The 288,358-nt window shown below is 40.0% G+C and overlaps 3 protein-coding genes, 1 long non-coding RNA gene, 1 other non-coding gene and 2 pseudogenes across 5 annotated transcripts; 5 read left to right on the forward strand and 2 right to left on the reverse strand.

The window, feature by feature from the left end:
• Window positions 1–671: 671 nt before the first annotated feature.
• MGAT5B (alpha-1,6-mannosylglycoprotein 6-beta-N-acetylglucosaminyltransferase B) lies at window positions 672–136,160 on the forward strand. Its single transcript, XM_078155805.1, has 17 exons — window positions 672–1,480; window positions 6,442–6,554; window positions 40,209–40,350; window positions 64,479–64,591; window positions 65,607–65,680; window positions 71,527–71,697; window positions 72,675–72,839; window positions 73,689–73,858; window positions 102,209–102,340; window positions 104,442–104,575; window positions 114,330–114,466; window positions 118,274–118,429; window positions 120,001–120,147; window positions 120,823–120,939; window positions 130,591–130,665; window positions 132,565–132,827; window positions 133,781–136,160. The coding sequence occupies exons 1-17, from the start codon at window positions 1,413–1,415 to the stop codon at window positions 133,977–133,979; spliced, it is 2,376 nt and encodes a 791-aa protein (XP_078011931.1). The 5' UTR covers window positions 672–1,412; the 3' UTR covers window positions 133,980–136,160.
• On the reverse strand, window positions 44,930–46,679 carry LOC144457718 (uncharacterized). The gene is made up of 2 exons (XR_013487150.1): window positions 46,459–46,679; window positions 44,930–45,155 (listed from the first exon to the last, which is right to left on the reverse strand). It is a non-coding gene; the product is annotated as an uncharacterized LOC144457718 (long non-coding RNA).
• Window positions 136,161–204,563: 68,403 nt separating the features above from the next.
• Window positions 204,564–207,771, forward strand: LOC110193915 (cyclin-K pseudogene; annotated as a pseudogene).
• A 43,116-nt stretch (window positions 207,772–250,887) lies between these two features.
• On the forward strand, window positions 250,888–256,010 carry LOC144457681 (uncharacterized). Its single transcript, XM_078155718.1, has 5 exons — window positions 250,888–250,915; window positions 251,724–252,000; window positions 253,699–253,780; window positions 255,418–255,453; window positions 255,549–256,010. The coding sequence occupies exons 1-5, from the start codon at window positions 250,888–250,890 to the stop codon at window positions 255,555–255,557; spliced, it is 432 nt and encodes a 143-aa protein (XP_078011844.1). The 3' UTR covers window positions 255,558–256,010.
• Window positions 253,869–254,048, forward strand: LOC144458107 (small Cajal body-specific RNA 16). The gene has a single exon (XR_013487659.1).
• A 1,501-nt stretch (window positions 256,011–257,511) lies between the features above and the next one.
• LOC110193936 (DNA-directed RNA polymerases I and III subunit RPAC2-like) lies at window positions 257,512–258,478 on the forward strand. Its single transcript, XM_020965991.2, has one exon. The coding sequence runs from the start codon at window positions 257,532–257,534 to the stop codon at window positions 257,874–257,876; it is 345 nt and encodes a 114-aa protein (XP_020821650.1). The 5' UTR covers window positions 257,512–257,531; the 3' UTR covers window positions 257,877–258,478.
• Window positions 258,479–267,300: 8,822 nt separating this feature from the next.
• Window positions 267,301–267,877, reverse strand: LOC110193956 (large ribosomal subunit protein eL19 pseudogene; annotated as a pseudogene).
• Window positions 267,878–288,358: the final 20,481 nt, after the last annotated feature.

Below are 288,358 nucleotides of genomic sequence, written 5' to 3' on the forward strand. Positions count from 1 at the left end.
GGCTTGCTGTAATATACATTGGGTCCAGAGGTGTATATAATTCTTTCAACAAGTCCCAGTATAGTTCCCAGGTGGCATCCGATTGCATCTAGTGACCAAAGCACTTCACCACTCTTGCTGAATTAAGACTTTTTCACACCTAGTTTACAATTTTGATTGATTGATTGGTTTAAAAGAGGTGTCTAGGACTTCACATTTTGTTTACACTTTTGATTGATCCAAAAGCATGTCTAGACCTTCTGCAATTACATTAATTGGGGTGGGGGTGCAGAACACACCTCTATACATATTAATATGTTACCAATCCAGTGTTCTACATCAGAAATAAAGTGGGCGCCTTGTAAAAGTGAGTGATCATATATAATCAGGGAAGAGCAGCCTCAACCTGGGAATCTGTCTTCCTCTCTCACCCATGTTTTCGTGGCTGGTCGTTACTAAATGTTTACCTGGTGCAGGAGACGAGACAATGGCCTGAGTCAGAAAGATGAAGGGCTCCAAAAAGGCCATGATCACTTGGTTCTAGCGAGAGCTCACTTTACTAGCTGCGTCCCTAATCCGGAACAGAAGCTGATGGGGGGGGGGGGTGGAGAGACACCCATTAACTTTCACCACTAGGTGGGGATAGCGCCCCAATGTACCGCCGTGGCTGCTAGGATTGGGGAGTGGGGTAAGGGGGGTGGGCAGCGGAGGCTTTGCAACCTCCACAGGAGGACACAATGCAGACTAGGCTTAGCGTAGCTCCTGGGCCAGATACCTAAGAGTGAGCAGAGCGGTACTGTCAAGAGTAACTGGGACCAAACAGGCAACTTCTTTGGAGCAATGGGAGCATCCAGCCAGGCCCCAGAACTGCGAGGACGGAATGCGCATCGCGACGCAAGAGGAGCCAGCCTCTAGCCCGGGGCAGAGCGGGGAAGGAAGCCAGCAGGTGGACTGCCGTAGCTCACAGGGACTGGCATCGAGGTGTTGGGGTGGCAACTGAGATGAGGGAGACTGAGGCGGGAAGACTGATAGCACTTTAGCATAGCCTCGGGGTCCTGTATTGGAGTCCTTGAAGGGAGATGCGTGGTCTGTAGGGAGCCTGGGTGTGAGCAGCACTTAGTTAGCTACACCCGCTCCGCCCCCTCCCCCGACACCTCTCACCCCACCCCCACCCCTGACCCCTTTGCTCGGATTGCCATCTTCCCCAGTTGGGGACGGCTCCCCACTCTGGTAGTCCAGGGAAGAGCGGGGCCTGCAGAGCCTGGAACCCCACAGTGACCACGTGATCCTAGGAACTTGGACTTGGGGGCGGCAGGTAGGAGCGGGGTTCGTTTCCTCTAGCTCTTCGGCACCCTGGAACGGAGCCTGGGATAGGGTTCCTACTTCCCTTGGGTGTGTGTGTCTCTGGCTCTTTTTGGAAGCAAGTTCGAACAATGATCACAGTCAATTCCGATGGAAAAATAATGGTCAGAAGATGTCTGGTCACCTTGAGACCCTTTAGGTAAAGTTCTTTAACCGCCATCTCTTTGAGGGTTTTTAAAGGGACTTGGGTTGGATGGGGGAGGGGTGATTTCTGTCCCCCTGACAGTGGGTGTGTGTGTGTGATCCAATTAATTTAACTCTAGAGGGGCCAGTGGGTATAGAGTGATAGACTAAGGTAATCAGGCAGGTTTTAGAGTCCTGCAAGGGTGGAATGGAGGTGGGGAGGTGGGAGGCAAAAGACGATGGTAGAGTTCTGTTGGAGCATGGAGACAATGTCGAAGGCTGGAAGGGTGTGTGTGTGTGTGTGTGTGTGTGTGTGTGTGTGTGTGTGTGTACTCGCGGAGGCTTTGGTCCCGAAAGAAGGGACCGAAAGCCCTCCTGAGGTGGTCGGTCTGCCTAGATCGGCCTAATCCTTTCCGCTCCGTAGGCTATGCAGTCTGTCACTAGCCCTTGCCTTCAGTCCATAAAGTTGCCTCGATTTGTGCACACTGGAGGAGTCTGTGCTCCAGGCTGCACCCTTCTTTTGTGTTCTCCCTCCCGTTCCCATCACCACATCTTTTCCTCTAATCAAATTTGCTTCTCCTAATTTCCAGTCAGTTTCTAGGTCCCTCGCATTGGGCTGAGGTAGGAGTGGGCTGAGATTGGAATATTGGGAACGGTAGTCTTTTTCCAAGGGGAGATTCTCCAGGTTTGGGCTTCAGAAATTGTGGGAGAGCTACTACTCACTTCCCACTTGACTCTGGATTATGGAAATGGCAAGGTAGTCTGAGGACACACAAGGCTAGTAGAGTGGACTAAGGTCCAGGAGACAGCTGAGCGCAGGGCCAGGAGGCAGACCTCTAAGGGGTCAAAAGGAGGTCTTAGCCCAAAAGAGGAGAGTAGGTGAGGGCAGACACCATCTCCGGCTCCTCTTTCCCTCAGCTTTGCTCTGGGTATGTGGGGTTAGGTCCTATCACTCCTGTTTTGTTCTCCTCTGCCTCAGCATTTGCTTGTCCCCATTTGTGTCAATGGATTAGTTCCTTTCAGGTAGACCAGCATTATTCCTGAATAGGAAGGTTATAAGCTGTGCTGGGACCTCCTGGGAATTCACGGAGCCAGGTTTAGGGGTGGGTGCAAAAACTGGATTGGAATTAAATCTGTATCCAAGAGCACAGCTGCAAGAACACAAGGGGTGGTGTAGGGGAGAGGAAAAGGGAAAGAAGACCAGTACTGGAGAGTGCACTGGGGTAACATAAGGCGGCTTCAGGACAGGGCCATGGAGGACACAGCAACAAGTTAGGGAGCTTGGGAACCTAGGAAAGGTAAAAAGCCTGTGCAGAGAGAAGTTACAGCCCAAACTGGGTATGAGGATTATGTGATCGGGTTGGCTGCAAGCTGAGCCCTTTCACTCTCATCCTACCTTATATCCAATAGGCTCATGAGACCCCTTATGCAGCTATATTTAGAAGATATTGCCCCATGGCCCCCTCCCTCTTCACTTATGTGGATCTCCCTCCATCTTGACAAGGCAGAACTCCAGGCAGCTGAATTCAAGGGCCTCATACCAGCTGTTTGGTGAACTTCACAGGCAGCCTATGGGACAAAAGAGCAAGTTCCTGAAAAGGGGTCTCTAGAAGGAGAGTAGAGGACTGTCTGAGGTTCTGTTACTCCAGAGATGCTATGAAATAAAAGGGGATGAGTCAGGGATGGGAGGGTGTCTCTGAGGCTAGATTCATAGGATCATAGAATGTTAGAGCTGGAGGATATCTTAAGGATCACTCCATTCAATTCTTTAATTTTATAGAAGAGGAAACTGAGACTGAAAAAAAGGAAGTGGCATCCAACTAACATGTAGCAAATTAGTAGGGCATGAAACAGTCCTGAGCTTTTTGGCCTCGGTAGAAAATCCTCCTGTTCCATACCTTCCAGGAACCTTGGGAGATCATTAAGTCCCCTGCCTATTTTCCATTTTCCTAAGAATTAGAGACCTCTTCTCTTTTCTGCTATAAACTACAGATGAGGCCAATATCCTCAATTGATGAAAAGGGATGCAAAGGATGAGGTTGGAAGCCAGAGACAGAAAGCTGTGACAGTCCTTCAGCACCACGGAGAGCTTCCAGGTTCTTTTCAGGCAAAAGCTGCTGAAGACCTAGCCATATTTCACCAACAAATGAATAGATATATTTAAGTGGGGGGGGGGGAGGGGGGGCAGAGAGAGAAAAAGAGAGAGAGTGAGATCGGCTATTCCTTGAGTTTCCTCTTTTTTTTTTTTGGTTCCTCTCCTCCTTCTCATGTCTTTCTGATGTCATATCCCATTATTTCCTCCACTCCATGATAATAACATGGTTCTCCTTATTGAGGCAACCTCTACTACATGTATTCAATCCTATCTCCTACCATCTACTCCAGCAAATTGTCTCCACTATTGTCCCCACTCTCTCTTTAATGTTAAATCTTTACTGTCCTTATCTATTGGTTCCTTCTCTGGTTTTTTGTTTTGTTTTGTTTTTACAAATATGTCATCTTCCTCATCCTTAAAATCTTCATTATATCCTATCATTCCTGACAGCTGTTAGGCAATATCTTTCTTACTCTTCTCAGTTAAACTTCTTGAAAATGCTGTCTACAAACTTGAACTATTGCAGTAACCTCCTAATTGGTCTCTGACTCACATCTCCAATCCATCTTCCACTCAAGCTGCCGATGATTTTCTTAAAGCTTATGTCTGACCATGTTACTCCACCACTCAATAAACTCCAGTGACTGCTTATTACCTCTAAGGTAAATTATGAAGTATTTTGATATTTCAAGTTCTTCGTAACCTAGCTTCTTCCTATCTTTCCTATATTTTTACATTTCACTTCTCTCGTGAACTCAATAGTCCAGTTGTTCTGGCCTACTTGCCATTCTTCAAACATGACACTTCATGTCCAGTCACTATTTTCCATGACTGGAATACTCTCCCTCCCAACCTCCAACTCTTAGAATCTCTGACTTCCTTTGAGACTCAGATCAAGCATCACCTTCTAGAGAAGGCAAAATGTAGGGAGATAAGAAACTCTTTTAAGTGTGTGTTGCAGTTGGGGGATAAAGGAGATGAGAGGTAAGGAAATGGTAAACCATTGTGTAATCCTATGAAAGTTCTAGCTTTAAAAAAAGTTTAGCCTTTCAAAAATTATGGCTATATAGACAAAGACAACAGGGTCCAACTCTAGCTAGAGTAAATAGATCACTCGTTGTTCCCCACCCTTACATGTATTTGTGTATATAGTTCTAGATAACTATAATTAGTTGCATATTTATTTATACACCTTCATGTACACCTGTTTACATGTCTCTGAAGATATATATATGTGAGGGACAGCTAGATGGTACAGTAGATAGAGCGCCAGCCTTGGAGTCAGGAGGAGCTGAGTTTAAATCTGATCTCAGACCAAACACTTGACACTAGCTGTGTGGCCCTGGGCAAGTCACTTAACCCCAATTGCTTTGCCAAACAAACAAAAAAAGATATATATATATGTGTGTGTGTGTGTGTGTGTGTGTGTGTGTGTGTGTGTGTGTGTGTGTGTGTGTCTACCTCCCCTGAAAATATAAGTTTCCCAAGGGCAAGAATGATTTCTCCTTCTATCTTTCCCCAACTTCTTCCCCCCACCATCCTTCCTGCCAGTGTACATAGGAAGATGTCCTTAATATGGTTCAATTAATGTCACTAATTAATTTGTACAGGTGGTATTTTGGTTTTAGTGTATGAGGTGAATATACATTTCTATCAGGCAGAAGTCTGGGTTGAAGGTCAACAAAGTCCCCTTGAATAAGAATCAGATTTGGGTTTCTTCCTCCAGGATCACTGGTCATTGTCCGAAGAGATACTTTCAATTGATTACAATAGTATCTTGTAGTCCCACGAGGTTTTACAGCTTAAAATGCTTTCTTGCAATAATTCTTTGAGGTAGGTGTGCAAGCACTATTATTCCCATTTTACTGATAAGGAAACTAAGGCTCATAGGGGTAAAGGGACTTTCTCAAGGTTGCATAACTAGTAAGTGTCAGAGTCAAGATCTGGAGGTAAAATATAGGCCTGCTAACAGCACATACAATTTTCTTTTCAATATATCCATTTTCCTATCAAATATTTAACATCATATACTGAGGCAGAGACCCTGTTGGCTTTTGGACTCTGAGGCCACTAGTGATATCATACAGGAAGATATTTCATTTTAGACATGAAATTTCAAGTGATCTAAATTGGGAAACTGATGTTACCACTGGAACTTTGCTGAGGTTGGTATGGGAGCTTACTAAAAATCCTTAAATGTACTAGTTTGCCTGCCTGGTTGGAAGAGTTAAAGACTCCTCCTCCCTCCCTCTTGAAAATCAAGGTATCCCTGAAACTGCAATGACCACAACAGAGCTTCTCTTAATTTTTCCCAACTCACATGTTTTCTTGTTGTTCAGTCATGTCCAACTCTTTGTGACCAAAATGGACGAGGAGAGCTAACAATGTTTTCTGTGGGTGGGTTCAGTGTGCAGTGAAGCTACTGCTGCTCCCACACACCATTCATGGTACAGATCCCTAGGCCAGGTGATAAGGTGTGGTGATCTACCCTGGAGGGAAGGTGGGCCCTGAGAGAGGGAGTTGGAAGCCTAGAGTCTGGAAAGAAGAGGAGTGTGATGGTACTGGCATAAAGCTTTGACTGAGGCCATGATAGTCCTGACTTTTCTTAGAGATCATCAATAAAACAATGTATGAAAAGCACTTTGTAAACCTTAGAGCAATATCAATGTATGGTATTAAAGGATTAAAAGCTAGCACTAGAACCCAGGTCTCATCCTCTGGTGGTCTTTCTGAAATGTCACAGCTGCCTGTAAATATGTCCTATAAATATGTGGAGCTCAGGTCCCTATTCTGTTCAGATCTACTATGAATCCCAGGGCAGAGCTTCATAGCTGACCTGCCCCTTTGCTTTGCCTTGCCCCCTCAACCCTATTCCCTTGCAGGCTATTTGTTCTGGGAATCGGTTTCTTCACACTCTGCTTCCTGATGACATCCCTGGGAGGCCAGTTCTCTGCCAGACGCTTGGGAGATTCACCTTTTACTGTCCACACTGAAGGTACCTTGGGCAAGAAGCCATTGGTAGGGGGAGGAGGGATAGGATATGTGCTTGTTGGGGGACGGATGGAAGTATTCCCGAAAGTATAGGCCCCGTAGCACCCTTGTTTCCCTCAGAGAGGGGCGATACATAGACTTGCATGGAGTATATGGGGTATCCTGGCCCATGGGTGGGAACTTCTAGGGTTAGGGATTGGTGGGTTGAAGCTGCATGAGCAATGTGAGTGGGTGCAACTTGCATGCCACTTCTGTTTGAGTGATGAAATCCTCTAAATATTTTCTGCCCTGTATTCCCATGCTAAGGGACTTCACAGGTATTCAAAGAATAAAGATTTGTTCTTTGCAGAATGAAACACAATGCTTTGCACTTAGGAGGTGTTTAATAAATATTTGCTCAATTACATTGAATTGAAAAGTATTTGCTACAATGACCTTTAAGCACAGCTTATCTCTGTAACTCTATAAACCCCTGTGATTTTTGCTCATCTCAGGATGGGGCTTTGGCTTTCCTTGAGGACAGACAGCAGGTGTGTCCAGGGTCTAGTTTTTCTGACTCTGACCTCCCTGACAAATTTGCCCTCTTTTCTCTGTAGTGTAGCTTCTAAGGTGATCTAGATGATCTTCTCTAACAGTTTAGGGAATGTTCATTTCAACAAGATACCATCTCATGAGACTCAAAGCACTGTGGAATGTCAGAACTAGATGGATCCTCAGAAATCATATGGTCCAACTTCCTCATTTGACAAAAGAAGAAACTGAGATTTGACCAAGAGAAGTCAGTCAACAAGCATTTATTGAGTGCCTACTATGTGCCAGGCACTGTGCTAAGTGTGGAAATTACTTTTCCAAGGTCACAAAGCTGGTTCATGTCAGAGTTGGGCCAAGTGTCCTGGTTCATAGTTCTTTGTTGTTTCTACTAAACCATGGTGCTGAATAGGCAGAGAGGAAATGATGGATTATATATACATGGCTCTCTGGCTCATTCTAATTTTTTTTAGAGAGTTTTGTTTGTTGGTGTAGGCTAACTACCTTCTATTTTAAGCTATTAATTCTCTTTCCAATTCTCTCCATAGTCTAAATTTCATTTATAATTTAAATTTTTTTTACCTTTTACTTCATTTATTGCAAATATTCTTGCAGTTCTTGTGTGGCCAAGCCATTTTTTTAAAAAATGTGAGACTCATAGTTGCTGTGGAGTTATTCTTTCCTCGGTCTTCTTTTTAGGTAATTCTTTATATTTACAAATATAAATTACAAATTCTTTACATTCTTCATAGTGTTTGGTGTCTTTCTTTTTACCCATACCTCCTGACTCAGTTCTTGGTTTGGGATTTTGTGCCATGGTAAGGCTCTGCTTGCTCCCAAATTCTCTGATGGGGTGGTCAGGTCCTGTTTGTCCCTGACCTCACCTTCTTTGGTTCTTGTCACTGCCTTCTTTTGCATTTTCCTTAGTGTGTTTACACTCATAATGCTTGAAGGCTCCAATGTGCCCTGTTAGAGATTTTTGGTTGGCTGACCCTAATGAGGATACTGGATGGTCTTCTGTTCCCTCTGGGGATTCCTTGCTCAGGGCAAGGATAGTTTCTTTCTCTTGAGGCTTCCCCAGAGAACTAGGTCATCTTCTTTTATCCTCTGGAGTTTACACAGTCAGGCTTCTGCATGGTCCTCTGTTTATGCTTGGGACTACCTATTCAGAGCTCTGCTGATTCTTTCCCACCTAGTGTTTCACCTTTGGGCTTCCTTGATCAGAGTTTTCAGTGATTTCTGTTCTCTATGGTCTTTCTTTTTTGTTTGATTGGGGGTTTTTTTCATTTTTTATTTTGAACTGAGCACACACCAGACAAAATGAGCATTTCTATAAATTTTGTTGAAAAGAATTTTACATGAAAGTATGAATCTTTATTAAAGTCACCACACATTTATTAAGTTCCTACTATTTGCTAGGCAACATGCTAATCAATAGGGAAACAAAGAAAGGCAAAAAAAAAGTCCCCAACCTCAAGAAACTCACTTTTTGTTGAGGGAAACAATAAGCAAACTATTAAGTACATACTAGTTTTATACATATATGTGTATGTATATATATATATATATATATATATATATGTGTGTATATATACATACACATACACACACACACACACACACACACACATATAGTAAATCTCATTAATATTAAGGGGGCTTCTTACAGTAGGTGGATTTTAGTTGAGACTTTCTCCCTCCAGGGAAGCTAGAATATGGAGGTAAGGAGGAAGAAAATTCTAGGTTTGGGGGACAGTCAGTGAAAAATGCAAGAAGTGAGGAGATGGAGTATCTTGTGTGAGGATCAGCAAGGAGGCGAGTGGCACAGGATCATATAGCATGTACCATGGAAGTAAGGTGTAAGAAGACTGAGGAGGTAAGAGGGGGCCAGGTTATAAAGGGATTTAAAAGCCAAACAGAGAATTTTATATTTGTTTCTGGAAGTAGTGGAGAGCCACTGGAGTTTATTAAATGGGATGGCAGATAACATGGTCAGATCTGAACTTTAGGAAGATTACTTTGGTAGTTGAGTGGAGAGTGGACAGGACTGGGAAGAGAGTGGAGAAAGGAAGATCAACTAGAAGGTTATTGCAAAAATTCAGATGTGAAGTGATAAGGTCCTGCATCAGGTAGCAATATCAGAATTAATAAAGAGGTATAGATGCTGTGAAAGTAGCATCAATAGGATGTGGCAACCAACTGGATATGGGTAAGAGAATGAGAAATTAAGGATGACACCTAGATTGTGAGCCTAGGTAACTGGGAGTGTGGTGGGTCCCTTTATAGTAATAAGGAAATTAGGAAGAGGGGAGAGTTTTGGGGAAAAGACAATGAGTTCAGTGTTGAACATGCTGAGGTGCACATGTTTATAAGACATCCAGTTGGAAATGTCTAATAAGCAGTTAAGGATGTGTGACTAGAGGTCAAAAGAGAGATCAGGGCTGGAAAAATAAATCTGAGACTCATTAGCATGGCTATGATAATTGAATCCATGGGGGCTGATTAAAATATCAAATGAGTTAGAATGGAGGAAGAAAAAAGAAGAGGACCCAAGAGAGAAACTTGAGGATCTCTAAGATTAATGGGCAAGACTTGGAAGAAGATCAGCAAAGGAGACTGAGGAGGAGTTTTTAGATAGGAGGAGAGCCAAGAGAGAGGAGAGAGAAGAGAGTATCAAGAAGAGAATAATCAACATTTTCAGAGGTTGCAAAGAAGTCAAGAAGGATGAGGATTGAGAGAAGACCATTAAATCTGGCAATTAAGAAATCAGTGGTAGGTAATTTTGGAGACAGCAGTTTCCATTGAATGATGAGGTTAGAAGCAAGACTGCAGAGATAAGAAGAGAATGAGAAATTTAGGAAAACCAATTGTAAATGGTTTTCTCTAGGAGTTTAGCCATAAAATAGAGAAAAAACATAGGATGATAGCTCGCTGTGATGGATAGATCAAGTGAGGGTGTTTTTCGAGGATGGGCGAGGCATAGACATGTTTGTAGACAGGGAGAGATTAAAAATAAATGAGCTTGTGTAGAGCTTGCTTTTCTTTTCAAGAATATAATAATATAATACATTCATTATACTATTTGTTGTTGTTTAGCTGTTTAGTCATGTCTGACTCTTCATGACCTTATGGACCATACTGTCCGTGGGGTTTTCTTGGCAAAGATACCAGAGTGGTTTGCTATTTTCTTCTCCAGTGGATTAAAGCAATCCTTGCCTTAATTAAGGCAGAGGTTAACTGATTTGCCCAGGTTCAGATTTGAACTCAAGAAGATGAGTCTTCCTGACTCCAGGCCCAGCACTCTATCCACTGTACCACCTAGCTGCTCATTATACTATATCATTATATGAAAACATCTTATTCATATATCATATATATGTATATGTACATATGCATATATACACATTTCAACATGTAATTTTCAAAGCTGTCCAACTTTCTACATTTCTTTCTGGCTTCCTTCTGTTCTGTTTTCTTTTTGTGTGTGGAAAAGGACCCTATCCCTATCTCCTTCTTATTCTTCCACTCTCTACCAATTTTTTTAAGAGGAAAAAAATCCTTGTAACAAAAATGCATAGTCAAGAAAAAAAAAATCCTACATTCAGCATGTCCAAAAATGTCTGTCTCATTCTTCATTTTCAGTCCATCACCTCTCTGTCAGGAGGTGAGTAGCATCCTTTATCATCAGTCCTGAGTGGTACTGCTGGGTAAAAACCATAGTTAAGTGATTTCTGGGGCACAATTCCAAATTGCTTTCCAGCATGTCTGTACTGATAACAGAGTTTCACCAACAGTGTCTCAATGTGCTTATTTTCCTGTAGCCCCTCCAAATTTTTTTTCGTATGTGTCAGTGCCTGATGTGAGGTAAAACCTCAAAGTTGCTTTAATTTGAATTTCTTTAAATTCTAGTGATTTGGAGGATTTTTTCATATGCTTTTTGATAGATTGGAGCTCTTCCCTTAGGAGCTATCTATTCATATCCTTTGACAATTTATCTACTGAAGAATAGTTCTTGTCCCTATAAATTTGACTCAGTTCCTTCCTTATATGTCTTGGAAATGTTACTCTTATTAAAGAAACTGTCTACAAAGAATTTTTTTCCTCATTAACCATTTTCCTTCTATTTCTAACTGCATTGGTTTTGTTTGTGCAAAACCTTTTTAATTTTATGTAATCAAAATTGTCCATTTTATCTCCTCTCTATCTCTTGTTTGGTCATGAACACTTTCCCTATTTCTATTTCCAAAGGGTAATTTCTACTTTGCTCCTCTAATTTATGATATGACCTTTTGTATATAAGTCATGTATCCCATTTGGAATTTATCATGCTGTGTGGTGTGATTGTTTATTGTCTGTCAGACTGCTTTCCAATTTTCTCAACAACTTTTTGTTGAATAGTAAGTCTTTACCCCAGTAGATGGGATATTTGGATTTATAATACACTATGCTACATTAATTTGTTTCTGGGTGTTATATACCTAATTGGTTCTGCATATCAACTATAAAGATGTTAAACAGTACCAAATAGTTTTGGTGAGTACTGCTTTGGAGTATGGTTTGAAATAAGGTATTAGTAGGCCCTCTTGCTTCCTGATTTTTTTATTACTTCCCTTGGAATTTCTCTTTTGTTCCTCCAGATGAATTCTGTTATTATTTTTTCTAGCTCTATGAAGTAATGCTTTGAAAGCTTCGTATGACACTGAATAAATAAACTGATTTAGGTAGTATTAACATTTTCATTAGATTGGCTTGGCCCAATTACTTAGGTTTTTATTTATTTTTGTAAAGTGTTATAATTCCTGCATGTGTCTTGGTAGGTAGACTCCCAAATATTTTACATATTCTCTAGTTACTTTGAATGGAACTTCTTTTTCTTCTTGCTGTATTTTTATTGAAATATACAGAAATGCTGTTGATTTATGTGGGCTTATTTTATATCATACAATTTTGCCAAAGTTATTGTTTCAATTTTTTTTAATTGACTATCTAGGGTTGTCTAAGTAAACCATGCTATCATCTGCTAAAAGCAATAATGTTGTTTCTGGGCATATGCTTACTCCCTCAATTTCTTTTTCTTATCTCATTGGTATAGCTGGATTTCTAAAATTATATCCAAATAGTGGTGAAAATGGACATCATTTTTGTTCAGTCATGTCTGACTCTTCTTGACTTCATGCCAGGCCCTTCTGTCCTCCACTATCTCTCAAAGTCTGTCCAAGCTCATGTTTTTTGTTTCCATAACACTATCTAACCATCCCATCCTCTGCCATGTCCTTCTCCTTTTGCCTTCAATCTTTCCCAACATCAGAGTCTTTCCCAATGAGTCCTGCTTTCTCATTATGTGGCCAAAGTGATTTAAGTTTCTTCAGCTTCAGTATTTGACTGTTCAGTGAACACTCTGAATGAATGTCTTTAAGTATTGACTGATTTGATCTCCTTGCCACCCAAGGGACTCTCAAAAGTCTTTTCCAGCACTACAATTAGAAAGTGTCAATTCTGCAAGACTCAGCTTTCCTTATAGTCCAACTCTCACAGCCATACATTGCTACTGGGAAATCTATAGCTTTGACTATATGAACCTTTGTTGGCAAGGTGATGTCTCTGCTTTTTAGTATCCTTGCTTTACCCTTTGTCTTATTGGAAGACCTATTGTGATTTTCTTGGTTTTAGATAGATATTATTTTATTAAAGAAAGGTCCATTTGTTCATATGCCTTTTAGCATTTTTTAACAGAAATCAGTATTATAGTTTATCAAAAGCTTTTTCTACATTATTGATACAATCCTGTGAATTTTATGTTATTTGTTAAAAACTGAAGTTATTTATGTGACCTATTATGTTTATAGTTTTCCTAATATTCAACCAACTCTACATTCCTGGTATGAATCTATCCTATCATAGTGCATAATCTTTTTGATATGTTGCTATAGCCTTTTTGCTAATACTTTATTTAAAAATTTTCAGTCATTGTTCATAAGAGGTATTGGTCTACAGTTTTCTTTCTCTGGATTGCTCCCCTCCATTTCCTTCTTTTGAGGCATTGTTCATTGCTACATGAGGTTATCCAGTCTGAAGCTTACTTAAGTTTGAGGCCTCAGTTTTTTTTTTAAAGTTGTACATTATCAGTTCTTTAGGACTGAAATTCTATAGAACAAGTTAATTTAAATCAAGGAGGAAATATGTATTATTGTCTGTTATATACATATTCTCTAATTCCCTAAAATGCCAAAGACACCTCTAAGAAAATTATCATTGTAGTCATTCCACTGCCTGAATGCCAATAGCCCTTTCATATTGGCTTCGGACCTGGTCATAGATCAGAATCTATATTACTAGTGATGAATTCTTCCGAGTGTCAATGACAATCAGAAGTTGGGAGTCTAGTCTACTTTTTAATTACCAGTCACATTGTTTGCTAATTATTAAAAAGTCATGTTCCTAGGAATCATCTCTGGAGGGGCTATGTGGTATACGTTATTATATATAATAATATATAAAAGAGCACTAGATCATTAAGAGTCAGAAGACCTGAATTCTAATTCTATCTAAGCCACTTACTAGACATGGGGATAAGTTTCAAAACAGACCTGTGATTCCATTGGAACAGGAAATTCTCTGGATGAGGAAACATCCCTACCAATGTAGGTTGGTGCCTTCTCTACAATTTACAGTCAGAGAGTTGCCCAAAGTACTGAGAGATTAAGTGACTTCACTTAACCCAGGCCCACAAAGCCAGGATGCTTCAGAGTGGGACTTAAACCTACATCTTCCTGGTTCCTGGTCTGGCTTTTTTTCTGGACTCCTAATCTGTCACTCTCACCATCCTGCTGCTCTATATGCAACATTTGACAAATATGAATTTTGGTAAATCACCTAATCTCTCTGACCCTCAGTTTCTTCATTTGTAAAATGGGGCAGATGAGACATACACTACAATCAGCAGAGGTGTTAAACTGGGGCCTGCTGCTTCAAGTCACCTGAAGAGCTCCTCAGTGCACTCCACCAGATTAAAATGTAATTGGGAAATGTTTAATAAAAATACAATATGACAGATGATGTTAATTTGTGGTTTTCTAAGTGAATATGCTTCTCCTTTCTATTTGTTTGGCACCACTGCCTTGCAGAACTGTTGTGAAGATTAAATGAGAAGGGATACAAAAACTTCCTCTACCAAATTCAGGTTGGTACCTTCTCTGTAGCTTGAACAACTAACATATAGTCTTAGAGAGTTGCCTGAAGCATTGAGAGGTTAAATTGCTTTCCGAGATTCACATATTAAAGGTGGGATTTAAAACTAAGTCTTCTGGACTCAGTTGTCATCTCTCTGTGCACTATGCTAGGTTGTCTCTCATGTCCCAGATTAAGGATTTTTTTAAAAATCATGTAAGCATGCCTAGGTTTCTTTTTCAAGATTTTAATTTTTTGCCATTTTGAACTTGAAAACCATCAACAAAAATGAACATTTCCATATGGAAAGAATAAAAAAAAGACAACTGCATATGAAACCATGAATCTCTATTATGTAGAGCTTATTTTTTTAAAGAACATAATAAATACAATATGTTTGTTACAAAGTTGTCCTGTTTGTCTATGTCTCTCTATGAACTTTCTTCTATCCTTTAAACATTTAAAAATGTTTCATTGACACTTTTTGAATTTCTGTTCTTTTTTGTATGGCATCACAATTGTCAGCCTCACCTTCCCCCTCAATTTTCCAGCCCACCCTGAAAAAAAATCCCTCTCTTTTAACAAATAAGTATAGTTAAGCAAGACAAGGCCCCACATTGCACAAGTGAAAATGAAAGCATATTTTATCATTGTTTTTCTGGAATCATAGTATTGCATTGATCAGAATTCATAAATTATTAAAAGTTGCTTTTCTAACAATGTAGTCAATGCATACATTGTTTTCCTAATTCTACTCACTTCATTCTGTATGGTTCAGTTGTTATTCAGTCATTTTTCAGTCATTTCCAACTCTTCATGATCCCATTTGGGGTTTTCTTGGCAAAGATACTGGAGTGGTTTGCCATTTCCTTCTCCAGTTCATTTTACTGATAAGGAAACTGAGACAAATAGGATTATATGACTTGCCAAGGGTTACACAGCTAGTCTGAAGTCAGATTTGAACTCAGGAAACTGAATCTTCCTGACTCTAAACACCACACTCTACCTACTGCACCACCTAGCTACCCTTCACTCTCTATTAGTTCATCCAAATCTTTTCAGATTTTTCTCCCTCCATTACATCTTTTCTTACCCTTCCTCCTAAAACACCCTCCACTCTCTCTCTCTGTGCCTGCCTGTTTCCATGTTGAGTTAATTGTATTTCTACATGAAATTTCTTTGTGTATGTATTTGTATGTGTATTCAACCTTCCTTTGACTGGTTCAAATAAGAGATGTTTATGTGATGCCTGCTCCTTGTACTCCTTCCTCCACTTTTGTATACTTTTCCTCACATATCTGATTATAAGAAAATGTAAGTCCCCCTTTCTTTTTTCCCCATTTCTTCCCCAGTGTATTCCCTTTGCCCTCCTTTTGCTTTCTTCACTTAAGACCACCAAAATTGAACAAACTTGTCCTGTGTTCATCCTATTTAATTCCCTCTGTGACCCTTCAAAACATTAGGATTCTCCCCCATTAGAATGTAAGCATTTCGTAGTTGTTTAGCTCTTTCCAATTGTTAAAATGTCATTCAACAAGTATTTCTCAAACATTTACTGTGTGCCAGGCAGTATGCTAAGTACTGAGGATACAAAGAAAGGTAAAAATAAATTGCTGCCCTCAAGGAGCTCATGTTCTATTGAGGGAGAATGTATATAACTTTTTAGGTTTCTCTTTATTCCTGTGTTTGCTTTTCAAAGTTTTAACTCCCCTCTAATCTTTTCATCAGAATGTTTGGAAAAAATCTCCTATGCCACTAAAGGTCCATTTTATTCCCTATAGAACTTTACTCAGTCTTGCAAAGTAAGTCATTCTTGATATTCAACCTTTATTGTTTGCCTTTTGGAATGTTGCACTACAGGATCTTTACAACTGGGAGTTACTAAGTGTCGTGTAATAGTGATTGTAGTTTCTTGTTATTTAAATTCTTTTTTAAAATATCTTTTTGTGGATAGAGCACCAGCCCTGAAGTCAGGAGGACCTGAGTTTAAATCTGGCCTCAGACCAAACACTTGACACTTACTAGCTAGCTGTGTGACCCTGGGCAAGTCACTTAACCACAATTGCCTTTAAAAAAATCTTTCTAAAAATCATTATTTATTTTTAACATTCATTTAAAATTGTTTTTAATTCCAAATTCTCTTCTTCCCTGCAGCCTCTACTCCACCCACTGAAAAGGCAAACAATATATCAATTATCAGGTATTTGAGCTCTGGCTTTCTGGCTGCTTGTAGTGTTTTTCCTTTTACTTGGAGATTCTGGACTTTGGCTGTGACATTCTTGGAGGTTTTCAGTTTCAGGTTTCTTTCAGGAAATGATTAATAGATTCTTTCCATTTTTATTTCTGGTTCTAATAGATCTAGACAGGTTTTGTTTATGATTTCTTTTATTAAAAATCCATTTTTTATTTGTTTTTGAGCATTCATTTTTAAAAATTCTGAGATTCGAATTCTCTCCCTTCCTCCAACCTCTCCCCCACCTATTGAGAAGGCAAACAATATGCTATCAATTATACATGTGGAATCATGCAAAACATATGTCCATGTTAGCCATGTTGCAAAAAATGCCAGAAAAATAAAGTGAAAAAATTATACTTCTGTTTGCATTCAGAATTCATCAGTTCTCTGATGAATAGCATTTTTCACCATGAGTCTTTTGGAATTGTCTTGGATCATTGTACTGATCAGAGTAGTTAAGGCTTTCACAGTTGATCATTGTTACAATAGTGTTGTTACTGTGTATAAGGTTCTCTTGGTTCTCTGCTCATTTGACTTTGTATCAATTTATATAATTCTTCCCAGGTTTTTCTAACACCATCTCCTTGTCATTTCTTATAGCACAATAGTATTCCATCACAATCATATGCCACAATTTCCTTGGCCATTCCCCAATCAATGGGTGTCCCCTCAACTTCCAGTTCTTTGCTACCATGAAAAAGACTTGCTATATCATTTGTGATTTCTTAAAACATAGCTTCTAGGTGGCTTTTTTTTTTTGAGGAAGTGGGGTTTGGTCACAGTTTTCAGGAAATATCACTCTTAAATTGTCTTTCCTAGGTCTTTTTTTAGGTCAATTTTTAATAGCAGATATCTTATTTTCTTTCATTTTTTCAATATTTTTATTTTGTTTTAATATTTCTTTCTTTTTTTGTTTTGGAATTAGTGAATTGTTAGCTCCATTCTATTTTTTTCAGGGAGTCTACTACTTCAGGTTTTCCATCCTCTGTTCTAAGCTATTTATTCTTCTAATTTTTTTCCTTCAGAGATCTTATTTCATTTTTTAAAACTGATTAATTTATTTTTAGTTTTCAGCATTCACTTCCACAAGATTTTGAGTTCCAAATTTTCTCCCCATCTCTCCATTCCCCCCACCCCAAGATGGCATGATTCTGAATACCCTTTCCCCTAATCTGCCTTCCCTTCTATCTACCCCCCTTCTCTTATCCTCTTCCCTTTCTATTTTCCTATAGGGCAGGATAGATTTCTATACCCCATTGCCTCTATATCTTATTTCCCAGTTGCATGTGAAAACAATTTTTAACATTTGTTTTTAAAACTTTGGGTTCCAAATTTTCTCCCTTCCTCCCTCCCCACCTACCCTCACTGAGAAGGCAAGCAACTGGATACAGGTAATACATGTGTAGTCATGCAAAACACTTCCATTATAGTCATGTTGTGAAAAACTAACTATATTTCCCTTCATCCTATGCTACCATCATTCATTTTATTCTCTCCTTTGACCCTGTCCCTTCTCAAAAGTGTTTGCTTCTGATTACCCCCTCCTGTAATCTGCCCTCACTTCTATCAACCCCCCATCTCCTTCCCTCCTATTTTTTTGAAGGGTAAGGTAGATTTCCATACCCAATTGAGTGTGTATGTTATTCCCTCCTTAAGCCAAATCTAATGAGAGTAAGCTTCATTCTTTCCCTCTCACCTTCCCCCACTTCCCCCACATTGTAAACGCTTTTTCTTGTTTTATGTGAGATAATTTACCCCATTCTGCCTCTCCCTTTTTCCTCCCAGTATAATCCTCTCTCATCCCTTAATTTTATTTTTTAGATATCATCCCGTCATCTTTAACTCACCCTGTGCCCTCACACACACATATTTTTTCCTCCAATTACACTAATACTGAGAAAGGTCTCATGAGTTACAAATATCATCTTTCTATGGAGGAATGTAAACAGTTCAACTTAGTAAGTCCCTTATGATTTCTCTTTCCTGTTTACCATTTCATGCTTCTCTTGAGTCTTGTATTTGAAAGTCAAATTTTCTGTTCAGTTCTGGTCTTTTCATCAAGAATGTTTAAAAGTCCTCTATTTCACTAAATGTCCATTTTTCCCCCTGAAGGATTATGCTCAGTTTTGCTGGGTAGGTGATTCTTGGTTATAATCTTAGTTTCTTTGACTTCCAGAATATCATATTCCACATCCTCTGATCCCTTAATATAGAAGCTGCTAAATCTTGTGTTATCCTGATTGTGTTTCCATAATACTTGAATTTTTCCTTTCTGTCTACTTGCAATTTTTTCTCCTTAACTTGGAAACTCTGGAATTTGGCTATAATATTTTTATATTTTATATAAATATTTATATCAATATTTTTATATTTTATATAAATATTTATATAAATATTTTTATATTTTATATAAATATTTTATAATATTTCCTCTGGGGATCTCTTTCAGGAGGTGATCAGTGGTTTTTTCTATTTCTGTTTAACCCTTCAGTTTGAGGGCAGTTTTCCTTAATAATTTCTTGAAAGATGATATTTAGGTTCTTTTTTTGATCATGGATTTCAGGTAGTCAAATAATTTTTAAATTATCTCTCCTGGATCTATTTTCCAGGTCAGTTGTTTTTCCAATGAAATATTTCACATCCTCGTCTATTCTTTTGGTTTTGTTTTATAATTTCTTGATTTCTCATAAAGTCATTAGCTTCCATTTGCTCCATTCTAATTTTTAAGGAATTATTTTCTTCAGTGAGCTTTTGGACTTTTTTTTTTCCATTTGGCCAATTCTGCTTTTTTAGGCAATCTTCTCCTCATTGGCTTTTTGGACCTCTTTTACCATTTGGGTTAGGCTATTTTTTAAGATGTTATTTTCTTCAGTATTTCCTTGGGTCTCCTTTAGCAAGCTGTTGACTTGTTTTTCATTATTTTCTTGCATCACCCTCATTTCTCTTCCCAGTTTTTCCTCTTCTTCTCTTACTTGTTTTTCAAAATCCTTTTTGAGCTCTCCCATGGCCTGGGACCAATTCATGTTTTTCTTGGAGGCTTTGGACATAAGAGCTTTGACTTTGTTGTCTTCTTCTGATTGTATGTTTTGATCTTCTTTGTCACCAAAGTAAGATTCTATGGTCTGACTTTTTTTGTGCTATTTGTTCATGTTCCCAGCCAATTACTTGACTTTTAAACTCTCTGTTAAGGTAGGGGTTTGCTTCTGGAGGATGTGCCATCCCAAACTTCAGGGGCTTTATGCAGCCATTTTCAGAGATCCTTCTAGGGACCTGTAAATTTTCAGTTCTTCCAAGGTGAGGCGTTTACTCCTTTCCTGGCCTGTGCTCTGGTCTATGAGTGACCACAAACACTCTTTTCTGCCTTGGAATAGTGAGGAGGATTTTCTCTCTACCATCACCACAAGTTCCACCATGCCAGTGCTCCTCCTTGCCCCAGGATGGCTACACAGGACTGTGACCCAGATCCAAGCATGGGCAAAGCAAGAGAATCCTACCTCAGCATCAGCAAAGAGATCCCTGCAATTCCCCTCTGATCAGCCACTTGATTCCCACCATATGTGGGCTGAGAGCTCCGGAAGCAGCTGCTGTCCCAGGGCTGCACCAAGACTGGGGCTGGACTGCTCTCCTCTTTCACCCAGGTCCAACAGACCTTTCCTACTGACCTTATAATTAGTCTTTGGTGTTTGTGGGTTGAGAAGTCTGGAAACCACCACAGCTGACCATGATTCTATCTTCTGAGGCCTGCTCTGGGTTTGCTGGAGCCCGTCTTTGCCTGTGCAGCCCATGTTAAACAGCGCTCCTCTCCCAGCCCAGCACAACAGACCTTTCCCATCAACCATCCAGGTTGTCTTGCGCTGGAAATTTGTTTCACTGTCTTTTTGTGGGTTCAGCTGCTCTAGAATTTGTTTAGAGCCATTTTTACAGGTATTTGGAGGGGTTTGGGGGAGAGCTCAAGCAAGGCAGTGCTTTTACTCTGCCATCTTGGCTCCATCCCCTCTTATTTCATTTTTTAATCTCTTGATTTATTTCTTTCAGATACTCTTATGGTCCCTGTGATTGGGCCTTTTATCTTTTTTCTTTCCCTAAGACTTGGCTTATAGTTGTTATGGCCTTATTCAAAATACTGTTGGCATTAAGGTCCACCTTTCAGTCCCCTGTCAGAGTACTCCAGGCTTCCAACTCCCTAGAAACAGAGCACTGCTAGACTCAGGTGCTCCTGATCAGAACATTGACAAGTTTTGGGTGTACAGCAGGCATACCTCAGAGATATTGCAGGTTTGGTTCCAGACTAGCACAATAAAGCCAATATTGCAATAAAGTGAGTCACATAGATCTTTTTTTGTTTCCCAGTGCATATAAAAGTCAAGTTTACACTATACTGTAGTCTATTAAATGTGCAATAGTAAGTCTAAAAAAACAATATACATACCTTAATTTAAAAATATTGCTAAAAAATGCTAACCATGGTCTGATCCTTTAGTGAGTCATAATGATCTTTTTGCTGGTGGAGGGTCTTGCCTCAATGCTAACGACTGCAATCAGGGTTGTTGAAGACTGGGGTAGCAATTTCCTAAAATAAGACGACAATGAAGTTTGATACCTTTGTTGACTTTTCTTTTCACAAAAGATTCTTTTGTAGCAAGTGATACTGTTTAACACTATTTTACCCACAGTAGAACTTCTTTCAAAACTGGAGTCAATCCTCTGAAGCCCTGCCATTGCCTTATCAACTAAGTTTCTGTAATATCCTTCAGTGTTGTTGTGTCTCAGGGAATAGGGAGGCCAAAAGAGAGGGAGTGAGATGGGGAACAGCTGGTCAGTGAAGCAATCAGAACACACACAACATTTATTGATTAAGTTTGCCATCTTATCTGGGCATGGTTTGTGACACTCCAAAATAATTACAATAGCAGCATCAAAGATCATTGATCACAGATCATCATAACATACTAATGAAAAAAATTTGAAATGTGACACAGAGCAATGATGTGAGCACATGCTGTTAGAAAAATGGTGCCAATAGACTTGCTTGATACAGGGTTGCTACAAACCTTCAATTTGTAAAAAACTAGGATCCTAGCAGGGAAGACAGCAAGAGCTCAGGTAAATATAAGGCATTTATCATTTTATTGTGCTTCATAGATACTGTGTTTTTTGTTTTTGTTTGCCCAAAGTCTTCTAGTTGTCTTTTTGTGCAGACCTAGGATAGATGAAAGTGCTTGCTCTTCTTTCTCTTTTGTTATCTTGATTATTATGCAATATGATGTCCCATTTTAGATCTTCTCTGCAGTACATATGAAAGTGCAGGGCTCTTTATTTTCATGTTGTCACCTTAATGGAGAGTCTCATGTCCAGATTTTTACAAGGCATTTAACAAAAGTTTTCATATCTTTGTGGAAAAGATGGTGATATATGGTCTAGTTTAGAGGTGTCAAGCTTGCATAAACCTGAACCAGATTAAATATAATTTGAAAATGTTTAACAAAATAAATAAAAATACAACACAACATGGATAATGTTAATTTTTGTGGTTTCCAAGTCAATATGCTACCTGAAGGAATTTGTATTTGAGTTTGGCACCACTGGTCTAGATGATAATACCGCTAGGTAGATTTATAGGTAGATTTAGACTTGGTTGAATGATGAGACTAAAAGATAGTTGTTAATAGGTTGATATAAATTTGGAAGGAAGTCTTGGTTGGAGTATCACAGGGATCCATCCTGGGACTTGTGCTAGTCAACATTTTATCAGTGACTTGGATAAAGGCACAACATGCACACTCATTAGATTTTCATAGGACAGAAAACTTGGAAGAATTGCACATTAGATGGTGTGATTAGTATAATTATAATCAGAATTCAAATATATCCTCAAAGTCTAAAATAATGAACCAAGTCTAATAAGATGAAATTTAATAGTGATAAACATGAAGCCCTTTACTTGAATTTTTACACTATCAACTAAAGAACTTATGGGATAAGGTAGATATGGGTAGATAATTTACGTGATTAAAAAAAACCTTCGGGGGCAGCTAGGTGGTGCAGTGGATAGAGTACCGGCCCTGAATTCAGGAGGACCTGAGTTCAAATCTGGCCTCAGACATATAACATTTACTAGCTGTGTGACCCTGGGCAAATCACTTAACCCCATTGCCTAGCCCCCCAAAAAAATTTTTTTTAAAACCCGGGATTTTAGTGGATTGTAGATTCAATAAAAACTCAATAGTGTGAAATGATAGTTAACAACAAAAACAAAAACAAACCCCTGCCACAACCTTAGGCTATATTAATAGAAGTGAGAGTGTCTAGAATGAAGCAGGAGTAATAGTTTTGTTTTACCCTGCTGTGTTCAGACTATATCTGTAGTGGAAGAGGGTTTACACTTATTCTTCTTGGTCCCAGATGGCAAAAGTAGTGTTAAGTGAGTTGCAGAAAGGTAAATTTCAGTTCAATGTAAAGGAAAACTCTGTTTATGAGAACCTCCACAATATCTCTTATTCATACCTTATTTTCATTCATAGCTCTCAAAGTCCTTATCATTTTTCTGTGGGACCATTATAGTACGAGCATACCTTGTTTTATTATACTTTGTTTTATTGCACTTCACTGGTATTGTTTTTGGAAATGAAAAGTTTGTGGCAACCCTGTATCAAGCAAGTCTGTCAAAGCCATTTTTCCAACAGTATGTGCTCACATTGTGTCTCTGTGTCATATTTTGGTAATTCTAGCAACATTTCAAAATTTTCATTGTTACTACACCTATCATGGTGATCTGTGATCAGTGATTTTTGATGTTACTATTGTGATTGTTTTGGGATGCCATGAACCATGTCCATACACAGCAGTGAATTTAATCAATAAATGTTGTGTGTGTTCTGACTGTTCCTCCCACTACCTGTTCCCCATCTCTCTCCCTCTCGTTGGGCCTCTCTATTCCCTGAGACATAGAAATATTGAAATTGGCCAATTAATAACAATACAATGGCTTTTAAGTGTTTGAGTGAAAGGTAGAGTCAATGGATGCAGCAAACTTCATTGTTGTTTTATTTTAAGAACCTTTAGCAACTACCACCTTGATCAGTCAGCAGCCATCAACATCCCAGGTAAGACCATCCACCAGCAAAAAGATTATAACTTACTGAAGGCTCAGATGATATCAGGTTAGCATTTTTTTAAGCAATAAAGTGTTTTAATTAAGGAATGTTCATTATTTTTAGATATATTACTATGGCATACTTAATAGACTATAGTATAGTGTAAACACAACTTTTATGTTCACTGGGAAACCAAAAAATTCACGTGACTCACTTTATTGTGATATTCGTTTTATGGTGGTTGTCTGGAACCAAACTAGCAATACCTCTGACATATTCTTGTAGTTTCCTATTTGTTCTCCTTGCCCCTGGCCTCACCCCACTCCAATATATCTCTCATTTTAGTACTCTGAGACACCAATAGATCTGTGATCTCATTGATGAGTATTCCCTCCACCAGTGCAGATCATAATCCGTCTTCTACCCAGATGAGTAGAAGGCAAAAGTTCACAAGCAATGTAGAAAGACCTAGAAGAGAGCCTTCAGTCCATTAAGTAGATCTTCCATGGAAGATCTGTGAGAGAGCATGGCCAGGACTTGCACAGGATTAGAACTGATGGATGGGTTGCAATCTGCACTGGTGGAGGGAAGAGGCACCTCAATAAAATTACAGATCCTTTGAAGTCCTGAAATAAGAGCATAGTGTTGGCCCTGTTATCATCTTGTTCAAAACCTTGAGTGCCTCTCTATTGTCTATAGTATAAAATGCAAAGTGCTCATAAAGGTCTGATAATCAAGGCCCTCTATAATCTGGCTCCAACTTACTTTTCCAGGTTTATTTCATATTACATCACATTATACATGCTCTGCTACAACCAAACTGCATTACCATTTCCTCCCCCATCTTGACATCCCAATTCCTACTTCCATGAATTCCTACAATGTCCTTCTTCCTGTCCTCTTCTGCTTCTCAAAATCTTTATCTTCCTTCAAGGTTCAACTCAACTGTCGCCTTCTTTACAAAGCTTTTACTGATTCCCCCAGTTGTTAGAGCTTTCTCCTTCCTCATCTTACCTTTTATTAAATCATCTGGCTGGGGGAAAGGGTACATAGAAGGCATGGCACGGTTGAATTTTATTTCTCCCCACCAAGGTGATGTAATCACAGAAAGTAATGGGCAGATAATAAAAATAATGAAATGATATGCTAATGAAGTGTGAAGATATGTCTACATCCTGTCATCCTTTTACAAAGCATGTAAAAAAAATTTGATAGAGTTTAAAGGATGCCTGGCTATTGGCTGGGGGGGGGGGGGTTGTCATTACTGTTAAAGGAATTTAAAAAACCAAATCTGCCAAGCCCTGGAAAGACTAAAACTGCCAAGTCAGTTTGAGTCAAAGAACAGCTGTGTGGAATGTGTGATCCCATTACTTCTAACAAAATGGGGGTAGCAGAGAGGAAAAGAAGAGGATTTTCTGTCTTCTACTATTTTAGGCCTTGACATCTTGCAGCAAATGCTACACCCAGCAGAATTTAGAGAGTCAAGAAGGCCAAAGCAGGGAGCAAAGAAACACCTTCCAGACAGAGACACAAAGAGCACTTGGAGCAAGAAGCAGCTTCAAGAAAAAAGACCTTTGGCAGCAGAGAATAAAGTTAGTTCAAGAGATAATTAACCTAAACTCTAGAGAAGAGCAAGTCCAGTGTTCTGAGCTTGTCCTGACTCAGGCCAGTCCTAGGTAGTTTAAGTCTAAGAAGGAGATGAAATACTTGGAGGTAAAACAGTTAACAAAAGGAGATTTACTGAGCCACAGCAGGGGAGGGTTATTCAACAAAGAATATCCTCAAATATTTTTCATAGAAGGATTGCAAACCAATGATCACTTGGGATCTACTGTCTAGTAAAATAATACATTAAACATTCTCAGTCTTCACCATCACTTCTCTGTGGGAACCTATAAATCCAAATGGAGTTGTAAGCAAAATTGTGAAGAACTATGCTTATACAGACAAACTACTCAAGAGATATCACTTAGGGATATACAACCAAGGAGGGAAAAAGCCAGAAGGACAAGATAGGTCAGTTTGGCCCAAACCATCTGAAATCATTAGAAAACTATTGGTATGGTGAACACGAACCAGGTTTGAAAACTTTGGTCCATTGCCTCAGACATACACCACTATTGGCTTATACAAACTCAAGCAGGCCTTTTATACTACTGATCAGGATAAAGATGGTTATCAAAAACCTGTTACATTTGCCAGAAGAGGACTTTTTGACAGCATGACTCAATAACCAATTTACAAATTGGAATTATTGGCTCTAAAATGTGCTGTCACTGAGTTGAAAAACTATGTATGTGCAGTTTAATTCCAAATTTGAATCGAATAACAATATACTGACCTATATTTTGACATCTGCCCAATTGGGTGCTGCCTACCAGAGATGGGGAGATTTCAGTTCTAGCTTTGTGGGGAATAGGAAGACAGCTGTGAATGAATGATCACTCCTCTCTCCTATCTTCAAGAGGAGGGATGCAGGGCTAACTCTTGCCTTGTATTGTATTAAAAACTTTGAGGCCATTTGCAGATGAGAGCTCCTTCTCATTACTTGTTTCTCATCATATCACTCAGACATCTTCCATTGCTATTTCCTCCTTCATCCCTATTTCACATAAGAAGGTGTCTTTTCTTTCCAAGGCAAATCCCTCTACGTGTACCAGCATCCATTCCAATACATTGCCCCCCTCTACCATCCCCACTTTCTTACTAATCTTCAGTAACTACCTATCTACTGGCTACTTACTCTCCTGCCTACAAACATGTTTATAGATTAAGACTATGATTCTTTTGGGGGGATCAGAATAAAAACCACTTTCTTTGGTAGCCAGATACTTTGGTAGGGTGGATCCCTAGGCCTAGAGTCAGGAAGACCTGAGTTCAAATCAAGCCTCAGTCACTTACTAGTTATGTGACTCTGGGCAAGTCACTTGACTTCTGTCTGCCTCAGTTTCTTCAACTGAAAATAGGGATTAAAAACAGCACCTATACCTCAAGGGTTGTGAGGATCAAATAGGATATTATTTGTAAAGCACTTAATTGCCTGGCACAAAATAGGTGCTTAATATCAATCAATCAATAAATCTTTATTTAATTAATAAATTTGTTTAGTAAATGTTTGTTTACTTCCTTTCTTCTTTGGTTGTTCTGGGAAGGAAGTAGTCCCCTCCCACCAAATACTTATTACAAAAAAGATAATCACAGTTATTAGCAAATATTTATCAAAGCAAGCAATGAAATTATAATTGGGGAAATTATACAGAATAGTTTATCAACAGAATATACAAGAGTCAAGGAAAGAGCAAGGTGAAATTTCAGCTAAGCTGAGGAGAGGACAGTCTTACTTACAATTAACAGTCTTTGTAGGGAGAGGGTGCAGGTAGAATCAAGGGACATTTAGGAATTCTGGCTCCTCCCTACATGACTATGGCTCTGGTAATCTCCCTTTGCCATTTAAAGTCTTGCCATGGGCTTGCCAAGCCCATGTAGGAGCAGGGATATACTTGCATACAAGTTATTTGGCCTCAGGCTTTAATTCATATTTGATAATACTTGGGTGAGAGCCACATTTTTCTGTTGACTTCTGCTTTGGAGTTAAAGAAAATGGGGAAATGGAGAGACTCATAATCACTATGTGTGTCAGTAAAGAGATATGCTGAAGGAGGCTTATTGTTTTTCTCTGGCCTTAAATCTGAGGAGCTCTGCTAGAAACAATAAGCAGGATGAAGCCCAAGTTCTTTGCCAAGCTCCAAGTGGCAGAGTTCTGCTAAGGTATTGGCTATGTAGGGAAGACATAAAATAAGGCAACAATGGAAGCTGGCCCCTCACTAAGTCATGGAGAGACTGGGCAACATGTCTGCTTATAATATAACCCACCCCTACCCCTACCCCCACCAAATGGTCAATACTCTAAAAAAGCAATGTACCAAAACAAACTACTACTTGGAGAACTGATAAGACTTTGTGAAGAACTAGGGCAGAGAGGATGGACTGCAATCTAAGAGACTCTGAGAAGAATAGCCCTGCTTGTCTGCTATGGAAAGACTGTCAGAGCTTGGAAGATGATGATTCTAAAGATAATAGAATTGGTAGGAATCAAGGAGTCAGGGAACTCAGCCAAATGTATCCCAAACAAAGGGGAACCCCCATGCAGATAATAGGAAAGGGATACTCCTTTGCAACCTACTACACTAGCTGCAAAATTACATGGGGAAGAGAGGGTATCCATAAGAGACCACGAAAGCCAACTGAACCACTCACAAACTCAGGCCTGGTACTGCAGTTCAATATAGGCAACTCCTAGAAAAATGAGGGTACCCAGAGGGGACTGGTTAGCTTGAGTATAAGCTCAGGATTTGAACAGCAGGCCTGTGGATGCTGATAGCCATGCACAGGCTCAGTTGGGCCTGGCAGGTTTACTAGGATTATTCAGCCAGTGAACAGACTTAATTACGATGATTCAGAAAAAATTGGAGGTTATGCATGTAGTCAGTCAAAACTCTCTCTCTCTGTCTCTGAGTATGTGACTCTATTATGGCTGAAGTGAGCAAAATTGTCAAGCCTACTAATTATGGAAGGCCTGGATCTTTGTGGAAGCCGGTCTCTGGCTTAAGAACTGTGTCACATGGATTTTACTAGGACTCTTTCCACAAGGCTCTGGGGAAGCTGCTTGAGAGAATGATGCTTGAGCCTTCCCAAGTCACTAGAGCGCTATCTAGAATTGGGACCATGGACAAATATGTGACAAGCACCCCTACTTGATCTGCTGAGGACAGGGAATGTTTGACTTGGATAGGGAGTGGGGAGGAGTGTATATAAAAGCAGAATTTGGTTAAAATCTGAAAGCAGTCATCCTCCCCCACCTCCACCACAGCACCCATCCTGCATGCATGCCAAGTTGTGAGGTCAGTCCAGAAAACATACTACGTGTGTATGTATTGTATTTCATAATGGAACAAAAGGTCTCTGTGAAGGAAAAGCCTTTTTATTGTTTTTCTTTTTGCCATTGTTTCTGGAGGACTTGACATGGCACCATTCACATGATAGGCAATGGATACGTTTGTGAGTTGAATCAATTTAGAATGTAGAAGAGCAGAATGGACTATCTCATGAAGAAGGGCGTCCTTCCTCAGGGGAAGTCTTCAAACGATGCTAGATGAGCACTTGCTAGGACTGTTGTAGAGAGGTTTCCTGTTAATGTTCAAATACATGGCCTCTAAAGTCTCTTCCAGATTTGAGATTTGGTGATTTCGTGTACGAGTTAGTTCAAATCTCTTGTCTCTGGCTTTACTTTTCCCAGCTGTGAGAAGGAGCTGAGCAATCAATAAAGAGATGTTGAATGACCAAATAAATAAATTGATTAGTAAATCAATTGATTAATTAATTATGACATGACATCAGGTTCTTGTTCCAGTAACTTGTGTTAATATACAGGGGCAATGTTTTCCAGGGGAGGGGTCTAGGCAGTAAAGGGCTTGGGATATATTAGGTCAGAAATGGCCCAAATGGTATACTGCATGCTAGACCCAAGTGTTGATGCCAAGATATTTCAGGAAATAAAACTACTAACTAGAAACAAATGATTTCACTCAAGCTTCTCTGGGATCTATAAGGCTAATAAACTTATTATCTACACAGCTCACACGAACCTTGCCAAGGGTTTGACTAGCATAAGACTGCATGAAAACTCTAAGGTAAGGAGTTTCGGTGATTATAAAAATATAAGTAACTAGTGTAGGAGTGAGAATGGGGAGAAATTTCCAACTATAAACTGGACAACCCAGTGGGACGATGCCTCAAGATGCCTGGTCTGGTGGATGGGATGGGGTGGAGTAAGGAAAATTTTTTAAATGTGTTTGGGTTTATTCTGAGTCATGAACCTCTTATTCAAAAGTTCTACTTGATGCATTGGAGGTGAAGAGGAAGGGGAAAAAATAATAGTTCTATTTATGAAATTCCACTTAAGAAAGGTACCTTGAAGTCATCAATCCCATCCACTTGTTTTCAGAGAGACCACTCTTTTACTAATTTACAGGAGCCAGTGTTCTAGAATTAGAAGGGGACTTTAGACATCCAACAGAATTACAGAATCACAGAACCTCAGATACTAACTAAGGTGATCAAGAATCACCTACCTCTACAAGGCATCCAACAAGTGATCATCTAACCTTGGGCTGAAGAACTGAAAACCCATCACAAGATGGGAACTCAGAATAATCTGAGGCAGCCCATTTTTCCTTTACATTAAACCTTATTTGCCTCTCTGTAACTTCCATCTATTGTCCATAAATTCTACCCCTGGGGCCAAGCGGATCAGGTATAAATCCCCCTTCTGCATAATGGCCTTTAAAATATTTGAAGATTTTCTTTTCTTGAAGTTAAGCCTCCTTAATCATAGAAACATGTATATGGAGGTGAAAGGGACTGAAAGGCTATCAGGTTCATACCTCTATTTTGTAGATGAGGAAACTGAGGTGTGGAGAGTTTGAAGTGATTTTCTCGGGGTCACATAACCTAGTAAATATGAGACAGATTCAAACTTGGGTCTTAAAAAAAAACCCAACTTGGGTCTTCCTAAAAATCATGTGTCATGATCTCAAGGATAGTCACCATCCTGGTCACTTTCCTCTGAAGGCTATTCAGTTTATCAATTCCTTTCATTTCTGTGCTTTCCCTTCCCTCCTTCTGAGAAGATGCTACTAGCTCCAGTTCCAAAAACTTCCTTCATATATAGATTAGAAATATCAATATATTTTCATCTTTAGCGATTATGGGTATGCAGTTTTTTCTTCTGTGGACCAAACTGTTAATAAATGCAATGTTTAAACACTAATTCTGCCAGATCCTGTTGGTGGAGATTAAAGTAAATAAAGCATGTAAATTTTTCCTTTCATCAGACCAAATTTTTCCTTTTGCAACTTTGTGCTATTATTTCTCTTTTGGTCCATTGGGCCAAGGAGAATAAATCTAATCCATTTCCCACATGACAGCCCTTCAAATATTTGAAGGCAATTATCATATCTACTTTAGATCTCCTTTTCTCTAGGCTAAAAAACTTCAGTTCCTTTGACTTATCCTCAAGATCTCAAGACCTTTCACCATCTTGATTGTCTTCTCATAAAAACCCTCTGGCTTATCAATGTGCTTCCTAAAATGTGGTTTGAGGAAACAAACTCATTATTCAAGATGTGGTCTGAATGCTGGAGTACCAACACTCTATAACTTCCCTTATCTTTTAATCCTATTCTCTTACTTTACTGGGTTGGCTAGTAGCCCTGTAGATAGACCCTCCAAGTTCCTACTTTCCCACTTCAAATACTTATGGAAAGTGTGTCAAAATAGAAGGCTAAGTACAGGGAAACACTTGATTGATACAAGGAGTAAAAATGACTTTGAAAAGGTATACATATTTGTGTCTAATGGTAGATATCTCTAGGGTGGGGGGTTGGGGGGAGGGAAGAAAAAAGGAAGGGGAATTTACTTGATAGCTTTATTATATATATTTAAAAAGAATAGCAAGTTGTATAATAATATATTTGCAGTTTCATGTGCAATCATCTTTTTTTAATTCTATGATGTTATGGAATTGCTCACTTTATTTTGTAAGTTAAAAATAAAATACAAATTTTTTTTTTTAAAAAAATGTAAACAATTTCCCTTCAACTCTTTGAAATTGCTGGGTAGATCAAGGGTAGGTAGGAAGGAATGGAGGCCTGGTAAGGAAGGTCTGAATATATTAAGTGAAGTATCAAGAGGCAGCATCAAAGGGGAGATAGAGAGCTGGCCTTAGAACCAGGAAGATCTGGGTTCAATTCCTACCTATGACCCATACTCACTATGTACTATTCTGATTATCCTGTGTACTATCTATACTATACTGAGCAAATCACTTAACTTCTCAGTGCTCCAGGAAACTCTATTAAGACTACAAGTTGCAGAGATCATTCAGATCTAGATAAGGTGAAAAGTTTTCTCATCCAAGAGTTCTATATATCAACAAAACATTGATTCAGTCCCTACTCCTCTAGAATCAACTCATGCTCACTTTAAGAAACTTTCTCTGGGTCCAGGAAGGGGAGAGTTCTCTGCATATTAGGAATACTACGAACACCCCAACTTTTATTCCTCCACCTATATGGAGGCATGATTTTTGTGGGGAAGCTCCTCCATCCCTCAAATATTCACCCATTTCCCCATAGCCAACAAGCTCTCTCTATCTTCTTCCTCCTCATTCTATACCTTTTGCTGCCCTAGTTCCATGTCCTGACTCCAGCAATTTATTTATTTATATTTTTAGGCAATTGGGGTTAAGTGACTTGCCCAGGGTCACACAGCTAGTAAGTGTTATGTGTCTGAGGCCGGATTTGAACTCAGGTCCTCCTGACTTCAGGGGCGGTACTCTATCCACTGTGCCACCTAGCTGCCCCTGACTCCAGCTATTTATACGTATTCTTGTTGAAATATGACCTGTCTCCCACTTTTCCCCTTTGGATTTGAAGAGCTACCTTGCTTTTCCAAACCTCTAAGCTCAGGTGTGCTAAGTGCAGCAAGGGTGTCCAGCCAGGAAATGACTTACATTTACATGGTAAGGGAGAACAGCTGGGCAAAGATTCATGGTAAACAGAAATTCAAAAGAAAAATATTACAGGGGGCAAATGAGGTGTTGGTGGTATCTTCATTCTGTTTCCTTGCCAGGCTCAAAAACTCTCTACTCCAGGGGAACAGGAAAAGATTGTTTTGTAAGGAGTTACCAGTAGGGCAATTAGGTGGCACAGTGGATAGAGCACTGGCCCTAGAGTCAGGAGAACCTAAGTTCGAATCTTACCTCAGGCACTTATTAGCTATGTGACCCTGGGCAAATCACTTAACCCCAATTGCCTGGACATCAGCAACAACAAAAACGAGTTAGCTGTGACAGTGCATACTAATCACATCATTCTCCCTAAGGATAGGACAATTTCTTCTCTAGCCCCTATCTCGAATTCACCCAACTGTAAGTCAGTCACCTTGTCACCTTGCTTCATTGCATCCCTGTGCACTTAGGGACAGCTAGGTGGCACAGTAGATAGAGTGCTGGGCCAGCAGTCAGGAAGTTGTTATTGTTCAGTCATCTTCAGTTCCTTGTGACCCTATTTGGAGCTTTCTTGGCAAAGATACTGGAGTGGTTTGCTATTTCCTTCGCCAGCTCATTTTGCAGATGAGGAAACTGAGGCAAACACGTGTAAGGGACTTGCCCAGGGTCACACAGCTAGTAAGTGTTTGAGGCCAGATTTAAACTCAGGAAGATGAGTCTTCCTGACTTTAAGCACAGCACTCTATCCACTGCTCCACCTAGCTGACCTCAGAAAGAGCTGAGTTCAAATCCAGCCCTAGACACTTCCTAGATGTGTGACCCTGGGCAAGTCACTTAACCTCTATTTTTCTCAGTCTCCTCAACTATAAAATGGAGATAATTATAGCCTCTACTCCTCAAGGTTGTTGTAAGGATCAAAAAGAAATAATAATCGTAAAGTGCATAGCACATAGTACTACATAGTAAGTACTGGATAAATGCTTTTTCCTTTCCCTTCTTCATTAGGTTAGTGCTGGGGCTGACTGGGAGTAATTTATTTCTATATTATACTCAGGTAAGATGAAGTCTGAGAAATCAAACAACTTCTCTAAGATCCAACAGCTAGTTGGTGGCAAAGTCAGGGTAAAAACCCAAGTTTTGGCAGCATGAAGATAATGGAAAGAACACTAGGTTTAGTGCCAGAGGGTCTGAGATCAATCCCTGGCTCTGCTACTTAGTAGCCATGATTATCTCTAAAAAATGAGCAATTGGACTAAATGATGTTTAAGGTGTCCTCTTCTGGCTCTAAATCCTATGATGCAAAATACACTCTCATTACCCCATCCTGTGTGTCATATATCTGTCCTTTCTCTCCCAGGTCCTTCCCTGGGTGTCTGTTTCCCCATTTTCCCAAAACCCACACATAGAGCTCAGCATAAATTTGTTCCATTTATTAGAAATCATTTGGCTGATCAGCTACTGAGCTTTGTGTCTGGGAAGAGAAGTGCCTGGAGCTGAAGACCTTTAGGCTTATTCAGCAGGATTGTTAAAAACCCAAAGAAACATTTAATTAATAAGGCAAGGCCAAATGTGTGGGTTCCCTGGCCACTGGGCGCATGCAGGTGCACACACATGTACACACACACACACACACACACTACTAATTATCAGCAGTGATTGGAAAGGAAAGGAAGTCCTGGAGAATCACGAGGCTGTCTAATGGTATTTGGTTTCAAGTGCTTTGCTCATTTTTAAAAAACATGGTCTCCTGCATAAATGGCCTTCATCTTCCTATCAAAATGTGGGAAGTTTCTGTTTCGATGGCCCAGGTCTGGGCAAGCTCTGGCTTTGTTCCCACTCTTCCCTTGGCTGTCAGTGAGTCAAGGTATCCAGAAATATGCCTCAAATTCAGGGCAAATGTATTCTTTCTTTGCATCCTAGACCTGAGGAAGAAGGATGAAGTAGGGATATGCTGGAGTAGAGGTCTCAACATGTAGGAGGAACAAACAGAAAAACAGCAAAACAAAACAGAATAAACAACGTAACAATCCTCTCTGAAGGAGCTACTGAATTTGGGAAAGCAAAAACCAAGAATTTCAGGCTGTGTTCCGCACATTGAAAGAATTGAGTCCAAGATCTAGATAATTTGGTCCTTGTAGTGGGCAATGCCAAGTCTTTGTAGCTCATAATAGGGTCCCTGGATGTAAAGAGGTGAAGTGGGCAGGAGCAGCAAAAGATGATGCTTCCTGCACCAATCTTCATCACAGGTCAGGGAAAAGCACCCTGTATCATCAAGCACTGGTGTTCTCTGCCTCTGAAGCCAGGTTCTCCTCCCACAGAGGTAGGGCCAGGTGGAGGAGGCAGGATAATAATCTTTGCCTGCTAGGTGGCACAGGGGATGGAACTCTGGGCTTGAAGTCAAGAAGACCTGAGTTCAAATCCAGATTCAGACACTTCCTGGCAGTGTGAGTCACATAAGCTCTGTCTGCCTAAGTTCCCTCAACTGCAAAATTGAGATGATAATAGCGTGATGGTTGTGAGGTGCAAATGAGATAATATTTGTAAAGTGTTTAGTGTGGGGCTCAGCACACAGTAGGCATTTAATAAATGCTTGTTCTCTTTCTTGTTGCCATTACAGGTCTTGGAGGGTTTGTACCCTTCTTCTGTGAGGGGCTGGATAGGCCCTTTCAGCTCTCATTATCAGAAAGAAAGCCACCTCCCAACAATGCCACCTCTTGGTTCTCCACCCCCTCCCCAAGCAGCAGTTATACAAAGACCACTGAGTCTTATGATAGGCAGCCATGTGCAAAGACCAGTAAGCTCTATGGTATGGTAATCAAAGGGCAGTAGTGGCCCTTTGTCTCTCTTAAGCCAGTGCTCACTCTGCTGGGGCTTGTGTGTCTATGGCCACTTGACTATAGTTGCTAATGGCGCCCAAGCTGCTGCCTGCTCCTCCTGCCCCTGGGGCCCATAGCCACTACCACTGACATCTGCCTCACTATCCAGGGTCAACCGCTATCGAGGCCTTAGTAGTGTTGTGTACCAGGCTAACAGCTCCCACTGCACAGGCCTAAGCTCTGCTGACCTTGGTGGGCCCTTATTCCAGGGTCTAGCTTTGACCCCTATGCTAGAACAGAGTATTGCTATGGGCATGTGCTGCCACATTGTCCCCTACTTTCCCAAAGGCAAGGCAAGATCCCTGTGTAGAGTCTGCTGTGCCTCTGCCCATGCCAGGACAGAGCTTTACCACAGACTTATGATGCCTCTGCTGAGGCCTAGCTGTCCCCTCTACTAGTCTAGGTGCTACAAGCCAACAGGTAGGTCAGGCAATGACAATGGATTCTGGTCAATTGTGCTAAGGCTTGAGTTCCTCTTCCTCCCAATAGTTATCCTTTCTATTATGGGAATTTCCTCTTGCTGCCAGTAGGCACCCACTGAAGGGCCCAGGAGCTCCAGACACCTCTAACTTAAAAGATAGCCACCAAGGCTAGGATTGCCCAGCTCAGAATTACTTATCTATGCTATACGCAAACAGTAGCCATCTATTTTTGCCAGCATGGGGGATTAGGATGCTAGGCCCTGAGTTCTGCAAGGACCCCTTACAGAGACAGAGACAGAGAGAGAGAGAGAGACAGAGAGAGAGAGAGAGAGAGAGAGAGAGAGAGAAAACGAGAACTGCAGTTCTCAACTTAAGAGTGAGAGTGGAAGCCGTCTTTCTTTTTTATGTTTTTCAAACTGTAATATCCCTTATTCTCAGCAAATCAACTTGAGTTACTGCAGAGAATCAGGAAATTTCTTTTCATATGTTTCTCAACAAAATCCATGTGGCATGACTCCTAGTGTCCTCTCAAATGCCACATAGAAAGTCCCAATTTCTTTGCCACAGTTTCTCAAACATTACAATCTCAGGGGAAGAGATTGGTTTTGCTCTAGGCCTATTAGCTGGTGGGCCTCCAGACTTCTATCGCCCCTAGATTCAAGAAATTATATAAAGTCATTCACCAGCAGTCTGTAGCAGTTTTGTTTTGTTTTGGAGGGTATAGCTCTTATTGACACCAAACATATTCACATCAATCTGTCCTTATTGAATGGCCAAAGACAGTTTGCACCTTAACGTCCCGGGGAGAGGGATTATCTCAAAGTAAACAAACTTTAAAAACATGGAGACCAGTCTGGGCTCACCTTCTTGTCCATCAGCCATCACCCACTTCAACAAGATCATCCCATTTCAATCCTGCATTACTGTGCCAACTGTCCTGAGCTATACCTGACTTAGGTCAGTCCCCAGGAAGTTTAAGTTTGATATCAGAACAAAATGAGGCATTTGTTGTTCATTCAGCTGTTTAAAGAGAGAGATGTGGCTAGCCATAGCTGGGGAAGGATATTCAACAAAGATATATACTGAGGACACCATAAATCAGTTCAGCTTATTGAAGTCTCTCTACCTTTGAATAATGCATGGGAGTCCACCAGCCAAACATCGGAGATGGTTTGGAGCTCCTTGGAGCTTTTTTGTACTCAGGTGATCAAGAAGTGTTGTCAATAGCCTGAGCCTTTGGTCCTCTGATGGTTTTTAATACTTTTAAGTATTAACTTGAATGGGAATGGGGTAAGAAGAGAGAGCTGTTTTAGGATACTGCTTCCACCACCAAAGTGGTATATGATTTGAACTCTGAAGAAAATTAAGAACTCTAAAAGATGAAGATGAGCACAGGAGTCTAAGGGAATAGTTCAGGTAAAGAAGATCTGGAGGCTGAAGATAGAATAATGAATTGGGGGAATAGTAAACTGTCTGATTTGATTGAAGTAAGTGTGAAAATGTAGCCTGTAAAGGATTTAAAATGCTAGGCTAGAGAGTTTATGTTGTATGCCAAAAGTAATAGAGAAGCGTTAACATCCTTGAGCAAAGTCAGACCTGTTGGCAGTCTTGAATAGTAATTCAAGAGGGAGGAAGCTTGAAGCAGAGGCACCAATGAGGAGTTATTGCAATAGTTCAGGTGAGAGCTAATGAAGGCCTGAATTAGGCTAATAGACCTGAGAGTGGAGAGAAGTGGAGGTAGAATTGATAAATGAATGAGACTCTGGAGCTGAGGAGGTGAGTACGATGCAGAAATAGGGAACACAGGTGACTGGGAGGAGGGTGATACTCTCAATAAACTTAGAGAAATTTGGAAGAATAATGGACTTGGGAGGAGTGAAAATGGGTTTTGTGAAATGAGTATAAGACATCCAGGTGGAAATGTTAAGCAGGCATTTAGCAAATGTAGAATGAAAGCTCACGAGAGAGATAATAGTAGGGCATAGAGATTCAGGCATAATCTTCATAAAGAGGATCACTCAACCCTTGGGAACTGATGAGATCACCAAGATAGTATATATTTAGAGAGAAGAGAATAAATCCAGGACAAAACTATCAGGGACACCCACCATTACAGGTCAGGGGGTATCAAGGAGACTGAAAAGTAGCAGTCCAACAAATAGGAGTAGAACCAGAAAAGACTAGTGTCATGAAGACCCAGGGAGGGTAGACTATTCAGGAGGAGAGTTTTGTCTATGAGTCAACTGCTAAATAAAGTCAAGAAGGATAAGGACTGAGAAAAGACCACTGAATTAATATATAAAAGTGCAACCTTTTTAGACTAGATTGAAAGACATGAGGAGCAAGGACATCAAAATGTATGGGGGAAGGCTTTTAAGATTGCAAAGAAGTCATTCTACACTTTAGAAAGGTTCTGGAATTTGCTTGATCAATTTTATATGGAGAAGCCAGCTAGACAATGAATTTGCCTTAGGGCAGAGACTACTCAGTCCTTCATCCCCAGCCATTCTTTTGCTTAAGACTTGTGAAGAATCTTCACAACTTGGCTAATGATCATTAAAAGTAGAGTCCCTCCCAGAGGAAAACTACCTCTGAATATGGAAGGATTGTTCAAAGCCGAGGCTCTGAGGGAGTCAAAGAGGAGATCTGCCAATCCTAGGCTAAAAGACTGTTGGCCTACCTGAAAAGAACACTGTAACATCTGAGCCAGAGGATTGAGGTGGCAATTAATAAGTCACTGGGAGGACTATGGGAAAACAGGCACATTATGCATTCTGGGTGGAGCTGTGAATTGGCCTGGCCATTCTGGAAAGCAATTCATCTATGACCCCAAAGTCACTAAACCCATGCATACCCTTTGTTCCAGCAATATCAGTACTCTAAGTCTACACCCTCAAAAAATCAAACAAAGAGGGAAAGAATCATATGTACAAAATATATATAAAACATTTCTTCATAGTAGGAAAAAAAAAACCCTGGAAACTAAGATAGTACCCACCTATTGGGGATTGGCTAAAGCCAATTACAGTAGGTGATTGTAATGGAATGTCATTGTGCCATTAAAAAGCAATGGTGGCACAGTGGATAGAGCACCGGCCCTGGATTCAGGAGGACCTGAGTTCAGTCCCGGCCTCATAACACTTAACTAGCTGTGTGACCCTGAGCAAGTCACTTAACCTCATTGCCTAGCCAAAAAAAAAAAGGCAGTAAAAATGATGGTTTCAGAGAAACTTGGAAAGCCTTATGTGAACTGATAAAGAATTAAATGAGCAGAATAAAAACAATTTTTACTACAACACCAAAATTGTAAAGAAAAATAACTTCAAAAGACTTGAGCTCTGACAAACCATGATTCCAAAGGCCTAACTAATGATGAAGTCTGCTACTGACCTCCTGATGGGGAGGTTGAGGGACTCAAGATGCAGAATGAGATATATACTTCTGGACATTACTAAAGGGAGTAATTTGTTTTGCTTGACAATCAATACTTGTTCCAAGGATCTTGTGTTTCTTTTTTCTTTTTTTCAAGAGTAGGGAAGGTGGGTGGGGTGAAATAGTTATTATTTTTTTAAAAAACCCAAAATAACACAAAAGTTATGTAAAAAAGCTAACATTTAACAATTAGTAAATTGTTCATCAGTAACCTTGGAGACACAAGTTTCAGTAGGGTGGTGGTGTTGAAACCATATTGCAAGTTGAGAGGTGTATGGAAAATAGAGGCAGTAAGTGGTTTCAGAACTTCTGTTATATGGAGGTTCTATGAGATGGGAGGTAGGAGGAATAATTTTAAATTTTGCCCAAGGCATTCAAATGAAGACATTAGTATTCTGCTCTGCATGGAGTTCACCTACACTTTTTTTCAACTGGAGACCAGAGTGAGGCAGAGGAAGGAGCAGTGATGAAATCATAGCTACTCTGTTGACTTGTTATCCTAGGGATTTGCCTGGTTTGAAGTTGTCTCATCTCTCATTTTTTACTTAATTCCTTAACCTTGTCATTTAATGCCCTCCAGAACATGTCTCCAATTTGTTTTTCCAGATTATTTCCCATTACCCCCTTTCACATTACTCTGTACTCCAAAAAATTACTAGCTGGCCTCTGAACTCAACATTCTGTCTGCTGGAATTCATTGCCCCCTCACTTTCACCTTTCAGAATCTTCAAATCCTTCAATGCTCAGCTCAGGTACCACCTCTATCCTTCACTGATCCTTCTAAGGCCTCTCCTTCCTCAAATTCTTACTTTTTCTCATCTATGAATATGTTGTATCTTCCTAGTAGAATGGAATCTCCTTTAGAGTGGGAATTGTTTTCTTTTTCTTTTCTTTTCTTTTTAATGTTTTTGTATTCCCAGGACCCAGCACATTGTCTTGTATAAGATATGTGCCTCATAAATATTTGTTGAATGAATAACTAGAAAGATCCATTGCTATTCTCTCAATTTTCCTTCTTCCATTTAAGTTACAAAAAGTGCATGTTGTACTCAAGTACTCAGGAAAATGTCCATTTGTCCCCTGGATAATCCTACTCTACAAGGGACCCTTGAATTTGGGATTGTGGTCTATGCCTCTGATTCTACCAATATAGGTATTGTGTTGCTGAGGAGCAATTCTTAGCACAACAGGGGTACCAGAAAGGATCCCATGCAGTAGGGCTCAGCCCTGTGCTCTCTCTGCTTAACCCCAGTCCCTATGAACCAAGTTGCTTCTGAAATACCCTCCTCGCCATAATCACTCGGGCCTAATTCTACTGAGTTCTATTACTACAGTTATTGGTGCGTTGGAATCCCGGGTTGTCCTACGAAAGATGAGCGACCTACTGGAGTTGATGGTGAAGCGCATGGACTCAATGGTGCGTTTGGAGAATGGCAGTGAATTGCACAGGGGTGATGAGGAACATGCTGTGAATAGGTGAGTACCAGGGGTAAGGACTATGACTTTTACATAGTTAGTCATGTCTGTGGGTAGGTAGACCATGAGAGGTGTGGAAGAGAGTCAAGCACTTTCCCTCAGCTTTGGGAAGAGTTCATTCCTAGCAAGAGCGAATCTAACACTAGATGTTTTCACTAAAGTCTGTTGATTTTAAGTTGGATCTGGAGATCAGCTCTGTTACTTACTTTGGTAAAGTCACTTAACCTCTCTGGTCCTCAGTTTCCTTATTTGTGGAAATAGTGGCATTATCCTCAAAGACTTCCAAAGCTCCCTCCAGTCTGAAACCTACAACATTCAACCCCTTCATTTTGCAGGTGAAGAAACTGAGGCACAGAGAGGGGAAAGGGTTTGCTCAGCATCATATTACAAATTCGTGACATAACTAGGACTCCTTATCTAACTCCCTTCACATTGCATTCTACTGTTTCTTCTGCTACCCAGGCTTGAATTCTCATATTTTATGTAAATTTGGGTAAAACCTATGTAACAATATTTTGTCCTATGTGAAATTCAAGAGACACATGACAGGATGGGTGTATTTCAATAAGCATATGTCTGCCTATACATTAGTATTCAAAAAATAACATATCTGCCTATACATTAGTACTCAAAAAATAATTTACTTAACATAGTGGGAAAACACTGAACTGGGAGTCAGTTGGCCTAGAGTCTAGCTTTAGCTCTGCCAGTGACTAGTTCTGTGATTTGGGGAATGTGATTTCCCCCTTCCAAAAGTCAGTTTCTTCATCTGTAAAATGGACATAACATTGCACATTTCCTCTGTCCAGATGACTCCCAGATTTATATATTTAATCATCTCTCTCCTGAACTCTAGTATTGTATCACCAACTGCCTATTGGACACTTCCAACTGGAAGTCTTACAGGCACATGTTCATGACAGAACTTGTGATTTTTACCACCAAAACCACCCCTCTTCCTAAGTTCCACTTCATTCAAAGGTTCCACATCCTCCCAGGCACTCAACTGTGCAAGTATGTAGTTGTCTTTACATCTTCACTGTCCCATAAACCTCATATGTGATCAGTTGCCAAGTTTCATCAGTTCTACCTCCACAATTTCTCTTATATCTTCACCTTTCTCTCCATTCAGAGTGGTACTAGTCTAGTTCAAGCTTTTATCACCTCTTTCCTTGACTGTTGCAGTAACCTCTTTTCTCTTTTCTTCAAAGTCTCCTTTCCAGTCTTTCCTCCACATAGATGCCAAAGTGATATTTCTTTTCTTTTTTTTTAAAAATTATTTGGTATTTATTTTTCCCCAATCATGTAAAAATGATTTTTGTAAATTTCTTTTAAAACTTTGAGTTCCAAATTCTCTCCTTTCCTCCCTCCTCATCCTACCCTCCCTTGAGAAGGCAAGCAATTCGATATAGATTTATACATGTGTCATCATGCAAAACATTTCCATAATAATGATGCTGCAAAACAAAACATAAACAAAAAAAGCCTCAAGAAAAATAAAGTAAAAAAAATGCATCAATCTGTATTCAGAACATCAGTTCTTTCTCTGGGAATGGATAGCATTTTTCATCATAAGTCCTTCAGAGTTGTCTTGGATCATTATTGCTGAGAATAGCTAAGTCATTTGCAGATGATCATCTTAGAATACTGTTGTTACTTTGTACACAGTACATTCAAAGTGATATTTCTAAACACCATGTCATGTATGTTTAAATCACTCTCCTGCTCAAGAAGCTTCATTGGCTCCCTGTTGCCTCTAAAATTTAAATTAAAAAAAAAAAGCAAATTCCTTCATTTGGCATTCAAAGTCCTTCATAATCTGGCTGGAACTACTCTCTCCAAAGTTACCAATGATCTCTTAATTGTCAAATTCTAATGGTCTTTTCTCAACCTTCATTCTTCTTGACTTCTCAGGAAACTTTGATGTTGTCCATAACCTTCTTCTCTCTAGGTTTTCATGCCATTTCTCTCTCTCTCTCTCTCCTCCTCTCTCTTCTCTCTCTCTCTCTCTCTCTCCTCTCTCTCTCTCTCTCTCTCTCTCTTTCTCTCTCCCCTCCTCCTCCTCCCTGTCTGACCATTCCTTATCAGTCTCCTTTCCTGGAAATTCATCCAAGGCATGCCCACTAACTGTCAATGTCCCACAAGGCTCTCTTCACACTCTCCCATCATATTATTTTGCTTAGTGCTCTAAACAGCTTCCATGGATTTATTTACCATCTCCACATAGATAATTCTCAGATCTCTTTTTCTAGCCCTAACCTTTCCAGACATCCAGTCCTGTATCTCCAACTGCTTATTGGACATCTTTTTATTTTTTTTTTATTTTTAGGCAATTGGGGTTAAGTGACTTGCCCAGGGTCACACAGCTAGGAAGCGTCAAGTGTTTGGTCTGAGGCCAGATTTGAACTAGGGTCCGTCTGACGTCAGGGCCAGTGGTCTATCCACTGCGCCACCTAGTTGCCCCTGGACATCCTAAACAGAACAAAACTAAATTCATTATCTTTCCCCAGAAACCCTCTCCTCTTTCTAATTTCTCTAGTATTGCTGAAGGCACCTCCATCCTCCAATCACCCAGGTTCTCAACCTAGTTGTCATTCTCAGTTCCTCATTCTTTGCCATTGCTCATATCCAATAAGTTATCAACTCCTATCATTTCTAGCATTGTAACATTTTTGGTACTATATGCTCCCTTCTCTCCTCTGACACTGCCACCACTCCAGTACAGGCCCTTATCACCAGGTATTATTACCTAGATTATTGAAATAACCTTCTGGATGGCCTCCCTGTCTCATGCCTCCCTACTCCAGCCCATCATCCACTCAGCTACTGAAGTGATTTTCCTAAAGTGCATGTCTAACCATGATCGCCACCCCCCTATCCTCCACTCAGTAAACTCCAATTGAAAACTTGAGAGCAGGGACTGTTTTTTGCCTTTCTTGGTATCCTCAGCACTCAAAATAGGGCCTGGAGTATCATAGATGCTTAAGAAATACTGTTGACTTGACTTGACTTCAGACTCCCTTTCTAACCCTATTACAGTTTATTCCCCTTAATATACTTTGTGTCCCAGCTCAAGTGACCTACTTGTTTCTCCCTCACAACATTCTGTCTCTTGTCTCCATGTCTTTGCACAAATTATCCCCTCTTACCTGAATTGCAACCCCTTCTTACCTCTGCCTTTTAAAATCCCTGGCTTCCCTCAAAGCCCTATAAGAGGATGCTTCCTTCCTTTCTTGATCCATGGGCACATTAGTGCCTCCTCACTGGGAAATTGCTTTTTATTTATTTTGTTTAAATTCTATATTTATCTCTGTGTCTGCATGCCTATTGTTTCCTCGCAACTGAATATTGGCTTGAGACTGTTCCATTTTAGTATTTGAATCCCAAGACCTAGCACTGTGCTTGGCACATAGAAAACCCATAATAATGCTTATGGATTAATTTGCATAAAAGATTGTTATGAGAATCAAATGAGATATAGGTCACCTAGGTTTGGCTTGAAATCAGAAATACATGAGTTCAAATTATGCCTCAGACAATAACTGTGTGACTCTGGGCAAGTTACTTAACCTCAGCCTCAGTTTCCTCATCTGTAAAATGGGGATAGTAATAGCACCTACCTCACAGGGATTGTTCCAAGATTGACAGACAACATATATACAATGCTTTGCAAACCATAAAGCTATAAATGCTAAATAAACCATAAATGCTAGCAAGTATTATTATTATTATTATCTAATAGATTTTTAAATCATAAAAGGCAGCATAAATTTCAGTTATTATTAGTCATGTGACCTTCAACACGATAATTTACTTATTTGGGCCTCAGTTTCCTCGTCTAAAAACACCTAATACTTACATACCTACCTCAAGGAGTTGTTGTGAGGAAAACTTTTTACAAACTTTAAACTTTAAAAACTACACAGAGATTTGAGATCTATAATTAAGTTAACAAAATATTTTTTAACCTACCAGGCATAACACACACTTCCCATGACCTAAACTCAGTCCCAGTGTTCTTTTCTGCTCTGGAACATTGATAGAACTGTGCCCACAATGATGTCTTTGGGGACATTGCTGAGCTCATGGCCTCTGTTCTCCAGCAGGTCTCTAGTTTACAGGACAGTGGCAATCTCGCTGAAGTTCAATGGTGACTAAGGCAATGCTGTAAAGCTGAGTCCTAGAGTATTAAAGAAGATATCACACTGACTATTCTTCCTCTGTCTCTATCTGGGAACTGCTACTGTCTGTGGTTTCAACATATCTCTGGCTTATCCCTTTTGTCTGCCTTTCCCTCCATTCTGCTGCCACCCTCTCTTCATGGGAGTTGGTTTCACGGGTGGAGGGATTTCATGGGGGAAGGGGCTTATGAGACCTCTTAACTATTTCCTTAAAAAATCAAAACAATCCATCATGACCATTGGAACCTATCAGATCCCATTGATGGGACTGTACATTCCAGGGACAAGATGCTTCTAGTTTCAGGAAGATGAATGGTGGATATATGCACACACACACATTTCCCTATATGTATAACTTATAGACTCATAGCATTTTAGAATGAAAAGAATCTTTAAAATCATTTGTACAAACTTTATTTTACAAATGGGAAACTGATGCTCAGAAGGCCTGTGGTCACACAGCTGACATTCATATACTCACTTACATTGTTCGTGTATATTCTATTTGTTGTTGTTGCTCAGTCATTCAGCTGTGTCCAACTCTTCGTAACCCTGTGGACCATATCATGCCAATGCTGTCCTTGGGGTTTTCTTGGCAAAGATATGAGAGTGGTTTTCCATTTCCTTCTCCAGTGGATTAAGGTAAACAGAGGCTAAGTGACTTGCCCAGTGTCATACAGCTAGTAAGTGTTTGAGACTGGATTTGAACTCAGGTCTTCCTGACTCTAGGCCCAGCGCTCTATACACTGAGCCACCCAGCTGCCTCCAATATTCTGTATAGACATTTATGAACGTGTTTTCTCCCCTAAGGGAGGAAGGCTTCTTGAAGACAAGGACTACTGCATTTTATCTTCAGTGCCTGGCACATAGTAGATACTTAATAAATAGTGGTTGATTCATTATTTCGTTTGATCCTCACAACAACCTTGTGTGATAGGTAATGCCAGTATTATAATCCTCATTTTATGAAGATGGCAGAGTAAAAGCAGTGACTTGTTTGAGCTCTCCCCGAAACCCCTCCAAATACTTGTAAAAAATGGCTCTAAATAATCCTCATTTTACAAGTGAGGAAACTAAGACTTAGAATGGGGAAGTTATTCACCTAAGGTCACAAAGTTAATGTCAGAGTTGGGATTAGAACCTGGATCTTCTGCCTCCTAGTCCAGTGCCCATTTCTTGAACCCTTCCTTAAATACCTTTAACTATGCAAGATGGAAATAACTGCTGATTACATGTTACATGTTAACACACGTTTGTGTGCATATGTACTTGTGCTCACATTCAATTATCTGCAGGTGGTCTACCCACCTTGTCCATTATTGATGGCATTTAAAAAAAAATCCTCAGTTGTCTTCTTCTTACCCTAGACATGCTTCTAAACTGCCTTCTTTGTTAGCTGCTGTGCAAATTGGCTTTAATATCAGCCTAAACAATGAATAATTAAAAAGGTAAATCTGCTACAAAAATTCATATCACGAATTCCAAAGCCAAGTAGCAAGGTTCCTCTCCATTGGTGTGAATGATTAAACTCTAACTCCATGTATATTTGTCAAATGTCTTTCATATATGTGTTTTCTGGTGGGGGATGGAATGGGAAGGGAGAACAGAAAAGACTATGTGGTTCCTGTCCTCAAAATGCTGACGCTTTATTTAGAAAGACAACATACATACATATACAGCTAGAGAACAATTAGACTGATAGATAGAGCAAGCAACATATGAAGAAATGCAAAATAACAAAGTTCTCCCTTTAATCAGATAATAATTAAGTTCCTGCTATAGATAGAGCTGAACATGATATACAAAGCACTAAACTTCAGTCTCTGGTCTCATAAGGCTTACAATCTGATAGAGAAGGATAGGACAGAAATGAACATTTCTTAAGCATCTACCATGTTTAATGCACTGTGCTAGATGCTAAGGATACAATTTAGTTGTTGTTCAGTCATGTCTGACTCTTCATGACCTCATCTGGAGTTTTCTTGGCAAAGATACTGGAGTGATTTTCCATTTCCTTCTCCAGCTCATTTTACAGATGAGGAACTGAGGCAAACAGGGTTAAGTGGGAAGTATCTGAGACCAGATTTGAACTCATGAAGATGAGTCTTCCTGTTTCCAAGCCCAGTGCTTTATCCACTGTGCCACTTAGCTGCCCTGAGGATACAAAGACAGAAACAAAACAATTCCTTGAGGGGCTTACTTAGAATTAATGGGGACATCCAATATATAAAAAGCATATACAAATTGCTAAATAGAGCAATATGAATGTTTAGAAAAGGTATAAAATGTTATTAGTATGGACTTTAGAAATAAGTTATAGAAATTTCAGGGTATCTTGTGACCTTAGCCAAATTAAAAATCTCTGGATTTCCATCATCTCTAACATGAGTTGGTTGTCCTGAGATGATCCCTAAGGTCATTTCCTGTTCTAAATTGTGATTCTTTAGGTCTCTTCAATGCTACTTACCAAGAACTTTGGGAAACCACCAGTCTTCAAAATATTTCCTAAAGATTATGAAAAGACCAGCATACTACTGGTAGAGCAAGGAATTGGTCCAGGCATTCTCAAAAGCAATTTGAAATAATGCAAACAAATTCCATAGCTAGGCATAGACCCCAACAAGATCAATGATAAAGGGGCAGCTAGGTGGCGCAGTGGATAGAGCACCGGCCCTGGATTCAGGAGGACCTGAGTTCAAATCCGGCCTCAGACACATAACACTTACTAGCTGTGTGACCCTGGACAAGTCACTTAACCCCATTGCCTAGCCAAAAAATAAAAAAAAAGATCAATGATAAAAAGAAAGGCCCCCACATACACTAAAATATTTATAGTAGGATGTTTTGGAGTAGCAAAGTAAAAGAAACAAAGTAGATACTCATCAACTGAGGAATGGCTGGACAAGTGGTAGTTTTGAATATACTGCAATATAACAGTGATATAAGAAATTATTAATTTAGTTAACATAGAGGAGCATGGGAAGACTTAAATGAATTAATATCAGTAAGCAGAACCAATAAAACAATATACTGTACACAATGACTACCACAAAGTCAATGGAAAGAACAACAAAATAAAACAATTGAAATTGAATGCCTTGAAATTATCATAAACAAGTTTGGCCTCAAAACTGAGAAATGAAAAGTTACCTCCCTCTCTTCTTTGCAGAAGTGGGAGACTATGGGTGTGAAACACAGCCAATAATAATAATAACTAACATTTATATAGCACTTTTTATGTGCCAAGCACTGTACGAAGCACTTTATAATTATGATCTCATTTGATCCTCATTTCAAACCCTGGGAGGTAGGTACCATTCTTATCCCCAATTTACAGATGAGGAAACTGAGGCAAACAGAGGTTAAGTGATTTGCTCAGGGTCACACAGCTAATAAGTATCTGAGGCTGGATTTGAGCTCAGGTTTTCCTGATTCTAGGCTCAATGATCTATCCACTGAGCTACCCAACTATAAATATCAGACTTTTATAACACTTTGGTTTTGTTGTACTGGTTTTTTTCCTGTCTTTTTAAAAATTTTTTGTTATAATGGAGGCTCTCTGGGGGAGGGGGGAAGGTAAAGATGATACATTGGGAAATATAGTTGATATGAAAACAAAAAATACTACTAAAAATTGTATTTTAAAATGTTCCCTAGACCAGCACTTCTTAAAAATGTGGGTTGTGACTCCATATGGGGTCACAAAAAATTTGGCAACAGTAAATGGTTTCTGAATGCATAACAACCAAAAATTAATTCAAAATGAAATGCACAATGAATCCGAGGTGTTTCTGGCAGCATTTGCCCATGTTGCATCAGGCAACTTCACTGCAGCCTTGGTTCTGAACACAAGGCATGCACTTGTGCTGTGCATGCCCTCAGGCCACACAATGCTGACAAATGCTGCAAAAAAGGGCTATGAGTGGAAAAAGTTTAAAAAGCCCTGACCTAGACCATAGTTCAAGGTCCTGGCAATGCTGCATGTGGTATCAGAGTGTCAGTCACTAGAAGTTTTAACATGAAATTAAATTGATGGAGTGGGAAATGGAGTGCTAGAGAAAAGAATATTCTTTTTTCACTAAAATTTAATCCCATACTCAGTTTTGATTTCTTTTAGGCATGACCCAATTTTCCTCTCAGATCCTCACACAGGGACCTGTTATAGATGTCCTATTACAGGACAGAAGGATAAAGACAGTTCAGTGAAATGGAAAAAGTCCTCTGTGGGGAGGAGGGGTGAAGATCAAGAGAAGTGAATTTTGGTCCTACCTCTTCCACTAACTAGCTGTGTCACCTTGGATGAGATATTTTATCTCTCTGGGCCTCCTCTGTAAAATGAGGGGGTTGGACCACATGGTCTCTATGATCCCTTCCCACTCAACAATTCTATGTAAATCTTTCTTTTTAATTTCCTTTTTTTAAAAATTATGAGCTTAACAACTATCAAGAAGCACAAACAATACATGAAGAGGAAAAAGAACTCAATATGAAATTGATCTCTCTCTTTTTTTTAGGAGTACATATTACATTTGACAATATAGGAGCAAAATTGCCCTATTTGTTCGTGTCCCCTTCTGAACTTTTTTTCAGTGTATTTTTTTATGTTCCACTGATGCTTTTTTTCTATCACTATCCTTACCCTTGCCTCCCTCCTTTTGCCCATACCCCAAGCCCTCTCTTGTAACAAGTATGGTCAAACAAAACACATCAACACTTTGGTAATGTCTAAAAATGCAAACTCCAGTCTATCACCTCTCATCATCCCTCTTTTAAAATTCCTAAATAGGCCATGGCTGTGATCAAAATTCTGAAGTCTTTCAAAGCTATTTTCCTTTAAATTATCATGGTCTTCATGTAAATTATTCTCTTGGTTCTGCTCAATTCACCATGGGTCAATTCATTCACATTTATCCAAGTTTCTTTGAATCTTTTGTTTTTATTGTTATTATTTATCATTATATCATTTATTATTATTCCTTATAATGTGATAATATTCATTACAGTCATATACCTCAATTTGTTCAGCCATTCCCCAATTGATAGACACTTCCTTTGTTTCCAATCCTCTGCTGCAACAAAAACTGCTGCTATAAATATCTTTGTACATGTAAGTCCTTTTCCGTCTTTAACCTTTTTAACACTACATGTGTAGTAGGTGTATCTCTGGGTTAACAGGTATATGCTCTGGGATACAGTTTTAAATTTTCTTTCCTGTTATGGATATCTTCTTGATGGGTTTTGTCACTCCCCAAGTGGTCAGACTAGATTTGAGTTCAGATCTGTCTACTGTTGTTTGCTTTCTCTTCCCAATGAAGCAAGGCAACCAAGGACAACCAGTATTCTAAGTATGAACTTAACCACAGACTAGGTTCCCTACAGAGCATAATGAAAAGCATACTGGGCTGAAAGTAAGGAGCCCAGGGTTCTTCCTCTAATTCTGAACTTCAGCATTCTCATTGGAAAATGAAGGTGTTGACCTTTTGAGAAGGATATGAGGATATACCCGCAGAAGTAAAAGTGTCTACAAAAGTTAAAATAGCTATAGATAAAAATTTGCGTACTGATTTAAGGTTTGCCAAACTCTTTATCTCATTTAATCCTCATAACAACCCCGTGAGTTTGGTGCTATTATTGCCATTTTATAGATGAGGAAGTTGAGGCTGAGGGAAGGTGAATGACTTTCTCAGGGTCAGATAGCTAGTGAGGGTCTGACACTGAACTAGGGTCTTCATGACCAGAAGTCCAGCTCTCTGAGTACTATGACACTTAGCTGCCTTATAAAAGTTAAAGAATTAACTTAGTGTCCATCCTTGGAGTAAGAAGGAATGAATTTCAAGCATTTTCTCTGACAAATGTGACTATGGACAAGTCATTTGACTGTCATTGCTCCCTGGTAACTCTAAGAGTTGCTGACAGATGGCCTTTAAGTTCCAATGAGTTCTGATAGGCATTGGTTAAATAGGTCCTTTCAGTGATGAATCACATGTCTGGATCTCTCCAAAAAAGTTGAATATCAGTCAACTTATTATTATTGCAGGATAAAATATTCTGTCCTACTCCTATAGGACAGGAGGAGCTAGGAACAGTTCTAAAGAAGAAGGCTAAATGTGGATTTCAGAATCTGGCTCTAGCCCACCTTCAGATTAGCCCAGCCTAATCATTGGAACTGCAAATGTCTGCTAGTCATCTCCTCCCCAAAAGCTGTGTCTTCAAACTCCAGAACTTCAGTTTTATCTTATTAACATTGATTGGTTCTTCTGGAGCAGAAGTAAGGGAGTGACGGGGAGTTATTTACTGTCCTTAACTAGGTTCCCAATCCAATAAGGCTGTTTCCAAAGGAGCTAGGCTTTCTGAGAGATGGTGAAAGGCAGTATACTATTGAGTTAAAAATTCAGAGACCACCAATGTTGACCTCTAGAGTCAGACAATTGTGTGTAGTCTCCTTCAGGGTGGTTGATTCTCCAATAGGGATTCCTAGGGAGTTCATGGACACTCTACTATGACCCGACCTCCCAGGGATTTGCCTAGCTGACCTGATCTAGGGAATGTATGTTTTCTCATCGTGTGGGTCTGTTTATGTCTGCCTCTGTTTTAGTGTCTTTTTGGTGTGTGTGTATTTAGAAAGAAAAGCTATTGGTTTCTTAATAAAATAACAACTCCCAGCAAGTATACGAGCCAGCTGTGGGGAAAATCAATACCACTGTTAGAGGAATGCAGCCCTCATAAATCACAGGAGGAAAGTGAAATTAAATGTCCTTATGGAGGCATCCTGGGGAGCTCATTTACCCAGCAAGGGTAGCGGAAACTGTAATAGGCTATCACAAGTTCAGGCTTTATAGCAGAGGAAGGAGAAACTACAGGGACAGGGGGAAAGAGTTACATATAGGGAGCTTGTGTAAACAGATAGAAAGAGGAGGAAACCCAGAACATAGGAGCCCTTGACCTGTGAATGAGCCATGCTAAAAGCTCTGGGGGAATGAGAGCGTTCCCTTCTCCTTTTCCCTACACCCCTACACCTTGTAAGACAAAAAGGAGAAGCTGACCAGAGTCAAATTCTCCCAATGGGCAATGAAGCATTTGTCCTATGGCCTGTGAGATAACTTGTAACATCCATTCATTCATTTAACACTTACTGTGCTACATTGCACAAGACACTGTTAGATTTTGTGGAGGACAAAGAGTTGAATCTGCCTCACAGAGCTGTGATAAAAGCAAGTATTTGTAAACCTTATGCGCAGTATAAGTATGAGTTGTTATTAATATTATTATTTTTGTGAGCAGCTGGGGCACCCGCTCTCAAATGTGGAACCCAAAGACTAGCTACCCCAGATTCAAAATTCGCTACATGTCCACATCTAATCAAAATTAAAGCTCATGAAGTCTCTCCAATGATTGGTTTGCTTTTTCTCTAGTCACAAGAACACATTAGTTCATTAGACATTTAATGAAATATCATAGAAGATCTGCAATAGAACATTTCTCATCCCACCCCCCCGCCAAGTTGGGTTACGCTGCCTCACATGTACACCAGCAGCAGACAGCGTGAGTATGCATAGGGATCACTCATGAGGGGTCCATAAGCGTGAAGGGACAGCTCCCATGTCTAACGCTGCAGGACCCAGATGTCTTTTTGTGATGTCAATATTGCCATTCTCACTGGGCTTACTTATTGCTTTGTCTGCAGATCTTACTAAATGTCTGCCAGGGATGTTACTTCCCTGGGTTCTGCTGGTCCTTGCTAGTCTTACTACATAGGCTCCTCTGATCTGTTGGTGGTTGCTGTTGCTTGTGGTTCCTGTTGCCACATTGCTCTGGTGGTCTCATGGGCATCTCTGGACCTACCTTGTGCTTACTGTGTGCCAAACATTATGTAAATGTTGGGGATAGAGAGAAAGAAAGAGAGGGAGACAGAGAGAGAGAGAGAGAGAGAGAGAGAGAGAAGAGAGAGAGAGAGAGAGAGAGAGAGAAGGACAGAGAGAGGGAGGGAGGGAGAGAGGAAGGAAGGCCTAAAGTCCAAAAACAAAACAAACAAAAAATAGTCCTTATTCTCAAAGAGTATACATTTGAATTAGGGACACAATATGTAAAATATTTAGATACATACAAAAGACATGTGTGTAGTGAGCATGCTTTGGTATAGGGTCACAAGGTCTTTTTTTTTCTTTTTTGCCTTGGGGAGGAGGGGTGATTTATTGGACAAAAGACACAGGTGAAAAGGATTGCAGGGGTCCCCTTGGGCAGGAGCTTATAGGGTGGGGCACGTTGCCCAGGTCTATGAACCAAGGGGTCAGGTCTACGTCCTCTGGCTTCTCCACTGGGTACAGTATGAAATGCTGGAGGATGGTGATGAGGAAGAGAAAGATCTCCATTTGAGTCAGGCCTGCCCCCTAGGCATATGTACTTTCCAGGAACAAAGGGCATGAAGGCCTTGTTTGTTCAGAAGGACCCTTTCTCATCTAGGAAGTTGGTCAGGTCAAAGCATTCTGGGTCCTTGAACTGGATGGAGTCCTGGTGTGTGGAGACCAAGAGTGGGATGATGTGGGTGCATGGGGATGATGCGGGGCAGGAAATAACCACAAAAATGGGTGTCCTGAGGATGGGTTAGATGCTGATGAGTGTCCTACAAGGTCTTTCTTGAAGGTCATGCCTTGCTGCTGGGTTGACAACATCTGTCTCAATTATTGTTGTTGTTCCATCATTTCATTTGTGTTTGATTTTTCATGACCCCATTTGGGGTGGATTGCCATTTCCTTCTCCAGCTCATTTTACAGGTGAGGAAAATGTGGCAAACAGTGACGTGCCAAGGGTCATGTTTCTAGTAAGTGTCTCAAGCCAGATTTGAACTCAGGAAGATAAGTCTTCTTGACTTTAGGCTGAGCACTCTATCCATTGCGCATCTAGCTGCCTTGGTCTGTATTAAGACACTCCAATTTCTGTGGCTCACTCTCCTGATCAAGTTGGGGGCCTTTCTCCCTGCGCCTAGAACAGAAAAGAATGAATGAAAAGCCCAAAGTTTCTCCAGGGCCACATAGCTTTAGAAGAGAAAGAAGACCTTGAGGCCTGTCCCCTTAAAGCATAGTCTGTCACCAGGTGCCATAAGTGAAAGAATTACTCCCACTCCTAGACCAGAAATGGTAGAGGCCTGAATCACAGAATCTAAAATTTAAAAGAAACTTCAAAAGTCATCTAGGTCAATCTCTACCTGAAGAAAGAATCCTCAGCATAGTATTGTTAACCAGGGATCTTCCAGCCTCGCAGCCTTTGCTTAAATGTTTCCACTGCCAGGGAGCTCATTATTCATGAGCACCCTATTGCACTATGGGCTAGTTTTAACTGCTAGAATCAACTTGTCCAAGCCCACATGGGTAGTCTTTCAAGTCAACTAGAATTTTCTAGGCACTTTCCTTGAGGAACTCATGGATAGCACAAATCAGTCCAGATTCAGGGGCTCCTTGAAGTCTACCAGAATACATGGGCATGACTCTTCTTCCTTCTCTGATCACTTGATGGTTCTGAAATCTCATCAATATGGGTAATCCCTTCAGTGGTGCAGCTCACCGCCTATCCTTGACTTCTCATCTTGGGTGACTTTAGTCCATGTCCTCTCTTAAATTCTCCTCAAAAGGTCTGTTCAGTGTGTTGAGGTCTTCCCTCAAGATCTCTTGCCATTGTACAACTACTAATGGAGCACATGGGTGATCTATTAGTTATCCTTCATTCTCAATAAATGACCACCCAATCTCCCTTTCCAGTCTATACATTCCCTGGCTAATATCTTTTATGCTGTTTCTCTTATACTCAGTAAACTCAAATGACTCCTTATTTATTCCATGTTCAAACATAAACCCTCTGTTTGGCTTGTAAAGCCCTCCACAAACTGGCCCTACCCTACCTTTCTAGTCTTCTTACATTTTACTCTTCTTCATATATTTAGATCCAATGACAAAGGCCTTCTTGCCATTCTTCACACAAGATACACCATCTCTAGACCCCTTGTCTTTTTGCTGGCTCTCCCTTCCGTGTGGAACGTTCTTCATTTCCATCTTCTAGTTTCTTTATACTCCTTCAATACTCAACTCAAATCCCATCTACAGGAGGACTTTCCTGGTCTACCCCACTCCTGTGAGATTACCTTCTGTTTGTCATTATTCAGTCATTCAGTTGTGTCCAACTCCTAGTTACCTCATAGACCATTAGCACACCAGGCCCTTGTATCCTCCACTGTCTCTCAAAGCCAATATAAGCTCATGTACATTGGTTCTGACACTATCTATCCATCTCTGCTGTCCTCTTCTCATTTTGCCTTCAATTTTTCCCAACATCAGGGTCTTTTCCAGTGAGTCTAGTCTTCTCATGATGTGGCCAAAGTATTTAAGTATTCAGTATTTGACCTTTCAATGAAGTCTGAATTGATTCCTTTAAGTATTGATGGATTTGATCTCTTTGCTTTCCAAAGGATTCTCAAAAGTCTTCTCTAGCACGACAATTCAAAAGCTTTGATGCTGTGGCACTCAGTTTTCCTTATAGTCCAACTCTCACAGCCACACATACCATACTGGAAAAACCATACTTTTGACTGTATACATCTTGTATGTGCCCAGTTGTTTGTGCATTGTTGTACTCATAAGAGTATGAGCTCTTTGATTATAGGGGCTTGGTTTTTTTTGTTTTGGTTTGGTTTTGCCTTTCTTTCCATGCCTAGTGCTTAGCACAGTACCTAGCACACAATAAGCATTTAATAAGCATTTGTTGACTGGCTAACTGACTACTCAGTTCTTCACTGGTAATGTACTGTAACCTACTAATGCCCACCATCCATTTTACCATTTCCCTCTGAGTGACTTCATTGCCCTTACTCAAATCAGAAATCAGTCCATTTTGGTATAAGTTACAACCAGGTCAAGGCCTTAAGAAGCATTTGGTTTTGTTGCAGTGAAGTCTAAAATTCTAGAAGAGTTTGTCTGTATGACTAAGGCTCAAATTTAGAAATAATTGGCACTCTTTCCCTGTAACTTTTCTGAACTTCAGTTTCCTCAACTAAAGGAAAAGGAAGAATAACTCTGATAAGGGTAGTGAGGGAACCATCAAGCAAGGAGATGAGAGGGAGTAGAGAAAGGTAAATTCTGTCTTTTATGGTAGGTAATACCTAGGACAGCATAAGAGGACCAGCTGCCACTGAAGAAGAATCAGTCCATTTGCTTCCTCTTTCTAGTGATCAGTCATATTGTAGAGAGTGTGGTGGCCAAGCTCTTCTAATGGCTGAATGCAGTGGTTAATAAGGATCCAATGAGATAATATATGTAAAGTGCTTTCCAAAACTTAAAGCACCACATAATATCAATCATTTTATAGTCAGTAAACTATGGAAGATTAAAAATAGAAACTGAGGAGAAACGAAAGATGAATTTGTGGCTGGTAACCTCAGGGTTCAGGCATGAATTGCTTGGCATTTCTGTGTAGATTTAAAAGTTCAGAATTCACAAGCCTAGCACAGCTTTTTCCTTTAACTTCTCAATGGGATTTGATTTAATCAGATTACTTCCTTCCTGGTAGCCAACTGAGATTAGCCCTGCTAAGGTGAAAGGTGAGAGGAGGAGGAGGAGGAGGTAAGGGAGAGGGAAAAGTGATTTTTGAATTTGGGATATTTCTAGGAGAAGGCAAGCTTATGTAAGAGCACAGCACTGGGTGCTTTGGGCAAGAAACACATCGTATTAGGGCACTGGGTACCAGAGGTAAGGGGAGGAAGCTATGACAGGAAATAGGACTTTTGTTGAGTCCTGACTTTTTTTTTCTTTTTTCGGCAATTGGGGTTAAGTGACTTGCCCAGGGACACACAGCTAGTAAGTGTCAAGTGTTTGGTCTGAGGCTAGATTTGAACTCAGGTCTTCCTGACTTCAGGGCCGGTGCTCTATCCACTGTGCCACCTAGCTGCCCGAGTCCTGACTTTTTCTCCCAGATACTCAAGGGAAATCAGCTTCTCCCTTTGAAAAAATGGGACTCAAAAGGGAGGGGAAGCTCTGGCCCATTTGCTCCTTTGTCCAACCCTAGAGAACCTAAGGAAACAAGGGGAATCAGTGAAGGGGGGATGGGTAAACAGTGTATACCATATTTCTAGTTCTAATACATGAACCTTCTACTTGTAGATTGAGAACAGATTTGCCTTCCAAACCCACAGAACTGACTGAACCTTCCACTGTCCCTTTTCTCTATGCCTTACTTGACACAAGACTCTGGTTCAGTGACAAAGCCAAAAGGAGGCAGGAGAAATTTAATAGCTGATAATGAGACCTGCTCAAGTGCTTTATGAGCTTTACAAGCATTTACCACATACGTCAATTTGTGTGGTGGGTACAGTTGAGGAAACTGAGGCTCAGAAAGGTTAAATAACTGTCATACAGCAAAAACATTCCCTTAGCTTTCACTCCAGCTCACAGACTACTACTATTCTTGGGGTTTCAGGGATAATGAAAAGCCTAAAGTAATTTGGGCTAAAAAGGTATACTCAGAAAACAATGTTCTGCTCCTGAGAACCACCAGAGAAAAAAAGTATCCAAAGAATTTTAGAAAACTAGGGAAAAAACTATAACTTGTAAAATAAAGCAACCAGAAATTATATTCCTATAGAGTAACCTCTGAGCCTTAGCTGGTATGACCCCTGGCAACAATCAGCAGCAGCATTTAGCAAAAACATTTGCTCAGTATGCTAAGAACAGTTGATACAAACATTTCCCCCCAGTTCCTTGGGCACATTCTACCCCATCCATACACAGAGCACTGAAAAGTGGGCTCAAACTGAAGAGTATAATGAGAGTGAGGCACACGTTTAGGGAATACAGAACTAACTTGCAGCCCCTAGAAGCCCTTCCTGCCTTTGCAGAGTCCTCACAAAGGTCTCAGGTTCCGCTCTCTGGTTGGCAGGCTTCTCAGACAACTTCCAAGATCTGTTCCTTTCCTGAGTCCATAGCCAGCACTTCTCTCACCACAAGGACTTCCCTCACTACAAGTCACCGATTGTCTCCAAGATCTACCCTCAGTGTGACTCTTCACTTCTGATAGAGATTCTTCCTCTTACTGACTCCCATGACTGTTTCAGAAATGTCATGGCTACAGCCCCATTCAGCCCTGACAGCTGATGGGACCTTGGAGTCTTTTGAATTTACTATCCTTGGGCCACATCCATCACAAGATACTCAAGAAAAAACAAATGCAAAAGAAACAGAGACAACCATGCACTCATGGCATCCAAGGTGAGCTGGGGTATTGGGTCTAGCTGCCCCTCCCCTTTTCAGTGCTGGAGAGGCAGTATAAAGGTATTGGGCCCTATTCTCCCCTAGGAGCAAATAAGGATGACATAGGGGAAGGTTTCCCCTTTTATTTATTGACTGAGTTCCTTCTTAGTAGCTGATTAGAGAACTCTTTGACACCATATCTCAATTGCTTGCTCTCTCTGTCTTTGTCTTTCTCTCTCTCTCTCTCTCTCTCTCTCTCTCTCCCACACACACACACCCTGTGTGTGTATGTGTGTGTTTGTGTGTCTGTGTCTGTGTCTCTCTGTCTCTATCTGTCTCTCTATCTCTATCTCCAGCCATCTAGTACTTAAGGGCATCCTCCATCAGGGCTGGGGAACCTGGGGCCTGGAGGCCACATGTGGCCTTCTAGGTCCTTGGGTGAGGCCTTTTGACTGAGTCCAAGCTTTATAGAACAAATCCTTTTTATTGAGGGGATTTATTCTGTGAAGTTTGGATACAGTCAGAGGACCACACTTAAGGACCTAGAGAGTCACATGTGGCTTTGAGGCCACAGGTTCCCCAGCCCTGCCTAGACTTTGCTTCAGTGAAATCCCCTGAACTTGCCTCTTCTAGCTACATGGCCTATTTCTAGCTTTCATGTCTGTTTTCCTTCTTCCTCCTCCTCCTCTATCATTTAATCACAGTTCCCTTTTACTTTTACATTACTATTTTCCTACATTTCTCCCTAGTTCTTATGCTTTTATTTTTTTTAACTCCTGAGCCCCAAGTTTCTTTGCAGCTTTACCTTCTAGCACCAGAAATTATATCCAAGTTCATTACCACCCCTTCAGGAAATACAGATTAAAAACTGGAAATGATTGTGGTATAGCACTTCAAATTTTGCAAAAATGCTTTACAAGTGTAACAAGACCCGCCGACCAAGGTGGAGCTGGGGCACCTTTCCCATAAAGAGATCACAGCTCTAGATTCATTCAAATCAGATTTGGTCCTGGTGGAGCTTAGCATCTGGCTTTTTATGCCCACACCCTGGAGCACAGGGGGAGCCACAGAAGGCTTAGGTTTGGTTTAAGTCGGAAGTGTTTCCCAAAGGGATCGACAGGGTCCCTTCTAGAAAAGTATTCCATGTTACAAGGTACATCATATATGGGACAGCTATTTAATTCCTTCAACCAAAAGAAATACTTATAACAGAAAAGACTCATAGAATGCTTTAATAAAATTTTTTGAGGCAATCAGGATTAAGTGACTTGCCTAGGGTCACACAGCTATTAAGTATCTGAGACTGGATTTGAACTCAAGCCCTCTGGGGTTGGTGCTCTATCCACAGTACCATCTAGCTGCCCCCTGCATTAATACTTAATACTTGAAATAATAACCCATAACTCCCATTATCCTCTCTACCTTGGCTCTGCACTATCAGAACAACTTGAAAGGCAAGTATGGCATAGTGGAGAGGGGGCCAGATTTTGAGGCAGTTAGACCTCAAAATTCAACTCCTGCTTCTGACATAACCTGTATGACCCTGGGCTCAATTACCTTATCTGTTAAATGAGGAGACTGGACTTGATGATCTCTAAATCCCTTCCTGCTATAATGGTCTCTCAAGGTTCTAGTATCCCAGCAATCAGAGTGTGCCTTAGGCTCATTCTCCTGTTGGTGGTCATCTTCTCTGAGAAATGTTTTAATAGCTTTGGAAAACTCCTGTTACTCATAGTTAGTATTGATTCAGGAATACATAAACTCCTCCTCCTACTACTCCTCCTCCTTCTCTACCCTCATGGGGAGATGTGGGTACTCTGTCCAAAGGAATATAATTTTTGGTCACTTATATATTGTAAAATGTCTTGGGGTTTGAGGAGTAGATTTTTTTAAATTTTAATTTCTCATTTATTTAACTTTTTTCTAAAAGCTGGGTCAATTAACTCTTTTTCTTGGGCAATTTTCATTTATGAAATATAGATCTGAAAAAACAGGCTTTGGGAAAGGCTCATTATGATTCAAAAGGAGCTGTTTGACTAGCCTTTAAACCCAAATCATTCTGGCTTTCATCAAATAGCCAACAACAGGTCCCATTCCAAGCCTTTCTCGCTCATTGTTTAGGTTTTGATGGCTCAGAGTGAGTGTAAGTAGCAATTGTTTCCATTCTGGCCAGAAACTCTAAGATTCTTCCTCTCCCAATTTGCATTCTTTTGTGATGGCAAACTAAGCCATCTTTTGTCTGGATTCTTTTCTAGCCCTTAATCATTGAATAGGCATTGTCTCAGACAAACTGAGACCTGGGAAAGACCTTAGTTTAAAAAGGCCAAGGTCATCCACTGCATCCTGGGTCAATTTGACTTTTGTCTTGCCTCTGGGCTCTGATGACTGCAGCTCTGGCTCACTTAAATTCAACTCATATACAAGTCAAGACATCACCTCATGATGTTATTGGTCCTCTTCAAGAACAAAGGATGAACAATAATAAATACAAACTCCCAACTCTTAAGGTAATTTTCAGAGTCAAAAAATCCTTCACTCAATATTTCTATTCAGTTATTTACACTCGGGGAAAGAAATACAAAGCCAGGGGCCCAAGGTCCAACCTCAAGCTCACTGCCATGTCTGTGTCTGAGCAGCCACCATTATTGTGTTTGGGAGGCAGGGGCAGGAGCAGGTACAAGAGAGAAAACATGAATCCCTCCTCCCCGTTGCAAAAAGTCTAAGGGAGGGGCTCAAAGGAGTTGTGACTTGCTTAGGACATGGGAAGAGAGAGAACACCAGAGGGCAGAATTACTCCCTTAAGTTCTGCTGAATGGACCACTCTTCCCTGGTTCAGTGGCCTTTTATTTAAATTAGTTCCCTTCCCTTGCTGTCATGATAGGGACCAAAGGATTACTGTGTCATCCCAAAGTCCTTTAGCACTGAACATATGTGTTCCTCAAATGGCCATGGGTGGTTGGCTCAGTTTCACTCATGCATTATGGGCATACTCTTAGCCACAGCAGATCAGGGAGATCCCTCCTAATTACCACCATTATTACATAACAGATTGTCTCATTTGACCTTCACAACAATGCTGAGGTGGGTACTATATAAGCTAAAACTTAGAGAGGGGAACCAGACCAAAGTCATACAGCCTAATCAGAGGTAAGATGTGAACCCAGGTCTTCTTGACTGGGTTCAGGAAAGCCAGGCCTCCAAAACTTATATTCCTTTTTATCTTGGATCACTTAGAACAATAGTGCAACCATAATATACTTGCACCACTTCCTTTGACCCATCCCCCTACTGCACTCCAGCCCTACCCCACCTGACTCTGGAGCAGTGAATCAACATTCTGTCAGGAAGCTGTTTTTTAATTTGAGCTTTCTTGTTTTTTGTTTGTTTTTGTTTTGTTTAGTTGTGGTCATTCTATACCTCCATCTCCCAAGTCGTGGTTCTGCCAAGTTCTAAGCCCTCTTGCATACAGTTGGCTTTAAAAGTTAAAGTGAGGATACAAGAACTATCATTCTAGATTACTTTGAAAATAGAAAGTGTCAACTCCACCAGTGCTGAGTCCAGTATGATGAGTGTGATGCCAAATAATTTCATTTTGAACAAGCTGAACTTGTTAAATCAGATAGACTCCACTGTACTATTTAAAGTCTGTGCTACAGATACCATATGAAAATTGCTGAATAAAAGAAAAAAGGAAATGGCTACCTCACATCCAGTAAATTAGCAAAGATGACAAAAGATGGGAATAGTCAATGATATGGACAGATAGGCAGACATATATATTGATGGAGATGTAAAAGTGGTCCATCCATTCTGGAAGGAAGTTTGGAAATATTCTAATGTCACCTCTGACTGGATAGGGGGCAGTGTCTACAAAGGGGCCCTGGCTCTGAACTTAAGGCCAAATTCTTTCTGGGACAGCCTGGGACAGTCAGAACATTATGTCTCTACCCCAAGATAGCTCTATGGAAAAAATCTCTAAAACAAAGCTAAGATATGGCCCAAGGTCTCTTCTAAAAAATAATTACACAACATACGAAGTAGTAGATAGCAGGTTTAGAACAGCTAGTTATTTTTCACCTTAAGAGAAATGCTTAAAGTCCCCAAACCTCAAGTGTTCATTAATATAACTTTAAAACATAAACTATGATCCATCTTCTCTATTACACTTTCCTTCAGAGATAAGAAATACCCCCAGGAGCCTTGCAGAGACTGAAACAGATTTCACTTTTTTTTTTTTTACAGTCTGTACTCTCCAAATAGCAATTTGAGCTTCAAATTTGCCCAGCCATCATGACTAGGGTTTCAGTTTTCAGGATGATTTTGTTGGTGGTCATCCCCTCCACCGAGTAACTATGCTACCATAGTTACTGCCAGTCAGCACCCAGAAACTCTTGGTCTCTCAAACTCACCAGGTAGTTCTCAAGACTGGAACTGCCATTCTCAGAGGATTGCTGTTTGGTCACCTGAGCTTGGAGAAAGAAAAACAAAGAAAGAAACACAAACTAGAAACTTGAGATCCTATCTCAGGCTCTTCCAGGCAAGCATGTGTTCTCACAGCTCAAAGCTGTTATTGCTGCTTCTAGGGAGTAGAAGAGAAGAAAAATTTCCTTTCCTCCTACAATGAAAGTCCAAGGGAGAAAGCTAACATTCGCTGTGTGCCTACAAAGAGGAAGCCTAGAAAAAAGGAGACCAGAAGCCATCTCTCCTTCCTCGTTTCTTAGTCAGGGACCAGAGCATATGTGGGCCAAGGTTCAGGCCCATCTTCATGCACACTCTACACTAGAAAGGGACTAAAATGTCCATTCTCTCTGACCCAGAGATCTTACTGCTAAACATATAGTACATTGAAATCAAAGACAAAGAACAGTCTAATATAGTGTAGTGGATAGGGTTGTGTAGACTTGGAGTGAAAAAGACCTAAGTTCAAATTCTTCCTTAGATAATTATGAGCTGTTGAAGAGGTATAGAGGTTTGGGGTTCTGCTGGGGGACCCCCAATTTTGTGATGGCAGGGCCCTGCCTGAATGAATTCAACTCAAATCTTCCAGCCAGAGGAAAAGTTTATTAGCGATAAAACACTTAGGCCAGGTGACACCCATGAGGATGAGCAGACATGAGAAAGTCTCAGCCTTTTGGGCATGAGATTCTCAGCGTCTGAATGGGGGGCCAGGGTAGATCTTATATACTAAAGTGACTTTGGGTGGCCAGAGGAGGGTCTGGGTGAGAATTCCATTGGATTGTCTAAGAGATTGAATAGACAATGGGAATAGATAATGAAGGAACTGAAAGGCATCTGAATGAGATCAAAAAGGTGGGGCTAAGACTTTCAAAGGGAAATAAGGGGAGTTGACAGGGGAGTCCATAAGGAACCTAAAATGGGAGCCAGCTTCTTTTTAGAGCAGGGGAAAAGGCACATCTGAATAAGATTAAAAGATAAGGCTAAGGTTTTCAAAGGGAGATGAGGGGCTGGGGCCCTTAGACAAATGGGAGTCAAGATTCCCTTTGGTGAAAGGGGCGAAGAAGACCTTGGCTTGGGCCACACCCCATCACTGTGATCCTAGGCAAGTTGCTTAACCTCTCTCAGACTTAGTTTACTCATCTGTTAACTTGAAATAATCATCACACCTCTCTCCTAGGGTTGTTGCAAAAGTTAAATGAGATAATATCTGTAAAATATTTTGCAATATTTGTACATGGCCATCAGCTGGGAAATGGCTGAACAAATTTTGGTCCATGAATGTGATGGGGTATTTAGAATAGTACAGCTTCATAAGAAACAATAAATATGAAGAATATAGTGTTGTATGAGAAGAATTATATAAAATTCACAAAATAAGCAGAGCCAGAAAAACAATATATACAATGATCACAACAATGTAAATGGAAAAAAATGAAACTAAAGACTGTAATTATAATGACTAAGCTTGTCTGAAAGGAAGAGAGATGAGAATGCAACTCCCTTCTTTACAGAGGTGGGGAACTGCTGATGTGGTATAATGTATATGTTGTAGGACTTAATCGATACGTTGGTTGGTTTTGCTAAACTGCCTTTTAAAATTCTTTGTTACAAGGGCTAGCTCTGAGTTGGAGAAGAAGTTACGAATATATTGGGGAAAGAAGGTGATATAAGAAAATAAATCAATAAAAACTTTTTAAAAGATGCTTCCAAACATATGGTTCTATTCATGTGCCTTATACCTGTAGTATTATCAGGGTTAATAAAGGGTGAATAAAGTGCTAAAGTTGGATTCAGGAAAGCCTGGCTTAAACGTTTGCCTCTGGCACTAACTTATTGTGTGACCTGGGCAATTCTTCTAAACTCTATGAGTGCCAGTTTCCTCATCTGTTCAATGGGGATATTAATATCTATACTACCTACCTCACACAGTTGTGATGGTTATTATTTTCAAATAAGATAAGTGTGTAAAAGCACTTTGAAAACCTTAAAGCAACATATGTGTCAGTTATTGTTATTATTATAACCATCATTACTCTTTCCATGACCATCCTTCAGCATTCCCTGGGGACTATAGTTCCATTCTTCCACCCTTGACTTTAATACTCCTCATATTTGAGGATGTACATGGACCCAGGGCTTGAATCCTTTACTTGTCTCACGGGGTCCATTGCCTGTAAAAAATCTGCTTGGGAAATGATGCCCTGAAGAAGATACAAATGGGTTCTCCCTAGGCTTATAGTTTACTTCCTTCCTTACTCAGGTTCCCACCAGGTGCCAAGCTGATGGAGAAGATCCAGGCCATTGCCCAGAATGTCTCTGACATTGCCGTGAAGGTGGATCAAATCCTGCGCAACAGTGTCCTGCACAGCAAGGGTGGGCCTCACTACCAGTTCCTGGCTATAGATATTTGCTTTCGCTTTATCCCAACCCCTTTCCATCTTCAAGTGTTTTCTGTGTAACAGAGCCCTGGAAGGGTGGTGATGGTCTCTTCCTCACAGGCTGAGAAAATTCCCATAAGTTCAGGTTATTGGACAAAGCTTCCCAAAGGTGGGACTTTTGGAAGGGTGGGGCTTCAGGGAATTGGTAACAGTTGATGGAGGAGGTGTAATCTCACGAGATTCAGGGTTAGCATAGCAACCTATCCTATTCCCCTAAATACCCTCCCTCCAACCCGGTCAGAAAGAGTTTTAAACTTGGATGGACAACAAATGGCAGAGGCGGGGGCAGTGTCTAAAGGACTCTTTACTGATTCAGCTGCTCTTAACACCAAGGGTAGCCCCTTGCTTTCTACATATGCTTAACTTAAAGAGATGAATGAGGTCACTGAGAAGGGATAGACCTGCTCCTATAGCTTTGCCTGAGAGGCTCAAGCTCAAAAAGATTTTGAGAGGATTATGTAAAAAGTATGTGTATGGTGGGGGGAGAAGGGGTAGAAAATACTCCGAACTTCCTCTATATTCAACACTCACTCACCCCCACAGTAAGATAATGGGGTGAGGTTTGGTCTGCCACCAGTATCCAAGTCCAACTTTCCCTAATACATGGGTGAACAGTCCATCCTGCTTATCGGATAAGACCGTTTACAAGAGTGAAATCTACCTCCTAAGAAAAGAAGTAGGGAATGGGGTGGGCAAGGATAAACAACTATAAGGACTGCCATCTGCTAGTCTGAGCATGGTTTGGGATCATGGGGAAGACTAGCATGAATCTGTTGACCCAATCCTATAAGCATACATGCTTACAATTCTTGTTCGAGAAGTGCTTAGAAAATCCATCTACCCTTCCCCTCCTATGTGAGACTGACTTATTCCTTTCTGGGGAGCAAGGTGTGCCTGGGGACCTTATCTTTCCACATTATCTACATTTTCCTTTGACCCTCCCCTCCTAGTGTATGAAGGCCAGCGTGATCAATGTGAGGTGCCCAATGACCCCAAATACCCAGACTGCTCTGGAAAGGTAGAGGTAAGTAAGCCCCAAATGAACAGGAAAGTATTCTGTGGGGAGGCGGTCAAGAAGGACGTGGATGATCCTTCAGTCAAAGTTATTTAAGAGAGGTATAGTATAGTAGAAATAAAGTGATCTTGGAGGTTTCAGAAAATGCTAAATACTGATGCAAAGATCAGGGCAGGTCCTATCTTCAAAATCCACCTAACAGAGGGTTAGCCTAAGGTGGTCCTGGAGATGCAGAGAAATTTCTATGTGTTCTCTTTTGAGAACAGATACAGAGAAAGAAAGAGAACATATAGATTTGAAGCCCAAAGAGACCTTGTAGTATAACCCTCTCATTTAGTAAGTCCCAGAATGATGAAGTCATTTTCCCAATCACACGGGAAATGAGTTAAATCAAGATTTTGATTCCTCTTACTCACAATCTAGAGCTCTTTCCAATGCACCACAATAACTGTGGTGGAGAAAAGACATATGAAATCTTAGGAGGAGGTGGCAGATGTCAGTGCTTATGAGTTACTCTTAATAATTCAATGGAAAGCATAGTAAGCCAGCTGCCTCTGAGGGCACATTGTCTGGCAGTGATGAGGGCGGGGCCCAAACCAAGATCCTCGCCCTTTGCCCCAAAGGGAATCTGACTCACAGGCCCCAGACCCTCATCTCCCTTGAAAGCCCTAGCTTACCTTTAGATCTTATTCAGATGCACCTTCAACCCTTGCCCTGAATAGAATCTGTCTCCTGTTTGTCCACAGGACCTGGAAAACCTTTAAACCTTCAAATTTCCTAATCCCCTCATTTCCCTTTGAAAGCCTTAGGCTCCCTCTTGTCTATGGGCCCCATAAAGGCCTTCCTTTATCTCCTTTTGAAAGTCCTAGCCCCACCTTGATTTTGTGCAGATGCCTTTCAAACTTCTGCCTTCCTGTTCCTCCATTATCTATTCCCATTGTGTATTCAATCTCTCAGACCTCCTCAATTAGAATTGTTACCTAGACCCTTTCCCAACCCCCTTCTCTGGCCACCCAAAGTTACTTTAGCTTTTAAGATCCACCTTGGCCCTCATTCAGGTGCTGAGAATCTCAGGCCCACAAGGCTGAGAACCTCTCATGCCCTCTTGTCCTTACGGGCATCACCCAGCCTATATGTTTTACCACTAATAAACTTTTCCTCTGGCTGAAGAAGATTTGAGTTGAATTCTTTCAGGCAGGGCCCAGTACCACGATCTTGGGGTCCCAGCACCCCAAAACCCCTAGACCTCTTCATATGGTTCCCTAACCGGGAAATAACTGCCAATCTCAAATGCTTCTTCAGCCACAACTGGTAAGCTAGGACTTTCAAGGGAGATGAGGGTCTGGGGCCTGTGAGTCAGATTCCCTTTGGGGCAAAGGGCGAAGATCTTGGCTTGGCCCCCCCCCATCAGCAGGGGGCCCTTTCTCCTCTTGAAATTATTGCTATATGGTATAGTAAATGCACTTGATTTCAGAAAGACCTGGATTCTTATTCCTATTTTAAACACTGGCTGTGTGACTTTGCATGAGTCACTTAACCTCTCCACCTCAATTTCCACATCTGTTAAATGGGGATGGTAAGGACTATGGTGGTGCCTAACTCACAGGGTTGGTACAAAGATCACTAAATAAATGTCAACTATTGCTATTATTATTAAAATCTTGGGGCAGTCGCATAACCTCTTTGGGCCTTGCTTCCCTGGTTTGTAAAATGAAGGGGTCAAACTAGATAAATAATCTCTAAAATCCCTTCCAGCTCTGATGTTCTGTCATTGCTCTTACTCTGGCTAATCTAATGAACTCCACCCCCACACCCTCCCCCACCCCTCCAGCTCCAGCAATGCTGCCAGAAGGCAATTGTATGCCCTAGGCAAAGTTTGAAAATTGCTCCCCTTGGGTGTTACTGTCCAAGGGAGGCTTTGTGCCTTTATATGCAACTAAACTTGTCACAAAATAATACCTATGTACCCTGGGGAATGGAATTTTCTGGTATGAAAAATGTATGAATTTTTAAAAAGTAATTTTAAGATGTCTCTTGTTGAAGCTTTTGCTTGCCCTCTCTCTTTCTCTCTCTCTCAAACACACACACACACACACACACACACACACAAGCGTGTACACACCATGTTTTGCACCTCAGCACACTTGGTTTATAGATGCAAAGCCAGAGGTACATCTCTAGCTAACAACAAGAAGCAGAAACTACTCAAATAAATCTTAAATCTCAATTCCTCCTACTGTGTTATATCTGGAACGTTGTGTCAAGCAGGTATGCATTACCCATACTTGGACCTATGAAGCTTTTCTTCTACCCTCACCACCCTAATCCTGCTAGCTCTAAGTGGATTCTGAAGATGGTCAGTTACTGTAACTAGAAATCCATCAGACCCTATTGCAACCACCACCATTATTAAGAAAAATAACTTTCCTGTGACAAATTCACAAATACCTCAAAGATTTTAAATGGTGATTTTATAAGAAAAAAAAGGAATTTACATGATAACTTCATTGTATATTTAAAAAGAATAGCAAGTTGTACCCTAATAGATTTGCAGCTTCATGTACTATCATCTTTTTTATTACAGTTATGGTAAAATAACATGTGACTGACTAAGGAAGTTACAAAGGATACAATTCTGATTTGGTAAATACTAAGTGTAAATACTAAGTAAAGATACTTTATTCTTAGCCCAGATTAAGTTTGGGGGTGACACTGCATCTAAGTGTCATGAGATCCTCAGTCTCTCAAAGATCCTGCCTGCCAGTTCTCTTTTTAGCTGGGTACCTTCAGGTTGCCTCCCTGGTTTTGGCCTCTACTTCACCTCCATTCTGTAGCTACCTTTGGCCTCTCAGATCCTACCGGGTTCCATATCCTCTGGCCCTCTAGAAACTGGTATTTTCCAACCCAGTCTCAAAGAGCCTTCCAATGGATTTTAGGCCATTCTGTACTGACCTTCCAAATTCCTTGTCTTGGACATTTCTATGCCTTCTTCTCTGGAAATACTAACTTTATCCTTTTAAAAAAAAAATATATATATATATATATATTTCTGGTGCAGCTAAGTGGCACAGTGGATAGAGCATTGGCCCTGGAACTCAGGAGGACCTGAGTTCAAATGTGAACTCAGACACATAACACTAGCTGTGTGACTCTGGGCAAGTCACTTAACCCAATTGCCCTCACCAAAAAAAATAAATAAATAAATAAATATATATATATATATATATTTCACTTAATTCAACAAACATTAAAGGCCTATGTACAAAGCATTATGCTACGTGCTGGGGGTACAAGAAAGAAAAGGGACACAATTCCTGCCTGCAAAGAGGATATAATCTAATGAAGCAGAGCAGGGGGAGACAGGATATAGCATGCATTCAAATAAAAATGGTGTAAGGTAGAAGGAGCAAAGGAGGGGTCCCCCAAACTGGACCATGCACCAAAAGAAAAAAAATGAGGGGAGAGACTGTTTTCAGCTCTATAGGTCAGGGATGGGTTCATGGAGGTAACCAATCTTGGCCTTGAAGGAAAAAAAAACTAATGAAAAAGGCATATGAGGAGGAAATATGTTCTAGGTATCATAAGACAGACTGCAAACATGTAGAGAGAGCAGGAGGAGATTGAAGAATAGTTCACAGCATAATTGGCTAGAATGTTGTATGAGGGAGTGGGAGCAGTGGATTTCCTATTTAGGTTTCCCTGGAACACATTCACCACGTGGTGAATGTTTCATGAAACTTGATTTCTTCATCTATTGTTCTAAGCTGGCATCTTGCATAGTCCTTTAGTATCTGTATAGCCTTGGTGGAGGATACTATTTGTCATGGAAGCCTTTCTCTGAAATTAACCGAAATTAACTTTCTCTGACTTCCAGAAACAGATTGTTTTTATTTTCATGTTTCAAAGCCTTGTCCCTTTTGAGAGTCCATTAAATTCCAGCTTTCTAAAAAAATATCTTTAGCTCTGAGCTCATTAACAGAACAGGAATGACTAATATTGGAATATGCTCCCTTCTCACCAGTACCTCCTAGAATTCCTACTTCCTTCATGAGGCCTTTCCTGATCATTTGTTATTTGTTGTTCAGTCCTTTCAGTCATGTCCAACTCTTTGTGACCTCATTTTGGGATTTTCTTGGCAAAGATACTGGAGTGGCTTGCCATTTCCTTTTCCAGTGGTGTAAGGTAAACAGAGGTCAAGTGATTGCCTAGGGTCACACAGATAGTAAGTATCTGAGGTCACATTTGAACTCAGGAACATGTCTTCCTGACTTTAGGACTGGCGCCACCTAGCTGCCTCTCCTGATATTAGTACTCTCTTTCAAAATTACTTTTCATAGGCTTTGTCTTTGTTTACTTCTGTATGTATATTTATCTACTTCTGTCCCTTATAGAATGTAAGCTTCTTGAGGGCAGGAACTCTTGTTTTTTTGCCTTTGTATATCCAATGCCTACCACAGTGCCTTGCAAATAGTAGGTATTTTAGATGTTTTTGGAATTTGTTGACTTGAATTCCTTGATTTCACCGACTGGTTGAGTTTTCAGGTTTCTAGTTCTGACCATGTCCCTAATTTCTTTTTGCTGATTTGTCTCTCAAGTATTTTCAGAGGAGCCAAACTTTCCCCATTAACTTCTTATGGAATGAGATTATTTTAAGCACAAATTAAAATTATATGCAAAATTTCCAAGAAGGAGAAGAGTTGCCTCATGATCAACCTTTCATCTCTCCTGTCAGAGGGAAGTGAAACCCTATACTCAAGCTTTTTCCCAGCCTGTGGTCCCAGGCAAATTGTTTTTCTTGGTTAGTTACTCTCAGGATTGCCCTAAGAGGATAATAGTCTAGTTCCCCAGCTCTTTCCTTCTCTTGCCATTGCCTTTGCCCTTGCCCTCTTGCTCCGGTCCATCCTCTCTGGCAGCAGGGGTTTATTTATCCAGGTCTGTTGTGACTGAAATGAAATGTGAAAAATGGCTGCCCCATTAAATATTCCAGAAATTGCCACTGAATAATGATAACTCTGCATACATCTGGAGGAGGGGGAAGGGTGTAATACCTGCAGGGTTTCACCCTTGTGGTGAGTAGTTCACTCAGGAGAAAGTATGGCACAGTATAAAGAATACTGGATCTATAATCAGGAGAAATATGTGTTTAATCCTGCCTTTGACACTTATTAGCTTTGTGACCATGGGAACATCACTTAATGTCTCACATACTCAGTTTCCTCACCTACCAAGTCAGGACTTACCTCACAGGGTTGTTGTGAAGGTCAAATGAGAAAATGTATATAAAGTGCTTTAAAAATACAGTTAATTTTGACTCACCTGTCCACACTTTGGGACTTTGTCAGGAGATTAATAGAATCCAAGATCATAGATCTAGGGCTGGGAGAGGCTTCAAAGAAACAATCCCCTTATTTTATAGAAGAGGAAACTGAGTCCCATGGAGGTAAGATGACTTGCCCAAGATCACACACATAGTAACCAGGATTTTAACCCAGGGCCTCTAAGTCCAGAGCTAGTATTCTTTTGACTATACCATGCTGCCTCTGGAGTTCAAGGAAGAAGTATACTACTGCTCCATGCACTATCAGGGTCCCTCTGTGAGAGGAGAGAATAACTAAAATACTAGGATTGCCAATGTCTTGTTCCTTTCCCCACACCTCCCCATCTCTACCTTGCTCTTGGCTCACTCACCTTTGTTACTGGAGAATGAACTGAAGTTTTACTTAATTACCACAAAGTCTCCTGATGGTCTCCATCATAATTAAGCCAACTAATTCTACTGTGGGGAACGGGGTCAGTATTGGGAGGTAAGGGTTAGAGCTTGTTCTCTTGAGTCTGAGTTTCATTCCTTTCTGCAGTGGATGCATGCTCGATGGACTTCTGATCCCTGTTATGCCTTCTTTGGTGTGGACGGCACTGAGTGCTCCTTCCTAATCTACCTCAGTGAAGTAGAGTGGTTCTGTCCCTTAATGTCTTGGAGGAATCAATCAGCAGTGTTACCTGCCCCTAAGCCCCTGCCCAAAGTCCAGGTAAGGATTTTGCATGACAAAATTGTCCAGGTAGTGGGACCAATGGAAGACCATTAACTTGTATCTATACACTTCCTCCACCCACCCCACTCCCACCTCCATAGGCAGGAAGCCTTGTAGATTCTGGGGCCTGATCAGTCTGTAAGATGTAGCCTTCTCCAGGTCACTCCCATATCCAACTGAAAACTATCATGTCAACTGTCCACATCCACCTCCTTTCCTATCTCTGGTCAAGAAGTTCCCAGATATATAGGCAGTTCAGATCACTCACAGGCCTGTTTTAGGGTGGGAGCCCTAGAGGCCCATCCTATGGTGGACCTAAATTCATTGAGTGGAATCATAACTGATCCAGTCCCTCAGCTAAGGCCAGGGAATCACCTTGAGACTAGTTTTGAAAGGAACACTTTGACTCAGACCCTTAGTGCTGGGGCTGGTCTTTTGTCCTTCTATTCCTGTCCCAGAATCCAGCCTCACATTAAATCTGGAGACACAGCAACTGTGGTTCTAAAGGTGTCTCGTTAACCAGGAATGGACAAGTCATAGTGGAACCCAGGTCCTTGATGGTCAATCAATAAACATTTATTAAATGCTATAGGGCCTGGGGATACAAATGCAGAAATGAAACTATCCCTACCCTCAAGAAGTTTCCAATCTAAAAGTCATGGCCATTTTAAAGAGAGTTTTGGTGTAGGCCATTACAGCTACTCAGGGTGAAGCCATAAGGCAACAGATTATCACGTCATTTCCAGTGGCAATGGTAGTATTGATTTATTATTTCCAGAGCAAGTGCAAGAAGCCAGAAAGAGAAGATGGGCACATATGTGACAAGATGCTCACACTGAGTAGGGTCTGGTATCCTGGAGTATAGTTGGATAATTAGAGATTAATTGACACTTCCTCCCCCAAAACTATTGGGTACAACTGTCCCACACTAAGTATCAATGTCTGCATCCTCTCCCTCGTCTCATCCCCTATAGGCAGCTTTCAGGAGCAATCTCTCCCACCTCTTGGAGCTGATTGGAAGTGGGAAGGAGTCACTGATCTTCATGAAGAAAAGGATCAAGCAGTTGGCAGCTCACTGGGCTCTGGCAGCACGACGCCTAGAAGCAAAGCTAAAAGGAGCCAGGAGAGACCAGAAGCAGGTAGATGGAGAAGACTTCCTCTGGGGCTATGCCAGGAGATTCACACCCTGATGTGGGACTGTGTTCTTGCCCTGTCACACCCCGACTTCAGTGCCACCAACTCCCATGCGGAAAGCTATATGCACCATTTAAGACAAGTAATATTGACCCCCTTCTTCTCTCTCACCTCACCATGATGCCCCAAGGTAGTTAGCTTGAGGGGAAATTCTTACTTGCCACACCCTCTGCATGTCCTAAGAGATCCTTCTTGGAGCTCCTAAGCTTAGACTGATTTTCTATTGTGGTCCTTATACTGCCTGGACTATTGTCATGGAATTGTCTGTCTTTATGAGCAACAGATTTCCTGTCACAGTGAGTACATAACAAATCAAGATGAAAGATAAAGTACTACAGGCCCCCCAAACTTAAGTTTGGATTTCTTAACTACCAGCCACAAGCAGGCACTTGACAAATGGAATCCCCAAAGCCAAGGGGATAAGCAGGTGCATGAATTAGGACAGGTCACTTCCAAAGCCTAGGAGAAGGGTAGGACATGTGGTTTATGGCCTGCAGGACAGCCTTTACACTACATCTTTCTACTATTAGTAATAGGAGCAGCAATGATCTTGTATTTGGGGGATTTATCTGGCTTACACTGGATAGCTTGTTCTACCCTGCTCATAAGGTCTCCCCATCTACTTCTTGGTACCTATCTGCTTTGCTGCCACATAAGAAATCAATTCTAGTTTAGAGATGGCATCTGCTACTGATCAGCTTCCCCAGACTCCTGAGATAGGATAAACCTACCTAGATGAAGCTTTGATTTTTTTTTTCTTTACACTGACTCGCTCTCTTCTCTCTTGGCTTCAGATCCTCATCCATATTGGTTTCTTGACAGAGGAATCTGGGGATGTGTTCAGCCCAAGGGTACTGAAAGGGGGACCCCTGGGTGAGATGGTACAATGGGCAGACATCCTAGCTGTCCTGTTCGTGCTGGGTCATAACCTGAAGATCACTGTGTCCTTGAAAGAGTTGCAGAGGTGAGTGTGTGGAAGAGTCTATTGCAGAGGTAGAGGTGAAAAGTCACCCTGGTTTCCCTTGGAAAAAAGTACTGCAGGGGTCTCAGTTGTTCAGCAAACTGGGTTAGAAAACATGAACTCTGGAAGGCCTAGTCAAGCCAAAGATATTAAGATCTGTGACCATCAGGAAGAATTCCTGCTGTTCTGATTAAACTTCTCAGTCTAAAACTTTCTATTGTACATGTCTATATTATTCTTCCTCAGAAGTGAAATGTTTAAAATTTTGAAATGCACTGAGGCCATACATATATCTTTTTATTTGAAGGGAATTTCCCGCCCAGAAGTCTTACTTCTAAATAAAGTGAAGTTCTATTAATTGTTTCCAATATCTGGCAATATTAGCTTGATAGGATTGGATGGAATTGTATAGGTCAACTCTCCTTTGCTTCTCTGATCCTGATGGGAACTGGTGCATAGGCTTCTTTAGGATTCCCCACACTGGGATGCTTCTTGGCCCCATTCTAGCACACCATGAGTAAGTTGAGCCTGAGGTCAGAAGTGTCAGCTAGTGTTTCTTTACTCCTCTCCTGACTATTATAAATAAGTCTGTAGATGGAGGCAGAAGGCTAGAGAATTCGAGGTTATTGCCTTGGGCCTCTGAGAAAACAGTCATTCAGAAGTAAATACAGGGACCTTGAGAAGGAAGGAAGACTAATATATAGAGAGATTTCTATTCTGTGGTTTCATTTGTCTCTCAAATCTTCTTTCCATCGGTATTTTCCTAAGGGTCCACCGTAGTATACAAAATACAAAAATGCACAAATCACTGGCAAATGAATTAAACCTACTTTTTCAGGCTATTGTTGCCTCTTTTCAGTAAGCTTCTCAGTTAGCATATTATAGATGATGTCTGAATCCCCACTGTGCATCTTGAAGGATTATCAGTTCTAGATGTATTCATGAGGTCTTCCCTTTCTTTCCCCCTTCAAAACACTCAGAAAAGCATAGATTTAGAGCAGAAGGAACCTTGGAAGTAATCTGGTCCAACTCCCTTATTTTATGAACAAAGAAACTGAATTTGAGAGAGAAGCTTGTACCAGGTCATACACTAGTGGTAAGTGGCTAAATCAGGATTTGAATCCTTGTCCATTACCTCCAAATGCAATATTTCTTCTCTTATACAATACCATCTATCTTTGAGTCCCTTTCCCCATACAATAACAGACTCAGATCCCCCATTTTGGCAAAATGTTAACAATAATAATTAGTCACATTTCTATATTGCTTTAAGGCTTGTAAAAAAGCTTGGCATGCATCATTTCATTTGATCCTCTCAATTCCCCTCTCAGTTAAGTATACTATAGGTATTACTATCCGCATTTAGAAGTGTAGGAATTTGGAGCAGAGGATGTGAAAAGGAGAGGAGTAAGTGCTGAAATAGGAGCAGGTGAAAAGTTGTTCAAGATAAGTTTTGTCCACTTCACAATTTTGCTTAGGGTCAACCCTGCATAATGTTTATCAATCCTGCATAGTGTTATCAATCCTGTTCCTTCTAGGTAGTGCACACAAATAAAGGGCTTGGGTTTTGGAGCTGTCCCAGAATGGTGGTGCTGAAGGAAGAGAAGGTGCAGAGAGATAGAACCAGCCTTTTTATAGAATCTTGCTGTTTCTATTGTGTGAAACCTTTCTCTACTGAGTTGTGTATATGTGTTACCTGCCAGAGAATAGGGTTGCTCACTGAGACAGAAACATAGTTGAACCCAAGTCATTCCCAACACCGCTTCCTATAATTAGAAATACCTTCCAGCTCCCGCCAAACAGAGAGCTTGAGAGATTTATTGACGGTCTGTAGGAATAAATTCAACATAGCCACTAAATTATTGTAAATAATGAAAGGGAAATTTTCCTATGCTTGTGAATCTCTTCAAGCTGCTGAGAAAGAAGAGTCAGAAATTGGGAGGTGGGGGAGGAATGCTTAGGGGGAGGTTGTTTGCTAAGTTGCAAAGGCTCTGTATACCATTGATTTTATACCAAGTGATTATAACAGCATGGTAGACTTGTAGCATCAATGCCTATAGCTTCAAAAAGGTACCTAGGCTAAATACAGGGGCACTATGGTTTGGTGGAGATGATATTGCTTTGAGAGTCAAAAGTACAATACTGTAATTTTAATTACATTAATTACATATTATCTGGACTTGGGCAAGTCATTTAACCTCTGGACCCCGTTTGTGATATAGGGACAATACAGTGGCCTATTCACACATCTATGAGATGCTGTTGATCACAGAAACACAGAATTGGGGAGTCAGTGGTCTTCTAGTCCAACCTGTACATAAAAGGAATCCCAATAAATGGCCATCCAGCTTCTACTTGAAGATGTCTATTGGGGGGAAACTTACCTATCTAGAGATACCACTCTTGTGTTGCTCTAATTGTTAGGAAGTTGTTTTTTATTCTGACACCATGTAAATTTTCTTTTTTGCAACTTAAACCCTTTGCTCCTGGGTTCTTCCCTCTGAATAAAACAGAGAAAATTAGATTTCTTTTAAATATTTTAAGAATATTATCATTTTTCCTCAAGTCTCTTCTCTAGGCTAACCACCATTTATTCCTTCAATTAATCCTCAAATAACATGGATTCAAGGACCTTCACTATTCTGATTGCCTTCCTAGATGTTCTCCATCATGTTAATGTCCTTCTTAAACCACAGACTCCTGAACTGAACACAGTATTCCAGATAAAGTCTGGTGAAAGCAGAATACTAATGGACTATTGCCTCCCAAATCCTGTAAGCTATGCCACTATGGTTGCAACCCTGGATTTAATTAATTACCTTTTTTGGCCTCAACATCACACTGCTGACTCCTGTTCAGCTTCCGGTCCACTAAAACACCCAGATCTTTTTCAGAACAATTGTCTAACCATTCCTTTCCTGTCTTATATTTGTTAAAGTGAATTTTTATACCCAAATGTAAGATTTTATGTGTATCCTTACTGAATATTACATTATTAGAATTAGCCCAATATTCTAGCCTGTGATCTAGGCTTGGATTCTGACTTTGTTATACAACATGGTAGCTTTCCCAACTAGCTTAGTGTTATCCACACATCTGACAAACAGCCACCTATGCCCTTTTCCAAATCATTGATTTAAAAAATGTTAAAGCACAGCCCCACGTACATCTCTGAGGTATTCTACTGGAGACCTTCTGCCATCTCAACATGAAACAATTAACAACTATTCTTTTAATTTAGCCATCCAATCAGTTCCAAATCTATCTAATTATATTATCACCCAATCCACATCTCTCCATCTTCTCTACAACTCTGTATTATGTCCATTGATCAGCAAAGATACCATCTCTAAATCAGTGAAGATGGAGTCATTGGGTTTAGTGGTCCCAGAATGAGATTGTTCTAAATAGAAAATTCATTTCAATTCAACAAACTTTTATCATGCACCTACCACTTGTAAGTGCTAAGCACTAAATATAAAAAGACAAATACAAAACAGTCCCTGGCCTCAAGGACTTTATTTCTTATTGGGACAATACAATATGTACATAGACAAGTAAATGCATGGTGAAATGTTCTCATACCTCAACCCAACTCTAATACCTCAAGTCACTCACAGAGAGATCCCAGATCTCCTTTCACCTATACTCTTGGACGTTTCTCTGTAACATGTGTTTTTGCTGTACTTTTTTGCATATTGGAAATTTTGAGAAGAGTATGATCCAGTGAAGAGGCAACCTCCAATTCTTCATTTGTATTAATTAAAAGGATGGTCTCAGTTGCTCACTGTCATAACTGGTTTGTACCAAGACAGATCTAATTTCTGTCCACTAATGCCATGTGAATATGTTTGCCAATGTGAGATCTAGCTCAGGTAAAGCAAAATTTTGTAAAGAGCATATCAATCTCAGGGAATTTTCTTGAGGACATGTTTTCTAAATCTCACAAGGTACAGAAAAAAAGCTATAGGAAAACAAATCAAAACCAAAAAATTGCTATGTTCCCTAAGATAAAACATAAGTAAGTCAACAAAATTAACTTAGTTCATACTTTAAAGATACATAACATAATAGAGTAGACAGGAGACTGGCCTTGGAGTCAAGAAGACTTGTGTTCAAATCCTTCATCTGACATATATTAGTTAGGTGAACTTGGGCAAGTAGTTTAACTTCCCAGTGCCCCATTTATGTCTTCCAACTCTAAGACTATAGCTTATCTGCATCAGACAGAGAGAGAAAAGTAGAGACTTCCCCACATGAGTGAAATCATAAGCCCAACCAAAAAGAAGAAATAAAAATATTTAGAATTGAAAAAGACCTGGGAAATCATCTAGTCCATTCCTCTCATTATTCTGATAGGAATACCGAGGCCCAGAGAGGATAAATGAGTTGTAAGTGTCAGGGACAGGATTCGAATCTAGATATTTAAACTCCAAATCCAGCTTTCTTTCTGCTATATCTTAACTGCCTCCCAGAAGACTTTCTTCTAACCCCATAAGCAAGAAGAACCCATAAACCACTAAGAAAAGTATTTCAGCTTTTTCTTTCTTTTTTTTTTTAATTTTCCTGGTTCAGATGATTACAGATTCCTTGTGCAGGAAAGAGCATGGATCAGAGTGTTGCTGCAAGTGTCTACTTGTCAATCTGTATTTATAGATTTCATGCCAGAATAGAATCATTCTATAATCACAAACATAGAAACACAATCATAGATTCTGAGCAGGAAGGGATCTTAGAGGTTATCTCTCTGGTCCAACACTCTTACTTTTTAGATGAAGAAACTAGACCCAGAGGAGTGACTTGCCAAAGGTCACACATGTAAGAAGTGGCAGCACCTGGATTTGAACCCAGAGCCTCTTATCCTAGATCCAGCACAAGAGACAGCTTTATGGTTTTAAAAATGTGTTTAAGGGCACAAAGCCATTCAAAAGACTTTACAAATGTTGCCAAGCCCTAGATTTGGGGACTAAATATAATGTGTTGGGGTGGGAACCAAGTATGTGATTGGAGGCTAACTTGAAGGACAAAGACTTAAATTTTATGTAAGGATTTATTCTAAGCCCCTATTTGCTAAATGGAAAACAATTTAAAACATCTTCATGTCGGGGGGATGATACATAGCATATTGAAAAGTAAAAACTGATAGTATGATACATGGAGGAAAATAATGTGATTGAGGGAGAAATAAGTGCCCAAGGAGAAATGATGAAATGCTATTCTTATGAGTACCTGGATATAGTTCTATCCAAGATTCAAATGACCCTAGTAACAAATTCCAACTTGTTTTGTTTGATCCTTTACTTGGATATGTTGGGGGGTTTTCTCTTTGGACTGAGTTTTTTTTAAAGGAAGGGAGTTAGGTGGAAGCTGGAGACAAGAAGTGGAGTGAAGACATGTAGGTAAAGGAATGATGCTTTGATTTCCCAAAACTATTCTTCCTATTCCAGGGTCACATTGGTGCTTAAATAAATGCTCTGCTCCCAGCCTTGGATTTAAATATGGCTAATAGACTTAAGCTGGTATCTTCTCTCATCTTATGGTAATAGTTTCAGTCTTGAAAGGGGGCATCATCAGAGGTGTAATTAAATAGGAGGCATCACACTGCCAGGCCAGCAGGAGGAAGGTACCATCCTCTAAGATAAATTGGAATTTGGATTTCCCAGCCCAGAAGCCATCACACAGGAGCATAGCTCAGGTTAATATAAAATAGGTCAGTGAGATGTGAAGTTAATCTGAATTTAGAAATTCACTTTTCGGCTTCAGTGCTAGAAATGTCTCCCTTGGCTGGTGAAATGACCTGTGCAGGGAAATTAGCAGGATATAGATGCCATTTATAGATCCATTTTAGTTTATTCACAGATGTTCCTGGCAGATGTCTTGGCTCCTGTCTAAATAATGAGGCTGGACAGATAAGCAGGCTTTTCCCTGTTCCAAATGCACATCTGGATCTGCTGTTACAAAGCATCATATGCTACTACTCTAAGTGCAGCATCACAATAACCACAAGCTCCTTGACAAGGCCATCATAAGGTGATGTAAGGCATCCCTCAAGGCTAGGAGGAGGGATGCCCATCAGAGCAGATCCATCTGCCAGTTACATTATGAGGTATTATTACAAGTGTTGGGATCAAGTGATCATCATCATTGTCATCTTCTCCTTCTTCTTCTTCTTCTTCTTCTTCTTCTTCTTCTTCTTCTTCTTCTTCTTCTTCTTCTTCTTCTTAAAACTAGGCTTCTTCCTTCTAGCTTTCTTGGTATCAGTCATGATCTTCAACTTTATTTGCATAACTGAGCTTTTAGTCCATCCATGAGTGAAATTGGTTTTAGTAGAAAATTAGTTGACTTAACTGGCAAATGATGAAAGCCTGAATAAAAAATGTTTAAAGAAGGAGGATTAGGAGGAAAAACCATGTTCTCTTTGGAGCATGTGGCTTGAATGGAAATAAATCTCGAGGTCCATAAAACAATGGGAAGTGGGGTAGAAACAGTGTGCTGGAGCCAAGATGGTGGAGAAAAGGCAGTAACTTACCTGAGCTCTCCACAAAACCTCTCCGAACACCCTTACATAATGCCATAAAACAATTCTGGGAGCAGCAGGACCCACAAAAGGACAGCCAGAGACAACTTAGAACATCAGCAGGAAAGGTCTCTTACACGTGGGTCAGAGTGGAGCACAGTCCAGCAAGGCCACACCAGCACAGACCTAGCCCAGCAAATCAGAAGCAGGCCTTGGGAGCCACTGAATCAGCAGCAACAGCTGCTGCTTCCAGAGCTCTCAGCCCACAGAGGGTAAGGGGGGGTTGAACAACTGGTCAGAGAGAGATTACAGGGATCTCTTTGCTAGCACTGAGGCTGAACTCTGTTGCTTTGCCCATACTTGAATCCAGGTTGCAATCCTGGGTAGCAGTCACAGGACAAAATATACCAGAGCTTGTGGCTGCAGTGGAGCAGGAACCCTTGTTGTAGTTGCAGGCCAGAAAAGAGTGCTTATGGTCTCTCACAGACCAGAGCACAGGCCAGGAGAATAGTTAACATATCTCTCCTTAGATTATGTTACTTTGGAAGAAATGAAATTCTGGGTCCCTAGAAGTATCTCTGAAAACAGCTGCACAAAACCCCTGAAGCTTGGGACAATATGCTCTCCACCATGGAAGCAGAGCTCTACTTTAATAAAGAGTTAAAAGTCAAGAAATAGACTGGAAAAATGAGCAAACAACAGAAAAAAATTCTGATCATAGAAAGTTACTATATTAACAAGGAAGATCAAAACACACACTCAGAAGATAATAAAGTCAAAGCTCCTATATCCAACGCCTCCAAGAAAAATATGAATTAGTCTCAGACCATGGAAGAGCTCAAAAAGGATTTTGAAAATCAAGTAAGAGAGGTAGTAGAAAAATTGTGAAGAGAAATGAGAGTGATGCAGGAAAATAATGAAAAATGAATCAACAGCTTGGTAAAGGAAACACACAAAAAAACCTGAAGAAAATAACACCTTTAAAAAGCAGAACTGGCTAAATGGAAAAAGAGGCACAAAAATTCCCTGAAGAAAAAAAAAACTTCTTTAAAAGTAGAATTGGCCAAATGGAAAAGAAGATCCAAAAGCTCACTGGGGAAAATAATTCCTTAAAAATTAGAATTGAGAAAATGGAAGCTAATGACTTTATGAGAAATCAAGAAACAATAAAAGAAGACCAAAAGAATGAAAAAATAGAAGAAAATGTGAAATATCTCATTGGAAGAAACAACTGACCTGGAAAACAGATCCAGGAGAGATAATTTTAAAATTAATGGACTATCTGAAAGTCATGATAAAAAAAAAAAGCCTAGGGCAATTAGGTGGCACAGTGGATAGAGCTCTGGCCTTGGAGTCAGGAGGACCTGGGTTCAAATCTGGCCTCAGACACTTGACACTTACAAGCTGTGTGACCCTGGGCAAGTTACTTAACCCTGATTGCCTCACCAAAAAAATTTTTTTTAAAAGTCTATATCCACATCTAGAGAAAGAACTATGGAGCTTAAATGCAGATTGAAGCATACTATTTGCTCTTTTTTTCTTTCTGTTTTGATTTGTTTCCTCTTTCTTGTGGTTCCTCCTATTGGTTATAATTCTTCCTTACAATGTGACTAATATGAAAATATGTTTAATGGGAATATATAGAAAGAGTATATATCAGATTGCACATCATCTTGGGGAAGAAGGCGGGGATGGAGAGGGAGAAAAATTTAAAACTCAAAAGCTTATGGAAGTGATTGTTGAAAACTAAAAATAAATTAATTAAAAAAGTGCCTAGACATCATCTTTCAAGAAATTATCAAGAAAAATTGCCCTAATATCCTAGAACCAGAGGGTAAAATAAAAATTGAAAGAATCCACTGACCACCTCATGAAAGAGATACCAAAATGAAAACTCCCAGGTATATTATTGCCAAATTCCAAAGCTCCCAGATCAAGGAGAAAATATTGCAAGCAGCCAGAAAGAAATAATTCAAGTATCATGGAACCATAGTCAGGATAACACAAGATTAACAGCTTTTACATTAAAGGATCAGAGGGCTTGGAATGTGATATTCCAAAGGACAAAGGAGCTAGTTTTACAACCAAGAATCACCTACCCAGCAAAACTGAGTATAATCCTTCAGGGGGAAAAATTGAAATTCAATGAAATAGAAGCGTTTTAAGCATTCTTGATGAAAAGACCAGAGTTGAATAGAAACTTTAACTTTCAAATACATTATTAGGGCAGTTAGAAGGAGTATATATAGACAGAGGGTATAGGTGTGAGTTGAATAGAATTAGTTGGATAGAATAGGTGTGAGTGAATAGAAAATTTAACTTTCAAATACAAGACTCAAGAGAAGCATTAAAAAAGTAAGAAGGAAAGAGAAACCATAAAGGACTTAATAAGGTTCGCTTGTTTACATTTCTACATGGGAAGATGATACTTGTAACTCATAAAAACTTTCTCATTATTTTAGAGCAGTTAGAAGGAGTATATATAGACAGAGGGTATAGGTGTGAGTTGAATATGAAGGGATGATACCTAAAAAACTAAAATTAAGGAGTGACAAAGAGGAATGTACTGGGAGAAAGGGAAATGGAGAGGTAGAATGGGATAAATTATCTCACATAAGGGACCAGAAAAAGCTTTTACAGTGGAGAGGAAGGAGGAGAGGTGAGGGGGATTTAGTGGATTTGTCATCAGAATTGTCTCATAGAGGGAATAACATAAACACCCAATGGGTACAGAAGTCTGTCTTACCCCACAGGAAAGTTGGAGGGGAAGAGAATATGAGAAGGGGAGGTAGGGTGATAGAAGGGAGGGCAGATTGGAGGAGGGGTAGTCAAAAGAAAAACATTTTTGAGGAGGGGTAAGGTGAAAAGAGAGAATAGAATAAACAGGACAGAGGAAATTAGATGGAGGAAAATACAATTAGCAATAGTAACTGTGATAAAAAATTGAAATTTGAAAATACAGTTAGCAATAGTAACTGTGAAAAAAAAATTTGAAGCAAGTTTCTCTGATAAAGGCTTCATTTCTCAAACATCTACAGAACTGAGTCAAATTTATAAAAATAAGAGCCATTCCCCAATGGATACTCAAAAGATATGAACAGTTTTCAGATGAAGTAATCAAAGTTATCTATAGTCATGTGAAAAAATGCTCTAACTCACTATTGATTAGAGAAATGCAAATTAAAACAATTCTGAGGTACCACCCCATACCCATTAGATCAGTTAATAGGACAGAAAAGGAAAATGACCAATGTTGGAAGGGATTTGGCAAAAATGAGACGTTAATGCACTGTTGGTGGAGTTGTGAACTGATTCAACTGTTGTGTAGAGCAATCTGGAACTATGTCCAAAGGGCTACAAAACCATGCAGTAGTAGTAGTAAGGCCACTACTAGGTCTGTATCCCCAAAGAGACTTTTTTAAAGAAGGAAAAGGACCTATATCTACAAAAAAATTTTATAGTAGCTCTTTTCTGGTGGCAAAGATTTGGAAATCAATAGGATTCCCATCAATTAGGGAATGGCTGAACAAATTGTGCTATATGATTATGATGGAATACTATTGTGCTATAAGAAATGATGAGCAGGATGCTTTCAGAAAAACCTGGGAAGACTTACTTGAGCTGATGCAAAGTGAAATGCATTGTGTACAAAATAATAGCAATATTATAAGACGAGCAGCTGTGAATGACTTAGCTATTCTCAGCAATACAGTGATCCAAGACAACTCTGAAGGACTTATGATGAAAAATGCTATCCATCCCCAGAGAAAGTACTGATGGTGGCTGAATACAAATTGAAGCATACTTTTTTTTACTTTATTTTTGTTGAGATTATTTTTTTTGGTCTATGTTTTCTTTCACAAAATAGCTAATATGGAAATGTTTTGCTTGACCTCACATGCATAATCTATATCAAATTGCTTGCCTTTTCAATGTGGGGAGTGTGGAGAGGTGAAGGGAGAGAATTTGGAACTCAAAGTTTTAAAAATGAATGTTAAAAATTGTTTTACATGTAACTGGGGAAAAATAAAATACTAAATACATTTTTTAAAAATAGTCAAAACAATAAGGGACCTTAGAGATAATTTATTCCATGCCATACATTTTACAAATGAAAAAATTAAGACTAAAAGAGAAGAAATGACTAGGCAGAGTCCACAAAGCTAGCTAATAGCAGAGCTGGGCCTAGACTTTTGATTACCACTTCAGTCCTTTTCCTCTATAGTATTTTCTCCCTCAGTGGATCCATTATCACACTGATATAAGAAGGCCTTGAGTAGGCAGATCATAGGATCTGTGGAAGGAGATGCTAAGATCATATATTTAAAGCTGGATGGGGCCTTAGCAATCATCTAGTTCAACCCCCTCATTCTACATATGAGGAAATTGAGGCCCAAGTGTCATGACCAATGTTACATAGGCAAGTAGCAGGGCCAGGAATTAAACCCAAGTCCTCTGATGCCAAATCCAGAGCTCATGAGCTCCCCTACATTGTATAGCATGGTGTGATCTACCCAAAAAAACTGATTTATACACTACTTTTCAAGATCCTCTCCAGGCCCATTTTCCTCTGTAAAAGGAGGAGATTGAGCTAGGTCATTACAATGTGTCCTTGTAGCTCTGATATTCTATGGTTCTAAAACATCTGTTTCCTAGAGTGAGATTGTTGCTGTGTCTGTTTGTTGGGAGCATCCATAGAGCCGGTACTGTTCTTGACCTAATGTATCATTTTAGATTTTAGATATGGCACTGGACAAATGAATTTGAGGCATTAGCCAGGTCTCTTACAGAAGGTTTCTGTATTGGCAATTCTTTGTGTTTGCTGATTAGGAGGGATAACTGGAGAAGAAACAGTCTGCTTTCACAGCTCACATTCGTTATAGCTCTTTAAAATTTATAACACACTTTCTTCACAACAAGCTTTTGAGGTGGGTAGTCTTAGGATGTCTAATCTCACCTCTATCAGTTCTCCCAACCTGGCCCTGAACAATGTCTCTTTCCACTCTAGGGCTTTCACTCTCTCCTATTTGAAGCTGGCTCATTTTCCCCTTTAAATATATAACCATGCTGGCAGTTGGTTGGTTTCTGCAGAGAAAGGTGACTGCCACAACTCAGTACTGTGAAGATTCTAGGGGTAACTCTGGGAAGTAGTCATTCCTACTAATGCTGCAGCTCATGAACTTCCACTTTTGTATTTCCCCTCAGCAAATGAGCCAAGATGACTCCATTAACTCTTTTTTAATTTTTTTATTTTATTAATTTATTGATTTATCAACAATCACTTCCATATGTTTTGAGTTGAAAATTTTTCTCCCCCTTCTTCCCCCCCCACCCTCCCCAAGGTGGTGCACAATCTGATATTGGCTTTACATTTACATTCCTATTAAACATATTTTCACATTAGTGAAGTTGTAAGTAAAAATTTAAACCAATGGGAGGAACCATCAGAAAGATGAAACAAAACTCAACAGAAGGTAAAAATAAGTGATAGCAATTCGACTTCCATAGTTCTTTCTTTGGATGTGGACAGCATTTTCCATCCCGAGGCCTCTGGAGATATCTTGGATCCTTGTAGTGCTGAGAAGGGTTCAGTTTAACAATATTAGTCATCGCATAACATGGTTGTTATTGTGTACAAAGTCCTCTTGGTTCTGCTCTCTGTTAACTCTTGATAGATATTTATTAAGTGCTTGCTTAATCAAAACATTTTTTAAACAGAAATTAAAGAATGACAGTTACCTAGCAGACCACTCACCCAGCAAGGCATATAGTATCCTTGTGGAAAGTGAGCACAAACTCAAGTTACTAAGTACAATGGGGACCACATGTGGCCAAGGAAACTCAAATTCATGAACTACAGACCTTAATGTCCTTTCTTTTTCTTAAGAACTGCTTTTCAAACTTCACCAGTGGTCACAGTGCCTGTATGGATGACTTGGCTCCACTGATAAACTTGGCTAATCCAAGGCTTCCTAGAGAAGAAAGAATTCCTCACAGAGCATAGTGTGTCAATGGGATAAGCTGATCCACTAGACTGCTCATTTGCTGCTCCTGTACTCCTATAAGCTTTCTTTTTGTTCACCTAAGCTTATTCTTACTCCTCCCAGGCAGGTCTAATCTTTGGCGACTCCAGTTTCAGGCTCAACCAATGCTTTTAGCTGAAGTACTGTTACACTTTTATTTTTTCGAAAGGGCAGCGATCCTTAGCCTAGGATTGGCAGAAGCCCCTCCAATTCTACTTCTTCATCTGGGCTCTGAAATTTTTCCTTCTTGACCTCTTTAACAAATGGCAGTGTTGAGAAATATTTTCTTTCCTTTTTGTCCCCACCTGCTTAACATAATTGCTAGCATTTATTAGGTTTGCAAAGTGCTTTACAGATATTTTATCCTCACAACAACCTCAGGAGGTAGGTGCTTTTGTAGTTCCCATTTTACAGATGAGGAAAGAGTGACTTACCTAAGCTAGAAAGTGTATGAAGTAGAATTTGAACTCACATTTTCCTGACTCCAGGTCCAGAACTCTATCCATTGAATCAAAGTAGGTAACAGCAGAGGGAAGTAACCAATTTCTTCTCCTTTTCCATCTCCTCAGAAACAAGTGGCAGTATAGAGAAATATCTCTTTTCCTCTTCTTTACCTCCTCCATATTAGATGTCAGAGAGAGAAGAATGTACTTTTGTTCACCAACTAATTTTTCCTACAATTTATATGCTGATGATTCTCCTTTACTGTCCCAGTCTCTCACATCTCCAATTACCTTTCCGTCATCTTGAACTGGATGTCCAATAGATACCTTAAACTCAACATGTCCAAAACAGAACTCATTATCTTTTCCTCAAACCCTCCCCTCCTCCTACCTTCCCTATTACTGTAGAGGGCAACACCATTCTCCCAGTTCCTCAGGCTTGCAACTCAGGAGTCATCCTGGACTCCTCACTATCTCTCACCCCCTCTCCATATCCAGACTGTTGCCAAGGCTTGTCGATTTCATCTTTGAAACATCTGTTGAATATGCCTCCTTCTCTCCTTGGACACCACCACCACTCTAGAGCAGGCCATTATTACCTCATACCTGGACTATTGCAATAGCCTACTGATGGGTCAGCCTACCACCTCAAGTCCTTCCCCATTACAATCCTTCCTCCATTTAACTACTAAAATGATTTTTCTAAAACACAAGTCCAGTCACATCACCACCAGCAACCAGCCCCCACCCCCCACACTCAACAAACTCCCTAACACCTTCAGGATCAAATACAAAATTCTCTGGTTGACATTCAAGATCCTTCATAACCTAGTGCCTCCTACTTTTCCAGTCTCTTTACACCTTACTCCCTGACATGTGTTCTTTGATCCAGGGACCTCCTAGCTATTCAATGAACAAGACATTCTATCTCATGACTCTGGTCATTTTCTCTGACTGTTCCCCATGCTCGGAATGATCTCCCTGTACTGACCTTCCTGGCTTCCTTTAAGTCCCAACTAAAATTCCACCTTTTAATTAATTTATTTATTTTTAGTTTTCAACATTCACTTCCACAAGATTTTGAGTTCCAAATTTTCTCCCCATCTCTCCCTTACCCCCACCCCAAGGTGGCGTGCATTCTGAATACCCCTTCCCCCAATCTGCCCTCCTTTCTATCATCACCCCCCCTTCCCTTATCCCCTTCCCCTGCTATTTTCCTATAGGGCAGGATAGATTTCTATACCCCTTTGCTTCTATACCTTATTTCCCAGTTGCATGTAAAAACTTTTTAACATTCATTTATAAAACTTTGAGTTCCAAATTCTCTACCTTCCTCCCTTCCCACCCACCCTCATTGAGAAGGCAAGCAATTCTACATAGGTTGTACATGTGTAGTCATGCAAAACACTTCAATAATAGTCATGTTGTGAAAGACTTAACTATAATTCCCTCCATCCTATCCTGCTCTCCCATTTATTCTATTCTCTTCTTTGACCCTGTCGCATTTGCTTTTGATTACCCCCTCCCCCAATCTGTCCTCCTTTCTATCATCCCCCCTCTCTTATCCCCTTTCCTGCTATTTTCCTGTAGGGTAAGATAGATTTCCATACCCAGTTGACCATATATGTTATTCCCTCCTTAAGCCAGATCTGATGACAGTAAGATTCATTCATTCCCTCACACCTCCCTCCTCTTCCCCTCCACTATAAAAGCTTCTTCTTGCCTCTTCTATGTGAGATAATTTACCCCATTCTACCTCTCCCCTTCTCCTCCCAGTATAATCCTCTCTCACCCCTTAATTTTATTTTTTAAATATCATCCCTTCATCTTCAATTCACCCTGTGCCTTCTGTATATATATATATATATATATATATATATATATATATATATATATATATATATATATATATATATATATATATATATATATATATATATATATATATATTCCCTCCAACTACTCTGAGAAAAGTCTAATGAGTTAAAAATGTAAACAGTTCAACTTTAATAAGTCCCTTGTGATTTCTCTTTCCTGTTTACCTTTTCATGCTTCTCTTGAGTCTTATATTTGAAAGTCAAATTTTCTATTCAGCTCTGGTCTTTTCATCAAGAATGCTTGGAAGTCCTTTATTTCATTGAATGTCCATTTTCCCCCTGAAAGATTATACACAGTTTTGCTAGGTAGGAGATCTTCATTTTAATCTTAGCTCCTTTGACCTCTGAAATATCATATTCCAAGCCCTCCAATCCCTTAATGTAGAAGCTGCTAAATCTTGTGTTATCCTGATTGTGTTTCCACAACACTTAACTTGTTTCTTTCTAGCTGCCTGTAATATTTTCTCCTTGACCTGGGAACTCTGGAATTAAAATTCCACCTTCTACAGGAAGCCTTTCCTAACCCCTCTTAATTCCAATGTCTTCCCTCTGTTAATTATTTCCTTTTTATCCTGTATATAGTTTGCTTTGTATATATTTGTTTGCATGTTATCTCCCCATTAGACCATAAGCTCCTTGAGGGCAGGGAGCCCTCATTTGCTTCATGTTGTATCCCCATGTGTCTGGCACATGGCAGATGCTTAATATATGTTTTTTGATTGATTGAATGGTAGCAGGTGACAGTGCAGAGTTCTTTCTCTAATTTCAGAATAGAAAGCTATAGCCTCACTTTCACATAGCTCTGAAATGTATTCTTTTACACTCCATTCTGCCTAGTCCATTCTGTCTCACTTTGAGACTCTGGTTTATGATGAGTATCCAAATTCTCATTTCTGCTGACTGTACCATAAATAGGAAAAGTACTTTTGTCCAATACTCATAAAACAGTTATGGGGCTCATGATTCCCCAGTTATTAACTCTAAAGTTTTTCAGTCTATTATATGCAAATAAACAACTAAAACACAGAACATTAAAGCTGGCTTTGCTCTGGATAAGTGCACTGTTTCTATTACGGCTTTCACCATGTCTTACGTTTGGTTTTGTATTTCTTCATTTCAATGATCCAAATTGTCGAAGTCTGACAGGGCACTCACGTACAGACAGGAAAACTGAAGTTCAGAGAAATGTACTGAGTGGGCTAAGGTCATAGAGCTTATATGACCTAAATCCAAACCCAGCCCTAGCGGTTTTGACTCAAAGTCAGTGCTCTTTCCGTTATGCTATGTTACTCTGGAAAATGAAATAGACTTCAAGGAAAGAGGATATCTATACTTTCCTAGTGGGGAGAGAACAGTGAGATATGAGCCCTAGGACACACTGCCCAGTGGCATGGCCTTACTGAGCCTCACATGGACTTATCTTGCTTCCTAGTGACTTCTACATCCTGAGTATGGGAGATAGGGAAGGTCTGGGTAATAGAAATTATAGTTAGTGTCCTGTCTTCATCATTTTAGCCTCATTTTTTAAAGAGCTGCTCATAAGAAATCCAATTCTCTCACTTCTAAGGAAAAACTTGTTAGTCTGACTTAATTCTAGGAGTCATAAGACTCAAGCTCATATCTCACTCCAAACCCTTACTAATTATGTGACTTTGGGCAAGTCAGATTAACCTCTCTCAGCCTCAGTTTCCTTATTTGCAAATTGGGGCTAATAATAAGACATCTCAGGTGTTTTTGTGACAATCAAATGAGATAATATCTGCTTCAAATTACAATACAAGCTGAGGGCAACTAGGTTGCCCAGTGGATAGAGCACCAGCCCTAGAGTCAGGAGGACCTGAGTTCAAATCTGGCCTCAGACACTTACTAGCTATGTCACTAAACCCTGATTGCCTCCCCAAAATAACATGGGGTATTTTGGATTGGGAACAAAGGAACCCAGCTGTGCCTCTGTAAAGGTACTGTGGTATTTTGGAAAATGCATTAGATTTGGATTCTGATAACCTAGGTTGAACTCCCGGTTCTTCCAGCTGCTACCTGTGTGACCTTGGGCAAATTACTCATTGAGCCTCAGTTTACTAACCTATGAAATGATGGGGTTGAATCAGATGGTGTCTGAGAGTTCTTCCAGCTACAACACTATAGCATCCTAGTCCTCTCAAGCCTTGCCTCCACCTGCTTGCCCATCTCCATTTCTTCCTCTTCTTGTTGTTCAGGTGTTTCAGTCATGTCTGTGACCCGATTTGGGATTTTCTTGGCAGAGATAGTAGAGTGGTTTGCCATTTCCTTCTCCAGCTCATTTTACAGATGAGGACACTGAGGCAAACAGAGTTAAGCTAGTAAGTGTTTGCAGCCACATTTGAACTCATGAAGATGAGTCTTCCTGAATCCAAGCCCAGTGCTCTATCCACTGCTCTACCTTCTTACCCTTCCACCAAAAGGGCTAGGGGAATATACACCTTTTTTCCATAACTGTCACTTACAGAACTTCCAAAACAACCCTCATCATCCTTCTCTTTATCCTTCTAGTCAACACACATACACAAGCAGCTCACTGCTGTTGCCAACACTCTGGCTTGGGGGACCTGAGGAGAATAGGTGAGAAGGAACATCAGAGCTATAACTGGTTGGGCCTGGGGCAAGTTCAGGTAAGATTGTGGGGCATCCAAATAATGAAGAGGATAATTTGAAAAAGGGATAAGGATTGCATGTAGATGCATGTCACTAAATGTACAAATCTCACTAAAAGTACAATTGTATCATGAGAGGACTAGAAAGTCTTACAGGGACAATCATGCCCTAGATATTGAGAGGACCAGGACTGTGGAATAAGGTGTGAGGGATGGTAGTTACCATGGAGAAGAAATGTGAAAGTGCACCATTCTGGGAAGATGATCTTTTAGGCTGAAGTGTGACACCTAAGGAGAATGTTCTACCTCCCTACCTCCCAGGTGCGTGCTATGGAGAAAAGCTTCATTCACCCCATGCTAGTTACAGCTCTGAGGAGCAAACTTAGGAGTCGGTGAAGCCTGATGAATTGAATTTCTGCCCTTCCTTGTCACTAATTGGAAAAAGGTGTTCAGAAAGGCAGACCTCTTCAATTCATGTCATTGCTCCAAACAGCCACTTAGTGTAAAATTGCCCATAAAAGTGAACTTAAATTGCAAGAGATAAAACTATTGCCTGCTGATTCCCCTCACAGCTGACCCTTTTGCTTCTGTGCTTGGTGAAGGCTTAGATTCTTTATGAGGTGAGCAATAAAGCAGATGCAGACACTTCTCTTGGGTGAAGTCACTGCAAATTGAAATTTCTCTTCTTCTCTAGCTCTGGAGCATCAAGAGGACTCTTCTTGTCGACTCATTCCTGAGTGTGGTTGAGCTATACTGAGAAAACTTCCAGTTCTTTTTTTAATTTATTTTATTCTGAACTTAAGAAATAAAACAAGCATTTCCATAACATAATAGCATAGAAAAAAATGATCACATATGAAACAGCAAATCTATTATGTACAACTTGCTATTCCTTTCAAATACATAATAAAGTTATCATGCAATTTCCTTTTTTTTCTTCCCTTCCTCCTCCCACCCTAGAGATGGCTATCATAAGATACAAACATATATAGATACGTAAAACAATTCTATGCCTACTTCTATTTATCTGTTCATTCTCTGGATGCAGATAGTGTCTTCCTTCATAGGTCTTTTGTAGTTAATTTGGGGTATAGTCAAAATGACTTTGTCGCTCAAAGTTTTTTTTTGTTTTGTTTTGCTTTTTGGCCAAGCAATGGGGTTAAGTGACTTGCCCAGGGTCACACAGCTAGTAAGTGTCACATGTCTGAGGTCAAATTTGAACTCAGGTCCTCCTGACTCCAAGGCTGGAGCTCTACCTACTGCGCCATCTAGCTGCCTCACAAAGTTATTGTTAAAACAATATTGCACTTACTATACACAATGTTCTCTCAGTTCTGCTCATGTCACTCATTATTTTATGCAAGTCTATCTGTGTTTTTCTAAGATCACTGAGCTCATCATTTCTTATAGCACAATAGTATTCCATCACAATCATATACCACAACTTGTTCAGCTACTCTCCAGTTGATAGACAGTTCTGAAATTTCCATTTCTTTGCCACCACAAAAAGAGCTGCTATAAATATTTTAGAATATATAGGTTCTTTTTCTTTTTCCCTAATCATTTTGGGAAACAGACTTAGTAGTGGTATTTCTGGATTAAAGGGTACTGGCAGTTTAATAACTCTTTAGGCATAATTCCAGATTGCTCTCCAAAATGGTTGGATTAGTTCACATTTCTACCAACAGTGAATTAATATCCCAATTTTTCCACATCCCTTCCAACACTTGTCACTTTCCCTTTCAATCATTTTAGTCAATCTGATAGGTATAAAATGATATCTCAAACATGTTTTAATTTGCATTTCTCTAATCAATAATGATTTAGAGCATTTTTTTTCATGTAACTATAAATTGTTTTGATTCCTTTGTTGGAAAATTGCCTGTTCATATCCTTTGACTATCAATTGGGCAACGGCTTGTATTCATATAGATTTGACAAAATTCTTTACATATTTGAGATATGAGATCTTTACAGCATTTACCAAGATAAGGTCAAAATGGATACATGACCTATATAGAGAGAGATTACAAGGAAATTTGAAGAACATGGAATATATTACTTATTAGACTTGTGGACAGGCAAACAATTTATGAATAAACAAGAGATAGAGAGTGTGAGGTACAAAATGGATGATTTTGATTACATTAGATTAAAAAGGGTTTGTACAAATAAAGTAAATGTGGCGAAGTTCAGAAGAGAAGCAGAAAATTGGGGGGAAAAACTTTATAGCTCCCTCCAATTTTTAAATCCTATGATCTATCTCTAAGATTCCTTTCTCGTTCCAAAATCCTGTGACTGACATTTGGTCAGTGGCCAAAGACAATCTTTCTAGGATTTCTTTAAACTATTAGACAAGTAAAAACTTATCCTTCACTGGGAAGAATCAAATTATCACGCTCCTGGAGTAGAATGTCTATATTCAATGGATGTCTCTAGACCAACTTGCCTCTCCTGTCTTCTGTACTATTTGTGCCCTTTTTTTGTATAGATGATGTCTTTTGCTTTGCACATAAAACGGATTTAAGCAAAGCAGAGTTGCACAAAGTTGTCAGCCTCACTCTTTTCCAGAGTTATCAAAGTCAAAATAATTGGTGATGGCTCAGAATGCAGTGGATGACCTTAGTGTCTCTGATGTCTAACCAAGCTCTAAACACTCCACAGCACCTGCTTCAGCTGCCTTCATGGCCATTGGAACAAATTGTTCTCATATGCCCATTCCACCAGGGGAAGTCTGCATACTGTAACAAGTGGGGATCCCACCCTGCAGTCAAAACACCAAAAAAATGTACAAAAACTTTTGAAAAGATGATTCCACTCACCATCAGTATATAGAATGTGAGCACACTTATGAAGAACATGAAATCCAGTAGACCTGAAAGATGAACAGCTGTTATTGCAAGTGGCCACAGTAAAGGGGAGCACCATGAAGCTGATGTAGGTTTTGCAAGCAAAATTAATCTAGTCAACAAGCTCGTATGCCTTCCAAAAGGAGTGAATGATAGACTCATGATAATTCAATTGCCACTTGCAGGAAAGTGCTACCATCAGTGCATATGCTCCCACCCTGAAAAACCCTAAGAAGGTCAAAGAAACAATTTATGAAGACTTGGAGACCCTCATCATCAATGTGCTGAAAGAGAACAAGCTTATAATTCTGGGTGACTTTAATGCAAAAGTAGCAACAGACAATCAGACATGGCAGGGAGTCCTTGGGAGGAATAGAGTTGGAAACAGCAATAGCAATGGTCACTTACTACTGAAGACTTGTGCATCTCATGACATCACAACAATGTCTTCCATTTATCTGAACACAATAAAACTTCATAGATGCACCCTCGCAGCAAACTTAATAGATTATGTCATTGTAAGGAGAAGAGACAAACAGGATGTGAGAGTGACGAAGGCAGTATGTGGCACAGAGTGCTGGACTAAGCATAGACTTATCTTCTCCAATCTAAATATTTGCATTCAACAAAAGCAGCTGCCCCAAAACAAGGTGACTACCAGAAGACTTAATGTTGACAGATTAGAGCACTTCTCCAAGCAGAAACAATTCATTGCTAACTTGGAGAGAAAGCTGAGCCAAAACACAGTTGGCAACAGTGGAGCAGAAAAGGAGTGAGCAATTTTCAGAGATTTGGTGTACGGCACCTCATTTATTTATCTGGGTCAGAACACTCACAAACATCATGATTGGTTTGATGGAAATGACAGAGAAATTCAGAAGTTACTAAACAAAAAAACAAGAACTTCACAGGGTTTACCAGCAGGATAGTTCACCTGTCTCTAAGAAGGCAGCATTTATCTCTATCAAAAGTAAAGTGAAAGTGAAGCTTAGAGAGAAGCAAGATTCTTGGCTCAGTAAGAAGGAAGGTGAAATTCAGCTTTATGCTGATAGTAACAACCCAAAGCACTTTGATGATACCTGAAGGCTATTTATGGGCCATAGACCAATGATGTATCTCAACTACTCAGCACTGATGGAGCCACATTGATTAGTGATAACAACATGATACTGGAGAGATGAGCTGAACACTTCCATTGCATTCTCAGCAGACTGTCATCAATCCAAGCTGAAGTCGTTTACTGTATACCTCAGGTTGAAGTCAATCCCTCTCTAGCTGAATTTCCAACTGAAGAAGAGTTGGAATGGCATTTGGATGCCATTAGGCTCCTCTTGTGTGGCAAAGCACCTGGTGCTGATTCTATTCCAGCTGAGATTTACAAGGCAGAAGGTCCACTGCTCACACAAAAGCTCACTGAAATTTTCTAGGATAAATGGCAAGAGGAGGTTATCCCCCAGGAGTTCAAGGATGCCTCCAGTGCCTGTCTCTATAAAGGTAAAGGAAATAGATTGTCCTGTGACAATCACAGGGGAATCTCTATCATAGTCATTGCTGGCAAAAATCTTACCACAGTCCTCCTTAATAGGCTAAGCCTTCACCTAGAAGATGGTCATCTACCTGAGAGCCAGTGTAGCTTCAGAAAGGAACAACAAATGGTCCACAAGGTGTTTGCTGCCCAACAACTCCAGGAGAAATGCCAGGAGCAGAACAGAGGTCTGTACACAATGTTCACTGACCTGACCAAGGCCTTTGATAAAAAGGACTTATGGAAAATTATACCAAAACCTGGTTGCCTGGAAAAGTTCATCAATATCATATATCCATTTCATGACGGCACGTTTGCCCAGGTTCTGGGAAATGGATGATGCTCGCCTGCCTTCCCAATCACCAACAGAGTTAAACAAGTCGATGTGCTTGCTCCCATGCTTCTTAGCATGATGTTTTTAGCCATGTTGTCAGACGCCTTTAATAAGGACAAAAACAGCATAAAGGTCAGCCACTGCATTGATGGTAAATGATCTAACTCAAAAAGGCTGCAAGCCAAGACTAACGTGGCAGGAAAGCTGGTGCACGATTTTTTTTTTGTTAGCTGATAGTTGTTCACTCAGTGCTGCCTCTGAAGCTGAAATGCAACAAAGTATGGATTTATTCTCTACTGCTTGTGCTAATTTTGGCCTAACAATGAACGCCAAGAAAACACAGGTTCTCCACCAGCTAGCACCATCCATCCGTGGAACCATGTTTGTATTTATTGTTGTTCATCCTTCATTCTTGAAGAGGACCAATGACATTGTGAGATGATGTCTTGACTTGTACGTGAAGTGGATTTAAGTGAGCCAGAGCTGCACGAAGTCATCAGTCTCACTCTCTCCTCCAGAGTCTTCAGAGCCCAGAGGCAAGACAAAAGTCAAATTGACTGGTGATGGCCTAGGATCAGTGTGTGACCTTGGCCTTTTTAAACTAAGGTCTTTCACAGGTCTCAGTTTGTCTGAGGCAAAGTTTATTCAGTAATTAAAGGCTAGGTAAGAATTGAGACAAAAGATGGCCTAATTCACCTTCATAAAAGAATCAATCTGGGAGGAGAAGGCTAGACCTGCAAGTGGAGAGAAAGGGGTAAATTCTAGAGATGTTGCATTGACAAGACTTGGTAATGGATTGGATATGGAAGATAAGAGAAAGTGGAAAGCTGAGGATGACTTGGAGACTTCAAACCTAAGGTGACCTTAATAGACTTAGGGAAGTTTGGAAGAATATCAGGTTTAGGATGGAAAGAAAATTAGTTTTGTTTTGAACACATTGAGTCTGAGAAGCCTTTGGGACGTGCAGCTAAAAATGTCTCACAGTTAGTGTGACAGGCCTGGAGTTGAAGAGAAAGATTAGTTGTTTATTTATGGATTTTATAGTCATCTGCATAGAGATGATAATTAAACCCAAAGGAGCAAATGTGATTACGAAAAGAGAGCATATAGAGAAAAAAAATAATAGTGTAGGACAGAGCTTTGGGGACACCTACATTAAAGGAGAATAATGTAGAGGATGATCTAACAAAGGAGACAGAAGGACTGGTCAGACAGCTAAGAGATTTCTGAAACGACCTAAGAGAACATAGTTTCACAAAAGTGAAGGGAGGAGAGAGTATGCAAAAAATGGGGGTGATCAACTGTGTTAAAAGAGGCAAAAGGTCAAGAAGGATGAGGATTGACAAAATGCCATTGTTTAATGTTCTCAGTCCTCCTGATCCCTCTATAGCCCCTTTTTGTTGTTGTTAAGGCAATGGGGTTAAATGACTTGCCCAGGGTCACACAGCTAGGAAGCGTCTGAGGCCAGAATTGAATTCAGGTCCTCCTGACTCTAGGGCTGGTGCTTTATTCTTTGCATCACCTAGTTGCCCTCCTGTAGCCTTTGACACTGACCATGATCCTCTTCTCCTTAATTCTGGCTTCTCTCTAGATTATTAGGGTTTGGTTTTGTGTTCAGTTTTTTTTTTTTACACTAGTCTCCTCTGCTTCTCCTCCTACCTGTCTGAACACTCCTTAGTCTTCCCAGCTGGATCGTTATCCAGGCCTTGTCCATTAACCATGGGAGTCCCCCAGGGTTCTTTCTAGGGCACTCTCCTTCTTCCACATTGTTGTTGTTGTTGTTCAGTCATCTCCGACTCCTCATGACCCTATTTGGGGTTTTTATTGTTGTTGTTGTTGTTCAGTCATCTCCGACTCCTCATGACCCTATTTGGGGTTTTCTTGACAAAGACACTGGAGTGGTTTGCCATTTCCTTCTCCAGCTCATTTTACAAATGAGAAAATGAGGCAAACAGGATTAAATGACTTGCTTAGGGTCACACAGCGAGTAAATGTCTGAGGCCCGATCTGAACTCACAAAGATGTCTTCCTGATTCCAAGCCCATTGCTCTATCTACTGTGCCACCTAGCTGCCCTCTTCCTCCATACTACTTCACTTTGTGAGCTCATCAGCTCCCATGGATTCAATTATCATCTCTATGAAGATCTATTTATCCAGCCTTAACTTCTCTCCTGACTCATATCTCCAACTGACTATAGACTGACTGTTAGACATCTCAACTAGATGTCCCATAGACATCTTAAACTCCACATGTCTAAAACTGAACTTAGTCTTTCCCCTGCAAACTTTCCTCTCTTCCTACTCTCCCTATTATGTTCCATAGGATATTACCACCATCTTCCCAATCACTCAGGCTCACAATCTACATGTCATCCTCAATTCTGTTGCCAATTCCTCTCAAGTTTAGCTTCATAACATCTCTCTTGTGTGTGTGTGTGTGTGTGTGTGTGTGTGTGTGTGTGTGTGTGTGTATTGCAGTAGCCTTCTGGTTGGTTTTTCTGTCCCAAATCTCTTCCCATTCCAGTCCATCTTCCTCTCAGATGCCAAAGTCATCTTCCTAAAATGCAGGTCTGACCATATCATCCTTCTATTCAAAAAATCCCAATGGCTCCCTATTACCTCCAGGATCAAATATGAAATACTCTGTGTTTTGAAACATTACAATCTGGCCCCTTCTTCTGTTTCCAGTCTTCTACTTGTCTCCTCTCCATGAACTCTAAGATCTAGTAATATTGGTCTCCTTGCTGTGCCTCAAACAAGATGCTCCATTTCCTTACTTCATGAACTTTCACTGACTGTCCCCTGTGCCTAGAATTCTTTTCCTTTCCCTCCTTATCTTCACCTCCTATTTTCACTGGCTTCCTTATGTCAGCTAAATTCCCACCCTCTGCAAGAAATCTTTTCCTGATCCCTCTTAATGCTCTTGCTTCCCTCTGAGATTATTTCCAATTTATCTTCTATATATCTTGTTTGTATATAGTTGTTTGCAAGTTGTCTCATCCATTAGACTGAGCTCCTAGAGAGCATGGGCTGTTTTTGCCTTTCTTTGTATCCCTAGTGCTTAGTGTAATGCCTGGTACATATAGGTGCTTTATAATACTTGTTGATAACCAGCAACTATGTTTTTGAAGAGAGAAAAGTGATTTGCAGGCAAAGTAATTGGAGACTGATATCCTTGGACAGACAAGTTTCAGTGATAGGATGGAGTCAAAGCCTACTTGTAAGGGGTTGAAAAATATATAGAAGGTGAAGAAGTTGGAATAACAAATGACTTTTGAAAGGCCAGTTGGGAGGAGGGCAGATAGATGTCACAGTGGATACAGCACTGGCCTGGAGTCAAAAGGACCTGAGTTAAAATTTGGTCTGGGACACTTACCAGCTGTGTGACCCAAAGCAAGTCACTTTAACCCCAGCTGAGAGAGAGAGAGAGAGAGAGAGAGAAGAAGCAAGTAAGCCAGTTTGGCTGAAATACAGAGTCATTAAGGGGAGTGACGTTAATTAATTCTAGAAGTATAGGCTGGAGCCAGAATGTGAGTCTAGATTAGAAGTACTGAATCTTCTTCCCCACTAAGTGATTCTATTTGTGCACTGGGATAAAGTGAATGGAGGAGGGAGGAGTGGGGGAGAGTGTCTTCTTATTTGTGTGATCTCACCTCAAAGGACATAGCCCCAGACTCCACTGAGTTTGTACACATAGGATTGCAGATTGAGGCAGCTCTTCCTATGGTGGTAAGCTGAGCTCTAGCTTCCTGAGTATGTTTGTTAAGAGGAAAAAGGAAAGAAACTAGGAGCTAAAGTGAACCTTCTGTCCATTCGAGAATTTGCTTTCCTCACCAGGTTGCTGGTCACTGTTATTGGCAGGTTGATAAGAGTCAGTTTCTGACTTAGAAAACCCAGTCCAGATATGTAAGTTTAGTACCTGACTCAGTTTCCACCCGTGCCCTTCAGCTTCTTCTTGTGGACTTCTATTTACATGTTGATATCCTCCCAGCTACCTTAGCTTCCTAATTCTTTCTTCCTCTCATGATTGGCACCTTCCCATAGGAACAGTCATACTCTTGATATCGTCATCATTCACAAACGTGCCAACAGTATGGCACAATGGAAAAAGTGATGGACTTGGAGTTAGAGGTCCTTATTCTACTACTGTCAAAGAAAAAATATTAATACTGCACTCTGCATTTTAGTCACAAGTTTGCTAAGTCATTTCTGGTTTGTTGTGGTTTGTTCTTCATTCTCAAAGAGGATCAATGATATCAGGAGGGTGATGCACTGACTTGTGAGTGAATTGGACTTAAAGCGAGGCAAAGCTGCACGAAGTCATCAGCCTCACTCCTCCAGAGTCATCAAAGTCCTGGCTTAGAGAAGAGACAGAGACAGAGAAGGGGGAGCTGAGGTGGAGAAAGAGAGAAAGATGTCCAGACTAGCATATTCTCCCATGCCTCATCCATGATTCTTTGCCACAAGACAATTTGAGGTAACACTTAAAGGAATCTTGAAAAAGAAAAGGCTCATCATATGTTAAAGTACAGCCTTGGGGTTAACTTTCCAGAATAGCTGAGCAACAAATCACCATCCCACTCCTTCCTAGACCACTACCCTTAAAGAATCCATAGCACTTCTCCCAGAGATCAATATCCAAAAAAAAAATTTCTTCTGAATAATAAACAAGGGTACTCCTCTTGAGTGTATCTAAGGCCAATACCTTCAGGAGATGAAGTAGAGGATCCGGCCCTTAGATGGGGCTATAAATTCAATCACTTCTTCTTTTTTTTTTAGGCAATTGGGGTTAAGTGACTTGCCCAGAGTCACACAGCTAGTAAGTGTTAAGTGTTTGGTCTAGAGGTGGGATTTGAACTCTGGTCCTCCTGACTTCAGGGCTAAGGCTGTATCCACTGCGCCACCTAGCTGCCCCAACTCAATCACTTCTGCAGTGGGGAAGGCAATATTCTTAACAAGAGTTGTTAAAAGGATGGTCTATACCCTTAACTTCTTTCCTTATGAAAGATCTTTTTGTCCTCAACCTATCCCCACTTTCAAACAAGAAAATCTAGAAAGGTTTGTTTTTGTTTTAACTAGAGAAACATAATTTCTTAATATTTCCAGGTTAACTAAAAAGGAGGCTTGTAATATGCTTCCACACTACTTACTATCTGCGTGACCTTGGGCAAGTGACAACCTCTCTGGGCTTCAAAGGCTCCTTTCAGCTCTAAATCTATGATCCTATGAACACTGAAATTCTTCTATCTGACCTTTCCATCTTTTCCTTGTGCTTGTACCATCTCCCTAAACCTATTCTCTATCCTCAGGAAATGTCTAGTCTCTACCTTTTTTACTGGGCCATCACACCTGCTCTGGTTTTACTTTCTTGCCTTCAAAATCTTGAACTTAAGTTCAACTTAATAAACAATTAATAGCCCCATGAAGTTTTCCACGGGAAGTTATTTCAATGGTAGACAAGTCACTCAGCTATTCAACTGGGTTGGTTCCTTGCAGGTCATAGCAACTCAGCTAGATGGGTCAAATAGAAGCTCCTGTGTTTGGCATTTAAAGTCCTTTACAATCTGGCTCCAGTCTACCTTTCCAGGCACTATATATTAGTCCCCTTCACACGCTGTAATCAAACTGGTCTACTTACTTGCTGTTCCTTATATATATATATATATATATCATCCCATTTCCCAACTCCATACATTTGCACAGGCTGTCTCCCTTGTCTGGAATGCCCACCCTCCTCATCTCTGCCTCTTAGAATGCCTAGATGGTTTCAAAGCTCAGCTCAAGTGCAGGAATGAAGAATATCCTAATTCTCCCCAGTTACTAGTATCCTCTAAAATTAACTTATATCTACTTTGAATACATTCTGTATTTACTTTTCTGTATATGAGTTCTCCCTCCTTACCCTTTCCCTGGTTGAGTATAAGCTTCCTGGGGAGAGAAACTGTTTTGGTTTTGTCTTTATGTTACCATCATCTAGTTCAGTACTTGGGATGTACTAGATACTTAATACTATTCGAATGAAGTTAAACCTCATTTAACAAACTGGAGAATTATTCTTTTTATTATGATTAATAAGCTAGACTTTGTTGGGGTGATAGCGTTGCCCTTTCTTGGGTACCTGCTTGGCCCAAGTTCTGAAGGGTTCCTTTCTCAGTAACTTAGGGGTGCCGCCAGGCCGGGGAAGCTGTCCACTCACAGTGCCCTTGCCGTTTGACCTCATCTATACTGACTACCATGGCCTGCAGCAAATGAAACAGCACATGGGACTCTCCTTCAAGAAATACAGGTGAGAAGCAGATGCTGGGTCAGAAGTGAGGGTGGGAGGGGCAGCTAGGTGGCGCAGTGAACAGAGCATCTGCCCTGAAGTCATTAGGACCTGAGTTCAAACTCGGACCAAACACTTGACACTTACTAGCTGTGTGACCCTGGGCAAGTTACTTAACCCCAATTGCCTAAAAATAAAAAAAAATAAAAAATAAAAAAAGAAGTGAGGGTGGGGAGTTAAAGGGCAACATGTGGATGAGATCCCTAAGGGGTTCTCAAATCCAGGAATTCACTCGTTACTATAACTCCAGGTCTACAGCTTTCAGAAGGAAACACCCTCTGATTCTAGTCTCTCCTTTTCAGATTGATTTCCAACATTGATTGGGTGGGAGGCGGGGAAGAGGGGGAAAGGGAGGGGAGATGGTTGCTTTTGGGGTTTTTTAGCAACTGCTATAATTCAAGGAAGGGGGTGCTTTGCATGTTATAGAAATACTGGGATTATTAAATGTGGTTGACCCCATTTGGAAAGACGTTGCTTAGATGAGACGTTATTTGGATGAGATTGGTATCTCTTTTTCACCTAAAAAAAAAACCTGAAAATAACTTAAGTTTTTCAGGATGCCCCACAAGAATGGCTTGTTCCAGTTTCATTAAGATTGGTAGATACTTTTGGGGAGCTTGGGGCTTCTTCTACATGGCACATAACTTTTTTCTAATGCCATGTCCTATCTTCATGAGAATAAATCCCCTCCTTCTCTCTCCTTTATTTCCCCTATTGCACTGATTGGTCTGATAAGGTATTCTTGTAGGAAAGGGAAATCTTTCCATAGAGGAGGAGGTAAATGTTGGAGGGAACACAGTGCATAAATTCAATTCAGTTCAACTTTCATTTGTTTTTGGATCATCAACCTAACCAGAATAGAACCGAAACAGAATCTCCCCCGCACACACCACTTACCCCTGCCTGCCCCAGGACACACTTGGATGCAGACAAGGGGAGTGCAGAAGTTTCTCCGTTCTCTTTTCCCTGCTGGACTAGCAGAGCAGGAGGGCATAGTGATATTGGTGAGGGGGATGGTGATGGGGCAAAGAGAATCAGGGAGGATAGCATGGATCTAAGACAGTCAACAGAGTCTCCCAGGGCTCTGCTGGTCTCTATCACCCCAGAAACTCATCCCCTCACTCCTATCTAACCTCCACTTTCACATCCCCCACCTCCCTTTCAACCCTGAAAAAGACAAATGGCATCACTCCCTGGTATATCCACAGCCAGCAAAATATGGAATTAAATTTAGCACAAATCGTTCTGCTATTTATTACATTTTCTCTAATCCCATTGACTATCCCACATGATTTTATTAGAGTAAAAAGTGACAGGCTGCATTATTGCTTTTATTAAAAATGAATGTGCTGAGTTCATTCTGCTCCCTTGCACCCCCACCCAACCTCAATCTCTCACAGTAGGAATGACACCAACTTCAACATTTCTTTGGAACAAGCACCTTGGAGCAGCCTGGGTCTCTGAGAAGGGAGATGAGACTCCTTTTGGGAGAAGTCTGAAGCTTAATGACTTTTTTCTATTTCTGGAGGAACAAATGCTGAGTCCATCTCCTGCCTCCCTTTGGACTCGGGTTAGGGAAAGGAGGGAACTATCATTGTGTGCCTGTGTCTGGATGTAGTTGTGTGGTATTTGGGGCTACACCAGACCCCTTACTCTGAATGTTGGGATCCTTCATAGAGAAGGTCTCTCTGAGCTATCCAGGCAAGGCACATGTGACTGGGCAGTCAGACAGAGAGGAAGGTGGTAGAAAGCTAACAGAGTTAGATAAGCTCTTGTCTAGAAGAGAAGCAGCAGAGTTGAGAGTAGCTTCTGGAACTGTTCTATCTTTTGCTTCTCCAAAGATGAGGTTTTCTGATTTCCCTGAATTTTCTTTCATACCTGAGAGAATACGCACCAAGAAGGATGGGGACAGCCTCAGGACATAAGAAGCTCAGGACTTCTCCAGAGGCAAAGACCACCTTGTCCCTAGAAAGATTTCCATGACATGGAGGCTCCATATGTTCTGCTCCTTACACATAAGTAGGTAGATTATTGGCCCATGACCCTTATCTTTTTCTGACAGGTGTCGATTCCGGGTCATTGACACCTTTGGCACAGAACCTGCATACAACCATGAGGAGTACGCCACTCTGCATGGTTACCGAACCAACTGGGGTTATTGGAACTTCAACCCAAAGCAGTTCATGACGATGTTCCGTGAGTGGCCCTCCATTTGGGACTGGTGAGGGGTAGGGCCTTCTCATGAGTGCTGAGTATTATTATGTGGTTCACCTGGAATCTTACCTCTCTTCTCTATCCCAGAAAAGAAAGGAGAGAAAGGAGGAGGGTGGCACTGAGGTGGTTCTCCCCCAGGCCTCCACCCTCTCTGAAGGGGGAAGGAAAGGGAATAAGCATTTATTAAGCACCTACTTGGTGCCTACTATATTTCTCTGAGAAATGCTACACCTTATCAATGCAGAGGTAACAGGGTGAGGGGGAAGTTCAGAAGGGAAGACATAGCCACAGAAGAAACCCCTTGCAGAGTCTAAGAAGTAGAGGGTAAAGAGAGGAAGCTTTTCTTGGGAGACACCAAAGAATTTTGGACCTGGAAGGAATCTTAGAGATCATTTAGTCCAACCTCTCATTTCATAGAGAAGAAAATAGATGTCCAGAGAGGTTAAGAGATTTGCCCAAGGTCGTAAGATTTAGAATGAGATGGGACCTTAGAGATCATTTAGCTGAAGTCCCTCATTTTACAGAAGAGGAAACTGAGGACCAAAGAAATTCACTTTCCCCATATCTCACAGTAACTAGTCAAACCTGAAGTAGTATTGGTTTGTCTGGACTTCATTACAGAGCTCCCCCCATTATACTACACTGTCTTATGAAATAACAAACAGAAATAACTCATTTATCCACCATCTCTGGGGAATAAGCCATCCCATAGAAGATAATTTTCCAAATAATTGGAGAAAACCTCTTCCAAACTCAAAGCTGGAAGAGCAGCTAAGTGGCACAGTGAATAGACCACCAGCCTTGAAGTCAAGAGGACCAGAGTTCAAATTCAGCCTCAATACTTACTAGCTTGGGCAAGTCGCTTAACCCCAATTGCCTCCAAAAAAAACCCACCACCAACAAACTCAAAGCTGGAAGAATCCTATTTGGTAGCAGTTTTTCTGATTCTGTTGTCTTCTTAAACAGAGGCTAGGGATAGAAATAAGAGCTTGACCTATGGATTCATTGATAACTGGAACTCCTGGGTTGAGGAAAACTGTCATAACCATTTTAGGTTGCACCTTCTGTGCAACATCTAGCCCTAGCTATTTGCATTGAGCAGTGAGTGATGTGGCTGTGGTGTAATGGATGGAGAGCTGGCTACAGAGCCAGGAAAACCTGAGTTCAAATCCCAACTCTCCTATCTCCTGTTCAGTTATCTAATTCTGGATAACTTTCTAAAGAAAGTATATTGACTCTTTGATAATTCATAAGCAATATTATGAACATTTGGGTTTTGTTCAGGTTTTTTGGAGGCAATTGGGATTAAGTGACTTGCCCAAGGTCACACAGCTAGTGTCTGAAGCCAGATTTAACTCAGGTCCTCCTGACTCCAGGGCTGGTGCTCTATCCACTGTGCCACTTAGCTGCCACTTTAGTTTTTGTATTATTCTGTAATAATATCTGATTTTTTTTAGCACTTTAATGAGTGGAAAACATCCTTGAAACAGTTCTGCAAGGTAGAAAGGGCAAGTATTTTATGCCATTTTAGATGAGGAAAATGAAGCTCAAAAAGAGGAGGTGATTTGGATTTAGAACTATAAATAGAAAAATTGTATCTAACTAACTTCACATTGTGTGCATCCCACTAGCTTCTGCTAGTTAGAATCCAGGCTCCGCAGTGATACTACCAGGTGCTGTAGGCCATTTGCCTCTGTATAAAATGGCCCCAGTAAGCTAAGTTTTTGTAGTTCTTTAAGTAGTTTTTCTAGGGCAGCTATGTCATGTAGTGGATAGAGTTGGAGCCTAGAGTCAGGAAGACTTGGATTCAAATCCAGCCTCAGATACTAGCTGTGTGACCCTGGGCAAGTCACTTAACCCTGTTTGCCTCAGTTTCCTCACCTGTAAAATGAGCTAAAGAAGCAAATGGCAAACTCCCCCCCCCAAAAAAAGAGGGGGGGGATCATGAAGATTTGGACAAACCTGAAAGGACTGAAAAACAAGTAGTATTTCTGGATTTTTCTTCCATGTTATTGAGCTATCAGTTGTCATTTCTACTGACAATGTAAGCACATTATTTCAATCCAGTTAGACAAGCCTTTATTAAATAGCTACTATGTTTCAAGTGAGCCTCAGTGTATTCTTCAGATAGCTGGCCTCAGAAGACCCAGGTTCAAGTCTTGTCTCTAACATATACCAGCTGCGCGACCCTGGGCTAGTCACTTGATGCCCCAAGCAACTGTTCTGTGCTGACATTGGGAGATTCATCACTGGGACTTCCCTAGATCAATGAAATCACAGATCTGTTCCACCCCATCCCTCCCAAATAGTCAGAAACTACTTCTGATGCACCCAATACAAAGTCAAAAATAAAGACATCCCTGCCCTCAAGGAGCCTCCATTCTAATAGGAGGAAGTAGTCAAGCAATTATCACACTGCCTACCTGGCACTTCTAGTATACCTACCTTAATCCAAATAACCAAGGTTGTTAGAATTGCATGTAAATTAAGAGTAAATAAGTTCAGAGTGAGAGCCTAAATAAAGTATATATACTATAGACTGCAATTTTGTCTGTTCAGATGTCTGGGTTCTTGGCCAGGATCTAGATAACTAAGGTTATCAGACAAGAAACCTCCAAATAAATGGCTATTATATAAACAAGTATAAAATTAACATTATGAAAACCTCAGTACTCAAAAGTAAAGAGGTGAAAGTGAGGGTGGGGGCAAGTTAGGAAAGTTTTCTTCAGAGGAAGTGAATTCTGAGCAGGATTTTAGACGGGAGAAAGAAGCAGAAAGACTCAAGCAGAAAGGATGGATGGCGGTTATTCGTGAAGGGGTGGGGACAGATATAAAACCAATTACTTTGAGATGGCAAACTGCTTAGTTTGGCTAACGCTGAGATTAATAAGGAAGGAAGTTAGTGAGATAAGGGTAGAGGGCTGAGGATATGAGTGAAGTATAGAGAAGACTCTCAGTGGAGGACCTTAAAAATTAAGTAGTTGGCATTTGACCAAACAAATCAAGAGATTTGAGGCTTTTGAGCAGTAAAATAGAGAAAAAACATGTTTAAGATTATCCTGGTTTTCAGGGTGTAGACAGGGAAGTTAGTAGAGGCAGCAGTCTCGCTTAGAGAAGCATTGCAATATTTCAGATTTCAGAATACTACAGACAGAAAGCACCCATTAGGGAAGTAACTATTGGAGGCCCTGTGTGTCTCTGGATCTATGATCCTATGAACTCCAGAGATTCCTTCTGGCTCTCAATCTTTGAATATTGTATCCTCACTGGGGCCTTAGAGGGCCTGTCATTCTACAGCTGAAAAAAATGAGTTTCACCCAAGGTGATTGGGGTTCCTATTTTTCCCCCAAGTCATAGGCAGCTAGCTAGGCGGTGCAGAGGATGGAGTGCCAGTCAGGAAGACTCAAGAGTTGAAATCTGATACAGACACTTACAAGCTATGTCGCCCTGGGCAAGTCATTTAACTCTGTTCGCCCCAGTTTCCTCATCTGTTAAATGAGCTAGAAAAGGAAATGGCAAACCACTCCAGTATCTTTGCCGAGAAAACCCAAAAATGGGTCATGAAGAATTGGATATGACTGAAATGACTGAACAGGTAAATGACAGAGCCAGGATTTTCATTCATACTCTCTGACTCCGAATCTAGCCCAGTCCACTTTCTAAGTCATGCTGAGACTCAAGGTCTAAAAAGAAATTCCCAAGCAGCTCTTAGCCCCTTTCAAATTAATAACTATTGATTTATTTTCCCAGTGGAAGAAACTGGGAAGTTGATGTTTTTTTCCAGATCTTACCCTCTTGGCCTTGCCTCTAGGGAACCTTTTAATTATCTGTAGTACTTCTGCATCTCACTCTCTCTGGCTTATCCAGTTCCAAATCTCTCCAGACAAATTCCCTCCTGCTGGAATCTGGGAAGGGAAGGGGTAACAACAACAACAAACAACAACAGTAGCTAATATTTATATAACTATGTGCTAAGTGCATCTCATCTAAACCTCACAACAACCCCGGGAGGTAGGTGCCAGCACTATCCCCATTTTATAGATAAGGAAAATGAGACAAACAAAGGTTAAGTGACTTGGCCAAGGTCACACTGCTAGAAAGTATCAGAAGCCAGATTTGTATTCCGGTCTTCCTGACTCCAGGTCCATTGTGCCACTCAACTGCAGAGTGTGACATAGAGATGTCTCTTCATTGTTATTATTCAGTCATGTCTGACTCTTTGTGACCCTGAGGACCATACTGTCCAGGAGGTTTCTTGGCAAAGGTATCGGAGTAGTTTGCCGTTTCCTTCTCCAGTGGCTTAAGGCAAACAGAGGTTAAGTGACTTGCCTAAAATCACACAGCTAATGAGTGTCTGAGGCCAGATTAATGTCTCTTCTAAGCAGGCATAAATAGAGTGGGCCTGGTCTCAGTTGACAAGTGGTAAAGAAAGAAAGGAGAGGAAGATGGCCTGGGAAAGCCATATGGGGCAAGTTGGCCTTGTTCTCATTGTATTCTGCTGCCCTTGATTCAACAATTTTATTAAGTATATATCTACTGTATGAAGATAATACCATACTTCTGGGAAAGATACACAGTTTAGATAAGATGTCAAAGAGCTTACAACCTAATACTTGTAATACACAATGTTATAAGCTTAAGTGATTTAAAGGGTTACAAGACAAACTATTAGAAAAAAATTTCAGGTCACTACTGATTAAAAGGGTATAGGAAAATGTCATTTGAGTCTAATTCCAAACACATTTTTACCCAAAATATACGCTGGGCTGGAGAGGTAAAGACAAAATCAATAATCCCTACCCTCAAGGAACTTACATTCTTGTGGGGAGACACAACATAAATACAAATCAATATAAATATAATACTAAGAAAAGTGAGGAAACAATAAATTAACAACTGGGGGTGGAGAGGGGCGGGCAGCAATCAGACAAAGCTTTATAGAAGTGGCAAAAGCTGAGGCTTGAAGGAAGAGAAGTTTCTGAGAGGCAGAGAAAAGAAACACATTCTAGGCTTGGGGGACAAGTGGGACAAATACACTGAGGTGGGAGATTGAATGCTGAGGGAAGCTTAGGAGTCTCATTTGGCTGAAACATAAGAGTTAGTGACAGGAGGTAGTATGAAATTCAGCCAAGAACATAGAAGACAGCCAGACTGTGGCCATGATCAGATCTGTGCCTTAGAAAGATTACAGCTGTCCCTTCTACATCACAAGTTTCCCTGTCATGGTTTTGATATATCATGGGTCGGCATAAGAAATTAAATTGGAATTTGGGGGGAGTTTTGTGAGTGCCACAAATGACACATGAAGGCCAGCAAATGACACAGAAAAAGTTTAGAAATTCAGAAATGTATGAAATATATGTATCAACCCAAATTTTACAGTAAGGTGCGATAAACATCCCATAAAAGAAAAAGAAAAAAATCATAGTCTTTCTCTGGTACAAAGGGAGGACCAAACATCTTTACATGAATTTTCCTTATTGTAGAATGCATTGTGCTCCTAACCCCCACAATGTGGAAGAGATAACTGTATTTGTAAGCTACGTAAAAGATACATGGTGAGGAGAAGCAGAGAGACCAGTTAGGAAGCTAATATGCTACCCCAGACACCTGTAAAAGTGGGTTGGTAGTTGGACAACAAGCAAAAGGAATGGCAAATAAGGTGAGGAAAATCACGGGAGCACAAAGGTACAAGGATAAGTATGGTTCGGCTGGACAGTGTGTGGAAGGGAATAAGACCACAGATTGAAAGCTAGAAAGGACCTTAGCAGCCATCTAGTCCAATCCTTTCATTGGACAAATGAAGAAACCGAGGCCCAGAGAGGTATTGGGTCTTTTTTTGTTTTTGTTTTTTGCCTAAAGTCATATAGATAGTAAGTTGTAGCACCAGAATTTGGACCTAAGGCTTTTCTTGGAAAATTCACCACACAAATTCTTTTATATGAGAATTAAAGCTAAAAAAGTTAGGGTGATACTAGGTAGAAGAGGGCCTTGAATTTGAATGTCAGGTAACTGAGTTGTTTTGGAGGCAATTAGGGTTAAGTAATTTGCCCAGGGGTCACACAGCTATTAAGTATCTGAGGTCGAATTTGAACTCAAATCCTACTGACTCCAGGGCCAGTGCTCTACCACTGTTCCATCTGGCTGCCCCCTCAGACAATTAAGTTTTCATTTTACTTGATAAGAATTTTTGTTCAGTTGTTTTTTCACTGGTGTTCAACTCTCTGTGACCCCATTTGGGGTTTTCTTGGCAGAGATACTGGGGTGGTTTTCGATTTCCTTCTCCAGATCATTTTACAGATGAGGAAACTGAGGCAAACAGAGTTAAGTAACTTTCCCAGAGTCACACAGCTATTAAGTGTCTGGGGCCAGATTTGAACTCAAGAAGAGTCTTCCTGACTCCAGGCCCTGAACTCTATCTACAGCCTCACCGAGCTGTCCCTCATGATAAGAAAAGGAATCCATTGAAGATTTTTTTTTTTTGGTGAGGCAATTGGGTTTAAGTGACTTGCCCAGAGTCACGCAGCTAGTGAGTGTTATGTGTCTGAGGTTATATTTGAACTCGGGTCCTCCTGACTCCCAGGCTGGTGCTCTATCCACTGCACCACCTAGCTGCCCTCACTGAAGATTTTTGACCTGAGAAAGAAGGCCAAGTTTAGTCTGTTGGCAGTACGAAGTATTGAGGTGAGGAGAGCAGGTACAGGCAGATCTGTTAGAGTATTACTAGAGTCCCTACCATAACAATCGGTGGAAGCAATGAGCTAGAAGTGAAGTTGGAACAAGGACACCTGTGAATTCATCTGTGTAGAGATGAATGTCTGGCATCCTGGAAACTTAAATGATCTACCCAGAATCACAAGGCCAATTTGTATCAGAATTGAGACTTGAATGCAGGTCTTCCTCACTCCAAGGCCTGTCCTCTTTTCACTAGGCCATGGCGTGATTCTTATTACCAACCTTATCTCTATTGATTAATACATTTTAATTATTTGATTAAATTTATACAAGTTAATACAGCACAATAGAAATCTCGAATTACAAGTATTTATTGTCTCCAGAAGGTTCTGATGATGTTGTGTTCTTTGGCTGCGTGGCCAAAGAACTAGAGGAAAAGCCCTCAGTAAGCCTGCTTCTACAACCAATTCTGATCAGCATATTAGTGCCTTAAGTTTATCAGATTAGTTAGTAGTTACCCTTGGACAGCTAGGTGGTATGGTAGATAGGAGCTTGAAGTCAAGAAAACCTGAATTCAAATTCTACCTCAGATACTAGCTGTGTGTTACCCTGGGCAAGTCACTTGACCCCTGTCTGCCTCAGTGTCCTTATCTGTAAAACAGGAATAATAGTAATAATACTTACTTCTCAGGATTGTTGTGAAGATCAAGTAAGATAATATTTGTAAAGTGTTATCACAGTGCCTGGCTTATTATTCTTAATAAGTGTGTGTCCCCTCCTTTCCTCTCCCCTAAGTTGGAAAAATCTAAGCCTTAAGAGAATGAGATATTCAATTCAATAAACAAATTTATTAAATGGCCACTATGTGCAAAAATCGGTGCATGTGATACAAAGGCAAAAAAATTTAACAGTCTTTGTCGTCAAGTAACTTACATTTTATTGGGGGAAAGCATTTTATAGAAAGACAAGAAAATGCCTGCAAGAACTGGGTTCAAATCCTACCTCTGATACATATTGTTTGGGTGAGTGTGGGCAAGTCATTTAACTTTGATGAGCCTCAGTTTCTTTCTCTTTTTTTTTTTTGGAGGAAATCAGGGTTGTGACTTACTTGCTCAGAGTCACATAGCTAGCAAGTGTCTGAGGTCCAATTTAAACTCAGGTTCTCCTGACTCCAGGGCTGGTGTTGTATCCACTGTGCCACCTAGTTGCCCCATTCTTAACTTATAAAATTAAGACCCTGGACTAGATGGCCTCCAGAGCCCCTTTCAGCTCTAAATCTATTCTCCTATAAGCAAATGATTTCAGGAGGAGAAAGCACTAACACCTGCAGAAAGGAGAAAAGGCTTTGTTTGGGAAGTAACACCTGAGCTGTGCTTTGTGGCTATGTTAAGGAGGATCAGACTCTAAGCTGGAGAGATGAGGAGGGGCTGCATTTCAGAGGTGGAGGACAGTCTGTGCACAGGTACCAAAGCAGGAGATAATGTCATGAAAATAGAACCGCTAGACTAGTTTGGCAGGAATGGAGAAAGGACAGAGAGATGTACAAAGGGAAGTAACCTGAAATAGGACTGGAAAGCTACCAGGCTGTAGAGGCCTCTAAATACTGGGGCAAGTGTTCTATATTTTATTCTAGGGATAGTACATGACCACTGAAGATTTTTGAAGACTGTGGTGACACATGGTCAGATCTGCATTTTAGGAATATCAAAATCCAGCTGGGTGAAGATAGAGTGGAGCAGGGAGACTATTTAGGAGACTATTATCATGGTCCATCAGAGAGGTGATGAGGGACTAAACTCCAGTAGAGGTCGTATAGAGAGACAACTGTGGATCAAAGAGCTGCTTTGGAAGTACAGTTGTACCTTCCACATCAAGACTTTCCTCACCTCAGTTTCAATATATCGAGGGTCAACATGAAGAATTAAATGGGAATTTGAGAGGAGTTTTACTGAAGCTGCAGATAACACACGAAGGCCAGCAGACGATACAGAAAGTTTAGAAACTCAGAAACGCATAAAATATATGTATAGCATTGTATAATATCAACATATTTTATCTTTTAATACCATAATAATTCAGACTTCTTCTCTAGTATGGGGGGCCAAAAAATTTTACACAGATTTTTCAGATCACAGGAGGTGGGAGGGGTAAGTGGGTGGCACACCCCTAATCCCTTCGATGTGGAAGGAATAATTATAGAATCAACTAACCTTGGCAACTGTTTGGATATGGAATGGAAGGAGAAGGAAGAAGCAAAGAAACTCCAAGATGATGAAACTGGATGACTGGGAGGGTAGGGGTGCTCTCAATAGACCGGGGAAGTTTGGAGGAAGGGTGGATTGGGCAGAAAATATAACGAGTTCTGTTTTGAACATCTTGAGTTTGAGATGCCTACAAGGCATTCAAGTGGAGCTGTCCAGCAGACAGCTGGAGATTTAGGTCTGGAGCTCAAGGAGAGAGATGAGGGTTCCATATATAGACATGTAAATATAGGACAAGAGGAAGCAGAATTGGAGGAGAAGGAGCTGTGGGGAGAGGAGGCTTTTGAATAAAGGTAAGGGCTATAGAGGAGACTCAAGTCTGGGGGTGGGAGTTGAATGGAATGGAGAGGGAACAGCCTGAGCTCAGAAACGCTCTTGGTTTCAGCATAAATGTCTCCAAGGCTAATAATTTATTTGAGATTTGTCAGCACCCAGGTAACAGAACTATTTTCTTTTGGCTAAAAGAGTTACAGGTATGTGTTATTATGTGGACAGGGAAGGAGGTGGTGGTATGGAGAGGGAGGAGTTGGTAATTATCCACCAGCCTGAACCAGGTAATCTTTAAATTTCCTTCCAACTCTAAAAGTCTATGAAAATGAACTCCCGAAGCAGGAGCTGAGTACAATGGACTTCTATTTCCACTCCATCCCTAAGCCCGCTCCCTCCTTGTCCCCCCCAACCCCTAACACTGCATGACCAAGCTCCCTATGTGGGGGGAATGAAAAGTCCCAGGAGGAGGCCCTGGATGTGTGGGTGACCCTTCCTTCCTTTCTATCCTTCCTGCATTTCCTGGCATGTAGCTCACACACCGGACAACTCCTTCATGGGCTTTGTGTCAGAGGAGCTCAACTCAACAGAGAAGCAGCTTATAAAGAACAACAAAGCTAGCAATATGGCTGTGGTATATGGCAAAGAAGCCAGCATCTGGAAGGTGAGAGCCAGGGCTGGGCCTTGCAAGCTTTTCTGAAGCCAAGACTGCACTCCTCCTCTTCTACTACCCCCTGTTCATCAAAACTCCCAACATTTACAGATGGATTAGAACTCAAGGCACAGGGAATTGGGAAGGTTTTCATTAAAAGATCCCCTTCAACACTTATGTCCTAGGTCCATTGTGGACAATATGCGTTCTGGGTTGTGGGAGAGGGAGAGATTCAGGACAGTAAAAACCCTGCTATTAAAACTGACTCTTCCATTCATTGATTGAAAAATGATTTATTAAAATGCTTGTTATGTATAGTGTGCCCAAGAATAAGTTAATGATGTTTAGTGAACATCTAGAAAAGGAAATGATGATTACAAAGAATTAGCATAACTTCATCAAGAACAGGTGATACCAAACTAATCATTTCTTTTTTTTCTTTTTTTTATTGGATTACTGGCCTGGTAGGAATGTTATAGATATAGTTGAAAAAGATTTTGGTGAAGTATTTGATAAATTCTTTATGATATTCCTGTGGACAAACAAGATGGAGAGATATGAGTTAGATCACAGTACAATTAGATGGATATTTTTCCCTGATTAGACTGCCTCAAGAGAATTGCATTCAATTCTAGGCAATACATTTCAGAAGGTGAGTGTTGAAAGGAGGGCATCGGTGGTGGGAAAGGGTGTCTCTAGATTATGTTGCAGGAAGATTGGTTGAAAAACTAAATGCTTAGCTTGGAGATTTAAAGATTTTTAGGGATGTGTCTTGGAATATTCTAAGACCTGGAATGTGGAAACAGGATTACACTTGTTTTTCTTGGCCCCAGGGGCCAGACCTAGGAGCAATAGTTGGAAGTCACAAACAGACAAGAAAAAAGTATATCAAGAAAAAAAATGCTTTAACAATTAGAGTGTTTCAATGTTGAGAGTTAGTGGGTTACCTGCTCACTTGAGGTCTCCAAGCAAAGCAATGGAGAATGCAATAGAGTAGAAGAGATTCCCTTTAGGGTGTGGATTACACTAGATGCCCACTGAGGTAGAATAGGGGCTTCCACATAAACATAGGTTCATAGAACATTATGGTTGAAAAGGACGTTGGGAATTCAGCCCATCCATCTCCAGAACTCAGCCCTCACTCCCAGACCAGGAGACATTTGAGACGATCATCAGAAGAAATCTTTGCTTTCAATTTAAAAAGCACCTGGCCTTGAGTGCTGCTCCACTTACTGTCCTTAAAGCTCATTTGACAGAAGAATATACCCAGTTATTCTTCTCTGCCTCGTAGGGACAGGACAAGAGAATTGAGGTTAAACACTAGAAAGAAACTTGGCTGTGGGGTGAGATACTAAACTGGCCACTTGGGGAAGCTGTAAATTCTCCTTCCCTGGGGATCCTTAGGAATCACATTAAAAAAAAAACATATCAACTATCTCGGTTAGCCCAGATGAGGAGAAAACACAGCCCCTGTACTGTGAATCCCTTCCAATGAACCCAGGAAATCAATACTGTTCTAAGAGTTTGGATTGATGAATGAGATGCTAATTTATTTCCTCTCTCCTCTTTTTTTCTTCTGCCAACTTCTTGGGGATGCTGCAGATTCAGGTATGGTACAAGTGGGGTGCCCCAACTTCTGATTTTTCTTTCTCCTCCTTTCTGTTGGGTCTTAAACAGTGAAACTTGGTGTCTGAGCTACTTTGATTGGGCTTAGCTGATGTGGAGAGTAGTTTTGTGAGAATAGCAAAAGGGCAATAAGAGTGGCTGGACAGGAAAGTCTGTCCATGATCCCTCTGGTTCTTCTCTTTTTATGAAGGGACAGACAGGGAACAGGACCCAGTTTGACACACTGTTGGGAGGACTGCTCCCAGAGAGTGAAAGGGGTGCCAAGGAATAAGCTATATTGGTTATATGCAGCAAGTGGTACCAAGCGGCCAGTCTGTTATAGTGGTGAAGGGGAGAGGCTTACAGAGGGGAGTATTAAAGGAGAGAGCAAAAAGGTCCTAACCTTCGGTACAGAACTTCAATGACCCTCATGAAGTTTGAAAGAGGAAGGAATGAAAACCCGGGAGTGCTTCTCACATCTGCTGGTTGCTTCTCTAAATGAGAGAAAGATCTGGGCACTAGAAACTTGAAAAGAAGGCAGAGAGGATAATAAAACAAGCAATCCCAGTCTTACAAGAACGCACCATGAAGACATTGCCCTGGGAGAATGAAATTATGAAGTCTAGAAAGTCAAGGGGCATTTAAAGTTCCAGCTTTAAATGCCCGGAGCACTGTTGTTTAGCAAATGACCTCATGAGTAGTTGCTGCAGTCTTTGTAACTATTGGAGAACAAGAGTTCTTTCCACAGGAAGAGAGATAGAGAAGTAAATTGAATCATGGGACAGATCCATGGCTAAGGTAGGGAGAGGAGGATAAGAGGGGGAGGAGGGGTGGAAGAAGAGAGGGAGAAGGTTATTATGTACCTGAAGGGAAGCACAAGTCCAGCTCCAGTCCAGTGGTAGCTTAATGGGGCTAGTAATGAAGAATGCAGTTTTCAATGATTTTCTGCCTTGCAGGGAGTGCAGTGCTAATGAGACCAGGGCCACAGTTCCATCCAAATGTGTGAGCCAGTTAGTTTCTCTCTGTTCCGCTGCCTTGTTTTTGTCCCTGGCATCATCTAGTCGGCTTATAAGTGAAACAGGAGGAATAAGAAAAATCTATCCACACTGGTTAGTCATAGGATCATAGGATTCGAAGCTGGAAGAGGCTTTGGAGGTTATAAAAATTAACTGCCTCCTTTTACAGATGAATAAACACAAGGTAATTTGAGGAAAAAGCATTAATGATTTAGAGGGGATCAAGGAAGGCTTCAAGAAGGAGGTGGCACCTGAGCTGAACCTTAAATTTAGAAAGATTCTGAGAGACAGAAAAGAGGAGGGTGTACATTCCAGGCATGGGAGACAAATTGTACAAATGCCCTGAAATGGGAGGTGAAAAGCTAGGAAACAGCTAGTAGCCCAGTTTGACTGGAACATAGGATCAAAGAGAGGGGATAGAAAGGCATAACGCTGGAAAGGGAACTTTGCACCGTATTATGGAAAGTGTTCATTGTCAAACTAAAGATCCTGTCTGTATTTTGTCCTAAAAACAATAGAGAGCTGCTGAAGATTTTTAGCAGGGGAGTGATGTGGTCAAACCTGTGCCTCATGAAGATTATCTTGACAATTTTGGGGGCACAGATTCCCTCCTCCCTATATGGCCCACTCTAGGTCTCTAATTTCTGAAATGAAAATGGATAGATAACTGATAAGCCAGAGATCCTTGACAAAGCATTTTCTTGTCAAGGCTTCCTAAATACCAAGGCTTCTTGCTTGGGACAATTGCCTTTCCCTGATGTGAGCACTTGCACCTGGGACTCTCCCAGGCCACAGCTAATGGAATGAACTCATCCTCCCCTCCTCACTTTGGGCCCAGTACTATGAAAAGCTTAGGGCCAGTATCTCTCCTTAACTTCTTTTCTTCCTTCTCTGTCTCTCTCCCTTCTCAGCAATACTTCCCTAGGTAAATACAAAGAAAGTAGAGCTAAGGGTCATAGGAATATAGAGTTGAAAGTCAACCTAATCCAACTGTGTAATTTTGATAGATGAGGGAGCTGTTGCCCAAAATCACAATGCAAGCTAGTGACAGAGACTGAACTAAAGGCCAAGCCCCCTGACTCTCAGTTCAGTGTTCCTCCCTTATTCCATGTATTCCTGACTCCGAGTCCAGTGTTATACCACAGCGTCTTACTGGTGGTTCTGCATTTTCTGGCATTGGCAATTCCTTCTCTTCCTCTCCCAGGGCAAGGAGAAGTTTCTGGGCATCTTGAACAAGTACATGGAGATCCACGGCACTGTGTACTATGAGACCCAGCGGCCACCAGAGGTCCCTGCCTTTGTGAAGAACCACGGCCTTCTGCCACAGCAGGAATTCCAACAGCTGTTGCGAAAAGCCAAGGTGAGGGGCACAGAGTCACTTCTAAGGCAGAGCTAGGGACAGTGGGTGGACCTGAGCAACAGAGGTGAAAGTTATTCCAGCCCATTTTTTTAATTTTGTTAATTTATTTTGATTTATCAACAATCACTTCCATATGCTTTTGAGTTGAAAATTTTTCTCCCCCTTCCTCCCCCCCACCCTCCCCAAGACGGCACACAATCTGATATAGGCTTTCCATTTACATACCCATTAAACATATTTTCACATTAGTGAAGTTGTAAGTAAAAATTAAAATCCAGCCCATGTTTTTAATAGCAGCCTTTGCTAGCAGCTCTTTCCATGTCTTCCATGTCATGGTCCCTAGGGCTTGGCAGAATCCAGGAAAGCAGGGACTACAGGGAGGGGAAGGTGACAAAGAAAAGGGAAGGAAAAGGAAAGAAAAGGAAGGTTACAGAGTGGAGTGTGGGAGAGGATTGGCCTCCAGACTCTTTAAGGCAGAGATTCTTATCCTTCTTTGAACCCTTTTGCCAGTCTAGTAAAGCCGATGGATCTCTTTTCAGAATAATTAATGAAATAAATGAATAAAATAAATATATAGGAATAAAATAAAATACATAGACCCACAAAGGAAACTAACTATATTGGTTTCCAACTGGATTGGTATAGTTATCAAAAATTATATTGGTAGAGTTTCAGATTATATTGGTATAGTGATGAAAAAAAATTTTATTAATTCATAGACCACCCCCCACCCTTAGAGGCCCATGGACCCCAAGTTAAGAACTCCTGCTTTAAGGGGGGAAGAGAAAAACTATGTGATGGAAAAGTATTATTTCATCCCCTGTTTGGTTCAAATCTAGCCTAGCAGATAGTATCAGCTCCATTTGCTGTTCACCAACAGGATTCCATACAGAACTGCTCCTGGTTCTAGCTTCCAGATAGATTCCATTTAATTCAATTTAAGAAACATTTGTTAAGCTCCTACTGTGTGGAAAACCCAATGCTAGGGGCTGGGGGGACATACAAAGTTTCTATAAGCCACCATTCTTCCCCATGTGGAGTCAAGTTGTGAAAAGCTCCCTTTAGTTCTTCTCTTTTTATGAAGGGAGAGTCAGGAACCAGGACATACACATATTAACTGTAATTCCATATACAGTGCTTGTATCAGACAGTCATAAAACAAAGTGCTTTAGAAAGTCTGGGTGTGAGAGGACAAAGTCTTATTGGGTTGAGGGAATGGTAGTTGTATGGGCTACTGCTTTTGGTTTGCTATCTCTAGACATCCTCGACTATACAGAGATAGCATTTGTTCCTTTGGGGAACTATGGCAAGGAAATCTGGGGTTCTAGGTGGACAGATCTGTGCCACAGGGAGACACAAGCTTGATATAAGAATGAACAAGTTTCTGTGTAGAAATAAATGGTTCTTAAAACTATCTGATAGCCTCTGGGAGAAAAATGTTGGATTCCTTTCCTGGTTCCTACTTTCTCCCGAGCTCCCTCCCAAACCTTGCACACCTGCTCTTGTTTCTCTGACATGTGTGACCTATTAATCAATTCCTGCCCTGACAATCCTGCTACCTGTTCCCTTAGCTCTTCATAGGGTTTGGCTTCCCCTATGAAGGCCCTGCTCCTCTAGAGGCTATTGCCAATGGCTGCATCTTCCTGCAGTCCCGCTTCAGTCCACCTCATAGCTCCCTCAACCATGAATTCTTTCGAGGAAAACCCACTTCTCGAGAGGTAAGTGATGGGAGAATCCTGGCCCCTGGGGGGAGGATCCAGAAGAGTCATAACTAGAAGAGGGACATTGATGTCTGTAAGAGTGCTGGTAGTCCTCTAAATTGGTTTTCCTGTGCCTGTTGGTTTTGTCCACTGGCCTGTCTTTTCCCAGTATCCTTATAATCCTATCACAGTTGTAGTCCTTCCATGGAGTATCTTTTCCCACTACCATGTACCTTTTCTGCCCCTTTCCACTTCCTCTGTCTCCTTTCAGTGGTAGAAGAGGCCTGGGGTAATTACTTCCTACCTCCCCCCCCCCAACAACTGAATCTACCTTGGATACCAGAATCCTACTCACAGCTTGAAATCTAGGGATTCTAATGACCATTTTCTTACAATTATTACATTGGGTCTCCAGGATAAGGAGAGAGACTGGGGCATGGGAAGTGAGGTTAAAGAGAAAATCTGTAATTCTAGGGCATATGAGTAAAGAGCCCAAAAGCTGTGGGATGAGAACATAATCAATTGGTAAGGACAGTGGAGGGAGCCTGGGAAATATGAAGAAATGGAACAAGATCAGAGAGTGTGGGGCTGCATTCCTTCAGCACACTTGGGTTGGAGGGCTGTCTGGCTTTCTATACCTGGGCTACCTCAGCAGGACACAGAGCAGCTCAGGACACCTTGTGTCCTGGCCAGGTGTTTTCTCAACACCCCTATGCTGAGAACTTCATTGGCAAGCCACATGTGTGGACAGTTGACTACAACAATTCAGAAGAGTTTGAGGCTGCCATCAAGGCCATCATGAGGATTCAGGTGAGAGGTTGTGGTAAGCTCATTTTCCCCTATAGAGAAGGAGTGAGGAGAAGAAGGCAAAACCAAGAGAACCCAAGTTGCTAAAGTAGGTCAGCTCCTGGACTGCGTCTATTCTATCTTGTGAATCAGTTACATAGCCATCTCACTTTAGCCATCCCTTCCATTCACTACCATCATTTTCTGTTGGAGACAGTCTCATAGAAGTTGAGATTTCTGAAAGTGGGGGGCCAGAGTATTCAAAGAGGGATGGGGTTGGGGTGGATCAATCAATATACATTTATTAAGCACCTACCATGTGCCAGAGATTGTGCTAAACACTAGGGATACAAAAAGAGACAAAAGACAGTCCCTGCCCTCAAGAAGGTTACAATCTAACGGAGGGAGATGGCATGCAAACGAATAGATACAGAGCAAGCTATATGCAAGATAAATAGGAAATCATTAACAGAGAGAAGGCGCTAGAATTAAGAGGGATTGGGAAGGGCTTCCAGTAAAGGATGGGATTTTAGTTGGGAATTCAAAAGAAGTCAGGAAGATCAGTAGTGGGAATAGAGGAGGGAGAGCATTCCAGGCACGGGGAATAGTCAGAGAAAATTCCCAGAGCCAAGAATGTCTTGTTCATGGGGCCAGTGTCACTGGTTCAAAGAGTACATGTCAGGGAGTGAGGTGTAAAGAGACTGGAAGGGTAGGAGGGGCTAGGTTATGAAGTTTATTGAGTTGGGGGGGCGTGGTAACATGATAAGGGCCTGCACTTTAGGAAAATCATTTTAGTGGCTGAATGGAGGATGGATTGGAGTGGGGAGGGACTTAAGGCAGGCAGATCCACCAGCAAGCTACTGTAATAATCAAGTCATGAAGTGAGAGCGCCTGCACTAGAGTGGTGGTAGTGTCAGAGGGAAGAAGGAGGTGTATTCGAGAGATGTTACAAAGGTAAAATCAACAGGTCTTGGCAACAGCTTGGATATGGGGAGTGAGAGATAGTGAGGAGTGGAAGATGACATCTAGGTTGTAAGCCTGAGGGACTGGTTTGATGGTCTTGCCCTCTACAGTAATAGGGAAGGTAGGCAGAAGAGGTGGGAGTGAAGGTGAGAAAGATGACTTAGGGGAGGAAATAATGAGTTCCACTTTGGACGATATTGACTTAAGATGTCTAGTGGACACCCAGTTTGAGATGTCTGAAAGGCAGTTGGAGATGAGAGACTGGAGGTTGGCAGAGAGGTTGGAGGAGAAGTGGATTTGAGAATCATCAGCATAGAGATGGTAATGAAAGCCAGAATAGAGGGAGAAGAAAAGAAGGCCCAGGATAGGGGCAGCTAGGTGGCACAGTGGATAGAACTCCAACCTTAGAGTCAGGAGGACCTGAGTTCAAATCCAGCCTTACTAGCTGTGTGACCCTGGGCAAGTCACTTAACCCCATTGCCTAGCAAAAAACAAACAAAATGAAAAGAAGGCCCAGGATAGATCCCTGAAGGACATCTATGGTTAGAGGCAGTGATCTGAAAAAGGATCCAGCAAAGGACACAGGAAAGGAGTGGTCAGATAGGTAGGAGGAGAACCAGGAGAAAGTGGTGGCCCAAAAACCTAGAGAGAAGAGAGTCAAGGAAGAGGGAGGTCAACAGTGTCAAAGGTTGCAGAGAGGTCAAGGAAAATGAGGACTGAGAAAAGACCATTGGATTTAGCAACTAAGAGATCATTAGTAACTTTAGAGAGAGAGTTTTGGTGGAATGATGAGGTCAGAAGTCTAATAAAGGGGTTAAGAAAAGACAGAGAGGAGAAAAAGTGAAAGCACCTACTATAGACAGCCTTTTTGAGGAGTTTAGCTACAAAGGGCAGAAACAGCTAGCCTTGGGGAAGATGCTAAGAGATGTGGTGCCTTCAGGAAAAAGAGATGTCTGCCTCAAGTTGAAAGGAAAGTGACAGGAGGAATTCTAGGATGAAAGGAATTTTGTTAACAGAAGAAGAGGCTTTCAGTGGGACAAAGAGGATAGAGACTGGGCAGGATCATAGGTAAATAGGACTGGAAGTTCAACCTCTTCATTTCACTGATAAGGAAAACAAGGTTCAAGGAAATTAAGTGACCTTGCCTAAGGGTACACACAGTAGGTAGGTACAGCCTCCAACCAGATCTTGGGACCTAGAAGCAAAGCACCAGAGGCCCTTCCCTAATTACTGCTTTGTCCTGAGCTGCTAAGCCCAAGTGTTCTTCTGGTTGGGATACATTGGCATTTCTGAACTCCTCTAGTTCCTAACCTCCTTCTCTACTTCACCTCATTCTCAGCCTTCTCATTCACTTTTCCTAGGACCTAGTTCCTTCTACTAAAGGCAGAATCATTTAAAATACTTTTTTTTTTACACAATCAGGATTAAGTGACTTGCCTAGGGTCACACAGCTAGTGTCTGAAGCTGGATTTGAATTTAGGTCCTCCTGACTCCAGAGCCATTGCTCTATCCACTGTACCACCTAGCTGCTCCCATTTAAAATACTTTCAACATAATTCTCAGAATAAAATCCTCACATATTTTGGATAAACCTCAGCTCTTGGCCAACTCTTTTGGTAATTAGCCCATGGCTATCACCACATTGGCCCTAGTGGGCTCCTTGTCTAGATTTGGGTAAGCTAGATTTGGGGGGAATGGAAAGACATCTCCCACTAAGCTCCTTGTCCTACCAGTGACATTGCTCATGACATAACCAATCAATCACTAGATGCTAAAAACCCTAGTAGAGCCACTACTGAACTATCCTTCCTCACTGCAAACCTTTCCCATTATCAGCAGGATGTAACTGCCTAATATAGCGATGGGAGTAACCATCAGGAGTCATTTCTGTCTGGTAGTTGGATGGAGTGAGTTAGTATCAGTGGACCTCCAATAATAATTTCTAGAAAGAGATTGTTAATAGCAAAAGAAACTGTCAGTCCCCTGTGGCACATGAATTACCTAATATTTATACTTAAGAATGAAGAATTAGCCAGCAGGGTTCCTTCTTGCTCTCTTTCCTCACTACACTGACTATTCTGCTGTACTTTGCCTTTGGGACTTCCCTCCAAAGACCAGAGCCAAGTGAGGAATTAGCACTTAGCAAACCCAGTGATTAATCAGCATGAATGCATAAAGGTCAAGTGGCTTTGCTTTCCAGGGAAGGATTTTGTTTGTTTTGTCACTTTTCAACTTCAATCCTTAGTTCCCTCACTAAGGGATAATTATCTGTCCAATATGCCTCCCAAGGTTAATATGAAGATCCATAGCATCTAGAGCTATAAGGGACCTTAAAGATCATCTAAACCAAATTTCCTCATGTTACAGATGAAGAAACTGAAGCCCAGGGAAGTAAAATGGCCTGGTCATGGTAACATAGTTAGTAAATAAAAGAACCAGGGTTCAGGAAGGGAAGAAGCACTTAAATAGGACATTTGATTCTCACAGTGAGGTAGGTACTATTATTATAGTTTTTATAGTTGAGGAAACTGAGGCTGACAGTGATTAAGTGACTTGCCCAGGGTCACAAAACTAGTAAGGGCAAGATTTGAACTCAGGTCTTCCTGATTCCCAGCCCTGCTCTGTATCCACTGTACCACCTAGCTGCCTCTCTCAATCCCATATTTTTTCTGCTAAGCTATGATATCTCCTAACCAATGAAATAATGTATGCAAAGCACCTTATATCTCTAAAATACTATAAAAATGCAAGCTACTATTATTTTCTTCAACCAAAGGTGTCACCAGAACTAAAATTTCAAAAATCAGAGCCAAGATTCTAAGTCAAGGAGCACAACCCCATCTTCTTTCCTCCTCGCCCACTATTCATGGATGGCTGGGCACAACTCTGACTTCTGGTCCCTTACCCTTCCGTCTCAGATCTCCCTTTACTGACTTTATTCCCATTTACACTGTGGAGTTGGGGCATGGACATTGAGGACATTGAGCCTTGTGCCTTTCTCCTCTTGCAGGGAAATTCTGGGAGCAAAGGCAGAGTGGGGAAAGATGATGGCACAACATAAATATCCTAGAGTCCAAAGAAAACAACCTTAACCCTTTCACTTATGTAATGACAGAAAGTGAATAATCTGTAATCTATTTTAAGGCTTACACAACATATATGCTGGGTGGGGTCTAGAAGCAAAACAGAGTATAAACCATCCTACAGTATAAAACTTGGGACCTCATACTTCTTACCTAGGTTGGGGAAATATCCCCACTTCTCTCTGGGTTGGGCTTACTACTCCAACATGTTCTCACGTCAATGGGTAACAGAGATGGACCACTACCACATGGTTATAATCCCCTCCCAGATTTACTTTTTTTTTTTTTACTAGGTCAAAGAGGCCATTCTTTGCCTCATTTTTTACCCATCCTTAATCATTGAAGTGGCGTTGCTGCAGACAAACTGAGACCTGGGAAAGTCCTTAGCCTTAAAAAGGCAAAGATCATCCACTGCATCTTGGGCCATCTCAAGTCGTCCTGATCTGTATCTTGCCACTGGACCCAGATGGCTTCAGAGGAGAAAGTGAGGCTGGTGACTTTGCATAGCTCTCCCTCACTTAAATCCAATTCACTTGCATGTTGCGGCATCGCCTCCCTGATGTCGTGGTCCTCTTCAAGAACGAAGGACAAAATGGAGCAGCAAAGAGCAACAGCTGTTTTCACTGGAGCCAATGATGTTCATTCTTGTCAACCAATCAGGAATCAATCAGTTGGAGCATTCTCTCCATCCCCACCCTGTGCCTTCAGCTCTTATTAGGTTTTGCTGCTGTCTTCTCTAGCCTATCTCCCTCTTGTTCTGTTCAGTGGTTTAAATGAAAGCCTCCTGATTCTTAGCAACCCACCTTTTACTTAAGAAATCACAATTCCCCAGATTTCTCTTACCAAATTAACAGTCCTATTTCAATCACACATCAGTCTCCGAATCTTTATTTGGTCCAGCACTTAGCAACAGCCAGTATGTGGCATATATTAGGCGCTTAAATGTTTATTGACTGACTGATTTCTCACTTTTTTAGTTTCACCCTCATTAGTCATAAAATTTATATATGCAAGTTAAAAGGGATACACTTCATGCCTCTGCCTTGAAATTCCCAAGAAGGTCCTCAATCTTTTTGGTATCTTTGAAATTATGTTTCTTTCCAATCACATTTCTCTAGTTTTGAATAAATAAGAGATCTTTCTTTGCCCCTTTATAACATTAAACTGTTTCCATACAAGCAAGGCATTATTTCCATATTGTTAACAAAGAGATCTGAATCTTCAGATCTATATCATAGATCATTTTCTTGTCCAAACTGTCCAAAATCCCATCTGAAAGCTGTGTATCTTCATACTCATTTTTTGAGCAGGATACATCAAAGTTCTTTTTCTATTAGTATTGGATATCAAAATGTTTATACAAAACAGGGGCAATATCCCACACTCTTTGACAATATATATCTCATCCTTTACACAAAAGCATTTTTCATGCCATTTTTATCATTAACTTCTCCTTGTGAAAACAGCCTTCAAGAAACAGCATAACTTACATTTCCAGACTGAAGTAGCAAATTCGGCATTTTTTTCTAATGGCAGAAAGGCCTTTCAAGGTGATAAGAAGATGATGTTCTTCTGGCCAAATACATCTTTGATCAAAGCCCGTCTTTCCTTATCTTGTTATAAATCTGGAGCCCAATATTCATAAGCAGGATCAACACCTAACAGTCTGTTGAAACTGATTATGGCGCTCACCTGCAATTAGACCTAATGGGTGTAATTTCTAGTCTGGCTGACTTCTCTGGCAGGATATTTATGGCAGGAAGTATCTGGCCAGGAGCTTTGCCTGCCAGCTGAGACTTTGAATTTAGGTTTGACAAGGGCTTCAAACGACTGAGGAGGAATAATTCTGCTGTCAGCAAGCATAGAGAACAACATTTTTAGAAGAAAATCTGTTCCCTTGGTGTGTTTATTTATAACTTAGGCCTGGAGCTTTGTACATAAGATGCTTCCAGATGGTAGCAGATGCTGCCTTCAGGAACACGGTTGTCTGAAACAGATTTCAGGAAGGACTCAGAATGCTGGAGTCCCTGCTGGGACAACAGCACCCTGCTTCTGACTCTTTGAACCACTAGTTTAAGAAAGAGTGGAGCATGGCAGGGTAGCGTAAAGGGCATGACCAGTATGCTTTGGTCCCATAGGGTAAATGCCCTGAAAGGCTAGCTAAAGTGGTGACACTTAAAGTGGAGGGCAAGGAATATAATTAGACCACAGACATAGGAATGTCTGGGGCAGCTAGGTGGCGCAGTGGATGGACCACTTGACCTGAAGTTAGGAAGGTCTGAGTTCAAATCCAGGCTCAAATATTTATTAGCTGTGTGACTCTGGGCAAGTCACTTAACCCCTATTTGCCTCAGTGCCTCATTTGTAAAATGGGGGCACACTAGAGAAGGACATGGCAACCCACTCCAGTATCTTTGCCAAGAAAACTATGTCTAAAAGGTCATGAAGACTCAGACACAACTGAACAACGACATAGGTATGTCCAGGCACATCTCTTGAACTGAGCTTAGATCTAGATGGTTCAGTGGATGGAATACTGGCTGTAGAGTCAAAAAGACTTGAGTTCAAATCCAGTACCAGATACTCACCAGCCATGTGACCTTGGGCAAGTTGCTTAAGTTTCCTCAACTGTAAAATAGGGATAACAATAGCATTTACCTCCCAGGCTTGCTGTAAGGATTAAAAGCATTGTAAAGCATTTAGCACAGTGCCTAGAACATAGTAAGTATTATGTAAATGCTAGCTGTTATTAGCTGTGATTACTTCTACTTTTAGAGGCAGCTGGTGGCCTCAGTGGATAGAACACTGGACCTGGAGTCAGGAAGACCTGAGTTCAAATCCAGTCTCAGACACTTCCTAGCTGTGTGACTCTGGGCAAGTCACTTAAACTCTGTTTGCTTTAAACAACTGGAGAAGAAAATGGCAAACCACTGCAATATCTATTCCAAGAAAACTCCCATGTACAGCTATAGTCCGTGGGGTCATGAAGAGTCAGACATAACTGAACAACTACTACTATTATTGTTGTTGTTGTTATTATTATTACTCTACAGGCTCAGGAAACCATTGATTGTCACATCTGGAAAAGATAGTTCAATTCAACATTGGTTAATCACTTACTATGTGCCAAGCACCATGCTATGTGCTGAGAATACAAGGCCCAAAAGAAATAGTCCTTGCTCTCAAGCAACAGACTTTCTACTAAGAGTATATGGCATGTAAACAGAGAAGTAAATACAAGATAATTTGCAGGAAAAGAACTCTAATAACTGGCTAATGGAGAAAGGCTCTGCAGAGGGGCTGAGCCAGGCCTTGAAGTAAGTTTGGGATTCTAAGAGGAAAAGGTGAGGAGGAAATCCATTCTAGATTTGAGGGAAGGCTTGGAGGCAGGTCAAGTTTGGGTGACAGCTAGTAGTTTGGTTGTAACAAAGAGTGTGTAAATGAGGTGGGGAAATAAGGCCATAAAGGTAGCTAGGAACCAGATTGTGGAAGAATTTAAATGTAAGACTAAGAAGTGTGTATTTTTACTCTAGAGATTATAGAGAGCTGTCAAAAAAAATTTTGAGTAGAGGAATAATGTGACCAGACCTGTGACTTAGGAATAGTAAAGCAACAATTGTGTGGAAGACAATTTGAAGAGTGAAGAAGGTGAAATCAGGAAATTATTAGTAAACTATTGCCATAGTTAAGACATGAGGTGTTGAGGGCCTGAGCCAGGATGGAATAATAGGATTATAGACCCAGAGCTGCAAGGCGCCTAAGAGGTCATCTAAGCCAACCTTTTCATTTTCTCATTGAGAAAACGGAGGCCCAGGAAAGGTAAATAACTTGCCCAAGGTCACACAGGTAAAGGGTTTTTTTTTTGAGGCAATTGGGGTTAAGCAACTTGCCCACAGTCCCGCAGCTAGTAAGTGTCAGAGGCTGGATTTGAACTCAGGTCCTCCTGACTTTAGGGAGTCAGGACTTTATGCACTGTATCACCTTGCTGCCCCACACAGGTAAAGTATTAATGCAGGATTTGAACCCAGGTTCTCTGACTCTACAGCCAGTGGTCTTTCCATGGTAACTTGCTTTCACTTTAGAGGCCACATAAATGGTAAATGGGGACAGATTGGAGAGATTTCCTAGTGGTAGAGACAACAGCATTCAGCAACTAATTAGAATCACAGAATTGGAAGGAACCTCAGCAGTCATCTAGTCCAACTCATGCCTTAAAAGGAACCACCCCTTAGATATACCCAACAGGTGGTCATCCAGCCTTTGCTTAAATACCTTCAGTGAGGGAGAGTCCACTATCTACTTCCTAAGGTGTTTCGTTTTACTTTTGGAAAACAGTAATTACCAGGAATTTTTTTTCCTGCAATCAGACCTAAATTTGACAATCTGTAAGTTTCATCCCCTTGCTCTTAGTTCTTTATCTGAGGCCAAGCAGACTAAGTCTAATCCCTATTCCAGAGGACAGCTTTTCAAATACTTGAAGGTAGCTATCATGTCCCCCTGGGCAGGAGGTGATGCAGTGGACAGAGGGTCAGGCCTGAGTTCAAATTTGGCCGCAGACACCTACTAGCTGTGTGGCCCTGGGCAATTCATTTGACTCTGCCTCAGTTTCCTCACCTGCAAAATGAGCTGGAGAAGGAAATGACAAACCACTCCAGTATCTTTGCCAAGAAAATTTCAAATGGAGTCACAAAGTCAGACATGACTAAAACAACTGAACAACAACCTTATCTTCTTCAAGTTGAACATCCAGTTTCTTAAACTTATTCTATATGTGCATGCATGTATGTATATGTATATACATAGATATACATATATCTATACTCTATATGTACTCTCTCTATGTGTATATACACACACACACACACACACTATACTCTCTCTCTCTCTCTCTCTCTCTCTCTCTCTCTCTCTCTCTCTCTCTCTCTCTCTCCCTCCCACCCCCAACCCCTCTCTCTTTCCTACTAGAATATAAGCTCGTTTTGGGAAAAGACTGCTTCACATCCACAGTGCATACATAACACAGTATCCACATAATATGTGCTTAATAAATGTTTATTGATTGATTGATCCCCACAAAAACCCTGTGAAGTAGGTACCAGGATCATTATTTTCACTTTGCAAATGAAGAAACTGAGGTTTATAGAGGGTAAATGATTTGCCTGTGATCACAAAGCTGGCAGGTTGGGGTTTGAATTCAGGTCTTCCTGTCTTCAAGTACAGCCCGCTATCTGCTATTCTATATATTCCTCTGTGTGTGTGTGTAGGAGGAGAGTCGTCTGCAGTGGTTAAACAGACTCGTTTCCTTTTTCCTTAACTCCATTCCCATATTGATGCTTTCCTTGGGCTCCCACTTGGCTAATCACCTCTTCCATGCTCGTATTAATCCCTGTTCCATTATGATAAAGTCCTTAAGTTCAGTCCAATTAATGCTAAACTGAGATAAGTGCTAGGGGGAATAAACTACTTATAGCTTCTCAGGGCCTGGGATATTCTCCTCTGCAATAACCTCTCCCCCCAAATAGATTGATCTAGAGAATCCCAGAGGCCTGGGTGTCTGGAGGTAATAGCTCAGTTTGGGGGCAGCGGCTGACCTCCCTGTTCTCTTCACCCCACCTATTTCTTCTTACAGGTAGACCCCTATCTGCCCTACGAATACACCTGTGAGGGCATGCTTGAGAGGATCTATGCTTACATTCAGCATCAGGTCAGTCCCCAGTCTCCTCCTCCCCAACTAAGGCCTTCTCCTGGACAATGTTTGATTAATTGCTTCTTCACTTTCTCCTCCCCAACCAACCCATCCCCATCACACATGGGAGGAAATTGGAACAAAATATAAATTAAATGGTGGAGAAACCTCTTAGTCTTTGAAGGCCATCTGTTTTCTGATTCTTTTTAGACTAACCAATCTTCACAAGACAAACTAATCTAGGGATAGGGATGGAGGTTAAGAGGAAATGTAGGTAATTTCAGAGCTAGATGAACCTAAGATCCAGCATCATCTAGTACAATTGCCTCTTTCTTCAGATGAAGAAATTGAAGTGCTGAAAGGGGAAGCAATTTGCCCAAACTTAGTGGCAGAGTCAGGATTACATATACTCTGGGTCTCCTGACTCGCAATCCAGAATTCTTTCCATTATACCATACAACCAGTGTACACTCATAAACATTTAACAACCACCTTTCTGAGAAGGAAAAACATGTGCTCACAATACCTTTTTTATATTTAATCTGCATTATTAACTTTTCTCCATAATTTTTTAAAGTCTAGAGTCTAGACAATCAACAAAACAACAAATCAAACCCTATTTTTGTGGCATTTGCTGATTTCTGAGATGCAAATGCTCACACTGAAAATTTAACAGCATGTCTGAGCAGGCTCTAGCACACCCCTGCAAGCTTTCCATTATCATCATTAAAAAGAATTTACCAAGCTCCTAAATGCTTCTAGACCTGTACTAGTTCGTAGATAAAGAAAACTGTCCGTCTATCTCCTGCTCTGTGGGACCTCACAATCTAAGACAAGCGTAGTGGCAAGCACATTTGTCCAAGGTATATTAATGACAGAATGTTTCTATAAACATTCAGCAAGTCATGAGTAGACAGTGCATGATTTACAAAAGTACCTTTCTGAGGTGAGGGTAGAGAGCAGAGACCCATAGATCCCATAGGAAGTATGCTTTCCTTTCCCTCATTCCTTTCCCCCAACCTCTGATTCTTTACCTTTCTGAAAAAGAAACCAAGGGAAACATCTAAATATTAAAAACAAACAGGGACATGAGGGAGGCAAGGAGTTCAGGGAGAAAAAGAAATTGTTGTTGCAAGTCAAAGGAGGGTACAGCATCCTCTTTAGTCCCAAGGTCCCCAGACAGAGCTCAGTGATGCCCCAAGGATGTAAGAGGAGCAGGGGATGGAGCACAATTAATAGACCTTTAAAAAACAAGCCAAGAAGATGGAAAAAAGGAAGAGGGAGACAAAAGAGAGAGAACAGAAGAAACTGGAGGAAAAGAAGGTCATAGAGGTAAGAAGGTGAAGGCACGATAGAACATCCGACAAGTCAATCAGTTACCAAGCACTAACTAAGCATGTAATATGTGCCGAACACTGAGTTAGGGACTTCAGCTGCAAAGAGAAGATCATAGACTGTTGTAGCTAGAAGGAGCCTTAGAAGGGGAAGGGGGAAGGGAAGAGGCATTCACGTAGCACCCGCTAAGTGCCAGGCACTATGCTAAATGCTTTTTTTGTTTAAACAAATATCTCATTTGATCCTTATAGCAACCCCTTGAGGTAGGTGTTATTAACCCTTAAAGGTCATCTACTTAAGTTTCTAGTCTTGTTTTACAGAGGAAAAAGCCTAGGGCTAAAGAGATTGTGACCTACTTGAAGTCACATAACTGGAAGCAGAATAGGGATTTGACCCCAACCCCCTTGATTCCAAATTTAGTGTTGTTTCTATACATCATACTGCTCAGGGCCAGTTCTGACTATGCTGTTCCCCTCTAAGAGGAGAGGAAAGGAATACTCTTGGTGGTATCTTTGCCCAGCTCTGCCCTATAACTTCATCACTAACCATTTCCCTTTCCTAATTCTAATTTCCTCCTGGCAGGATTTCTGTGCAACCATAGAACCCTCCCTACTGGTGGTTCCACCCCAACCTGCTCGAGCCCCCACTGCCCTGGCACCCAATGCCACACACCTGGTTTGGCCCCACAATGCCAGCCTGGGCTCGGAAGCCTGGCCTCCTGTGCACTCACTTCAGGGCTGGCTGTCAGAGACTGGGAGGACCTGCACGGATACCTGCTTGGACAAAGGCCTCATATGTGAGCCCTCCTTCTTCCACTTCCTCAACACCCAGGATGCTTTCCTGAAGTGAGTGTCTGTGCATTCCTCCTTTATTCCAGTACCTCTAGACAGAAGGGAAACCCCCAAAAATTATAGTATTGTAATCCCCTCATTTTAGAGCTGAGGAAACTGAGGCCCAGAGAGATGAAGTGATTTGTCTAAGGTTACATAGATAAGTGGCAAAACCAAATCTGAAAATCCTATGTCTTGACTCCTGATCCATGCTCTTTCCATCATGCCATCCTTCCTCCCTTGCCTATCTCTGTTCCCCAAAGGTGTGCAGGAAGCCTCTAAGCTTCAACATTCCTAACCCAAGATGCTTTTCTGCCTCTTCTGACACTTCCCAAGAGGGCTGGTACCCAAGTTCTAAACATTCTGGATGCTTGGTTTCCACATTCCTAGCACTTAGCACTCAGGCTAAAAGCACATCTTTCCAGGGTTTCTGGATATTTTTAAAACTTTTTTAAATCACAGAGGACTTCAGAGAAACTCGTCTAAAAAGTTGCAACCCCTGAATAATCCTCTACCTCACCTGTATTTGGCCTAAGCCTAAGGTTACCCTGGCCATAGCTTGATATAGCGCCACCTCTAATTCACTAAGGAAAGAACCCCCTCCTCACTTCTACTCAGACCTTTTCTTAGAGCATATTCCCCTGACCAGCCTTGGGTGGGAAGCCAAATGGTAAAATCAGGTTTGGTTAGTGACCAGGTCATGCCTCCCTACATACATCTCTTCTAGAGGAGAGGACAAGGAAAAGAGTAGAATAAGCAATCTGTATCCTATCCTACTCCCCCAGGAGCCACTCTGATGGAAGTAAAGGAGGAAGGGAGAGTGAGGGGAGGGGGAAGGAATCTGTTGGTAACCCTGGGCTCATAGGGAGCCAAGTTGGTGGCCTGTGGGAGGGCAACTTCATTAAACCTGCTAGAATTGGGGGAAGCTGGGTGGCCAGGTGTCTGTGTGCTCCTCTCCCTCCCCACAGGTTGAATGTCACTTGTGATCGAACTGAGTCAGAAATGAATCATCTGTACCCGGCCTTTGCCCAGCTAGGTCAAGAGTGCTACCTGCAGAAAGAGCCGATACTCTATAGCTGTGCTGGCTCCAACACCAAATACCGCCGGCTCTGCCCATGCCGAGACTTCCAGAAGGGACAAGTGGCCCTCTGCCGGGACTGCTTGTGATGTCTTCGGGTTGAGCCGGCGGTGGGGGCTGCTGATAGCTTCCTTTGTACCAACCTTCCTCTATCTATACCCTTCTCTTCATCTCCATCCCCTATCTCGCACCTTCACTGAGAACTGTTGAGAACTGCTGGCTACCCTGCCTCATTACCAGGAGAAAGCACCTGTAGTTTTGGTTCTCCATGGCCCACCCTCCCTGACTCCAGGCTGGGACATTCCTAGTGGTGGAAATGGGTCCTTCTCCAAGGCAGGAAACATGGTAATAGTGGAGCAACAAGCCTCCCTGAAGGGAAGGGGAAAAGGACTAGTCTTATACCATCAGTCTCAGCTCTAGGCTCGTGATTCTGACCACTGAAAGGCCTAGACACCAGGGGATTTAGCTAAGAAGAGGAGAGATGGGTTAGAAGGCCCCTAAGAAAAAGCAGCCTGAATCTAGGGGCCCCCATAAGCTTCATCTTCTATGGCCTGCTAAACCAGATGTAGACCAAGAGAGGGAAAATTTTAGACATCTTGGGCCCAGGGCAAGAGCCATTAATGTATAAATGAGTGGGAACAGAGCGCAAGGAAAGAGGCTAGTTTGAAGGTCCCTACAGAGAGGTCAAGGGAAAGGGCTATGTCACCCTCCCTGACCTCAATGCATGAGACACATGAGGAAATTGAACCTTAATGGTGGTTGCCTTTGGGCAACCTCCTTTATTTATGGGATTTGCATGATCATTCTGGGCCCTGGTCCTCTGCAAGGCATGGTCAGGGTGGGAGAGTTAGATGAGGGGGGGCCTGGTAGTCTTTGGTGCTGCCTCTGATCTCTTGCCTTCCTTCTTCATGGCTCTTCATTTAACAGCCAAAGTAGCTGAACAGCTCTCAGGGCCCCAGCATAACCCACCTTCAAGTAGCAGGGGCCAGCATTGGGGGTGTGAGGACTGTTACTCAGGCCTTGGGAGCTGATCTTTCCACCCTGTAATTCCAAATTCCCTCTTTTGGGCCTGGGCTTGAATTCTATTTATTTTCCCAGACCCAGAGGCAGTAAGTTTAGTTCTAAATCAGAAATAAAACAGCCTAGGCCCATGGTGCAAAGTCAGTGACCCTGTTATGAAGGTGCCAGGAGGGGGTAAAAAGGATGGGATAACTCTCCCCAAGCCTTCCAGGCAAATCCCTAGGATTTCCAAGTCATTCTGTTGGCAAAATTTCTGAAGGCTCAGGCCACTGTAGCTTCCTTCCCTCTGCCCCTTATCTTCATTTAAAAGAAATGCAGTTTTCCTGAAACTACTCCATGGCCCTCTTAAAAAAAAAAAAAAGCCTTACCCTGAGGGTAAAGTTCAGAGCTCCCTTCTGGGTGCTTGCCTACAGAGAGGTTGAATATGGGCATCCGGAGCTGGCTGCACAAGCACATTGCAAACTTTAAAGTACCACATGACTAATTAGTTAATATTGTTGTTGTTATTATTATTACTATTATTATAGACCCTGGATAAATTTACCTTCCCACTCCAAAGGGGCAATCCCCCTGCCCTAACAGAAACTGTCCCTCCTGCCTTGGGAATTCCCAAGCCTCTGGTCAGCTCTTAAGATTAATCCACTCCTATGCAGCATGTCCTCAGCCCCAATCCCTGGGGACCCCCTGTCCTAACTCTCCCTTTCACTCTCATTTCTTTGACCTTACAAATAGACTAGCCAGGCCCAGAGCCTTCCTGGCTTGGAAAGATCTGGGTACCCAGGTACACTGCCACACCTCTCCTCCCCTTACTGACTATCCACCCCTCTGAGGGCTGCCTGCTGTCCTGGAATGCAACCCCAAGCACCACCACCCCTTTACCCCTTCCCTTAAAAATTAGGGTGGGGGAAAATACTACTGAAGGGTAGGGCAGCATTCCAGGATCTGGTTTTAGGTTCCCTGACAAAGAAGGCACCCCCATTCTGACTGAGTGGGTCCCAGCCTGCTCAAAAGCAGGAAACAGAGGACCAGTTAGAAAGTCTTTGGGGCCAGAAATGACAGCAAGGGCCTGATTCCTGATTCTGGGGGTGGGGGTGGGGGGAGCAATAGAGAAACTTTTTTTTCTCTTTCTTTTTCTTCCTTTCCTCTCTCCTGTCTTCAGCTCTCTCTTCCTTTCCTTCCTTTCTCCCTTCCTGCCTTCCTCTCTTTGTAAAGGATTTATTTCTTGAAATAATAAATATTTTATTGGGATGTCAGAAAGTAGGGGCTATTTTTCTTGGTCTTTTCTGGGTTGTGGGATGGGGAGTGGGGGAGGATCTGAATGCCCAGGGAGGGGAATCAAAGATCTGGAACCCAAAAGAAGAAGCATTTCATAAATGTTTTATAGTCTATCCAGACCTAGAAAGGCCCTTAGATATTCCAGCTTTTACAGATGAGGAAACTGAGACCTGAAGAGCTGTGACTTGCTCAAGGTCACACATGGAGTTAGTAGCAGAGCTAGATTTAGGAAAGCCATCTTTTACAGGAAGCTTTTCCCAACTGCTCTCAATTGTAAAGGTCAAGAATGTCAAAAGTAATCATTTTAAAAAGTGGAAAAGAAAGTTGCTTAGCAGTACCAGATTTCAAACTATAGTACAGAGAAGTAATCAATAAAGTTATTTGCTACTTGTCATGCAGGGGAGTCCAGATGAAAAGTGTTGTTCCACACAGAGTTAGTTTTAACAAATATTATTGCTACCCACAAAGGAAGGAGGAAAACATCTGCTAATAAGGACAGTCTCAATGTGTCAGCACATGGGCAGCGGTGGGAGGGGAGGGGGCGGGGCAAATGTCTACTCTGGTTGAAGGCCTAGAGACCCTCTGGACTCAAATTTATATTTCATTTAAGACAAAGAGCCAATATGATACCAATAAGAAATTATTCTCTTATCTATAGGACCAATAAAATAAAAGCATTTTCTAAATTACCCCAAAAAGAGGGAAGGATAGGGAACAGGGAACTAGGAATGAAAACAGGGAAGCAAGAAACTTAACCTTAATGGTACCATTCCAGCAAGAGGGTGAAGTGGGGGACTGGAGCCATACTAGTCAAACCAATTTTCACTAGTCAACAGTACTGTTTAAAAATAGAAAAAATAATAATAATCAAAGAGCCAGATTAGAAACAAAAGACCGAGAAGCAAATGAACACAGTAGCATAATCCAAAGTACCCAACTATTGGGAAAGCATTCCACAAAAACTGTTGGAAAGTTGGAAAGCAGTCTGGCAGAAATTCAGCTTAGAACATCTTACACTATATACCATACACAATAAGCACTAAATGGTTACATGATCCAGGTGTAAAAGGTAACTACATAAACAAACTAAAGGAGCAGCTATGTGCTTGAGAAGAGTTCTTAACCAAAGAAGAAACTGACAGGATCATAAGCAATAAAATGGACTGTTTTGATTATATGAAACTGAAAAGTTTCTGCACAAACAAAATTAATGTATTCAGTGCCATACCAATCAAACTAACAAAGAGTTAATTTATAGAAATAAAAAAGAGCAACAAACTTCAACTAGAGGATCAAAAATATCAAGAGTAATAAAGTAGGAAATAAAATGGGGGGAAAAGTGGGAAATAAAGTTCATAAAATTAGAAGAGAAATAGTTTACCTGGGAACAATTTTTGTGACAATTTTCTCTGTTAAAGTCTGATATCCTGGAGGCAGCTAGGTGGCACAGTGGATAGAGCACTGGCCCTAGAGTCAGGAGGACCCGAGTTCAAATCAGATCTCAGACCAGACACTTAACACTTACTAACTGTGTGACCCTGGGCAAGTCACTTAACCCCATTGCCTAGCAAAAACAAACAAACACAAAAAAGTCTGATATCCAAGATATAAAGAGAAGTGATTCTAATATATATAAATAGAAGCTACTTCCCAATAGACAAATGCCTGAAGAATATCAGCAGATCTTAAAAGAAGAAAAGCAAGCTATCAATACCCATATAAAAAATGCCCCAAATCACTAATAAGAAGAGAAATACAAATTAAAATAACTCTGAGGATCTACCTCAGAGCCACCAGATTGGTAACTATGACAAAAACAGAAAATGGTGGTAGCTGGAGACAAGGTGGGAGAATATACACTGATACACACTAATGATTAAGTATTTACATTCTAATAGTAGAGAAGAGATAACTATACCTTGAGAATTATGATGACATTAATAGTCACAAATATACTTAAATAAAACAAACATAGGGCCCAGATGTGATTTTGTCCTATGTTCTTGGTTTTAGGAGAGGAAGCAAAAGGGAGGAAAAAAGATATACTATAGAAGAAATGAAAAATAATGGAAATTTATTATTTCCCAAAGAAGGGATCTATGAGAAGAGTTCTCCATCCCTCTTTGGGGACTTAAAATCACATAACCTTATTCTTATCTGCACTGGATAAAGGAAGATTGAACGTGCACACACACACACACACACACACACACACACACACACACTCACTCACAATTACCCTTAGAGATTTTGATGTAGAAGTACCAAATTAAATTCAACAGGAATAGAGGGGGTGACAAGAAAAGGCAAGGGAAGATTAAAAGGAAGCTAACAGTCACAACCAAAATGGACCACTTTTGGAAGGTTGATCTTTAGATATTTTTTATTAATTAATGAACATCAAAACCAAAAAAGAACAATTCCATATACAAAGCAGAACAGAGAAAGAGAAATATTTGAGAAACAAGAATCTGTATTATATACAGCTTGCTTCTCTGTTCTGTGCATTTTTAAAAATGCTTCAATGATTCAGTGATTTATTTCTTTTCTTCTTTTTTGGCAACACTGCCACTAGCTCCTCCTTATCCCTCCCCCTCACCCAAATGATCCCCCAAATAACAAGGGGAAAACACAGTTCTTGCAACAAATAAGCATCGTCAAACAAAACAAATTCTCACATTTCCACGTCCAAAAATTTATGTCTATCACCTCTCTGTCAGGAGGTGAGTAGAATGCTTCATCCATCATCAGTTCGCTGAAGTCCTATTTGATCTTTGCCTTATCAGAGTTCTTAAGTCTTTCCAAGTTGTTTTTACTTACAATGTTGTTGTTACTATACTGACTTTTCTCCTGGTTCTGCTCACTTTATTCTGTATCATCTTATACAAGTCATCCCAGATTTCTCCAAAACAGACACATTCATCATTTAGTGTGATGCAATAATATTCCTTTATATTTATATACCATAATTGGTCTTCAATTGATAGACAAGTTCTTTGCTACAAGAAAAAGAACGACTATAGAACAAGGAGAACAATTTGTACAATAACAACAATATTGTAAAGATAATTAGTTTTGAAAAACTAGAGATCTCTGGCCAACACAATGACCAGCTGCTATTCCAAAGGACTCATGATGAAACATGCTATCCACCTCCATATAGAGAGTTAGTGGACTTAGCAGAATGAAGCATATTTTCTTTTTTCCTCTTTTTCTTTGTTTTTTTTGGGGGGAGCAACATAACTAACGCAGAAATTTGTTTTCCGTGATGATACATATTTATAATGAACTTTTTTCTTGCCTTCTTAGTTATTGTGGGAGAAGAAAGGAGTGAGAGAATTCAGAACAGAAAATAAAAATGAATTTTTTAAAAGGACTACTATAAATTTTTTGTACACGTAATACTATCCACCTTGGTCCCACTGTCTGAAAGCCAGGTATGTTACATCTCACCCCTCCCCTAAGTTTCTCTGGTTCTCATAAGAGGGTTTGAGGACATCTAGGTTTTCTGCCACTGACTCCATGAGGGGGGCAGCCGATGGTGTTCCCCAAATTGTATGGGATGGGTACTCTGCACCCCAGTTCCATTTAGACAATAAAAGTCAGATTAACTTTTACAAAGAAATATTTATTTCAAAGTCGTAATCACAAATATACAAACTTATACCCTCAACATATAGTGCTTAATCCCTACCCTCTTATGCCCCCTCAGTCTCTGGGGAGGGGGAAGAAGATTAGGTTCATAGCTTAGATCAGTTCCTGCAAAGGATAGTTCTAAGTTCTAAGTCCAAAACCCACCTTGGCTTGAGTCCCAGGCACCCTGTCTTCTCAGGGCTTCCCTGCAGAGCTAGCTGACTGGCTATGATATCCCACCCAGAATCCTGGCTCCACTGCCACCGTGGCTCCAGCCCTCAGTAGGACAGAGATTACTATTAACACCTAAAACCGAGAAAGACAAATGAAACATAATGAACAAAGACCCAGGCCCATTTCTAAGATCCAAGGGAAAAAGGAGAAGGAAGGCAGAGTAGTTCATGGCACTCAAACTATGGCTAAACTTTGTACAAACTGTGTATGATCTTCATCTGCTGGACCCAACAAGAAAAGGCATGTGGGGCACAGGAGAAAGTTGAGACTGTCAGTCTGCCAGTTTTAAAGACACTGCCTGTTCCAGCTGCCTAATTGAAGGAGGCTACTCCCTCCCACATGGTAGGAGAACACAGGATGCAAGGTGCCTCCATGTTAAGTGATCTGGGCATGCTCCAAGGCCCTGTTACATACATATAGGTCTTTTTTCCTCTTCATTGATTCCACTGGGGTATAGGCTTAGTAGTGGATTGTTGGATCAAATACTACCTAGGGAAAAGTTGGGTTAATCCTAGATTTAATCACAAACTATCAGAACTTGAAGGAATCCCTTGTAGATCATACAGTCCAAATAAAAATCTCCCTCATTTTATAAATAAGGAAAAATGAAGTGACTTGCCCAAGATCACAGTGCAAACAAGAGACTAGAACACAGATCTCTAGATGGGGTCACACTAGTCTAGCACTCTTGCTGGATCCTCATTCCAAGGTAGGTATGTGGCCAATTTCATTTGAAATTGTAGCTCCTGTAGAACTGCATCCCCCCACCCCAGCAGGAACCCAAGCATCAACTTGATTGACAAAATAGACTGACAGCGTTCAGGGACTTCTGCTCCAGCCCTCCCTGACAAGATCTGAACCAGAGCTATTTCCTCCTTGCTAGCAACAATGGGTATAAATTATAACAATTAACTAGTTAACTATACTTATCAAGAATATTTACTTGAGGGGCAGCTAGGTGGCCCTGAAGTCAGGAGGACCTGAGTTCAAATCCGGCTGCAAACACATAACACTTACTAGCTATGTGACCCTGGGCAAGTCACTTAACCCCAACTGCCAAAAAAAAAAAAAGAATATTTACTTGAAAAGCTTCAGGGTATTTTTCACAGAGAGGGCTAAGCAAAACCCTGGAACACTAAAAGACAAAGTTAGCGATGGTACACTAGAAAGAGTTTTGGATTTAGAATCAGGAGAATCATGTTCATGTCCTGGCTTCCCTGCTTGCTACCTATATGTCTTGAGGCAAGTCATTTAAATTCTCTGGGCCTCAGGTCACTCATCTGTAAAATGAGAGTTTAGAATACGTGTTCTTTAATGTCCCGTCCAACTCCAAATCAATAATATTATAATCTCCAGAGAAAGGTCTGGAATTTGCAGGGATTTCCCAGGCCTACTCAATGGAGGCCCTCCCAACCTGTCCCGGGGCCTTCTTGTAGGCTGTAGGACAACAGGACTCTTGTCAGTGCCAAATTCAAGCTTTTTCTCCTTATTCCCCTTCCTTTCTGCAATTCCCAGATGCCCTTCAATGTTTAATGCTTCTATAAAATTGTAATTATGAAAAAAGCTACTGTAATTCAGATTTCAAGTTGAAAGTATTAATTCCCTGGGGTTTAATTACTCCACAGAAATTAACATAAATCAGGTGGAATCCATAAGGAGTCTCACTGTCATAGCCAGTACCTGAGTTTCATGAGATGGAAGAATGTAGAGATTTAGGGTGGGTATAATGCCTTTGGCAACTCTACCCACCAAATGAAGCTCTCTCTATCCAGAATATCCTTTTTTAGTACATTGCCTCAATGGATTTTCATGGGCTTTTAGCTCAGGAAATGCTCTGAGAGCAGTATGATGTCCAAAGGGGTTTGACCTGTTTCAGAAGACCTGATAAAAAGGCTGGAGGAAATATTCCCTGCTGGCAAGGGTCAATAATGAGTTCTTCAAGTACAAAGAAATGTCAGAGAAGAGAGAAGCCTCCCTAAGAAAGGATGACCCTTTTCTGTCCTTATCCCATCTCTCCCCTTTTTCATGGTCCCACCAATACCTAACCCTGGGGTGGATTGAGATATAGATGAATTATTTCTCCAAACCTTAGAGTCTCCTTTTGGTGTTTTCTGTACCTCAACAGTATAATCTCCTCCTTCACTTCCTTCTGCTCTCAATTATGAGCTTGCTTTCAGGAAACTGAGGCAGAGGAAAGAGCATGGGATGAGGAATCAGCCAGCCAGGGTTATAGTCCTGGACCTGCCTCCTACTCTGGCTAAGTCTCTTCCTCTTTCTAGGTCTCAGTTTCTTCTTGAGTAAAATGGGTCAGGACAGGGTGGACAAATCCAAGTTTCCACCTAAATATAATGGCACATGGAAGTATTTTATATCAGTAATTTATATTTTTTTGGGGGGCGAAGAAGACAATCAGGGTTAAGCGATTTACCCAGGGTTCCACAGCTTAGTAAGTGCCTGAGGCCAAATTTGAATTGGGTCCTCCTGACTCCTGGGATGGTGCTCTATCCACTGTACCACCTACCTACCCCAGTAATGTATACTTTCTTATGAGTTTAAGTGGTATTAACTCCACCAATGAGAAGTAGCATGTTGTAGCAGATAGGGGGTCATACATACTTAGAATAATAAATACCTAGGTTCAAGGCCTGTCTATGACCATACCATGGCTGTGTGACCCACGGCAAGGGTCACAGGTTTAGTCCAAAACAAAACAAAACAAAAAACTCCCTCAGTAGTTCTTGCATCTTAATTGGAGTTCTGGAATCCAAGTTATCAGAAACCTAGGAGCAGGTGCGAGAAATTTTTTTGAGGTGAGAAAGAAATCCCTTCTCCAGCCTCTGGAATCACTAAAAGTTATTCCTTCTGATCCAATGGTTACTGAAGTAGAAACACTAAATCCAAATTTATGCCTTTAGAAAACTGCTGTTCCTCAGCTCTGTGTCTTTGTTCTAAGCATGCTATTATTCTGATTCACTGAGCAGGAAAGAGAATTGGGGGAGGTCAGTTGGGATGGAGCAGAAACATCCCAGAGAAAAGCAGAACATTCCTTGGTTGCTTGGAAGAATAACCCATATTCATATGGTTAAAAGGGACTTTACACATTGCCATGTTTGACTACAACCTATTTCTGCTCTCTATTATTTAGACAAAGAATGTGAGGCCTAGAAAAATGAGGAGACTTATCTAAGATCACACAGTTAGTATCCCAGCAAGGGCTAAAACCCAGGTTTCCTGACTCTTAATCCTTCAATCTGACCACTATGGCTATACATTGCCTTTCTGAACTTTTCTAGGATGGGGAGCAAGTAACAATTACCTGACCTCCTGGAAAATAATCTAACTCATCTGACTGCCACATGACTCAGATAATTCAGTCCCTTCACCCCTATGCCCTTCAGTTTCCTCACCTTTTTTTTTTTAGTCAATTGGGGTTAAATGACTTGCCCAGGGTCACACAGCTAGTAAGTGTCTAGTGTTTGGTCTAAGGTCAGATTTGAACTCAGGTCCTCCTGACTTCAGGGCCAGTGCTCTATCCACTGCGCCCCCTAGCTGCCCCCAGTTTCCTCACCTCTTGAGAGAGTCGGATGACCTCTAAGGATCCCTGAAGCCAGAAGTTTGCTTGGTAAATATTTAATAACCAGCTTTCCAAATGTATGCAGGGGACACTTTTAAGTACAATCTGCATTATTTACATTTTCTCCATCATTTTCTTAAGGCTAGGCAATCGACAAACAATAAATCAAGCCCTGATTTACAGCATTTGCTGATTTTTGAGGTGTAATTGCTCACACCAAAAATTTACCCAATTTAACAAAAATTAACAAATAAAAATTAAACCCATTCTCTTAAGTAGGTTTAAGTTGGTTCCAGCACTCTTTTGCCTCCTGATCTATAGTTCTTTGATACCATCATCATCAATGAGGATTTATTAACTGTTCTTGTTCCATTACGCTGGGTTCTGTGCCCAAGTTGCCTCATTGGGAAGAAAGGACATTAAAAAAAGATAAAATAATGATCAGGTAGACAGAGTGTTCGAGGCAGATGGGGCAGGCAGGATGTTGGATGCGAGATATGAGATAAAATGCAGGATGTGACCAACCATAGACTATGCATTGATGCCTCTACCATGGACCCATGTGTGCTTTCACTAAGTACCCCCCAACCACCTGACATTCCAGAACAACTCTACCCTTCCCCCTTTCCTGTTCCTCTTGCTTAGCTATATGACAAAGACACTTCCTGACTACCTGATATTCCAGGCGTTTCAGAACCATGCTTGCCCCTCCTCCCCTGTTCCTGCTCCCCCTTCCCTCTGTCCCACCAAACTGCATATAGACAGGCACCTAATGTGGCTAATTGCTCTGTCTCTCCACATGGAGCAGGGCCCAGTGGGTGCATCACCCCCAATAAATGCCTTTGTCTTAGAGAAATCTGATTGAATTCTTCTCAGGACAGACCCTGTGACCTGTCTATTCCTCATCATTCTAGCACACCCCAACATTTTGGGAGTGCTCATGAACCCCAACAATAACAACCCAAGGTAGCATCTACTAAAGCCCAAATGAGCAGAACTGACAAAGAACAGGGTCTGCTGGAGATGATTTCATAGAGGAAATGGGGCTGGAGTTAGGCCTTGAAAGAGATGTAGGAATTATGTTCATTGATTTGTTCAGCAAAATACTTTGGTGAGTGTTAGAGGGACCTCAGACATAGTCCTTGCTGTATACCCAGATTCAGTGACCTCAGTCAATAAACTTCTCAGTTAGCTGGGCTGAGTTCAACAGAACAATGAACCTCTGAACCAAATTTTCAGTGGGATTTTTATCACCCAATTGGTGCTCTCCGTGAGTTTCCCTTATTCCTTGAAAATTATGCCTAAACCAAGTCCCATAGGAGCTTCTTCATCTGTAAAATGAGGATATTATTTATATAATCTACCTGCTGCATGTAAAAAACTTAAACACAACTACATGTGTCAGTTGTTATTTCCTAAAAAACTTAAAATGTTTAAATTTCAATAATAGTATTTAGGTCACATATGCCTTGTGAAATATCCAGGACATGTTTCTCAAAAAAACAAAAAAAAAAGTAGGCCAGAAAGCAAGCGGTAACATGAGCACTGCACAAGAAATATTGAAAGATCCAAATGTGACTCACCAGGTGTTGCTGGTGATCAGGACAGGTCAGACTATCAATTACCTCTTAGCCTGAAGGATCTGTCTCCTTTCGCCTAAACTGGGGAAAATTCACTCCCTCCTCTCTTCCCAGAAGCACAATTTTCTTTCTCAATAACTCTCTACCCTTTTGGTGGGTGGATTCCCTGGAAGCTCATTCCTTTTTAAGGCCTTGACATTTCCTTTCAAATCCAGTGTACCAAAATGTCTTGGCCTGGTAACTTATATTGGCTCAGTTTTTACTAGGAGTGTTTTATTGGACAAATTAATAAATCCTCTTCTCTATTAAATGTGAGGCTCTCCAACCTTTCACCACTTATGTTGGCAATCCACACGAAGTTTACAAAAGCCTCAATAATTTATATATTCTTCCTTCCTGGCCTTCCTCTTCCCCCTCCCCTCTTTCTGTGTGCATTCAAATAAACACACACCAACTGGTAATTATCCACTTCAATACAATTTCAAAAGCACAAAAACAAACTCAGAATTAACACTTAAGGAGATAAGAGTGCTAAAAGGACTAATCACTCTGTCAGTAACCAGGAGGACAGAAAAAACAGTAGTTTTCTTCCCCTTTGACCTACTCCCTACTGAGGGAAGGATGAAGATAGAGGGTAGGGTTCCCCTTAATTATGATGAGGCACAGTCTTTACTGGGGACCCTGTGAAATCTAAAGACAACACAGAGATACTAGAGCCCATCAGGGAGGAAAAACCTTTGGCATTTATTTGTGAGACTGGCTTGGAGACACCCCCTGTGCTCTTCTGGGACCAGGGACCTATTCCCTGTTTACCTGCTCACATCTGCTCTCTATCATCTTTTTTTTTCCCCAGCAGGGAGTGGCTCAAGAAGAAAACTATATTGTTTATTCACATATGTGTGTACACACACACACACACACACACACATATATATATACACACATATATGTATAAACACACATGTGTGTATAATTTGTAAATATGGAATAAAGGAGTAAGCATATATTAAGTATCTACTATGTACCAGGCACTATGCCAAGAGCTTTGCAGATATTATCTCATTTGATCCTCACAACAATCCTGGGAGGTAGGTGTTATTATCCTCATTTTACAGTTGAGGAAACCGAGGCAGACAGAGTGACCTGCCCAGTGTCCAAGATCAGATTTGAACTCGTCTTCCTAATTCTAGACCCAGCACTCTATCCACTGTACAATCTAGCTGTCTCAAATCATTTGTATGTTTTATCCTCCATTAGACTGTATGCTTCTTGAAAGCAGGAGGTGTTTTTGCTTTTTTTAATAACATGCTCAGCACATAGTAGGTGCTTAATAAATGATTGTTCACTTGACTGGATTTAAATGTTTACTATCATTATCATCATCAGAGTTAGAAGACTACATTCCTAAGTCTGAACTTGATGAAGTACCATTCTAGGAGTCTATATAGCTGAGGTTCTAGGCAAGAAAGGTGTTTCCTTTTGTTTAGGTCCTCTCCCTTTGTCAGAAATGGACTTCTAGTAGTTGGAGGCAAGATTCTTATATTATAGAGAGTCTTCTCCACTTAAAAGTATTTTTTATGTAACAGTCCTCTGAGCTAATTGTCGATCATTTCTATCCTCCTGTTCCTAAGAAAATCCAAGTACTCCTATGGGTAATAGATAGTTGTGGCAAGTTGTTTATGTGAGGTCCTGAATAGTCTCTGGAGGTAGTCTGTAAGCAGTCAAGTTGCCTAGTGTCTATACAACTAGGTAAGGAGTAGTTTTTCATTGATTTGCTGATTTGTTTGTCATTTGAAGATCAAGATTTCTTATTGGACCTCCATCTCCTTTTTGAAAGTCAAGATGATGACTTTGGTTTCCATGTTCTCATTTATTTCTTTGAAGGGTTCTTCTGATCCCAAATTATGTTTCTTTCAACTGTTCTCTCAAAAGAAAGATGTTCTGGTTGTGTTTGCATCCTCCCCTTCCTCTGAGATTCCAAAGTACATAGATAGGCAGATGTGGTTCTCACCAAAATATCAAGAACAGCATACTATGGGTACATACATACAGTACAAATTTCTGATGGAGTGTACAGAAATGCCATATTTTGACACCACCAGGATTTTTGTTCTGAGTCTCAATGTTTGTAACATGTGCAGCAATGTGTGATGGAAATGTCAAGGCTATCAATTCCCTTGGGGATGATAAAGGGCAGCCTCAGTGATTCATGCCAAAGCTAAAATCTTTTTAAGTAATATGCTCTCAAAGTCTCTGTCTTGGTCAAGATGGACCCTGGCAGGGGCAGCTAAGTGGTGCAGTGGATAGAACACCGGCCCTGGCGTCAGGAGGACCTGACTTCAAATCCAGCCTCAGATATATAACACTTACTAGCTGTGTGACTCTGGGCAAGTCACTTAACCCTAATTGCCTCATCAAACAAACAAACAAAAAAAAAAGATGAACCCTGGCAGGGAGTCCATACAATGAGAAATACTTCTGCCATAATACTTTTGCAATTATGGAAACATTCTGTCTTCTTACTGTGTAAGCTTGTGCATAATTGGCGAAATGGTCAGTCAGACTCTGACTTATGTTCATACTATATTCTTCCAGCTACAATAAGCCAATGCATACAAGTTATAATGGTTTACTAGTGCTTATGGTCTCCAAATATGCAGTATGAATTGGTAGCACTTTTTTTTCTTTTTCACACATTCTTTTCTTTTTTTTTAAGGTTATACACATACATGAAGTACACAGAGTTTGCTTGGATATGTGTAGGCTAACACGGTAGCCTGTGCAAGGCAATAGCCCAAGTATTAACAAGTTTGATCATAGTTGTCCATCCATCAATCTCCAAATGTTTTCATAGATTTCAAAAGCAATTCTGCCCTTTTTGCCATTCTGTTTCAGTCATGTATGCATGACTGAGGTCATTCAGAAGTTTAACGTTAGCAGCATAGTTCTTAACAAATTCCTAATAATAGCTGCCAAATGCTTAGATCTTGAAGGTTCTTTGTTGTTGTTGGTCTGTTATTTCCAGTTGCGTCTAACTCTTTGTGACCCTTTCTGGCTTTTTCTTGACAAAGATATTAGACCAGATTGCCTTCTCCAGCTCATTTTACAGATGAGGAAACTGAGGCAAACAGGGTTAAGTGACTTGCCCAGGATCACATAGCTAGTGTCTGAGGCCAGATCTGAACTCACAAAGAGGAGTCTTCCTGACTCCAGGTCTGGCACAACAAAGCTGTCCAGAAAGTTCTTTGGATATGGCCAGTTCAGAAATGCTTCTAACTTCTGGTGAATCAGGAGCAATCAATTAATCAATCAATAACCATTCATTAAGCACCTACCTGGGAAGGCTTCTAGTAAGAGATGGGATTTTAGCTGAGACTTAAGGGAAGCTAGGGAATGTTCGTAGTTAGAGCGAAGGAAGTAGAGCATTCTAGGCTTGGAGACAGCCAGAGAAAACAAAAAGGACAGAGAAGGGTTTTGAGTTGATAACATATAAGGACCAGTGCATTGGCTAAATTACATGACCCCAGAAGCCCTCTTCAACTCTCGAATTCTGTGATTCTCTGATTCTCTGGGTCAACTCACACTTTGCTGTGACACTGTTATACAATACATACTTAACAGAAGCTGTTCAACATCATCACTTGTTTGAAAATCAGGCAGCTAAGTGGCACAATTGGTAGTGCTCTGGGCCTCGAGTCAGGAAGATCTGAGTTCAAATTTTACCTCAGACACTTTACTAGTAGTGTGACCCTGGGCAAGTCACTTAACCTCTGTTTGCCTCAGTTTCTTCATCTGTAAAATGGGGATAGTAGTAGCACCTACCCTGCAGATCTCAGAATACTTACCGGCTGTGTGACCCTGGGCAAGTTGCTTTAACCTTTGTTCCCTCAGTTTCCTCATTTGCAAAATGGGGGTAATAATGGTACCTACCTCCTAGGGTTGTTATGAGGATTAAATGAGATAATAATAATAAAGCACTTAGCACAGTGGCAGGCACATAGTAAGCACTATATAAATGTTAGCTATTAGCTATAATTATTATTGTTGTTGAAAACTTCAGACCAATTTCCTTTAGCTTATCTGACACTTTTTTAAGTCTCCCCTCATGTTCTCTCTCCCCAGAGATAATGAAGTCATCAAGACACACCAACAATTCCGGGTAGTTCATTCCTCCAACTACGTTCTCCATCAAGTGTTGAAAAATGGCAGGTGCTCCCAAGACGCCTTGGAACATATATTCAAACTGGGCAGATGAAAGCAATCTAAAGCAGGGTTTTCCCTTTCTTCCTTTACCCTAAGAATCTGATAGTTTTGTTGTTCAGTCATTTCAGTTATGTCTGACAATTCATGACCTCATTTGCAGTTTTCTTGGCAGAGATACTGGAGTGGTTTTGCCATTTCCTTCTCTAGTTCATTGTATAGTTGAGAAACCTGAGGCAAACAGGGTTAAGTGATTTGCCCACGGTCACACAGCTAGTAAATGTATGAGACCAGATTTGAACTCAGGTCTTCCTGATCACAGGCCCAGTGCTCTATCCACTAGCTGCCCTAATCCGATAGTATCCACTACATAAATCCGACATTGAGAACCACTGGCTGGCTAACAGACAGTCCAAAGTATCCTCAGTTCTTCTTCTGGACCACATTAATCCTCTTTTTCAAAGTCCAATAGTCTATAAATATTCAAATCTTCCCACTTTTCTATACTATCACTATAGATGATATACCAAGGATGGTAGACTTTGTTGTAATCCTACAGATAAACAGATCTTTAAGATCTTTCATTACAGATAAATGAATTTTCCTAGATCATTCCATAAATGTCCAGGAGTCAGTGAGGTAGATTTTTAAATTGCTTCTTAGGCACATCCTACATCCCACATCACACTCATGCCTTGTATGCCTATGTACTGAGATTCTGACTCAACTAATCTATCCATATTTCTGGTACTGAGAATCAACCAAAGTCAAATCCCTCAACATCCACTTCTGTGGTTGGAAGGCTAGAGTCCACAAGATGTTGAATGCAACCACTTTTCTCTGTTCTCCTTGTAGGCCTTTGCACAGGATGCGTGGATAGTCACTGTATATAGAATTGGTTCCCAATTTGCTGTTTGGTTCCAATCAGGCACCTTGACAGTCCAGAGATGGTTGTGGGGTGGGGAACCTGAGGCCTTGAGGCTATATATGGCCTTCTAGGTCCTTGGGTATGGCCTTTTGACTGAATCCAAGTTTTACAAATAAATCTTTTTATTAAAGGGATTTGTTCTGTGAAGTTTGGATTTGGTCTAGATACACCAGAGCCATGGATTCCTCCATTCTACTGACACCAACTAAATCTTAGGGAAGTTGAAACTTATTCTCCTTTGTCATAAAGTTTGCTATGTCCCAGCCCTTTCTTAGTCAGTAAAGGTATTTTTCTTTAAATGTCTCTCATATGGAATATGATGGTAACTTAGGATTTACTATCCAGAACAGTTATCAAGCTTCACTATGATATTGGATGAAGTCCTATGAATTTAAAAAGGATAGACACATAAACAGCTAATGATGAGGTCATGCTTGCTGTTTTAAAGGCTCTGGTATTGGCCTTCTTCCCTAGCCTTTGTTTCCAAATGCTGGTCCCTTAGTTCTCAGCTTCTATAGCACCAGGCCTACATTCTCCTCATCGATACCTTTTAACAGAAAGCAGTTCTGCCTTTCTGTTAATCTCCTAATAATAATGCTGCTCATGCATCCATCTAGCTGCTCTGGCCTCCCTCTGCCTAAAGTCAGAAAGACCTGAGTTCAAACGTGATCTCAGACATGTATCAGCTGTTTGACCTTGGGCATGTCACTTAGCATCAGTTTCCTAAACTTCAAATATGGATAATAATAAACAGTTGTATCAGATGAGATAATGATTATAAAAAGTGATTAGCACAATGCCTGACACATAATAGGTACAATACAAATGCTTATTCCCTCTCCCTCCACCTTCCTTAATTTAAATGATAGTCATTTGAAATTTATGAAGATTAGAGCAGGAACTAGAATGAACCTTGCCTTTGCACTTCCCTACCCTCTTTAATGAGATAGACTATATTACAACTAGCTTGTTTTTAAATTTAGGTACACTTTAATGATCTTTGCAGTTCCTTCCTCCACTGCTTCAATAGTTTGTATCAGACAAAAGTCAGGCATATAATAACAATATCTTAGAGCACAGTGCCTAGCACATAGTAGGTGCTATGTAAATACTTATTCCTGTCCCCTTCTTTTCCCTACCTCAAAGGGTTATCTACAAACCATAAAGGACTTTGCACTTTCATCTTCGATGTGGCTACTTTGTGTTACTTAAAGCCCATACCCAAGGGGATGTTCTACAGCTAATGCAGGGTGGGCCTTCCCAGTGGGATCTTTTGCAGGTGTATATTTGATCTGTATCCTGAATACTGTGTTAATCAACAGAGTAAAATATCGTGGTATCCTTTGTTACTCAAGAGCAGCAAGGATCATCTGCAGGATATGTATTATACTTATGCACATTCCCTGATATTACTGCTATTAGGTATGTCAGTTTCTGTAACTTAACATCTTTATTATGTCTTTATTATATCTTTGAATTATCATATGTATCCTAATTTGTTTGGTTTTTCTTCTTTGTGCAAAACAGTAGAATGGATAGATGTGGCAAATAAATCACCAAACTGACACTCCTTTCATGAGATGTCAAGCTATGTGGCCCTCAGGTCTTGCACAAGTTCAAAAGCTACTCTCCTAAGACTTTCTGTCAACATGTCGTGGTTGTTCAATCACTCAGTCATGTCCAGCTCTTCATGACCCCATGGATCATAGCATTCCAGGCCCTTCTATCTTCCACTATCTCTCGAATTCTGTCCAAGTTTACATTCACTGTTTCCTTGATACTATCTATCCATCTCATCCTCTACCATCTTTCCTTTTGCTTTCAATCTTTCCCAAAATGAGGGTCTTTTCCAATGAGTCCTGTCTTCTCATTATGTGGCCAAAGTATTTAAGCTTTAGCATTAGTCTTTGACCTCCTGATGAGTAGCCTAAATTAATTTCTTTAAGTATTGACTAATTTGATTGCCTTACTGTCCAAGGGACAAAAATCTCAAAAGTCTTCTCCAAGCACCACAATTCGAAAGTATTGATTATGTGGCACTCGGCTTTTCTTATATTCCAACTCTCACAGCCATACACTGCTACTGTAAAAACCATAGCTTTTACCATATGAACCTTTGTCGGCAAGATGATGTCTGCTTTTTAGTATGCTGTCAAGATTGGCTATAGCTTTCCTTCCAAGGAGCAAGCCTCTTTTAATTTCATGGCTGCAGTCACTGTCTGCAGTGATCTTTGAGTCCAAGAATATAAAATCTGACATTGTTTCTATTTCTTCTCCTTCTATTTGTCAGGAAGTGATGGGACCAATATCCAAGATCTTAGTTCTATCAACATATTCTATCAACTCTTTTAACACTCAGATATCTGTCAATTCTGTGGTAAAGCTGCTACATGGGGGATCCAATTGTTCTATGGCTAGTCCCTAGAGGGACATCATTCTTTTCCCAATAAGATTCCTAATTTGGGCCTACAATGGTCCTCTCTACAAGAATATACCTCAACTTTCCCATAGCAGATGTCCATAGCGTTGGCCATAGCAGGTGTTCTTCTCTCTGATAAAGAGACCTACCCCTCACCTTACTCACAGTTGGAGCTTTTATAATTTTTTTACTACAAACTAAAGTCAGGATTCAAGCTAATTAATTAATAAAAAAGCTTACAAGTTTATTAATGAGAAATAAATTATCCAGACATCCGTCTAGATTACTATAAAGTTCAGAAGGATAAAATTAAATATGTAGCAATGAGTCACGTCACAGGCTAAGTTTGTATGACCTTCAATTCTCTCCTCTAGCTCTGGGGGAAGATAGGGATAGAATTTTGTCACCATTTCAAAGCCAGTGGAACTCAGAAGCACCCCACCCCCAATGAAATACCTATATTCTGTCTAGCTCTTAGCCCTCTGGTTCTCAACATGAGCCAGAAAGTGATTAGTATATTGAGCGAATACTCCATGAAGAATTTATGGAAGGACTTTGGTAATTATATAGTCTGAGAAGGTATATACTTGTTATAATCTGGGGTGGTTGGGGTGGTGAGCTACTTACACTGATGAGACCACGGATCCATATTGGCACTTTAAGGTCTGTAAGGGGAAGAGAATAAGTATTCATATAGCACCTACTATGTGCTAGACAGTGTACCCCTTTTGAGCCTCACAACAACCATGTAGGATAGACACTATTGGAGGGAGTAGGGGGAGAGGGCAGGGGCATGTTTAGTTTTATTTTGGTTTTGGAGAGTGGCAGGGAGAGTGATAGAGTACTGAGCAGAACTATGGTTTCATATGTATATGTATAACAAATTCCCAGGACAGGAAATCCCTCCATCAAATGCAGACCTGAATCTGGACCAGGTATTCCAGGACATCTGTCTATCCACTATGTCATGCTGTCTTTGCTTGATAAACATCCACATTTTATAGGTGAAAAAATTGAATCTAAGGTTAAGTAACTTGCCCAGGGTCACAGTGCTATAGATAGGACTCCAACTCAACTCTTCCAGACTCCAAGGCCAGTAGATCTTAGACTTCTACCATGCTGCCTTTCAAGATACCTAAGGTCCCTTCCAGCTTTGACAATCTATGATGGTACAACTTTCCTGGTAGGAGCAGTCTGGGCATCACCTAGCTGATGAGGACTGTTTTTTTGCTGCCCAGAAAGATGGAAATCTATTCCTAGCCATAGCTAGATAGAGCTGTCCAGGGCTAGGGTGACTGGGATAAGAGGCAACTGAACCCAGAGAGCAGAGATTGGAGTAATGGGACTAGTTTAGTTTAATTAAAATGTACCAAAAAGCCACAGAGAGAAGGCTTTTAGTTTATTTGAGATGTTGATTAAGTATTGAGGATAAAAAAAAAATTAAGAAAAACAGCTTCATTTGCAAGGGAAATAAAATGACTAGGGCCCATCATTTGCAATTCTTACAAACCAGGATTTGATTAGCAGCCTCAGAAAAGGTTCCTTTTGTTTTATGCATGAGGAGCTGTGCCTGGAGACCTAGATTAAGCCCTTCCCCTACTTCTACCTCTCTCCATCTCATTTCCCTTTTCTGTCCCCCTATTTCCCATTTTGCCCCCTTCTCTCTCCATCCCTGGCAGCACAACAGTAATAATAGTATTTATGTAACACTTTAAGGATTGCAAAGCACTTACATTTATTATCTTTTTTGATCCTCACATGAACCATGGGAGGTAGGTACTATTATTATCTCCATTTCACATGTTGGTTGAAAACAAAATCCAGAACTGAAGAAATGTAGGAAGAAGTTTATTAAGTAAAGGGGAGAACTAAAATAGGTGGCTTGCTCCCCCTAACTAGGGGTTACATACTACATAGGTTCCAAGCAAAGAAGCAAGGAAACAGTCATCTGATTGGTTGGCACATAGTGGTTTTCAAAAAAAAAAAAGGAACACAGATTAATTGTTTCATATAGATTAATTAAAATGTGTTTCTCAGGAAATTGGAAATTCTATGCATCAATCTTTGGGTCCTCTGAAGTTTTCTAGGGTCTGCATGACCTGGAGTCCTAAATTAAGCTTTAAACTAGTCTGATCTCTGAGCAATACAATACAATCTAGCCAAGCAAGGCTAGATTCAAACAATGCAACAATTAATTATTTTTCCAACATTTCAGTAATTAATAATTTTCCCCACAACAGATAAGAAAACTGAGGCAAACAGAGGTCAAATGACTTACCTGGGGTCACACAGCTAGCAAGTATCTGAGGCCACATGTGAACTCAGGTCCTCAACTCCAAACCTGGCATTCTATCCTCCGCACCCACTTGGTGCCACTACAGAAGTGATGGATCTGCAGAGATGGCAAAAAGGAAGAGGAGCCAAGAGATAATGAATCTATTTAAAGATGGAATAAGTCTTGGAAGCTATTCAGTCCATCTGATTATTTAGACTTGTCATTTTATAGATAAGGGAAGTACTTTGTGAACCTTAAAAATTACACAGTTTTTATTATTATTATTAGGAGCTTGTGGTAATAAATAGAGGCACCAGTCTTGGAGTGAAGAAGACTCAAATTCAAGTCCTGACTCTGACACATATGACACTATGACTATGGACAAGCCAATTTACTTCTCAGGGCTTTAGGCAAATTTCTAGAATATAAATTACAAATGAGTTGCAGATTTTCATCAGTGGTAGTAATTTCCAATTCAAGTAGTTCTCTACACTAAGAAATATATATATATACACCTCATACCTACACACATAAAACACATAAATATGTATATACACACATATATATTAATTCCCCTTTTATGTGTTGTCTTGCTCTACTCAAATGTAAACTCTTTGAAGGCAGGGAATATCTTATTTGTTTTTGTTTATATCTCCAGCATTTAGCACATGTAGTTAGGCGTTTAGTTGTTGTTGCAGTCATTTCAGTCATGTTTCACTCTTTGTGACCCCATTTGGAGTTTTCTTGGCAAGGATACTGGGATGGTTTGCCATTACCTTCTTTAGCTCATTTTATAGATGAAGAAACTGAGGTAAACAGGGTTAAGTGACTTGCTAGTAAGCGTCTGAGGCCAGATTTGGAAGTCAGTCTTCCTGGCTCCAGGCTAGGTGCTAGGTACCACCTAACTGCCCTAGTCTGGCACATAGAAAATGCTTGATAAATGTTTTTCCATTCATTTGTATATATGCAATAATATACGTAAGAGCAGCAATTAGGCGAACCCTTGATCTGCAGGACTGAATGAATAACTTCTCACAGAGTTGAGCATTCACTACAGTCCCATTGCTGTAGTGAAGGCAGAGGGTTCTGGGTCCTTGCTGAAGGACTCAGTTGAGATAACTCTGCAATTCTTGTTTACCAGTTACTGGTGATGGGAGTAGAGGGGGGAAGATAGATCACAGAGTCAGAGCTGGTACATTTGATGGGCTATGGAGGAAATGAGGAGAAACAGGTCCCTTCCAGTGCTATTTCTCCCTTGGAATTCCAGAAAGGAGCTAGGTGTAGGGTATGGGTGGGAGGCAGAGGATTTCTCCTTCTTCCAGAATCTTTCTCTTTGCAGTGATGCTTATAAGCATCTGACCATCAGAATATATGCTTGCCCAGGGAAACCTAAGTCTTGGCCACCTCCTTGGCTTTTTGTTTTCTTCCCTGAACAGAAACCAATCACCTGCAATCCTGAGAAATGGAAGTTTTCTGCTCTGGCAGTACTACCTTCGGACTGTGAGAGGCCAAGAATTTCTTAGTCAGGTGTCAGCCATAGTGTGAAGTGATATCTGCAAAGCCATTGCTTCTCAGAAGAGAAGCAGGAAGATCTTGCAGCTGAAAAGACCACGAAAGCCTAGGGTGTGCCTTGGCTGGCCTAGAGATCTGAAACTTTGAGTTGTCAGATAATACAGAGCATTGAAGACTTGGAGTCAGGAAGATCCAGAGTTTAAATCTTCCCTCAGACACTTATTAGCAATGTGACCCTGGAAAAGTAATTTAACTTCTCAGTACCTGTTTCCTCATTTGTAAAATGGGGCTATATGACCTGCTTCATAGAGCTGTTGGATGAAAATATAAAGTACTTTGCAAACCTTAAAGCACTGTAAAAATGTTAGCTATTATTGTTATTTCAGCGATCCCACAAAATTATCTTTATCTTTTATGAGAGCATAATGTATATGATGGATGATTGATTTATTTATTTGTTAATGTATTTTTGTATGTTTAAGCATTTTTAATGATGAAGGAAATGAACTGTGATCCTACACTTGATATTCATGTAACTTGAATATCGTTTTTTGAAGGGACCCTTTTAATCCTTTTGGAGAGAATATAGACATGAGTTAGACCTAAGCTTTGTTTTAGAAATTTCCTTGTGAGGTTACTCTAGGGTAGGGACAGTGAACCAGAGATAAGAGGAAAGATTGACTCCCCACCTTTGGGGTCAGGCCCATCTTTGATTGAATTCAGTCTACGTGAGTCCAGATAGGAGCCTCTTGTAGGGATGGAACCCCTGAACTGTGGTTCACATATATACATACATATGCATACATATATTCATGTAGTAGGGATTGAATTGGATCCCAAATGAACAGGGTACATGCTCAGTTCCACAGGAAGTGATCCAATCCTTACTACAGATAAGATAAATAGATAGATAGATAGATAGATAGATATCTAGATAGATAGATAGATAGATAGATAGATAGATAGATAGATAGATAGATAGATAGACACACATATATGTTGCATATAAGAGGGGGGTGGGAATCTGACTTTTCCAGGATTTCACAACAAAATCAATGGTAGAATTTGGTTTAGAAACAAAGACCCTTGATTCCCAATTCCGACCTCTTTGGAACCCAGAAGTATGTTTCATAGAACTTTTCCTCAGTCTTATCCATCTTTACCTTGACAGCGAGAATAGAAATACCACTGGGCCAGACCTGTCTTAGGGCTGTCCAAAAAGGAAACAGGCTGTCTCAGTAGCTAGGAAGTTGAATCTAGATGACCAACTACCTGAGATATTATAGAATACCTATTTCAAGGGTAAGGTAGGACTAGATGACTTCTGGGGTCCCTTCTACCACAAAGATTCTAGAATTAATTTCTGCCTGGCTATTGCATCTACCCCAGCACAAATTTGTCTCTGAAATTGCTGTTAAGCTCCCTAGAGGTAGGGGGAGGGAGGAAACCTAATTTGTCTAAGGGGGAGTCCTCTGCTTTTCTGCCAGAGTTCAGCTGTCATTTACTAGCTGGATGATCACAGGCTAAGTCACTTCTCTTTTCTGAGACACAGTTGATTCAGTCTATAAAGTTAAGGGGCTGGATTGGATGAGCTTCTTGGGCCCTGGGAATTTTAATACTCTATGACTTGCTGGTCAGGTCAAAGTTTCCACTTTGGCATGCCATTTCATTTTAGAAATTAGATTCCAGCTCATATTCATCACCAACCTTCTCCCAACCCCCATATATAATCACTCGGATTCCCTCTGTTTTCTTAGTTTCTTTTTCTGTTTTTTGCCAGGCCTCCTGCTCTGCGTGTCATCTGAAAACATCATTAAATGCTGAATTAAATCCTCCATGCTGAGGCAGTTTGTGGCTGTTTTCCTGCTTGGAGACAGCACAGCCCAAAGAGCAGAAACCTAGGGACAACTGGCAATTTACCCTAAAACTTCACAAACAACACAGTCAATAGTATATGAGACAGCTGAACATGGGAAGGGAACCAGGGTCAACCCAAATTTTTTAAAAATAGATTTTTGTTGCTATCTTCTATTTTCTACATCATCAGAGTTATGCTCAGTATTCCTTCTCTTCCCAGAGAGCCATCCCATATGACAAATAGTATTTTTTAAAGATTTAAAAATAAAAGTAGGAAAAAATCAGCACAAGTGACCAATATATCGAAAAGTCCAAAAATGTGAGAAATTTGATACGAAGAGTTTTTTTCCTACTTTACCACTTTTCTTCTCCTAGGTATATTAATTTTATCTCTGTAGAAGCTTTTCCATTTCGTGTAATGAAAATTACCTATTTTATCTTTTGTAATGGTTCAATCTCTTGTTTAGTTAAAAATACATCTTCTATCCCTACCTGTGAGAGGTATATCATTTGTTTCTCTTTTCATTTTTTATAGTATGATCTTTAATATTAAAGTTGTATATCCACTTAGAAAGCATTCCAGAGGCAGCTAGGTGGCGCAGTGGATAGAGTACTGACCCTGAATTCAGGAGGACCTGAATTCAAATCCAGCCTCAGACACATAGCACTTACTAGCTGTGTGACCCTGGTCAAGTCACTTAACCCCATTGCCTACCTTAAAAAAAAAAAAAGACAAGGGAAGACTATTCTTAAAAAAAAAAAAATTTAAAAAAAAAAGAAAGAAAGTGTTCCAGAATATGGTATAAGGTATTGGTCTAACTTTAATTTCTGCCAGATTGCTTTCTAGTTTTCCCACAGATTTTAATCAAATAAGAAGTTTTTTCCTAGATAATTTGTTTTCCACTTTATCAAACACTGTCTTTAGTTCTATTGAGTTTTATTGTTTCTGATTCTCCCTTATCTAGTCTGTTCCTTTAATGTATTTCTCTATTTTTTAACCAAAAACAGATGGTTTTGATGAATATTGCTTTATAATACAGTTTGGGGTCTGAAAATACTATTCCCCCTTCATCCCTACTTCTTTTCATCATTTATCTTGATATTCCAGATCTCTTATTTTTTCCAAATGAATTCGGTTGTTACATCAAGTTCTATGAAGCATCCCCTTGGAAATTTGATTGCCATATCATTAAAAGTATACATTAATTTTGGTAGTATTATGGTTTTTGTTATATTGGCATGGCCTAGACACTCAATATTCCCCCAGTTATTTAAGCGGTTCTTTACTTCTTCAAGGAAGATTTTTATAATTGAATCTATCACATATTATTAAATATGTGAATGAGAAAGGGTAATTTTTTTCATATTTGTATCCTTATAGCACTTCATTAGCACATCTTATATATTGATCCCCTTAGCTTCCTTTATGTCCCAATTAAAATCCTACCTTCTACAGGAAGCCTTCCCTTTTAAATTCAGTGCTCTCTGTCTTTTAATGATTTCCCATTTATCTTGTATATAGATCTCCTTGTATATATTTGTTTGCATATTTTCTCCCCATTAGATTGTAAATTCCTTAAGGCAGTGACTGTCTTTTACCTTTTTGTATCAGCTGCCTGAGGCACTTATTAAATATTGATTGATTGAATGACATTGTTTAGTCTGTGTGGTTATGAAGAAGAGGAGCAAGAGGGAGAAAAGTTAGATATTGTTATTCTGCTAGGGTTCGACTACCTACCTAGCTTTGAGTTCCTCCTAGAGTTAGTAGTTTGGAACATCTGTGGTTTGCAGAGGATTTGGAGATGGAGATGGAGAACTCAATGGGAAAAGGAAATGAAAAGTGAGTAGATGAGTAAGACAAGATGATGGCATTAGGAAGGCATGAATAAGAGTGAAAGAAGTACCTGTGTGGAGTAGGGGAAGAACATAGCTGTAGAATTCCTTTGAAAAAAATGTTTCAATGTTGGACAAATGTTAAGATTTTTTTTATTAATATTCCTCAAATGTGAAACTGGAAGCTCATTTTGTTGTTGTTGTTCATCCTTCATTTTTTTTATTTTTTGTAATAATATTTTATTTTTTCCCAATTACATGTTAAAACAATTTTTTTTAACATTTGGTGTTTTTTTAAGTTTTGCACCTCATTTATTTTTAAAAACCTCTATATTGTTGATGTGATGCCTAAAATTTCTACCATTAGTCAATTCGGTTTGGCAAATATTTATTCAGTTCTTATTATAAGCTAGTCACTGTGCCATGCATTAAGGATATAAAAACAGAAATAAAATAGTCCCTGCCTGCAAAAAGCTTACATTCTATTAGAGGAATATAACATGTATATCATTGTTCAGTCATTCAATCATGTCTGACTCTTCATGACTCCAGGGACATGGGCACGTCAGGTCTTTCTAGCCTCCACTATCTCCCAAAGTCTATCCAAGCTCATGTTTGTTGCTTCCATGACAATAACATGTATACAAGTAGGTAAATATAAAGAGGGAGAAAGTCTAATAATGGTGGAAGAGAGAGGACTAGAAATACGGAAAGGTCTCATGCAGGAGCTGTCACTTAAACTGTGCTTTAAAGCAAGCTAAAGATTCTATTTGGAGATGAGGAGGGAGTGTATCTGAGACATGGGGGACCAATTGTGGTGGGAGACTAAATATAGTATACCAGGAACAGCTAGCAGTTAGTTTGTCTGAAATGAAAAGTGTATAATGGACCAAGCAATAGCAAACGATTATAAAGAAAAGTGGGAGTCAGATTGTGGGGGGCTTTAAATTCCAGGCTGGGAATTTTGTATTTTTGTCCTAAAAGGCAATGGGGAGCCATTGACAATTTTTGAGTGAGAGCTGCATTTGAGCTTAAGGAATTAGGGTCACTGGTAGGGGGAACATACCAACTAGCTAGTTAGGTTATTAGGGATGAGTTTTCGTTAAAAGATCAGAACTTTAGGAATTGAGACATAGAAGGTAAGTTTTTACTCACTGTATGTGACCTTGGTGAAGTCACTTTTCCTTCCCGGACTTCAGTTTCTTCACCTGTCTAACCACTTGGAAACTTACGTAACCAATTTTACTGGTCCTTGAATTTTGTGGCTCTTAGCACCCCTAGATGGCAATACTGCTTCAACCCCTAGGATGCATGTATGCTCATGCTTAATTGCCATGGAGATGGGGGATTCTCTCTCACTCACTGCCCGTCCTCACCCCCACCCTCCCACGCAGAGCTTATTGTACACTGTAGCACAGTTGGAGTTAAGTTTCCTGACTCTCTTTCTCTCATTCCTAATTCCTATGCAGGCAATTCATAGCATTCCTTCCTCTCAGTGGCCCACTATACCCACCACTTCACCCCATTGGTGACAAGGCAGTCTCCTATTTATTTGTATCCCGTCAGCTCTTTTCCTAAAAACTCTGTGTAAGTTTGAGCCTTGAATAGTTTTGATCAGATTACTCATCCTGCTGCAAATCTAAGCCACCATCTGTGTGCTGCCTATGGAAATGAAGGAGCCACACACCTATGCTGTCCCCCACTGGCCTCTGTTCTCCTGTAACTGCTATACCTGTGCAGCAATGATATGAACGACTCTCTCCCCTTTTGCCTTGCAAGAAGTCACAAGCAAGTCCACGTACTGGTAGCAATACATTGCTTTTAGTAGGAAGCATCACTATGGTAACAGCACATGCTCAGTAATTCTTTCTCTTCCCTTCTGAAAATTAAGTCTTTGAAATGTACATGGGAACTGCCATAAGGCTCTCACTGAAGCAGCCTAGTTTGGGTTTTTTTTCCCCTTTCACCACATATATCTTTCTGCTTCATTGTCTTCTTTTATGCAAGGGAAGGAAAAGAAGCCCAGGTTTCTATCCTTCTATATTTGAGACTCATGCAGACTTCAGGATTTAGGGCAGGGGATCTTAACCTAGGGTCCATGAACTTGTTTTTTAAAAATATTTCCAAAAAAAAATTTTCATAACTGTTTTTCAGTATAATTGGTTTCTTTTGTAACACTAAATATGGTAGTTTGTACACTTAAAAAAATTATTCTGAAAAGGACCCAATAGGTTTCACTGGACTGTCACAAAAAAGGGTAAGAATCCTTAGTTCATAAGAAATACCATCTGCCCCACTCTTGCCTCCATAGCTCTAGTCTCCATTTACCTCTGCTGTGTAAAGAAATATTTCTTAATTTTGAATGAAGGGAGAATCATGCACAAAGAACCCCCTAGGAGCCAAAGACTGTTCTCAAATCTCTGACCTGTCCTCACCTCCCTGAAAAGGGAGGGGATACTCAGATTCACAACAGCTGGGGCAAACCAGTGCCAACGACATGCCCTTAATCCTCTCTAGTCTATCTGTGTAGTCTCTGCACACCTCCCCCGAGAGGGAGTTGTCAGGTATAGTTTGAGTTCATCAGGTAAGTCCCCTGATCAATCCCCACTTTCTCCGCAGGTTGCCTCTGAGGCAGAGGCAAGGGTGTACTGGAGCCAGCTCAAACTTTCCCAAGTCTATTGTTAAATTTTCTGTGTGAGCATTTATACCTTAGAAATTGGCAAATGCTACAAGTCAGGGGCTGATTTACCATTCTGTTGATTGTTTAGACTTAAGAAAGTGATGGAGAAAATGTAAATAAAACAGATTAAACTTAAAAGTGTGTCATGTGTCATTTTTTTTGTTGCAGAACCAATTGTTAAACAATTACCAGTACATCCCTGAGGGCTTACTCATAATTGTCATCTTTGCTGCCTGCCTTGCTCTACTACTCTCTAGTTCTTATAAATCAAACAAAATGAGAAGATAAGCAATGGCAGTTAATAGAGCAGATGCCCTGTTGATACCAGTTCTCCCAAGACATACATAGTCCAGACACTTTCAGGCTTTCATCCTCAAGGCCTCTCTAATGATAACCTTTCTCTCTGGGAGGGAGAGCCTGCAATCCAAAATGAAGTAATACCATTACCAAGCCTTGCACAGCAACCTAGAACCGAGAGTTAATGAATAATTTCTTAAATTACAAGGTCTGTTAACTGGAAATCAGCATAGAATTACTTACAGGATGTGCTGGTAATAAGACTAAAGCTTAGTTCCAAAAATGTGTGTGACTTATTCCTTCTCTCTCATTTAAAAAGAGTGTCGAATGCATGCATAGAGAATAAATGTGTGTATTCATGAACAAATTATGCATGTACACAGATGGAGAAAGATATATGAAAATGAGAGTAAAGTTCTCCTGAGCAATTGCTAAGTCTACTTAGCTCTTCTGCCTTATAGTTAATGCTTTGAAATGGTGGTCTTTGAAAATGATTATCCCATGTTGGTTTAGAGTACACAAACAACCCTTCCCACTCCACCCCACTGTGAGCAGAAATAACAAGAGAATCCTAAAACAAATAGTCAATCACCAATACCACTCTGGAGACACATAGCCTCAAATGTAGACAGATAAAACACTTCTCTGCACATGGGGCAAGCTTGTTTCTTTGTTCTTAAAAAGGTTAGCTTTCTTCAGCTAGACCAGGTTCAAGTTTTATCTTTCAGTGGTCTCCAAACTTTTTTGATTGTTCACTCCATTAACAAAAAAAAAAAAATTGAGCATGAATCCCCAACATACACCAAAAAGACACAAAAATCTGAGATAAAATGTAAAATAAAATATTTTAAAATTATTTTATTCAACCGTTCAAAACACTTTGAGTCTTACTAAAAATTGTAATCAATAATAATATTCTTAGTGAGAGCCATGTGACTAAATATGCTTCATTATTTTTAAAGATTTTGGTTTAACACTATGACATGGTCATTACCCCGCATGAAAGTAAAACAGTGGTGTGTTCAGCTATAAGCTCAATAATGTAACCAAACTACTTCCATTCTGCTGTGCCTCCTCTTCCTCTCCTGTCGTCTCCTTTTCTTCTCTAATGTATTTATTTCTTTTTCCTTTCATTTTCTTTCTTCCTGCCCCCATCATTAAAACAGAACAAATTTCATGGGGTGTGGGCCCAAGATGGGCCCCCAAAAAAACCCCTTCCTTGAACTTTGCTAAAGCTTATATAGGAAAAGCAGTGGATTATGTGCCAAGTATGCTAATAAGGTAATAACATACAACCTTGGTCACAGGCATCATTCACTACTGGAAAGAGGGGGTAGAGGAAGAGAGGGTTCCTAAAGTGTATATTTTTGGTCTGTTATGTCTGTAACAAGATAGTTTCAAGAGTTGATGTCTGTAACTTGAACTCTGGATCATATATGATAACTGTAGGAATCAGGACATGATAGTTTTGTTGATATAAGATAGGACAAGGGAAATTCTACAAAGGTCATCTTATTCTTGTAACAGGGAGAGATCATTTGCCTCACTGGGCCCACTCATGAGTTATTGCCATAGATAGGGTCTTTGGGCTGTAGGGAAACTGCCACGGACAGTGTTTCTGAGGCCGCAGAGAAATTGGGGTCCAAGCACAGGCACCCAAGTCATCAGTTTGCCATTTCCTTCACCAGCAGATGAGGAAACTGAGACAAACAGGGTTAAGTGACTTGCTCAGAGTCACACAGCTAGTAAATGTCTGAGGTCAGATTTGAATTCAGGCTAGGCACAGTACTCTATCCACTGTGCCAAGTAGGCTAGATACTTTTTTTTTTATTACTGTAAGCCTGAGCTACCACTGGCTGTATTTCCCTATTATTAGGAGTGAATGATTACTGCCCCAGTTTCCTTTAACCATCTAATATCAAGTAGTTTTTACAAAGGGCGTTTATTTCAACAATATAGTAAGAACAAACATACAAACATTTCTCTCCCCACCACCAACACACTCTCTCCCTATGCCACCTTAATCTCTGGGGAAATAGGTCAGAAATTAGCTCAGTTCCTATGTAGTGTTGATCCTACCACATTCATATTCAAAGATGATATTTCTGTCCAATGAGGCCTTGTTTCAGCCCCTATGCAGCAGGTACTGTTATTACTCCCATTTCACAGATGAGGAAAATGAAGCAAACAGAGCTGAAGTGACTTGCCTAGGGTCATACAACTAGTAAGTATCTGAGGCTGGATTTGAACTCAGGTCTTCCTAAATACAAGCCCATGTCTCTATCCACTGTAAGAGAGAAAGAGAGAGAGAGAGAGAGAGACAGAGAGAGAGAGACAGAGAGAGAGAGAGAGAGAGAGAGACAGAGAGAGAGAGAGAGAGAGAGACAGAGAGAGACAGAGAGAGAGAGAGAGAGAGAGACAGAGACAGAGACAGAGACAGAGGCAGAGAGAATCTATATAGATAGAAGGGAGTGGGACACCTTTTTTTCTGATTTCAGTGAATTGCAACTTTTCACTCTTCCCCTCCCAATTTGGAAGGTCTCTAATCTTTCCTCCAATTAGAAATCAGATTACTTAATGTTTTACCTGGTTTATATCCTGTTAATTGTTTTCTTTTAATGCACAAAATCTGTCAGGATCCAGTCCCAAGATAAGGTGGCCAAGTCCCAATTTGTTATACAATTGGCATGCATTTCTTAATAAATTTATATGCTTGGAAACACAAACCTTTGTTTCCTCAGTTATTTCAGATTTTACCAATCATACTATCAAACTTCTCTATGAGACAATTATAGTCCTTGCAGGTAGATGGAGGAAAGAGAAGTCACAGAAAGAAAATTACAGAACTATACCTCTAATGAATATTGATGCAAAAACATTGAATAAAATATTAGCAAGCAGGCTACAGCTACATATTAAAAAGATTATGCATTATGACTAGGTTGGAATTAAACCAGGAATGCCGAGTTGTTTCACTATCTGAAAAACTATACAATATATAGAGAATATTAATTACAAAAATAAAAAGCACATGACTGTATCAATAGAGGCAGAAAAGGCTTTTGACAAAATATGATATTTTATGAATAAAAATCCTAAGCTTAGGGAAATGGACCTTTCCTTATTATGGTAAATAGTAGTAAAGTCAGTAGCTAGCACTATCTATGCTAGAGAAACACTAGAGGCCTTTTCAATAAGATCAGGAGTAAAATAAAGATGTCTATTGTCACCACTATTATTAATATTAGTCAGTTTATTTAATAAATAAATATTTATTAAGTGCTTACTATGTGCCAAACACTTTGCTAAGTTTTGGATGTACTATTCTATAAATTCTATAATAAAAGAAGAAAAATAAACTGTGAAAATAAGCATAAGCAAAAAAAGAAATGAAATTATCGCTTTTTGATATGATTGTTTACTTAGCGAACTCTAAATATTCAACTAAAAATTTAATAGAAATAGTTATCCACTTCAATAAAGTAGCAAAATATAAAATTAACCTACAAAAATTACCAGACTCTTTATATAATAAAAACAAAATCCAGCACACAGAGATAGAAAAAGAAATTACATTCAAAATAACCATAGAATGTATAAAGTATCTGGAAGTTCAATTAAGCAAGACAAACAGTAGTATTACATGAATACAACTACTAAATAATTTTTACAGAAGATAAACAAATAATCGGAGTGGAACTAATTGGCCATGATAATATAATTAAAGTGACAATACTTCATGAATTAGTTTACAAGTTCAGTGCTATACCAATGAAACTATCAACGGATTTAGATCTAGAAAAAATAATTTTAAAAATACATGTGGGAGGACAAAAGATAAGAATATCATGAAAAATAATAAAAAAAAAAGGTGGGAATTAGAGCTAGCAATACCAGATCTCAAACTATAATACAAAGCAGTAATCACCAAAATTATTTAATACTGACTTCAAAATGAAACAGTTATTCTGGGGAACAGATTATGTGTACAATGTACAAAAGCAATTGAATATAATGGTATAGTGTTCAATAAACCCAAGAATAACTACTAGGTTCAGGAGTCGGTATTTGGAAAAAAAAAACCTGAGAAAATTGGAGAGCTGAACAAATTATCTTATATGCATGTATATTGCATCATTAGCAATGACAAAAGGAATGAATTTAAAGAAACCGAAAAAGAATTGTATGAATTGGTGCAGTGAGTAGAACTTAAGAACTCTAATCAATGCAAAGACCAATCATAAGGCCAGGAGACTGCAGATAAAGCATCATATCTACCTCTTGATATAGTGAGTCATATTTTCTCAAATGTGACCAGTTCCACTCAAATTTGTTTTACTTGATTATGTTTATTTTTACAACAGAGCTTTTTTTGGTATGGTGGGCAGTGCTGCGAATGGTGGGTACTGCTGGTATACAATTAGTAACAATTTTAAAGTACTTTTTTATTTTAACTTGAAAATAATAATTTTTAAAATGAATATTTCTGTGTCCAAAGAAAGACAGAAGAGGATTTCAATTTATCCATCAACTCCAATATTGTAAAGGAAAAACAACTTCAAAAGACTTAAGAACTTGATCCATGCAGTGACCAATCGCAGCTCCAGAAGGCACAAGGAACACGGGCCATTTGGTGCCCTTTGGAATGCGACTAGCCACTCTGCAAACTTGTGATTATTAGAGAGTTTGGTTTGAGAACCAACTGGGATAGATGATTTCTAAGATATCTGCCAGCTCTAAATTATTTTTTTCTGGAGGTAATCGACATTAAGTGACTTGCCCAGGGTCACACAGCTAGTAAGTGTCTGAGACTGGATTTGAACTCAGGTCCTCCTGACTCCAGAGCCAGTGCTTTGTCCACTGTGCTGCCTAGCTGGTCCCCAGCTTTAAATTCTATAATCCCAAGACCTATTGCTGAAAGAGAGCAAAAGAGGGTGGTTACAGAATAAGGCAAGAGAATGAAAATAAAGAAGTGAGAGTGAAGAGGAAAGAAGTCACCAGTCTCTTTTTTCAAAACTAAAACCAGATTGAGATGGTGTAAAGGAGAGAGAAAGGGAAGCAATGGAGGATGACCGGGAATATGTATTTCTGTTCTTGCTCTTTCTTTTCAGTAAATAACCCCTTTTATAAAACAAAATTAAAAATCCTTTCTGTGTCCAATCTCCAATTGGCTTGGGAATCACAGCTAAATAATTGTGATGTACCTTGAAATCCAGGACTAGGAGATCCTCAAGTAACAATTCATGGTAGAGAGTCCTCTTCTCAAAGAAGAAATATGATTACTAACAAGCAGTTAATAATATACTATTTATCTGACGGCAAATCAGTCGGATTCATTGCACTAGAGGTCCTTGCCTCAAAGGAGTGCAGAATTAGCCAGAGGAAGGAAGAGAAGGTGGGAGAAGAGGTCTTACAAGAGCAGAACTGAAACATTAAAAATAATTAGAAGCAAATGAAAGGAGGAGCATAAATTAGGGGCAGCATGATATAATGAATGGAGTCCTGGAGTTAGAAAGTGTCTGACCATAGGCGAGTCTGCTAACTTCTTCGAGTCTCATTTTCCTCATCTACAAAATAAGTATAATAATCGCACTCACAGGATTGTTATGAAGCTCAAATAAGAGCATGTAAATTGATTTGAAAACCTTAAAGCCATTATATAAATATGAGCTGCTACTATAATTATTGAGTTTGTTTTTAATTGTTACACAGACTTTAATTCACATCAGAACTTCTCAGAATTGGCCCAACTCATTCTCTGGCTTCTGGGATACAGTGGGTAAAGTCTACAGAAGCCACTGCTGTTATTTTCCTTGGGAAAATGCAAAGTTTTCCTATGAGCATCTCCGACTACCTTTAGGAGGTCTAAATACTGGAACCTCAATCTCAACATGTTCAAAACTGAGTTCAATGTCTTTCCCCCAAACTTACGCTTCCTTCTGACTTCACTACTTGTGGCACCACCATTGACCCAGTTTCTCATGTTCATAACCTTCGGGTTATCTTTGATTCTTCCTTGTCCTTCACCTCTTGTTTGCAATGTTGTTCACCCACCCACCCCCAGTCCCATTCACCACTATCAGAACATGTGTATGCATCATTTTATTTTGAAGTTCGAGGTGGGAAATACAGGGAAGATTCTGTGCCATTCTTCCTCTGAAGTACTTTAGATTGAGCATTTAACAGCATGACCTCTGCCATCCCCTCACTGTAATAACCTGTTTGCCTTCCAAATAAAGTGCTTCTTGTTAGTCCTCAAAAAAAAAATGTCTATGTCCCTTTGTCTCTATTTCCAGTGCCACTACCTGAGAATGAGCCCTCATTACTACCCATCAGTACTATTGCAACGACCTCCTTGCAAATCTCTCCATGTCCACTTTCTCCCTGCTGTAGATTATCTAGTTCAGGGATTCTTAATCTATTTCTGTGACTCTGACTTTTGGCAGCATCTGGTGAAGCCTATGGACCTCTTCTTAGGATATTTTTTAAATGCCTAAAATAAAATACATGGGATTACAAAGGAAATTAAACATATTGATTTTAAACATACAATTTTTTTAAAAGTCAAGTTCATGGTATCCAGATTAAGAATCCTTGGTCTAGAATAATCTGCTAGGAATAATTTTCCTTATTCATAGATTAGTGTTGTTATTCTTCTATCCAAAATTCTTCTTCTTTCTTACTCTCCAGTAAAGTTCAAGATCTTTTGCTTGGAAGGTCCTTCACAAATTGGCACCAGTATACTTTATCTCTTTTACTGCTTTTACTCCAAAAACTCTATGCTCTAGCCAAACTGATTTGTTCGGTTACCTGAATGTATCATGCACTTTTGGAATCCTACTCCTTTCCTTATACTCTTCGCTATACCTGGAAATCCCTTCACTCCCTTCCCTAACTGTTGAATTCCTACACATTCTTTAAGATTCAACTGAAATGTCATCTCCTCCATGAAGCCTTCTTGTATCCCCCCAACCTTTCCTCTCAGACTTCATATAAAATGTTATTTTGCAACTTTCTAATGCAATTATCATGTGATATTGTATGTTATAGTTATCTTTGTCTCCCTACTAGACTAAAAGCTTAAGGAAGACAGGGACCACATCTTATTTAAATGTCTATCTCCTCCCAGCACTAGGTACAGTACTCTGCACAGTGTAGGTTTAATGTTTAAATGTTTGTTGAATAAATTAAGGAATGAATGCCCTTCCATGTAAAATTGGATGAACTCTTATGGGAGAGGTGGGATGGGATACCCTTCCCACAGTTTAAGAAGCCCTGGCCTAGGTCATTAGAAAGTTAAGGAATCTAAGAGAATATCTCATTGAATTGCCTCCTTTTACAAAGGAAGAAATTAAGACCCAAGGAGGGAAAGTCATTTGCCAAGGTCACTCAGCTAGTAAGCAGCAGAGCCATTGTTCTAAAATTCAGATGTCTTGATTTCCAATATGTTCTATTAAGCCCAATTGTGAGGGGAGGTCTCTACCCAGAGAGGTAAAGGGTTTAATCATCAGCCCTTGCTTTCTACTGGTGAGTTCTTAGCCCCATGCTTCCCCACAGTAGGTAAGACTGCTGACAGTCCAGCCTGAGTGTCCAGTTTTTGCAATAAGGGGAAGGGGAGGCCACAAGAGAGTCTTAGGCCAAGAGTGAACAAGCCAGTTTTTTGGATACTTGCTGGCAGCATAGACCCATAGAAGTTAGAGGAGTACTCAAGAGGAAAGGTTTTGAGGTCCCAATCTTATACAATCTAGTGGGAGGGGACAGACTTGTCTGTACTTATGGTTGCTTCATTAACTTAATTGTCATCTGAAAGTTATCAAGACCCCCCTAGAACTGCCTTTTCAGCATCACTGTTTTTCTGGTTTTACTGGGGACGTCACACTTACTTGCAGCTTACAGGCTGAGAGCTTTTTGTTGGGGCCTAGCTGGCTTCTATTAATTTAGCACATAGCCCCTGCATGTGGCCTTAATTAATTTAGGAGGCACTTCTGGCAAGTCACTTTTGTATTCCTCCTTATACTCTTAGTTCCTATTTCTACTGATTCTTACCTTACACTGTCTACTTACACACTTTCTTACTATACTGCTAGTGGGATGGTAGTGAGGACCATAATAAGATACAATTTTAACACACAGTCCAATATTTTTTTATTTCCATAAAGCTCCTGCTAATTACAAATCTCTTATCTGGGATGGGGGTAAAACACAACAATAATGGCTATTGGCCCAATATCATAGATTACTTAATTCAAGATCAAGGCACTAAAAGAAAGAAACACAGGAGAGGTCAATTTTGAGAGTGCAAAGAGAGTAGGAAAATTCCACAGCATCTAATACAATATCAGAAAAGGCAGTCCTGGATAGATAAACCCAAGACGGATGCTGGGAATCGCTGGGGAAATAGAAGGATGGTTGTTGTTGTTGATGATGATGATGATCCTTTCTTTTTGAAGAGGATCAATGATATCATGGCGGTGATGTCTTAACTTGGGTGTGAATTGGATTTAAGTGAGGCAGAGTTACACAAAGTTATCACCATCACTGTCTCTTCCAGAGTCATCAAAGTCCAGAGGCAAGACAAAGTCAGGATGACTGGCATTGGCCTGGGATGTAGTGGATGGATGACCTTGGTGTCTTCACTGTCTGACCGATCCCTAAGCTCCATTGTGCCTGCTTTGGCTGCCTTCATGGCCATTGGAACAAATTGTTCTCATCTGCCCATTCTTTAAGGGAAGTCTTCTCATGCTTGGGGTAGACATCCCCCTAACTCATCAAAGGGTTTGAAGCCTGTTGGTTACCCTCAAGGTGGTTTAGCCCATCTGCCAAGACAGTTTTACTGGAGTGTGGCCATCATGCATACTACAACTTCTTGGAGCCACAGGTTAGAGCTGGGTGACAGGTGAACACCAAAGAGAGATTAGCAGCCCTGAAAAGGATTCAGCAAGCCCTCACAAAAACGTGCTAGTCCTATATATAAGGATAGTATATGTCAAATGTATGCAAAATATTATATGTGCTTAATAAATCCTTGTTGACTATGTAGAGTTTCTAAAAACTATTATTATTATTATTAGTATTATTATTATTATTATTATTATTATTATTATGTGGAAAGTGCTAGACTTCCAGTTAAGATGGCAAAGTGAAAGGTCATAGGGAAAGGCTCATTTCTCTCATATAAATCCAAAAGGACCCTAAAACAAGAAGAAACCCTAAAACAACAAGAAACACAAGCTGTTCCATCCAGTACAGAACTTCCCCCAAAAGTCCAGTGGAGGTAGACAGAAGAATCCAAACAGGGAAACCAACTTTGGCACAGATTAATGCAGCCATGACAGGGAATGCAGTGCCAACTCCTCCAAACAGACTTGACTCCAATCTCTGGCCTTGAGCAGGGAGTCACAAACCACTGTAAACTCAAGTAATGGGCACTTAAATCCACATCTGGTCGCTGGATCCTTAGAACAGAAGCTGAGGTGAGAAATTACCCCCATCCTTGTGCACTTCTTGGGGCACAGGACCACAGCACCAATTCAGTATATGAGAACAAGCAGCAAAAGGGAGCTGTACAAGAGGTCTGAAATCAGGTCTTGAACATTCTACCACTTCCTGTTGGGGCCATATAATGGCTGTCTTCTAATTTCCTCAAGGTTAACTTGGATGAAGACTTCACCTAGCACTGTTGATATCTCATTAATAAGGACTCACAGGCTCCTCATGAAACTCACCAGAGTGATTCTAATTATGGGACTTTCAGGAGCAATGGCAGAATCATGTGAAAAATCTTTGGGGAAAGGGAGGCCTCATATCGCACCACATTGGTAGCCATACATGTTGCCTATGGAAGGGGTCAACCCTAACAACAGACCAGCTTTTCTGTGTAATTCCAATCCTGTTACTGGAAAAGTTTAATGTATACGTCCCTGTTTCATTTATCAACCTCTTCTCCCCTCTTCTTGTAAGTCCTTTGGTCCCTGAAGAAAGAAGTAGGTGGTAGTTATTATTCAGCCATTCAATTGTGTCAGACTCTTCATAACCCCATGGACCAGGGGTGGGGAACCTGCAGCCTCAAGGCCACATGTGGACCTCTAGGTCCTCAAGTGCAACCCTCTGACTGAATCCAAACCTCACAGAAAAATTTTGTTGTGTTTGGCTGCAGGTTCCCCACCCCTGCCATGAACCATAGCACACCAGACCTTTCTCTCCTTTACTGTCTCTTGAGCCGTGTCCAAGTTCATATTCATTGCTTCCATGATATTATTTATTAGTCTCATCCTGTGTATCCCCTTTTCCTTTTGTCTTCAATCTTTCCAAACATCAGAGATGTTTTTTCCCAATGAGTCCAGTTTTCTCATTGTATGGCCAAAGTATTTAAGTTTCAGCTTCAGTATTGACCTTCCAGAGAATAGCCTGAATAAATGTCTTTAACTATTGACTGATTTGCTCTCCTTGCTGTCCAAAGGATCTCAAGTCTTCTCCAGCACCACAATTCGAAAACATCTATTCTGTTGCACTCAGCTTTTCTTATACAGTCATACATAGCTTTGACTATACTGACCTTTGTTAGCAAGGCGATGTCTGCTTTTTAGTATGAGAATTTGTCAAAACTGTGTCAGAGTGGAATGGCCACTAAACCAGAAAGAAAAGCTATTCTTTCTGATCCTTATTTAAATGAAGGAAGATGAGCAGGGTTGATTGAGCAGTTATCAAGAATTAGAAACTGAAAAGAGCTCTTATTTCCTCCCCCTCCTCCCATGCCCTTAGCCCAAAATTGATGAACATACTTTGGCTAGATTGTAGAATGTTTGGAGAGAACTTGCATTTCCTCTCCCTTCTCTGTTAAAGAGGGATTGTCTAGAAACTCGTGTTTCCATTAAGCTGATATAAAATTTCTTTTTACTATGGAAACGGGGTAAGCTGAGATGGCCTCTGCAAATGGCTGTTCCCAATCCAAATAAACTATTCTACCTATTAGTTGTTTTGTAAATCTCCTTTTATAAAAGAAAATTTGTCAGCTACTAATACTTTTTGTGTATGATTAATGAAGGCTCAGGTTTCGGAAAAGGTTTAAATCTTTGCAGGGAAAGAAACATTCCAATTTCAATACAGTTGAAACATGAAGGAGGAAGAACAGACATTGACTCCATTTGGAAATCACAAACACAAAAACGGTACATTAAAAGCATTACTAAGCAAGCACAAGTTTCCAAAAACAGAAGAGTCTAAAACCAAAGAGAAGTGAAGAGCATGAATGTAAATATACTCCTAGACCTAGTAGGGAGATGGCTTTGAAGCAAAATCAAGCTAACCTCATAGAAGGGGAATCTGTGCTACTGGTGCTAGATGTGGGACAGCTGCCCTTTAAAGCTTTTTCTTTGTAGTGATCCTTCCCATAAAGTCATCCCTTTGCAACCCCATTCAGTCTTTACATGTGGGGCCCTCATCCTTGGGTATAAATTTGTCATTTTTATTCCTGTTATTTTCGCCATTGTTATTGAGATTCATAGTGGTTTTGATGGGGTGATGAGACCTGAACCCCTAAAAGGAAAAGACCATGTCTTTGAAAGCAGCCTTGAACCTCTAAAAGGAAAAGACCATATTTTTAAGAGCAGCCCAGTCCCTGAATTTTCCCATACATTTCAGCAGCCCAGATCACTGGCATCTCACCCGAAGCATCTGCCCAGCCCAACCCACCTAGACACTCAACAGTCCTTTTACAGTGGCTCTCTGCCCACCCCCGACCACTTAATACTCTTTTCACAGTTCTCTTGACCTATCCCATACCACTTAACTCGTTTCAGTGTCTGTACTTGGCCCACCCCAGGTTATTTACCACTCCTTAATCCCATCCATCTTTCATGTCTTTTTATGTATCTAAGTATCAATCTCACCCCTATCAAGTTTCAGATTCACTAGGAATCTCACCTGCACTATACATTACAATAAACCTTGCCACTTCGATTAAAAGAGGCTGGAGTGTGTGAATTCATTCCAGGCAGACTAGCCCTGTACCTTGACATTTTAGGGTTCCCAGCAACCCCAAACCGCATCAGTTTCTCTTTCTTTTTTTTTTTAACAGTTATTTTAATCCTCTATGTTGTTTGGATTTTTAATGATAGTCTTAAATCCTGCTTTGGGTTTTTTCTTGTTTCATATTTTGCTTTGTTTGTTTGCTTGTTTTTTTTCTCCAATAGGATTCTTACTTCTCCACACTGGATATTTTATTTGATTTGATTTTGTCTTATTCTATTTTCTACTATGAGAAGGTATTATTCTAGCTCTTTTAAAATAAACTTAACTTTTTTTTGTTGTTTTCATGTTTTAAGTGTGCAGGTTTTATTACACTTTCTGGTTGTGTACTACAGTTATTAATTCCAGGAAAGTCCTGCTTTGTTGCCAATTTTGCTTTCTATTTTTGTTGAATGTGGTTCCCTAAGCCTCAGACAGACAAGTTTTTCTACCATAATCTCTTTCCTCTAACACGAAAATTTTGTTATGCAAAATGTTTTGGCTGATATGCTATGTGGATAATGACAAAGATGATTTTAATTAGATCCCTATTTTGCTCCAATCAGTATTAAACAGTTCAGTGTAATTCCATAGGGGTAATGATTGTTAGCAATTATTAGTGATATACTCATTTAGTAATACACATTTAGGCAGTCTAGTCAACCAACATGAGTATAGGAATTACATATATTAATACATATTTTATAAATCTTAGCTATAGGAATAATTAGATAAGGTTACATAGATTCTTTCGTATATTAGGCCTCAAACTTTAAACCACTAGTTATAAAACTAACTTGCCTAACCACAAGAGTGCTGATGATCAAACTCAGCATGGGTGGGACGTCTTGATGTGATAAGGAAAGTCCTCCAATTTATCTTTGTATCTCCAGACCACCCTCTCTTGTCCAACATGAGGAGAGGACCATCTTATGACCATTTAGCAGAAATAGATGACCCTGGCCTTGACCATCCTGTGACCACCCATACTGAAGCATCATTTCTGGCCCTCCTGGAGGGTCGAAAGTGAGGTCTATCAACCAATAAGACTCTGCATGTACTTTGTCTCTTCTGAGTCTCTGGGTATCAAGTACTGTAAAACTAAGGCCCTGGGGACAGGGGGTATCTCAGATAGTGAGGAAGATCTGAGGTCCCATTTGTTAAATGGATCTGGTCCCTTTAATAAACAGTTAATGGCTTGGAGCTCTCCCTCAGTGGTTTTTCTTGCAGATTGGATAATTTTGGACCCCACAATAAGGCATCAGATTTATAAAAGTTATTGATACTGGTTTTCATGAGCTTGAGCTTGTTTCTATTGCATTAATATCAATTTGCATAGATGTTTATTATTTATGTGCTGTGTATTAATTACACATAGGTTTGCTTATTGTATTACCATGGCACAACTTTTCATATTGGTCTTGTTTGATATCTTAAACATATAGCAATTTCTTGAAAAAATGGATGTTGAATTATTTATATAGTATATCATTACAGTCATGTTGTGATATCAAAATGCATATTATGCCTAATGATATTATTTTTTAAAATTTGAAAAAAGAATGTAAAAGACTTGGAAAATTGCAAAGTAATGTTTAAGTCAAGGCAAGGGAGCTCCAGGACAAGCTCCTTCAGATAGCCCCTACAGACCCATCCCTGATGCAAACTCAGTGATTATAATCCCTCTTGCACATACTTTTAGCAATCTTCTAACTTTGTATTTCTCTTTCCCAGATTTGTACTACTGATGAGGGTGGGATCTAGACCCCAAAAAGGAAAAACCCTGGACTTTCCCACAAGACCAAATCTCTTGGCGGTTGCCTGAGGCCATAATCCCATCAATTATCCTTTTAGAGTGGCTACACCCAATCTCCCAATTCTCAGTTACCCTTAACCTAGCCTAGCCTCCCTATGGCCCCTTGTCACTTCCCACCCTTAATCCTAGCTAGGCTCCATTCTCCCTTGGCCATGTGGTGCAGGTCTCTGGCATTCTATTACCTTATTGTCCATGCAAACTACTTGGCCTCTCCTAGATCCCTCTCACAGTCTAGAAAGACTTACTGTATGTAAGGTCCATCTTATCTCCATTAAGATTCTATGATTCTTATAATCTAGCCAATAGCTTACTACTGTTCAGACTCCTTAAGAGTCTGCCCAATATGACGGATATTCTAATAAACCTTATTTTTGGCTGAAAGAAGGCTTGGGTAGAATTCTTTCGGACAGGACCCACATGTTGTGATTTTGGGGCCCCAGCACCCCTAAATCTCAACACTACCATCCTCTCCCTATTCATTTTCCAACTCATACCAATCCCAATTTGTTCCTTGTCTTCCCAACCCATTTATGAGACTATAAAATGGCTGTCCACTTAGAAGAGCATGGTATCTAAAACCTGCTTTCATCTCTTTGGTCCAATTCTCCTCTTGTATGTAGGAGTAATAAAAATGCCTCACCTGGCCAGAAAAATACAGAATACTGAATTAATCCTTTGAGGGTGACAGAGCATAGCACACTTCTATATTATCACAAAACACACAATGTGCCAAAGTACTTCAAAGAGTGTTTGAACCAAAAGGTAATGTCATTTTTCCTAGTGATAATAAAGAAGAAATAAATTCATTTTATTATAATCATTTACTTTTCTTGTGCTTTGGGGTCTCAAATGTTTAATCTTAAATAATGTTATTATTCATAAATATTTCTTTTTCTATTTTTGTTCTTATCATTTAGTCATTTTTCAGTTGTGTCTGAATCTTCATGACTCCTTTTGGGGTTTTCTTGGCAAGAATATTGAAGTGGTTTGCCATTTCCTTCTCCAGCTCCTTTTACAGATGAGGAAATTGAGGCAAACAAGGTTAAGTGATTTGCCCAGGGTCACACAGCTAGAAAGTATCTATCGCCAGACTTGAACTCAGGAAGAGGAGTTTTTCTGACTCCAGGCTCAGCACTCTATCTACTGTCCCACCTAACTTCCTTTTCTTTTTTCTTTTTTCTATTTTGTTTTGTTTTTTAGGCAATTGGGGTTAAGTGACTTGCCTAGGGTCACACAGCTAGTTAAGTGTCAAGTGTTTGATCTGAGGCTGGATTTGAACTCAGGTCCTCCTGATTTCAGGGCCAGTGCTCTATTCACTGCACCACCTAGCTGCCCCCTTCCTTTTCTTTTTTCATAGGACATTTAAAATGCTGTTTTGGATTTTGTCTTGTTTTGGATTTTGCTTTTGTACAGTTTTACAATTTTTCTCCTGAAACTTGAATATTTGGTAGATTTTTTAAAAACTGAGTATTTCAAATAAATAAAATCTAGATCTAGATCTCTGTTCTAGAAAGTTAAACATATTTGTGAAAAAGTTAAAATGAAGAATAATAAATTTATAAAATATATTTGCAATGATTCCCAAATTTAAAAACTACCTGCCCCATAAGTACAATAAAAGAAAGTTAAGACCTACTTATTTATAACTTAACCATTCTACAAAAGCAATTCTCTTTTTATTTTAGAGATCTAGATATTTCTAAATATGGTTAAAGACGTCATTTGCTATGAACAAATCTGCTACATTTTGTCTATTTGAATAAGAATTGCAATAGTGAATTGAAATAAATATTTGAGCCTGAAAATCTTATTATGTTTCAATAATGGGTGCTCTGGTTTATAAAAATAATATAAATCTCATTACAAGTTATAACACGATTTCTGTAAATTAGGACTTTCTGTTATATCTGTTATAAAGACAAATTATCAATCTCAATTAATTATTGAAAAGGAATAACAGGTAGCAACACTATCAGTGACATCCCTTTTAAGAAACTTTGTAAGGGGCAGCTAGGTGGCACAGCGGATAAAGCACTGACCCTGAAGTCAGGAGGACCTGAGTTCAAATGCGGCCTCAGACCAAACACTTGACACTTACTAGTTATGTGACCCCGGGCAAGTCACTTAACTCCAATTGCCTAACAATTAAAAAAAAATTTTTTAAAAGAAACTTCATAAAGAAAATTAAATCCACCCATCATGTTAATAGTATTATTATTGTGATTGATATTTTGTTATAAATTGTAAATGAATTTTCAATAAATAAATCTATTACATAGTTATTTTCTGTGTATTGAGGAGGTTTGCAACCTAGAAATTCTGGGATCTGTGTGTATGTATGTATGTGTATGTGTATTTGTGAGATAGACAGAGACACAGAGACAGACAGACAGACAGATAGACAGAGGAGATGAAGCAGGAACCTCAAGACCTGAGCAGCATCAGCAATGGGAGTTAGCTTCCACCCAGACCAGAAAGAACCAGCCCCACAGAGGCGAGTGAGGGAGTGAAGGAAGAGACGGAAAGAGAAAAGCAAAAGGAATACTTAGCTGCAGCATAGAAGAGAGAGATCATAGAGGGACATCAGTCCCTATAAGCGGACAGGCCTGACTCACATTGATCCTCTGATAGCATAGGTCTCACGAAATGAGATACTTGTTTGCTGCTCAGTCATGTCCAACTCTTCTTAATCCCATGGAGCATAAGATCCATACTGGACCTGGAGTTTGCTTGGCAAAGATACTGGGGTGGTTTACCATTTTCTTCTCCAGCAGAATTAAGGCAAACAGAAGTTAAATATCTGAGGCAGGATTTGAACTCAGGTCTTTGTGACTCCATGCCAGCATTGCCCACCATTCTATCCACTGAGGCATTTAGCTGCCTCAGGACACTTGCAGGTCTCTCAAACAGTTAACAAAATGAGAGGTTTACTTAATTGTAGCTCAGAAAGTATACTCCACAAGGATATAGCACTTATTATAGGTATAGTTGACCAGCCCGTTCCTATTACAAAGAAATGCTTTGGGACTTTGTCAAGCCTAAAGAATACTAACTCCTCTCTTGATGCTTTTAGGTGAACAGGAAACCATGACAATAAAGCCTGAGGCCATGAAGAAGCTGCATCAACAACTAGTCAGCCTGAGCCTTAGCCTCCTGGACCAATTAAATATTATAGACTGCTTCATTGGCTTTTAGGAAAAAAGCCAAGCCAGTGTAACTCACGTGTCCAGGGGAGGGGCCATCACCATTCCCTGCAGTAATCTCAAAACAGAAGATTCAGTCTGAAAGTACAAGTTGTATACGCCTCTTCAAGGATTAAGGGAAGCCCAAGAAATGGTCTGCTTTCCCCCAACTTCCCCTTCCTATGCCTATCCAGTAACTGACACTGCAAATATTCTGCTATCTTCTTTCCCTAAATGTTTTCAGTAACCTGAATTTGGACTCAAATGCAAAGAGGTCAGGAATTACATAGAAATAAGCATAAATTTAAAGGAAGGCAAAGAGCCAAATTTCTACCTAAATGTTAGGAATTGTCCTGACTAAGGACTCTAAGATATTGTTATTACACTCTTAACTTTTTGTCTGATTTAACTATATGAAGCAGTAGAGATGGGAACCACAAGAATCATTAAATTGTACCTAACCTAAAAAACAAGCCAGCTGTCATAACATGATATGTTTCATTAAATCTACAGAAATAAAGAGAATTGGGAGGAGAAGAAGAGCTGGGTCTTAAAGCAAGAGTACTCTTCCTTCATAGACAAAGACAAGGTTCATTCTAGTTCCTGCCCTAATCTTCATAAATTTCAAATGACTATCATTTAAATTAAGGAAGGCGGAGGAAGAGGGAATAAGCATTTATATTGCACCTACTATGTGCCAAGCACTTTTTTTTTTGAGACAATCAAGGTTAAGTAAGTTGCCCAGGGTCATATAGCTAGTATAAGTATCTGAAGCTCAATTTGAACTCAGGTCCTCCTGACTCCAGGGTCAGTGCTCTATCCACTGTGCCACCTAGCTGCCCCTATGCACTTCTTTATAATCATTATCTAATTTGATCCTCACAACAACCCTGCCAGTAAGTGCTGTTATCGTGCTCATTTTACAGTTTAGGAAACTGAGATAAACAGAAATTAAATGACTTTCCCAGGTTCATACAACTAGTATGGCCAGATTTAAACTCAAGGCATCCTAACTCTTGCCCAGAGCTCCATACACTGTACCACCTAGTTTCCCATAGACACAACTGTTCTACTTGGAAAGATAAAGAGGAGGACAGAGAAGCTAGATGGATGGATGCACGAGCATCATCATCAGGAAATGAGGCCGAATTTGAACTCAGGTCTTCCTGACTCCAGGCCCAGTGCTCTACCCACTATACCACCAGCTTTCCATACTGTCTTTACTGTATTTTTGGAGGAGGAAGGACAAAAGATTTGTCATTCTAATTGTGTTTAGATCGGGTGATATGTAGTCTGCTTTCCTCAGTTTCCTCAACTCTGAAACGAGGTTAATAAAATCATCTACCTCTCAGGGTCGTGAGATCTAGAAATATTTTTAAAGTGCTAAGCACAGTGCTTGGCACATAGTAAGTACTTAATAAATGCTCGTTTCCTTCCTTCCTTCCTTCCTTCCTTCCTTCCTTCCTTCCTTCCTTCCTTCCTTCCTTCCTTCCTTCCCTCCCTCCTTCCTTCCTTCCTACCTTCCTTCCTTCCTTCCTTCCTTCCTTCCTTCCTTCCTTCCTTCCTTCCCTCCTTCCCTCCTTCTTTCTTTCCTTCCTTCCCTGAGCACACGTCCAATAAGAGGGTTAGAGTGGGGCCTGGCCTAGAGGAACAGTAGGTCTTGAGAGACAGTGCATTTGCTATGAATAACCCAAAACAAAATAGTACATGTGAGAATGATGGAGAAACAACCATAATTCCCAAGATACAGTTAGCCAGATTCTTGAAAGTAATGAGAGGATTCAACCATGACCCTTTTAGGGGATTGCAAATCTCTTCTATCCACAATTCATCTTTATTTCCTGGAGAAAAGAGGGAAGGAGGGAAGAGAAATGAAGGAAATAGAAACGAAGAGAAATTAAGGGGAGGGGAACCAGGGAAGTCATGGAAGGGAAAGAAGAAAAAAAAATATCTTAAGGCTGCCTTTTTCCCAGGAAATTCTACCCAGAACCAACACCTTTTCAGTCTGTCCAAGGAGTCATGCATCTTTCAAACCTGGGACCAAATGTGATGCAGGAGAAAAAGAAACTTTCTTTCATGGGAGGAAAAGGGCTCCATCCTTGAGATGGCTTCTTTGAAAGTGTAAGCAGGTAGGACACTACCCTCAAAGCAAACAAGTGACCTGTTGGCCGCTGGGGGAAGTTTCCCAGGCCTCAGACCCCTGCTGCTCCCTCTCCTGAAAGTAAACAAAAGAAGGTCTTAGCTAGGCTTGGGTATGGGCTTTATTATCCCCTAAAAGGGATCTATCCTCTACATCTAAAAACAATCAGTTTCCTGATGGTCCCAGGTTTGATTTCTTAAGCGGATGACACCACGGCAGGGCAAATCATACTATTCATGTGACCTCCTCCCCAACATTTTTTCCTGCAAAACAGGCAAAATTACAATAAAATGAACCTCAAGGACAGCAAGAATGTTAAGGGGGTAATTGGCTCTACCCTCTTGGTGAGGTGGGAGTGAGGAGTATATACTGATTATATATATAACAACTCAACTATCTCCTCCCCAAGCACTTTCCTTCCTTAGTCACTGTCCATCTAGAAGATTCCTGGAGTGTTGGAGAGAAAAGTGGGCCTAGGGCTGCTATACTTTACACTCTAATCCTTTTATTAAAAGGATTTGTTCTATGAAGTTTGGATTCATTCAAAGGACTGCACTTGAGGACCTACAGGGCAACATGTGGCCTCGAGGCCCCAGGTTCCCCACCCCTGCCTTAGAGCCATCAAAGGCCAACCCAGTTAGCCATTGTCAGGGGCATAGGGACCTAGAAAAATACAAATCAAAAGACAATCCAAAGCTATTTACTTACAGTTAGGGAACACATTTAGAAACACAGTCTGTCAGATACACCCATGTTCACACACTTGCCATCACAGACTTCTGTTGCTTATCCTAGCCTGGTGCCTAGCTCATTCTGATTGTTTCTCAGGAAGAAAACAGACAGTCCATTCCAGCCTAATGGATAGTATTAATTCATTTGCTTTCTATATTTTATTTTATAAGTTTGATTGACTTAGAGCAAATAATACAAGAAAACTGGTAGGCAGAAATTTGTAGAAAGGAGACTGGCTCTTCCTCTGCCTCCACACTGCATTGAAGTTCATCTATCCTATATACATTAGAGTGAGAAGAAAATGATGGTGGTGGTGCTGAGAAGAGAGTGGGCTGAAAATAAAGAGAAGAGTCCTGTTCTTAAAACACTCAAAAGGAAGGCACTCCATAGGCTCTGCCTATCATTGCAGAGGAAGTTAAGGCTTCCAGGAGGTTGGGACTTCAGTTTGTAAACTCTGTACAGAACTAGGGCTGTAAAAAAGAAATTTAGTTCAGGGTTCTAATGGTGATAAATCATCAAGTAATCCTTCAGCAAATTAGGAACAAACATTTATTAAGCTCTTACTGTGTACTAGATATTATCAAGTATCTTTAGGAGCCAGGACTGGAAGTGATGGGGTGCTGGGGTGCTTGTACTTGGACCCCACTTCCAAGATCATATTTCTCCTTAACCTCAGAACACTATCCCTGATGTTTCCTTCCAGCCCAAGGACTCTATCTCTGGCAATAACTCACGAGTGGGCCCAGTGAGGCAAACTATCTCTGCCTGTTACAATAACAAGCTGACCTCAGTAGAATTTCCCTTGTATGAACAGGACTGTCTTGTACCAGCAGAACTATCAAGTACTGATGCCCACAGTGACTATATATAATCTAGAGATCAAGTTAGAGATGTCAACTCCCGAACCTATCTTGTTTCAGACATAACAGACCAAAAACATACCCCTTAGGAAACCTCCCCTCCCCTAGGTTTCTTGTAGTGAATGACGCAGTTATATGTTATCACCTAATTAGCACACATGGACATAATCCACTACTTTTCCTATATAAGCTTTAGCATCATTCGTGTTAGGTTTCAAGTTCCCTAAGGAGCTCTGCCACCATGGCAGAATTCCTTAAGGACCTCTGCCTGCTGTATAGCATAACAATAAATCTTTGCCGCCTTGACTTAAAGGATGCTTGAGTCTGTGAATTCATTCCAGACAACCCCATCCTGTACTCTGGTCCTTGAGGGATCTAAACCTCTCAGACAGCAACATTTTATGGCACTCAATGGGGCCTGTCTGAAGTGTCAGGTGTTCTCTGAATCAAGGTAAGCCTCCCCCTCCTCTTGCCCTGTAGTTAGGTCACCCCTCAAGCACCTAGGAAGGCTTGCAGGGGCTTTGGGTCAAGCCTGCAACAGGCTCTGGCAGATTTCCCTCTTGACAAAGGATGCCTTGTTCGCGGGTTATTTCTCCCTCTCCAGTGATGAATTCACAGCCACCAGCTTGACTCAAAGAATGTTTGAATCTGTGAATTCATTCAAGATGACCCCATCCTATACTCCAGTCTTTGAGGGGTCTCTGAACCTCTCAGACCTCAACATAAAGGCCAAAACCAAACTCAGAGCACTAAAATGGGGTAGATGTAGGACCAGGCCCAAGTGATAGCAAGTCTGGGACTAGAAGATAGATAGTCCAATGTACAGGCACATAGAAGAACCAAAAATCAGAGCCAAGTAAATAAGTAAGTAAATAACTTGAAAACCCAGGCAGGTAAGATCCAAGTAGTGGAATTTCACTCTGGACCCACTCAACATTCCTTAAGTTTTATGGGCTTCCCCCACCCCAGAATGCAAAAACAATCTCCAAGATTATCAAGCTTATCACAGTGAGCTTTCACGTATGGAGATAAGTGAGAGCACCTGACTAGTGATGAAAAAGGGACCCAGGTAAGGCAGGGACAGGTGGCTAAAGAGCAGATGTACATTTACTCCCTGCCTTTCTTGGGTTAACCAAGGAAAGTTTTTCAGGGAAGGGGATAGTCATAGAAATCTAACTCCAACAAGAAATCTAGAAACCCAACTCCCTTATTTTACAGATAAGAAAATTGAGGCCCAGAGAGGCATAGTAAGGAATGAAACCTGGGACTTTTGACTCCTAGTTCAGTGCTCTTTAGAACACACCAGGCTGAGGAGATGGCTGTAGTTAGATGGGGAATAGGAATGTCTTTCAAAGAGAGGATGAAATATATCAAATTTTAGGATCACAGGAAGCTGGGAAGGATAGAAAGAATGACAATCAGGATGCCAAAAGATCTCACAAGCTGGAACAATAGGCAGGATCTAAAAATAAAAAAGTGAAATTTTGCAATGTCTTTTAAGTTAAAAAAAAACTGCACAAGCTCAGGGTAAAGGAAGCATGACTAGATACTAGGTCATGCAAAAAGCTCTAGGGGTTTTCCTGGACTAAAAACTGGATATGATTTAGCAATGTTTACACTGCAGCCCAAAAAAGCTAATGCTATTCTAGGTTGCATTAAGAAGGGCATGGCATCCAGAACAAGGAAAGTAATAGTCCTCCTATTCGCTGCCCTGATCACACCACATCTAGAAAGAATAAAGAGGAAAAAAACAAAACACATTTACTAAGTGATCACTGAATGCCAGGGTGCTGGGGGCACAAATATAAAAGTGAAACAATCCCAATTTTCAAACGACTTATATTCTAACAGGAGACAAACCATTTAGGGAGTGGTAGCCAGGAAGGATGTTTTAACCTGGGAAGTCACAAGGAATGGAGTGATTGGGCAATCAATAGATGTTGCTCTTCCATATACAATGGTAACATTGATTTGATTCTTATTTTCAGAGCAGGAAGTAGAAGGGGGGTAGGTGCGTTGTTGGTAGAAAATGTCCAGTTCTGGGCACCACATTTTAGTAAGTACATTGCCAAATACTAAAGCACACCTAGAGGACAGAGCAACATAACAAAAGGACTTTAAAACCATACTAGCTGAGAAAGAGTTGAAGGAACTGAGGATGTTTAGACAAGAGAAAAGAAAATAGAGAGGGGCATGATAGTTGTTTTTCAAATATTAGAAAGGATGCCATTTGGAAGAGGAATTATACTTATTCTGCTTGGCCACTGAAAGAAATTACAAGGAGGCAGATTTCAGTACAAAATAAAGAAGAATTTCCTAACAATTGAAGTTTTCTAAAAAAGAAAATGGAATGCTTTATAAGGCTATGAATTCTCTTTCCCTAGATGCAAAGGCTGGATGGCCACTTGTTTGGGATGTAGAAGAACTGGATCACATGAACAACCTTCCAAATCTGAGATGGTATGAGGATGACTCTGATAAGTCACCATAAGAAGTCAAAGATTGTGACATGGATATGACCTGTCAGATTTCTCATCACAGAACCTCCTTCTTAGCAATTTAGGGACTGGAACAAACTCAGTTTGTGTCAGGCTGACTAGCTCCCTCTGCTCTCTCCCGAAGACTCAAGACCAGCTTGATTTTCTATCTCCAACGAGCATTGATGAGGCCAGAGGCAGGATGGAAGCAACTCCGTTTATTCAAGGCGCAGCACAGCGTTTTACATCTTTGACTCATGGGAACATATCCCAATGTAACAGCAGACAAAGTAACAAAGTTTACATATCTTTACAATAGGCGACACCGAGAAGTTTTCTCATGTGAATACCAAAGTATCAACAAGCATGTCTCTTTGCAACATCATCCTGGCTGTGTTTTTCTCCCGCTGTTCCCGTGAAAACACCATGTACTTCTTGTTCCCGGAATGTCCCCATACTTGATACATGAGCTAGCAATACTTGATACATGTTTGTGCTAGAGCTGACTGTGCTTGAGCTAGCAACAGTGTTTATGGTTGAGCTTGCCTAGCCGCCCTTCTTTCTGGGGAGTGGAGAACTGATCCAGGCCAAGCAGCAGGCTCCTCACCTGAAAGGGCCTACACAGCCATCAGGGTCAGAGTCCTACTCACCTGTGGTCCTCTACAAGTTTGTGCCCTGGCTTTGCATTTTCAGAGTTAATTCAGAATAATTTGGAAACCAGTAAGATTTCTTGTAAGAGTCATTAGACAAGATTTAACTTCTTGTTAAGTTTAACTCCTGGTAGTAACCTCGAACATTCTGAATTATAAACTCTCTAAATTTTTCTATCCAGAAGGAATGAGTGAAGGAATAAGCAATCACATAATATGTTCTTAATATATGCCAGGCTAAACACTAGAGATACAAAAAAACCCCCAAAAAACAAAATACATTCTGTGCCTTCAAGGAACTTACATTCTAATAGGGGAAGGCAAACCACATAGGGGAGCTGGGGGGTGGAGGGTACTGTTGTGTCAGGGTTGGTCAGGGAAGTCACAGAGATAGATGAGTAGAGTTTGTTGATGCATAAATTACAGGAATGATAATGTTAATTTGATTATTGTTCCCAGAACTAGAAATGGAAAGGGAGTGGGAAGAAGGAGAGGATGGGAGAAGCAGGGTGGGAGTGAAAGGGCATGGCATAAAGATAGCAGAACAACATGTGGGGGTCTGAGTCAGACTGAAAATGATGACATCTCATCAACAAGAAGGCCAGGGGCCCAGGGCAGGCACTGAATTGCTGGAATCTGCGCCTCTGGGTTCCATCCTTAATTCTTCTTTCTTAGCAGGTGGATAAGGGGTCCCATGCTGTTCTAAAAGAAATGAGAATAGTATGCTCACAGGGCAATTTCTCAATCAGTAGCCAAAGGCCCTTGCCCCATACCTAGAAGAGGACAGGACCCTGAGAATGAATAAATGAATGAATGGATGAGTGATTGAAAAACATTTATTGAGGACTTGCTCTATGCAAAGCACTGTGCAAAAAGTTTGGGGAATACAAATAGAAAACTAAGGCAAACTCTACTGTCAAGGAGCTCATTTTAATGGAGAAGACATTTATAAAAGGTTGCTCAGTAAATGCCTCTGCTGTCTGGCCATGATATAATGGAGGGACTGACCAATGAAGGCTCGATCTCTAGAGTATACACAATATGCCCCACCTGGTATCAAGTGCCATGGCAACTTGTTTGGCTTGTTTCTGAACATGCTTATTTGACGTGCCTTTTCCCCTATTCAGAGTATATGTAGGTATCCTTCGACTATTTCCCGTTGGCTTCTTGCTTGGTAATAGAATGTCTTTTAGTTGGCTTCTGGGCTGGAATGGAATGTGCATAGAAAATGCTCTAAAACAAATTGAAAAATTCTCCCTAGCAGCTTTTAGGTGAGGAAGAAGAACTGCTGTAGATCTATGAGTGGGGAAAGAAGCAGTTGCTTGGGCAGATGTTGCTATCTGCCTTATCTCTCCACCTGAGCTGCCTTGTGGCAGTGAATGCATGGTACCTATCAATTTTGCCTTGGTTGTGTCTATTCTGTCCTAATCTTAGGTGAATGAGCTATCAAGAAAAAAATGGACCAGATGATGACCTCATAAGCTTCAAAGGTAGGAAGAGTCATCAGAGGTCCAGCAACTAGAGTCCATAGCAGATTTGCTGATAGCCACAACAGCTGGGCCCAGTAAAGAGCCAGCCTTGGGCAGTAACCTACTTGACCCAGACCAGCTTTGAATCAGCATTTGCTATGTTCATTTGCTAGCCTGCCAGGAGAAGTGAATATGATGGGAGAAATATTTTGTAGCCAGTACTTTAAACTGGATCCACACTCCCCAGGGACTGAGTGGGTGAGTAGAGAGGAGTGTGTACCTCAGATTAGGAGTGAGATGTTTTTGTACCTCCATCCTTGCTATACTTCTTCAGTAAATATCTCATTCCAAAAGCTAATTTGTGTTCATTGGTTAGTTGATATTGACGAGAAATCAATTGGTTAATTTACTTGATCAACACGATATTGGAAAATATTAACCAGCAACTCAGGGTAGGAGAAATAATGTAAGCTCATAAGCTAGAGTACTAGAAAAATCACCCAACCCTTCCAGGTTACTTCTAGAACTCTGAGGGAAGCAGTAACTTTGCTCTGGGGATCCAGTCTACTAGTCAAACTGTGAATTGGCAGAAGGAGCCCATACGTGTTACAGAAATGGTTTACATTTATGGAGAGCTTAAGATTTAAAACTGCTTTCCCCACAACAACCCCATGAAGTAGTATTAAGGGGTCCCCTAAACTTGTCCTTTTGAGTTACCATATTGTCCAGAAACACTGGACCCAGAGTATGCAGGGTGAATGTGTCAAGGAATGTGCTGATTCAAAGCTGATCTGGGTCAAGTAGGTTGCTACCCAGGAGTAGCTCTTTACTGGGCCCAGCTGATGTGGCTATCAGCAAATCTGCTATGGACTCCAGTTGCTGGACCTCTGATGGTTCTTCCTATCTTTGAAGCTTATGAGGTCACAATCTGGTCCATTTTTTCCTTGATAACTCATTCACCTAAGATTAGGACAGAATAGACACCTCTTCCCCAGGTGACATAATTTGTTGTTTGCACCCCAAGCTGTGTGTCCTTGGGAGTCAAGACAGGTGTCAGTCAGTCTGCATTAAACTGGAAATTGCTTGTGTAACTGGGACTCTTGTGGAAAAGCAGACCATCTTATCTTCATAGACTGGCAGTTCCCAAGGGAAAAAAATGCTGCTTTCACCATCTTAATTATTCATGGTTTCTCCTCCCCTGCCACTCCCATTTAGGTGGAAATTTCTATTTCTCCTCCTTTCTTTGTCACAATTTCATAAATATGTAAGCTTCTGTTCCAGCTGTGAACTCTATGTTCTTTCTTAGGGTTCCCCATGCATGTTCATTTCTCTTGTAATAAATCTAGCTGCAATGCAATGTCTCATGGACTTGGGATATTGTTTTTAGTTAATAGTAGATAGTACAAATACTATTTTTCCATTTTATAATTGAGAAAATTGAAATAGTAAGAAATGATTTGTTCGAAGTTGCCTGGCTAGCAAGGGTTAGATATGGGATTTATCTGGGATCTAAAACTAAGGCTTGTGACTCCAAGTTTAGTGCTCTTTCCACTATACCCATGTCACTGTCTCTTGTGTAACCAGAGTGGCAGAGGAAAACAAGACATGCTCTCCAAGCCATACTACAAGGGAGCATCTCAGTGGTGTTACAATTGAGGAGATTCAGTGTCCCTCACTCATCTACCCACCCATATTCAATCAGTTGCCAAGTGCTATCTATTCTACCTCTGAATATTTCTTTCATTCATCTTCCTTTCCACTTCCACTACCACTATTCTATTTCAAACCTAGATTATAAAAAACTCTATTTTTCTAATCTCTCTGCATCTCTAGTCCATCTTTCATATAGCTGACAAAATAATCTTCCTAATACAAAAAGCCTGATCTACATCCCTGCCCTAAGCAAAAAAGAAAAAAGAAAGAAAGAAAAATGTTAAACTCTTTCAGCAGTTCCCCTTGATTACCAAATAAAATACAACTTCTTAGTCTGACATTCAACCTATACCTGAACAAAGAATCCCACTCCTGCCCCCATCACCTCTGACAGCCAAGAGGCTTAAAGACCATAAGCAATGGGTAATTCACTCTCTCCTGAGTCAACTTGCTCTACTTTTGAATGGCTGAATGGTTCATGGAAGGACTTTACCTATAAATGCAATTATTATTATTCCCATTTTACAGATAATATTGATGCCAAAGCTCACACAACTAATAAATGTCAGATTCATATGAGCTAAAGGTCATTGGGCTTGATTCCAGCTTGGTCCATTTAGCTTTACCAGTTAGCTTTGGTATTTATTATTATCTCTATTGTTAGGAAGTATCCCCCACTGTTAAGAAGTTTTTCCTTGTATAGGACCAAAACCTGCCTCTCTGCAGCATCCACCCATTGCTATTAATCTGCCCTTTGGTGCCAAGAAAACGTCAACTTACTCTTTCACATGACAATCCTTCAATACGTGAAAAAAGTTATTATGTCCCTGTAAATCTTCTTTTCTTTCAGCTAAACCTACTAGTTCTTTGAATCAATCTCTCCTCTAGACAAAATTTTCACTTCTCTTACTATTGTTGTGAGTAGAAATTGTTTTATTCTTTGTCCTGGTATCCCCAGCACTAAGCACAGTACCTGGCACAAAGTAGGTCCTTAATAAATATTTGTTAAATGGTTATGGAACAGAGAGAGATACAGAGACAGAGAGATAAAGAGAAAGGAGAGAGAAAGAGGAGAGAGGAAGCAGAGAGAGGGGATGGGGGAGGAGAAGGGGAGAGGAGAGAGAGAAAGAGGAAGGGAAGAAGAGAGGAGAGGATAGGGAGAGAAAAGGGGAGAGAGAGAAGAGAAGAGAAGAGAAGAGAAGAGAAGAGAAGAGAAGAGAAGAGAAGAGAAGAGAAGAGAAGAGAAGAGAAGAGAAGAGAAGAGAAGAGAAGAGAAGAGAAGAGAAGAGAAGAGAAGAGAAGAGAAGAGAAGAGAGGGAGAGAGGAGAGAGAGAGAGAGAGGTAGAAAAAGGGGGGGAAAGAGAGAGAGGAAAGGGAGAGGAGAGAGACAGAGAAAGAAAGACAGAGAGAAGGGAAGGGAAGGGAAGGGAAGGGAAGGGAAGGGAAGGGAAGGGAAGAAGGGGGAAGGAAGGAAGGGAAGGGAGGGAGGAAGAAGGGAAGGGAAGGGAAGGAAGGAAGGGAAGGGAAGAGGAGAGGGAGAGAGAGAACGGAGAGAGGGAAGGGAGAAAGGGAAGGGAGAGAGAGAGGAGAGAAAGGAAAAGGAGAGGAGAGAGACAGAGCGAGACAGAAAGAAGAGAAGGGAAGGGAAGAGAAGGGAAGGAAGGAGAGGGAGAGACAGGAAGGAGAGAGAGGAGAGGGGGAGTAAAGAGAGGGAGGAGAGGGAGAGGAGAAAGAGACAGAGAGGAGGGAGGGAGAGAGAGAGAGAGAGAGAGAGAGAGAGAGAGAGAGAGAGAGAGAGAGTGTCTATTAAGTGCTTACTACGTGCCAGGCACAGTGTTAAGCACTAGAGGTACACAAAAAAGAAAGCAGCAGGGAAGGAGGGCATTTGTATAGGGGAAAGGGAGCTGGTGAAGAAGTGGAGCAGATCAAAGAGTGAGCTGAAAGGGAAGTAAGCATTGAGGCCTTGAACTGAAAAGTCAAGAAATGTCATCCCAGGCAGGGACATCAAGCATCGCAGAGAGCAGGGCTCAAGGGGAAAAGGCTTCCTTAGAAAGGCAAGGGAGACATAGATGGAGCAGACCAGAGAATAAGGTGTAACTGAATTTGTCACATCTGTCAATGTCCTTTCTGAATTGTGGCACCCAGAACTGAACATAATACCCCAGATGTCATCTGACCATGGCTGAATACAGAACTCTTTTCTTTTCTATTTATTTAGTATTTTCTTTTTCCCCAATTACATGTAAAACCAATTTTTTAACATTCATTTTTAAAACTTTGAGTTCCAAATTCTCTCCCTTCCTCCCTCCCCACCTCCCTCATTGAGAAGGCAATCAATTCAATATAGGTTATACATGTGTAGTCATGCAAAATATATTTCCATATTAGTTATGTTGTGAAAGAAAACATAGACCAAAAAAACAAAACAAAACTCAAGAAAAATAAAGTAAAAACAAAAGTATGCTTCAATTTGTATTCAGACACCATCAGTTCTTTCTCTGGGGTTAATGATGGCATTTGTCATCATAACTCCTTCAGAGTTGTTTTGGATTGTTGTATTGTGAGAATAGCAAAGTCATTCACAGCTGATCATTTTACAATATTGCTGTTATTTTGTATACAATACATTTCACTTTGCATAAGCTCATGTAATTCCTCCCAGGTTTTTCAGAAAGCATCCTGCTCATCATTTCTTATAGTATAATAGTATTCCATTACAATAACATAGCATAATTTGTTCAGCCATTCCCCAATTGATGGGCATCCCCTCAATTTCCAATTCTTTGCCACCAGGAAAAAGAGCTGCTATAAATATATATTTTTTAAAATTTTTTAGGCAATTGGGGTTAAGTGACTTGCCCAGGGTCACACAGTTAGTAAGTGTCTAGTGTTTGCTCTGAGGCTGGATTTGAACTCAGGTCCTCCTGACTTCAGGGCCGGTGCTCTATCCACTGTGCCACCTAGCTGCCCCTCTGCTATAAATATTTTTGTACATATAGGTCCTTTTCCTTTTCATTTTTATCTCTTTTTGGATACAGACCTAGTAGTGGTATTGTTAGGTCAAAGGGTATGCATGGTTTTATAGCCCTTTGGTCATAGTTCTAATTTGCTCTACAGAATGGTTGAATCAGTTCACAACTCCACCAACAATGCATTAATTTCTCATTTTTCCCACATCCCCGCCAACATTGGTCATTTTCCCTTTCTATCCTATTAGCCAATCTAATAGGTATGAGGTAGTAACTCAGAATTGTTTTAATTTGCATTTTTCCAATCAATAGTGATTTAGAGCATTTTTTTTATATGGCTATAGATAGCTTTGAGTACTTCATTTGAAAACTGTTCATATCTTTTGATCACTTATCAGTTGGCTCTTATTTTTATAAATCTGACTCAATTCCAATTTGGGAAATGAGGTCTTTATCAGAGAAACTTATTTCAAATTTTTTTTTTCACAGTTACTATGCCTAAATGTATTTCCCTCCATCTTGTTCCCCCCCCCATTTATTCTGTTCTCCTTCTCCTTTCACTCTGTCCCTCATCAAAAGTGTTTTGCTTTTTACTACTCCTCCCCTAATCTGCCCTTCCTTTTATCACACCCATCTTTCTCTTATCCTTTTCCCCTCCTACTTTCCCTCTTCAAGCCAATTCTGATGAGTTAGGTTCATTCACTCCCTCTCACCTCCTCATCTTCCCCTCCACTGTAAAAGTTTTTTCTTGACTCTTTTATGTGAGATGATTTACCGCATTCTACCTCTCCCTTTCTCCTCCTCCCAGTACAATTCTCTCTCATCATCTTTCCATGTAGGAATGTAAACAGTTTAACTTTTTTGATCATGGCTTTTAGGTAATCTAATAATTTTTAAATTATCTCTCCTAGATCTCTTTTTCAGGTCAGTTGCTTTTCCAATGTGATATTTCACATTGTCTTCTTTTTTTGTTGTTGTTCTTTTGGTTTTGTTTTATTGTTTCTTGATTTCTCATAAAGTCATTAGCTTGCATTTGTTGATTCTAATTTTTAAGGAATTATTTTCTTCAGTGATCTTTTGTACCTCCTTTTCCATTTAACCAATTCTACTTTTTAAGGAGTTTTTTTTTCTTCAGTGAATTTTTGTGCCTCTTTTTCCATTTGGTCAATTCTGCTTTTCAGGGCATTCTTGTCCTCATTGGCTTTTTGTACTTCTTTTACTATTTGGCCTATTCTGTTTTTTAAGTTGTTATTTTCTTTAGTATTTTTTATGTCTCCTTTACCGAGATGTTGACTCTTTTTTTCATTATTTTCTTAAATCACTCTCATTTCTCTTCTCAATTTTTCCTCTATCTCTCTTACTTGATTTTCAAAATCCTTTTTGAGCTCTTCCATGGCCTGAGACGAATTCATATTTTTCATGGAGGTTTTTGATGTAGGAACTTTGATTTTATTATCTTCTTCTGAGTGTGTGTTTTGATCTTCCTTTTCACCATAGTGACTTTTTATGATCAGACATGTACTAGTTGTGTGAGCCTTGGTATGAATGTCATCTGTAAAATAGGGAAAATAATAATTCATTCATGGGTATTGTCTTGTCATAGAAGGGTCTCTCCTTGCACCCCACAAGGAGAGGCTAGAAGGTTCAAAAAATCTTGAAAACCTCAGCAGGAAGAAAAAGAGACCTATTGGAAGGTCTTTCAGATTCTCTTTAAGGTCTACTGAGTGGGCAACTCTTCCTGGCATAGGTCAATTCTCCCTGAAGCAGACACTTCTCTCTGCCCTCTTCCAAGGGACTAAGAGGCCACTTGAGGTTTGATGCATCATCCTAAAGAACCAAAATTTTCCCTGGAAAGACTTATATTAACTGATGCTGAGTGAAGTGAGCAGAACCAGGAGAACATTATACACAGTAACAGCAACATTGTACAATGACTAACTTTGATAGACTTAGCTCTTCTCAGCAATGCAAGAATCTGAGACAACTCCAGAAGACTAATGGTAGAAAATGCTATCCACATCCAGAGAAAGAATTATAGAGTCTGAATGCAGATGGAAGCATATCATTTGCTCTCTTTTTTTGTTGTTTTGTTTTGTTTCTTCCTTCTCATGGTTCCTCCCATTGGTTCTAATTCTTCTTTATGACATGACTAATGTGAAAATGTTTAATATGAATGCATATATAGAGCCTATATCAGATTGCATGACATCTTGGGGAGGGAAGAGGGAGGGAAAAAATTTAAAACTTGAAATCTTATGGAAGTGAATGTTGAAAACTATAAATAAACAAATTTAAAAAAACCACGGTTTTCATCAGTAAATCAGCAAACCTGGCCCAAAGGAAAGGACCAGGACCACTTAGTTACTAGAAGGTACTGAGTTCTAAGCATACTCCATTGGGTATACTCTGGTCAGAGCTGAGCAGGACTTTCTTGGGTTGTACCCATTATATGTTAATAGAAGCATAATGTTCAGCATGAAGAAGGGATATTGCTGCTGTACTCCATTATGTAAATACCTCATATTTTAGAAAGGATATTGACAATCTGGAGTGATTCCAAAGTAGGATTCGAGGAGGGGCCAATGGTGGTGATCACTCCAGATGTGCTGGCAGATGGGCTCACGTGCCACCCACCCCCAGTTTTACAAGGTTACTGTAAGAAAATATTTTATGGCCAGCCAACAAACATTTATTAAGTACTGAGGAAAATTAATATTATACTGTATTATTTAATAACCAATAGTACTCAGTGATCCAATCTTTTTCTCCTTTTTCTCTTTTGTCAGATACCACTTTGGAGCTTTGAAGGGGAAGAAGTTTATGAAGGGGTTGATAGAGTATTTTGTGTGTGTGTGTGTGTGTGTGTGTGTGTGTGTGTTTGTGTGTGTGTGAGAGAGAGAAACCAAACCTGGGGGGAACCCGATTGAGATTTTTTTTGTTTTTCTAGCCAACATTGCTATAGGCAGCTAGGTCTCATAAAGCAATTAGCATTCCTTAAAAGTCAGAGGAGCATAATCAACGGCATCTGAAGGCCAGCCCACTTTCCCCAACTGCAGACTAATCCTATCATTTGAGGATTAGTCCTTGCCCTTCTGGGAAAGTAATTGGAAGGAACTGAGAAGCTGAGAACTCTTAGTCCACCTTCCCTTAAAACTTATGCCAATCAGGATAGCCTTGCCTTATCCAGGGGAGGTACCAATGATGTACTCTCAGGCCAATCAGAAGGAAGACATGCCTAGGTTTAAAAGGCCCTGCCAGCCCTGGGTCTTTTAGCATAAATGGTGGCAGGTCATTGACTCTTTTATTATCAGGTTGCATGTCCCTATTAATAAATGATATCTAGTGCAAAGAATTGCCTCAGTGTACCTCTTTGTTAAATTTCTGTCCTGACAGTATTTACTATGTGCCAAGTACAAAGAAATAGACACAAAATAAATACAATAGATTATGCAAATAGATTCAAAGAAGTAGATACAAAGGAAAAGGATGTCAGGTAATCACTGACTCAAGGAGCTCACAATAGATTATGAATAGATTTGGGGAAGACAAACAAGAGGTATATACAATTTATATACAGAGTAGATGGAAGGTGATCTCAGAGGAAGGTTCTAGTAGCTGGGAAGATTGGGAAAGACCTCCTTATAACCATCAAAGAGCCTTGCTATATAAACATTGCAGGATAGATGATGATGATAGCTAGCATTTATAAAATGCTTTAAGATTTGCAAAGTACTTCACAAATATTTCATTTTATTTTCACAACCCTGTGAGATAGGTACTATTATTATCCCCATTTTACAGTTGAGGAATCTGTAGACAGAAGTTAAAAGACTTGCCCAGAGTCACAGGGCTAGAAAATATCTGGGGCTAGATTTGAACTCAGGTTTTCCTGGCTCTAGGTCCAGCTCTTTATTCAGTATACAACCTAGCTGCCAATAGATAGATAGATAGACAGACAGGCAGACAGACAGACTATTCTATAGACCAACTACTATAATACTAGTAGTAATTACTATTAAACACTTTATATGTATATAAGTATAGTAACACTTGGGGAGCTGGGCAGAGCAGTGGATGGAGTGGATAGGGAGTCAGGAAGGCTCATCTTCATGAGCTCAAACCCAGCCTCAAACATTTACTAGCTATATGACCCTAGGCAAGTCACATAACCTTGTTTGCTTCAGTTTCCCCATCTGTAAAATGAGCTGGAGAAGGAAATGGCAAATCACTCCAGTGTGCTTGTCAAGAAAACCCCAAATGAGGTCACTAAGTCAGACGACTGAAAAACAACTAAACAACAACAAAAGTAGTAATTACTAATATTTAACAAATATTAGTAATACTTAGTAGTAATAAAATAATACTACTATTACTTTAAGACCCTGTGTCTGTAGTTTTGTTGGTGTTAGCACTTCCTCTACCAATGTAGGTCTCAATTCCCTCTATAACTTAATAAATTGACTTTGAAAGCTGCTATGGCCAAAAATTCTCCACTTTACAATCAACTCAATGATGAGCCTCTTTGAACTTGATTAGGCTTGCTCTCAGACAACTGAAACATAATATATCACCAGGCCCATAACTGAAGCCTTTCTACCTTCATAGAGCTTGCCAGAGCTTATGAACTTCAGATATATCACTCCAGAACCCAGGGCCAGCTCAATGCTAAAATGAGGCATTGGAGGAGGGCTTTACTGGAGAGAGCTAGTAGCAGCAACTGCAGTATTAGCAATGTACTTGACCAACATGAGCTAATCTGGCATAGACTTATTCCCTTCCATACTCAGTAAGTGTAGACTGAGGCTCACTGCTTTTAAACACAAAGAGCTAGTCCATTCAACCCCTGCTAATTTACTGAGGGAAAATGCAGGGTTGAAGAAGCCCTCTGCAGAACATAGCTGAAAGGGAAAAAGGTCGGCTGCCCTGTGACAATTGGGATGGTATTAGCTGTAGGGAATTGCTCTCCTCCCACAACCTATTATTTTGACCCCAAAGCTCCTCCCTCCCAGCAACTCTTTCCACCACAATCTTGTTCCTTGAAGTACAAATGAGCACTTACTGGGAAAATCATTTACTGGGATAGTTACATCTCCAATTCACTCAAATACCTGACAATCTACTACAAAATTACAGGGCCTGTGATTGATTTGTTGCCAGGTATTGCCAGGCAACAGGAAACTTTTCCACTGTCTCCACCATAGTAGGGAAACAATAAGGAGAGGTCAATATCACAGCAGCCATCTCTGAAGAGATGGACCAGTGGAGTGTGCCAGCAGAGGAATGATGGACTGAACTGAAATAGTTGCCTTTGCAATAAAAAAAGTTTCAAATAATCCTCTATCTTGTAGTAAACCATTCATTTTTAACTTAGATTCCTAAGTTCCTATTCCTAAAATTAAATTTAAGTGTGAAAATCAATTAACAGGAACAGTTAAGGCTGGAGAAGGGAGTACAATGAAAAAATCTCCAGTTCCTTTTGAGTGTGGAAATTAACATTTAAAATGTAGGAGGGACAAAACGAAATACTACTTTATGGATCCAGGAGATCAATTTCCCAAGTCTGACAGTTAGTGAAGTCTTCATCTAATGACAAAAAATCAATGTCAATAATTAACAGAATTGCCACCTGTAGTCAATGATAAAGGAAAGTCATACGATAGCTGAATTTAACATTTCCACAGAGACCATTCTGGGACAAAAATGCATAAACATTAGTAAATTACTTGAAAGCTGTTCTCTTTTTTAATTAACTGAAACAAATTTGTAATAATCCCTGTAACTCATGTCTTAAAATGGATATCACTTAGAGATTGAATCTTTCCTCCAATTCTAATTTGATTTGACTAGTGTTGAAGTTGCTGATCCCAACCACTAACAGTGGTTCACTTATTCTAAGAAATTGTGATGATTAAAAGGTTTTAATAAAACACACAGAACTTTCAAGATTCCTCTCCAGCTTTGGCTGGTAAGAAACAAGTGTCAGAAACATTTAATTACCCTGGTATTAGCTAGTGATTTAATGAGCCCACTCTCGCTGTGCGTACCTGGGATATGAGAATCTCTGGAGTTAAAAGCTTCTGAAGGGCTATAAAAGGCTTTTTGAGAATGATGGGTATGTGTGCTTTAAATTCCCAAATTAATATAAAAGTTAAAGCCCCAGGCTCCCAACTTCCTCTCTGTTCCATGTGGGAGCACTAAAGTGAAGATCTAACATGCTTTAATTCTACAACCCCCAAATGACAAGATGGGCATGTGTGGAGGGGGCAGGGAGAGAGTCAGGATGCTGTGGTTTGATCCTAGAAGCACACAAATACAGAGCTCAAAAAGATCTGAGAGAGAAGCTTTTGCAGTTATACAGCACACACACACACACACACAAACACAATACAGCATAATGTGGTAAATCAATCAACAAGTATTAATAAGGGAGGGTAAGTAGGTGGCAAAATAGATAGAGCACTGGGTTCACAATCAGAAAGACACATCTTCACGAGTTCAAATGTGACACTTGCTAGTTGTGTGACCCTGGACAAGTCATTTAAGCCCCATTTGCCTCAGTTTCCTTATCTGTAAAGTGAACTGGGGAAGGAGAAGACAAACTACTCCACTATCTTTGCCAAGAAAACCCCAAATGGGGTCATGAAGAGTCAGACATGACTGAAAAACTTTATTAAAAAATTCATTAAGGGCCCACTATGTAAATGATAGGCACTGTGCTAGGTGTTGGAAATATAAATACTATATAAAGAATGAAACAATCCCTAAGCTCAAGGAACTTACCTTCTAATGAAGGTGATTACAAGTATGTTTTAAAATATATACAGCACAAATGTAAAGTTGATAAATATATACATACATACACCTATACACATATATATCTATGTCTATATCTGTGTGTGTGTGTGTGTGTGTGTGTGTGTGTGTGTAATAGTTAAATACAATTTGGGAGATGCAATTAGTAGTTGGGAGGAGATTAGGAAAGATTTCATGCTGAAGATGGTGCTTGAGTTGCATCCTAAGAGAAGAGAGGGACTCTACGAGGTGGAGGTAAGGAGGGAGTGAATGTGGACAAAGGCTCTGAGAAGGGACGTGGAGTGTCTGTCCGGTGGGGAGCGGAGAGAAGGCCAGTTGAGCCAGATGGCAGAGTGCACGAGGGGGAGTGATGCCCAATGAGGCTGTACAGATTGGCCAGGACCAGGTTGTGCAGGTTTTGAAAGCTAAAAAGAGGAATATATGTGGTATCCTAAAGGCACTAGAGCTGGTTGAATAGAATTACGTGGTCAGATCTGCACTGAAGAAAAATTATTTAGGCAACAGTGTATAGGACGGACTACAACGGTGAGATTGCAATAATCTAGGCATAGTGTATGAGACAGAGAGCTGACTTCACTATCAAGAAGACCTGGGTTCAAGTCTTATCTCTGAAATATACTGCCTGTATGAACCTGGGCTTATTATGTAACCTCTCAGTGCCCTAAGTAACTCTTTAAGACTATTAATTGCAAAGTGGAGATATGCAATGGCAGAAGGAGTTCTTTTATCTTTGAGTTTTGTGAGTTTTTTAAAAATACATTTTAATTGATATTTCTTTTTTTTCTACAGCATCTGCATTACCTACTATATCCTTCCCAACCCCCCGCCTTCTCCCAGAGAGCCATCCCTTTTAATAATGAATTTAAAAAGAGAAAGGGGAAGCAGTGTTCTATAAAACTAATCAATATTTTTTTAAAAATTATGTTATATGTAGTGTTTTTTTACCCATGATCCCCTACCTCTTCAAAGAAGAAAAGGGAAGTATTTTCTCACATCTCTTCTTTAGGTCTAAACTTGGTCATTATAATTTTGCACTATTTACTTCAGATTGTTTTCTGGTTGCTGTTGTTTCTGTCTTCATTGTTGCAGGCAATGTGTATGTGGTTCTCCTGATTGTCCCTACTTTACTTTATCAGAACATATAATTCCATATTTCTCTTTATTTACCATGTCAACACTTCTTATGACACCATACTATTTCATTGCATTCATGCACTAAAATATGTTTAGCCACTCCCCAATTGATGGTCATCTACTTTTTCCCCCAGTTCTTTGCTACCACAAAAAGTGCTGTTCTAAATATTTTGTGGTATATTGAGCCTTTGTTTTAGTCAATAATCTCCTTGGAATATATGCCTAGCAGTGGGAATCTTTAGGACAATTTAGTCAGTCTGCTAGGCAGGCAACAAACATTAATTAAATGTTTACTATATGTCAGGCACTATGCTAAATGCTAGAGATACAAAGAGAAGCAAAAACATGGTCCCTCTTTTCAAGCAGTTCACATTCTAATGGAGGAGATAACGTGGCAAATAATTGTATGTACAAAAGATGTACAGGGTAACTGGAAGATAACCTTAGAGCAACTAGCAATGGAGAGGATTGGGAAAGGCTTCTTGCAGAAGACGGGGGACAGGATGAGTCTTTTTTTCTCATATACAATTTCCCCCCAATTACATGTTAAAACAATTTTTTAAAATTTTTTTATTTTTTAGTTTCAAGTTCTATCCCTCCCTCCGTCCCTTCTCTTCCCCTTCCTTGAGATGGCAAGCAATCAGATATAGGTTATGCATGTGCAATCAGGTAAAATGTTTCCTTATTAGTTATTTTATACAAGAAGACTTGAATAAAAGAAAAAGAATGAAATTGAAAAAATCATGCTTCATTCTGTATTCAACCAATATCAGTTCTTTCTCTGGAGGCAAACAGTATACTTAATCATTAGTCCTTTAGGATTGTCTTAGATCATTGTATCACTATGAATAGCTAAATCATTCACAGTTCTTCATCATACAATATTGCTATTACTGTGTACAACATTCTCCTGGTTCTGCTCACTTCACTTTGCATCAATTCATGTAAGTCTTTTCAGATTTTTCTGAAACTATCCTACTTGTGATTTCTTATAGCACAATAATATTTCATCAGAATCATATATCACAGTACACAATAACAGCCATGTTATGCAACAACTAACATTGTTAAACTGAACCCTTCTCAGCATTACAAGGATCTAAGACATCTCCAGAGGCCTCGGGATGGAAAATGCTGTCCACATCCAAAGAAAGAACTATGGAAATCAAATCGCTATCACTTATTTCTACCTTCTGTTGAGTTTTGTTTCATCTTTCTGATGGTTCCTCCTATTGGTTTTAATTTTTACTTACAACTTCACTAATGTGAAAATATGTTTAATGGGTATGTAAATGTAAAGCTTATATCAGATTGTGTGCTGTCTTGGGGAGGGTGGGGAGGAGGAAGGGGGAGAAAAATACTCAACTCAAAAGCATATGGAAGTGATTGTTGATAAATCAAAATAAATTAATAAAATGTAAAAAAAGAAAAAAAAGAATCATATATCACAGCTTGTTCAGCCATTTCCCAATTGATGGGCATCCCTTTGATTTCCAATTCTTAGCCACCACAAAAAGAGCTGCTATAAATATTTTTATACAAATAGGTACAGCTTGAGTCTTGAAAGAAGTCATAGAAGCTAGGCATCAGAGGGAGGGAGAGTATTCTCAGAGTGGGGGACCAACACTGCAAATTCAGAGTGTCATATGATAAGAAACAGTAAAGGGGCCAGAGTAGCTGTACCACACCATATGTGAAGGGGAGTGAAGTATAAGAAGATTGAAAAGGTAGGAAATATCCATGTTACATAGGGCTTTAAATCCCAAAAAGAAAAGGTAAAATTTGATTCTATAGGGAACAGAGAGCCTCTAGATGTTATTGAATAGGAGTTACATGGTCAAACCATACTTTAGAAAACTGACTTTGGCAGCTGAGTAGAGTACAGAGAAACTTGAAACATGGAAGCCAATTATCAGGCTATGGCAATATTCCACGCAAGAGCCAATATACTACAATTGTGGCTACATGAATGGAAATAAAAGGACATATACAAAAGGGTGGAACTACAAGATTTGACAAAAGACTAGATATATTAAGGTAAAGAACAGAGTAAGGAGTCATAAGGCCTAGGGGAAACAGGTTGTTGTTTGTCCTTTATTCTCAAAGAGGACCTTGACATCAGGAAGGTGATGCCATGACTTGCAAGTGAATTCGATTAAAGTGAGGGAGGGCTGTGCAAAGTCACCACCCTCTCTCCTCTGGAGCATCTGGGTCCAGTAACAAGACTGGACGACTAGACATGACTAGAGATGGCCCTGGATGCAGTGGGAGACCTTGGCCTTTTTAAGCTAAAGTCTTTTCCAAATCTCATTCTGACTGAGGCAGCACCCATTCAGTGATTAAGGCTAGGTTAGAAGTAAAGAATTTTAAAAAATCAATCTGGGAAGGGAAGGCCCTCGGGGATTCTGGCCGAAACAGAAATAATTGCTATTTACATTCACTCTGAGCAATCAAAATTTATATTTCTTCGGGCAAAGCACCCATAGGTAAGGGAGAGGAGAGGAGAGGAGTGGAGTGCTTTACATATATTATCTCATCTGATCAACAGCCCTGCCAGGCAGGTACTATTATTATTCCCATTTTATAGATGAGAAAATTGAGACAGAGAGAGATTGTGACTTGCCTAGTAAGTGTCTGAGACTGGATTTGAACTGGGGTCTTCCTGACTCCAGGCCAAGAGTTGTAACTACTATGCTACTTAGCTGCCAATTGCTTCTAGAAGAGTTCTGCAAAGGGTTATGAAGGGATTTCTCTCTCTTCTTCCCCACCATTGGCAATGGCTTCACAAAAGAAGTACATGACAAAGGCCAGCTGCAAAACTGAATGGAGTGGGAGCTGTACCTCTGTTCAGGCCCTAGTGGTAGGCTACAGGGACCAAGATTCCTGCTAGCCTTATGATGTGGATTCCAGTTCTTTCTGAAGCATATAGCCGAGGCCAAGATGTTAACTGAGCCCAAAGCTTCATGGTTCACCAGCTTAGGTCTCTACCCTAAGGGGATTGTGGGGATTGTGGGTATCACTTAAGTGGCCCCAGTCGAATAATAGGCTCCTTCCTTGAAACAGTGGAGCGCCACACAGCTGTACACATACACACATACACAACACACAGAACACACACCTGGTCCCAGTAACCTTAGTTCCTCAGCTCTCTGGCTGACCTCCTTGTAGCACTGAGTGTTAATCCTCCTCCTATTCCTACCCGAATGCCCTCAGGCTCCTTGATGCTGAAATAGCTCCTCAGATAAAAGCATTCAGAGGACCTGAGGAATTTCAGAGGCAAAAGTACAGACATGTTAGAGATGACTGTAATAAAATGTTTCCCAGCAGCTGATCTGCGTATAACTATTTTTAGTACTTAGAAGTTTTGTTTGCTAGTAAAATCTAAATTGAAGAACTTTGGGGAGGAACTACAGGAAATTGTATGGAGACTATTTGTGTCATATCTTAACAAAAACATGGATCTGGGGTTTCTCAAACTAAGACAGAAGAGGGATTTCAGACTGGAGTGTCATGAAAGTCCATACCTTGAGAAGCCACATCAGAAGCTGGCTGAAAAATCAACTGAGAAGACAACAAGAGAAGCTGTTTATGGAAGACAAAACACAGAAGTCAACAGAGCTGAGTAGCAGGGAGAAGAGAAGCTGAAAGAAGGCAACAAAAACCAATGCAACTGAGAGTCTTGTAGGTGCTGAACCCGGCTGACTAGAGGCAGGCAGGCTCTGCAGCTGATGCTGAGCTGAGAACAGGAAAGCCATATATACTGGGAGCTGATTTGGAAAAGCAATGTGCTACTCTGTGTGAAGAGCTGGTAGGAAAAAGCCACCTTGCTCTCTAGCACTATCTCCAGCTTGAGAGAGGGGAGACCTCTCAAAGGTTTTCCTGTGTGGTCCTTTATTGTCCTCTACGGCTCAAGAGGGGAAAATTCCTCGAAGCCTATAAAGAGCCAACCTGAATAGCTTTGCAGATGCCCCAGTCAGAGGAAACTGCTTTTCACTGAAAGAGCGCCATACTGCCTCAACAGTGTCTAACAAGGGAGTCATGGTGGGAAGCGATGCAGATCACAGAGCTTACTACTGCTTCAGTAGCCTGAGTGTTGCAGAGAAGCAGCTTGGCACTGACCGTCCCAAATGATTCCTGGAATGTACTTCCTCCCCACTCCTGCCTCGTAGTCATTCTCTTTAAGACACAAATCTAGCAGTCTTCTGCATGAAGCCTTTTTTCTTTCCCACCCCACCCCCAACTACTAATACCCTCCCATCCAAACTACCTTGCATGTACTGACTTTATTTTTGCATTTAATCATTTTATATTTATGCATGAGTATTTATGTATATTCTTCTTGTCTCTATCATTTGAATGGAAATACCTTGAGAGCAAGGATTGCTTCATTATTTATTCTTACATCCCCAGTACCTAGCACAGTTCTTGATACTTATGTAGGTATTTAATAAATGCTTGTTTATTGATTGATTCTTCCAGAAGGAGAATGGAGAGACTTGAAAGAGAAGCAGGTGATGTGTAACGCATACTGTTCCCTAAAGAAACCGCAGATATCTAGTTCTGTAGTCCAAAATTGTGATTTGCCTCAGATACTTTGGTTTCTTTACTTAGGTACTTCACTGCCAGGCTTATATAAGTCTGTGCCCACTTTCTCTCCTGTCCTCCAAAATAACACTGTGAATTGGTGATTGGTGAGAGATCGAGCTGGGTTTGTGGGGAAATGTTATGTTTTGATTATTCCTATTTTGGCCTTCTATTGAGTAAATGCTATGCATGATTAAACTCCTAACATCCTTTTGCCTCTTCATTTAGTAAATGTTTTATGTTTAGGACTTAATGGTGACCTTTCCCCCAAATAAGATGCTGTTCTCCTCAGCACCACATGGCCATTTCCCCCTGGGCGATGAAAGATTCCTTCAGGAGGGGGCAGAATTTGACATTTTCAGGAAACTTTTTGAATAAAAACAAGTTTACTTCAATAAACAAGGGAGAATAAAGGAAATTCCAGTCCTTCAGTAACTTCAGCAAATCTGGATGACACAAAACCATGCTGGTACTGGGATGAAAAGGACTTGACTTCCACAGCTCCACAGTTAGATTGACTGGATCCAGCTACTGAAGCCTGGTGCTAGTGAGAGAGTTCCAGGTTCATCTTTGCTGTAGGAACACATTTGGGACTACACAATGCTACCCTGGATACTGAAATAATTTATTTCCATCACTTCTGTACATTTCATTCAATTTCCAAGATAGATGACAGGAATGTGTGGTCTCTTTTTGTCAGGGAAAGTAGAAGAAACTCCTAAAAAATGTAAAAATATCAAAATAGCTTATAGCTTATTAAACAATTTACAACTTGGTCAGTTTGGCAATGACCCAAAGGAAAAAGTTATGGTTCTAGAAAGGATCTTATTACAGACCATGAAGTTTGATTTGCAGTCCCTACCAATTCCTCCTTAAATATGCCAAACAACTCAAAGGTGATAAAAAAAAAATTCAAAAATTGATTCAAATGGCATGGACATTTGTAAATGACAGCCTGTGGACTACATCATCACCACAATGGGAATCTGAGATCATAGCAGTTACAGTTATATACTTGGCAGGCTATTTATGCTAATCTGAAATACAGGAATGGACATTAAAACCAATGTGCAGAGATGGTAGGAACAGCTTGTTCAAAATGTACCACTGATATACTAGAAGACATTTGCCACTTGATCTTGGATTTCTATTCACAGGGAAAACAGCAGGTGCCTCATCATATTTCTCATCAATTGCAGCAACCACCATCTCCTCGGTGCCCTCAGTACAATAGTCACAGCAATCTCTAATATCTGAATGGTCACAGCCTCAACAGAAAGAGTCCCAGCAGACAGCACAGCAGCAGCAACAGTAGCAAGTACAACAATCTAAGAAACCATCTCCTCAGCTTAGCCCTCCCAGGCAGGTTAAACAATCAGTGGTTGTTTCTCCTAAGGAAGACAACAAGGAAGCAGAACCACCACCATCTAAAATTCCCAAAGTTGAGACTATGCACCCACCAATACTACCTGTAATCCACCTCCAGAACATAAGCCAACCTTCACAGCTACAGTTTCAGTGGGAGAGGGAGAACAGACTGGCTGGAGATCTACCAAAAGTCCAGATTCCTCCTCCCAGTCATCCTGCCCCTGTACATCAGCCACCTCATCTTCCTCACCACTCCCACCCCTACCACCTTCCAGCTATATCACTGGCATGTCAACTACAAATTCCTGCATGTCAGGACATCCATAGTGAAGACAGAAGGACCAGTCTATGAGGCTGTGCCTTCAGCATATAGACCACCCACTCACTTGTCATACCAGCCTGATGTATACCTTGCTAACTCCCACTGGCTGTCCTACCTCCCCCAGCATCATTTCCACTACCCAACATCCCCTGCCACCTCCTGGATATCTTCCCCCACCAACATACAACCCCAACTTTTCACTTCCACGATTGCCTCCAACATATGCTGTTTCTCCCCACCTTCTTCCAGGGCTTGGGATGCCACCTGCCAGTTACCCCCCTATAGCTGTGCCCCAAAGTGGGAAACCCCCAATGCCACCTCCCATCCCCTCACTTAGCATGCCTCCTTTGAGGAGAATTGGGATGTACAGCTTGGATGAGATAACATAATGCCTCTTCTCTCCTTTACTTTTTTTTTAAATAAAAAGCTAATTTATTTCATTGTTTTTTAAAAATCACTTACCTCTGACGTATGGTTTAAATAGAAAAATAGTTAAACAGCAGGGTACCTTTTATAATGTTAGACAGCTACAGTACAGAAAGGGAATAAAATTGTGAACTTGAAGTCTAACGGGCCTTCTACAGTATGGATTAAAAATTATAGAGACATATAACTATTGCAAAATCAATTATAATCTAACTTTATACACTTGATTAAGTCAGTTGTTACTGCACTAGATTACTTTATACTAGTGAACATGTTAATCAGCCATATTGGCTCAATAGTTATCTATAAGAAATAAGTTTCCTTTCAAAAATCAGCCAATATTGAGGAATAAATTATTATATTTGTGCTTATACCTTTGATGTAAATATTTCTTTGTAGAAGGTTTAAAAACAAAAGTTCTCTTTGTCTCATAATACTATTTTCCAAAAACTCTGTCATCCATTTCATACTGAACCCTTTGCCCGTGTTTTTTTTTTATCTTTTAACCTTTGCTCCAGTTCCCTGCACCTGAAATGCTCTTACTTGCATTTCTGCTTGTTGAAATCCCATAAGACTCAGATCCAATGCCTCCTTCTCCATGAAGTCTCCTTTGATATCCCCAATCACGTTCCTCTTTCTTAAGCACTTCTCAAATTCCATTATGCGCTATGCTTATTTGCATAACTGTCTGTTCTCTGCTATAACTGTGAATTCTTTGGGGACTGGGGCAGCTGTTCAACTCTGTATCTCTATACATAACCTACCCCCCACCCCAACAAGCTTCTAACATTGGGCTCTTACACATAGTAGGTGCATAATAAGTATTTGTTGAATTAACACAGTATAAGAGCTCCCTGCCTTAGTGCCTTATCTTTTCTCTCCCAATGGTTCCTGGTCTATTGTTATCCTTATTCAAAACTGAGGTTAAGAAACAACCAGAGACAAGAAGGAAGCACATGTATCTAGTATTACAAAATCCTTGCACCCCATTGTGAGCAAATGCATCAGACACAAGATATCTTAATTGAACAAAAGCCTGCAGGGGCTGACTTAGCAGCAGCAAATGAGGCTGTGACAACAGGAGGAAAGATGAGCTTCTGTCCACCAAGGCCTCGTTGTTTCGAGTGTTTCTTTATTGAAAAGGGAAATTCAATGCTGAAGAAAAGTTAGCAGACAGCCAGGAGCCTCAGAGCCTAAGGTTCCCTCCCAACGCCTGAAATGGGTGGCACTGGTGGGCCAGACCATCCTCTTTCCTTCCCTCTTCAGAGGGTGAAATATTCCTTTTCCAGGCCCACTGAGTCTCTGGGCAGCTGATTCTACCCACAGCTCTCCTCGAAGACCTCTTTGAAAATTAAACTCCCTTCCTGAAATGGATGGGGCAGCTAGGCCTAGAGTAGAACTCAGCAGCTCTTGTGGCATAGCATCAGCATGGTCCTATACATGTGGGAAGAGGCTGGAGAAAGAGAGAAAAGGGAGCCATCATAAGACAAAACAAGCTACCTGCAAAGGTGCTAGGGAAGAAAGGAACCCATCATTTTCTTGTAATCTGTATAACTTCCTGGGAAGAGGGTTGGATTTGGACTTAAAGCCTTGAGTATGCAAGTCACTTTATTCTCTGGGCCTGTTTCCTCATCTATAAAAGGAGCGTAGCTCTAAATTCTAACATCCTATACCTACAATGGGCATTGGGATTCACTGGTACTCTTTCTTCCTCACCATCCTTTCCATTTGTGAGGAGGAGTTACATTTAAAAAAGCAACTCCCACAACAGTCCATGCTCTCAAAGGCATCATGCCTCCTTAAAACAAGTTGTCATCTCTCTACTCTGTGCCTAAGTAAGGAAAAGTTAGTTACTCTAAGTTGGGCCTCTGTTATTCCTCTCTTTCTTTAATCCTCCAAATTGTCCAAACCAGTTTGTAGACTTCCTGCTCAACAGCCCCCAAACTCCCCAGCTTTTGAATGTAGCAACAAAAAGGAGCCAAACTTGATGTGAGATATAAGCCCTACCCTAATCCTTATGGCCAGGGCATACTAGGGAAGACTTTGTGTGGGGAGGGGAAAAAGGTAAGAAGCATTTGCTAGTGAACATCAGGAGGCAGCAACTATCTCAAGCTAGGGAAAAGTTTATTGATTATCACGTGCAGTAGCCAGAATAATTTTTCAGTTGTGTTCGACTCTTCATGATCCCATTTGGGGTTTTCTTGACAAAGATACTGCAGTGGTTTACCATTTCCATCTCCAGCTCATTTGACAGATAAGGAAACAGTTAAGTCACTTGCCCAGGGTCACACAACTAGTAAGTGTGTGAGGCTAGATTTGAACTCAAGAAGAGTCTTCCTAACTCCAGGTCCTGAATTCTATCTACTGCACCACCTAGAATGCATGCATGTATAGGGTAAACACATGCATGCAGCTTGCCTGTAAGACTACAAAATTCCCCCTAAAATTGCCATAATTTTTATATCCTTGATCACACAACTCTTTGCCAAGCATCGTTCCCCATTTGACAATTGACACAAGTTCTTTTTCTTATGCTGAAGACATTCTGTTTTCAAGAGCGTCCAGAGGTTTCCTAAACAAACCACACTGCAGTTTATCAGCAACTCCATTGCCTCCTTTTTCTGTTTTGAATCCTTGTGGGTCAACAAGAGTTATTTTCCTTTATTACAGTGTTCTGTTGTAGTAGAGGGAATAGGGATGGAATGAGAGACAAATGTGATGTTTAAGAGCTACTACTTCGTACAAGGATTGTGCTACTTGCTGCTAGAGAATAGGAACAGTACATGGCATGGTCCCTACCCATAAGGTGTAGTCACTTAGTCTCTTAATTGGGGAGGCAAAATATATTTTTTTGTTTTATTTTCATATTTTTTCAATGAACAAAAATCTATTTTCTTTCCACCTCCTATCTCATTGGGAAAAAGGAAAGAAAAAGAAAATCCTTGTAACAAAAATACATAGTCAAGCAAAACAAATTTCTGCATTGATCACATCCAAAAATATGCCTCAGTCTGCATAATGAGTCCATTCCTCTCTGTCAGGAGGTGGGTAGCATGCTTCATCACTGATCCCCTGGAATTTTTCTTTGTAATTGAATTGCTCAGAGTTCTTAAAAGACATTTGTAAGCCCCAAGGAAGGGAGGGCTTTTCCTGACATCCCCTCACCCCAACCCCCAGTCACCATGTCATCTAAAAAGTTAAACTGGCAGCAGACAGTGCATCCAACTGGGAACAGAAAGACTGGATTAGCAAGAAATAATATATTTAGCCCCTAGAGAAAAGGCAACTTCAGGGATCATGACTCTCATGGGATGTTGAGGAATGGCAGCTTGACAATACTAAAGTACTGACCTTCAAAGCCCAACAACGAGCTAACCTAAGGGAAACTTTGTGAGAATTCTACAAAGAGAAAAAAGGACTTCCAGGAAATAGCTGTTGGTTACCCCTTTGCCATAAATGTTCTCTATGTGTATGTACCCACCTGTGTACTTTAAATTTATTTTCACTTGCCTATTAGTGTGTGGTATTTCTACCAATCCCCATTCCCATTTTCTACCATTGCTTCTGGAAAGGATATGACAATCAAAACTTTCTACCCAAGCTACGACTTACCTATTAAAGTATAAGATTCCTAAGGACAGAAACATCTCAATTTTCTTTTGTATACCCAGTGTCTAGCCTTGTACTTAGCACTGTGACCTAGTTATCACCTATTAAATCCTTTTCATTCATTCATCAATTTGTTCTTTCATTCATTCATCTAGCCCATCTCTAGGGTCAACACCAGACCACCTCTCCAGAAGACCTGGATTCAATGCCGGCTCTATTAATTATATGAAAACTTTTTCAAAACCATTCTCTCTAGATCTCATTTTACAGTTTCTTCATCCATAAAATAATGGGGTTAGTTGTACACTGGTATCTGACCCTTTCAACTATGAAGTCACTTATCTTATAGAGAATTGTCCCATAGTGAACCTGGGCCTAAAGAATTTGAATAGACAAGAACCAGGAGGACATTGAGAGGAGGGGAGTGGGTTAAAGGATCCTCTTCCCTTTTCCCCCTTCTTTAGAATCAGTCACCCCTCTGAAACCCCACAGTACTTCATTTGTATGTCTCTTATGGTACCATTCTGAGCAGGCCTGACTCAGGCCAATACCTACTCTGCTTGTTCAGGTTCAATGGTGGAACAAAATGAGACATTCATAGGTCACTTAACAGTTAACCAAAGGAGGTTTACAGAATTATAACACAGAAATTATATTCAACAACGATACCATAGCATTTAGTTCATGTAGATTTATACCCTGTTTCATTTCCATATGGAAATTTTTCTGATTAGCAAGGCTGGGAGTAGTGATTCTCAAAGTCTTAGGATATATCCAATCCACTAAATTTGCAGGGACCCTGCCCCATGAAGATAGCTCTTTTACAAGCCCTTAGATGATCAAGAAGTCACTGGCCAGTGGCTACCAGGAAGCCTTGTCAAGGTAAGTGCAGCTTGAGCCTTGATCAGTCAGGTCCCAGAGATAGCTCTGTTGCTTTCAGGGGAAAAACTAACCTATCCCATGTTAAGGGAGAGGGACAGAAGGGGAAGTAGAGTCCTTTTCATACACCTCTACTAGAGTATAAGCTCCTTGAAGGCAGGGACTATGTTTTATATATAATAAGTACGACATACTTTCCCTTTAAGGTACTGCCTTCTCACATGGAGCAATTTAGTTGCTGAGTTACCTGCTCCAAATTCTAAGAAACAGTTTCTCTGACTCATAATTCTGAGATAGTTTTAGCTTATTTTGAATATGGAAATCTCTGGCATACAGAAGATGTATGGATACCAAAACTGTTCTATGATATAGGCTAAATGTAATTAACTTGATTATAGACAGAAGACGAGAATTTGTTTACTAACCATAAGCTAAGATGAGGATGTTCACCAAAAGGATCTAGAGTCTAAATACAGAAAGATAAGAGACAGACAGATAGAAATAAAAGGATAGATTTCAGAAATGCATCCACTAAGCTAGAAGTTGAAAGTGTTAGATATGATCATTGATACTAAGGAATAAGTCAGTCAAACACAGAGTACATTAACTCAAGCTTTGTAGTAGAAGTATCTGTTCAATGCAGAAATTTTACTCATCAAGAATTTAGGTGGAATGTTACTGAGACAGAAGGAAGACAATAAAGTTCCAGAATTATGAGGTATCCAAAGAAATGGGTTTTTCCTCAACGATGTACCTCCTTGGTAAATTTCTGTAATATGTGCCCACTCTCTCTCTCACAAGAAGGTGAGTGATATGAAAGTAAAGATTATATAGTATCTACCTAAAAGGCTTATCTCCAAAAAACCAGTTGACATTCTCTAATTCTAAGGGTGGGTTATGGAAGTTTCCATAGAGGAGATGTCTGTGTGTTAAAGACCTCTTGCTGGGGTCTCCACATCCCTAATACTTACAGATGAGAAATATTAGGAGATCTCTTCAAAATGGGAAGACAACATTACAGGATAAAATGGCTTAGAAAGCTTCAGGGAGAAGATGAGATTTTAGGTGGGTCTTGAAGGATAAGAATTGTTCATGGAGCTGGGAGGTGGGGGGAAGGCATAAAGTATAACAAAGAGATAGAAGTGGGAAAGTAAAAAACCTGTTTGGAGACAGAGAATAAGACTAGTTTTGCTGTATCGTGGTTTATATAATGTTTGAGTAAGTTCCTCCCAGCTCTGAATGCTATGATCCTATTTTGGAGATTGGTAAGATCTTCTTTGACATTCCTTGGACAAGGTTAATTTCTTGTTAAGGTTAACTCCTTGTTAATAAGATTAACATGGACAAGGCCTTTGTTAAGGCATATATATCTCTTTAACAACGTAAGGCCTTATCTTGTTCTCAGTGCCTATTGCTCCTTTAACACCACATTTGAAGATGCTCAATTAAGGCCAGGCTAGATGGAATACCTGAGCTACAACCTTGGATTTGGCCTTTAAAAGAATTGAAAAGCAAGACAAATGCAGAGAAGCAGAGCTAAAGGGACTAGAAAGAAGCCAACCAGGCCCATACAGACTAGTTTCCTGAAAAGAAGCTTGAATAACCTTGTGACCCTCCTTGTTGTTGAGTCATGTCTGATTCTTCATGACTCCATTTGGAGTTTTCTTGGCAAAGATACTGGAATAGTTTGCCATTTTCTTCTCCAATTCATCTTACAGATGAGGAAACTGAGACAAACAGGGTTAAGTGACTTGCCCAGGGTCACATAGCTTGTAAGTGCCTATAGCCAGATTTGAACTTATAAAGAGGAGTCTTCCTGACTCCAGGCCCAGCACTCTATCCATTGCACAACCTAGTTTTTAGGGAATGCTAAAGGAGCTAGAAGGACATTGCCCAAGAGTTGGTAACAGAAAGAGGCAGATGAAGAGTTCCTAGGCCAAGCTGGGATTGCTGGAACATGAGCCAACAGCAGTGAAGTGGTAATGTTGGAGCTACAGAGAACTTCCAGGAGGAGTTCCAGGACCAAGAGAGGAGCCAGAGTTTCGATATGGAAGAGCAAACCCAGACCTCACCCTCCTATAAGCCATGTGAACTCTGTAGATCCAGGGCCAGGAGGGCAATCCTCTCACCACTCCTAGTTCTTTCCCCTGGTAAAGGAGCCTCAACCCAGGGGCAATATTATAAGTTTGGATAGAGGTCACTGAGGAAGGTGGAGTTCACCACAGTGTGTTGCTTGAGTTAAGTCTAACCACCCAGTTGTAGGTGAGTGTGGGGGACTCAACCCTGTGATGGTACTATAAGTTTGAAAGACTATATAGGTCCAAGAAGAATTGGGTCGGGGTGGGGGTGGGGGGTAGAGAGACAGAGAGAGAGATAAGAGAGAGAGAATTGTTTTGATTGTTCTGATTGTTCAGCTATGTTTTGGGTTCTGTTTTATAATCTTTGTCCAGTTAAATAAAGCTTTTCCTGTGTTTAACATACTGTGAGCCTGAATACTTACATAGAGATTGAGGGTCATTTTCCTCTTTTCATGGAGATCTATTCATAATCTAAATTCTGATATTCACAAGAGAAAATCTAGGTTAGGTCACAAGCCAAAGAGGGATTTGTGAGCAGCCCCCAAGATTGAACATTGTTTATAAAAACCCAGCGCCTTCAGTTTGGGATTACACTATGATTAAAGACAGACAGGTAGGTGGGACCTGAGCACTAAGGGCCTTGAATATCAACCTAAAGAAATCTTATTTTTAATTGCACAAAACAGCAGCATTAACAAATGATGACTATAGTCATTTACTTTTGTCCTTGGCACCCCACCCCACCTCCCCAGTAGGGTGACACATCCATTAGGGCCATAGACATAGAATATACTGCTCAGATCTGCTTTCAAGGTCAAAGAGTCACAAGATACAGCTATACGGAAAAACAATAGCTGCACAGGCTGGCCAGGGAGGAATGATGAGACTACAGGCAGCTGGTCACCATAGTAACATTTGTCTCCACTTCTGCTCACTTGCTCAGGGCTTGCAGGATTTCATTGTGCTACTGGGAAGATTTTTCCTGAGGATTTGGCCCAGCTGAGCCCCTGTCCTGCGTATTTACTCAAAAAAGAAATATCTTCTTGGGCACTTCTATTCTTCAACCATTAAAGGTAGATTCAGGCCCACATAGGGGAATTAAACATGAAAAAAAAAATTCTAAGTGAATGTCAGTTGGAAAATTTGCTGATTTCCTACTCCAATTCCCTCACAATATATATGATTAAAGGTACTCTAAGAAGGATATCAGTTTGGGTCCCCTTTGCCCCCTGCTCCCCTGAAATTTTCAATCTGTTATAGTATCTTCTTATAGCTGGCCTCAAGCACTCTGGGGAAAAGGGAAGGGAACAGAATCCATGAAGCTCAGCTCATAGAAGCCAAGTCATACACTGACAATTTGTCTATTTTTCTGTGAAAAATCAGAAAGCTCCACAGTCACCTGTGCACACATTTCTCTCTTTCCGTCCCCAACACACACATACACACACCTACTTAATCCTGTTTTTAGTCTTCCAAATATAAAGGGTGTTTAGTATTCAGCTACTTGCTGCCTGGAATCATGTAGATACAAGACCAGAGATAAGCTTCCATTTCAACCAAAAAAGCTGCCACTCTTTTCACTTCCCCCCTCAAAAAAAAAAAGGTAGAAGAAAAGAATATCTGCATCTCGATTCCTTTCAGATTCTCTCATTTCTTACTGGGCTCCTCACATTAGAGAAAAACCCCTTAGCACAACTAAGGTTGTGCTAGCCCCAGGCAGAAGCCAGAACACAGTCTGTTCAAAGTCCCAATAATTATTATGCTCTTTTCCCTTCTTCCTTCAATCCTTCCTTCTCCATATCACACACGCGCGCGCACACACACACACACACACACACACACAACACACCGCATCTGTTTATTCCTCAGCTTCCTTCTCTTTTCCAAACTGCACCCACACACACACCTCTCCCCCAGCATTTTCCCTGTAGAAGGAACAAAAGAGCCAATTCCCTCCTTCCATCCCAGGTTCCAACTCAGCCAGCAAGAAAGACTTTTCCCTTAACCGTCATCATCACTACCAATCTTTCTTTCCGTATAATGAGTCATTAGTGATCTAGTTCAGCCTCAGTGATCGTCCCCCTCCTAGAAGAGAAAAAAAATTATTTCCTCTATTTCTGCCATTAGCAGTAGCTCAATGAGAATGACAAAGGTCCATAGCTCCCTCTTGTGGATAACTTTAGCTGGCACCGAGTTCCCAGAATCAAGTATTCTGTCACCCTCAAATTGGGATCTGAGGCTCTGAGGCTGCAATCATTCTCAATTTAACAAATTCAACAAAAATTTGTTAAATACTTAATATAAGCTATGCTAGGTGCTGGACCTACAAAGACAAAAATGAAATGGTACCTGACCTCAAAGAGCTTACATTCTACTGGGGGTGGGGAGGATTACAGCAGATAAGCAAAAGATAATTTGAGTGTAGTTAGCAGATAGATCACTGGAGCTGCTGGAATGGTTTCATGGAGGAAGCGGCACCTGAGCTAAGCCTTGAAGCCTTTTGAAGGGCTTATAAGAGGAAGAAGGGAAAAGGCACACTTTGTGCAAATGCACAAAAGTAGAGAAATATAATATCTAATATGGAGAGCTTATTAGTCCAATTTGTCTGAAACATAAAGTAAGTGAAAAGGACTAACTTGAAATAAGGCTTAGAAAGATAAACTGGAGCCAATTTTTGGAGAATCTTATAATCAATAACAATAGCTAATATTCATGTAATACTTTAAGGTTTGCAAAGTGCTTTAAATATATATATATATATAATATATATATATAATATATATATATATGTAATATGATCTCATTTTATCCACACAACAACCCTGAGAAAAATAGATGCTATTATTACAGATGAGGAAATTGAGGTAGGTTAAATGACTTGCTCAAGGTCCCATAGATGGTGTGTATCTATGGTCTTCCTGATTCCAAGTTTAACATACCATGCAAACTAAAGCTGAAGATTTGGAAAAAATTGGAGCTATTGAAAGTTTTTAAGTGGGAGAGTGACATGGTCAGTCCTATGTTCGAGGAAGATTATTTTGGCAGCTGTGTAGAGGATGGAAAGGAAACAGGAAGCAAGGAGCCCAATTAGGAGGTTATTATGATAGTCCAGGCAAGAGCTGATAATGGCCTGAACTAGAGAGACAGCCATGTTAGTAGAGAAAGAAAGAGACAGATCCAATGGAGGTAATGGGGGTATCATTGACAGGATTTAGCAATTTGGTGAATGGAAAATTTTGAGGTTATTAACTCAGATGATTAGGAAGATAGAAAATCTTTCAAGAGGGAAAGTTTGAAAGAGAAAAATGGTGGCAGAGAGGGAGATTCTGAATTCTATTTTGGAAATGTTCTCATTTTTTCCCCTCTAAGGCTGCCTTCAATCTCTTTCTCTTTGATAGTAGCAAAAGAGAAGACTAATCACTTTGCCTCAGATTCATTGGAGTCATGAAAACAAAGCAGGGTGAAAAAGGTAAATAAATATGGTCCTGCTGTCTTCTGGCTAGTTAGACTACATCGAATTATTGTACCCAGTTCTTTGTGTAATATCACCTCCCATACTCATCTGAAGAGATGTTGTATTGGCATCACATTTTAGGAGAGACACATTTAGGAGAGACACTAGCATATTGGTAAGACAAGAACAATGAGGAGACTTGGTGAGAATCAAATAAGAATCAAATGATGAGAATCAGATGAAGGAATGAGGGACGTTTAGCCCTTGAGAAAAGAAGACTTTTAGGGAAGCACATAATAGATGTCTTCAAATATTTCAAAATTGGTCAGACTTATCCTGCTTGATGCGGGAGTGGGGACAATAGGTGAAAGTTACAGAAATATAGCTTTTGGCTCAGTATAAGAAATATTTTCATAACAGTGAGAGCTATATAAAAATGAAGTGGACTCTTTGAAAGGTCAGAAATTCTTTTTCACTGGAATGTTTTTTAAAAGAGGGACAGAGGACCATTTTTAGAAATCATAAAGAGTTTTCACCCATTGGGTAGGGGTAGAGTTTGACTTGGATGACCTCTAAAGACTTTCAATTCTAGGATTCCGTGAAGGTGGTACCAGCTAACTATCTGAAGAGAAGCAGACTGTTAAGTATTTGACTAAGCTCCCATTTTTAGAAAAATTAAGAAAAAGTGTTTTTAAACTATCCTAGTCTGAAGCCTTTGACTAATCTTCAGGGGGGTTTTTTGCTACCAATTACGAAAAATGACTCTCTGATCAGCCCAGGAAAAAGTATCCTCCCTTGAAGTAATTAGGGTGGTGACTAGATAAAAGACAAGGTCCTTAACAGTAGTAGCTTTTTCCTAATGCCTTGGAAGATTAGGAAAATGATCACCTCAAGAGAAAGAAAACATTTCTGGTTAATTCAGGTCATTTATGATCTTTTCACTAGGGAGAGCCCTTGAAGAGAGTGGTCATAGAAGGATGAGAGGTTTTAAGAAAATGATTCTCTAACATTATGTAACTGCTGTTCTGGATTGATGAAGCAAAATATTAAACTATGTTCTGCTACATTGTAAATTATTTCTTGTCCAAGAATCCAATAAATTGGGACTTTAAAATGACCTGTGAAGAAACATGCCCATGAAGGGATTCTGGCAGTTTGGACATTTCTCAAGCAGAATAACACCTGAATTTAGAATAATGATGAATTGATAAATGTTGTTTCTAGAAGGCTTATGTCTATAACAAAGAGTACAGCAGTAATTTTTTTTTCCTTTGGCAGTTTTTTTTGTCGCAACATAGGTATTGTTTTAATTGCAGAAACTGACTAAGAGAACTCCTAATCTTATTTATGTGCTGTTTTTTTTGGTCAGAGAGGTTAGTGTCCTGTAGATCAGCCTAGATCACAGGAAACTGATGAAAATCAAACCAGAGAGGTAGAAGTTTGGATATTTATTATGTAACTTGCCAAAAATCTTTGAGACAAGAGCCTTTCCCTAATACCCCTTCATCCATTACATGTACTTGTAATGGGGGAAGGGGAGTGTAGAAGATTCAAAATACCCTGCTTACGACTTTTCTTAAATCAACTGAAAGTTCTATGTGGTAGAGCTGGGCAGAGGTTTTTGCAGGGGTGGGGAACCTGCAGCCTTGAAGCCACATGTGGCCCTCAAGGTCCTCAAGTGCAGCCCTTTGACCAAATCCAAACAAGGGCTGGATTGAGGATCTAGAGGGCCCCAGCCCTGGATTAGAGGAATGTTGTACAACTGGACAGTCCAGCGTTCTAGTTGCTTTGGCAAACAAGTATATCAAACCAAGGTAGATGCAATCTCTACACTCTTAGAGAAGGATGGAAATGAATCTTGACCAAGGTTTGGGGCATACTTTATGTGTTTAGAGAGGCCAGGGAAAGACAGTAATTAAGTTTCATGTTGCTGGAGCAAATGACAGGTAAGTCACAGTGTCTTTCATATTTCTAAAGGGGCCCAGAGTTCAGAGAGCTCTACATATTTGGTCTAATACGCAAGCCTATACAGTTTATTTTCCTTAAATAGTCTATTTGCTATTTGCATTAAATTGCCTTTTAGAATTCTATTGGCAGTCGTTGTTTTGCATAGTAAGAGGGTCTTCTGGTGAGATTAAAATACTTTCCTTACCAGTTTCTCACAATTCCTTTTCTGTTTGAGGAATGGAGCGTTAGAGAGATTCATCTCACCCAGGAGGGATGATAAATCAAAAAATGGGTTTCTGACCACAAGTTAAGCGACAGTTGAACTGAGAGAGCCAAGGGAAGGCAGTTAGACAGAGGATATACAGGGGTTGAGAACATAGAGACATTTAGAAAAAGAGAAGTAGTTAACATAATAATCATAAAAGGTCAAAAGTAAAATCTGACCACAGCATAAAATCATATCCTCAGAGTAATCTGACTTGAAAATAAAACTTGATAGTCATGACAGAAAAGATGGATGTTTTATAAAGTATCCAATTTCTGAGAAAACTGCAGAAAGCATTAACAGATATCAGCTAAAATGCTGACTGAGGAGTGCTATCTAGTTCTTTATGCTAGGACACCTCCATCACATGGAGAGGGAGAGGGGATGGGGATGGGGATGGGGATGGGGATGGGGATGGGGATGGGGATGGAGATGGAGATGAGTTTTAGGTGACTCTGAAGAAAGCACCTCAGCTGAAAACCATGGCTGATGCAGAGAAGGAAGCTGAAGCAACAGGATGATAGGACAGACCCAAAGAGGCTTATTAGCCACTATACCACCAGTGGATGGGGGAGGTGACTAGGAGATCATGTAAAAAGGTGGTAACTACAGAATCTTTAGTGGATATTGTACAGGGTATTAGGGGATACTGAAAATGGGGAGAGTCAGAGAGCCACATCTAGCAGGTCTGGCAGAGAGAACAATAATTATAGTAACAAAAGATATCAGCAGCTTCATTTTATTAGAGACATGAATTACTTCTCTGTTCATATGCCCTGGTTCCCTGTATGTGTTTCCTGTATGTGTATCCCTTCAAAAACAAAAATCTCCTGGCTACAAATATTCCCAATGTGTGGATGACCCACACAAACTTCTATAAAGATCCATTCTTACCTTTGAATATATATTTTACATATATAGTACGTATTTGTGGAAGAGTAAATTGAAGGGGGCAGTTAAGTGGCGCAATGGATAGAGCACCAGCCCTGAAGTCAGGAGGACCTGAGTTCAAATCCAGCCTCAGACCAAACACTTGACACTTACTAGCTGTGTGACCCTGGGCAAGTCACTTAACCCCAATTGCCTAAAATAATGAAAAAAAAGAGTAAATTCAAGCTTTGTGGGCAGAATGCTAAAAACTACTTGATTTACATTGCTACTTAATTAAAATGCCTGTTGTGTATCAACTGTGCATCACATGATTAATAAAAAAAGTAAAACGTACTTTTAGAAGCACATGAGCTATGGTTTCAGATCTATACCTTAGAATATGAGGTAGCTAACTGGGAACCCAGAGTTCAAAGAGGTCTACATATTTGATCTACATAAAACTACAGAGTTTATTTACCTTCAGCTATTTATAAATTGCCCCTGAGAAACAGGAAAATTAAAGGCTTAATAGTAAAGTGGCCCTATTCATCATCATATGTGTTCATTTCACTGTGTGTATCTGGAGAATCTGTCTGAAAGGCCTGGCTCTTAAAGTCCAAATATTTTTTCAAGCTAATTACCTCAGGCTCCTTCACTCAGAGAAAGATGTAGGATTTGCAGTTAGAATATCCAGACATGCAGTGGAATTTTGCCAGTTGATGTTTAAGCTTTATCTGATCTACTCATGATTCATGCATTCAAAGGTACCTAGAACCCAGTTAGGGCAGCCTGAAGTCAGGAAGACTCATATTCCTGAGTTCAAATCAGGTTTCAGACACTTAGTAACTTAACTCTGTTACCCTGGGCAAGTCACTTAACCCTGTTTGCCCCAGTTTCCTCATCTGTAAAATCAGCTGGAGAAGGAAATGGCAAACCACTCCAGTATCTTTGCCAAGAAAACCCCAAATGGGGACATGAAGAGTCAGATATGACTGAAAAATGACTGAAAAGGATCCAGTTACTCAAGGTTAGTGTGTTTTTGAGAGATATATTTGTGGGCCTTCTGGAACTGTTCTATTACCTCGATAGAGAGAATGGCCTGGGTTGCAGCTGTACGTGTAATGGTGGGGTTCTACCCCCACACCAATTGGCTGGTTCATTGGTTGGTTGTTGTCCTTCCTTCTCAGAGGATCACAGTGACATCACTCTGTTGGGGCCAAGGTACAGTGTGTCTGATTGTGGCTGATCAGACCAATACGAGCTCAGAAGGCTCCATCACAAGTCAGACACAAAGAGTTCATTTGAACATTTGGAGTGGAGATGTCTCTAAATTTGCTCATAAAATCGCAGAAGGCCCAGATACCACAATTGAATCAATTAAAGCATAAACTATAGTAAATAAGTCTTAAATTGTGTAGGATTTGGCCACTGGATGAAAGGCAAATGACACCACACAGGAAATATTTCGTGACTAATTGATAAGGTTAAATCACAGCATCCTAACTATATGTAATTCTATATCCTAACTACATGTAAAAGTAAATTTGTTGTTGCCCAGTCACCCTTTGCCACATATTTTTTTAGAGGTATACCTCACCACCTGTGTACTTTTAAGTTTGTGATCATTTTCTCCACTAACCATGTGTACCGATGTGAAAGGATGTGCCCCAGACTTTTCAGAAAATGCTTTTGCTAAAAGCTAATTGAGGGTACTGACTGTTAGTAGGAAGTACACCAATGGGGGCTCATGAGTGACAGTAATCCATTACTCAAAAACCAGCCCCTCAGAGTTTCCCCGAGAACCCTGAGGATAGTAGCCAGGGGACCAAACACACTAGACGTATCGGAGTTGAACAAGCAACCCCGGAGAGTTTTTTTATTTATTTATGTCATTTATTTATACTATTTATATTACTTTGTTCACCTAAACCAAGTGAAAGTAGGAACCTGGAATGACTGTGAAGTAGATGTTCATAACTTGTATCGTTCTTGTGTGTTTTCTTAGATCATAGTCTTATAAGAGGTACTGACTTTGTTCAAAGCAGGTATGGCTTCATTGTGTAACTAATGCTAACCATTCTAACTTCCTTCCCTACTTTATTTCCTAGCCTGAGATTTGTCAAAGAAAAGACTCCAGTCAAGAGATGGAATCTGAGCATCTTCTGGGTATGACTCCGGACCTTATTTTTTATTTTTAGACCATATTCTAAAAGCCTCCAGAAATCAGAAAAGCACAGAGATAGGGTTTTTCAGACAGCATCCAACTTGTTTTGACATTCTGCTGTCCTGTTCTGCCAAGAACCAAACGAAAATGTTGAATCAAGTCATTCCTTCTATTTTGCTAATCCAATAATTTAGGATTTATTTGCCAGGGATTTAATTACTTTTTAATCCTTTTCAAAAGCTGTAATAGAAGTTTTCTTGCATAAAATTAACTAGAAAGCATGGCCTCGGTTTTCCCTATCTTCTCCTTACTTTCCTTTTATAAAAGCTTAAAAGTTTTGGTAGGCTTCCCTCTCCTCTCCTCCTCACTTTCCAGTAGTTCACATAAACCCATTACTAGTAAGGAAATGATGAAATCTTGAAGATGTTTGTTCTGATTGGGGCACAGTAGGTACACTTTTTCATAAGGTTTGGCTGTTGTTTTATTAAACTGGTTTCTGAGTGGTCTATCCTTTGCTCATTACAGTTTATATAACTTGGGTAAAGGGACTTTTCTTTGAAAAGTTCTCCAGGCACTGCCTCATACCAGTATCATCATCATCACCAAAGGGCATGTAGCTGAGCTATGCTGGCTATTATCTAAAGAGAACAATATGGAGCTGGCCCCACATAGTTAGGAGCTTCTTTCTAATCTCAGAAATACACACTGATGTAGTCTCATATGTATTCAATTCAATAAACATGTTTAAAACATCTATTGTATGCAGTTGCTTAGGCTAGGCACTAGGAGAGAAACGAATTTTAGCTATGATCCAGTCCTTGCATTCATATAGTTAATATTCTAGTGGGGGGAAAAATAACCCACATTTACATACACTGTATAGTTTACAAAGCATTTCATTCCCAACAGCTCTGAGAACATAGGAATTATTAAGCCCATTATATAGATAAGGAAATTAAATATCAGAGGGGTCAAGTGAAATGGTTAATATAATACTTCTTCTGGGCCTACCCCTCCACCTCCCACTCGCATTGGCAAGGCTGTTCACAAGCCCCTAGTAGTGTGCTTCCCATTTATTATCAACCGTATTTAGCAAAGACATTTACTGAAAAGGTATAGCAAGAACTACAGGTATAAAACATTCCCTCACCTCCACCATCCTCAAAAGCCTATAATTTCTTATACACAAAGTCCATAGGAAGAGTAAACTGAAATTTAAGAGTACAATAGTACTGAGGCACATTTGTAGAGGGAATATGTGGCCAAAAGGTAAGTTTGTAGTTACTGGAAGTCTTTTCTTGAGTTCATAACTGGCATTTTTCTCTGTTGAAAGAGGTTGCATCCCTGAAGATGTCTCCTCCCTTATGTGGCTCTCTTTCTCTATTTGCCTGTGTCTATGCATATCTTTGTCTATTTCTGGTGTTCTCTCTGCTCCCAGTTGTCTCTTACTGGTCAAGTCTCTCCAGTAACATTGGGGATAGGGGTGGTAATGCTACCTCTAGGCTTACTCCTAGGTGTAAGTGTTTGCCAAAACACTCGCAAGGCTGCAGCCCAAGAACTACAGTTCTCCACAGTTTGTCTGAGCTCACCAATGGACTCACCACATAGGCCCAATAAGCATGGATGATTCTCTTAGCCAATCATATAGCTTTCTTTCTTGACCCAAAGAGATTTATACCTAATAAAGAGATCACAGACTGTAAAACATGTTTAGAAATTTTAAACTTCATCTTGTCTTTTGATCACTGATTGAGGTGGAGTGGAAACTCACCATTACATCAGGATCCCAAAACTACTAAGAGGAGAGCCAGGACTTAAACCTAAGTCTTATGGCCCTATGTCTAGTGCTGCTTTCACTACAGCATACTACTAACAAATTATCAGTAGCCAAAAGACCCATTAGCAAAGCAAAACTACTGAAACAAGATCACAGAATCATGGATTTAGAGCTGGAGGGGATAGTAGAAGTTCTCTAGTTCAACTACATCATTTTTAAATTGTTTTTAATTTTTAAAAATTTAATATTTTATTTTTCCCCAATTACATGTAAAAACAATTTTCAACATTTATTTTTAAAAAATTTTTGAATTCCAAATTCTCTTACTTCCCCCCTTCTGCCCCACCCATGATCCTGGAGAAGGCAAGCAATTTGATATAGGTTATACATGTGCAGTTAAAACATATTTCTACAACTACATCATTTTAAAGAGGAGAAAATTGAGCGCAAGAGGCTAAGTGACTTGCCCAAATTCAAACAGGTAATAAATAGTACAGCTAGAACTTGAACACAAATCTTCTGACTCAAAATTCAGCACTCTTTCCACTATACTGTGCTAGAAACTATAAGGTACGTCTACATGTACAGATCAGAGGTAATTGGACTTAGTGGAAAGAATTTGGATATAGAGCCAGAAGACCTATTTGAACCTCAGCTCTGCTTCTTATTAGGGGTGAGCAAGGCCTTTTATCATCGGGGCTCTATGGGTATCCTCACTTACAAAATGGGTTTGGACAACATCATTTCTTAGATCTTTTCCAGCTCTAAATTCTGGTATGGATTTAGATTTATGGGAGAGAAAAAAGCTAAGTACTTTATTTATTCAACAACTACTTGCTGAAGATCTATTATGGACATAACATCACTTTAACCCCTCCTTTTATATTATTTCAGGAAGTTACTAAAAACATGCCATTTTTCTAACCTTGGCTCTAGTCCCAGGACCCACAAGAATTTTGAAATTAAGCCTTTCTAGGAAATGAGTTCCCTTTGTGTTCCATTCTGACTCGGGCTAACGCCTTTCCTTCCTTTCATTAGAAAAATAGGTTCAGTTATTTTTTCAGTCATGTCCAACTCTTCAGAACCCATTTGGGGTTTTCTTGACAAAAATATTGGATTGGTTTGCAACTTCCCTTTCCAGCTCACTTTATAGATGAGGAAACTGAGGTAAACAGAAATGAAAGACTTGCACAGCTAGTCTCAGGCCAGATTTGAACTCAAAGAGATGACTTCCTGACTTGAGGTTCTATCTACTGCTCCATTTAGCTGCCCTTAGAAAGGTAAGAACTCTCTACAAATAGAATTATAGGGACATAGTTTCTCTGGGATGGACCCTATTGATAAGTCCAACAGAACTGAACATTTTTTATCCCAGCAGATATAGTTAGCACCAGAGTATCTCCATCCCTCAAAAAGCCATTCTTATTGAAGAAATATGATTGTTCAGTCAAACCCCACAGCTCACTACACTTATCATCCTTTGTCTAGTGGTATCATAGACACAAATTCCACTACATACAAATGGCTGAGCATCCAATTCCCTGAACTCTACTGTGGCAAATCAAAGAAATGCTAGAGCCCTCAAAAGAATCTCTGATCTGGCCTCCTGATTATTATAGAGTTATAAGTTTCTAGAATAAAGAAGGGGTCTTCATCTAGACCAGTGGTGTCAATCTCAAATAGAGACAGATCTCTGCCTTGGCTTAGAAAACCACAAATTAATATTATCTATGTTTCATTGTATTTTTACTTATTTCGTCACACATTTCCAGTTACATTTTAATCTGGTTAGGCCAGTGCTCAGGAGTGCAGGGGGCTTCATGGAGCCCCCAACTGAATGTCCTCTTTACAGATCACCCAACAGCCTGCTTGTCTTGCCCTTCCACAATTCCATTCTTGGTTAGTTGCATAACTTGGAATGTTTTGTTGTCTCTATCTTGTAACTTGGCTTCTACTCTCTTCTCCTAATCATCTCTGTTGCCCTGATAATTCAATCACCCAACATAACAGGCACATAGTCCCTGGAAGGACTGAAAAGTTCTCAATTTATCCCATTTGCTTACCCCATTTGGCTTACTCTGAGTTTCAGAAACCCATGGGGAATGCAGTCTGAACCCCAGCCTGACTGAAAACTAGAAAAATTAGGCAAAATTTTAATTTAAATATATGATTTATAGAACTATAAAATTAAATTTAATATATAATTATTGAATAACTTAGCATTCATTTAATTGATTGATATTGACTTAATTACCAAATAAATATACAAGGTGTTCCAAAAGTCTTAGAGTAGTTAATAGCTTAAAAATGCACTAAGATTTTTGGAAATCCCTGTATAGATATATTTGCTTTAAATATAAGATAGCTAGCTTATAACAAATTTGTCCATCTCTGCTCTAATAGTCTGGGAGGTGCTGACTTGTCTGGTAAGACATGGTCTGATAAATGAGAAGTAATAAATAATACAGCCCCCAAAGATACTGAAATCCATCTATCATTCATTCCTTCACAGCATACCTCTAACTGGGTCCCAAGAAAGGTATGCAGTTTCCTGGTCAATTCCTTAACAAGGAATAGAATCTCTTTGTTCTGAATCTTGATTACTCTACTAAGAAGGCCTTTGTTATGAGTTGATGATATTGTCTTGACAAGCTATGAACTTGCCTTTAACCCATAACCTTTCCCCACTGAGACTACACTGAAGGCTCTTATACTTGAGATAAACTCTTCGATTTGACCTTCAAAAGGAGGGTATTCTCAGACTTCAGACACTAGTGAGCTGGGGACAAGTAATTGAGGAGAAGGGAGTGACAATATAAAGACAGAGGTTCCCTGGAAGGAGGTCCTCCAGAGCAATGGTGTCAAACTCAAATAGAGTTTTGAGGCTTCTTAATAAAGATTCCTTCAGGTAGTCTATTGACTTCAAAAACCACATATTAATATTATCTATGTTCTATGGTATTTTTATTTATTTTGTTAAATATTTTCTAATTATATTTGTTGCCAGCAGCAAGGAGGTTTATGAACCAGGTATTTGACAGTCTGTTCCAGACATCCAACAGAGGAAGAATACCTCAATTGCAGGGATGACAAGAGTCAAAGGCAAGCTGGAAGCTGCAGGAATGTGATAAATTGGTAGTGCAGAAGATTGGTAGAGGTAGAACAATCTTGGGATTCCTGACAGAAGCTAGAGCCAGAGTTGAGGAACAATAAATTATATAGGCAGGGGTGTGCTGGTAAATGTTTAATAAGCAGCTCTCCAAAATAAACTGTATTCAAAATATATTTTCCAATTCAATCTGCATTATCAACCTTTTCCCCATCATTTCTTTTAAGTCTAGACAATCAACAAAACACTCTATTAAATCCTGATTTGTAGCATTTCCAGGTGTAAATGCTCACTCTGAAAATTTTAACAATCAGCTTATACCCCTGGATACAATCATAATAAGAAGGAAACCCAGACTTTGACCTTCATTCTTACTTAGTCATAGATCATTCAGGTCTGTGAGAAGGGGTCAGTTCTCTAGTGAGCCCCAGTTCTTATCCCCTAGCAGGGATGGATCAACCAGAGGGTCTTCTTACTCTAAGTCCTGAACTTCATAGGTCCCTGGGAAGGCCAGGCTCACCAGAGTATTTGACTATCAATCCTGTCCATTTCCCTTGGAGTGGGTGGGAAGTATGTATACCCCACCCAAGGTAGTACTATAAGAATGATGGATTGCATATGTCCACCAGGAGACCAATTAAGTGATTATTATAAATTTTTCTTTCCTCAGTTTGAGGCCTTTATATCCATCTGTCTATATTTCTGGCATATTTGGAGGCAATGCCTACAGCGGAAAACATAGTGAATTTTGGCACGACTTATAATGTTGGGAAAGTCATTTAACCTTCCTGGGTTTCAACTTTATCTTCTGGAAAATGAGTGGGATAGATCAGTTAACTGGGGTCCCTTCTGGCTCTAAACCGATGATCCTTACAACCATGTTGCTATTGCTCTTGCTCAGTCATTTGTTTTTCAGTCCCATCTGACTCTTTGTGACCCTAATATCTTGGCAAAGAAACTGGAATGGTTCATCATTTCTTTCTGTAGCTCATTTTACAGATGAGAAAACTGAGGCAAACAGGGTTAAGTGATTTGCCCAGGGTCACAGAGCTGAGGCCATATTTGACCTTAGGTCTTCCTGACTCTGGGCCGAGTGTTCCATCCACTGTACCACCTAGCTGCCCCTATAAAGTACCATACCGTGACCTAAGTGTCTTACACATATACACACAACAAAATGAGTCTTTTCATGTTTAATCTTTCCTCTAATTCACCCTTTATCCCACCACCAGATTAATTTTCCTTATTTCCATATAGAGTAATATTCAAACTCTTTGATCTGTCATTTAAGCCCCTCTACAACCACTCCACATTTCTAGATTTGTCTAATATTACCCCTTTCCATCTAGTTTATGCTCCAGCCAAACTGGACCAAGTCAAGTCAACAAGCATTATTAAGGATTTCCTTTGTGACAGGCTTTGTGTTAAGTGCTGGGATTACAAATATAAACAGAGAGAAAGACAGTTGCTGCCTTCAAGGAGCTTACATTCTAATATGGAAAGACAATATAGAAAAGGAAATGATGGAGAAAGGGGGGGAGAAGAGATGAAGGTATCCAAACTGGTATGTATGTATGTACATGTTATAGTGTATAAATGCTATGTATCTTATAGTTAATCTAATCCAATAAACATTTATTAAGCACCTACTGTATATGTGGGGAAGGGAGGAAGTGAGAGAATTTGGAATTCAAAAATATTTTTAAAATAAATGTTGGAAATTGTTTTTACACGTAATTGGGGGAAAATAAAATATGCAAACTGCTATATGTATATGAATATATGTATTATGTATGCATATGTCATATGTATGTGTGCATGTATATCTTTCTGCTAGGAATAAGCTCCTTGAGGGTAGGGACCATATCTTTTCTACATCTTCTGTCTCTTCCAGTGATCATCACAGAGCTTTGTTATGTTTGTTGAATTAAATGCTTTTTCCCTATAAAGCTGTCTTCAGTCACTCCTCAGATTTGACTGCCATCTAGTGGCATGCCAGAGTTCCCACAAGTCCAAGCCTAATGAGTATTTTAGCGATATTAGGTTCCCTTGAGATCCAGGTACAGTGATGTTCCCCTTTCCCATGAGCATTTAGGGGAAGTCAGAGAACTTGTTCTAGACCAGGCAACCATTTTTTCACTTAGAAGTGGAATGATCTCCAAAAGCCTCCAAGTAGAACTATCACGACCACCAGAGACTGGGTAGACATTGTCCTGTTTGTGTCCAGAAGATTACAGTTGACCCTGGCATCTCATCTCTAAGCTTCTGTACTCTGCAAGCTATTATAACCAAAGAACCTATAATTACTTTCCCCAAGTTTTTTCCGTCACTTATCAGTTCTGCTCTGAGGTTCATAAAAGTTTCCAAATAACTTTTGAATCAAAGTAAAATTCCCAACATAGGCATTAAGACTCTTTTAGCCATTACTCTCCAAATTTTTACCTAACTGACCTCATATATATCCTATTACTTCTGAGCTTGCACAAGATGCTCCAGACAGGCAAAACTGCTTCCTGTCTTCAATCTGGAATGCCTCAAAGTAGGGGTACATTGGTAAAAGTTTAACAACCAGCTCTCCAAAAAAAATTCTCACAACATACTTTTAAGTTTAATCTGTATTATTTACACTTTTCTCTATCATTTTCTTATATCTAGACAATCGACAAAACAAATCAAGCTCTGATTTGTAACTTCTGATTTGCTAACTTCAACTGATATGAGAAAAAAAGAGAGAGCCAGATAACACATTTTGGAAAAATTTGAGGAAGAAGGAAACATTTTCTTCTGAGTGAATTAGGCCCCCTGGAAAGGCCGCCAGTCCAAGTTTTGCTACAAGAACTGTTACATATTCATGTACTCCACCACCAAGGGTTGGAGACAGCTCATACAGGCTCATGAGAGCCAATTGTTAAATTTTCCCTGTGAGTTTTTATACCAAGCCCCAACAGACTCCTTCCTCAAAGCTTCACACATTTCAGCTTCCCAGCCTGAATGCTATCCTCAATTTTGCAAAATTTTACTCAAAGCTCACCCCCTCTTTGAAGATTAGTCCTACCCAGCTCTTTTCACTCCAGTTACCCCACTAAGGACTAAGCACACACACACAATTAGACTTGGGGTTTTTGGTTGTTGATGGTTGGGGGGGGTGGAGAGGGGGTGGAGTATATATTCTGGACCAGTGATTTCATCTGTGAAGGGAACTCCCCTAATGAAGAATTGCAGCTTATCTATAATTTATAGTCTTAGCGTTGCCTTAGGGCACTGAGACTCTGGGCGATTGATTCATATGGTTAACAGGTGGCAGACACAAGACGTTGAACCCAGTCACCAGTGCCAGGTGTCTATTATTATATGATGTTGCCTGTCTAGAATTACTTATGCATACATATATATGGTTCTATTTAATGTGTTTTGTATTTATCTCACACTAGCCAAGTTTTCTTCTTTGAACTAAACGTCCCTTGAAAGCAGAAACCTTGGCAGTGGGATACAGTAGTTTCAAGTGCAACTCCTTTTTCAGTGTCAGAAAACTGGACACCTCCCTCAACACATATAATAGTAATAGGACTTCTAGCATCTATTGATTGAGAAAACATATCATGACCAAAAAATTACTGTAATACCAAGTTCACTTAGGTTGGGCAGTTCGCCTCAGGATCAGCCCTGTGACACTATGCACTACAACCCAAGAAAAAGTGAGCTACAATACTGCTTATCTGCATAAGGAAGAAGTAACTTCAGATGGCTGAAAGACTGTAAGAGACGCAGGCTGAGGAAAGCAAGGCCTGAACTTTTAAATCAAGGGGAAGCTGCCCCTCCCCCTCAAATATCTCTTGACATACAGCACTTGCAACCCTAAAGACTGCTAAGAAGGAAACTATCCCTCTACCTCCATTTTCTTTTCTTGGTTGAACTGAGATGTTTTTACCTTGCTCCCAAGCCAAAGAGTTCTTTTATTTTTGTGTATTATTGGTCTGTCCTAATCTTCATAAATATCCCAATTTCTATTTACTGTTACCTTTGATAAAGAGGTATACTAGCTATAAATGATGCTATTTTGTGTAACCAGCTTTTGAAAGAAGGGGATTAAGCTGGTAATAGTGAACTATTACCTTCCTTTTGAGAGAAATCAGGGAAGATGGCATTTATATCTTATAACCCTAGACTATCAATATTTGAAGACAGATAGACATAAATCTAGTTAATATATCTCTTGGAGATAGATGAAAGAAAGTGAAAGTGCCTAATCATAGCCTTCCTCCTACTCTCCACAAAGGTTGAAATTATAGTCTCCCTTGGAGAGGGACAAACCAGCTCCCAGATCAGATATCTATCCAATTTGCACATGAACCTAGCCATTTATATTTAGCTACCATGCACACATATCTTACATTGCTATAAATTCTCTAACATTAAAAATGAATTTGCATTTGGAACTACGCCCAAAGGGCAATCAAACCGTGCATACCTTTTGATCCAGCAATATCACCACTAGATCTGTATCCTAGAGATAATAATAAAAAAAAAAAGTACCCACATGTACAAAAATATTTATAGCAGCTCTTTCTGTGGTGGCGAAGAAAATTGAGGGGAATGCCCACTGATTGGGGAATGGCTGAATAAATTGTGGTATATGAATGTTATAGAATACTAATGTGCTATAAGAAATGATGAGCAGGCAGATTTCAGAAAAACCTGGGAAAACTTACATGAACTGATGCTGAGTGAAGTGAGTAGAATCAGGAGAACACTGTACAGAGTAACGGTGACATTATACGATGATAAACTATGATTGACCTAGCTCTTCTCAGTAATACAATGATCCAAGACAATTCCAAAAGACTCACGATGGAAAATGCTATCCACATCTAGAGAAAGAACAGGCAGATCAAAGCACACTATTTTCACTTTTTTTAAATATTTTTGTGTGGTTTTTTCCTTTTGTTCTGTTTCTTCTTTCACAACATGACATGTTTTACAGAATTGCACATATGTAATCTGTATCAAATTGCTTGCTGTCTTGGGGAGGGGGAGAGGGAAGGGACAGAGGGAGGATAATTTGGAACTCAAAATCTTTCCAAAAAAATTAATGTTGAAAATTATGTTTACATGTAATTAGAAAAAATACTATTAAATAAAAAATGAATTTGCATTTTATTAATCTCAACATCTACATGCATTTGAAAATGAATGATTATATGTGTGTGTGTGACATTTTTTCAACTCCAGAAGGTATGATTACTTGCTTATTATAGTAATCATGGTACCACATTTTGTTGGAGCAAAATCAAGATAAACATCCTTGGTGTGTGCATAGATTTAAAAGCCCCTCAGAATAATTCCTTTTATCCATGGTCCACAGGCTGATAACCAGAATATAATGGAAAGTATACTAAACTCGGGAATCAGAAGTCCTGGGTTCAAAAGTTGGCTCTAACATTTACTAGCTGTGTGATCTTCAACAAGTCATAAAAATTCCCTGAGCTTCAGTTTACTCATCTGTAAAATGGAGAAAGTAATAATTATACTAGATGCATGGTGGTTGTGGAGAACCATTTTATCCTTTAAGGCACTACTTAAATGTCATCTACTGTTATAATTAGTCCCTCTATAACTAGGTCCACAACCTAACGAGGTCATTAGAGAGTACTGACCCATTTCAGTGTAAGATGGGTGTAGCACTGGCATATAATGTGATATCCATACTCCCCTTCTTTCTGTCTGGGCTGGCTCACTAAATCCTAACCAACCCTCATCCTGGTAGGTGTTAAGGGGAGTGTGTTCCCAGATGAGGTACCAGCTACGGCCATGACCACTCAATTGAATTTACTCTCAGTCCTAACCCTGGTCTATGTATGTGGAGGGGAATACACTCCTTCTATTCACCTCCTAAAGTCCCTACTTGTGCACTTCCCATTTACATAAATCAAACACAATGACACCATTAACTCTTTAAAAATTTTTATTTATATTTTTGTTTTTACATCAACTATATTTTACTCTATATCCTTCCCACTGCTTCCTCTCAGAGAGCCATCTCTTTTAACAAAGAATTTTTAAAAGAAAAAGAGAAAAAATTCCAAAAAAATTTGATCAACATATCAAAAAATTGGACATAATATGTAATATTCCACACATACATACACCAACCACTGCAAAAGAGCAAGGGCAAGGATCTTCTCATACTTCTTCTTTACAGTCAAGTTTATTCTTATAATTCTGCAACACTCATTTTTTGATTGTTTCATAGTTGTTCTTTCTACTTACATTGTTGTAATCATTATGTATACCATTTTCCTGGCTCATCTTACTTTACTTTGCATCAGTTCATGTTAGTCTTTCCATTCTTCTCTATATTCATCATGTTCATTTTTTACAGTACAATATTACATTGCATTTGTGTACCAAAATTTGTTTAGCTATTCCCTGATAGACACCTATTTTACTTACAATTATCTGTTCATCTTAAAAATGGGGCTTTAAGTTTCTTTTCTTTTTTTTTTCTTTTGTTTAGGCAATGGGGTTAAAGACTTGCCCAGGGTCACACAGCTAATAAGTGTTATGTGGCTGAGGCCAGACCAGGGCTGGTGTTCTATCCACTGCACCACCTAGCCACCCCTAAATTTCTTGATGTACGTAGCATTTGTCTTTGTGTCAATGACACAAAAGGTAAATGCCTAGCAGTGGGCTCTCTGGTTCAAAGTGTATGAACATTTTAATCACTTTATTTGTATAATTACAAACTGCTTTCCAGAATGACTGTACGAATTCACAGTTTCACCAACAATTCATTAGGGACACCATTAACTCTTTTTTTTTCACTATTAACTCTTAAACATAAACCATTAATTAAATGTTGGCAAGAGCAAGAATAATCATAACATAACACTTACTCAATAGAAGGCAAAAAAAGCAGAAATAGGAGCATCTAGGTGGCGCAGTAGATAGAGCTCTGGCCTTGGAGTCAAGTGGACCTGACTTAGTCTTAATCCATAGGTTTGCAGCTTTTTAGTTTTGCTCCTTTGCCTGGTTATGGAAGTAACATTAAGCTATTTAACGACAGTCAGTTACCAGAAGACTGCAGAGATTCTGAGATCTTTTCTTCGGGCTCTATGAAATTTCCTTCTTGCAAGATGTAGATGGTACTAAAAAACACTACAGACAAGTCCAGTGAGCTCATCACAATAACAGGATTCTGCTCTCTCCAATCAGCTTCCAGCAGCTACAGAGCTCTCCTCCAATCAAAACAGCTCCCAAATCAATTGCAGGTTTTCTCCATCCTTAGTCAGCTCTTAAACTGTATATGGCATAAAGAAGCAATGGGGACAACCTCAGCAACATTCTGCTTTCTCTAAATCATTTTCCAGCAACTTCAGAGCTTTCCTCTAAGGAGCTCCCAGAAGCAACTCCAGAGCCTGTCTCTCTTCAGTTAGTTCTCTCAGCTGGCTCAGCCTGAAGTAGCTGCTCTTGTTTTCTAATTCTCCCCCACTCTATTTCTTTCAAGCAGCAAGAGGCAGTCTCTGATTTTCCTCTCTATGGCTCCAAATGCCTTAAACCAAAGCTAAACTCAAAATAAAGCAAGTAATTGTTATACAACACCACTAAAGAATTCTCTGATTTATAAGTTTCTCAGCTGTAATCTTCAAAACCCTGAAAACAGTCCCATATAAATGGGCTAAAGGACATGAATGCATTTTAGCTTTCAGTCAATATTTTTGCTTCAAAGAGGGCTGCTTTCAAAAAACCCTCTAAGTATTTCTAAGGGGCTCTTTTCTTTCAGTTCTTCAGTCTGTGTCTCTCCTCAAGCTCTTGTATCTATGTCCCTTATATAAGTGTCATTTTTTTTTTGCCCTTCAGTAAATAAAACTTCCACATGTGGAACATATAGGGATACCTAAGCCCAGCCAGATGCCCTCTCTTACTAGTTTATTGCATCAGGATGGGGGAAGGAGATTGAAAGAGAGAAAGAGAATAAATATTGCTGGGATCCCATATATACAAAATCCCCACTCTGAAACACATACCATACATTGTTGTTGTTCAGTCATTCAGTACTGTCTGACGTGGGTCTATGTGACCCCACGGACTTTGTCTATGAAGTTCTTTTGGCAAAGATACTAAAGCAGTTTGTCCAGTGTGTCCCCATTTTACAGATGAGGAAATGAGGCAAATAGGGGTTAAGTGACTTATCCAGGGTCACACAACTGTAAATGTCTGAGGCCTGATTTGAACTCAGAGCTTCCTGATTCCAGCCCAGTGCTTTATCTACTGTACCACTTAGCCGCCCAATACCACATATAGAGAGTTCATATACTGAAAATGCTCAATCAGCACTATGGGCTGATTGTTGTGAGTAGTACTTCATCCCAGCATCTCTGATTGATTTAATTCAATAAACATTTATTAAGTGCCTATTATGTTTGAGGCATCGTGCTAAGCTCCAGGGGATTCGAAAAGAAGCAAAAGATAATCCTGCCCTCCAGAAACGTACAATTCATTGAGGAAGACAACACGCAAACAAATACACAGGAAGCAAGCTAGGTCAGGATAAATAGGAAATAATTAACAGAGGGAAGACACTAGAATTAAGAGGGGTTAGGGAAGGCTTCTTGTAGAAGGCGGAAGTTTAGTTGGGACTTAAAAGGAAGCCAGGGGCAGCATAACTCTCTCTTTGAACTGAGAGCTGCCATTGCAAGATCAACTGTCTCCCATACTCTGCATTCACACTCACATAGCTTTTAATGACATGTTAGTTTAATGATTTGCGGCAATGATTCCAAGCAAATTAAATATACAGCAATAGCAAGCAAGCTAAGTGGCTTGGAAAATACATTTAGTACCCAACAAAAGACAAAACCATCGGACAAGAATGCAAAAAAGAGCACTAATTGGCAGAAGTATTTTATTTCCTCTCCACAAGTGATTCATGAAATTATAAAAACCCATTAGTGTAAACTTTGAAATTAAACATTTTTTTAAATGGGCAAATGGCTCCATGTATCTTTCTAGTGCTCATATTTAAAATAGAGCTTTTGTTACTGAATTCTTTATTTTTCAGTCACTGGAGAACACAGCACCTGATTGACAGAAGCACAGAAGCTGGACATGTCTTCTTAAACACTTCTGGAGCAATTTACTCTCCTATTTTATCACTACCTTCAGATTCATTTCATTCATACTGAGTCTGGTCCAAATTTTCACAGGAAAAAAAAGCCTCCTTTTCACCTTTTGATTTCTTATTTTTGTCTCCTGGAGGAGCAGGGAGGAATGAGTGCTGCTTACATGGCATATTAGAATCCTATAAATCATGCAAATGACTCGAGTTTTGGTCTGATAAATCCCTTCCAACCTACTGTGAGGCTCAGCTGCAACATGTCACAGACAATTATGCAAATGCAGTATGTGGGGGAGCAAATGTGGCCTGGCAGAAAGTAGCTGGGAAATGAGGAAGAGGGCTATAGAAAGGGGTCTCTTTCTTCTGCCCCTACCTGAAAATCCAATCTGGAGCTGTCAGAGATGCTGGGTTTTCTAAGGCAGTTCGAAGCTCTTGATTATGGCTGGGGAAACTCTATCAGCACTTGCATTTCCTCCAGTAATAGCATGTTCCTCACCATTAATGACTGTATTTGTATTTTAATTCATCCAGAACCAAGGACCAATTTCAAAGCATGGATGTTTTTAGAGCCTAAGCCTATCTTTTTTGAACTTTTTAAACATAAAATTCAGGAAGTGGGGAGGGGAGAGAGAGGGTTGGGAAAGAGGAGAGAAAGGCCACATTTTTTCCTTTCCTTTTTCAGAATTTTGTTTTTAATTACCCAACTTTGAGAGAGAAAGGGGCACAGCAGATTTCAGGTGAATTTCATTTCTTTCAATGATGAGAGACATAGCTTCCTGAAGAAGGAGCGATCATTCCAGACATATGTCACCACAGATTCACAGAACCATGGAAAGGCAAATCTGGAAGGGCTCGTGGGGATTACTTAGTCCAACTCCCCTCATTTTATAGATGAGAATACTGAGGGCCCTACAGGGCCTACAGGAAGTAATATGTTGTTACAGGTTAAAGCGTGAGTCAGGTCAAGCTGGCCTAGAAGTTCAAGTTAGAGAATGGAGCAAAGTGAAACACCGATGTCATCTAAGGTAACAATAGGAGGTTTAATTAGCCATAGCATGTACAGGATAGTTACAAAGGACAGAGCATTAGCTTAAATAAACACAGCTCCCTTGTCTCCATGCAGAAATGTGTGTAGTCCGAGGGGTGTGGTGTCTCACATCACAGACTTGTAGCAGTGGGTCAGCCACCAAGTCTGAGGGGCATGGACGGTTCACCGGAGCCTTAGCTCCTCTGGACCCTTTGAGCCTCAGCAACAGCTTCCTCATCTTTTATGGAAAAAATTAGCCTAATTTATGTGGTAGCAGTGCTGGTAGGTCATGCGCTTATTAGAATGCTCAAAGTCACCTAGCTAATTAATGCCAGTGATAAGACTTGAATACAGATGTCCTGACTCCAAGTCCCAGGCTCTTCCTACTTAGTAGAAGGATCTGGAATAGGAATGATAAAACTGAAAAGGATGCTCATGGGTTCATCTTTCCCTTTTCCTTCCTAATCCAACCTAGCAAATATATACCATGTGGCTATTTTTGTTGTTTGGGGGCTTTTCTTCTTTTTAACTGACTAGGAAAGATTTCATAGTTTTAAAAAATTAATAACACCATCATTGAAACTGTTTTGTGTCTCCCCTTTCCTGCAATCCCATGAACATAAACCCCCTACTTCAGTGTAAGCCCATTTCTTTTCATTTTTACTTCAGTCAAGAGAAAGAAATTAGGCACTTCCTTCAGAATGACCCTTCTCACCTCATACATTGACAAAAATCTTTGGCATACAGTTGACCAGGGGAAAGAAACTTTTTTCAGGTTAGATTATATCTTTCTAGTAAAAATTATAACCAGATTTGATGATTTTTCTTCCCCTTACCCTACTGACATATTGTCTCCAAAAAAGTGTTTTCACTTGGACAAGAGACAAGTAACATACACATAGGGTAGGTTTTAAACTGTTTCTTTCCTATGTGATTTAACAGGGAAGCCTCCGGCATGATCTTAGAAAGAAAAGCAAATGATTGTGGTCCGATTTCTCTCTTCTTTTTTTAGGCCTAAAACCTCCAGCATTAAAAATGACAGGTATTTGCATAGAAGTACAATAGACACACACACACACACTCTCAAAAAACACACACATAGGATGCAGAACCAAGATGGCAGAGCAGCAGGATAAAGTACAGCAGAACTACCCCATCCCTCCCCAACACACACACATTTCCAAGTAGATCTAGAAAATGCACCAGACCAAATCTTGCTGGGGAAATCCAAGACAAAAATCACACTGAGTTCTTTTTCCAGTCCAGATTGGCATAGGGAGACAGACCCAGGGGTTTGCTGATACTGAGGATGGGAATCTATCCAGAAATAGCCAAAGGGAACATCCCAGAACAAAACAAACAAAAAAAAAGAAGTGTTCGACAGTGCAAGAAGAAGTCCCAAATCCAGCACAGAAGGGCTGAATTTGTGTAGATGCAGGAATAGTTGCAAACTGTCAGCTCTGTTACTCACTACCCATTTCCAAGTCACAGATTCAGGGTAGAATGAAGAGGAGATTGGTATCTAGGGACTTCATTTCAGGGGGAGGAGCAGCAACCCCAAGCTGTGCACTGAACTAAGAGTAAATTTAGAAGCAAAAATCAGCCATCTGTGTAGCTCTGACCTCAGGAGTGGAGAGGAGTCTTAGTTCCAACTTCTAACACAGTCTGAAGCCTGCAGTGGTATAACCAGGGCAGAAATCCCAAACCGAAATAGAGCCTGCAGTTCTGCTACCCTGAACCATCATTGCTTTCCAGCTGGCTAATCACTGCTGAGTCCAAATCCATACCAAACAAGTCCACAGGCATGTTGTTCAAAGGCAAACCCAAGGCAGGAAGTGCAGAGCTCAGACCCAGATGGCAGCAAACTGTCTTGGCCCTAGAATCAGACCACTTTGGAAGCACTGAAAGCTTGTAGGTCCCCAACCTGAGCTGCCCCTGAGGTCACGGAATAACACAACACTCAATACTCCAATAAGTCAGTCAGTCAATAAGCATTGATTAAGTACCTACTTTATGCCAGGCATTCTGTTAAATGCTGGGGAAAGTCAAAAGACATAGTCTAATGGGGAGACAACATGTAAACAACTATGTACAAACAGATAATTACAGAATAAATTGGGGATAATTTAAAAAAGAGAGAGAAGACACTATCATTAAGGGGGAATGGGAAAGACTTTTTCCAGAAGGTGGGGCCTTAGCTGAACCTTGAAATAACCCAGGGAAGTGAGGAAGAAGAGCATTCCAGGTATGGGAGAGATGAAATGTCTTGCTTGAGAAACAGCATGGAGGCCAGCATCACTGGATTGTAGTATAGCAGACGGATGGGGACGAGAGGGGTGTAAAAAGACTAGAAAGGTAGGGAAGGGGACAGGTTATGAAAGGCTTTAAAAGCTAAACAGAGGAAGATGGAAGAGTAAAAAGGTAGTTGCTCCCACTCTCCCCTATCAGCCTCTGAAAATCCAGAAAATATCACCCCAGAAAAAAAAACCCTGGAACACCTGAACTAGAAGAAAGACGGGAAGCAGCAGTGCAGCAGCCCAGCAAATGGGTCTCCCAGTGCCTCAGCAAAAATAAGGGAGACAGCAAGACAAAAGGCCCCAGGCAGATAAGTACCCTGCAGCATTCATCTGAAAAGAGCTGAAGAAAGCAACCTAAAGTCTTCCTAAAGTAGGAGCCTTGCTGATTTCAGCCCAATACCAGATAAGCTGCCAGAACTCTACAGCCTCCAATTGCCAACATAAGAGGGCCCAGCACACAAAGCCAGTGACCAAGACCTAGGCTCCCAACACAAAAAGCTTGGGTCAGTACCCTCTGTTCCCCAGCAGGAGAGCTCAATCTCTTTAAAGGCCAGGGAATAAAGAAACACCATGAGTAAAAAGAAACATACTATAGATTCATATTATGAGAAGAGTGAAGATCAAGACAGAAATTCTGAAGAGGACAACATTGTCAACAAACCCACATCTACAACATCAAAAGGGAATATGAACTGGTCTGAAGCCCAAAAAGCCTTCTTAGAAGATCTCAAGAACGATTTTAAAAGTCTAATGAGAGAGGTAGAAGAGTCCTTAAAAAATACAATTGGGCAATTGGAAAAAAAAGTACACGGAAAAAAACAAGTCCCTTAAAAATACAATTGGCCACTTGAAGAAGGAAGGACAAAAACTAACAGAAGAAAACAATCTGTTAAAAACTAGAATTGGACAAATGGAAACTAATGACTCTATGAGAGAGCAAGAATCAGTCAAATAGAAACAAAAAAATGAAAAAATGGATGAAAACATAAAATACCTCATTGGTAAAACAACCGACCTGGAAAATCGATCTAGGAGAGACAATTTAAAAATCATTGGACTCCCTGAAAATCATGATGAAAAAAAGAGCCTGGACAGTATCTTTCAGGAAATCATAAAGGAAAACTGCCCTGAATTTCTACAACCAGAAGGTAAAATAACAATAGAAAGAATATACTGCTCACCACCTGAAAGAGATCCCAAATTGACAATGACAAGGAATATAATAGCAAAATTCCAAAATTACCAGAGGAAAGAGAAGGTGCTGCAAGCAGCCAGAAAGAAACAATTTAAATATCATGGAGCCACAGTCAGGATTACACAGGACCTTGAAGCTTCTACATTAAAAGACCGCAGGGTGTAAAATGTGATATTCCATAAGGCAAAGGAGCTTGGATTGCAGCCAAGGATCAACTACCCTGCAAAAATGAGCATGATTCTTCAAGGGAGGAGATGGATATTCAATGAAATAGGAGACTTCCAAACCTTCCTCATAAAAAGACCAGAGCTCAACAAAAAATTTGATCTTCAAGTACAAGATTCAAGAAAAGACATAAAAAGGTAAATGGGACAGAAAGATACGAAATATTGTTAATAAGGGCAGACTGTTTACATCCCTACAAGGGAAGATGACACTTGCAACTCTTGAGAAATGTATTGTTATTACACCATGTTAAAGGAGTATACATAAACTGGGTGGATATTACTTGACTTTGATGTAATGATAAAAAAAATCTAATCAAGTGGGCTAAACAGATTCAAGTAAATGGATTAGTCTGATCCTAGAAAATATATTGAGAAAGGAGGAGGCAGACAAGGGTAAATTACATTACAGGAAAAGACAGAAAATCCTATTACAGCAGAGGGAAAGAAGGGAGGGGGCTGAGCATTGTTTGAACCTTGCTCTCATCAGATTTGGCTCAAGAAGGGAATAACACAATCAGTAAGCATGGAAATCTAACTTTCCCTATGGTCTGTAGGAGAGAAAAGGGGAAAGAAAAGGGAGGGAGGATAGAAGGGAGGGAAGAAGCAGTGGGGGCAAAGGGGAAGAGGGTGGAGGGGATAATAGAAGGGAGGAGAGACTGAAGGAGGTGGTGGTCAAAAGCAAAGTACTGGTGAGGGGGGGAGGGGAGAGAGGAGAAAGAAAAGCATAAAGGGGGGGGAAGGATAGAGAAAAAGACACAGATAGTAATCATAACTGTGAAAGTTGAATCCCTATCTTTTTTTTTTCTCCTCTGTTGAGTTTTGTCTCCTCTTTCTGATGATTCCTCCTACTGGATTTAATTTTTACTTATGACTTCATTAATGTGAAAATATGTTTAATAGGAATGTAAATGTATCACATTGTGCACCGTCTTGGGGAGGGTGGTGGGGAGGAAGGGGGAGGAAAATTTTAAGCTCAAAAGCATATGGAAGTGATTATTGATAAATCAAAATAAATTGATAAATTGAAAATTTTTTTAAAAAGCTAAACAGAGGATTTTATATTTGATCTGACAGCATGAGGGGAGGGCTGTGACATGGTCAGACATGTCTTTGGAAAAAACATAGCTGCCATTCTTTTTAAATTTTACTTTACTGATATCTTTTATTTTTACATCAATTTTATTTTCTTATATACTTTTATTTCCCCACCACATCCCTTCTAATAGAGAAGGAAAAAAAACTTCTCAAACCCTACCAATATTTCAATCAAGTCCAACAATGCATGCAATGTCCCGCACCCACAGTCGCTGCGTCTGCAAAGAAAGTGCATGCTTTTATCTTTTCTCTGGAATCAGGCTTGGTCATAATAATTGCATAACATTAAGTTTCAATTTTCTTGTTATAGATGTTCTTTCTGTGTATGCTGTTATAAGTCATTGTGTATATCATTTTCCTGGTTTTACTTACATAAGAAGGCATGCACAAAGTTGCCTTACCTGCTTCCAATTGACCATGAGTTTAGCACTTTGAGGATAACAAATTCCCTGGCTGATTCCAGCCAGTCATAAGTGATTGTATTGAAAGATTCAGTGCTTTGAGGTGATAAAGCAATGTACTAACTAGCCACTGAGCAGATTGTAATGAACATTTAAAAAGAGAGTGACTCCACCCTGTCTTCTCACTTCTTCCAACCCTCCAGGTGGCATTATGCAACTCTTGGACTTCCTGAAAGGGAAATGTTTCATGTTTTGGTAGTTTTTTGTCTCAGCCTCTTGACAAAGTATAATAGTAGTTATTACTGCCATTTGCTTAGCTTGCTTACTTTTTTTGGTCAATGTGTATATGTGAGAACCTTTTGTGTTATGTATTTCTTTTTGTGTGTAGGAAATAAAACCTGGTTTTCATTGTACGTTGATTACTCGCTGTTCTCTACTGTAGAAATTGCTGAGCTAAAACCTAAGCTTTTGGGAATGCCAGAGCAGGGAGTTTAACAAACCAATGAATATGAGAAAAGGAGTCTGCTGCTTCTTTTAGGGTGGTCAGGTTCCCCAAGGACTGAACTCAGTCTGGATCACATTTTTGGGTCCATGGCAAAGGCCCTTTTTAGGGGCCACAACTATTCAGCCCTTATTAGGCTATGGATTTGTCTGAGATCTAAGAAGCCAAGTCCAATCAAGTGCTTAATCTTTGGGAAGAGGTGCCCTACATGTGTTTGGCAATCATCTGAATCAATTTTCTTTCTTTTTGAGTTAAACCTGCTTGTCCTATCATCATGTGAGTTAGTGCCTCTATTTGGATTGCCCCATCCTATGCATTGGCAGGGATCCATTGAAGTAAAGTGGAATCCCCTATGTTTGCCAGAGGAGCTTGGGAAGACCTGTATGAACTGATACAGCATGAAGTGAGCAGATCTTAGAACAATTTATACAATTATAACATTATAGAGAAAAAACTTGGAAGGACTTTAAAACTCTGTTCAAAGCAATGACAAACCACAAGTCCAAAAGAATAGAGATGAAACACACCACTCACCTCCTGACTAAGGGGATGAGTTGAAAATGCAGAAAGAGACATTGATTTTCAAACATGACCAACAAGAAAATTTGCTCCGCTGGACTATGCAGCTATGTATTGAGGGCTTTATTTTTCTTTTTGTTTTTAATTTGCTTAATTGGGAGAGGGTGTGGAATAAGATGGTCAGATTAATATAAAAAAGAAGAAAAAAAGAAAGGAAATGGATGCTATGATATGATACATTTATTTGGATGTAATTTATTGCTCTGCAGTGTTGTTGAATTAAAATTCAGGCACTGAACCACACTGCCAAAGACGAACGGCAAAAATACACAGCATTACCTTGCTACTAAAAAAGTATGTTTTAATGGAGTAAGACTGCTATTGCTATTATTGTGATTAGGGGGAATGAGGAGTACTTATTGAAAAAAATAATTTAAGTCATAAGATTTAAAGTGAACACCATTTTTAAATCATTGTATTGCTAAGACATATACTGCATTATATATGTATTATATATGTAGGTATAAATATATATATATATACACACTCTACATATACTACAGGGTCTTCTTTAATGTATATTTATGTGTAATATGTTTTAATGTGTGTATATGTATGCATGTATGTATACGTGTGTACATATGCGTGAGTGTATATATGCATGCATGTATGTGTATATGTGAAGGCCCTGTAGTACTTTAGGCTAAAGCAACCACAAAAACAATTAATAAGGGCATGTGCAAGAACCACGGACAGGCTCCCTTGAACATTTCTGCTTAGAGATCTAGAATGTAAACTGAGGTCAGTGTGTTTGCTGATTATACAGGTAACTGCAACCACAGCTTTGTGCTGTCAAGAGCACAACTAATGAGATTGCCTCAGGAGCAAACATTTTGTTCTACCACAGATAGAATGCTGTCTCTCTCTTTCTCTCTCTCCTTCATAGCCATTTTCTTCTGTAATAGGGTGACGATTTTTTATTTTTGGAGAAAGGTTAAAATGCTGTGTGCATGGGCAGGGGCTGAAGGAGAGAAGCAAGGAAGGGGAAGAGGGTGGAGTAGGAGAGAATCGTGATGGAGCTTGCAGAGCAGGCTAATACACTCTGACATATGCATCCTTAAGAGGAACCTTCAAATAGAAGTTACATCACACGCCTCCTGACTGCTGCCTGCTTTTCAAAATGGGTAAAACACAAAGGCTCACTGAAAAGACTTTACATATGAGCTGATGAGCCAAATATAGGGAATGCTTTCTAGCACTCCAGCAGCTTCTCACGGTTCATCACCAGCACTGCTGTTCCTCTCTTCTCCCCTCTCCCCTCTCCCCAGCCCTTGCTAGCAGATGTTGCTGTTAAACTAGAGGCAGCAAGCGTATCTGAAGCACAAAATTCATCACAGACCAACTGGCTCTGCCGACAGTGAATCCAACAGTCTTCTCTTCTGCCTGCTGATGCCACCCCCCACCCCCCCACCCCCGCCATGGGAGGCCTTGCCAGGCTGTCACATGTATTCATGAGCCCTCACCGTGCATGCACAAGCCAACCTCTCCCATCCTTCTGCACATGTGAGCAATCTATCAAAGACTGACAGTTGCAGACTAATCGAGGGAAGCTGCAAGCGTTGATTTGACCGCATGAACCTCCAGCACAAGGAAAGCTCCTCCTCAGGGGCAGCCTCTGAGAATTTAAGCTTGTCACTGTTTGCTCTCTACAATTTGTTACCCAGTCATAAGGGCTTCAGAGAAAAGTTCTATCTGCAAAAACAGGAGCCAACAGGGAAGTAGAAGGAAGGGGCCTATTAAAAATCATTCACTGTACAAATATTATCTCATTTAATCTTCACAATATTATGATCTCCAGAAGACCGTTATTAAAAAAAACAAAAACAAAACCAAAAAATGCTTTAAGACAATTCCAAAAGACTTATGATGAAAAACACTAACCATCTCCAGGGAATACTTTTTTTTTATTTGGTGTTTTGTTTTTTTTTTGTTTTGGTCTGTGTTTTCTTTTACAACATGACCCATACGGAAATGACTGCATGAGTACACATGTATAACTGTTAGAAATAGGCTTGACACCAAAAGTTCAGTATCAAGAAAATTTATTACAGAAAAAGTCCAGAGGATTTAGACGTTTCTGGCCAGAAGCGGTTCCGCCCCTCTTCAGGAGGGGTGGGCCCTGAGTGCAAGGGAAAGTGTGCTTTTATGCAGTTGAATTCGGCGGCAGGAAACCTCCCAGGCCCGGATTGGTCCATCCCTTCCCAGGTTACACCTTTCCTTACATGTTTCCCCTTGATATGCTCAAGTAGGTTCCCCCTCCCTTGATCATATGTCCCATGACTCGTTAATGAGGCTCTAATTTTATGCAGGGTGTGTCAGATAATAGTAATGAAGATCATTAAGCAGGCACACTAACATTTTTCAGGTGTCCTCAGGTTGACCCTAACTGGTTTGAGCTGGCTCGACCCTTATCTTGATTTGGGGGTCTTTATGGAACCATCAACTTACTTTTTATTGGCTAAGCCCGAGCCCACCTGCAGTGTACTACTTCCTGGAGCTGTTGTTCTTTAAATCTCTGCAATATTCTACTTGTGGAAACTTGGGCCCTTCTAACTCTAACATAACCTATGTTGAATTGCTTGCCTTCTCAGTGAAGGGGCCAGGGAGGGAGGGAGGGAGGAAGAGAATTTGAAACTCAAAATTTTTAAAAAGTAATGTTAAAAATTGTTTTTACATGTAATTGGGAAAAAATAATATATTAAATTTTTAAAAGACCCTGTTATTATCCCCATTTTACAGCTGAAGAAAAGTAATCAGAGGTTAAGTGACTTGCTCAGTGTCATACAACCAATAAGTGTCAGAAGCCAGATTTGAACTGAGGTCTTCCTGCCAGCAGGCCTAGCACACTATCCACCTAGCTGCCCCATGCTTGCTGCCACTTACTTCTTTTATCCTATACGGTAAGTATGGTGTAAGTAAGGTGGATTTTAGTTGTGTGTAAGGAGGATTTTGTTATTCCTTTTTAGATAATACTTCCAAGATCCTAGGTAATATTTTCCACGAATTATGGTTGAAAACAACTTTTACTGCGCAGTTGCAGCAGAAATATAGGGGTGACATAATGTAAGCCTGAGCTGTGCTAGGTTATGATGTATTACTAAAGTTACCTGCAGGGCTATTGTTGGCAATATGCCTTCTTTGTCTGTTGCCTATAAAGCAAGTGAGCACTGGTCAATGAGTGGGGAACCCATTTTGGGATTTGGGTAACACATGTAGCTGCCCCCATCAAGGCTTGAAGGGAACTCTGTGTGTTTGCCTCGGTCCCCATTGAGGCTTTAGGGGACCCACAGGAATCATAGCTCCTACCATTCTCACCTGCCCCTGAGAGAAGTGTGATGAGGGAATGCTGTAGGAGTTGGTGTTCCCATCATCAGCAACCCTTTTGAGAAGACTAGACTAGAGTAAAGCAAGCTTATTTAACCCCTCCAAAGTTGTCTTCTTGTCTTCCTGTGTGCCCAGATCAAGAGTGAACCTGTTAGAGGCTGGAGCCTGAAACACTCCAGTGCCTCCGGTGTTGTTACTGTTCTTACATGTGGATTTGTACATGATCTACTTCCCCTAGATGGAGACCAGATGTTACTGGTTTAAGTAGTGGTGAAAACAGGGGGCCTGAAGACTATCCTCCTCAATAATTATAGAATCTCAGAGTTGGAATGGACCTCAGAAAACATCTAATTCACTACTGACATATCTACGCTGCAATGTCTTTTTCAACATCCTGAGAAGCAGTCATCTCAAATCTACTTAAAACTGTGCTCTGTGTTCCTCAGATAGAGAAGAAGCATATGAAGCCAAGTGTTTCTGGGGCCTCAGAGATTGGAAGCCCGAAGCCCAAAGCCCAGAAGTAGGGGGCCTGCAGGAAAAGTGTCCCATCCACAAATCTCTAAATGGAATGAACCTCCACCAGAAATCCCAAGCCTCAGAACCTAAACTGAAGGAGACTTGGAGCTAGGGCGCTAAGTACTTGCTTCACACTGGTTATATCTTATGGGTGCACCTCATCCCCTGTCCTCTTGAGATGAGGCTACTGCACCGGCAGGCGAGGAACTTAATGACTAAACAACACCCAGACATAAGTTTTCGCTGCCTAAAACCCCTGCCCAAACCTAAGCTCCCCAGTGTTTGGAGCTACAAGGAAAGAAAGAAAAAGCAGTCAAGGACTTGAAATCCAGCCCCAGGCTCATTCAGGAAAGTACCTGTTTATGGGTCATCCTTGCAGTTGGAGCTAGAATAGTTAGCCCTGAAAGTCTGAAGGAGAGACAATGTTAGCTGTGTCTCAACAAAGAAGTCACCCTGAAGTTTTCAAAGGAAGAAATCCAAACTATTAACAACCATATAAAATAATGCTCCAAATTGCTAACAGTTTTAGAGATTTAAATTAAAGTAACTGAGGTTCTACCTCACACCTATCAGATTGGTAAATTATTAGAGAGGCTACAGTAAAAACAGTAGAGCTGTGAATTAATCCAGCCATTCTGGAAAGCAATTTGAAATTATGCCCAACAAACCACTAAACTATGCATACCCTTGACTCAGAAAAACCTGCACTAGGCAAGAGATTAAAGAAAGACAACAGACCCATACCTACAAAAATATTTTAGCAGCTCCTTATAGCAATGAACTAGAAAACTAAAGGGGTATATCCAATCAATTGGTGAATCACAAAGTGAAAAATCCATCACCTTTTGCCATTTCCCTCTGTGTTTGGGTTTTAGTGGCTTAGAGTGAATGTAAATAGCAATTGTTTCTGTTCTGGCCAGAAACTCTAAGAGTCTTCCCTTCCCAGAATACTCCAGATCTTTTTCAGACAAATTTCTGTCTAACCCTGCTTCTACCATTCTGATCTAATGAAGTAAATTTCCCTAACACCAATGTAAGACTCTATACTTATCTCTACTGAATTTAATGTTATCAGATTCAGCCCAATGCTCTATCCTGTCTACATCTTTTTAGATCCTGGCTTTGTCATCCAGCATTCCCTTTGAGCATTGTGTTATTGTGTCACCTGAAATTGCATAAGCTTTTCATCTGTACCTAAGTCATTGAAAAAAATACTAAATAACATAGGACCAGGCAAAGACAGAACCTTGGAGCACTACACTATAGACAAAATGACAATGAACCACTAATGGCCATTTTTTTTTCAATAAGACCATTCAACAAGTTACAATTTCATGTAACTGTACTACCATTTAGTTCACATTTTTTCTATCTTTTCCACAAAGCCCAACTTATAATTCATGTTATAAGGGACTCATAAAGTAAGGGAATACAAATCAGGGACTCTGTGTGCCCAGTACTACTACTGTAGCAGACTCCTGCAAAGATGGCCTCACAAGAATTAAAAACATTGGCCAGTTTGGCTCTGATGATGCCATTTTGGGGGCTAGCTCCTCAGCCAATGTGATGAAACTGATCCTATGAATCTAAGAGAGTAATTCTAGACAGAAAAGAATAGGGTTGCAGGCTGGCCCTGCTTGGAACTGTCACAAAGATTATAATGCTTGATACAGAGGCCTAGAGACCAAATGGTAATTCCTTTGGGTTCTAGTACCACAAGATGGCAAATTACACCAGAACAAATCAGAAATAACAATAACTCCACCTGCTGGAAATACTTCATATGTACACGATGCTTTCCAGGGGTGTTCATAAAATACAGTTATGCCTTTCACATCCTGGGGGGTAGGGGCAGGGCCCCCACAATCTGGAAAATCCGCATAAAATTTTTTGGCCCTCCCTTCATACCAGAGAAAAAGTCTAAATTTTTATGGTATCAAAAGATAAAATATGTTGATATTATACAATAATATTTTGTGCATTTCTAAGTTTCTGAACTTTTTCTGTGTTGTCTGCTGGCCTTCACATGTCCTCTCAGGCTTCTGTGGACCACAATGTATCAAAACCAGGATGGAGAAAGTTGCAATGTGGAAGGGATAATTGTAGATTAGTCACTCAGCTGAGGAGCATTTTTTTTAAACTCTTGCTGTGCTAAGTGCTTGGGTTACAAAGCAAGACCAAAAGCAGTCTTCAGGGAACTTAGATTTTAATGGGGGAAGACCATATGCAAACAATAATAACTAGCATTACTCAGCCTTTTGGGAGTTGAAAAGCACTTTACAAATATTATTTCATTTTATCTTCACCATGACTTTGAGAGGTGGACTCTATTCTTATCTCCATTTTTACGGCTGGGAAAACTGAGACAGGCAAAGGCTAAGTGACCACCTGTTTTTTATAAATAAAAAAGAGAAAAGTGCAAGTTAAAGGTCATCTCAGGGGTGTGGGGGAAGAATGATGAAAGTCCTGACATTTTGAGGGAAGCCAGGAGTGTGGTTTTTTTTTCTTTCCATTTTTAATTGGGGTTGGGAATGGGAGAGAGTGATTAAGAATAGTGAGGCCAACCAAAAAAAAAAAGCCAGCAATTGTAACATTTTTTTAAAAAATACACAGAAAAGAATAAAAGGAAGTTCCGAAGGAAGCACAGACATGCAGGACAGCTTTGAAAATAAGGAGTGTGAGGGAATTTATTATATGCTTTTTTTTTTAAGCAAGCAGTATGAAATGGACATTCATGGTATCACTTGCAGTGTACTGCTGGAAATGTTCTTTTTTTAGTGTTTAAATTCAAAGTAATTTTTTTTAAAGTTAAGACTCCCATTTCTGCTCTTCCACCTTTTGGGGAAATGAAATAATGCCATAATAAATAGTATACCTATATCTACCTATCGATATCTATATATAAATATATGTCTATCTATAAATATATAGCTAGCAAGTATATCTATATCAATCCTTACCAACTGATAGATTTGCTACATGTACACATATGTAAATACTACATATACACACATACATACATCTTTGCCAATATTACCTTATTTGATCCTCACAACAACTCTGGGAGGTAGGTGCTGTCATTACCTCCATTTTTCAGAGGAGGAAACTGAGTCTGACAGTTACTTGCTCAGGGTCACACAGCTAGTAGTGTTTGGCCAGGATTTGAACTCAGGTCTTTCCACCACAGCACCAATCTTGCTGCCTCTCTGCCCCCGATTAGAAATCCCGTAAAGTGGTCGTATCTATTTAATTTCTCATTATTCGAAATTATAATTATGTAAACATATGGCCACTGGTTCCAGTCCAGAGGAAATATGCAGAATAACGAGACCCCTGCCTAGGATTCACAGGTTCTTAATTTTTTGTGCGTCATGGGCCAGCTCCATTCGTTTCCCGAATGAGAAACGTGAAATGTGAAAAAAAACACACTTACAAATTCCTCACACTCTTGTACCAGCCGCTTGGTGAGGTGTGGCTCCTTTAAGGCCTCCCTGGAGGACCCGCCTCAAAGACGAGGCGGCGCTCTACCTTCCTTCTCTATGGTACTTCCTCTTTCTCTCGCCTGACTTCACAGGATATCCGGTTTCTACTTCGAGGCTGGTTGACCCGTTCTTTGGCGCAGAGCAGGAAGTTGCTGCTGCCTTCCCTTCGTGTGCCGTCCCCCCGCCCCCCATCACCTAGACGTTGGCTTCGCTCCGACCGAGCACGCCACGCCGGTTTGACGCCCCCCAGCCCCCCGGAGGAGCCCTTGCCCTTTCCTCGGTAGGTAGTTCGACGTATGGCGGGCTTTCGCAAGCCCTTCTCTCCCCTCTTCCCTGGGTGAGACGCCGTCTCCCGAGCTGGACTGCGCACGCCAGGCCGCGCCGAGCCGGGCCCGCGGCTCTGGGGGCTCCCTGGGGCTGGGAGGTGGGCAGCAGCAGCCTCAGGGCCGGCGTCTGGGATGGGGGAGGGGGCGATAAGGGCATCGCTGTTTGTTGCCAAGGCCCGAGGCCTGGAAGGAAGCACAGACCAGAGGACGGCTCTGAAATAAGGGGGGCCGGAGTCTGTGATAATGCTTTTTTTAACTTTAAGCGTGCAGTATGAATTGCGCATTCACGGAGTCTCTCGTGGAGTTTGTGCGGGAAGTTCCCTTTGTGTTTTAAGTCAAAATAAGGAGACTCAGTCGTGGACCCGGGCATGTAGCTAGCTCTCGGTGATGTCTTGCACCAGACCGTGGCTCTCCGACTATTACCTCATTAGTCAAATGAAGGCTTGACTCCGGGGTAGATTTCAAAGGGCCTCGTGCAGAACTTGGAGGGGAAAGAACTTCAGTCTTTTCCTATATGATTTCTTTCCGTTTTAATCTTGTGTGCGTTTCTTAATTTATTAATCCTATGCATTTAAAAATAATTATTCTAGAAAGGAATCCATAGGGGCCCATGACACACAAAAAATTAAGGACCTGTGAACTAGATAATCTCCAGCTCTAAAAATACTAGCTAACACTTACATAACACTTTAAAGTTTGCAAAACCTTTTATCTCATTGGGTCCACACAACCCTGAGAGGTAGGTACTATTATTACCCTATTTTACAGGTGAGGAAGCTGAGGCAGACAGATTAAGTGAATTTTCCAAGGGTCACACAGGTAGAAAGTATCTGACACTGGATTTTAACTTGGGCTTTCCTGACTCCAGCCACAGCCCCTCTCCACTAGGCCACCTAGCTGCTTGGTCTTTGATTATATAGTAATGACAGTAGATAGATAGCCACCCAGGAAGTCTTAAATCTGGCCTCAGACACTTACTGGCTGTGTGACCCTGGGCAAGTCATTTAATCTCTTTTGCCTCAGTTTCCTCATCTGTAAAATGAGCTGGAGAAGGAAAGGGCAAACTACTCCAATATCTTTGCCAAGATAACCCCAACTGAGGTCACAAAGAGTTGGACATGGCTGAAAAATAACTAAACAAATAATAATCCTGTGAGTGTCACCTGATTTAGAAGATCGCAAATGGTAGAGTAACATGAGTTGTTATTATCATCTCTCAGTGTGAAATTAAGACTTAAAGGGGTGAAAGGTAGTATAGTGTAAAAAGCTCTCAATTTAGAGTCAGAACATCTGGATTTTCTATCACAGCTCTGTTATTTATACCATCATATTTAAACAGGTCATCTAAAATTTGTGTCCATTTCCTCATTTGTAAACGGAGGGAAACAGTTCTATTGACGACCTCCAAGGATCTTCCACGTTAATCTAAATCCTTTGAATCTATATAAGTCATATGTATTTCAACGTAACAGTTTGATGTTGAAGGGAAAAGGAAGTGGAAGGGGTAAGGGTGTCATTGGAACATTGAAATTAGTCTGCTTCCATATTTTAATCCCAAAACTTGAGGGATTGGAGGGGAGGGACAGGGGGGGTTAGGTGAGCATCTGATGAAACTGTTTCTACTCAAATCACCATTGATTCTCTTCCCTCAGGGCTTTCATCACAGCAAACTGGAAGTACCAAGTTCCTGACCTTTGGATGAGAATACTATTTCCTTTTTCCAGTTTCTTACAGGTAATCTTTTCAGCAGTCGCTTCAGGTTTGGATCCAACCCCAGTTGTTTCTGGGACTGGTGTGGAAATCTTGGGCCCATTGTTAGCACATGGTCTGGGAAAAAGCTGCTGTGTGGTTGAATCCCAGAAACCTGGGTGCAGCCCTGTACCAGTCAGCCTGACTCTGACCTAGAGTAAATTCCCAGGAAAAGTGGGATTTAAATTTTGCAGTAACAGGTGTGAGCATTCTAGCAGCATTTTGATGATCATGTATAATACTGCAAACAATACCTGTCTTGGAAGAAAAAACACATAGTAATGTAATAGAAGAATAAATTCTTCATATATTGAGATACTTCTAATAACCATTACTCACTTTTCAGGTCATTTCCATTTAACACTAATAAAATGCCTTTGTTCGGAGCACTTCATACAAAGTGCTGTTTGAGAATTGAGGAATGAGTGATTTAAAACTGGGCAGGATTTGAACTCCCCAAGGCTTTGGATAGCATACTACAAATTTCATGTTCTTTCTGCCTCTCCCTTCAACAAGTAACATTTGAACGAGGTTTTAAAGGTTGGATAGAATTAAATGGGCAGGGCAGAGCAGAATACATAAGGAGGATAGCTAATAGTCTGGTTTGCCTAGAGACCCTAGGATTTTGTGGTATTTCTACCTCTGTCTCATACCTACTACTTATAGGAAATGTAGGTTCCCAAGATTCTTCCAAATAAAGTTACTTGACATTTATCTTATCCCTTTCAGATTATAGCTAATTTGGACAAGCACTTTGTCTTAGCTTTGAATTCCCCATAGAATTTAGGACAATGTCTGCTATGCATATAGTATGTGTTCCAAAATAGTAGTTGAACCCTGTTTTTAAAAACTCATTCCTACTTTTGTCTTAGTATATTTTTTTTTCCTGATGTGGCTAATATAATTTTGATTTTTGTAGGGGAATTGGTCAAATTTAGTAATCATAATTTTTATTGACTTGCCTTATAAAAGGAATTAGTATTATAAATAGAATATAAATATATTATGCATATGTTGCATATAAGTAGAAAAACTATGAAATACAAACAAAATATTACATACAGGAAATATCTTAATACAATAAGATGCATGCAGTTTGAAGGCAGGATTTACCATCCTGTAGCTTGTTTAAAAAGTTAGGAATTTCAGCGATTTCATCTGACCAAGTTGAATTCAAGCTCAAAATATCTTTCATTTTTGTTGATCTTTTGGCTTTATATCTTCAATTCACACTTCATTCCTCCCTCAACCAAAGAACTGTCCCTTAAGACAAAGAAGAAGAGTAAAAAGCAATTCATTAAAACCAATCATCATACCGGTCATATCTCACAGTATATTCAGTGTTTCTTGTCTCTTCTTTGGAGCCAGGCTTGGTCATTGTAATTACAGAGTTCAGTTTCAACTTTTGGTTGTTGTTGCTGTTTTCTCTGTGTATGTATCCTTGTATTCCTCATATTCCCCAGTTATTACATAATCATAGTTCATTGCATTTTTATAGCACAGTTTGCTAAGCTATTCCCTAGTTGTTGAACAAAAACTTTGGTTTGGTTTTTTGTTTGCTGTTACAAGAGATTATAAATATTTTGGCGTGTGTTAAATATTTCTGTTTTTTACCTCCTTAGTGTTTATGCCTAGCAGTGAGATCTCCAGGTTATAAGGTAAAAACATTTTGTCACTGAAAGGATGATTTTTACAAATGGCATTAATGGTGAAATAAAATTATGTTGCCTACTAAATAGAAATCTCTTTACAGATCAGCTAACCAGAAGATTCCCTCTGTTATGATCCACACATTTCATTTCATCATGATTTTGAATTTGTATGGCTAAGGTAATTTTATGTCAAAACTATTTTGTTTGGTCCAGCCCTTAGGCAATTAAAAAATTAAGGAATCAACTTCAAAATAGTCATACATTCTAAACATACCAGGGCAGTCATGATTTCAAATGTTCTGTCTCATTCCTAACTTTTGAATCATCCTGGAAATTAGGAAATTTGGCAAATAGCTGCTGTCTGATCAAGCCAGTCAGCATTAAAATAAAAATGTGCAAAAATTTTAAAAGATTGAACAGTACGAAACACAGAATAAAAGACTGGAGAAATATAATTGCTCGTAAAAAATAAACGTACCGTCATATATATATAAGACGTATCTGCAGCCGTATTTGTCTGTAGTATGTGACAGCCTGCACTGTGCCTTATACATTGATTAAAATATAAAATATATATTTCTAGGCCCCAGTGAACTTAATTACCTTGGTTGTAGTTTGTATTTGTAATTGTTAAATTTTGTTTCATAGAAGATGAGTATAATTTAACGAAGTGTTGCAAAAAGGAATATACTTAAAGGAATTTTGTAATTTGCATATAGTGCTTTGAATTTAACTTAATGAAAAAACAAATCATCAAAATAAAAAAGATCTGACATCATTTAACACATTCAATCAAGGAGCCCTTGCCTCAGTGAAGAAATTCTGTTTAAAATGGAGCCTGTTGGAGGAAGTAGTAATTGCATTTTAGGAAGAGAATCTGGAACTATGATTTCATTTGTCTAGGCTGTTCTCCATATATACCTCTACTGTTGCAGATCTGCAACTCATCTATAACTTACCTGGGGCGCTGAGAGTTCATATGACTTGCCCGTGGTCATGTAGTTGATGCAAAGGCAGAACTTAGATCTGGGTCTTTCTGACAGTTAAGACCAATGCTTTATCCACTACAGGCCTCACTGCCTTGTAATAATTGCATATTCACCATAAAACACTCTTATAGTTTTAGATATTTAGGTGGCACTTCCTTTCTACATTTTCAAGTCATCATTGGTAATGCACTGCAGTTTGCTTTTTTCAGTTGCATCTTTTCATTGCCTTTTGGATTACTTTAATTTTCATTCTTCCAAAATCATGGTGTACTATTTGTAGCCATATAGTGTCACTAGGACAATTTTGCTGTTAAAGACATGAGCTTATGAATAAAGGATAATTTGAGATCACTTGAAGCGCAGTACAACTTAACAACTATCTCTCTGAATCTACTGTTCAAATCTAGGCCCAGCTATCTAGTGTGATGGTTATTCCATTATTATGGGTTCTGCTGAGACTTGCTGGTACTCCCACACTTGGTATACAATTTTGTCTGGATGAGAACATTTGTTCAGTAATGCAGAGATTTCCAAGATGCTGATGAAAATCTTGGGCAAACGTACATATTTTACAGCTCAGTGGTAGAACAAAGGTATCTCAATTGGCACATGTATGTCATAGAATCATGTATAATTTTAACTTACTCATTAGAGACTTATTTCCAGATTCTTCAAAGCTGTGTAAAGGGTATCCAGTAGTATTCCATTACATTAGAATCAGCACAGACAACTATGAAAAAAAGATTTTACACTAGAAATTATAAGATCATTATAATATTATTATCACTTATCAAATCACAAAAAAAAGTTTAGTCTAACGTAATCTAAGTAAGATTGAAACCATATGGGGATAATAAGCTGTTTTTTTGAGGAGCAAATTAATATTTGTAAAAGTACTTTGCAAAATTAAAAGTTCTATGTAAATGCTAGCTATTTGTTCTATATTTGGGATATGAATGGGGGGGTATATTTAGCTCAGAGCAGTTTTTTATTTTAACATTTTGTATTTTAATTGTATGTGCAGTGGAGGTAGACAAGTGTGCTAGACCATTGAAATGAACTGAAAAATAAAGGAAGCCTTCATTAAAGATCAATATGGTGGAAGAAGGAGAAAGGAAACCTGTGTTGGAAATGGTCCAGGCAGCTGGAACAGATGGAAACTGTGTCACATTTGTGCTGTATGATGAGGACCATACACTAGGAAACTCTCTACGTTACATGATCATGAAGAACCCAGAAGTGGAGTTCTGTGGGTACAGTATCACTCATCCTTCAGAAAGCAAAATTAATTTTCGCATCCAGACTAAAGGGGGTCTTCCAGCTGTTGAACCCTTTCGACAAGGCCTTAATGAGCTCCTGGATGTCTGTCAGCATGTGCTTAACAAATTTGAAGCAAGTATAAAGAACTACAAAGATCAAAAGCAAGTTGAAATGGAATAGTTCTACTCTTGATCAGATTAGGATGCCTACCTGTGTGCTGTCTAATTTTATAGAGTATTGAATATTTTTGTTACAATGTAATATGTGTAAAGAGCTGGCACAGTACTTAATAAAATCGCACATAAGACGATAAACCTGAAACTCCAGTAAGGGCAAATCTGTAATTTTCTGATTAAGGAATTTCTTCAGTATTCCAATCTATTGGTGATTTTGATCCCAGGGCTCTTTTGAAGCTATCCAGCCCTTCTCACTTGGCATAATTTTACATTTCTTGGTCAATATAATCTTTTATTAGGACCTGAAAACAAGGCTTTTGCTAGCAGGTGGGTTCTGATGGGCTGCCAAAAAGTATAGGAGATTTGAAACAATTTTGTGACTTGCATCAAATGTCATACACTTTAAAGCTTATTATTTCACATGTAATTCTTTTTTTGTGTATGTGCAGATATAAAGTGTCCATTTTTTTAAATTCACGTTTTTAAATGTTTAAATACAAATGGGGGGTGGTATTTATCACATTCTGTTGCATTCATGTTCACTTAGCCATTCCTGAATTGGTGGGCATTTACCTTGTTAACCATAAAAAACTGCTTATATTTTGAGGTATAGCGTGACTTCTTATCAATGACCATTTTTGTGTCTTTGCTTTTAGAATCTCTGAATCAAAGAGTATGACCATTTTCAACACTTTGCATAATTCCAAATTTACAAAATAGCTATACTTATTCACAGTAAAGTACTATATAAAGTTAGCTATTATTCTCTCTTAATTTTTACTCAAATGTCATGCTCTCCTTTCCTCTACCACTGTCTCATGGCAGAAATGACCTTTCCCTTTGCTAAGGCAAACACCTGTACATGTGGTCTTCATTCCTTTCTGTCTCATCTTCTTCAGCAGACTGCTCTCTCTGTCATTACCACTCACTAATTTTCAATATCTATCACTGCTGCCTACAAATACTCATGTTTCTGCCATTTGATCCCTACTACCTATCATTCCATGTCTCCTTCCTTTCATGGCTAACTTCTTTGAAGAGGCCATGTTAAAATTCATACCTCCACTTCTCAATTCTGTACCCTCAGGAGTTTTGACTTCATCATTTGACTGGAATTGCTGTCCAGAGTCACCAGTGTTCTCAGTTGCTAAATCCAACGGCCTTTCATCCTTGACCTTTCCAACATTTAAGAGGGCGTCAGTCACCCTCTTCCTGGATCTTCTCACTTCTCCTAAATTTCTGTTACAGTGTCTCTCCTGGTTCTCTTCTTACCTGTCTTGAATGTTCCTCATTCTCCTTTGCTTGATCATCATCCAGGTCATGTATGATAACCCAGAGTGTCCTCCAAGGCTCTGTCCTGGCCCTTTATATACTATGTTGTTTGGTGATCTCATCAACTCATGGATTTAATTATCATAGTAGAGGTGGTTCTCATATTTACCCAGCCCTAATTTCTCCTGATCCCCAGTCTTGAATCACCAATGCTGTTGGACATCTTGAACTGGATGTCCCAAAGACATCTTTAACAGCAGCAAGTCTAAAATGAAGTTCATCTTTTCCCCAAAACCCTCCTTTGCTCAATTTCCTGTTGCTGTCAAGGGCACAATCATCCTTCACAATCAGGTTTGTAATACTCGTCCTCAACTCACTTTTACCTCATGTGCATTTATTATATATGCAAATAAGCAAAATAATAAAACATGCGTTGTCAATAATGTAGTAATTTACATCGTTGAACATGGGTACACACAACCTGACTGTGTGATTCCTTGGGCTGGTACTAATCCTCATCAGAGCTGGTCTTGCTAACCTAAACCCAAACCTGTAGCGTGTCCATTCTGGCTAACTATTATTACATTCTCTGAGATGTGTTCATACCCCAGGAGACTATAGCTGAAGTACTAGGCAAAGTATGAGTTCAGTCCTTTCTCATTATTTGAATATATTGTTGGAATATGGTATACAGATTGTTCAACTGAACTGTCTGTTTCTGAGCCATTATGTGGGGCAGAATAACTCAGGCTGCCAAGTGGAATGTCAATCACTGTCACTGTTCTTCATGACATACAACTAACTCACCTACCAGTGATATGTGGTTGCAGTGGATTTTCTTTGCAGGGTTCCCAATCTCCACAATAAGATATAGAATAGCTGTCCATTAATTTGCTAACATGTCATTAGCACCGGGATTTCTAAGGAAAAACTGTCACCTCATAGAAAGTCTTAACAAACTTGGGAAATATACTGTATGACATTTCATTCAATTTTTTTTCTTTTTTTATTAATTTATTTTAGTTTATCAACAATCACTTCCATAAGCTTTTGAGTTTTAAATTTTTCTCTCCCCCCCTCCTCCAAGATGGCGTGCAATCTAATATAGGCTATATTAAATACATGTTATATACATTCCTATTAAACATTTTCACATTAGTGATGTAAGTAAGAATTAGAACTAATAGGAGAAACCACCAGAAAGAGGAAACAAATCATAACAGAAGAAAAAAATAGTAAATAGTATGCTTTGATCTGCATTCAAACTCCATAGTTCTTTCTTTGGATGTGGATAGCATTTTCCATAATGAGGCTTTTGGAGATGTCTTAGATCCTTGTATTGCTGAGAGGGGTTAAGTCTATCAAAGTCAGTCATCACTCAATGTTGCTGTTACTGTGTACAGCATTCTGGTTCTGCTCACTTCACTCAGTATCAAACCATGCAGCTCGTTGCAGGTGTATCTGAAGTCTGCCTGTTCATTTCTTGTAGCCCAATAGTATTTCATTACATTCACATATCACATTCACAATTGTGATTACTATCTGTCTTTCTCTCCATCCTTCACACCCCCCCCTTTATGCTTTTCTTTCTCCTTTCTTTTTCACTCCTCACTAATGTTTTGCTTTTGACCACTGCCTCCCTCAGTCCCACCTCCCTTTTCTTTCCCCTTTTCCCTTCTACTGCCTATGTTAGGGCATGTTAGATTACTATGCCTAACTGATTATATTATTCCCTTCTTGAGCCAAATCTGATGAGAGTGAGGTTCAAACAATGCTCATCTCCCTTCTTTCTCCTGTATTTAAATAGGTTTTTGTGCCTTTTCCTGTGATGTAATTTAACCTTGTCTGCCTCCTCCTTTTTTCTTCAGTACATTTTCTTAGATTAATTCACTTACTTGGATCCGTTTTACCCACTTGATTAGATTTTTTTCATCATTACATCAAAGTCAATTTATATCCACTCCCTTTATGTATACCTCTTTAACATGGTATAATAACAATACAGTTCTCAAGAGTTACAAGGGTCATCTTCCCTTACAGGGATATAAACAGTTTGCCTTTATTAACAACATATTGCATCTTTCTGTCCTATTTACCTTTTTATATCTCTTTTGAGTGTTGTATTTGAAGATCAAATTTTCTGTTGACCTCTGGTCTTTTTATCAGGAAGGTATGGAAGTCCCCCTATTTTGTTGAATATCCACCTCCTCCCCTGAAAGATCATGCTCATTTTTGCTGGGTTCAATGTTTTTCTAAGCTGAAATTTTAGCTCCCTTCTCTCACAGCCAAGAAATATGCTATTCACAAGTGTCTGCCTTCCCTCTATCCTCCAAGACTGAAAACACAAGTACAGTTAGTAAGCATGTGTCATACTAAAACATTAGCAGGTAATGTGGAAAGTCTATGGTACCGATCTTGATAGAATGTACTTGGTACTACTGTAACAGGGACAGAAGGACCCAATCCATGAAATGCTTTCAATAATCCTACTTCTTAATACGTTCATCAGTGTGCAGATGAAAATATGAAAGTTATAGGTCTCTTTGAGAGTGGTAAAGTAGTGTGCTAGATTTCATAATGCCAGCCTCATAATGTCCTTGAGAAGTATCATTCAGCTTGTTCTTCCTCTTATCTTCCTTTCTTTTCCTTTTTCTTCTGTTTTTCTTTTTCTTACTCCTCCCTCCTCTGCCTTCTCCCTTTGAATAATATCTTAATTTTCACTTGAGGGGATAGACAAAATGGAAAAGGCAGTGATGTATACAAGACAAGTTACTCTGTTAAAAGACTAGTTTCCATCCTTAATCATTTTCTTATGAAGACTTTGTCCTTGGCCTAATTCACCTTCACACAGGGAAGTCTAGATAAGGCTTAACCTAAAAAAAGTTATTTCTTAATATTTTTAGAGGAACTATAAAGGATTTTATTTTAATCTATAATTTGTGTTATGTATTTATCAGTCCCTTTCCCCTTGGAGACTAGGGAAAGAGCAGCTCTTTCTACCCTTCCCCTACCCACCCATTCCACCCCAACTCATGCTGGCTTTCTCCTCAGAGATAGTGGATACTTTAGATTGTATCTATCAGTGCCTTCCAGCAAGTTACATTTAGATAACCCATATGGATATACATATATTAAATGGGCACACAACATCTTACACATTAATATAAGGCTTATACTCATTATCACTTTAAAGAAATAAAAAGCCAAAAAAGACAAGATTCAAAAATTTGTAAATAGGCAGCATGAGTCAATCATGCCTTTCTTTGCATACAGCAAGCACAAAATTCACGTTTCCTAGTGACATCTACAGTATTGATGGACCAGTCAAATTTGTTTCTTGTTAGCTCTAGGCTCTTTTCTTCAGGCAACAGTCAATAGGTATTTATTAATTGCCAAGCACTGTACTAAGAATTGAGGATACAAAGAAAGGCAAAAGATAGTCCAAATTTATCATGTAAAGCTTTCGTGACCATGCATAGCACCAACTGCTTCCTGGTACCATGTGCAGGATAAGTGACAGTCCAGCATAGCTTCAAGTTTTGCATTTTGCCTTCAAGGGACGGGAAATTGAGTCACTTTTGATATAGTTGCCTCACTTCTGGGCTTCTGTTTTTTTCTCTAAGTCTTTCTTCAGCCATCTATTCCTTTTTCTCAGTCAAGAATAAAGGAAAAAATTAATGCTGGTCCAAGTATGGGAAAACATGTACACTAGTAGGTAGCTAGGTGGCACAATAGATAAAGTACTGGACCTGAGATCAGGAAGTCCTGATTCAAATTCAATCTCAGATACTGGTTGTGTGACCTTGGAAAATTCAACCTCCCTCAATTTCCTTAACTGTAAAATGGGGATAATAATAGCACCTACCTCCCAAGGTTGTTATGGCATATGAATGTTAAATATAGCAAACTATGAAATGGATAATTCCAGAAAACCCTTGCATAACTTATATGAACTAATGTGGAATAAAGTGAGCAGACCAGGAGAGTAATTTGTATAAGCAACATTATTTAAATTTTTTTTAAACTTGTAAGGATCAAATTGGGTAATATTTGTAAAGTTCTTAGCACAGCGCCTGCCACATAGCAGGTGTTTAATAAATGTTTATTCCCTTCTCAGCTGCTGTACTGTTGGTGGAAGTGTGAATTTGTCCAGGCATTCTAGAAAGCAATTTGGAACTATGACCAGAAGGTTACCAACTGTGTATACCCTTTGACCCAGATATACCACTACTAGACCTATACTCCTAAAGAAATCAAAGGAAGAGAAAAAGTATATGTATATAGAAAAAATATTTAGAGTCACTCTTTTCATAGTAGCCAAAAATTGGATACTAAAGGGATATCCTCTTATGGGGGAATAAACAAATTGTGATATGAATATTATTGTGGTATATGAATGTGGTAAAATATTATTTTGCCATAAAAATTATTAAAGGGATAGTTTCAGAGAAAACTGAGAAGACTATAAACTCAGAGCAAAGTGAGCAAAAACTAGGAGAAATATTTACACAATGATAACATTATAGAGTAAAACAACTTTCAGAGACTTTAGAATTCTGATCAACACAATGATAAACCATGAATCCAGAAGAATGAAGATGAAACATGGTATTCACCTTCTGACAGAAAAGTGATAAACTTAAAACGAAGATACAGACACTCATTTTTGGACAGGGCTAATGTGTAAATTTGTTTTGCCAACTATGCAGCTATGTATTGAGGACTTCATTTTTTAAAATTTGCTCATTTAGGGGGGTGAGGATAGTGAAAGGAAAAGATTAATTTAAATGCTTTTAATTGAAAAATAAAAACAAAGGTATAAAAAAAGGAAAAAAGAGGTCAAGTAGGGAACAGATTAGATAGACAATGTACAGAAGCAAATGAACATAGTGTTTAATAGAGCTTAAGACTCCAACTAGTAAAGCGAGGATTCATTCACTATTCAACACAAATCATTTGGAATGCTGGAAAATAGTCTGGCAGAAATTAGGTATAGGACAAATATCTCTCAGCATATACCAAAATAAAATTCCAAATGGATACATCACTTAGATATAAACAGTTACACCATAAATAAATTAGAGAAACAAGGAAAGAACAACTTTAACAGTTATGTGTAGGAAAAGAGTTTGTGACCAACAAAGTACAGAAAAGATCACAGAAGACAAAATGGACAATTTTAATTATATGAAATTAAAGTTTTTTTACAAACAAAACCAATGCAATTTAAGTCAGAAGGGAAAGCTAAGATACAATATTGGCAAATATTTTCTCTGATTAAGGTCTCATATCCAAGAAATTGATTCAAATGTATAAGGAAAAAAACATTTCTCGATAGATAAATGGTCAAAAAATACAAAGAGGAAGAAATTCTCAAAGGAAGAAATTCAAAACATCAATAACCATATGAAGAAGTACTCTACATCACTAATAGCAAAATGTAAATTAAGTCAACTCTGAAATTCTACATCATACCTATCAGTTTAGAAAGGATAGCAAAAAAGGCAAATGCCAATTGGTAGAGGGGTTTCAGAAAAATAGGCACATTGATGCCCTCTTGATGAAGCTATGAATCTGTCTAATCTCTTTGGAATGTAATTTGGAACTATATCCCCAAAGTTGACAAAACGTGCATACCCATTGATCCAATGATACCACTACTTCACCTATGCCCCAAAGAGATTTTTTTTTTAAAGAGGAAAAGGACCCATGTATAGAAAAATATTTATGACAGCTCTTTATTATAGTAAAGGACTGGAAACTAAGGCAGTATCCATCAGCTGGCAATTGCTGAAGATGTCATGACATACTGTAAGAAATTATGAAATGGACAATTTCAGAGAAATTTGGCAAGACTTACATGAACTAAAACAGGATGAAGTGAGTACGCCAGGAAAATAATTTGTTCAAGCAACAGCATTATAAATAAAAGCAACTTTGAAAAACTTAAGAATTGGGATCAAAGCAATGACCAGTCACATATCCAGACTGATTATGAAGCATGCTATCCAAAACTGACAGAGATAATGGACTCAGGGTGCAGAATGAGACAGACACTTTCAGACACAATATAAGAATTCCTTTACTTGGTTATGTATATCTGTTATGTAACAACTCCCACAGTAGTGCAGTGCTAAATACTCACTGGAGAAGAAGTTTAAAGCTTGTCTTAGCATTCTAGGTTCAGTACTTTTTTTTACTCTTCGTCGCCTAGTAAACTTAGAGATCGAGGCTTGAAGGTGTTAAAGGGAGAGAGGAAAGGGGGACTGACTCTCTCTGTCCTGGAAGCAAAAGAATGTAACCAGAAGCAGACAAAGGTGACACTTAGGCCAGCAGCTCAAATGCTGTTTCCATTCCTAGGCCATAGGAGGTTGTATAGAAATGATCTGGGAAGTTCTCATCAGGGCAATACAGTTTGAGAAACATTAAAAAAAAACCCTAAACTTTATCCAACTTGCCTCTGTCTGCTTGTTCATTAAAAAGCATTCGTTTGTTATTGATGTTCATCTTATGAGCTAAAGTGTTTCCTTTGTACTGACTCTTGCTCTTTTCTCCCTGGAGAACAGGATTGGGTCCTTGTGTCCAAAATTTTGTCAACGGGGTGTGTGTGTGTGTGTGTGTGTGTGTGTGTGTGTGTAGTGGGGTTACAGCTCTAGTAGTTTGAACCACATAAAAGAATACTAAATGGGATATTCTTCCTTCCTGATTCTGGGCTGGGAAACTCAATCCCTGGTCTTCTCTTTGACTGGGGACATTTATCCCATATATTCTTGTATTGTAAGCTCCTCAAAACAGAAGTTTAAAAAGGGAATTCTGGGACATTTCTTTCTCTAGGCAAAAAGAACACAATTTTCACTGCTACTGTAATACCTACTAGCTAGAGTTAAAAGAATCCACTCCCACCCACCATCCACCCCATTAAGGGAAGCAGGGGAGGATAATAGGGTTGTCAAAATAAAAAACAAAGAAATAAAGGAAGTCAAGCATTTTTTCAAAATTGCACAAAAAAGAACAGTTGGAAGACCAGAAGGGAACACAGATAAACAGCACAGTTTTCAAAGTTATTTATTGAACTATATACTTAAAAGGGAAAGCAAGCTGTAAATGATAGAGATTCTCAGTTTCATCTGTAATCCTCTCTTTTCTACTTTGTATATGGAAATGGTCATCTTATTTGGTTTTTGTTAAATTCAAGATTTAACATTTTTTAAGTGATTATATAATTCATTTTGTAGTGCTCTAGGATTTGTAGCTATCAACACACTATTAACACAATGTGTCCTATCATCCCAGGAAGGAGCATATAGAGGACTTTATTATCATAAAGATTCTCTTTTTGATTTGAACTCTGTGACGTACACAATGGTGACAAACACCTTTGGTGAGCGTATAAAAGCCTCCCTATTTTATGCCTTATTTGATATATTTTTCTTTTTTAATATTTTATTTAGTTTAATCAGCTAAGATCCACCTTCACACCCTCCCACTGTAACACCCAGTCCCCAATTGATAACACAAGAACATGAGCCCTTACAATATGTATAGTCAATCAAAATAAATTTCCACGTTGGCCAAACACACAAAAAACTTGTGTATTATGTATTGAGCCCTCTCTATCAGTAGGTGAGTAGCATGTTTCAAAATTAGTCTTCCAGAATCTTGGTTTTGTCATGATGCTGAAAAGTAGTATTCCATCACATTTATATACCAAAACTTGTTCATTCCCCAGTTTATGGGCACCCCCTCAGATTGTCATTCTTTGCCACCTCAAAAAGAGCTATTAATATTTTTGCACAGTCTTAGAGTTTGTTTTGCTGAGAACTAATCCCTCCCTTAATCTACCCTCCCTCTAGTTTCCCTTTTCTCCCTTTTCCTCTTTCCCTCCTATTTCCCTTTTGAGTGAAATGTATTTATGTACCCAAATGTATGTTTGACCATTTCAGATGAAAGCGAGGCTCAGGTGTCTGCTGCTCCTCTCCCCTTTTCCCCTTGTTTGTATAGAGGCCTACTGTTGCATCCTAATTATGTAAGACAATTTTCCCTAACCTTCCTTTCCTCCCTTCCCCCTTCCCCAATGTACTATTCTTTCTCTCTTTCCATTCTTTTCTTTGACAGTCTGTCAAGTTTTAGTGTTTAAGCCCAAAAGAAGGGTACAGAGGAGAGAGGGGAGGATCATTTCTTAGTTTGCTCCCCCTTGGACAAAGTCTTGATGATCTCCTCTTTCTTAGCCTGCAGACGCTCTTCCCGACCCTTTCCTGTTTCCTTAGTCTTGGACCGGCGAGCTTCAGCCTGGTCAGCCAACAGCTTCTTCCGGGCCTTGTCTTCCTTCAGCTTATGAATATGCTCCAGAAGGATCCCTTCACCTTCAAGTACATGCTGTGGTACTTATGGCTGTCAATCCTTTTGGATTCACGATATCTTCCGAGCAGATGACGCAGAATCTTCATTCGCCTAGCCCGGGTCACCTCCTCAGGCATACGAGCATTGGCAATACCCTTTCTCTTACCAATGCCCATGTGCTGCCCTTCCGTCGAGACAGAGTATTTTTCTGGCATCTGGCATGAAAGTGCACAGTAACAGGCTTCGGGATGATCAGCCCATCTTTAATCAGCTTCCAAATCTGCTGACGGAGTTGGCGCTGGCAATTTAGTTGGTCTCGTTGGAGTCAAGCCATGCCTTCTTCTTTCCACTTCAAAGGACACTAGAGGCAAGACTCTTCGGAAGCCTGAGCATACTCAAAGGAAAGGAGAGAGAACGGCACAGGGTCGGCCCCTCCCATTATCAGCGTAGGGGAGCACCCCTTCGACCCCTTTCTATTCTTTCCTTAAGATCAAGACATAATAGAACCATTCCTGGGCATTTTCTAATTAGATTTCTTCTATGAACCTTGATGATGATCAGGTTCAGAGGACATATGTGTATCATCTCCCCATATTTGAATGTAACCAGTTTTTCTTTATTTAGTCCTTTATCATTGTTCATTTATGTTTACCTTTTTATGTTTCTCTTAACTCTTGTCTTTGAACTTCAAAATTTTTCTATGGCTCGGGTTCTTTCATCAGGAATGCTTGCAAGTCCTCTGTTTCATTAAGGCTCTATTTTTTTCCTGTAGCATTATATAGTATTCGGTTTTGCTGGCTTCATTATTCTTGCTGTAAGCATTTTTTGCTTTCTGGAATATCACATTCCAAGTTCTCTGCCCCTTTATTATAGGACTGCTAAATCATGTGTGACACTGACTGTGATTCTTCTGTACTTGATTTTTTTTTCTTTCTGGCTGCTTTTGTATTTTTCCTTTGACCTAAGTTTCTGTATTTTGTCTGTGATGTTCCTGGGAGCTTTCCTTTGAGGAGACAACCAGTGGATTCTTTGTATATCCACTTTGCCCTCTAGTTCTACAAGATATGGGTAATTTTCTTTTAAAATTTCTTGAAATGTGATGACTGGATAGTCTTGTTTTTTTTTAATCATAGCATTCAAATAGCTTAATACTTAATTTTTTTCTCCTTAACTTGCTTTCTAAGTCAATTATTTTTTCTATTATTTCCCTTACTTTTTCTTCTATTTTTTTTTCAGTCTTTTGACTTTGTTTTAATATTTCTTGTTGCCTCCTGAAGTCATTAGCTTCTATTTGATCAATTCTAATTTTCAGAGTTTGTTTCTAGGACAAGGTTTTGTGCCTTAAGCTGTTAATGCCTTTACCAATTCTTTCTTCCATAGCTCTCATTTTTTTTTCCATTTTTTCCCCTCAAAAGCTCTCATTCCATTTATAAAAATATTTTAACTCTTTTTTTCCTTTAACTCTTGCTTCGTCTCTTCCAGGAATTCCATTTGATTTGGATGCATTGCTTGTAGATGTTTTAGAGTCATTCTCTTCTGCCATTTGTGTTTTGAGCATCTTTGCCCCAATAATAGCTTGTTATGATGGGGTGGGGTAGGACGTTCTTCTCTTTTTGCCCATTCTTCCAGCCTTCTTCCTGACTTCAGACATGATGTTAGGCCTAGACTTTGCCTTGCTTCTGGAGGGAAGGTCTAGGCTGGTCCTATTGCTGCTTTCTTGGTTTATTGAATGTTTGCTGTTTTAGCATCTCAGGGCCAGCCTGAGGACCAGCAAGCTTTCAGTGCTACCAAAGTAGTCTGATCCAGAGCAACATCTGATTTCTACTGACCACCCCACCCCCTTGTCTGAACTCTGCAAATTCCTGACCTGGATTTGAGTCTGTGAAAGAGCAGACTGTGACTGGACTCAGCCCCTATCAGCCAGTTGGAAAACTCTGTTGGTTCAGAGTGGCAGAATTGCCACTTCAGGGCTTTATACTTCTACACCATTGATGTGACTAAAAAGGCAAGGGCAGTTTGTGGAATATTACTTGTTAAAGTCCTTCTATTTTAATGGAAATTTGCATTTTAATGTATAATCATCTGTTCTATAATGTCTGTGGAAATGCTCATTTTATTTCATGTTTGTAGAGTTCAGAATTTTTTTTAAAGAAAGTCTATCTATTACATAAACAGAGCATATAAAATTCCAATAAGCAGGAACATTTTTAAAAACCTAATTAAAACTGCTGTCCTAATTAATAAATATAAAATATAGATATTAATAAATTAATTAAATTTTAAAAAATTAATAAGTATAAATGAAGAACTGCCCACTTCCAAAAGGCACCACTTTCCAGAACCACAGGTACAGTGCCTAGGTACTTTCTAAATTTGGCTGCTAATGGAGGCTTAGGTTCTTCTTCTCTCTCACTTTGTCTCTTTATACCCCTTCCCTGAAACCCCCAAGAAAATTTACCTAGAGCTTAGGTTTTTTATTTGTTAATTAATTTATTTTTAGTTTTCAACATTCACTTCCGCAAAATGTTGAGTTCCAAATTTTCTCCCCGTATCTCCCCTCCCCCCACCCCAAGACAGAGGTGCATTCTGAATATCCCTTCCCCTAATCTGCCCTCCCTTCTGTCACCCTCCCCTCTTCTCTTATCCCCTTCCCCTTCTATTTTCCTATAGGGCAGGACAGATTTCTATACTCCATTGCCTGCATATCTTAATTCCCAGTTGCATATAAAAACAATTTTTGATATTCATTTTTAAAATTCTGAGTTCCAAATTCTCTCCCTTTCTCCTTCCCCACCCACCCTCATTGAGAAGGCAAGTAATTAGATATAGGTTATACATGTGTAGTCATGCAAAACACTTCCATAATAATCATGTTGTGAAAGACTAACTATATTTCCCTTCATCCTATCTCGACACCCCCCCATTTACTGTATTCTCTCCTTTGACCCTGTTTCTCCTCAAAAGTGTTTGCTTCTGATTACCCCCTACCCCAATCTGTCCTCCCTTCTATCATCCTCCCCTCTCTTATCCCCTTCCCCCCTATTTTCCTATAGGGGAAGATAGATTTCCATACCCAATCAGATGTGTATGCTATTCTCCCCTTAAGCCAAATCCAATGAGAATAAGATTCACTCATTCCCTCTCACCTCCACCCTCTTCCCCTCCACTGTAAAAGCTTTTTCTTGCCTCTTTTATATGAGATAATTTACCCCATTCTACCTCTCCCTTTCTCCTTCTCTCAGTATAATCCTCTCTCACCCCTTAATTTTATCATCTATACATACATATATATTTTTTTCCTCTAACCACCCTAATACTGAGAAAGGTCTCACAGTTACAAATATCATCTTTCCACATAGGAATATAAACAGTTCAACTTTAGTAAGTCCCTTATGATTTCTCTTTCCTGTTTACTTTTTCATGCTTCTCTTGAGTCTTGTATTTGAAAGTCAAATTTTCCATTCAGCTCTGGTCTTTTCATCAAGAATGCTTGAAACTCCTCTATTTTATTGAATATTCATTTTCCCCCCTGATTATACTCAGTCTTCTGGGTAGGTGATTCTTTGTTGTAATCCTAGTTCCTTTGACCTCCAGAATATCATATTCCAAGCCCTCTTGTCTCTTAACATAGAAGCTGCTAAATCTTGTGTTATCTTGATTGTGTTTCCACAATACTTAAATTGTTTCTTTCTGGCTGCTTGCAATCTTTTCTCCTTGACCTGCGAACTCTGTAATTTTGCTATAATATTCCTAGGAGTTTTCCTTTTGGGATTTCTTTCAGGATGTGATTGGCGGATTCTATTTCTATTTTGCCCTCTGGTTCTATAATATCAAGGCAGTTTTCCTTGATAATGTCTTGAAAAATGATGTCTACGCTCTTTTTTTGACCATGGCTTTTAGGTAATCCAATAATTTAAAATTATCTCTCCTGGATCTATTTTCCAGGTCAGTTGTTTTTCCAATGAGATATTTCACATTGTTTTCTAATTTTTCATTCTTTTTGTTTTGTTTTATAAGTTCTTGATTTCTCAAAGGGTCATTAGCTTCCATTTGCTCCATTCTAATTTTTAAGGAATTATTTTCTTCAGTGAGCTTTTGGACCTCCCTTTCCATTTGGCCAATTCTGCTTTTTAAGGCATTCTTCTCCTCATTGGCTTTTTTGGATCTCTTTTGTCATTTGGGTGAGTCTGTTTTTTAAGGTGTTATTTTCTTCACTATTTTTTTGGATCTCCTTTAGCAAGCTGTTGACTTGTTTTTCATGGTTTGGTTTGGTTTGGTTTTTTTGCATCACTCTCATTTCTCTTCCCAATTTTTCTTCTACTTCTCTTACTCTATTTTCAAAATCCTTTTTGAGCTCTTCTATGGCCTAAGATCAATTCCTATTTTTCTTGGAAGCTTTGGATGTAGGAGTTTTGACTTTGTTGTCTTCTTCTGGTTGTATGTTTTGATCTTCTTTGTCACCAAAGTAAGATTCTATAGTCTGAGTTTTTCCCCACTGTTTGCTCATGTTCCTAGCCAATTACCTGACTTTTTAACTCTTTGTTAAGGTAGGGCTCTGCTTCCAGTGTGGAGAGTGTACTGTCCCAAGCTTCGGGGGTTTTATGCAGCTGTTTTCAGAGATACTTCTAGGGACCTGTAAATTTTCAGATCTTCCCAAAGTAGAGGTGTTTACTCTTTTCCTGGCCTGTCTATGAGTGACCACAAGCATTCTTTTCTGTCTTGGAACTGTGAGGAGGATTCTCTCTGTACCACTGCCACAAGCTCCAGCACCTCCTTACTCCAGGAGCACCACCCAGAACTGCAACCCAGATCCAAGCATCCTTCAGAAGGTGGGTGTCCAGAATAATAAAACTGAAAGTACACTTGTCCAGTGCATTTAGAAGCTAAAAACAGAGCTGTCTGTTTCCATGCAATGAATGCCAAGGGGCCCTCAAGGATTATGACAGCACAAAGGAAGATATTTCTCCTGATGGGAGTTGGAATCAACAGGCCACAGCCTAGAACCCACTATATGGTTTCTGATCTAGAAGTTTTGTTATATGTATCTCTGAGATCTGAGCCAGACAGGAGAATGAAAGCAGAAATGGGGAAGAAACTTGGAAACTCTCATTGATGATTTAAAAAAAGCCCCAGACTTATTTTATTACTACCCCTAGAAGGAAAGTGATTTCCCCCCTTAATGGAGCAGTGGGATGAACAGTCCTTCACCACCAAGGTTACATAAGAGGTTCAAACAGATGAATCATTGCAGTAATGATTCCTGAGGATGTGATCTAATGGAGCCAATGCTGCCCCTAAGTTCTATTGGCTTTGGGAGTTCTCAGAGGACTTATTGTTACAGAGTCCACTAAATCAATTTCTCCAGATAGGGAGGTCCTTTGTTTCTTTTTAGGTGCTGAGATGGGGAGTTGTTTATACTTGATCCCATAAAGATGAATTCCTGTTGTGGAATTAAGGAGCTGGCTCCCCTATGGGGATTGGCAAGAGAAGGTGTGTATTTTCTTTCTGTTTAAAAAAAATTTTTTTTTTAATGTAAATTGATTTATTTTTAGTTTTCAACATTCACTACCACAAGTTTTTGAGTTCCAAATTTTCACCCCATCTCACTCCTCCCCCAACCCCAGGATGGCATGCATTCTGAATATCCCTTCCCTAGTCTGTCTCTCTTCTATCTCTCCCCCTTCTCTTATCCCTTCCCCTTCTATTTTCCTGTAGGGCAGGATAGACTTCTGTACCCATTTCCTGTATTTCTTATTTCCCAGTAGCATGTGAAGACATTTTTTTAAACATATGTTTTTAAAACTTTAAGTTTCAAATTTTCTGTCTTCCGCCCTCCCCACCCACCCTCATTGAAAAGGCAAGCCACTCAATATAGGTTATACATGTGCAGTTATGCAAAACACTTCCATAGTAGACATGTTGTGAAAAACTAACTCTATTTCCCTTAATCCTATCCTGCCCTCCCATTTATTTATTCTTTTTGACCCTGTCCCTCCAGAAGTATTTCTTCTGATTACCCCTTTCCCAATCTGCCCTCTCTATCATCCCCCTGCTCTCTTGTCCCTTCTCCCCCTATTTTCCTGTAGGGTAAGAAGATTTCCATACCCAATTGAATGTGTATGTTATTCCCTCCTTAAGCCAAATCCTATGAGAATAAGATTCACTCATTCCCTCTCACCTTCCCCTGTTTCCCCTCCACTGTAAGAGACTTTTCTTTTCTATTTTTTTGTGAGATAATTTACCCCATTCTACCTCTCCCTTTCTTCTTCTCTGAGTATAATCCTCTCTCATCCCTTAATTTTATTCTCCAGATATGACCCCTTAATCTTCAACTCACCCTGTGCCCTCTGTCTATCTATCTATCTATCTATCTATCTATCTATCTATCTATCTATCTATCTATCTATCTATCTATCTATTTATATATATATACACACATGTAATTTTTTTCCTCCAACTACCCTAATAATGACAAAGGTCTCATGAGTTATAAATATCATCTTTCCATGCAGGAATGTAAACAGTTCACTCTTAATAAGTCTCTTATGATTTCTCTTTCCTGTTTACCTCTTCATGTTCCACTTGAGTCCTGTATTTGAAAGTCAAATTTTCTATTCAGCTCTGGTCTTTTCATCAAGAATGCTTGAAAGTCCTCTATTTCACTGAATGACCATTTTTTCCCCTGAAGGATTATACTCAGTTTTGCTGGGTAGGTGATTCTTGGTTGTAATCCTATCTCCTTTGCCCTCTGGAATATTATATTCCATGCCCTGCGGTCCTTTAATGTAGAAGCTGCTAAATCTTGTGTTATCCTGATTGTGTTTCCACAGTACTTGAATTGTTTCCTTCTGGCAGCTTGTAATATTTTCTCCTTGACCTGGGAACTCTGGAATTTGGCTACAATATTCCTAGGAGTTTTCCTTTGGGGATCTCTTTCAGGAGGAGATCTGTGGATTCTTTCAATTTCTATTTTGCCCTCTGGTTCTACTATATCAGGGCAGTTTTCCTTGATAATTTCTTGAAAGATGATGTCTAGGCTCTTTTTTTTATCATGGCTTTCAGATAGTCCAATAATTTTTAAATTCTCTCTCCTGGATCTATTTTCCAGGTCAGTTGTTTTTCCAATGAGATATTTCACATTGTTTTCTAATTTTTCATTCTTTTGGATTTGTTTACAGTGTCTTGATTTCTCATAAAGTCACTAGCTTCCAATTGCTATTCTAATTTTTAAGGAAGTATTTTCTTCAGTAGCTTTTGGACTTCCTTTCCATTTGGCCAATTTTTCTTTTTAGGGTATTTTCCTCCTCATTGTCTTTTTGGACTTCTTTTGCCATTTGGGTTAGGCTATTTTTTAAGGTGTTATTTTCTTCACTATTTTTTTGGGTCTCCTTTAGCAAGCTGTTCACTTGTTTGTTATGATTTTCTTGCATCACTCTCATTTCTCTTCCCAGTTTTTCCTCTGCTTCCCTCACTTGCTTCTCAAAATCCCTTTTGAGCTCTTCCAAGGCATGGGACTGATTCATATTTTTCTTGGAGGCTTTGGATGTAGGAGCTTTGACTTTGTTGTCTTCTTCTGGTTGTATATTTTGATCTTCTTTGTCACCAAAGTAAGATAATATAGTCTGACCTTTTTGCGCTGCTTGCTCATGATCCCAGCCAATTACTTGAGTTTTAACTCTTTGTTAAGGTACGAATCTACTTCCAATGTGGAGAATGTACTTTCCCAAGTTCCGGGGGTTTGTACAGCTGTTTTCAGAGGTACTTGTAGGGCCCTGTAAATTTTCAGCTCTTCCAAGGTGGTATAATAAGGGGCAAGGTGTTTACTCCTTTCCTGGCCTGTGACCACAAGTACTCCTTTCTGTCCTGTAACTGTGAGGAGGGGTTTTTCTCCACAGCCACTACAAGCTCCACCATACCAGCGCTCCTCCTCACCCCAGCACCACCGCCCAGAGCTATGACCCAAATCCAAACATGGGCAAAGCAAGTGATTCCTGCCTCAGCACTGGCAAAGAGATCCCTGCAATCCCTCTCTGATCAACCACTGGATTCCCCCTCAGTCTATGGGCTGGAAGCTCGGGAAGCAGCTGCACCCCCCAGGGCCACGGTCTTGGGGAATGGAGCTGAGACCCCGCCTTCCTGTCTCAGCACCTCAGAAACAGACTTTTCCCACTGACCTTCTAAATTGTCTTTGGCATTGGTGGATTGAGGAGTCTGGAAACCTCCACAGCTGCCCAAGATTCAGTCCTCTGAGGCCTGCTCCAGGTTTGCTGCGGCCTGCATGACCATGCCATGCTGCACTCCCAGCCTGGCACGATATGCCTTTCTGATCAACCATCCAGGTTGTCTTGGGCTGGAAATTTGTTTCACTCTGTCTTTTTGTGGGTTCTGCTGCTTCAGAATTTGTTTAGAGCCATTTTTTATGAGTATTTGGAGGGGTTTGGGGGAGAGCTCAAGCAAGTCACTGCTTTCATTCTGCCATCTTGGCTCCGCCCCCAAAGGTGTGTATTTTCTAGAAGAAATAGGAACCAGCCTTAGGAAAAATTTGATCCTGCCTTCTGAATGGAGCACTACCAGAATGCCTTTAGACTTCAGCTATTAGGTCTCCCTCGCCACACTGCTATACAGGTGTGGACTGATCAATTGGCGAAATTTGAGCATGAGATCAGGATACTTGTGGCTTGGGCAAATGGTGCTGTCAGTTCAAACAGGTGCTTTAGGAATGGGGGAAGGAGTCACAAAGTCCATCACCCTGCTAGGTGGGCAGAGACCTGTGACTCTGGGCAAAGTTTAGGGATGGCTCCTGAAACATGGTATCAATAAGATAGCAATAGGTGGCCAGCATATAGAGGTGCTAATAAAACTATTCAAGGAAATTCAGCACTAAGACAGTAAAGACCCTTTTCTATTCAAGCCTAAGGTATCCTCTAAAATCTCTGTCCCATTTGGATCATTCAGGGGAGGGTACAGAGAGCAAACAATGGAGGGAAGCAGTATCATGAGCTCTCAGAAGTCAAAATCTATGTAAGCCCTTTCACCAGCCTCCATTCCAGTTCTTGTGGGTAGAGCCAAATGCAAGTCCTTAAAGTTGCCCAAATTATCCCTTCTAGTTAACACCAAATAATATTAGGTCCCAAGGGGAGTAAAAGACATTTCTTTTCTAATGATGTAGATGAAGTCAACTGGAGAACTTCATTATACCAGCTCCTCTTACCACAACCTTGTATTACCCCCTGAGCAATGCAGATAACACCTACAGGCTGAGGATGAACTACAAGAAGCTAAATACAGCCATCACGACCATCCCTACAACTGTTCCTGACATTTTCAGTGTTGTAGGCCAGGAAACCTATGGCCCCAGTGGGTGATACGGGTTTATTGATGTTATAGGATTTTCTTCCTATCTCTATTACTGTGTCTGACACTAGTCAAGAGCAGTTTCTTTTTGCTTGGAAAGTCCAGTATACTTTCACTGTTCTTTCCCAGGGCTACCTGAACTTTCCCTCCTATTGACATACTGTAGTTGGCTGAGATCTGAAAGAAGCCTCCCTTCCTGAGGGCATCAATATACACTACTACATTGGATGACTTCATTTTAACCAAAACAGATGAGGCCACAGTAGCAGAGGCATTAGATCAGATGAATTTGTTGTTGTTGTTGTTCAGTCTTTTCAGTCGTGTCAGATTCTTCACGATCCCATTTGAAGTTTTCTTGGCAAAGATACTGAAGTGGTTTGCCATTTCCTTCTCCAGCTTATTTTACTGAGGCAAAAAGGATTAAGTGACTTGTCCAGGGTCACACAGCTGGTGTCTGAGGCCAGATTTGAACTCAGGAAGATAAGTTTTTCTGACTCCAGGGTCAGCACTCTATCCACTTCACCACCCAGATGGTTAAGGGGTTAGGAAGTCAACTCTAAGAATATCCAGTATATTGCCTGCTTAGTTAAATTTGGGGGAGTACAGTGGGTGAGAAAAATCCAAATGATTTCAGACACTGTCTTGAAGAAGCTACGGTCACTTGCGCCCTCATGATCTAAGAAAGAATCCCAGAGATTTATTGGATTCTTTGAGTTTTAGAGAACACATTCCCCAACTGACGGTCCCTTTCAGCTTTAAATCTGTGCTCCACGATCCTATGACTATAACCTTGCTAGAAAGAAAAAACTTTTCAGCGCTACAAAACTCTGTGATTTCCTATCCCCGTACTCAGGCAACCAAGAGTTCATTTCCCTTCGGGCTTTCAGTCAACTATAGTTTCGATCCAAACAAATAAGTTATTGTTCAGAGCTTCACTCACGTATTTAATAAGACAGGAAATCTTCTTACTCACTCCACAAAAAACAAAACAAAACAAAACAAAAAAACCATAAGCCTCTATTCTGTTTAATACTACAAGACCCATTGAAAGCAGACTAGCTGCATTTAGGCTCAACCATGGTTTTATTTACAAGGAAAATGAAGAAAAAGAAAAAGCATATACTTGGAGGACCCCCACACACTCAGAATGATGGAATGTTAGATCTTCTCTGCTCCATCTTTAAAGGCTGTCTTTCACAAGCTAGCCGTTTAGCCTGGAGCTCATCCCACTGGAAAGATGTGCCAGGACTCCTATTCCCTAGGGTTTCTCCATTAGCAGAGTAGTAGCTGCTGAAATCTAGTCATATATGCATCTCTTAGCAGATGGAGCCATTGATAAACCAGAAAAAAAAAACATTCCTCAAGAGCCAGTGCCTAAGTGGGGGCCCATTGGGCTAGCAAAGGAACAGGGTTCCAGGACTTAGAATGGAGACCCCAGTCTCTGGCTCGCTGCCATCTATTTGTGAAGGGTACTAGTACTAAAGGGACCCTGGCAAGCATCATTTCTAATGTACCATTTCCATTTAGCAGTAGAAGCCTCTTTTGCACTACTTAGCTTATTAGAGGGACTATCTAGCATCATCTAACTTACAATTGGTAACTCTGAACAAAGGGTGATTGTATGCACCTGAACTATCTGTTCAGTAGCAACTAGGGCTCTTCAGAAAAGCAAGTGCTTTTCTAAAGTGGTAGAGTGAGTGGCTGTTCTGAAGAACGTGGAGCTTCAGAAACCTAACAGTGGCTTATTCTGGCCACTCCTTGGTGCCTGCCAAAGGCTTCACTTAGCCTGGTCCTTATTAACAGAGACCTCTAGAAACATGTGCCTTGCAGAGTCATAAGAACCCAATGGGAAAGATTGCAGAACAACCTGATTTAGATCTTCTAGGCTATAGTCTACTCTGGACCCCACTTGAAAGAGGCAGCTTGTAAGTGACTTGGTAAATGGGGTCCTTTCCCCCAGTTTTTCTCTAGTTCATTAGATATTTTAAAAAAAAACCAAACATATTTTACTGATGTCTTTTTCTTTCTTCCTCACTTCCCAATGACTACCCCTTAACTCTTACACACATATACACACAGAACATTTCCTTGTAAAAAGGTAGTACAGCAAAGAAAAACAAACCAACACATTGTCATGTCTAATAAAATATGTCTCATTGTGTAGCTCTAATACGAAAAAATGAAGCATATGTCATAGGTACAGAGTGGCATAAATTAGAGCAATAATTCTTACATCTTTCAATGTTGTTTTCTTTAAATTATTGTAGTGATTGTGTGGATTGTTTATCTTGGTCCTGCTTACTTCACTCTGTATTAGTTCAAATCTTCCAAAATTTATCTGAATTCTTCCTCTATTTGTTGTTTCTTACAATGCAATAATATTATATTCATAAGCCACGATTTATTTAGCTATTCCCTAATCAATAGGCAGCTATTTTGTTTCTACTCCTTATCTACTACAAAAGCCACTTGGCACCTATTTATCTTCAATAAATATACCAAGCATATAGCTATTAAGAATAAACTATACCTGACTAAATAAAAAATACCAGAGCAAAAGGAGGTTACTACATTCTTTGAGATTAATATCAAACCATTTGACTTTGGATTCAGCACTAAAAATGAAAAATACTCCAGACTGATTTATGTAGCATGAAAGAAAAATTAAAGATTTTTTTCCCTTTTGGCATAAGTACTTGATTTTGCTAAAAATAATGCCTAATAAATGTATACCTGAACACATGGATGACTCCAACTATAGAAAGTATCTGGCTTCCATATATGCTTAGGCAATCAACAAAAACATCAGCAAATATTATTGTGCATGAGAAAGAGACCCAGTTAGTAGTATGGCATGCTTACTAAGCAAGCTTTATTTGTACTGCCTTTTGTGATAAATGATTTATTAATTTAGACATTCTTAAAGTAGTTTTTTCAAGTGCTAATAAAAATACCAGGTAAAAAGTTTAAGTGTTATAGGGAATGATATGAGCAGTTTCTAAAGGCAGTCATAAACCTAAGGCACATACCTTTTTTTAATCCTTAACTATGGAAAATCCTTGACTGGAAAATATTAACTCTTTTTTTGTTGTTATTCTTCTCATTTGTGATCAATCCTCACCAGGATATTATCTCCTTTCATATACTTCTTATCTGTTTTCATACACCAGATACAGAAGCTGTCTAGGACATTCAGGTTACAAAATGACAAGTAAAGGAGAAGTTAGGGGGTTTATCATGTAGCTTTCTGATTTATTTACTTGTCCTTTTGACTTGCTTTAAAGGGAGGGTTGACCAAATGTGTTCTCAAGGAGTTCCATCGATTGCTTTAATTTGATTGCTTGTTTTAGTCACTGGCATATGTGATGGTCCTTCTGGGCTACCCTTCCCCAACTTCCACTCACAAGTTAGGTCCCCCAGGAGACAACTACTCTACTTCCATGGAATTGTGTGGGCCTATACTCTTGAAACTATAGAGATAATGAGTTACATAACTATAATTGGTATGTTTACTTTTACTGTAGTCAGCCAGAGGACACAAATAGCTCAAGGCAAAGGCATTTCCTGAAATACATGCCAAAGACAGTAACAATACGACATTTCTTTCATAAACCTTGTTCTTGTTTTCCCACAAATATACATAGTGTCAGTAGGAAGAGTAGATGCCCATATAATTCACAAGTAGAAATGCAGACATGTAGGAAATACATGGCCATAGTACATAAGAGGAAAGGCGACTCACACATCTGATGTTTCAAGGCCACTGTGTTCTCATGTTACTCCTTCCTGCCTTGGTCTCCCAGTTTCCTATAGATACTTTCTCACTGCCTGGTTTAGTCACCATTGCCTCTGGATTTTGGCTTTGCGGAAATTCTGGCTGACTGGGGTCCTGCTGCAGCTAAACTATCTAGAACTGCCAAATTCAGAAACACAAAATGTTGTGGTTTAGGAATCAATGGCCTTGAATTCCTCCTTTTAGGCTGCCTGCAAATACAAGTTTCCCATGGCTCTGTGCTTTTGCTGCATGATATAGGAGCAGGGGTGAGAAAGGAAAAATAAATCTCTCTTCCCTTTTCTGCACTTAAGAAGAAGATGCAAGAGCTGGTTTCCTCCTCCATAGCTGGCTCTTTTTCCCACTGTCAGAGCTTGCTACTCAGAGCTGACTGACTTATAAAGGCCACCAGGAGCACGACAGATCCTTCAGCAGATCCTTCAGCTAACCAATCACTAAGAGTTCTCTATGTATTGTTAGTTACTTTCATCAAATTGCTGATGCTCTATGATACCATCAGGTTAGTTGAGAACTTTTTCACACTTTATTAAGGTTTATAGGTGTATGATTACTCTAGATTCACTCTCCTGAGGTAGGCCAGCTGTATCTCTTCCCTCAGGATTTTAAGGGATTAGGTGTTAGCTTTGATCAGCTTGATCACCCATGTTCTACCTTGTTTCAAACATCAATGCAGTTCCATTTAACCAGTAAACATTAGCTTCTACAAAGGAATATTTATTGCAAAGATATAACAGTGAAAGGAGTACTAACATTTTTCTCCTAACACTTGGGGAATACTATATTTTCTAATTTTTTAGGGGGGAGATATATTATCCCCTATACCATCTCTGTTCCTGGAGATTGTAGGCTCACTCAGATTACATAGTCTTCATCCCACCAAGTTCACTTCCAAATATGGCATGGTCAATGGATGGATGAATCTGCGTCCCTACTACTCCTGGACTGGGCCAGGGCAGGTCACTCAGGGCTTCCCTTTTCACTATCTGGCTTCTAGCAAACCCTGGTTCCTTGACTCTCGTGGATTACTCTGGTTAACCTTTTGAAACTCATGAGATCATAGCCATCTCTAATCATCTTCACCTAAAAGAGGAAAGAATAAAAGCAAAGACACAAAGAACAGAAACCTATATTCACAAGCTATATGTTGGCCTTGTATGACAAGGGCCTGAGGTCTCTTTATTTATATCAGTGTCTCTCATAGGAATGCAGTCAGATAGGAAAGAGCTCTGGCTGACTAGTGCTTTTTAGTTTGTTTGTTTTTTACGGAATGATGAGTGACATTTATTCTGCCTACTACCCCCTATCATTTTTTTCTTTTTTAAAATTTAATAGATTTTATTTTTCCAATTACGTGTAAAGACAATTTTCAACATTCATTTTTTGGAAGATTTTGAGTTTCAGATTTTTCTCCCTTCCTTCCTCCCCTTCCCCCCACCCAAGACAGCAAGCAATCTGATATGGGTTATACATGGGCAATCATGTAAAGCATATTTCCACATTAGTCATGTTGTGAAAGAAACAGAACAAAAGGGAAAAAAACACAAAAAGAAAAAGAAAGAAAATGAAAATAGTATGCTTCAATTTGTATTCAGACCCCATCAGTTCTTTTTCTGGACGTGGATAAGCATTTTCCATCATGAGTCTTTTGAAATTATCTTGGATCATTGTATTGCTAAGAAAAGCTAAATCAAACATAGCTGATCGTTGCACAGTATTACTATTATTGTGTGCAATGTTCTCCTGGTTCTTCTCACTTCACTGAGAAACAGTTCATGTAAGTCTTTCCAGGTTTTTCTGAAATCTGCCTGCTCATCATTTCTTAAAGCACAGTAGAATCCCATTATATTTATATACCACAACCTGTTCAGCGATTCCCCAATTGATGAGCATCCCCTCAATTTCCAATTCTTTGCTACCACAGAAAGAACTGCTATAAATATTATTGTACATGTAACTCTGACTAGTGAATTTTGAATATACCCTGGTTCTTGCTACACAAGCAATCAAAAATCCACCTCTTCACCATGTGGCTAGAAGAACAGAACCAGTTGCAGAATGTCTGAGAAGGCTCAAGTACACATGAGATTGCAACAGCAGAGCACACTGCTTAGGGTCCTAAGAACTAGGTGCATTGGCCAAGTCACTTTTAACACAGGACTCTTTAACATGTCTTTTACATCTCCTTTCCCCTGAGTTTGTAGCAGGAATAATCAATCAGCAGGAATAATCCCACATAATTGCTTGCTATAGCAACCCTGCTGATGTCAGCTCACATGCAGAGAGAAGGATGTTTTCAGCACAAATAGCTCTATAAATTGTTGTTTAAAGCCAAGCACTATGTTCTATTCTGTTCAAAACACAGGAAATAAATCACTGTTTCCTTAATGGAAAAAGACAAAATCAGCACTGGAGGAGGACATGCGAATGTTTTCCAAATTTCTAAGAGTACTTGGCAGAATTAAATCAAGAACAATAACGTTTAAAATACACTTTATCTAGTATATTGTCAAAGACCTCAGTTGAAGTAAAGAGAATTGAGTATCAAATGAGAGTTCAACATTTTCACTCATTTCATATTTTAAAAGCCCACACAAATTATAGCTGAACTCTACATGACCAAACAAGGTTAGATTTCCTATTATTGTTCTCAAATGTTATTTGCACATTTGAGTGCATGCGCAAATGGTGCTAAAAAGTCAGTAATTTTTTTTTAATTATACGAAGGAGTATTTTACTTAGAACAATATGCTTTATCCTGGAATTTCACAGGCTATTTTTTCCCCTCTAAACAATGTCCTCTCATTTCCCCAAGATATTTTTTCCTCTTCTAAATAAAACAACCAAAATACACATATTATCCTACATAACTGAGAGGGGTGGGGTTGGAAGCAGGTGGGGGTGGAAGTAGTTTGCCGAGCAGATTTGGGACTCTTGTCTTCACAAGATGAAATCTTAAGCATGCTTTTCATAGGAGAAGGAAGGAGGCATAGTTGTTTTCTTTAAAACATTAAAAATACCCTCTTTACATATAAATCATACCTACTAAATAGAACTTAGTGCAGAAAGAATTAATTGATTGACCCATGCTAGGCAGATGACACTCAAAAGAAACCAGAACATAAATTACGACACAGAAATCAGGAAAGACCTGGGTTTGACTCTTGCTTCAGACACTAGCTTTGTGTCCCTAGGCAAGTTCCTCTGAGCTTCAGTTTACTCATTTGTAGTTCTTGACTTTTGTCTTGCTACTGAACCCTGATGACTCTGGAGGAGAGAATGAGGCTGATGGCTTTGCCCAGCTCTGATTCACTTAAATCCAATTCATGAGCAAGTCAAGACATCACTTTCCTGATGTCATTGGTCCTCCTGCAGAGCAAAGGACGAACAACAACCTGCCCCACCTAGTTGCTGGGAGGACTGAATGAGATAATATTTGTAAAGAGCTTTGGAAACCTTAAAGTGCTATATAACCATCAGCCATTATATTATGTTATTCATGATTTCTTTTTTGCTTAATAGAGTTGGCTTGTCAGCAATAAATTGCTAAATGAAACCCATTTCTAATAATCCAGACTATCTCCAGCTAAGGGAAATACCAGGGAGAAAGGCTTTATTTCAGCTTCGAGAGGTTTCTAGCACACTCTTTTTTTGGAGACGATCATAGTCCCAATACCTAAAACAGGGAAGGACAAGACTAAGAAAAAGAACCATATGCAATATCACTAATGAACATCAACAAGAAAAAATTTAAATAAAATTCTAGCAAAATACTACAGCAGTTTGTTCTCCCTCCTCCAAAAAATGCTATCCATTATGACCAAGTTTCATTTATACTGTGGATGAAAGGATGATTCAACATTAGGAAAACAATCAATGTAATAAGTACTACTAAAAAACCAAAAATATCCAAAGCTACATGATTATCTCCATGGATGAAGTTTGCATTTGATAAAATACAACATTCACTTTGTTTTTTAAAATCACACAAATAAAGGCACAGAGAGATCTTTTTTTTTTTAGTTTTAACATCACAAATAGTATTTACCTAAGACCAAAAGCAAGCATCAAAGAGATACATTAGAAGCTTTCTCAATAAATACAGGAATAAAGCAAGGATACATACCCCCTTTCCCTGCTTTTGTTTGATTGAATTCTAGAAATGTTAGTTAGAGTGATAAAATACAGAAAGAAATTTAAGGAATAAATGTAGGCAAAGAGGAGATAAAACTATCCCTATTTGCTGATGACATGATTGTTTACTTAGAAAATCATAGGGGGGCAGCTAGGTGGCACAGTGGATAGAGCACCGGCCCTGAAGTCAGGAGGACCTGAGTTCAAATCCGGCCTCAGACCAGACACTTGACACTTACTCACTGTGTGACCCTGGGCAAGTCACTTAACCCCAACTGCCTAAAAAAAAAATCATAGGTAATCAGCAAACTAACTAATTGAGACAATAACTTTAGCAAAGTTGCAACATACAAAATAAATCACAAAAATCAATAGAATTTCTATAATAAGAAATAAGAAAATCCAAGAAGCAATAACAGAAAAGGAATCTCACTGAAAATAACCACAAATGCATAAACTATTTGGGAATCTATCTGCCAAAGAACACTCGGTATTTTTATAGATTCAATTACAAAATGCTCCTTAAAGAAATAAAGAACAACTTAAATGGAGGAGGAATATTCAGTACTCATTGAGAGGCTGTGCCAAAATATAATGAAGCTGACAATACTACCAAAGTTAATTTATATATTTAATGTTATATCAGTCATATTACCAAAGGAATACTTTACAGAGCTAGATGACATAATAATACCTGTAGAGACCCAAAAGCCTACCTTAATCTCTCTCTCTTTCTGCCACAGAGCTCTCCTCTCCCATTTGTAAGAGCACACTGTCTACTGCTTCTCTTGTAGCTCAGCTCATTAATACCCAAGCTGAGGACACCACAGCCTCAACTGCTGCTATTGTAGAGCTCACGCAGTTCCCAAGTCTTTCTCTTATGTTGCTCTCCTACAGACATTTCCTTTTTTTCAAAACCCTAAGGCATGACTCTAGTCTACCTCCAGACTTAAAGATCACAATAGTCCAAATCTCTTTAAGGCAAGGAGGGACCACTTGTTTCTCTGAATTACAAATCCCAGAATGTTAGTCAGTTCTCAAAATCCAATTATATTCTTCTCCAAGGCATGGAATTTTCCCATCCTTTGTGAAATTGGCTATGATTTGGAATTGTAAAGTGCAGCATCAAATACATCAACAATGCATGAAATAATATAATGCAAATTATTACTTGACAGGCTATTTCAGTGACTTATGCAGTACATATGACAGACATATGCCAGTGTCACTGGGCCAAAGAGTACACAGTGGACAATGTAAGAATACTGTAAAGGTAGTGGGATACTAAGTTATGAAGAGCTTTGAAGTAGAATATAGGTCAATTCAGTAGTACCATTTATTTTTTTTTTCAGCCAAAGACAAGGTTTATTAGAACATCTGTCATATTGGGTAGACTCTTAAGAAGTCTGAGCATCTGTGAGCTATTGGCTAGATTATAAGAATCTGAGCATGTGGCTAGATTTTAAGAGTCTAAGCAGTGGTTAGATTTTAAGAATCTAAGCACTTTATTTATTTATTTATTTGTTTATTTGGGCAATTGGGGTTAAGTGACTTGCCCAGGATCACACAGCTAGTAAGTGTCAAGTGTTTGGTCTGAGGTTGGATTTGAACTCAGGTCCTCCTGACTTCAGGGCCAGTGCTCTACCCATTGTGCCACCTAGCTGCCCCCAGTCTAAGCACTTTAATGGAGACAAGATGGAGCCTATATACAGAAAGACTGTGGCAGGGATCTAGGAGTGGCCAAGTAATCTCGGGTGACTGGAGGAGGGGTCTAAGGAGATCTGGATGGGAGTGGCCAGTAAACTGGGGTGAACAGAACTCCTGGGACCTGGACCAGTGGCCAAGGGAGAATGAAGTCCAGTTAGGATTAAGGGTGGGAAAAGGCCAGGTGCCATAAGGAGGTAAGACAAAGGAGGAGGGAGATTGGGTGTAGCCACAATGAAAGGCCAGTTGATAGGACTATAGCCTCAGGCAAATGCCAGAGACTTGGCCAAGTGGGAAAGTTCAGGGCTTTTCCTTTCTGGAGTCTAGATCCCAACCCCATCATTCCCCCCTCAAACAAATGAGACCCAAATTCTTTTGGTGTAAAGGGAGAAGGTCTCGGCTTCTGAAACTGCTTTCTGCTGGCAAGGGGCGCAGAGCTGTCCCTGCCTCGAGGGGGTCCCAAAGAGGAGGTTGACTGGAACTGAAGCACAGGCTACATCCAGGGAATGATGGGGGGGGTCATTGGCTGGTACCCACTGTTTGCTATCAACTGTAGGCGAATGGCCTGTAGTCTGGAAGACACAAATCCAAGTTTGGAGGCTAGCTTCATTACCTTGAGCAGGATGTGCTGAACCTGGGTGATGCTTCCAGGCAAAGGTTGCCCTAGGGCCCAAGGCCATTGCCAGAGGGGCCTACGCTGTAGCTGCTACCCCTCCTCCCTCCTTCCTTTTCCAGGTGGGGGAGGGTAAAATCAAAGGTGAGGGGTAAAGGGTAAAACTCTCTTCTCTTATGAGAGGGGTTAGCAGATACCCTCTTGACTCAAGGGAAGGCAATGGGAGAAAAGAGTGATCAGAGTTGTAAAGAAGTTTCAAAGCTCCTTAATGATCAATCACAAAACCTCCACAATCTACCAAGATATATTTAGCTGTTCTAATTTTTCCCTGTAACTCCCATGAAGGAGGATTCGGGGTGTAGAGGGAAGTGAGTAAGGAAGCTTCAGGAAACCAAAAAGCAACTGTAGTTTTCCCTAATTCTGACAGACTTCTGGATAGGGTATCCGTCCTTATTCTTTATGCTGTGAAAGGTGTACTCAGGTCCATGGCCTTGAACCAACCCAGCAGACCAAGAGCCTGGGAACCCAGTGGGCCGAGTGTGAGACAGCCTCATAACTGTCTGCCCCAAAAAGTACCTCCAAGCCTTGGTGCTTGGACAGCAACCCCAACTGCAGAGAAAGAAAAGAGGGGAGGGGGGAGGCTTACGTACCTTCTAGTCTTGGCTGGAGAACTTGAGGTTAGGCAGTTTCCCCATATGGGCCACCAAAATGTTGAGGTTTATGGGTCTAGGGGTGCTGGGACCCCAATATCACAACACATGGATCCTGTCTGAAAGAATTTGACCCAAGCCTTCTTTCAGCCACAGACAAGGTTTATTAGAACATCTGTCATATTGGGCAGACTCTTAAGGATTCTGAGTATCTGTGAGCTATTGGCTAAATTTTAAGAATCTAAGCCAGTAGTGCCATTTATTACCAGGCTAAAAGCAATGCTAAGAGGTTATTCTGGGCTAAGCCTGACTCAGGCTACTCCCCTAATAATTGAAGTTCAATATTGGAACAAAATGAGATACTCATAGGTCATATAACAGTTAATAGAATGAGGTTTATTTAACCACAGCAAAAGGACATTCAACCAAGGATTTTGCTGAGTGAAGCTCCCTTGCCTGACTTAACCACAGTAGGTGTTGCCCAGGGTTCTTTTCTGAGCCTTTTTCTCTTCTCTTTTCCAGCTCCCATGGATTCAATTATGATTTCTATTCTGATGATTCTGAAATCTACATATCTAATTCTAACCTTTCTGTTGACCATTCCCACATTTCCAACAGCCCGTTAAACT

The sequence above is a fragment of the Phascolarctos cinereus genome, unplaced genomic scaffold (assembly GCF_003287225.1).
Source record: "Phascolarctos cinereus isolate Bilbo 61053 unplaced genomic scaffold, phaCin_HiC Scaffold_5;HRSCAF=322, whole genome shotgun sequence".
NCBI classification, from domain to species: Eukaryota; Metazoa; Chordata; class Mammalia; order Diprotodontia; family Phascolarctidae; genus Phascolarctos; species Phascolarctos cinereus.

What these genes read in the sequence shown, in the direction of transcription:
- LOC110193936 (XM_020965991.2), top strand. Translation starts at nt 257,532, where the DNA reads ATGGTGGAAGAAGGAGAAAGGAAACCTGTGTTGGAAATGGTCCAGGCA.
- LOC144457681 (XM_078155718.1), top strand. Translation starts at nt 250,888, where the DNA reads ATGCAGGACAGCTTTGAAAATAAGGAGT. An exon ending in CAGCTTTGAAAATAAGGAGT is followed by an intron (nt 250,916 to 251,723) that starts GTGAGGGAATTT and finishes GGCTCCTTTAAG; the next exon opens with GCCTCCCTGGAGGACCCGCC. An exon ending in GAGCCCTTGCCCTTTCCTCG is followed by an intron (nt 252,001 to 253,698) that starts GTAGGTAGTTCG and finishes CTCTTCCCTCAG; the next exon opens with GGCTTTCATCACAGCAAACT.
- MGAT5B (XM_078155805.1), top strand. Translation starts at nt 1,413, where the DNA reads ATGATCACAGTCAATTCCGATGGAAAAATAATGGTCAGAAGATGTCTG. An exon ending in GAGGAACATGCTGTGAATAG is followed by an intron (nt 40,351 to 64,478) that starts GTGAGTACCAGG and finishes TTCCTTACTCAG; the next exon opens with GTTCCCACCAGGTGCCAAGC. An exon ending in GCAGTTCATGACGATGTTCC is followed by an intron (nt 104,576 to 114,329) that starts GTGAGTGGCCCT and finishes CCTGGCATGTAG; the next exon opens with CTCACACACCGGACAACTCC.